At 41.6% G+C, this 288,358-nt stretch overlaps 3 protein-coding genes across 7 annotated transcripts; 2 read left to right on the forward strand and 1 right to left on the reverse strand.

Moving 5' to 3' along the window:
- Positions 1-22,006: 22,006 nt before the first annotated feature.
- LOC145344544 (CD82 antigen-like) lies at positions 22,007-48,767 on the reverse strand. Of its 2 annotated transcripts, XM_080191737.1 has the most exons (10): positions 48,560-48,767; positions 43,030-43,094; positions 38,994-39,098; positions 37,025-37,097; positions 36,199-36,329; positions 34,154-34,228; positions 30,194-30,301; positions 28,032-28,184; positions 26,389-26,472; positions 22,007-22,777 (listed from the first exon to the last, which is right to left on the reverse strand). In XM_080191737.1, the coding sequence occupies exons 3-10, from the start codon at positions 39,057-39,059 to the stop codon at positions 22,712-22,714; spliced, it is 756 nt and encodes a 251-aa protein (XP_080047863.1). In that variant the 5' UTR covers positions 39,060-39,098; positions 43,030-43,094; positions 48,560-48,767; the 3' UTR covers positions 22,007-22,711. The 2 variants fall into 2 exon arrangements, with proteins under 2 accessions (XP_080047863.1, XP_080047862.1); XM_080191736.1 differs by lacking the exons at positions 43,030-43,094; positions 48,560-48,767 and adding an exon at positions 43,123-43,287.
- A 201-nt stretch (positions 48,768-48,968) lies between these two features.
- lrriq1 (leucine-rich repeats and IQ motif containing 1) lies at positions 48,969-203,435 on the forward strand. 4 transcript variants are annotated; one of them, XM_080191179.1, is made up of 27 exons: positions 48,969-49,069; positions 52,363-52,494; positions 54,075-54,180; positions 56,583-56,677; positions 62,474-62,597; positions 63,588-63,814; positions 67,709-67,783; positions 68,673-69,920; positions 79,238-79,390; positions 87,964-88,114; positions 89,061-89,254; positions 95,257-95,384; positions 113,712-113,785; positions 118,098-118,191; positions 140,513-140,692; positions 144,301-144,792; positions 147,922-148,144; positions 152,535-152,651; positions 155,105-155,182; positions 157,113-157,255; positions 159,374-159,460; positions 159,932-160,020; positions 168,124-168,222; positions 177,958-178,087; positions 194,849-194,909; positions 195,390-195,510; positions 202,365-203,435. In XM_080191179.1, the coding sequence occupies exons 2-27, from the start codon at positions 52,369-52,371 to the stop codon at positions 202,487-202,489; spliced, it is 4,740 nt and encodes a 1,579-aa protein (XP_080047305.1). In that variant the 5' UTR covers positions 48,969-49,069; positions 52,363-52,368; the 3' UTR covers positions 202,490-203,435. The 4 variants fall into 4 exon arrangements, with proteins under 4 accessions (XP_080047305.1, XP_080047306.1, XP_080047307.1 ...); XM_080191180.1 differs by having other exon boundaries at positions 159,377-159,460; XM_080191181.1 differs by lacking the exon at positions 168,124-168,222.
- A 4,435-nt stretch (positions 203,436-207,870) lies between these two features.
- On the forward strand, positions 207,871-232,982 carry alx1 (ALX homeobox 1). The gene is made up of 4 exons (XM_080191739.1): positions 207,871-208,102; positions 215,885-216,189; positions 226,588-226,716; positions 232,387-232,982. The coding sequence occupies exons 1-4, from the start codon at positions 207,871-207,873 to the stop codon at positions 232,705-232,707; spliced, it is 987 nt and encodes a 328-aa protein (XP_080047865.1). The 3' UTR covers positions 232,708-232,982.
- Positions 232,983-288,358: the final 55,376 nt, after the last annotated feature.

Here is a 288,358-nt window from a genome sequence, read left to right on the forward strand (position 1 = left end):
TCATGGTTGATCTGGACATTAACCCCATCTACACATTTTGGTTCCATCAACTTTGCCCCTGCCAAACAAAAATCTATCAAACTCCATTTAGGGATTTTGAATTTGCCCAGGGAAAATGGCCAAATGGCATTATTGCTGGACAATTTATCCAGAAACTCAGCTAATGTTCTGGAAACCCGAGTACGAATGCCCCCACTTCAGATGGTGGAATTTGAATTCAATTAAAAAAAAATCTGGAATTAAGAATCTACTGATAACTATGAAACTATTGTCGATTGTCAAAAAAAACCCACCTCGTTCATTAATGTCCTTTAGGGAAGGAAATCTGCTGTCCTTACCTGGTTTGGTTTACAAGTGAATCCAGAGCCACAGCATTGCTCATAAGAGTTCATAACATATAAGAGCAGAATTTGGCCCATCGGGTCCACCTCACCTTTCCATCATGGCTGATACATTCCTCGTCCCCATTTTCCTGCCTTCTCTTCATAACCCTTCAGCACATTACCAATTAAAAATCTGTCTATCTCCTCCTTAAGTTTACTCACTATCCTAGCATCCACCGCACTTTGGGGTAGTGAATTCCACAGATTCACAATCCTTTGGGAGAAGTAGTTTCTCCTCTGTTTTAAAAATTGCTACCCCTTAACCTAAGACCTAGAATGCCCCACGAGAGGAACATAAGAACATAAGAAATAGGAGCAGGAGTAGGCCATCTAGCCCTTCGAGCCTGCCCCGCCATTCAATAAGATCATGGCTGATCTGTCGTGGCTCAGTTCCACTTTCCCGCCCTCTCCCCATAACCCTTAATCCCCTCTCTTATCAAGAACCCATCAACCTGCTTCTTAAAAATATTTAGCGAGGCAGCCTCCACCACTTCAACGGGCAGAGAATTCCAGAGATTCACCACCCTTTGAGTGAAGAAGTTCCTCCTCAACTCCGTTCTAAACCGCCTCCCCTTTATCTTGAGGCTGTGCCCCCTAGTCCTACTGTCTTTTTTGAGCGGGAAGAGTCTCTCCACCTCTATCCTATCCATCCCATTCATCATCTTATACGTCTCAATGAGATCTCCCCTCATTCTTCTAAACTCTAACGAGTACAAGCCTAGTTTATTCAGCCTCTCCTCATAGCTCAATCCCCTCAACTCCGGTATCAGCCTAGTAAACCTCCTCTGCACTCCCTCCAGGGCCAAAATATCCTTGCGCAGGTGCGGTGCCCAAAACTGCACACAGTACTCCAGCTGCGGCCTCACCAATGCCCTATACAGCTGCAGCAAGACCTCCCTACTTTTATATTCAATCCCCCTCGCTATGAAAGCACCCACTCCACGCCTACTTTATCCATCTTGTATTGGGTTGACTCTCAATTGCCCTCCAAGGGCAACAAGGAAGGAATAATAAATGCTGGCCAGCTAGCGACGCCCATGTCCCAAAAATGAATTTAAAAAAATTAACTTAGTCTCAACAACCTTTTGTCCAAGAGAGTTCCAGACTTCCACTACCTTTCGATGCCTCCTAACATCACCCCTGATTTTCCCTAACTGAATTTATGAGCCCTCGCTTGGGAATCCATGGCAAGAGGAAATAGTTTCTCTCTGTCTACCCTATTGAATCCTTTAATCATCTTAAACATCTGTTTAACCGACTGGCAGTTTATTACAGATTACAACATGCCTTGGGAGAATTTTACTCCTGTCAGTTTGTTCACATGTTTTCTGTTTTCAGTTTGGGAGTTTAAATATGGACAATTGGGGAGTTTGATTGATTGATCGTTGCTGAGATTCAATCCTCTTTCATTTATTCTTTCATGGGATGACTGGCAAGGCCAGTGTTTGTTTCCCACCCCTGATAGCCCATGAACTGAACATTCAGAGGACAGTTAAGAGTTAACCACATTGCTGTGGATGTGCTCTCCCATGTAAATCAGACCTGGTAATGACAGCAAATCTCCTTCCCAAAAGGGCATTAGTGACCAGGTGGGCTTTTATAACAATCGACAACAGTTTCATGATCACCATTAATGAGTTTAGAGTAAATGAGACTAGCTTTTAGATTGTGATAATTGAATTTAAATTCCACCAGCTGCCATAATAGGACTTGAACCCACATTTGCAGATTGTTAATCTGGGACTCAGAATTACTAGTCCAATGACATTCCACTACACTATCACCTCTCTCTCGCAAGAGAGCTGTAAATAGAACATCATATCCAAGTGTAATAATGTTGATTTTCCCATTTGACTCCAGACTTTGATTCCTACTTAAATTGAACCTTGTCCTCTGAAGGTATTTTTTGGTTGTAAACTTACAAGATCTTTGGATCTTGGGCTTTATGTCTTGAAGAATACAGCTGTATCATATGTGCTCAAATGTCTTCCTCCTTTGCTGGCACTAAGCTTTGTTGGGGACATTTCTGTGTTGGGAGATACCGAGTAATCTCAAAGGGGTCAGATGGGGTACTCCAGGAGCACTGCTGCAGTCCAGTGCTGGGGTTGGGAGAGGGGCTAAAAGACCATTGTGAAATCTTTAATCAGACATGCAAAGTTAAAGTAAAAAAAAAGTAACTGAGTAACCCTTAATTGTCCGTTGCCAACATCAGCTACAATGATATAGATTCCCACAGAATATAAGTGAGCAAGTGGCTAAAACAGCATTGAAATATTCTAACTGTGCATTGGACCCCAAACAAGACATGAAAAACACCCTATCTGTGAACTTTGAGCTCTAGTATATGTTTTATTTGTGGGCTTGATGGGGTAGTGTGGGGGGGGTCTTTCCCCAAAGAGGAGAATCCTCCCCTCCACCCCCTCCCCTAATCTGGATGTTCACAAGCTCTGACGAAGGGTCATCCAGACTTGAAACATTGGCTCTATTATATTAGATCTCCGTAGATGCTGTCAGACCTGTTGAGATTTTCCAGCATTTTCTGTTTTCATTTTCAGATTCCAGCATCTGCAATGTTTTACCTTAATGTTCACAGGATAGGTTTGCACAGTATTCCTTTTCTGGAAGTACAAACCATTCCTGGAAAACTGCAACACACCGGGAACCATCCGAAAATGTGCTCTAAATCCCAAACTTCAGATGATTCTGACTGTGTTACGTTAATTGTTACCCAGAAAAAAAAAGAAGAAATACTGTCCTAACTTCTACATAACTATTGTGCAAACCTGCACAGTTCCCCACCACTGCCATGGGACTCCCCACACCCCGAACCCCCAGGGGACTCCTATCATCCCCACTCTTCATAGGTCATCCCTATACTCCCCAACCCCCTTGTGGCCTCCCCCCAACACACTGACCATTCCCACCATGGGACTCCCCACACTCCCAAGTTAATAGACTGCCCGATGGGAACTCCCCAACTGCTGACCTCCATGGTGACTCTCCCGTCCCCCCCATCATCCCCCACTGCCTGGCCTGACTCTCACCACCACCCTCCCCCGACAATCCGGCAAGACCTAATCTTCTCTCCTCTCCTTGCCCAGGCCCAACCTAATCCATCATCCTCCTGAGACTTGACCCTTCCCTTCCTCCAAGAACTGACCCAAAATCCTGCTAAGGCCAGACCCAAACTGACACAACCCTCCCATCCCTGTGACCCAACCCAACTTCCCTACAAGGCTCGACCTGCATCCCACCCCTCGATGTCTCACCTGGCTTAACACCATCACCCACTTCCCACCCCAACTGCCTCCCTGCCCCCAACCCAAGGTCCAACTGGACGTGATCCCTCAATGAGGTCCAAACATCACCACTGCCTCATGAGATGTGACCCCTCCCCACTTGCCACATTCTCCCTAGTCTGTCATGGACCATTGAATTTGGCTGGACCTTTAAGCTACTGGTTTACAGCAGCTTATTTCCAACACTGCAGCATGTTTATGCTAGGCCCTGGGGATGCACTGTACTGGCCCTGGGGGCACGCTGTACTGGCCCTGAGGACTCACTGTACTCGCTCTGGGAATGCATTGTACTGGCCCTGACACTCTGTACGGCCCTGGAAATACAATGTCCTGTCCCTGGGGGATACACTGTACTGGCCCTGGGGATGCACTGTAATGGCCCTGGGGGCACACTGTTGTGGCCCAGGGGATGCACTGTACTGGCCCTGAGGACACAGTGTACTGGACCTGGGAACACACTGTACTGGCCCTGGGAACACACTGTACTGGCCACACTTCATCCGGCCTGAGTCAGAAAGTCATTGAGACAGGATGGAAAATTTCCATACATATGGTAATAGATAAAGCAGTAAGATGGATGGAAGAGCTCTCTTGTAGTATTTGCAATTATGCAATGTACAGTGCATATCGTTCATTCATCTACAAAAGTAACTAAAAATTACCATGCGCATGTAGGGTTACAATACTTGCGTGTCCTCTCTCTACACGTTGGAATCAGTTTCTTCCATCGAGCTCGGTCGCAAGCGACTACATCCAAATTAATCTACTCAATTAGTCTCATTCCATGTCAACAATTCCCCAACTCGAATAAGGTCCTTTCTTTTCCTTCCAGTTGGTTACCAGCTTACGGGATGTGCACAATATGTGTTGTTCATTCCCCCTCAGCAGTTGAACAATCAGACTCAGATCTTCCACTTGTTGCATGCTGCTTACATGGCCTATCTTTTGACATTCCATCTGATTGAAAAGGGCTGCAATTGATCCCCAGAAATCCAGAGCATTCCCTAACGCCCAAGAAAAACACTTACTAAGCAGTTGGAGATTGACTTCTAAATATGTGTGGTTCCGGATCAGAGCAAAAACTTGTCACCCAGGTAATTGCCTGAGGCTAGGAAATCGTGTTTCGGATTTACTGAAATCGAGATGTGGGTCTTTCTCCGAGACAGAATTATAATAGTGTGATGACTTCAACTAGGCTAATGAGGTTGGCTTGTTAGAGGATGAACTGCCTGATGAGTCCTAATGGATGGTTAAATCAGGGAGCCTCATGCTCCCTATTTAAAGCAGGTGTGTCAGATTCCCAGCCTGCATTCAGCAGGGAACAACTGGAGAGCTGGCTGTGTACTGATGTATGGTGTAAATAAAGTAACTTGGTGATGGGACTTTCACCTCCATGGAGTTATTACAAATAATCTTCGACAAATAACTCAAATATTGATGTAGAAAGGGAAAATTGACCTTCTAATATATGAGGAAAGGGAATAAAAAAGATTGCATTGAAAACTAAGGCTCCAGATTTCGCTAAGCGTTATAGAATATAATTAGTTGTGAAAAAGTCTCTCATTATTGTAATTTTTAGCCTTTTTTGTGTCCACAAGTGGGCTGACACTAACACTGCAATGAAGTTACTGTGAAAATCCCCTAGTCGCTACACTCCGGTGCCTTTTTGGGTACATTGACAAAGAATTTAGTATGGCCGATGCACTTAATCAGTACATCTTTTAGATTGTGGAAGGAAACTGGAGCCCCCGAAGGAAACCCACACAAACATGGGGAGAACATGCAGTCTTGCACAGACAGTGAACCAAGCTGGGAACCAAACCCAGGATCCCTGGCACTGCGAGACAACAGTGCTAACCCCTGTGCCATTTTTCTGCCCCCATTTTTTACACTCACCCAAAACTATCACCTCTTCATTGTGAAACCGCACCCTCTGTAACATTTTCAAATGGTTCCCTCCCCTCTTATCCAAAAAAAAAGCTGAAAATTGATGCTTTTCTTCAAGCAATACTTGTCTACTAGTAAGTGTGTACATTTAAAACAAAACCCTCCTCTTATTCTAAGTAAGATGCTGACAGGCTGATCGAGTTAATGTTTTATCTCTGTGGCCATTATGTGAAGTTGATTAAGGTTTATACTGGTACTGGAGAGTGACTATCACTAGACCATTAATCCAGAAACTCAGCTAATGTCCCAGGAATCCAGGTTCAAATCCTACCACATCAAATGTTCCAATTTGAATTCAAAATGTCAGGAATTAAGCATCTATTGACAACCACGAAGCCATTGTTGGTTGTCGGAAAAACCCATCTGGTTCACTAATATCCTTTAGGGAAGGAAATCTGCCATCCTCACCTGGTCTGGCTTACATGTGATTCCAGAGCCACAACAATATGGTTGATTCTTAATTGCCTTCCAAGGGCAACTACGGATCTACAATAAGTGCCGGCCAACCAACAATGCCCATGTCCTACGAATGAATAAAAAAAACTTCAAGGATTTAGAATAAATTAAACTTGGTGAACTTTCCTGTTCTAAATGGATTAAATATTTGTTACTTGTTTGGGCCAAGTGCAATTCTTATTTTTCCTTTGGCAGCTCAACTTCAATTACAATCAAAAAAAGACCAAAAATATTGCTAATCTTTTATTCTTAATGGTTACTGCGTTTAATTATTCAATATCCCTTAAGATGAGGTAAGTAATGAGGATAAATCTGTATCTAAAATGTTAAAGTGAGATTAATCGGCCACGATTTTCCCAAAAAACACTTAAGTGTCATAATGGTGAGAAAATATGAGAGATGACTGGTGTGATCCGGATGTCAATCATCCCACACTTGATCATTGTTTGGGAGCGTGGTGAGTTGCACACTGATTCTGGGATGGCGGGGCCTCGACATGCTAGTGAGCCTACAAATCAATCAAGCATTGTTTTGAAAGGGCACCACAATTTCACAGTGCAGTGGGAGACTCCTTCCGCCCCCCTGAACATCAGAACTCCTCTCCTCATTGCCCCATATTTCCCCACACCAACCCCGACATGAATCATTTTCATCAGGGCACTTGGGCCCTCCCAATGAGTCCCCCTTCATGGTCCCTGCCCTGCCCCCATTTCATGATCGTCTACATCTCCTCCACTGCGTGACTCTTCCCCCCGGTATAGCCAACCCCCATCATAACCTCCACCCAGGCCCACCCCCACTGTCAGTGTGCCAGGTAAGCATTGCTAGGTGGGCACTGCCGGGGTGCCAGGTGGGCACTGTTAGGTGGGCACTGTCCAGCTATGTGCCCAACCACCCGAGGGCTTTGATTGCTTCAGAGCTCCATCCCTGGCATAGCCATCACGCCAGAGTGGAGACCATTAGTGATTCTCTCCGGTCTCGCCTGAGGGTTGGAGGATCCCGGGACCTGGGTGAATCCAGCATCAAACGGGCTATGTATATTTAAGTTGTACTTTAAATATGCTAATTGGCTTTACGCCCTTTCTGGGTGCAATCAGGTTTGAAAGGGACAAGGATGATTGCAAACTTTTTGGCGTCGGGCACAGAACTGATGTTTAAGCGCGCATTCTATTTCTCATGATTGGCGTGATCTGTACTGAGAGGCAGCCAGGCTGGAAAATCGCCCCCATCGATTTGTAAATCTATTTGTTGAGTGGGTTAAAGGGGAATTGGCTTGTCAAGTACTCACCATGGTTCACTGACTTGTTCTTGACAACTTTCTTTTGTTTTGCCGAGTATTCATCTTCTCTCATATTTGTCCCCAAGTGCAAAGATCATTGCTACAGTACCCAGAACCAATTTGTTCATTAGAATCAAGCAACAAGACAACTGTCAAATATTTAAGGGCACTTCATAAATTTCCAATGACATGATTTCTCTCAGAAAGAAATAGCTCATATTCTCATGTACCAATTATTTCAATTGTTCGCAGGATAGTAGCAGCTAATTAAATGTTACGGTGACAATGAAGTATTATCTTTATCAGAATTAGAGGACACATAATTACTGGGTAATAAGTACAATTACATTTGCTTCAAAGATAGACTCTGTGCAAACACTATCAATTTATTCAAAACTAAACATTCAGGCTGCCTCGGCAAGCTATTCTCAATCAGGGTATTTAATCATTCTTGATTTGAATGGAGTCTGTCCTAAACCCGCTGGAGGTACAGTTGGAATCACATTGCTGAAAATGCTGGCCTCGAAATTGGATCTTTCATTCATCCAGTGCCAGTCTTCTGTCGCGCCTCAGTTCCGATGAGGCCAGCAGGTCAGAGACTGCAGCAATCAGGCTACTGGGTGACAGGGAATATCCCCTCCAGACACGGCTTATGACTCCTGTCATGATCGCAGACAGGAAAGGGGCAGGCTGATTCACGCACGAAACAGACAGCTGGCACTCCAATATGGCAAGCATTGTGCACATCCATCAGAGACCCAGTGGTTCATATTGGATCTGGAGCCCATTGTCACATGCCAGAAGCATTCAAAAAGGTTATCTGAATAAAATTAGGACCCTCCACTGATTTCAAGCTTCTTTTGAAAAATGGGTCTGTTTCAATGTTGCCAGTGTTACTTGCCAAGGAAATGATGGCATTAGCAGTCAGCAGGCACCCTGCTATTTAAAGCACACACGCCCTCCATTCAAGTTAGTCGGTGGTTTGTCTGGTTAGGCTGCTGACATAGTTCTCAGGCTTTTTTGGCTCCCTTCTCCATTTCATTGCTGGCCTTGAGAATTCTGGAAATGACTTGCCTTTTCCAGCACGGACTGCTTTTCTGCTTTGCCAATATACTGTTGTACTCATGGGTGGTCTTTTCGTTCTGTGTTGGGGAAATCCAAGATCCTAAAAATGCGGGCAATCAAAATCTGAAACCGACAGACTTACATGAGCAAGGATACCAAGTTGGAGCAGTGGATACCAGCGCGGGAATTCCTCACAAGGAAAAGAGGAAAGAGACCAGAAATAAAAAGGAAAAGAAAATTTCAAGAAAATGCCAGCAAAATTTTGGTTTGGGGTCTGCCCTGCACCCACCCCCTCCAATGATGAAGTCAGGTTGATACTCGAGAAGGGCATAAGCCTGATTCACATACATTGCGATATAATTAGTGGGCTTGACACCACTACTTCCACCCTCAACATGTCTTCCGCCTAGCGGGCATGATGTCATACTGGCATGAATCACTACTGGTTTTCAAGCTTAAGTTTATTTATAAGATACACTAGTAGGATTACATTAACACAGCAATTAAGTTACTGTGAAAATCCTCTGGTCGTCACACTCCGGCAACCGTTCGAGTACAGATGGAGAATTTAGCATGGCAAATGCACCTAAACAGCATGTCTTTGAGTCACAGTCTGTGTAGAGTCTGCACATCCTCCCCATGTGTGCGTGAGTTTCCTCCAGGCGCTCCCGTTTCCCCTCACAGTCTGAAAGACGCGCTGGTTAGGTGCATTGGCCGTGTTAAAATTCTCCCTCAGTGTGTCCAAACAGGTGCCGGAGTTTGGTGACTGGGCGATTTTCACTGTAACTTTACTGCAATGTTAATGTAAGCCTACTTGTGACCAAAAATAAATAAACTTAATTATGCAGCTGGAGAGCTACGTGCCAGTTTTCAGACTGAAACCGACACTGACAAATTTTAGGGTAATTCCACCCTGTATGTCAGATGGCTTTAAAATTTCAACAGTTCAACCACCAGATATTCATGAAAACCCAGCCCTGCTAGAGGATACCCAACAGGGATTTAGAAGGAAAACGAAAGCCAAGTTTCCAAAACATCACTTTCTTTCATGGGATTTATTTATAATTAAGTCTCATCCAAAGAGAAATCCAAACTGTAGCAGTGTAAGATTGATAAGTGAGTGTTTGAGATTAAATGTGTTTACTCCTTTTGCTTGTAATCTTGTAATATATGCTAACATGGTATTATTTCATTCTGTGTGATGGGGAGGTGTGGTGAAGCAATGATTTACAAAAATTGACTAAAACACTAATTATTATTTTTTAAAGACATAAGTGTCAGAATTTAGGTCAGAAGTTCCAAGGTGTTTTATGAAACCTGCCTAAATTATATGTTTTGCACTTTGAATTTGGTTAGGATAATTTCACAGCAACATTGCAGTGCTAATGTAAGGCTGCTTGTGACACTAATAAATAATGCGTAAGCTTTAAAAAACGGATACATTTCACTTCGGGTATGATTCAAATGACCCACTAGGGAGCTTTTATCAAACAATGTTTATTTAGGAATATTGTTAACATGTATAGTAAGAAAATTGGCAATTACTCTTATCAATTACAAGCAAAAACAAAACATGAACGATAATACATAACCCTTTACAAATATATAAAAAAAAACAAAGAACAAAGAACAACCCAGCACGGGAAACAGGCCCTTCGGCCCAACGAGCCCGCGCCGCCGCATCACCCTACATCTATTCTACCCTGCATATCTACGAATGGAACCCCTAACTTAGCCAGATTCAAGGGAGATGTCTAAGATGTTCCAATCAAACAAAAACTTCCCATGGACCAAAAAGTGTTTTCTACAGGTTTGGTACAGAAAAGCCTAATGCACACATGATACTGACTGAAAATCCTGACTTCTCAAGCCTTGTAACTTCTAGCAGCATTCTGGACACACTCAGAACAGTTTACAGTCAGAACAGCTTCTCAGAAAATCAGGGAAAGACTCTAGTCAAGTCACCAACAACAGATATTTGACTCCAGGAAGGCAAGAAGCCTTGCTTCCAGTGAACCAGCAGAATTTCCAAAACCAGGGAGAGAGAGAAACACTTCTTTTCAGCTTGATGTCCCGGCTAAAACTAAAAACTACAGCCAGCCAAAACAAAAAATGAAACCTGAACTTCACTAGGATGGAAAAAAAACTGTCTAAAACACATGACTCTTAACCATGTAGGGTCATAAACAATCCCAGAGGGAAAATAAACAACGCCACTTGAACCACTGAAGGAGCAATAAAAAGACTTCTAGCAGATGGCCCAGCAGCAATGAAACCAAAATAGCTTATAGCTGCAGGAAATATGATTTAAAAAAAATTCTTAATGGTATACTAACGTCACAGAAAACCACATTCCATTGACTTGAAATCACAGCCATAGATAGCGCAACATTTGCATCACTGCAACTTGTACATTCCAAAGCCAGATTGCCAGTTTGTTCCATAATGGGCCCTATTTTTTCCCTGGTTACCCTCTTGTCATTGACGTTCTTATAAAACACCTCAGGATTTTCCTTTATTTTGCCCACCAGTGCTTTTTCATTCCCACTCCGTGCTCTCCTAATTTTTTTTTATGTACCCCCCCATGCCCTCTCTGCCCCCCTGCACCCTCTCTGCCCCCCCGCACCACAGTTCTGAGCCCCCTGAATCTACCATAAACCTCCCTTCATTTCCTTATCCAGTCCTGGACATACAGTGTCTTTTGGACTTGTAGTTCCCACCCTTTACCTTCACAGGAACATATTGGATTTTGTACTCTATCTATTTCTTCTTTGTATGATTCCCACTGCTCTGATGTGTATTTTCCTACAAGAAAATGAGAGATGAATTCCCTACTATTTGCCACTCTCTCTTTGGATGTATTGTCCGGGTGGTTTCTGTCTGCTGATGGGATTATGTCTCTCCCACTTCTTACAAATGAGATGCACCAGGGACTCCCAAGCCATATCTGAGACTCTCGGTGCTAATCTGCGCCCTTTGCGGCCTGTCAGCCTACAAGTCTTCCCTGATGTCTGCAGACACTGTGTGTCTCCCCTTTAAGAGTTTCAGGCAATTGGCAGGCCCTGTAGCAATGCCCAGTTGCCAAACACCCAAACAGATGAACAATCAGTAGGAAGTGCAGGCAGCACTGATTTCAAGTCTTCTTCAATAGAATGAATTCCCAGCACTAATTTCACATGGTCTCTGCAATTAAATGAACAAGCATATGCAGTGTGCTTTTGCACTTTGGGCAGGATGGACTTTCCATGCCTTGGTGCCTTATTTATAGAAAGCAGTCACAATCTTTCAAGGATTTAATACACCCTGTGCACCACTTTTTAGCGCAATGGTTAGCACATTCGTGTTAAATTATGTACTACATTAAAGAGACTTTAATTGACTATTAAAGTAGGAGAAAAGGGAAGCTATTGCAAATGTGCTTCCCAATGCAATAAAAATAGAGAGAAATTCAGCTTGAAAAATATATCCTGACTTGGAGTGTGGCAAAGTTTTACTTAATACGAACTGCACATTGGGGAATACTATCTAACTCGTAAAGCCCATTAATGCAATATGATGACATAATTAAATCTGGCATATTTACTTCAAGCACATTCTTCTGAATCTAAATAATATTGGCCCATAATTAGTTGTCAAAATAACAGAGAGGCTAATTGTACCCCCCTTTACGAATGTATATTATAGAAGATTCAGGTGAGGAGCAAATGCGCAGTTAAACATAGAAATCCCAAAATTGCTGTCAGAGTTGTGTGCTCCAACGTTAGTTTTGCAAAAACAGCATCTCAACATCTGCGTCACTATCAAACTGTGTTAAATGGCTTGAAATTATTGTAAATGCCCTGCAGATGTGAACCAAATTCAACAAGGAAAGTTAACGCCTGTGCATATCAGCTCAAGTATCCTTTCAATGGCATAATAAGTGGTAACTGTGACCAATCAACCTCTCTTGCATTGAAAACTACTGCAACTTGTGGTAACTCATTCCTTCAGATTTTAATTATTGTTGAAGATTTTTTTAAAGTTTCAAATTTAAAAGTTTCAAATACAACTTTGTACTTTTCCTTATTTATTTCTTCTCTCCTTCATCCGTTTTTTTGTTTCCCTCACTTTATTTCTCCTTCCCTACTAGATTTAACATTAAATTCACCCACTTTAATTTACAATCCTACTCAGTCCTTGTTTTATTAATTTACAATCCTTCAATCTGATTAACTAAGGAGATACACAGTTGCTTGCCTTGTTTTCTCAGATCTCAGTTGCCTGATTTCTTGTGCTACTCTATTCACAGTTCAGCATCTGGTCACACAAAATAAAACCTGGAAGTGGAAGGGCAGGTCTGATTAATGGCCAATTGCATTAGATATATATCTGTACATATATCTCAGTCTTAACATCTTCACAGACAAAGGGAAATGCAGTGGGGCTGAGGTTTTGCAGGATATGTTTTTGGCATTTGTAGCTGCCAGTGGCACTGAACCCGCCGAAGTTCATAGATCAAGTTCTGCAGGCAGGTCAGATCCTGACTGAGCCACTGGAGCAGGAACACCTTGCGCAGTGAGTTCCCTGTAATAGAACCACAGAATCCCAACAGTGCGGAAAGAGGCCATTCATCCCATCAAGTCTGCACTGACTCTCCGAAAGGACGTTTTACCCTAGCCCACCTCCCCACTCAAGGCCAGAATTGAGCCCAGGTCCCTGGCATTGTGAGGCAGCAATGCTAACCACTGTGCATTTCAGTTCAAGTATCCTTTCAATGGCACAATAAGTGGTAACTGTGACCAATCAACCTCTCTTGCATTGAAAACTACTGCAACCTGTGGTAACTCATTCCTTCAGATTTCAATTATTGTTAGGGATTTGTGCCACCGTGCCTCCTAAAATGAAATTCAAGTACCACATGTGATCTGGAGTAAGATCCTTCCAGATGCCACCATAAGCAAGGCCAGTAACATATCCTGCAAAACCTCAGCCCCACTGCATTTCCCTTTGTCAGTGACAATGTTAAGACAATGTATAGGTATATATCTAATGCAATTGGCCGTTAATCAGACCTGCCCTTCCACTTCCAGGTTTTATTTTGTGTGACCAGTTGCTGGACCTTTCGCATCGGATACCAAAGCAATGATTCAGACTGGTTTTAAAGGCTTTCATTGTGGTTAAAAATAATTTCATGCAATTAATTTATATAATAAACTTCACAACATCAAGTTAACAGGAATTACATGCGGTATATACTTTTTCACATTTTCAAGGGCAGCTACCAATGCAGCAATGGCCAGCGGTGCTCACATCCAGTAAAAATGACATTTAAAACATTAATTCAGTTGCAAGTAAGCAACATTCCTCTTACAGACTTAAAAACCACTTTTAATACCATTAGCAACCATAGCTATACTTGCTATAATGAGTGTAGACATGTTGAAGAATTCAGTGCAAAAAACAAATTTCAAAGCAGCATGTAGAACTCTTCAAACAAACCTCAGAGAGAACTGTAAAACTGTGGCCAAAATTCTCCAGCCATTCATGCCGGGGGTATTCTCTGGTCCTGTCGGCAGCGAACCCCCTTCCATGGATTTCTTGCTGGCATGGGGTGATATTAATGGGAATTCTCATTGATAGTGGCGGGACCAGAGAATCCCACTACTAACAAACAACATGCCCCTCCTGCCGGTGAGAAACACATGGCTGGGTGGCCAGAGAATCTTGCCCTGTTCCTCTCTGCTACAGAGCTAGCTCCTCTCACTAATCACATTATCACATGACCCTGCTGACCTAAACTCACATTCCATTCTTTTAATCAAAATGCAGGGGAAATCGCCATCTATAAACAAAATGCCATCAGTTCTATCTCAGTAAACACAACATGGCTAAAATGAGCAATTAACCTTCTCTCCCAGCATCTGAACTAAATGTTTACCAGACACACAGACTGCCTGCAGAATAGAGCTGAATCTGTAAACAAACCCCTTAAACATAAAGCAGTATATACATCTATAGTTATAGCACACTATCATCAGAGTGACATTTCGATGATTTCGTTCTTTAATAAATAATTATACAACATAGAGTCAATTAGAAAGAATGCTGGAAAATCTCAGTAAGTCTGTCAGCATCTATGGAGAGAGAATAGAACCAACATAGCTCTATTCTCACTCCACAGATGTTGTCAGACCTGCTGAGATTTTCCAGCATTTTCTATTTTTGATCCCGATTCCAGCATACACTGTATATTGCCTTTATGGGACCAATTAGGTTGTTTATTGATGGTCAACTCACAGAAAGAAAGACTTGCATTTATCTTGTGCTTGTCAGGACCACTGGACCTCTCAAAGTTCTTAATAGTCCATCAAGCAATTTTTGAAGTGCTGTCACTGTTGTAATGTCAGAAATGCATTAATTAATTTGTGCTCAGCAACTTCCCACAAACAGCAATGATATAACGACCAATGTGGGTGGCACGATGGCACAATGGTTAGCACTGCTGCCTCACAGAACCAGGGACCCGGGTTCAATTCCAGCCTCGGATCACTGTTTGTGTGGAGTTTGCATGTTCTCCCCATGTCTGTGTGGGTTTCTTCTAGGTGCTCTGGTTTCGTCCCATGGGCCAAAAAAGGTTAGGCTAATTGGCCATGCTAAATTGGCCTTAGTATTAGGGGATTGATAGGGTAAATAGGTGGGGTAATGGGAATAGGGTCTGGGTGGGATTGTGACTGGTGCAGACTCGATGGGCTAAATGGCCTCCTTCTGCACTGTAGAGATTCTGTGAATAATTAATCTTTTTTTTGGATGTTAATTGAGAGATAAATATTGTTCACACCATTTGGGATACCTTCCCCTGCTCTTCTTAGCAATAGGAATAAAAAAATTACCTTTTACAACCACCCAAACAGGCAGATAGGATTTGGCTTTGTATCTGATTCAAAAAAAAGGGACCTCTAATATTCCCTTAGAGCTACACTGGACTGTCAAGCCTGGCAGTAGGGCTTGAACCCCTATAATCCTGAAGCGAGTGTGTAACTAACCGAGCCATGGCTGACATGTAGGGTAGAATTTTCTGGCCGCACTTGCCCCAAAACAGGAAAATCCTGCCTAATGTCAATGGATCTTTCCATGATCCGCCCCTCGCTCACTATGATTCCCGTGGCAGGCAAATTGGCTCCGTAATAAGTTTATGATCACTGATGTATGACGGTGCTTTTATCTTTTCAATCTTAGCGATGTGTTTATGATTGGCAGAGTCAAAATTTATCTCGTCATAAATGGTGTAACTAATTTAAGAATTCCACACAATTAATTGATTATGCTAATTTGTTATACGCGCCCTGAGTAAATATAAAACTCATCTGCGGATTTATAATGCTGTGATAAAGGGTTAAATGACAGATGTCACTAAATATTCCTGTTGCTTAAATGAGAACATACAGAGTAATTTAGTTACAATAAAATTTGGAGTTCGCGAGGTGGAGTGAAGTGATAGTTCACAACAATAATATTATCATGCTCATGGTTGGATTTGCAAAATGATGGGAAATTCAGCTTCCTCTAGCAAACTATATTTTATAATAATGAGATTATACCAGAAACAGAGGAACAGTATCTGCTTTGACCTTCAGGTGCTATTCAAAAAGTAAACTGTTCCTGTGATGATAAAATTTTAGCCTTTGAGCTTACTGTTTATTCATGACATTAGGAGACTTTAATCTTGAATAACTCCTGGAAGTCCACAATAGATTTATTAAATTAAGCTCTAAAATGCAGTCAATGGCTGAATATAAAATTACAAGGATTTCAGGGTGGCACAGTGGTTAGCACTGCTGCCTCTCGGCGCCAGGGAACCCAGTACGATTCCCAGCTTAGGTCACTGTCTAGAGGAATCTGTATGTTCTCGTGTCTTCCTGCATTTCCTCCAGGTGCTCCAGTTTCTTCCCATAGTCCAAAGACATGCTGGTTAGGTGCATTGGCCGTGCTAAGCTCTCCCTCAGTGTACCCGAACAGGCACCAGAGTTTGGTGACTCAGGGATTTTCACAGTAATTTCATTGCAATGTATTTGTGACACTAACAAATAAACTAAAATTTAATTTGCTGAAGTTGCAACCAATCATTGTTCATGAGTCATAATGTCCAGCGATAAATGTTAATTTAAAATCTTATTCAATGACCTACTTGTTTTTCTCAGTATTCATGGCTCGGTGATGATTCGAAGGGGCAGCACTCCAAAAGCTAGTGGCTTGTGCTACCGAATAAACCTGTTGGACTTTAAGCTGGTGTTGTGAGATTTCTCACTGTGTTTACCCCAGTCCAATGCCGGCATCTCCACGTCATGATTCCAATTGCCAGCCTAGATGGTGACTTTTTGTATGCTGTCGAACAATGATGCCTCCGCCATCACCCCATAGCCATACACACACTTTCCAGCAGAGATGGGTAGAGATCACATTGTAAACAGAAATGAGATGGCAGCATTGCATGGTCCCTTCTTCATGGGTGGAGGGCACCAAAAACAGCGAGATCTAGGCTACAGGAGAAGTGAAAGATGTATAAGAGATGAAGAAAAACAGCTGAGAAATGGGAAAAAAACAGAAAAAAGATGGTAATTAAAAATAAAGATATGAGTAAATAAGATAGAATATAAAAAGTCATAACCAGTGATTATGCTTCCAATTTCCTTATTTGTAGAAAAGAGAGTTTTATTCTTTTCACAGAAATGTCTGTCTTTGTAACCATTTTATTACCTCTACCACTAAAAGCACCTTCTGTTTCCCCTCAGGATGACAGCACCACCCTGCCACTATGTCAGTGCCCTTATTGTTAAAATCAGAGTCAGTCGTTATCTTTGAGATTCCAGTCTCAGGCTTACGTTTACAAATACTTTAAAGTTTTATTGCCCTTGTGAGGGCTGTTTATAGGTAAAATGCTTAGGGTGTTGGATCTGTTGATAGCAAACTATATTCTGGGTGATTTAAAAATATAAAATCAAATTACTGTGGATGCTGGAATCTGAAACTGACAGAGAAAATGCTGGAAAATCTCAGCAGCTTTGACAAAGGGTCGTCTGGAGTCAAAACATCAGTTCTTTTCTCTCTTACACATGCTGCCTGACCTGCTGAGATTTTCCAGCATTTTCTCTTTTGGAATGAGATGGCAGCATTGCATTGTTCCTTCTTGATGGGTAGTGCCTTTTAATGGTTCCCAAAGTGGTGGGCATAAAATGTGTGTGAAACAGTGAGATCTAGGCTACAGGAGAAATGAAAGATGTACCAGAGACGAAGAAAAACAGCTGAGAAATGGAAAGAAAATAGAAACGAGGTGATTTGATAATTAAAGATAGAGAAAATGGTAAATAAGATAGAATATATAAAGTTCTTCGTGGAAAGCCCGGCCAGAAAGAGGGTTTTTACGTTGCCTCCTCTGTTCCTCTTCCTCTTCCTCCTCCTCATGTTCCTTCTTACATAAGAACATAAGAAATAGGAGCAGGAGTAGGCCATCTAGCCCTTCAAGCCTGCCCCGCCATTCAATAAGATCATGGCTGATCTGAAGTGGATCAGTTCCACTTTCCCGCTTTCTCCCCATAACCCTTAATCCCCTCATCTATCAGAAATCTATCTACCCGTGACTCAAATATATTCAACAAGGTAGCCTCCACTACTTCAATGGGCAGAGAATTCCAGAGATTCACCACCCTTTGAGTGAAGAAGTTCTTCCTCAGCACCATTCTAAACTGCCCCTCCCCCCTTCAGCTATTCAGTGTATACCTGGTGGCAAGGATCCTGCCCTTGTAATGGTGAGGTTGCGTAACACACAACAGACCACCACTAATCCTGACACCATCTCTGCTGAGTACTACAAGGGTCCTCCAAAATGATTCAGGCAGTAGGAGTGTTGTTTCGTTGTCTGCCTGCATGGTTTTAAATGCATTCAGACTCTGTATTGTTTGTGAGCTGCACACTGAAGTCATTGGCCATATTTTCAGCTCTTTTCACCCTTTTGGTTTTCAGGTTGGGGTTCAAATGCAGCAGGCATATCATCAGACTGCCTCAGAACAGAAGCGTCATGACTGCTGCTGAGGTATAAGGCATTGGTCCAGATGATTTTCCGCCTATCAGCTGGAGGGCAGAGGAATGAGTTGACTTATAGAGCTTGCAAAATGACATGCAAGCTGTCAATTGCACCCTGTACGGTGTAGGAAAATCGCAGTTCTATGGAAGACATATGCTCGCTCTGCCTGCTGCTCTCTGGCAAGTCAGAATGAAATGGAATTAACTCACCCTGAATCTAGAGCCTCAGTTAACCCCCGCTCCCCACCCTCATTATACAAGAATGATTGGCAAACTCCATCAATCTGGAAGGATCCAATCATCCAATCGTTCATCGCCGTGGACTCCTTTACAATCACTGGCATTATGGTTATTACTCTGCTCTAAGGTTGCAGTTGTGGCTGGTGTTGTTCAGTGAAGATTTCTTTAGTGAAGAATCTGTGGAATTTGTTACCACAGAAGGCTGTGAAGGCCAGTTCACTGCGTGTTTATGACATGGATAGATAGGTTCTTGATTGGTTAAGGAATCAAATGTTGTGGGGAAAAGACAGGAGAATGGGGTTGAGGAACATATTCAGCCCTGATCAAATGGCAGAGCAGACACAATGGACCAAATGGTTTAATTCTGCTCCTATATTTTATGGTCCACAGGCATTTCACCCATTGCTCCTTGCTGAGGTTTGGTGGGAGAATTTCTCCCTGGACACGCTGGGCCAATATGACCTCCTGTTAAGAGTCTTTATCTCAATCTTCCTCCTCCTCCCTCCCCAGTTGGTGTAATGCTCAATCTGTCCTTTCCTCATTCTCCAAGTCATGCAGCAGTCAAAGGGGAATGTCCATGAGCACGCCCACTTCTGGAAGCCACTGGTTTGTGCAGAACTCAGCAAAAACACCTGCCGTAACACATCTTTTGTGGACTGTTGCAACTTGAAACTACGTTGAAAACACTAAACATTTTCAGCTTTAATCGGAAACAACAGTCAACCAGCACACTATCTGTAAGTACCTGATCCCTTTAAATAAAGCTGTGGGTCCCCCCTGTTCCGAACACATATTTGGTTGTGCGAGCTAAAGAGAGAGCATTAACTGGAATATTAAGCTCCAAATAGTGTTGTACTTTAAGTGGCATCATAGCGTCATAGAAATCCTACAGTGCAGAAGGAGGCCATTCGGCCCATTGAGTCTACACCAACCACAATCCCACACAAGCCCTATCCCTACAGCCCCATACATTTACCCAGCTAGTCCCCCTGACACTAAGGGGCAATTTACCGTGGCCAATCCACCTAACCCGCACATCTTTGGACTGTGGAAGGAAACCGGAGACCCTTACAGGCACGGGGAGAGTGTGCAGACTCCACACAGACAGTGACTCAAGCCGGGAATTGAACCCGAGTCCCAGGCACTGTTGGGCAGCAGTGATAACCGCTGTGCCACTGTGCCATCTGCTCTGTGTACTTCCTGTGGACATTCACTGCATCTATAGTAGTGCCTTCACCAATATGCACCTAGTGCAATTTGCCTCATAAATGCGTGCATTTGCCTCAGATGGCATTTTGGAGCTCTAATGACAATCATCATGCCCAACGTACAGGTTCTTTGCTTACAAAGTGCAGGTTCCCAGTTTCTAGCATGCCCATCTAATCTTTTGAAGTCATTCAGTTTAACTGTTGGCTCCCTCTTGTGTTGAACATATGTACATGCCTCACTGACTCTTTCAGACAATTGGCTCAAGACTGCCACACACAGGTAAACTTGTCATCAAAGGACAAATACTGAAGCAATAATTTTTAATTCTGTACCCATTAAAATAGATCTATAGATTGAAAAGGTGCAGGTCAGCACATGCCTGTTCATTGTATACAGTAGAAACAGGAGGCTAAACAACTTTCTGATGAACATATTTATTTCTCTTTTATAGAATCCCTACAGTGCAGAAGGAAGCCATTTAGCCCATCGAGTCCACACCAACAACAATCTCAGCCAGGCCCTATCCCCCCGACTCTACATATTTACCCTGCAACTCCCTCTGCCACCAATGGGCAATTTAACATGGCTAATCTACCTAACCTTCACATCTTTGGACTATGAGAAGAAACCGGAACATCCAGAGGAAACCCATGCTAACACAATGAGAACATGCAGACTCCATGCAGACAGTGACCCAAGACTGGAATTGAATCTGAGTCCCTGGTGCTGTGAGGCAGCAATGCTAACCACTGTGCCCCACTACCACACATACTTTCTTATATACTTTTCTCAATTTCCATTCTAATCTTGCTGTCAAAAGAACCACACGCCTTGATAGGCCTCACTATCCCTGCAAGTATTCCCTTGCAAGGAATATTACAGTTTTGATCTAAAGCCAGTTAACTCATTTTGAGTGTAATCACATAAATCGTACAGTAGATATACACAGAGAGAGAAGGGAGTGGAAATATTGAGAAGCTAAGTGTGAGAAATACAGAAAAGGACATGTTTATTGCTTATTGATATTACTAAAATCAATCTATTGTATATTTTTCATACCAGAAATACTTCTCTATAACTGATGTATTTAGATGAAACTATAAGATTTGTCCAATATTTATATTTATAAATGAATGCCAATTTACCTTTCGTTACTTAAATGACAACTTATTGTGTTATGTAGCAGGAGGAAACATTTCTGCGATATTAAAAATAATTTTATATTTTATCATCAGATAGTATATAGAGGGTGTTAATTAGAAATTAGCCTGCATGTGGGTTAATTCGCCAGAAGCCAACATTTTATGAAAATGGCAGCACATAAAGTAACAAGTGGACAGCCATGATGTACGTTATACATTTTTGGTTTTGAACCCTTTTTTCCATTGGAAATACATTTTCTTATTTTCAATGTTGCATTCTGTAATATTCCTGGAAAGTACAGAGACCAGTTTACATAGAATCATAGGCCCTGATTTTACTGGCATGCCTACCCCAACTTCAGGAATTCTCCATTGGCCTTGAGCATGGTTTTACAAGCCTTGGGCGGGCATGCTGGTAAAATTCCGGCCATCGAATCCCTACAGTGCAGAAGTAGGCTGTTCAGCCCATTGCACCTGTACAGACAACAATCCCATCCAGGCCCTATCCCCATAACCCCATGTATTTACACTGCTAGGCTCCCCTTACACTAAGAGCAATTTAGTGTGGCCTAACTAAGTGATTTCACCTAACTTGCACATCTTTGGACTGTGGGAGGAAACCAGAGTACTCAGAGGAAACCCACACAAACATGGGGAGAATGTGACAAACTCCACACAGACAGTGACCCAAGCTGGGAATTGAACTTGGGTTCCTGGCGCTGTGAGACAGCAGTGTTAGCCATTGTGCCACCATGCCATAAACTTGCTTAATTATCCCATTTTCTGAGGTTGGAGCTATTTCAGTTGTTCTAAAGGTTTGGATATATCCTTCTAATTGATGCAAATTCTTCTAAGGTAGCACAGCAATCCCAGTGTATCTTACTCACTTTGAAAAGATTAAGCAGATTATTCAACTTTCAGCAACAAGAATTTTGGAAACTGATTATTTATTTCAGAAAATGATGCATATTACCTTACACTTCTATCATTTCACAATGCAAAAATCACTTGAATATTGAAAAACTGAAATGTGACAAATTAACCAATATTGGAACGGGGCAATATTTCTGTTTAATTTGAAACATGATTTGATAAAATCCATTTTCAAACTCCATACAAATCCTTTTCATTGTGTTTTACAACACGAATTCTGGAAGAATATAATTAATGCGTTGCCAGTGTTGTTACATATTCACCTCACTTTTCAATTATACGGTAGGATTAATTGGAACTCACCATCCTTAAACTTATGCATGATTAAAGTGAGGTGCACTAACTTAAATCCAAAGCACACAATAAAACCATGGTAAAGTACAACCTTGTGAAATAAATTGCCATATTTCATTGCACATTAGCAACATTTAAGAGGCAACTGGATGGGTACATGAATAGGGAGGAAATAGAGGGACATGGACCAAGTAAGGGCAGAAAGTTATTTTTTAGTTCAATCAGGGCATCATGATCAGCACGAACTTCAAGAGCCAAAGGGTCTCTTCCTGTACTATATGTTTCTTTGTTGTTTGTGATGTGGCAAACCAGGCAAGAGAAGATTAGAATTGGTTCTGACCAAAAGAAGGTTATGATTCATGTTAACAAAGGGGGAAAGAAATGGTTCATGTCTGGTATGTTTCTCTTTTAAATCAGTGGTTTCCTTTTCTTGATGTATTTCAACAGATACACAGCCATGATGAACTGCAATACCTAGGGAGAGATCAACAGATTAAACAACAGTGAAGCAAACATCACAAGCGACAAATGATTATTAGTGACTTTATCGGATAATATTCCTTTGTCAACCACTGTAACACAAATATTCATGCATCTGAAACAATGGTAGCACATGGAATGCTAACAGAGGAGTATTGTAGAAACACATTAATTTTGTCAGCTAATATCAGCAAGTCACTTCTAGGCTCCTAACAACTTGAGGTTCTCTGTTGCCCATCAGTAGTGCATTGAGCGGGTTGATGCTTGCCTGGAGTCCTTTGTGGTAAACACAGTAAGAAGTCTCACAACACCAGGTTAAAGTCCAACAGGTTTATTTGGTAATAAACGCCACTAGCTTTCAGGGTTTGCCCCTTTGTCAGGTGAGTGGGAGTGACGAAGGGGCAAACTCTGAAAGTTTGCGGCGTTTACTACCAAATAAACCTGTTGGACTTTAACCTGGTGTTGTGAGACTTCTTACCGTGTTTACCCCAGTCCAACGCCAGCATCTCCATGTCCTTTGTGGTACACAGCAACACTCCAGTAAGATGGTGACTTTCCTCACTATTGACAGGGGTGGAATATTTCATATTCTGCAATTCTCATGAAGAGAACTGGTGGACAGAAAATCAGAGGGGGAGAAGCATTGAAGATCAGAATTTACCCCATGCATACTGGCTAACCTTCTTGCTTAACAGGCGTAAGAGGCTAAGAGACAAATTCATGACAAAACAAGTGCAGTGGAAGAATATTTAATTCTGCAGCACATGCCTATGCCTGAATGTAACTAAACCTGTTTTCATAGAGCACTCAAAATATATTAACAAGTAATCAGACACAGACAGGTGTTAGATTTTTGCTCCCATCATGCGTTCTAGCCTATTTTAAAATCAAATTCAATATTAAGGCCAGAATGTTCCAGCCTCGCCCACACCTGGGATTTTCCGACGCCGTCGAAAGTCAATGGACTTTCTCCAAATTTTCCACTCCCGAAACTTGACCCAACTCTCATTTAATGTAATTTTCCAAGACAAAAATGCATTTCTGTTCAAGATGTGGATGGGGAGGAATTGTTGCGGTCGTTGTATGTTGGGTCACACATTAAACACATTCAAGAAAATTCTTTGCAGTTAGTATTTCTGACAAAATTCTTCCTTTTTAATAAGAAGAACTTATTATAGCCACAGAAACAAATGGGTGGATGTTACGGATCCCAACCAGTGGTAAGTTTGCAGACGGGGTCTGTAAAATGCCAGGGGCACCATGCCCAATGCCTATTCATGCATCTAACCCCACTGCTATTTTATCAATACGGGGAGAGGTGTCAGGTGCCCCCCACCCCACTCCCCCCTCCCCCCAGCACCCCTCCCCCCCCACCGCCTATGGGTCAATTGAGGCCCCTAAGTCACCAATAATTGACCACATCAGGGTCTTATCCCACTGCTGCTTGGATTTAACTAGCAGCAGGAGAGGCTCACACCAAACATCCGGCCTGGCATTTCTACTGTACTGGCTGGTGATAGGCAACACGGTTTCCCTCTTTAATGGTCCTCAGAGCTCATGGAGTAGCCCCGGACACCCATCCCCCACCCCCAGGTCTCCTCACGCCTCGTCTGTCTACCCCAGCCCCCACCTTTCCTTGCTCCCGTCAGCAATATCTTTTAGCCTGGCCATGGCCATACTACTGCCCACCCCCACCACTTAACTTTTGCTCCATCTCCTGCATCTCAGCACTGGGGATTGGATGTAGTCCAGCAGTGACAACACCTCCTGCTGGCTCTGCTGGGACCAGAGAACTATTGGCCATTTAATTAGGGGCTCAGGCGGGGATGGAAACCCTTCCTGAAACTAATTAGCGCCCCTCCAAGTATTCAGTGCGTGTACAGGTGAGCCACAGGTGAATATCCTTGACATTTTCTGCTGGAGAGTTGAGGACCCTGATGCCCCCTTAGATCCAACACAAAGAAAAAATATTTTCTTAAGGCTTATGTGATGAATGATATTTCTGTGCACCACCATCAGTCATAAAAAATTCAAACTATGGTCAGGCTTGTAGGAATGTGGGTTTATATTGCCCATTTACTTTATTGTTTCTAGGGTCAGCAAGCAATGAGTTCAATCAGCTTTCTGTTTTGCTGGACAGGGATATTTTGTGAAACAGACCTGGTTGGAGAAAGGTCATTCATCCATGTGTTAAGGTTCTGGGACATGTTGGTTTGGTCAGTATTTGTTGTAATAAAGTGACTGAAGAGCTCAAGCAGAGCATATAACCATGGTAACTGAATCACAGGAAAAGCTGAAATGAAAATAAATATGTCTTCTTGGCGACATATCAAGGCCTTGTGTGCATCTTAATGTATTGGAATTTAGTGTTAGAATGTGGGGAATGTAGAGACGTAGAGTGGAATTTTCTCATCCTGCCCGCCACGGGAATTGTTGCGGGCAGGACAGGAAAGGTCCCATTGACTTCAGGTGGGGCTTTCCAGTCTTGGGACGAGCGTGGCCGTAAATTCCCACCCGTAGAGTTGGAATTGGTATAAATACTCTGAGTAAACCACTGTGCAGTCAGCTGGAATTATAAATTGTGATAGATGTGATGTTATATTGAATGGTGAACTCACTAATAAGGAATCATATAATCACACAGAAATGTGTCGTCTGAATTGACCATGTACTCATGCTGAATTCCGCAACAGGCTAGTTGAATACAATGATCTGATTCTGCATCGCTACCAAACGTGTCTTAAGCAGCAAAAGAAAATGGACTAGGAAAGCAGTCTAATCAGGCTCACATCAGCAGTGAATGCTGACTACAACAATTATTCCTCTTACGTTTATCCTTCTGGTCAGCTCCTCATGAATAAGTGAGCAAAGAGACGCCTCTCAATAAATAACGAAAGAAATAGATCTTTTGCAACCGCTACACTATATTCTCAGAAATTACAAGTAAGCCAATTCTCTCCCTCTCCTTTCTCTACACACTAGAAGTGAACAGACCCTTTTTGTCTTTAACAATGAATCCACTGAAACCAAATTAAATAGAGCACAATTCTCTATAACTTCCAATTAACTGCCTAGCACGCATTCACTCCTTCATTGCAACTTCTTCCACAACTACCTCAAGACTCACTTAGCAATAGAGTCCTTCACAGCTGAGCCTGGCTTCATGCCACCTTCATAAAGAAGGGGAAGTGATGGCCTAGTGGTATTATCATTAGACTATTAATCCAGAAACTTGGCTAATGTTTCTGGGGACCCGGCGCTGGAGTTTTGGCGGCTAGGGGATTTTCACAGTAACTTCATTGCAGTGTTAATGTAAGCCTATTCACAAGACTAATAAATAAACTTTAAAACTTAAACACGGGTGCGCTGCCGGCAGGATTGGAGAATCTGGCCAGTGTGAATGGCTGGAAAATTCTGGCCAATACCTGTATTGATATCAGAAATAAGGAAAGTGATTTTGGAAACTGAGTGCCAAGAGAGGGTTTGGTAGCATTTAGCTCATGTCAGAAGTGTTTCTTTCATTGAGCAACAAGTTCACGTTTGATTGAACTTTTAGTAATTTAAGCCAAGATCCTGATATTTGAAGGCAAAATGACTTAATTTACCTGCACTAGAAGAAGCACAGCAGCAGCTCCAAGAAGTGCAAAAATGTTACCACTAAGCCATTGTTTTATTTCTTCACTGCAACCCTGTAAGATAAGATATGCAATTGGTTATGCAATACACTGGATGGACCATATGTATTTAAAAGAATCAATCCAAGCGTAAAAGGATATATTTTTTAAAAAGCCTTGACAATCACCACATAATATTACCACCTAAAATGAAATATTTCACACTTGTTATCTGGATTAACTTGCTTCCTGTTTCACACATGGTTGCTTTCCCAGTTTTGGCTGTGATTGCAGGGATAAAGGCAGGAACTTTCCTGTAACTTCCTCCTTAATAATGGACCAATTGGAGGGCCATCCACAAGATGTTAAGATTCCCCGCTCCTCGTGGTCTCTCAATCCTGTTTACTCAATCCATAGATAGACCCTAGAATCATCTGCCATTTCCAATCCAAGACCACTCACCCCTCTTGTTTTAGGTGCAGCCCCAGCAATATAATCACTCCCAGTGATGCTACTGATACTGGAGAAATGTCAGCCTCTTACTGGCCGCCAGCTCCCTGAAGTACAGCCTCCAGCAGGGCAGTTGTTCCCCATGTGGGCGGGCTACCCTCCATCTCCTCACTCTGGATGTTTTAGTTAGGAGGGCGGGACAATGGCGCCCTGTAAAATCAGGCCCTCGGTGTTACTATGCAACAATTATTTATGCATTCTCAGATTTGACTTTTCTCATTTGCCATGTCTTCATTATCTAGTTGTTTACCTGTCCAATCCATATGCCTATTTGAAATTATCCCTAGACACTAGAATTAGTGGATCTAAAACTAAGGGTCATAGTCTGAGGGCATTTAGGACTGATATGAGGAGAAATCTTGTTGCTCAGAGGGTTGTGACCTTTGGAACGCTCTACTCCAAAGCCTGCGGTCCTTTAAATATATTCAAAGGTCAGATAGATTTTTAAACTCTCAGGGAATGATCTTACCAAAAATATTCCAAGTGCTGAACATGTGTGGAGAGAATGGCAACTATTTTTTTTCAGTGAGCTTCCAGACATGATTTTATGGCGCTTAGTGCAAAGAAAAAGAGACAAAGTGTGATTCATGCCAGTAAGGGGAGTGGATGGAGTCTATTCTTGCCCGAAAGCCGGCTGCTCACGCTAAAGGGTGGTATCACGCATGAGCATGATGCAACAGAACACAGAGCGTTCTGTGCAACAGAACACAGAGCGATTGGTCAGTTCCCCCCAGTCCAAAGGATATCACCTGATACCCCACCCCTCCCCCCACCTCCACTCCTGACTGATTCCCCCCTAACCAATGATCCCATCATGACTTTGATCACATTTATTTCCTGGGTTGGAGTTATGTTTGCAGGGTGGGCTCCCAGCAGAATTCCCACAAACAAGAGGGAACACAGCACTGCCCAGGAGAAAGAAGTAGCTGTCATCCCAACGAGACATAATAAAGGGATTCACTTAAATGAGGAAGAAGAGCCCAGGGAGTTAAAGTGTGGGCCTAGTACTGATCTATATATAATATGAGAAGTTATACTCAACTCATATTCAAAATATGCAAATTTACAATTGTTTCGCCTCAGTTGATATTTATAGAGAAATTGAAAGTATTTTAATACCTTACCTTTGGGTATATGTCGGCACCCTCCACGACAGTACAGGGGAAAGTAGAATCAACAACTATGTAACTGCTACATGAGCAAGGCAGTGTCTTATTCAACAACATTAGGTCATTCTGTTCCCAGTCAGTAGAATTGTAATATCCACAACATTGAAACTAGGATACAAAACAAATAACATTTGAAAAGAGTTAGTAATCAATAGGTATTTATTTTGTTTGTAGATTTGTAGTGCTGTTCACTCTGTTCTCTAAGAACAAAATAGAGTTATTTTACCAGGAATGTCAACATGTCCATTTTGGGGTGACCTCACTATCTAGCAGCACTGGGGTGGATTTGCAGGGTCTAGTAATACTTTGGGTTGCCAGGGTTCAGGGGTATTAGAGGGGTTTACAAGAAGCACTGGCATGGAAAGTTCTGGAAGATAGGGTAGGCTTATGTAGGTCCTAGGATTCAAAGGTCTTCTCAAGTTTAGGGAGCAGTGTGGATAGAGTTGTAGAGGTTTACAACATGGAAACAGGCCCTTTGGTCCAACTTGTCCACACCACTCTTTCTTTTAAACCATTAAGCTAGTCCAAATTGCCCATATCCCTCTATACCCATCTTACCCATGTAACTGTCGAAATGCTTTTTAAAAGACAAAATTGTACCCATCTCTACTACTACCTCTGGCAGCTCATTTCAGACACTCACCAAACACCCTGTGTGTGAAAAAATTGGCCCTTGGGGCCGTTTTGTATTCCTCCCCTCTCATCTTAAACCTATGCCCTCTAGTTTTAGATTTCCTACCTTTGGGAAAAGCTGTTGACTATCTAACTGATCTATGCCCCTCATTATTTTATAGACCTCTACAAGATCACCCCTAAGCCTCCTAGGCTCCAGGGAAAAATGTCCCAGATATATCCAGCCTCTCCTTATAACTCAAACCATCGAACCCCAGTAGCATCCTAGTAAATCTTTCTAGTTCAACCTCTTTCTAGTTCAATTATATCCTTTCTAAAGTAGGGTGGGTTCACTGAGGATGCAATAGGATGGGGTCACTGAGGATGTAATAGGGTGGGGTCACTGAGGATGTAATAGAGTGGGGTATCTCAGAATGTAATGGGGGGGTCACTGAGGATGTATTAGGTGTTTGGGAGTAATGAGGTCTTGGAGTGGAGAATGGGGGAAGTCTGAGATCAGCGATACTGTGATCCAACAGGACTTGGTTGGGCTTTGAAACAAAAGAGGGTTGCTGAGATATGGCAGGGTTGGAGATAAATGGAGTCTAAATCCTTGTGGCAGAAAGGGCCCAAATTTATTGTCAGTCCCCTTCAAACTTTTTCCTTTGTCCCCGTGAATGGGCAAGTAATCTGCTCTCCTGAAACAGGATTGTTTAAATATATAAGGTAGGGTTCTACACTGATTAGATTAGAAACATTTCTCTCCAAGTGAAACCACGAGATTTAAGTTTAAGGGCCACCAGAATATAAGCCCAATGTAAGCAAATCTTCAGGTAGGAAGGCAAGAATCATGAAGATCCCTGACTATCTATCTGTAGGAAAAGAGAGCATCAGACAATCCTGAGTAATAATCCTGAGTTCAGCCATATACAGTCTGAGCATCAGTGGAGAGAGAGAAGAGCCATCGTTTCAAGTCTGGATGACCCTTCGCCACAGATGCTGTCTGTCAGACCTGCTGAGATTTTCCAGCATTTTCTGTTTTTGTTTCAGATTTCAGCAACTGCAGTGTTTTACTTTTATCTGAGCCTGGAGGAACCTGGGGCAGAGCGGGTAGTAGCCAAGTTTGACAAGGATTAGCAAGTGAGGCTGGACACTGCATCAGAATAAAAAGGGCAATTTCTCTGCTTGAAAACTGCATATCAAAACACTGGCTTGGAAGTTAGGTGCTCAGTACAGAGTTACTATACATGATGTGAGTAACATTGGAAGGATATGCTATAAGTGTAGACGTATCCTGTATTGTATGCAGTAGTGTGAGCATGAGCTGCTACTTCAGTGCACATCTAGGTGGTCAAGACTTGCTTGCAGACTGCTGCTTAATGAAGGTTTTGTTCCACATCATATGGTTTTTACAAGTAATCGAGAATGGTACAACAGCAATGGCAGAGGAAGTGATCCTGGTTAAAACATTTCAATGATTGTGTGCTTGACTTTTGTAAACTTACTTCTTTCTGTATGACATCCAAAAGATTCCATTTTAATTCTTTTGAAAAGCTGTCATTGCCATAATGTTTAATGGCCTCGATGGTTTTCTCATTCATGGTAGTTACGATCTGTGAAAATTAAATATACATATATAGGGGTTGAACTTTCTTTCAAAGGCCAGCAGCACAACGGAGCTAATAGGTGATCCTTTTCTAGCTGCACAAAGAAGACTTTGAAACCGAGACATTTGTGACTAACAATTAAATCAATAATGTATGGTGAGTCAAGTAGTGGTGTTGGTATTCTGACCATTCATATTAATTTGCTGAGCATCAGTCGCTTCTTGATACAAAACACTGACTCAGAAGCAAGTCTTTCAGAAGCATTACAAACTGGCAATTAACCTCCTACGTGCATGAAATAGTGACACTGGTAAAATAAAGAAAGAGCTAAAGAACTAATGATTAATTCAATGAAGTTAACTAACTAGGCTCTCGTGACATCACTAAGTGTTTTTGCCAAATGGGGGAGAAAGCCGTGCGCCCACACGGAACAGCACTTGTGCCACAATGACTCATGAACACCTCTGATATGTCACATATACATGAGCAGCTTTTCCAATCATGCAATTAAGTGTGGAGAAAATGAATGAGGAAATGCTATGTAGCCAAACCAACTCTTTCTGATAATGTCACCATCAGCGTAAAGTTTGGCTGATCTTTACATTCACTGTATTTCTGAGGTATATTGCAACCTCAGGTTTGATTTGATATTACATTAATCTTCTAACTTTGTTCTTATTTTTGCTTTCCCAGTTGAGGCTCCTTGCTGTCATCCAGGCCTTAGGTGCGTCACCAGAATCACAGACAGAATTTTGCCCCCCTCCCCCACCCCCCCACCACGCCCCCACCCCCCCCCACCCCACCTCCCCACCCCACCCACACCCCATCCTCCCCACCCCACACCCCACCCCCCCACCTCACCCCCCACCCCCCCAACCCCCACCGCCCGCCATGGAAATTGGAGCAGGCGAGGGAGGCAGGGCACAGGAAGGTCCGTTGACCTCAGGTAGGATTTTACAGGGTTTTGGGACAAGCGAGGCCATAAAATCCAACCCACAATGTTAAAACAGTTAAACAATGTTGAATGATTCTTGGGATACTTATTCATAGACTCCCAAACATGGTAGTGCATGTTAAGAAGGCATATGGGACATTTGTTTTTATCAGTCATGACATACAGATTAGGAGCAAGGGCTGATGTTGAAATGGTACAGAATGTTAGTTGGGTCACAGCTGGAGTACTGTGTGTGGTTCTGGTCACCTCACTGTAGGAAGGATGTGATTGCACTGGAAGGGGCAGAGAGAAGATTCACCAGGATGTTGCTTGGGATGGAGTATTTGAACTAGAAGGAGAGACTAGATAGGCTTGGATTGTTTTCTCTAGATCAGAGAAGGCTGAGGGGTTGGAGGGACATAATTGAGGTGTATAACATTATGAAAGGACAGGGTGAATAGGAAGCAGGTATTCCCTTTGGTTGAGGAGTCAATCACAAGTGAGCATAGTTTATGGTGAGGGCAGAAGATTCCAAGGGGATTTGAGAAAATAGTATTTCACTCAGAGAGTGGTGGGAATCTGGAATGCACTGCATAGGAAGGTAGTAGAGGCGAGAAACCTTACAACCTTTGAAAAATATTTAGATGAGCACTTGAAACATCATTACATTCAAGTTTATAGGACAATTGTTGGAAAATGGGATTAGTGCAACTTTACTGATGGATATCGTCGGTGCAGTCTCGATGGGCCGAAGGGTCTTTTTGCGCTTTATGATTGTGACTCTGTGTTTGTGAGTGCTGTATGTCAGGAATTGGGCAACATCAGAGCAAAAAACATTTTTAAAAACCATTTGACAGAAGATGGAATTGAATGAGAAATAGTACATGCCTTATGTCAGACAGTAGGAAAATACAAAGAACAAAGAAAATTAACAGGCAGGAACAGGCCCTTTGGCCCTCCAAGTCTACACCGACAATGCTGCCCAACTGAACTAAATCCCACATACTCTTCCAGGGATTGTATTCCTCTATTTCCATCCTATTCATGAATTTGTCCAGACACCCCTTAAAACCCACCATTATATCTGCTTTCACTACCTCCCCCAGCAGCGAGTTCCAGGCACCACCACCCTCTGTGTAAAAAACTTGCCTCGTACATTTCCTTTAAACCTTGCCCCTCACACCTTAAACCTATGCCCTCTAGTAATCGACTTTCCCACCCTGGGAAAAATCTTCTGGCTATCCACTCTGTCCATGCTCCTCATAGTTTTGGACAGAGAATACATTTTCTTAAAGCAAAACAGAACTGTATTTAAAAGAATCAATATATAGGGCTTGCATATATTGGGGGGAATTTTCCATCCTGCCTGTCACAGGAATCGTAGCGGAGGCAGGGGAGGAGGAGGTGGTGGACCATGCAAAGGTTTGTTGACTTAGGGCAGGATTTTCCTGGTTGGGGCAAGTGTGGCCAGAAAATCCCACCCATTGTGTATGATAATGTAAATATTAAATGCAAATAGTTGGCATTACAATGCTGGAGAAATGTAGCAAAGACTGAATATTATTTTCCCACATTTAATATTCTGCCACATGAGGTCAATTTGTACATTGCTGGAATACATTTTTAACAATGCGGATAGACAACTTCAAGGATTTTACAAGAGATTTATTAATGAAATCAGGCAAAGATCATGACAGCACAGAATATCATCATTCATTATGATCACCTTCTTATTCATAAAATAGAATATAATTTGAAAGATCCAGGGAGTGATTCTCCCAAAAAAATTCTAAGTGTCGAATTTGCGTGAAAATTGGAGTAAATCCTGATGTTTTTTTCAGCGGGATTTTCAAAGTGAGTCTCCCACAAGCTGTACACTGCAGAGTGCACTAGTGTGGATCAGTCCAAATATTAGCGGGCCTTCTGGAGAGGCTGGCAGTATGGTGCTGAATGGTCCACTGTTTATGCATCGATCTGACAGCACCGAGGTCAGCGTATATGCAGTGACCCTACACTGCCAGCCTTCCGATTGCTGGCAGCTCGATCGCCAGCCATGCAACCCTCCCCAAGGTCCGATTGCTGACCGCCCACCCCCCCCGCCCGATGTATCCGGGCCAGCCTCGACCTTCCCCACCCTGCTCCCTGCCCGCCTCAATGTCGGCCCCTCCCCCACAGCCCTTACCCTCCCCCCCTTCGCAGCCCCAAGACCCCAGCAGGCTGACACACTCTCCCCTCGATGGCCAGCCCTAATCACTGGTCTCCCTCCCCCTGCTTGCAATCTCTCTGCTGAATGTCAGTGGGACCCCATCCCACCACTACCAATCTCTGCCTCAGAGGCCACGCCCCCTCAGGCTCTGCTGCCATGGCACTGTCTGGTGTCTGATGGGCAGTACCAAGGTGCCTCCTGGCTATTGGCACTTTTGCTCCTTGGGTAGTACCCAGGGTGAGATTGCCAAGCTGTCAATTTCTGGGGGTACCCTTTCCAGCACCCAACTCTCTTTTGGCTCTACCTTCACTCCAGTGATGTCAGGCTGCTAGATCCCTGTAAATGGGGTGCTATATTAAACCCCACTGGAATGAACCACTCCTGGGGAGGGGGGTGGGGGGGTGGTGAAGAACACCAGCTGGCCTGGAGACTTCAGTCCTGGTCTGCTAATGATATTGAAATTACCAATTTCTGCCAATCCAGTGCCCGGAGAACCGTGGAGGTCAAGGCACCCAGTGGGGAGTCTGCAAAACGGCCTCTGCTCAAGGCACCCGGCCCGCTGCACTACAAAAGCACCCCCTCCACCCAACCCCAATTTATAATACAACAAACTGGAACTCAAGGTCAAAAATCTTCACTTTGGCTTAATCCATTAATTAACTTACAATAATTCTATAAACTAATTGTCACGTCTTTACATAGTAACGGCAAAATGTACCTTGTTATATTGTGAAAGTACAGCCAATCCAACAGCAAGTTGAACAATGAAAATGAGGACCAGGGATATGAAGTACTGAAAACAAAAAAATAAAAATATATCAGTGCAAATACTGCGAACAGTATTTCCAAAAGGTTTCTGGTTGAACGATTTAATTCCATTGTTGGAGACAGGAGGTACATTTTATTTTGTGTGATAGTGTGGAAAACCAGCAGCTCTCTTTAAACCACTTCCAATTTTTATTCCATTGAAATCATTAAGAGGGTAAATAAAAATCAGAAGAGACGTGTAACTGGTGGCCAATTTGCTATTACATATTATACTTTTGCACAATGTCAAAATTACCCTGAGAGAAAGTGCCGCCTCCTCTCCAACCTCCAAAATGTGTGGCATGGTGGCATAGTGGCACTGCTGCCTCACAGCTCCAGGGACTTGGGTTCAATTCCCGGCTTGGGTCACTGTCAGTGTGGAGTTTGCACATGGGTTTCCTCTACGTGCTCCGGTTTCCTCCCACAGTCCGAAAGACATGCTGGTTAGGTGCATTGGTCATGCTAAATTCTCCCTCAGTGTACTCGAACAGGCGCCGAAGTGTGGTGGCTAGAAGATTTTCACAGTAACTTCATTGCAGTGTTAATGTTAATTGCAGAGGAAATCCATGTGCAAACTCCACACTGACAGTGACCCAAGCTGGGAATTGAACCCAAGTCCCTGGAGCTGTGAGGCAGCAGTGCCACTGTGTCACCATGCCACCCATTTTTGAGGTTGGAGAGGAGGCGGCACTTTCTCTCAGGGTAATTTTGACTTTGTGCAAAAGTATAAAATGTAATAGCAAATTGGCCACCAGTGCCACTTGTGACACTAATAAATAAGCCTAAACTTAAAACTCCCACAAACCTATTAACCCTCCCCATGACTTGTCTGACTCCAGGTCAAGTGGTCTCTGAACTGTCCAGTCTTCATTGGCTCAAGTTAATGAGCTGCTCTCATTTTGGGCCAGCCACAGGCTGTTAATGGAGCCTGGGCCTGGACCTCAGCAGCTGCTGGCTGGTTGGGTTTCAGACTTTCCTTTTGGGCAACACAGTGGCAAGCTTTGCTGCCTCACAGTGCCAGGGATCCGGGTTCAACTCTGGCGTTGGGTCACTGTCTGTGCAGAGTTTGCATGTTCTTCCCATATCTGCATGGCTTCCTTCGAGTGCTCCAGTTTCCTCCCACAGTCCAAAGATGTGGGGGTTAGATTGCCCCTAAATTGCTAAATTGCCCCTAAGTGACAGGGGGACTAGCAGGGTAAATGCATGGGTTTACGGAGATACTGAGAAATACCTGGGAGCCCAGATAGATCCTTGGGCAGGCATTGAAGAAGGGGCATGGGAGGAGAGACTGAAGACCTGGATTTCCAGCTTACAGGCAGCAGCTCTCCGGCCAAGGCAACGCGTGGAGCTGCTAACAGTCTATGTCATCCCGAGACTCTATTTCCACTTGATCCTATCTGAAGCGTCTCAGAATACGCTTATCAAACTGGACCAGCTCGTCCGCAATGCCGTCAAGCAATTCCTGCATCTTCCACCCCACACAACCGATGGCATCGTCGATTCAAATGTTCGTAATGGAGGACTGGGAATTCCCAAGCTCGAAATCCAAATCCCAACTGCTGTAATTCGAAAATGGGAATCATTGTCTGCCTCCAATGATTGAGTCATTCACGCTTCCTTCCAGTTCTGTGAGCAGAATATTGACGAAAACATCGAAGAACTGAGATCTCTCAATGCATTGAGGATCAGAGTGAGATTGTTCTCAGTGCATTGTAATTTAATTCAGGTAGACACAATGAAAATAAGACTTGGAGATGTCATTCTTGTGGGATAAAAGTGATTTAATACTTTTGCAGTAATCATTTAAAAGACCAAAACAGAAGACTTTACATCTGCTATTGCCAAATATAATATGAACACAATATTTATAATCAAGGTGCTATGTTAAAAAAGAGGCTGTACAGGACATAATATTTTTCATTGATGCTAAGAAGTTTCAAAGTGTACTAAACTTACCAGAATTAACAAGCATTTTACTTCTTTTATACTTGCTATACATCCCACCAAACACACAATGGTAACAGTGATGCCAATCGCAATCAAACCGTAGGCGCTGACACTTAAGACATTTTGATGGTCTGGAGGTACTGAGCAGATGAGAAAGCAATAAGTAACTAAACTCAGAAAATGTACTTTCACATTTGTAAAATATGTCAATTTTGCTATGAAAACAATGGTCTTAATTCAATTGTTAAAATAAAGTACCAACAGTCATCTTAAATTTTCATTCATGAGATCCAGAGATCAAGAAAATAATCTTTTTCGGGACGGCACAGTAGCACAGTGATTAGCACTGCTGCCTCACAGTGCCAGGGACCCAGGTTTGATTCCCGGCTTGGGTCACTGTCTGAGCGGGGTCTTCACATTCTCCCCGTCTCTGGGTGCTCTGATTTCCTCCCACAATCCGGAAGACGTGCTGGTCAGGTGAATTGGCCAAGCTAAATTCTTCCTCAATGCACCCGAACAGGCACTGGAACATGCGACGAGGGGATTTTTAACTTAAGTGCATTGTTAAAGTAAGCCTACTTGTGACACTAATAAATAAACTCTAAAAGATATTCCACACTTTCCACTGGTCTTCTTATTCAAACATAACAATAAACTAACTTATAATTGATGTATGGGTAAATATATTACACTTAATCATAGTGAATGTATTTTGAAGAATACAAAATAATTAAATGTCAAAAATGAAGCTATTTAAAGTTTGAGCTCTTTCTTTTAAAGTTCTATTATAATTTTCTCCAGCAGCCTATTGTGTATATTAACAAAATGTACTCACAAAGCGTGCCAATAAAGCTGTTCCCATCCCATAAGATCCAACTGCCACATGCTAAAATGATTGCTCCAATAATCTGAAAGAAGAACGCGTTAAAATAAAAACTGCCAAAAAAGCGTAATGATTTATTATTTGACCCTAAACAGCAGTGTAGCTGCACTTCGAGTAAAATAGTCTTTATCTATACAATATACTTTTCACTTGAGTGAATACAGAGGACAAAATTTTCCAGCAATTCACACTGGTGGGATTTTCTGGTCTCCCTGCGGTGAATACAGATTTGGTTGAGTGCCAAATTCTCAGTCCTCACTGCAGTGGCAGTGGGGCATAAACAGCCTGGGAGCGCCCAGATACTTGAAGCTGCCCAATATCTTTCTTCTTGTTTACTCTTTCTTTTCCATTAGTTTCCTCTCTTCTCTTACCAGATTAGGTGGATTGGCCATGCTAAATTGCCCCTTTGCGTCCCAAGATGTGTAGGTTAGATGGATTAGCCATTGGAAATGTGTGGGGTTATGGGGATAGGGTGGGGGAGAGGACCTGGCTAAGATAGCCTATCAGAGAAGCGGAATTGTCTCAATGGGCCGAATAGCCTCTTCCACATTGCAGGGATTCTATGAAGAGAAAAAAATAGCTGTGGTCACAGATAATCGCTTTTCGACTAATTGGGAAACAGCCAGTTTCATCCAAAGGAGGAACCATATTAACAAAGGTAGCCTGGCATTAATTTTTTATACAATTTGGCAACCAGTGCACAAAGAAACATCATTAAATTTAGAACTTATTAATGAATTAGAAATGATCATTAAATATGAAATGAAGAATCACTTCAGGAAAGAAAACCTAGTATTTTAATTGGAATGACAATTACCAACATGAATATTGTAAATCTAGTGCTGAACTTCAGAGAGCACCTTTTTATCATGAGGAACTATAAAACATTTGGTACAAGATTAGAGGCTGAAATTTCAGAGAAATGGGATAGGATTCTTCAGCCATATTTGCCTCAAAGCCGAAAAATCCTGTCCAAGGTCAATGGACCTTTGCATGCACCCCCCTCTCCCCCGCTACAATTCCCATGGCAGACAGGACAGGAGAATTCCGGCCTTGATTTCTTTTCAGAGACATTTAAGGGTCCAGAACTCCAGGTGGAACCCTTCACATTTTGAAACCCTGAGATAATATCCATGAATGTCAAAATTACTTTCTGCATAAATAAAAGCATAAAACAAATGCAGAAGGAGTTTTACACAGTGGAGAAATTTAATTAATTAAGGGAGCTAACAAGGGCTACTGAAAATCGCAGAAGTTAAACAGATTGTGATGGACTACAAAAGAAGCATTTTTACTATGCTGAACGGCTGAGTCCGTTAGTTAAGTGCCTTTACAGCACTGCTTGTGGGCCAGAAGAAGCAAGAGCTACCTCTGCTTTCTTCATGTAATCAGATCCTCCCCATGATCACACACCTTTGTTTGGCTCAGGGAATTTCCAAACTCCCTCAAACTCTGATAGCTCTGCCAACCTTTTGCCATTAACTTTTTCATATTCGTAAATACCCAATCTCTCTAACGACAACATGAACTCTTTCTGATCTCTATTATGTCCCCCACCACACCCCACCCCCACCACCACTTTGATCCCTGGTTACAGCTATCCAGCATAGGCCTGGCCTTCCAATTAGCCAACTTCTCAATCCCCCTGATAAATCTGAAACAAAAACAGAAAATGCTGGAAAAGCTCTGCAGGTCTGACAGTATCTGTGGAGAGAGAATAGAGCCAACATTTCCAGTCTGGAAGACTCTTCATCCAGGATTCCTGTTTGTTACAACTACCCTTCCTCCCTGCTTCCCTACAGATATCAAAATTAAGGTATCTTTGAACAATTTTCACATTCACTGGCAATCTATAATACCTTAAGGAACATGTCCATACACTTCCTTTGATGCTGCGAATGTACTTAAACAATATACTTACAAGGAAGATTCCATTAAATATGTTCAGGAAGTATTTGAGGATTTGTATCTTCGCATCACCTTTCATTTTCCTCTCTCTCAGCACTCATAGGTTTTCAAAATGTCCCTGTAGGTAAGTAAACATAGGAACATAGTGATATAGGAATATAGGTACAGGATAAGTTTGTTCAACCCTTGAAGCCTGATCTGTCATTCAATTAGATCATGCCAAACTTCTACAACAATTGTGTTTTTGTTCCTTATTCCCCCAACACCTTAAGTAATACAAGTCATTTGATTTTGGGTAGAGCTTGATTAAAGGAAAGCAAATGATTTAACTAGGTAAGTCACAGGCCCTGATATTTTTGATGGTGTTACTGTGCCACCAAATGTGAGAGAGCCGTCTTTCTGCCCACTGTAAAGTCCCAGTCCTTACCATGTTCCAAATTGCAGGGTTAGGTAACTAGCATGCAGAGAGAAATGTAGGCTGCCCTCAATCCAACCTGCAGTACTTCACATGCTGGTGGTGGGAAATTTCAAAGGCAAGGCTAAGATTCAAAGGAGCCATGGTTGGGTTTCATTAAAAAATGGAGCTGGGAGTGGCAGAGATCTGGTGCAGCCTCAATGGCTAAAAGACCAGATGTCAGTACTAAGCGGAACCTATGCAAGTAGGATAGCAGTCAAATTGAATAATTGAATGGTAATCTTGAATGAGTGAAATTTAAATATCCTTCCTTTGGAGATATTTGTTTTTTGGGAAAATGCTACCTATAATTGCTTTAGAAGCAGCTCAGAGGAGATTCACTTCTGATATTAAGGGCTTATCGTATGAAGAAGGGTTGAACCGGTTGGGCCGATAGCCATTGGAGTTTAGGAGAGTGAGGTGTGATCTCATGAAACAGGGCAGAATTTTCTCATTTTTTGACAGAATGGCATAGTGGTGTGGGAGCTGTCAGATCCAAGGGTAATCTCCTCTGTCATATTCTTAGGGACTTGTATGAATAAAAGTTCAGGGTTGGGTTCCGTGACGTCACACTGGTGAGGCAGCATTAGTTTTGAAAAGATCAATTTTTTAAAGGACGTCCTGCTACTAAAATATAAAAATAGAACCCCACCCTGCTGCCAGATCACCCCCTCCATGGAAACACACACACAGCCACCTCCCCCCAACTTGCCCCCTCACTCTACCCCAATAAAAACACTCCCTGCCCTGGCACTGCTACTTGGCACAACTCCCCACCTCCGGGGATGTATTCACCTGCTCATCTGGTTATCATCACTGTGAGGTGAATGGGCAATCTTGGGGAGGGGAGAGCTATCAGGCATAAAGGCCTGATAATTAGATTTAAATTAATTCAAATGGGGATCTCAGTGTTTACTGTCTGGATTCTAGTTATGTTACTGACAGGGTGGAGGGTAGGGGGTGGTGCACAGGCAATCGGAATGGAAAATCCTGCTGGTGTAATCTGTGTTTTGGAACTCCAGCAGGGTTTCCTGTCCCACCTCCGATCCTGCCCTCTGAAAACTGGATCAAGAAATTCCGCCCCCCACCACAAACCCCACCACCCCCCCCCCCCCACCCCGGCCCCCCACCACCCAGAGGATCCTAAGGAGACTTGATGGGGTTGATACTAGGAGGATGTTTCCACTTGTTAGAGAGATTAGAACAATAGGACATAGTTTAAGAATAAGATGAGATTTTTATCTTTCTCAGAAGGAGTGCGTAATACTCTTCCCCAGACTGCAGTCGAGGCTGGGTCATTGAATCTATTCAAGGCAGAGTTAAACATATTTTTGATAGGAAGTGAAAGCGATTATTTTACATTTATTTTTTCTAGACAGAATACAGACACTGGCAGGGCTAACAGTAGGTAGAGAATGATAACTTTCTCCCATGCGAATGCGGTAAGAGAATTAAAACAAGTAACTATTTTAAGACATGTAAGTTGATATTTTGAACGCATTTCCAAGTATTTTACTGTGATTAAACATTCTAGTCAATGCAAGGTACGGAAAGGTATAATAGGAAAGTTCAGTAGGTAAGAGCCAAAGGTATGGGAATGCTTAATTAGCAGGTTCATATCTTCAAGATAATTATGAGGGTACATATTTTGCAATTTTATGAATTGTTGGTTTGCGGCCCGGGCACAGACTTATCATGGCCCTGGGCACAGGAACACATATCTACTATCTACTCAACTTGGCGGTGAGCCAAGTGGGAACGTGAGCTTTGACCTTTACCGTAGTGTTTACCATATCCAGGCAACAGGGAAGGAGCTTTAGCCAGGATGGGTGTAATGCCCAGTTGATAATGGACAAGTGAGAAACCACTATGCTGGAAAGTATGAAGCAATTGGCTGATGCATCCGACAAAGATTTATATTGATGTATGGACATTAAATGAAATTACTTTTAAACTAATGTAAGGTAGAGAATCAGATGAAGAAAATGTATAACCGTCCTTTTTATTACTGATAACATGGGAGCTTATTCAAATGGTCCAGGTATTCTGTACCTGAGACCATCGATATAATTTCTTCCATTGATCACTGTTTTTTTAATAAAGTTTTACCTTTACACAGTGACATTGGCTTCCTGAGTATGTTTGTCACCTCGTTAGAAAACCCAGCCAACAACAAGTAAGTCAAAGGTTATGGGTAGCAGAGAACAGAGTGGAGTTGAGATCACAATCAGATCAGTCATGGTCTTGTAGAAAGAGCCGAATTACCTACTCTTTCTCCCAAGTCCTACATTCTTCCAGTCCTATAAATGTTCCACAAAACATGGCAACAAGAAGTAGAGACTACCAAGCAAAAAGAGTGTGCAGATAACAAATTCTAAGTCAATGTATTAAACCTAGTGGGCTTAGAATTTCCTCAGAGCTGCCTCTGCACAGCTAATGTAACTTTGCTGGAAGTTGGCAAAACATTTGATTAGGGAGGCACAGTGGGAGCAACTCAGAGGTTAAGAGAAGAGGATCAATAAAACATTTTACTGAACTGATAGGTTGAGTCATGGTTAAAGAAGGAGGAAATAAAAAAAAATTTGATGTACTGTCATGGGGTTTTCACCTTTTAAAAACATCATATTACAGTTCTGGCAATCTTTTCAGTTTTTGTTATGTTAATCTATTTGATTCTTGATGTTTTCCTATTTATTACTTTTGGCCTAAAGGATCACTTGAATCAGCATCAATGTCCACATAAATTTAGATATTAGCATAGTGGGAGGATTTGAATTGAAGTTCCAAATGGCCCCAGTAAGAGAGTGGATAATTGCTTCTGGTACTATCCATGTCCAAATTATTTCCAGAATCCTCAAATCTACACTCTGTATTACAACTTGGAAATCAAACCACTTTTTCACATGTTTTCTGTTTCGGATTTCAGCAAGCTTATGGGATAAGTTGCCTACTCCTGCTTCTGGCAAGACTTTTAAGCTCCCCTAGTGGGTTCTGTAGCTGGGGTTGGGGGAGGGAGGAGAGGGGACTGAAATTGCATGGATGGGATTCCTTCTGTGTTCCTGCCCTCCCTGATTGCAATTTTATATTCACGCAGGCAGGACCTTGGATTAAAAGGCTGCCCTTGCTCCAAATAAGGCTCTTAAGTAGCTACTTGATGGTGTTTCGTTGCCCAGCCTCAATTTTTAGGATGGTGGGTGGATGACAGTTGACGTGGGGGAAGGGGGGGTTTCTTCCTGAGTGGGGGTGGAAGTCCCGTTTATGGCAATAAATATTTGTTGGGGTGTAAGGTGGCATTAGGGCTGCTGAAATTGGCAGGGGCGTGTTGCCCACCAATTCTTTGGGTGGCAGGGCCTTGCTCCCAGTTTAGATAGATGCAAAAAACAGCTGTGGCACATGGAGATCCACTGCTCTTTTATGTCAGAAAAAGAAAGTATTGGTTTTCAAAACTCCATACAATTGAAGCATATTGTTTCCAAAACCTTGAACAAGTTATAAATAAATTTTTTTTGAAACATGGCATAATTCAAGCTACCAAAACTGAAGCTTGATATAGGCACCTATAATTACAGCAAAATAACTAACTGTTGATACTCACTCAGAATATCAATAGCTTTAGTTAAGCTTTTCTCAGGTTCAGTCAGTTTTTCTCCCAAAGTAATACTGTTAAAATAAAACAAAACTCACTTACCTAGAATTTTTCAGTTAACAATAATCTGTTGTTAACATAATTCGATATGCTTCTAGTTTGAAGATTGTACTAACAGTCCATTATTAAAGCTCTATTTTATCATTTTTGTTTCTTGATCAAAAATATCAGTTCCTTTCAGTCAGCTTACGGAAACACAATATTCCCTACTTTAAAGATTAAGACTCCAAAGTACAGTCTTGTCCTTTAAATATAAATCCAAATAAATTAGTTGGTTAGTGATTAACTTTTATTACATCTTTAACCAAATGGGCGGCACAGTGGCACATTGGTTAGCACTGCTGCCTCACAGCACCAGAGACTCAGGTTTAATTCCAGCTTTCACTGTCTGTGTGGAGTTTGCACACTCTCCCCGTGTCTGCGTGGGTTTCCTCCAGATGCTCTGGTTTCCTTCCACAGTCCAAAGATGTGTGGGTTAGGTTGATTGGTCATGCTAAATTGATCCTAGTGTCAGAGGGATTAGCAGGAGTTGTGGGAACAGGACCTGGGGTGGGATTGTGGTTGGTACAGACTCGATGGGCTGAATGGCCTGCTTCTGTACTGTAGGAATTCTATGATTCTATATTCATGATAAAACAAAGTCCAGGGCAAGCTGGCATAACAATTTGTTTGCAAAGTAGCAGTGACAAAGCTAAATTATGTAGACAGACCCATAAGGTATGGGTTGGGGTGTTTTCTGACTTAAATTAACCTCCTCAAATTGATAAGTTTCTACTGGTGACTCAATTAGCATATTATATCAAGGTGCAGTTTCAACTGCTCGCCTGCATTCTTAGGAAATACCAAATGGGCAGAATTTTCCCACGAATCATAGCAGGCAGGAGTGGACCACGCAAAAGTCCATTGACCTCGGGACAGGATTTTCCAGTCTTCGGGCGAGTGCAGCCACAATATCCTGCCCAATGAGTGTGGAATTTTTGAGGTTTTTTCCTAACCTTTCAGTTGCATTAACAAAAAGATTATAAGGCAGCATGGTGGCACAATGGTTAGCACTGCTGCCTCACTGTGCCAGGGACTTTGAGTTTGATTTCTGGCTTGGATCACTGCCTGTGTGGAGTCTGCTTGTTCTCCCTGTGTCTGCATGGGTTTCCTCTCACAGTCTGAATGACGTACTGGTTAGGTGCATTGGCCATGCTAAATTCTCCGTCAATGTACTTGTACAGGTGCCGGAGTGTGGCACGTAGGGGATTTTCACAGTGACTCCATTGCAATGTTAATATAAGCTTACTTCTAACACTAATAAATAAACTTTAAACTTTTAAACAATTGTGAAACTAAGCAATGATTATAAATAACATCCTTACAGATTATTTACTAGTGTTATTAAATCACAACTTTGTATTTTCTTTGGTTTAGGGATCAACTTGCAAAGTGATTTATAAAATTGTACATGAATTTTAGCATGAACTTAACAATGTAACATGTACAAACAGCATCATAATTGAAAGATTTTATAAGCAAATAAACCAATAAACTCCATATGGTCTGCAACATCCACTCGTATTTTCTGAAGGGACGAGAGAATTTGCAAAAAATATTTCTGTGTTGGTTATTACTTTTGTAAATAATTCATTCTCAATAGTCCTTTATTTGTTTTAACAATTCTATCTGCCGCAGCTTGAACTTTTCTCAGGAGATATCAAGGTTCTATTGATACTTTTGTAGAATTTGGAAACTGCTTAAGATCTTCAGATCAGGCAGGGCAGCTAGGGTCATTTAACATACACAATAACGTGTAGGTTAGAATGTAACACATTGAAAGCGTTCAGATTACAACTAAATCAGGTGATTTGAACCAGAGTCCTCTTGTGCATTATTTGAACTGCAATGTTTTATATTGTCAGAGTAACATACATGGGACATGGGCGTTGCTGGCTGGTCAGCATTTACTGCCCATCCCTAGTTGTCCTTGAGAAGGTGGTGGTGAGCTGCCTTCTTGAATCGCTGCAGTCTATGACTGTAGATTGACCCACAGCGCTGTTAGGGAGGGAATTCCAGGATTTTGGCTCAGTGACTGCGAAGGAACAGTGATACATTTCCAAGTCAGGATGTATCTGCTGACCATGTCTTTCTGGATGGAAGTGGTCGTGGGTTTGGAAGGTGCTGTCTAAAGATCTTTGGTGAATTGCTGCAGTACATCTTGTAGACAGCACACACAGCTGCTATTGAGTGTCAATGGTGGAGGGAGTAGATGTGGTGCCAATCAAGCGGACTGCTTTCTTCTGGATGGTGTCAAGCTTCTTGAGTGTTTTGTAGCTGCACCCATCTAGGCAGGTGGGGAGTATTCCATCACACTTGTGCCTTGTAGATAGTGAATAGGCGTTGGGGAATCAGGAGGTGAGAAAATTGCTGCAGTATTGCTAGCCTCTGGCCTGTTCTTGTAGCCACTGGGTTTATTGGTGAGTCCAGTTGAGTTTCTGGTCAATGGTAACCCCAAGGATGTTGACAATGGGGGATTCAGTGATGGTAACACCATTAAAATATTAATATTTAAATATGTCAAACATTGGTCATTATTTGCATCAGGTATGATTAACTACAGGTAAATCCTGTTTTTAGGTAGTACTGTTTTATGAGAAATCCCAGCTTCTGGGAATGAATGAAAGTGATTGGGTTGTAAACTGACAGTTACATATGCTGCAGCACTGGCTGCTCCCCTCAAACACGTGAAATCACTTGAAAGCACACTCACCTGTTCAATAATCAACATTTTTGTTACCATGGCCTCCAATGTTATTATTATCTTTGTGTATTTTACAATAATTCTAAGGATGAACTACGTAATGCCGATTTTAAGGAAAATTCTTTTGACGGAATGAACTCAGCCCTGATCTGTTTCATAAAAATGGGATTTACCTATACTGACTTGAGTGTATGACTTTTTGGAATGTTGATTCCAAGTTTCCCTGAGAAAGGGGATGGTGGGACTCCTTGAATTGAAATCTTGTATCTTTTTGATACAACAAAATGGTTTGTTAGGACAGTCCACAGATGTGCAGGTTAGGTTGATTGGGCATGCTAAAATTGTCCCTTAGTGTCCTAAGATGCTTAGGTTAGAGGGATTAGTGGGTAAAATATATAGGGATATGGGGGTAGGGCCTGGATATGATTGTCACTGGTGCAGACTCAATGGGCTGAAGGACCTCTTCCTGCACTGTAGGGTTCTATGATTCTATATTAGAGGGCAATTAAAAGTAAACTTTTAAGAGTTACGGTGTGAAATTGGAGCCATGTATAAGCAATATTTCCTGCTCTAATGGACAATAGTACAACTCTTGGACCTTTAAAAATGTATTTATTCAGTCATGAGATGTGTTTGGCTGGCCAATATTTGTTGCCCACCCCTATTTGCCCCTGAGAAGGTGATGGTGAGCCATCATCTTGAACACACACAGTGAAGAAATGGCGATATAAATCAGAATGGTTTGTGGCTTGGAGGGGAACTTGCAAATTGTGTTGTCCCATAATCTCAGTTTCATCATTACTTTTACTTAAGAAAGTCTTCTGTTTTATAGCCAGATTCTAAAAATAAATTTAAATTCTCAGATTGTTAGGACGGGATCACCATATATATTCCACAGTTTAAAATAACTAATACAATAATAGAACCAGGATCATTGGATTTTTTTAGTACTTAAGGATGGCTAAATTAATCAGATGAAGCAGTTTTGTTTTCAACTTCTGACCTTAGCAGCGTACCGGTGTATTTCTGAACAACAGAACTACGATCACATTCTGTTCTTGGTCTTGAATGGAATCCTTGCTCCCCATAAGAACATAAGAGCTTGGAGCAGGAGAGGGTCATTTGTACCCACGAGCCTGTTCTGCCATTCAATAAGATCATGGATGATCTTTTCGTAGACTCAGTTCCACTTACTCGCCCACTCACCTTAAGCCTTAATTCCTATATTGTTCCAAAATTTATCTATCCTTGCCTTAAGAACATTCAATGAGGTAGCTTCCACTGCTTCACTGGGCAGGAATTCCACAGATTCATAAACACTTGGGTGAACAAATTTCTCTTCAATTTAGTCCTAAATCTGCTCACCCTTATTTTGAGGCTATGCCCCTTAGTTCTAGTTTCACCTGCCAATGGAGATAACCTCCTTGCTTCTATTTTATCTATGCCCATCATAATCTCATATGTTTCTATAAGATCTCCCTTCATTTTTCTAAATTCCAATGAGTATAGTCCCAGCGTCTGCTCATAAGCCAACCCTCTTAACTCCAGAATCAATCTCGTGAATCTCCTCTGCACCCCTGTGTTAGTAAATCCTTTTCCAAGTAAGGAGACCAAAACTATACACAGTGCTCCAACACCTTATACAGCTGCAACATAATCTCTTTGTTTTTAAACTCCATCCCTCTAGTAATGAAAGACACAATTCAATTTGCCTTCTTAATTACCTGCTGTAGCTGCAAACCAACTTTTCCTGATTCATGCACAAGGATACCCAGGTCCCTCTGCACAGCAGCATGCTGCAATTTTTTTTACCATGACTTGCATATCTGAGAACTGGATGAGGGCAATGTCCCCGTTGCACTGTTCCTATAATCATTGCTGAGGCTCACGTTGTGAAGAATGGCTATTTGAGAGATGTATTAGAGTGCGGTGAGGACTTAATGAATAACTCTTCAACATGAACCAATGCTGACAGGGCAAGAGGGAAGAAAAAAATTAACATCATTGGAAGCAACAAATCATAATTTTTTTTGTATTTGCCCATGGTCTGTATCTCCAATTTGCTCAAGGATCTTCTGCCTCCTCCTGCAAGTCCTCTTGTTTCTCAATGATTTTTTATTTTGCTGAGGTCCTTCAAAATGCTTATATGTGTGAAAGAGTGAGCTGGATAAAAAAGATATTGGAACTTTGTATCGAACAGACATTTTTATTTAAACAGTTTAACATGAGTTAATTATATAGCTCCTTATCTTTGACACATTAATTTGATTTATGATTGTCATGTTTACTAGTTAATAGTGAAAAGTATTGTTTTTCTGCACGCTATACAGACAAGGTATATTGGTCATAGAGTACATAGGAGAGAAGGAGAGGATGCAAAATGTAGTATTACAGAGAGACGTGCTGGTTGGGTGCATTGGCCACACTAAATTTTCTGTCAGTGTACCTGAACAAATGCCCGATTGTGGCGACCAGGGGATTTTCAGAGTAACTTCATTGCTGTGTAATTCAACTAAATTAAAAAAAACCCAGCATGTCTTTCAGACTGCAGGAAGAAACCAGAATACCCAGAGGAAACCCATGCTGACATAGGGAGAACATGCAGACTCCATACAGACAGTGACCCAAACTGGGAATTGAAACCCAGGTCCCTGACGCTGTGAGACAGCAATGCTAACCACTGTGCCATCATGCCACCCCTAGAGAAACAGAACGAACTGGCCTGGATTCTCTGACCTCGCCCGCTGCATTCTCTGGTCCCTGCTGCTGGGCGCCGAACTCTCCGTCCTCACCAGTGGTGGGGCGTGAATGAGAAAATTCCAGTTTTTAAAATCTTTCTGATCCAAAAAAGGGACCTGATAAGGAGGAAATTTGGATGAATGCTTTTCCAAAGTGAAGTGGGAACAAAGGGCAGAGATTCTCCCAGTACACTGGGGCTGAAGGGCCATTGGTGCAAAGTGGAGAAGCGGGACAATGAACGTGATGCGGCAGCTGCTGCCGCGCGCACTGGGAAAGCGGGAGGCGCGCGCGTTGCAGGCAGGAGTCGCGCACGGCGGGGGCGGGTGAAGGAAGCGCGCACGTTGCAGGCAGGAGGCGCGCACGGGGCGGAGGGAGCATGCACGTTGTCGCGGCCGCGCGCGCACGGGACAAGGGGGCGAGCAGGGCTGCCATGGTGACGGCTTTGTGGTGAGAGCGGCCCAGGGTGAAGCCGGGGGCGGTGGCAGCGGCAACAGGCGGGTGTGAGAGGCAAGTTGGGGGTATGCTGCGGACAGTGGGAGTGGGGGTGGTGCTCAATTCCCTACCTTCAATTTTGGAGGGTGGGTTTAATTTCAGCCGCTTTGCATTGATGTGTGAACATGTTGGTGCCCAGTCTGCACTGATTATTTACTATTCACTCCCCTTCCCCGGCTGCATCTGCAGTTTGTCCCAGGTATTTTTTTGGGGAGGACATAGTGTCAGGTCTGCCTGCACCCCCCCCCCCCCCAACCAACACCAATATCCATAAATAATCTCAGGGACCATGACCCGAATAAACTGGGAGTTAAATCTGCCGCACACGGTCTCTTACTGCCACTGCTCAATTCTTCACAACCGTTTTAATTCCTGCTCAATAACCCGGCCGCACTCCCACCCAAACAACCCGGCCACATTCTCACCCAAACAGCCCGGCTCAGGGCCATCAAATTCTTAAATGAAAGCAAGGTCCTGTGGCTACTGGAAATGTGAAATGAAAGCAGAAAATGCCCGAAGAGGCTCTGAAGGAAAATCGTACAGATTTCAAACCCTGTTCTTCTGTCTCTTAGTAAGAAGTCTCACAACACCAGTTTAAAGTCCAGCAGGTTTGTTTGGTAGTCAATGCCACTAGCTTTCGTAACAGCGTGTTTACCCCAGTCCACACCGGCATCTCCGTGTCATTTCTGTCTCTTCACAGAATATTCTAGAACTGCTGAGTATTTCTAGCATTTTCTTTTGAATTATTGTTCAGTTCTGCATACTTCAGAAACCTTAAGTCTCCTGATTAGATCCAAACATGTCAGCCATCCAGCTAGTTTTGCCATTCTGTCAGATCATTCTTTCCTTAGGTTTAAATGTTACCACCATTTGTACCAGTGGGATTTTCCCATCCCACCGCAGTGAACGGAGATTTGGCTGGTTGCCAAATTCTCTTTCTTCACTGCAGCAGGAGTGTGGTGAGAACAGCCGGTAAGATTGCGTCCTTTGTCTTTTGCAAAAAGCAATCTGTTGATGAGTTTTTAATCACCCACTTCCAGCACCAATCTTCCTGCAGCTCATGTGCTTATCTGCTTTCCTGTGCTAAGCTAGAATTCACCAACCTTGCCTGTAGCTGGGATTCTCTGGTTTGCTGATGTGAATGGAAATTTGGTTGAGCACCAAATTCTCAGTTTCTGCTGGCAAAGGTAGCGGGGTATGTGAGAGCAGAGAATTTCAGATATAATGTGCCCATCACCTTAACTGAAATTTAGAACCCATCCCATGTCCGTTTTCACACTTCCAGCTATCATGGGAACTCTTCTTTGATGTAATTGCGTACACACTATTTTATGTTGAGTTTTATTGAATGAGTTAAATACATTTATCTCAAAAGTTTCTTCTCAGCCTCCAGGCTAGTTGATTTTCAAAATTTGCTGAAGAAAATCCAGAGCCAATTTTCAAAACTTTTGTACAGGTTAAAAAGAGCTCTTCATGTTTTCAAAACTGAAAGAGAATACGCTCCACCAACAAGGGAAAAAAGAGAGAAAGCCATACTTGAATTTTGAAAGTTTCTCTGGCCAAAAGGGACTGATCAGATTCAAGAAATCTGGAATAAGGCAGAAGGCCAGAGAGCATCTGTGGAGAGAGGAAGAAGGGACAGTAACATTTCCCTGCCACAAACTCCCCTTACCACCAGTTTCATCCGTTCCTCAGGTAACTGTCTGAGCATAAACCAGACTGTTTGCCTCAGTGTCACATCTGCCATCACTTAGATCTGCCTAGTTTCATCTCTGTAACTTGACCAATTGCCATCTCTACCATTGAAATCGTCATCCACGCCATTGTTACCTCCAGACATGACAATTCTAACACACTCCTGGCCAGCATCTCACATTCTACCCTCCGCAAACTTGAGGTCATCCAAAACTCTATCTGTCCTAAGTTGCACCATCACTCTGGAATTCCCACCCCAAACATCCCTGCCTCTCTACCTTGCTTTACTCCTTGAAGACCTTCCACAAAACTTGTGTGTTTGGCCAAACTTTCGATCAATTGCTTGAATGTCCCCTTATAGAAGAAGAATCCTTACAGTACAGAAGGAGACCATTCAGCCCATCGAGTCTGCACTGACCACAATCCCACCCAGGCCCTATTGCCGTAATCCCAAATATTTATTCTGGTAATTCCCCAACACTCGAGTCAATTTAGCATGGCCAGTCAACCTCACCTGCATGTCTTTGGACTGTGGGAGGAAACCGGAGCACCTGGAGGAAACACATGCAGACATGGGCAGAATGTGCAAACTCCACACAGACTGTGAAGCTGTGTGGCGTTTATGTGGCTATTGTGTGGCTCTGTGTCTTTTATGGCATTCCTGTGAAGTGTCTTGAGCTGTTTTATTACATTAAGGAGCTATCTAAATGCAAATAGTTATTGTTCAGTGACCTTTCATCAGATGTTACCTCATCTGTTGAGGGTTTCCAACATTGCCTATTTTCTTTTCAAATTTGCAGCATTTTCAGTATTTTGCTTTATGTTTAATCAGAATAAGCTGTGTCTTTGATAGAAAATGTAAACTAACCAGTGGTGACTGAGAGGAAAAAAGCGCCAGCTTTTTGACACCAAAATTTAAGCCAGAGAAAAGTGGAATTAGAGACCAAGGGTTAGGGAAATAAGTTCTTTGTTGCTCATTTTTGATTCAACATTCTCCACCTAAAATCATTACCATTGCAGTTCATGACTGCAGTAGGAGTTCGTGAAGATGACCTACAGTCACCTTTTCATAGAAATAGGGGGTAAATGTGATTTTGCCACATTCGGTGCAATGTAAACTAAAAAGATAGAATGGAATGCCTGTGCACACAAACAAAAAGGAAACACTGTTCAAACAACACAGAACTGAGTATTTGGGAGATCTCATAAAATGTTACAAAACAATCTTGCAATATCCAGTGTCCCACACAACCGCATCCTACCACCACTGTCAAACTATTGTCAAACTTCCTTATTACACCTTTTTCTTCTTCCCCCTTACCACTTGGTTCTGAATGCCCACCTTATCCCTGTCCTGCCATAAAGTGCTCTTATGGTTCCTTGTGATTTTCTGGGTGGTGATGTTACACCATAGAAACTAGAATCAGGAGTAGACCATTCGGCCCTTCAAGTCTGCTCCGTCATTCATTTTGATCATGGCTGATAATCGAATTCAATATCCTTATCACCACCATTCCCCCCAAGATGATCTTTTAGTTTGCTAGGACTGCATGTTTAAATTTATTACTAATGAACAGTTAAAGCGTAACTACTGCAATATATTACTTTGAAAGGAAATAATGGACGAAGACAAACTGATTGAAGAAGCAATTGAGGCTGAATTAAGAGAAATCAGCATTTCCCCGTCAGAATTGGACGAACTTGAGGAACAATCTGATGAAGAAATTCCTCTTGATCTAGATTATGTGAGCTTAAATTTGTTACAAAAGATGTATTTAGATGTATTTGAAATAATTGAATATTGAAAACCTTTAACCTATTTTGTAATCTATACTCTCCTTCCTTTGTCTTTGCAAATAACTTTAATGATACAATGAATATAACATTCAGTGTTTGTATCTATTTATACAATGTATGTATTATTAAGCCCTGCAAAATGCCTAAGTACAATGCTTTCAAACAGGTGATGATGGTTTTGTATTTTTTTGCGTGCCATATGTAAATGAAGCAAATAAAGTTGTGCTAAAGGTGTTACTAAAATATTTGTGTATAGGATAAATGTTGGTTTTGTAGTTTTTACACAAACCAATAAAAAGTGCTAACAACTGAATATTTTCAATCGGAAACACAATATTGTTCACACAATACATTTGTTTGCAGTTATTTTAGTTCAAAGCAATGTTAATTTCACCTTCTGTGGATCTGTGACAGATTTACAAATGGAATTTTAATGAGGCAGTTCTCTGCAAGAATAACTGAAATTGCATTTTAAAATGTCATAAACAGTTGGGAGTAATTTTGAGTTCATTAATCTCAATTGTAATGAAAATTGTGGGAGTTATTTAACAGGTTGTTGAGCCGACAGCTTGCATTTTGAAACCATTGTCCAAGGTCAAATTCGCTCCTATTAAATAAAATTTGGAAGTGAGTGATTAAGCAAAGATTGAATTACTTCTGTCCTCAAAAAGAAGTTCAGCTGATTGAGTATAATTGAGTGGTTAGAGAAAACACCTTTAGGAAGGATACCACTCAGTGCTGTGCAGCCCCTCAGAGTAAGAAAACAGATTCCTTCTTGTAATTTAATATGTTCAGAGAATCATAGAATCCCTACAGTATAGATGTGGGCCATTCGGCCCATCAAGACTGTACTGACCACAATCATGACCAGGCTCTATCACCATTTACCCATGACAGGGTCAATTTAACACTGCCAATCAATCTAATATGCACATCTTTGGACTGTGGGAGGAAACTGGAGCACCCAGAGGAAACCCACACAGACATGGGAAGAAAGTGCAAACTCCACAGACAGTGATCAAGGCCAGGATTGAACATGGATCCCTGGCTCTGTGTGGCAGCAGTGCTGACTACTGTGCCACTGTGCCGTCCCCTAAATTTCACTTGCACGGTGACTGAAAGGAGACCGTGTACATGCTGCATTTCCTAGCAATTGGTTCAAATTGCAATAAATTAGCCTGGCAACAGGTTAGTTGACTACATTTTTAATCTGGCAGTGTGTGTGGGAACTCAAGGTGAAAAAAAAAACTCGATTTATAAAGGTTGAAGAGTTAAAGCCTGTTTAATCTTAAATCAAAAAATTGGTGAAGTTAATTGCTGTTGATTTGTAGAGAACAGAAATGCCCTGTTACTTTCCATCTGCTATTTTTTATGGCTGTGTTTGATAACACACATCAACATTGTTTTCAAACTGTTTTCAGAAATATACTGTTGTATATTGGAGGGTACTGCTGCCATTGGTTATTCTGCTGGCCTTCTAAATCTTCCAGGGGTGTAAATAATTTAAGTAAATTCATTCCCGTTTTAGGACTCGGATGAATTACCCAACTCTGTCCTTCACTTCTTGGAACAAATGAAGGAAAGAGGTGAAATTGTGGAAAAACTGATTCTCCAGGATTTAGAGCAACCTGAGTGTAAGTGAATTTTGCAAAGCTGCTGAATTCCCTCTTAGGTCTTAGTGGTTTGAAAAGGACATAAATGTGTTTATTGCCAAAGTTCTTAACAAAAATAATTTTTTTTCAAGAAAAGTGAAATTACTGCTGCGGTGATTTGACAAATGGCCATTTGCTGAATAAAAAGAGAGGTTAAAGACATTCCACCATCAATCTGATTTATGATGTATCAAATTGTACTCGTTAATTAGAGGAAGGAACAGTACATTTTAATTTTAAAATATGACATTCCACTGCTTTTATATTCTAATGTTTTATGAATACGGAAGAAATGTTCTACAACATAATGTAATTCTACTGTTCAATTTATAAAGGTGTGGTAAGTTTCTGTTTTATTGCACACCATTGATTACAGTTGGATTTTAATATAATCCAAAAGCTCTTGTGGACAGGATAAGAAGAACATTGTAAGACTGTTTTCTCTCCGTAAGATCCAGGTTTAATTACCAAGTTTTTGTCAAGGCTGTGTGAGAATTACTTAGAAGTTAATTTAGTAGTTTTCAGATCTTATAGTTTAATCTTTTTATTTTGTTTGTATAGTGTCATCCTCCAGCAACTACAAAGTTGGGATCACAAGGCTAGATTCCTATCTGTTCATCGGCAGTGGTTCAAAATTCTAGTGTATAAGGATTATAAGCTTCTGAATATCCAAAATTCAACTGGTTCTAGCCTTCAGCTGCCAGAAATAGGCCAGAAACTTGTCTTTAATTTATTGATGTTTCCTGTATTAAAGTCCAACTACAATAGAATCATAAATAACTATTTTCTCTATCTGCTATCATTGGCCAAATCGATTGTAAGCATCCTTCCATCTGGATAAAATGACAGACATGCAGAAATCATATGGAGATGGGATAACTTGATAAGATGTACTCTGCTGATGGCTAAAGAGACCAGTCTGTGAGAAGGAAGGTTCTACATTTGAAATGCTATACATGAAGTGGTGACCAGGTGTCATTGTGGGTGATGTTTTGGTATTGGCGCTTGTCGCCAAGTTGCTGTATCCACTGATGGTCATGGTGGAACACATCAGCCTACAGGTGCTGTCACCATTTTCTATTGTCGTCAGCTATGAAAATCAAAGTTTTTGGGCTTTCATGTCACACATGCAAGCATTCTTCAAGTAGAGCTCTGGACACCTGACTGGTTGTCTGCCTACGGCTATCTCTAAGTAAAGTATACAATCATCTTCCATCCTGCAAGTGTGCTTGAGCCAACAAAAGCACCTCTGCTTAACTAGTATCAGTATACATGGGAACTTTCAGTCACTTTTAAGATATTTAAAACAAGGTAATTTTATGGGGCGGCACAGTGGTTAGCACTGTTGCCTCATAGCACCAGCGACCTGGATTCGATTCCTGGCTTGGATTGCTGTCAGTTGGAGTTTGCACGTTCTTCCCCTGTCTGAGTAGGTTTCTTCTGGGTGCTCCAGTTTCCTCTCTCAGTCCAAAGATGTGCAAATTAGGTGGATTGCCTATGCTAAATTGCTCCGTAATGTCAGGGGAACTAGTTAGGAGAAATGCATGGGTTCATGGGGATAAGGGCCTGGGTGGGATTGTGGTCAGTGCAGGCTCAATGGGCCAAATGGCCTCTTTCTGCACTGTAAGATTCTATGGTTATTTTGTGATTCTATGGGATTTGAGTGTTGCTGGCTGGACCAGCATTTTTTGCCCATCCCTAAATGCCCTCCATTTCAGAGGCACTTGAAAGTCAATCACGTTGTTGTGAATCTGGAGTCACATATAAGCCGGACCAAGTAAGGGCAGCAGATTTGGTGAACCAAATGGGTTTTTATGACAACCAACAATGGCTTCATGGTCATCATTAGACTTTTAATCCAGATTGTTATTGAATTCAGGTTTCACCATCTGCCTTGGTGGGATTTGAATCTGGGTCCTCAGATCCTATTCTGGTTCTCTGGATTATTAGTCCAGTGAAACTGCACCACTGCCTCCCCAAGTGTACAAGATATAAAAACGTGTTTAAATGAGATTAAAGCTAATATCTACTTTGACCTGTTAAGCTTTGACTGAAATACCAGTCTATAAATGTTACAAGACTGCAACCAAGACATTTTCATTTGACTGCCAGGACATAATTGAGGCAGTGGTGGGAAAGCAACAAAGTCCGCCTCTGTCACCCTCCAGCCTGATTTAATGCTGTCCTGCCACGAAACCCCCCCACAGGGTAGGGCATTAAATTCCTCCCAATATTCCATACACTGTCCCTGCATATTCTTCTTGAACTTACAATTTTAAACCTCAAAACATGAATTTTACATAGGTCATTCCCATATTGTTTAAAATAATGAATTTCAATGCAGTAATTTATTTATTATTAAAGGTATATTTCTATTTTCGCAGATGATGTTTATCCTGCTCATGATTATCCTGGATCAGAAATGTTGATAGAATTGGCCGCTGAGTTTGGTGAGGATCATTTAAAACTGAAGGAGAAGGTAATTGCAATTTTGCTTGCACGTTGAGGAAAACCTCCAAATATGAAGTTACTTTTGTGTTAGCAGGAGTATGATCACTGTGTTACTGAGTCATTGATTTGATTTAAACTTGAGTATCAATCAATATTCTTCAGCACCAAGAGTGAGGATTAAATAGACTAGGAAGTAAAGATATTCAGTGAAAGTTGAAAAGGAAGCTGCATTTGTATTTATAAAATTTACTGTTGATGATGTAAAATACAAGACAAATTATCATTAATTTAAGCAATTTAGCTCTGAGATACTGGGTGGAACTTTCATCTTTGGAGATTTAAACTGAATGGCAGCAGAACAGCTGCTTGTTAGACATCCCACCTGATATTCCGACCGATTGTGTATGAGCGGGTTGGAAGGAGCGGGTTGTATTACGAGGAAAGATTGGACAGATTGGGCTTGTTTCCACTGGAGTTTAGAAGTGTAAGGGGCGATTTGATCAAAGTATATAAGATCAGTCATGAGAAATTGGACGTGTGTTTCCTCTTTTGAGTGAAGGGTTGCCCTTTTAGGACAGAAGTGTGGAGAAATTTTCTTTCTGATGATTAGATGACTTTGGAACACTCTGTCTTAGGAGGTGGTGGAGATGGGATCATTGACTATTTTTAAGACAGAGGTGGATTGGTAAGGGAATCAAAGGTTAATGGAGGTAGATGGGAATGTGGAATTCAGACTTGAGGGGTTGAATGGCGTACTTTTGCCCTAACTTTGGGCAGTTAATGCTGTCCTGGGGAATTCTTGTCTCTGCTGGGGTTAATAGGTTCTGCATTTTATATTGCAAAGTCAGGAATTACACGTCACCTGATACAGCTTCATATTTGAATTACTGAATTTGAAATTGCTTTTTGCCTAGTGTTTATTATTCAATATTTGCTTCATGAGTGTTTTGTATCATCAGTATTTTAAGAAAACTAAAAACTAATGCTGTTTAAAGCCAATTGCAAGGGGAAGAAATACAATTAGATTAGTAAAGATTTTTAAACCATTAGACATTAAGACACTGACAGAGCTATCAGCATTGAGTTAACTGAATGTAAAGCACACTTATAAGCTAGCAAGAAAGCAGTTTACACACGAGATTTAAACAAGTGATTATGATTTAAAAACACGTTAATATTTTGAATGCATTCATGCATTTTTAAGAATCATTGTTCACTTTAGCCAAAGGCAGATTGCTGCAAAATATCTTGGTAGAGGGCATCAAGGCAAAGCCATATTCTAAGGAAATACTGAAACCTGGGAAATATGCAAGCTTTTATCAGCAGAGTTTCTAATAGCAAAAACATTTAGAACACTTAATCAAACTTAATGAATAGGGTTTACTTCCTGTCCAGATAATGTGGTGCATGCTCAGACATGGAATCATATATTAATCTGGCTTGGCAGTGCCCTATAGGGGAACTTATGGGGACATTCACTTTGAACTTTATGGCTAGCATCTGAGATTACTAGGCAACAGTTGTATTAGCCAAAATGGGAAGATACATCCAGATTTTATGGACAAATGAAATATTATTATGCCAAAAGGTAAGATACAATTGTCTGGAGTATATAGAATCATAGAGTCATAGAGGTTTACACCATGGAAACAGGCCCTTTGGCCCAGCTTGTCCATGCTGCCTTTTTTTTTAAACCTGTAAACTAATTCCAATTGCCCGCATTTGGCCCATATCCTTCTATATCCATTTTACTCTATGTAATTCTAAACACTTTTTAAAAGACAAAATTGTACACACCTCTACTACTACTACTGGCAGCTTGTTCCAGACATTCACCACCCTCTGGGTGAAAAAATTGCATCTCTGGACACTTTTGTATCTCTCCCCTCTCACCTTAAACCTATGCTCTCTAGTTTTAGACTCCCCTACCTTTGGGAGAAGATATTGACAATCAAGCTGATCTGTGCCCCTCATTATTTTATAGACTTCTATAAGATCACCCCTCAGCCTCCTACACTCCAGAGAAAGAAATCCCAGTCTATCCAGCCTCTGCCTATAACTCAAACCATCAAGTCTGGGTAGCATCCTAGTAAATCTTTTCTGCACTCTTTCTAGTTTTATAATATCCTTTCTATAATGGGGTGACCAGAACTGTACACAGTACTCCAAGTGTAGTCTTACCAATGTCTTATACAACTTCAACAAGACGTCACAACTTGTGTATTCGGTGTTCTGACTGATGAAACCAAGCATGCTGAATGCCTTCTCCACCACTCTGTCCACCTGTGACTCCACTTTCAAGGAGCTATGAACATGTACCCCTAGATCTCTTTGTTCTGTAACTCTCCCCAATACTTGACCGTTAACTGAGTAAGCCCTACCCTGGTTCAATCTACCAAAATGCATCACCTGGCATTTATCTAAATTAACCCCCATCTGCCATTCGTCAGCCCATTGGTCCAGTTATAGAGTCGTAGAGGTTTACAGCATGGAAACAGGCCCTTTGGCTCAACCTGTCCATGCCATCCTTACTTTTTCATAAAAACCCCTAAGCTAATTTCAGTTGCCCACATTTGGCCCATAGCCTTCTATACCCATCATACCCATGTAACTATCTAAATGCTTTTTAAAAGATAAAGTTGTACCTGCCTCTACTACTACCTCTGGCAGCTTGTTCCAGATAGTCATCACCCTCTGTGTGAAAAAATTGCTCCTCTGGACACATCTCTCCCCTCTCACCTTAAACCTATGTCCCCTAGTTTTAGACTCCTCTACCTTTGGGAAAAGATATTGACCATCTACCTTGTCTATGCCCCTCATTATTCTGTAGTCCTCTATAAGGTCACCCCTCAGCCCCCTATGCTCCAGAAAAAAAAGTCCCAGTCTATTCAGCCTCTCCTTATAACTCAAGTCCTGGTAGCATCCTAGTAAATCTTTTCTGTACTTCTAGTTTAATAACATCCTTTCTATAATGGGATGACCAGAATTGCACACGTATTCCAAATGTGGCCTTACCAATGTCTTGTACAACTTCAACAAGACATCCCAATTCCTGTATTCAGTGTTCCGACCAATGAAACCAAGCATGCTGAATGTCTTCTTCACCACTGTATCCACCTGTGACTTCACTTTCAAAGAGCTATGAACAAATACTCCTCGATCTCTTTGTTCTATAACTCTCCCCAACGCCCTACCATTAACTGAATAAGTCCTGCCCTGGTTCAGTCTACCAAAATGCATTACCTCCCATTTGTCTAAATTAAACTCCATCTGCCTTTCATCAGCCCACTGGCCCATTTGATGAAGCTCTTGGTGCAATCGGAGATAACTTTCTTCACTGTCCACTATGCCACCAATCATCTGCAAACTTACTAACCATATCTCCTATATTTTCATCCAAATCATTAATATAAATAACAAATAACAGTGGGTCCTGCACTGATCCCTGAGGCACACCGCTGGTCACAGGCCTCCAGTTTGAGAAACAACCCTCTACAACCACCCTCTGGCTCCTGTCAAGAAGCCAATTTTGTATCCATTTAGATACTTGTGACAGTTTTTATTGTTGATTTATGTATATTGAAGATGGTTGATTCAAAACGAATGAAAGGTAGATGTATCTGATAAAAAAGTGTGTAACTGATCTATCTTGAACTGTATACGTCAGAACTTATTGGAGATGGCTGGCTGCTCAATGCCTGAAGGGGTCTACCTGTCTTTGATGGTTTCTCCTAGTGGCCGCTGGTCAAAATAAGGGTTATGTCTTTAAACTGCTTTGTGAGTCTTGTATTGTCTGAAATTTCTGACAGTACCTGGGCACCTTGAAATCTGCACCAATACCAATACCAATGAACGAACTAAGTACACTCACAACTATCACTGCCTCTCGTTTCAACAAGCAACATACAATCGGTCAGTAGTAAAAGAAATTGACTTGGAAATTACATTGTACGACACTCGTGATGCATGAGAAAAAGCTGAGCCATAATGAGGTCTATTTTGCCCACTGAATTCCCTCCTGAGTTCTCGGGCTTTTCTCACACACCTTCAGATGGAATATAGTGACCCACTACTTAGACTAATATCCATTTAAATATTTACCCCTATTAATTAATAGAATTTGTTTCAGTTGTGAAGTTTCTTTTTATGTTTTGTAGTTTAGAATCATAGAATGCTACAGTGCAGAAAGAGGCCCTTCAGCCCATTAAGCCTGGACCAAACACAATCCCACCCAGACTCTACCCCCATACCCCTACATATTATACCCACTAATCCCTCTAACCTACCCATCCCTGAACACTAAGGGGCAATTTCTTAGCATGGCCAATCAACCTAACCTGCACATCTTTGGACTGTGGGAGGAAGCTGGAGTACCCAGAGGAAACCCACGCAGACACAAGGAGAACATGCAAACTCCACACAGACAGTGACCCGGGTCGGGAATCGAACCCAGGACCCTGGAGCTGTGAAAAGCAGTGCTAACCACTGTGCTACCGTGCCGCCTACGCACACTTCTACATGAAAACAAATGTCACAAATATTTTTCATTCAAGTGTGGCTCCAAGCCAGAGATTCTTCAGTCTGAATTCTAATCTTAACTGACGTTTAAGCTCCCCTGCTTTAACTGGATCAGTTTTGCTGGTTTGTGGCTAGGCTGCTGAATGAAAAACTATGCAGGAAAGTGGTACTCTATTCTGGCTCTTTATTTTGTTGACCGCAGAGTGCTGTTAACAATGAAGAAATCTGTAGGTTGGCATTAAAACATAAGAACTAGGAGCAGGAGTAGGCAATTTAGCCCCTTAAGCCAGCTCTGCCGTTCAGTATGATTATGGCTGATCTCATCTCCCAGCATATCCTTCTTTCAAAGGCAAAGGTGGGGAAACTTGGTGACTGAGTACAATGTTTTAAATAACAAACTCCAGTGGAGAATTACAGAACAACAAACTACTTAAGCTGTGCAAGTACTGCTTTGACTTCTAAAATTTGATATTTACATAACTGCGTTCAACTGGAGTCAACTTGGACCAGATCTGGCTCTTGTTTTTGCAAATGATTCACATTTTGGCCCCATTAAATATTGTGCTTATATAGGTTGGCATATTTTTAATTGATTTGGTTTGAGCTGCTCATTTGATGAATATTATAACCCATTCAATCCCAGCATTTTATCTAATAACATGATAGATTTTTTAAGATGTAATTTTAAGTTTATTTAATCAATATGGTTATGTTAATGTCGTTGGATGGAGACGATAAAACTTATACTGTGTTCTGTTGACATTGTGACCCATTCGTCATATGCAGTGGTCTGTTGTCATAATGTAGGAAGGCATGTTGTATGTGAGATGCTGCAGTAGTATGTAGTGTATGTGTAGTGGACAAGCAGGAGCCGTAGAAGCATTTGAATAGTTGGACTTAATCCTGGTGTTAAAAAGATCCATGAGCCTTGGCACTGATGAAAGTGGAGAGAGGGCAGGGAAGATGGGTATAACAAGATGGCTGGTTCTGAAGAAAAGATGCCAGGGATTGTCTTGGCTCATCAAGATATTCCAGCCATATTGTACACTTTTGACAAGGAGTTTGTGGGCTAAAAGTGCAATGGGGAATACAGAACTAAAAATAATAAATGAAACGTGTTACTAGTGAGGTGACATCAAAGTCAGTTGAGGTAGGATTATGTTGCAAGAAAAAACATTTTTAATAATATTAATATACTAGAAATCTGTTCAAATGGTTTGGACGTCAGAACATTAGTATTGTGCTTTTACTTAGCACATCAGAACCACTGGATTTAAAAAGTACCACTTTGGTTTGGTTTCTTTAGATTCTAGCCCAAATAGAGGAGGAAGAACAAAGAATACAGACTGACATAGAACCCCAACAGAACATAGACCCCAGTTTTCAAGTGGAAATAGCCAATCTGTCTCTTGGGGATGAGACAATTTCAGGTAAACTATAATGTTGTAAATGTGTTACCTAAGTGGCACTTAAATTGTGATGAATTATTACTCCTGAAAATATCTAAAACCTTTTTGAAGCATTGTAAATGGATCAAAATATTCCTAATTAATTCCAATATCTCCTAGTATTTTTACAGTTTGTGGGATTACTATAATCCCTACAATCAGAATTTTAGAGTATTGTGGTCTGACAGGACAAAAATTTAGAATGCTGTCAGAGATGATGCCCGGTTGTCAGCTCTTTGAGAGAGTGCATAGGGTCTGCAGTAGACCCCTGGAAGGAGCTGTCTTCTTTGAAATTGAGGGCCACAATAAACTTGAGTGCAAAGTCAGGGCACGGGGATTGATGGATCATGCTAAGAGATCTTCCTGTATTGTTGTATAAATGTCTCTTAAATTTTCTCTTGAAATTCGGAGCTTTTGCCCTACGTTGCCTCTCGATAGTCTTGAGAAAACATCTTTGGGACAGTAACCCTTTGCTCAAGGTAATTTTCTTTCTTCCTGCTGCTCTTTGGTGTCTCTGTCACTTCTTGGCTCTGGCCGCACACATTGCTGGTCTTCCTATATCGCTGGTGGGTGGGGAAGGTGAAGTGCCTATTTTTTCAACCTCCTTCAATTTTAGTTTGTTCAGTTCAAGTTAATCACAAATTTCTCGGTCTGACGAGAATCTACACTTAAAATGACGACCCATCTTTTCTCAAGGATTGGGAAAGCCTGCTGTGACTTTCCAGCATTTTTATTTTCTATTACTGATTTCTAGTGATGTATTTATTTTAATTTTAGATGGAGAAATAAGTATTGCATTGAAAGGTAAATGAGATCAAATTTACTAAATGCCTTCAACTGAATTTGTTCATTTATGTTGTGAAAATATGATTTTTCAGAAGTGAATTGGCTGCAAATTAGGTTTCTGTGTTTGCATAATGGAGCAGGATTAAAAACCCACGTTCTGATATGTATTCATTTATTTTGATTTAGACCATGAAGAAGCTATAACCCGTGCTTGCAGAGAGTTGGAGGAGCGATGTCAGCTATCATTGAAGCAGTGGGAAATAGAGCAAAAAGAGCTGCACAAAGCAAAGTTGGCGGAGCTGATGGAACAGCAAAAACGAGAGAAAGAGCTAACGATGGAGGAAGAGGAAAGGGCTAAGAGTAGACAGCAACAATTTGAAGAAAAATTAGAGAAACTGGCAGAGGAAAGACAGGTAAGAATTAGACTGAGTTTGATGGGGTGACAATAGTACGTTGGGAGGAAAAACAATTTTTGCAACCACCTTCCAGTCTCTGAGAACAATTTTTTCTAATGTGAATCATGGCTGCAATGGTGGATTACAATAGTCACTGGATAAAGAGTCAGGAACTATTTTAAACATGTACTTTTTTTTAAGAGGAAAAAAAGGATGATATAAGATTAATAGAAATAAAGTTAAAACAATAAATGTAATGGTGATACAATGGGGACAGAAAGGAAATTGAGAAAGGGGAGACAACAAGCAGAATTGGTGAAAGCTTGTTAGCTTTTAGTTGTAATTTAGAAACTGGATTCATGATTACCTCTTATAAAGCGAAGACTAACAGTTATACTTCCAAAGTCTGGAACAGTTGCTTACACAAGCTATTACTACCGTGACTGAATTGTAACATTAACCTGTTTTTGGCTACTGAAGTGCACGTGCAAAGAATATACAAGGCAGAATAGGACAGCCACTTTGGAAGGAATAATAGTAAAATGGACTATTATTTAAATGGTGAAAAATTACAACATGCTACTGTGACCTGAGGTCCTTGTGCATGAATAGCAAAAACTCAGTTTGTAGGTGTAGCAGGTGATCAAGAAGGCAAATGGAATGTTGGCCTTTATTGCGAGGGGGATGGGGTATAAAAGCAGGGAGGTCTTGCTGCAATTGTACAAGGTACTGGTGAGGCCGCAACTAGAGTACTGTGTGCAATTTTGGTCCCCTGATCTGCGAAAGGATATATTGCCTTGGAGGGAGTGCAGAGAAGGTTCACCAGATTGATACTGGAGATGAGGGGGTTAGCCTATGAGGAGAGATTGAGTAGATTGGGCCTGTACTCGTTGGAGTTTAGAAGGCTGAGGGGAGATGTTATAGAGACATATAAGATAATGAAGGGGCTAGACAGGGTAGAGGCAGAGAGATTATTTCCACTTAGAAAGGAAACCAGAACTAGAGGGCACAGCCTCAAAATAAGGGGGAGTCAATTTAGAACAGAGTTGAGGAGGAACTTCTTCTCTAAGAGGGTAGTGACTCTTTGAAATTCCCTGCCCATTGAAGCAGTGGAGGCTACCTTATTAAATGTGTTTAAGTCACAGGTAGATAGATTTCTGATCAATAAGGGAATTGAGGGTTATGGGGAGCAGGCAGGTAAGTGGAACTGAACCACAATCAGATCAGCCATGATCTTATTCAATGGCAGGGCAGGCTCGAGGGGCTAGATGGCTTACTCCTGCTTCTATTTCTTATGTTCTTATAGCAGCTGGACTTGTAGAGAGCCAGGCTGTGTGAAGTAATATTCTTTTAAGCAAGGGTAGAAATGTTACCAGCAGCTAACAGTGGAGTTGAGGATCACAAGTAAATTTTGCCGGTTTAATGCGTAGTGGAAAGTAGCTTTTTTATTACATTAAGGCCAGTCAGCTCAGGGAGATGTAAGTTTTTCTAGACATGCTCATACTCTCAGGGTTATTAATTTCACTGACCTGTTAACTCACCACATTTAACCAGTGAAAAGCTGAGCTGTACGCTCCAGGCATGTTGAAGATTTGGTCCGTGTGGGTTTAGATGATGTTGGTAGAGCAGAATTGAACATCACCAGCATTTTGCAGCGGCAATGACAATAAATTTAGCAGTCATCACTGTCATTACTCCACTGAAACTGACAGTGACCTCCCATGTGCAGAACAATGCAGAAATCCAGAAGTTGCTGTCAGTGATTTTAGGCTTCTTCTAAATATGCTTCTCCTAAATGCAGCAATCAGAGGGAGGTCAATTGAATGGCTGAAAATTTCCACTCTTATCCTATTGGTCTCGCCAAAAAACACTCAAAAAAGTTATACCTTGAGGATTAAGGATTTTTAACAGTTTTGAGCTAACTTCATCATTGCTACAAAACAGCTTATTGGCCCTGAGACTAATTTTATATTTGTGGGTTGTCAAATTCCTTCATAATAATGAATTCCACATATTAAAGTCTTTATTTTAGTTCAGTCATAATCATTTTGTTTTCAATCTGAAAATGTCAATTAAAAGTGAAGGTTTCCAATGCTTTTAACTTCACGTTCAGCTGTGTGTGAATACATCGACGTGATTGACTGCTTACCTGCTGCTGCACACCAAGATCTCCTTGACTTGACTTCAGAATTAAATTGCCATCAGAAAAGGGAAAACCAGGCCACAGGTACATCTAGGTCGTTCTGGGCAGTGTTTTTTTTTGAGGATAGCAGCAAGCACCATTGCTTTGTCGCTGAGCACGAAATCTGGTCTGATGTAACAAATGGAGCCAGATTTTTGAAGACCTGTCAAAATCATGGATGGGACCTGGATATAGAACCCCATCCCCAGTTCCAGCTGATGCCACTTTCGCAGGTTGGGGAAAGGAGGTAGGACACAAATCACACAGGCATGAAAGATGAAACTGTCTGGCCATTTGAAAATAGTTATGAGTTTAAACGGATGCAATTTCCAAGTGTCTTAACCTGCAGTGTGGAAGTTGCAAATTTATCGTGTTACTTTCATAGCAGAGCCTATTCAGTACCATGTGCAACCCCTCAAACAATGAAGTAGTCCATGTCTTGACAACATTCAGACTTGGGCTGGTAAGTGGCAAATAATGAGCATTCCTCACAAGTGGCAGCCAATGATTGCCTACAACAGAAAAGTGCAATCTCCTCCCATTGGCATTAACAGCATCAGACCCTCACTGTCAATATCTTGAACATACCACTGACACAAAGCTTAATTGGAACAGCTTGTAAATACAAGGCACAAGTCAGGGGTGTAATAGTGTACTCTTTGCTTGCCTTAATGTGTGCAGCTCCAACAACATTCATGAAACATGACATAATTTAGAATAAAGCAGCCTGTCTGATTGGCATCTCATCCTCTTTAAACATTAACACTCTTCACTACTGGTACCCAACAGCAGCAAGATGCACTGAAGGAACTTGCCAAGGCTCTTTAGACAGCACCTTCCAAACTTGCGATCTCTACCAGCAGGAGAACAAGGGCAGCAGACGCATTGGAACACCACAACCTGCAAGTTCTCTCTCAAGTCGCTTGACCTGGAAATGTATCACCTTCCCTTCACTGTCGCTGGGTTAAAATCCCAGAACCCCCTCCCAGGAGCACTGTGGTTGCACTCGCACCAAATGGACTGTAATTGGCCTTGCCAGCTATGCACCCATCCCGTAAATTTAATTTTAAAAATAATCTTGTCTATTTATTTAGCCCACCTATATTTTGAAGTTAATTAGTATTAAGTTATGATTAATAAGCTAATTCTGGTTTATTGATTTGTTTTTACCTGACTGCAGTTCAATTGAACTTTGCAATTGCCTTTTAGTTCTGACAGTGAAATTGGCATATGCAGTATCACCTATTATAGAACCCTACTATGTGTTTCTGAAAATGCTTGTACCTAATTTTTTTTCTTGTTTTTAGGATTGTTAAACTCGTAACAAACTATGTTCAAATGAGAAAATAACTAAATGATGAAATGGGGTTGTATGTATTCCTTTCATCTTGAGGATTCAAACTTAAATCCATCCCAGACATTTCTTCTGTGATAGTTAAGGCTCATATCTGAAATGTGTCTGACCTTTTCCAACTTCCTTCTTGCTGAGTACAAATCAAAAGTGTAAAACTGCCCCAGAATTTGACTGCACTTTACTGAGGTCATGGCACTGTTTTTCTGAGATTGAGATTGAGCTATTCTTCTGGTCATGGCATAAATGTGTTTATGAAGATTTTCTCTGTTTAACATTTCTAGATGAATAATGAACATACTTCATGTTAATTGTTAACATTAATTGTTAATTGTTAAACTTTGTTTAAATAGATTATAATCTTGTATGCTTTGTTCAGAAAAAACAGGCTAAACTAGAAAAGGAAATTAGACAAGAACAGGATGCTTTGGAACGAGAGTTAAAGGAACACGAGGTGAGGACCTCATCTTTGTGACCTATGTTAGTGACAGAGAAAAAATAATATATTTTGTGTTTGTTATGTAATCCCAATTCAAACATAATCAGAAATCTTAACTTACTATCATTAACCATATTTTTAAAAATTCAAAAATCATCCTAGGTGATTTTAATATGTCTCAAAACTCAGGATCGTTAACCCACAGTTATTGTCAGAATCTTGACCCTTGACATCTTCCTTATCTACTTCCTTGTATCAGTTACTACCCATACCCTTCTACCCTTCTGCATCCGCCACAAGATAAAATCCTCCATGGCTAGCAAATTATAATTGAACTTTCAATGTCCAAGGCGTTTATGTATCATTCACCATAATATCTCTGTGACTCTTGACCTGAAACTAAAATGTCCTTTCAAATGAGGAAACATATCTGGCGTCTATGTCAAGGGAAAATATCATTAAAGTTAAATGAGGGAATTGATTAATCGCATTGTAAACATATTAAAATACATAATAGAACATAGAACACTACAGCACAAACAGGCCCTTCGGCCCACGAGTTGCGCCGATCACATCAACACCTATCTGTAACCCCCAATCCCATAAAACCCCATATACTCATCCAGAAGTCTTTTAAAAGACCCCAGCGAGTTTGCCTCCACCACCACTGATGGCAGCCGATTCCACTCACTCACCACCCTCTGAGTGAAAAACTTACCCCTAAATATTGTTTTCTCCAAATCATTATGTTGATTATATTACATTTGAGTTTGTATGTTACTGAATAGTTACCATGCAAAAAAAAACTTGATATTGCATTGAAGATGGTTCAAAACAGTAATTTTTGTTTTAATTATTGAGCAAAACATGTATACAGCTATATTTTCTTGATTTAAATTTTTAGGCCTTAATACAATCAATGCAGATCAAAATGGACGAGGAGCGAAGAATGTTTGAAGAACAGCAGAATAAAGAGAGGGCACGAGTGAAAGTGCTGCGAAACAGAGCAGCAGTAACAATCCAGGCAAGATTTCGGGCACATTTGGTGCATAAAAAGTATGCGCCAATACTGGAAGAGAGAAGGGATGAAAGGAAGAGGAAAAAAGAACTGCAGTTAAGATTGGCGCAAGAAAAGAGAGAATTTGAAGAGAAAATTAAAAGAAAATTGGAACAAAAGCATAGAGAAGAGGAGGAGGAGGGAAGAAAGCAGGATGAAATTAAAAGATTACAAAGAGAAGAACAGAAACAAAGACAGATTGAATATGAGAAGAAAAAGGAGCAGGAACGGCAAAGAGTAGAAAAGGAGAGGCAACTAAAGTTGGAGGAAGAAGAGATAAAAAGAAAAGAGCTACAGAGAAAGAAAAAGGAAGAAATGCAACAAGAAGCAGAGCGAAAAAAGGCAGAGGAAAGAAAGTTATTAGAAGAAAAGAAAAAGGAGACCTTAAAACAAAGGCAAAAGTCAAAAATTGAGAAGGAATGTGAACCACAGCTAAGTGAAGAAAGGAATGTTAATTCAAACTCAAACAAAAATAAAGATGCTAAACAAGATGATAACGGTTCAGAAAATATATGTGTTCTTCAGAACAAAATTGTAGGATTGCCTTGTAATGTACAGGAAAACAACACTTTAATCAATGACAGTAAAGTCATCAGGCAACGTACAGCTCTGATAACTATTGGTACGAAACTGGAAATGGAACTTCCAGCTGAAGTAGGAGTGGAAAGTGCAGCAAAGAATACATTTGCCGAGGGATCAGGTATTGCAATAGCAAACAGCAGTAGCTTACTGCAAATAGACAAGGTGTGTGCAGCTACTGACAGGAACCCTGGCCACCCATTAGATGACGGAATATCTACATTAAATAGTAGTGATGGTAACTTACATAAGGAGGATCTGAGTGATGTTCACAAAATAACTGAACCTGTGGATCTTAATTTTGAAAAGAGTTACTTAACCACTCTACCTGATCATATTGAGCACAAGAGACTGAATTGGATGAAGATGTGTACTCCTTGGTCCAAAATTAGCAGAGTAAACAAGACGAAGAAAGTGAACCAACGAATCAGATTTAGGAGTAATATTGTCAACCAACTACCTCTTCTGAGTCCTGAAGTAATATTGCAATCAGGAGTTTGGACTTCCCTTCAGCAGGTACTTTTTATTTTTGATTGTTGGTGAATCTTAGGAGTATTATAAATGAGTTGTTTTAATGGGGCATTCTTTTCCATCATGTATTTCTTGAAAACATTATTATCCCTTTACCAGGATGACATCTGGTTACAAGTTTGCTGTAGTATAATCAGTTATATGGATAAGATGGGATATGGGCCAAATGTGGGCACTTGGGACTACCTTACTGGTTTAAAAAAAAATGGGCAGCATGGACAAGTTGGGCCAAAGGGCCTGTTTCCATGCTGTAAACTTCTATGACTCTATCTGCGAGTAGATTTGTGAGACTGATCCTTTGATTTGCTCTTTGTTACCTTCCGTCTTCACGGAGGCATGTTTCGCCTCTGCATGGGAGCAACTTTGAGGCTGGAGTGAGAAATCAAAGGTGTGGGCTGTACCAACCTCAACGTGCAGTCTTTTACAATCCAATATGTTATGTCACCATTTTCCTGCAGCTGCTCTTGATCAAAGCAGACTGTCGGAATATCTTAAGGGAATTAAGAAAAATGCTTATTGTAATAGAGGATCGTGATCAAATTTCACTAGATTGAGGACAAATTATGCATCTTCTGGCTGTTTCTTCTCGTATCATCTCTTGAAGGCATTCGCCGCTTGTTGGTTATGCGGTGAGAGTTGAAACCTGGTATTTCATCTGAGTGACCACTATTGCTGGGCGAGGCTACTTAATGATGGAAAGTCTCATAAGTGATCCTGATTCCCTTTCAATCATATATCCACGTGTGAACTTTCAGCAGGTATTCCCCAATTGCGATCAGAAGTCAAAACCCTGGCTGACTTTCTCCTCTTGAAACCACAGGTCCGGAGGCCAATATAGTGCCTCTATCATCATCTGGCTGAAATCAGCTAACTCAGTGCAGACTGGGAATCAAGCTGGAGCCATTTTTGTCTTAATGGCTGAGCTGTTCAATGTACAAAGCCACTGGGAAAGCTTTGATTTTGTACGGCGAAACATCTGGTTCAGTAAATGGAACTCTGAACTAAGTAATCCAAATCAGTGCTACAGTACTATCATGAGATTTAAATGCAAACCTTCAGGCATTTGTCATCTCCCCATTATGGGTAATTTTGCACCAATTTAAAACTTAACACTAGAATTGTTCATTTCAAAAGTTTATATGAACCATATGGATAGAATTGCCTTATTCTGCATTTCGTTTATTGCCAACAAAAAGTCTACAACTAACTTTGCGCAGTAAAAACATGGATGCCTGTGTGCGAGTTATCCCAGTTGTAGTTGTCCTTAAGTGGTAAACATTTAAAGAATGTTATTCTGGAGCTTATCCTTCTTAATCAGTGAAAAAGCCTAGGGCGATTGAGAATGTTCGCACTTGGCTCTGGAAATTTCGACCCCCATTCCCTTAGGTTACCATCCTATCACTGCTGAAATAAACCCATCATTGAATGTGACAATAGAAATGTTAAAATGTGGGAAAAGGCAACACAACTGTGCAGAAAATTTTGATCAGTTTTGTGGATAGTGTTTGATGAAATCTAGAGGATTTCCTATATCTGAGGAGAGAATTTCCCTCTCCCGTCAATGGGGAGGGGAGGGTGAATCATGGCATGTGGGGGCACTAAATTTGGCACAACAGATAAAGCCAGTCTCCTGCTGGTGAGGAATTAGTTCAGAATTTTGTTCTCATAACTTGGTGGGTTTAAGTGGAAGTCTAGTTTCCTGCTGAACTCTGCCGGGAGCCATGTTTGTATCTACAGTAGCACTGGAAAGGGTGCAGAGGAGATTCACTATGTTGATTCCAGTGTTGAGAGAGTTGACTTATAAGGACACATTAAGTAGACTGGGACTATACTCATTTGAATTTAGAAGATTGAGGAGGGATCTATAGAAACATAAAAAATTATGAAGGGAAGAAATAAGATAGAAGCAGGCAGGTGAAACCAGAGCTAGAGGACATAACCTCAAAATAAGAGGGAGTGGATTTAGGACTGAGTTGAAGGGAAACTTCTTCACCCAAAGGATTATGAATCTGTGGAATTCCCTGCCCAATGAAGCAGTTGAGGTGACCTTGTTGAATGTTTTCAAGGCAAGGATAGACAGATATTTGAACAGTAAAGGAATTAAGGACACAGTGAGCGGATGGGCAAATGGAACTGAGTTCACAAAAAGGTCAGCCATGATCTAATTGAATGCGGAGCAGGCCTGAGTGTCCAAATGGCCTACTACCGCTCCTAGTCTTATGTTCTTTTGTAAGAAATGTATTTGAGCCATGCTCCTGTGCAGGATCTGTTGTAGCAATTATATGCACTCAGAGCTATGCTGTTTGGTATCCTGTCTTGTTGCTGCAATAGCATCATGGCTTCTAATGGCTAGAATGTTGGTTTTAATCTGAACTAATGCCATTTTTGTGGTTTCCCCAGGGATTTTGCATAGTGGGGCTTGATTGGGTTGATTGACAGGTATGGTTGTGTGACAGGGAAACTGGGCTTTCAGAAAATATTCAAGTTTAGATGCTTATTTTTGAGTCACGAGAGAGAGGGCAGTGTCTCTCTTTTCCCATCCCTGAAATTGGAGACTGGAATCTGTCAGGAGATCAGTCTCTTTTTGGTGAATGTGAGAGTGGACCTTTCTCTAATTGTTGCTGCCATGGAAGCTGCAGAGAGAGAGAGGGATATCCTTCTCTGTCTCTGGGATCTGAAGACTGGGAACTGCTGGAGGATGGGTTTGCTTCTGAGGTTTTGCTGTTTTGGGGATATAAGCTTCTTTGAAAATTGTTGCATGGCTATTTGTCCAGCAGTGCTAAAAAGCTGAAAATCCAGCATCAAGTGAGCATCCTTGTTTTTGTGCTAACTAATTCTGAAACAGGGTGTATGTCGATGAGGCATTGCCTTAAATTGGAACAACAGAGATAGCTAATTGTTAAGGATCACACTTTGCCATCTCTAAGCTTTTTAATTGGTAAAAGTTATGCTAATTCTTTTTGTTATATTCTAACTTTGTTTTTAATTAAAGTTTGTTTTGATAAAAGCTTCCTAATGGATCACTTGAATCATACCTGGGGTGAAATCCCTTATGCTCAACCTAATGCCAAAATCAAATGCAAAAGTTGAGGTTTAGGCACAACATACCTTGGAGTTTCTCGTCTGGGCCTTAACAGACTGAAGTCAAAAGAGACAACAGACCGGAATCTAAACAAATGACTTTTCATTGAATTTAAAGATAGGAGCAGAGAGATGTTCCAGTTAAAGGCAGAGCTGAAATGTGCAGAATTGGTAAAGTTGACTAGCGAGAAGCCAGACATTTGAAGTAATCCTAAGGTTGGTGATGCTGTAGTAAGCTATGAAGCAGTGGTGTTCGATTGGCATGGCTGGGCACTTGAGAGATTCTGTGGAAGCTTGAATGTGCCTGGCAACTCAGGGTAAAGGAATATTGAAATGGGAGATTGAAATCCTGGAAGTGGAACCTTGGTGAATACATTTGAGAGAAAGCATCGTGGGAAAAAATTTCAGTGTGTTCTTTCAGTTTGGAAACACCCGTGTGGAGGTCAGAATTCCAGTGAGACCGGTTGATTCACAGCATGACAAGTATCTGGGGGATTTTATGAGAAGTCCACAGAAGTTAAATTGAGTGATGTCTGCCACTTGGTTACTTGGTTTCAGAGTGTCTCTGACCACAATTGGTGTGTTTTATATGAACTGTTTACTTACTGAGAACATATAGCATAAGATATATTTTGTAACTTGTCATTAAAAGTTGTGTGTATCTGCGAGGACATAGGTAGGGTGAAGGAGCATTGTATTATATTCAATCTTTTCATGTTTATCAAATGCTTTTTTTTTATTATAAATTAATTGGCAGTCCTGTGACTCTGTCATCCATGCCTCTAGATGAAAAATTAAAGTTATGGTACATTGAGGCATGGTTCCCTCCTGGGACCGGATTTCCACTAGTAACATCAGCTGGCATTGTAACATGGGCACAAAGAATTAAATGTGCCCATGACACCTTCATAACTACTAGGTGTCAAAAGGAATAAGGTGAAAGCAAATGTTCTCTTCATGCTTCAATTCAGGATAACAACTCTTGCATGGAATCATACAATACAGAAGAGGCCCTTCATCAAGTCCACATTAGAAATACCTGAACTCCCACCTAATTCCATCTGCCAGCACTCAGCCCAAAGCCGTAAGACCATAAGACATAGAAGCAGAATTAATCCAATTGGCCCATCAAGTCTGCTCCATCATTCAATCATGGCTGATATTTTTCTCATCCCCATTCTCCTGACTTTTCCCCATAACCCCTGATCCCCTTATTAATCAAGAACCTATCTATCTCTGTCTTGAAGACACTCAATGACCTGGCCTCCACAGCTTTCTGTGGCAATGAGTTCCAGAGATTCACTGCTCTCTGGTTGAAGAAATTCCTTCTCATCTCTGTTTTAAAAGATTGTCCCTTAGGCCTGAGGTTTTCCCCTCTGGTTCTGGTTTTTCCCACCAGTGGAAACATCCTTCCCACATCCATTCAATCCAGGCTTTGCAGCATCCTGTAAGTTTCAATAAGATCCCCCTCATCCTTCTAAACTCCAAAAAGTACAGACCCAGAGTCCTCAACTGTTCCTCATGCGACAAGCTCTTCATTCCCAGGATCACTCTTGTGAACCTCCTCTGGACCCTTTCCAAGGCCAACACATCTTTCCTTAGATATGGGGCCCAAAACTGCTCACAATACTCCAAATGGAGTCTGACCAGAGCCTTATACAGCCTCAGAAGTACATCCCTGCTATTGTATTCTAGCCCTCTTGACATGAATGCTAACATTGCATTTGCCTTTCTAATGCCCCGAATGTTATGATGTGCCAAGTGCTCATCCGGGTACTTTTTAAAGGCTTTGAGGTAACCTGCCTCTACCATTTTCCCAGGTAGCGCATTCCAGATTTTTAGCCAGAGGGTGGTAACAAAGTTTTTCCTCTCATTCCTCCCAAACCTTCTGCCCGTCACCTTGAACTTATGCCCCCTCATGATTGACCCTCCTTATGCACTCTGTTCGTGATCTTGTACGCCTCGATCAGGTTGCCCCTCAATCTTCCTTGCTCCGACAAAAACAAACCGCGCCTACTCAACTTCACTTTGTAACTTAAATGTCCCATCCCAGGCTGCATCCTGGTGAACCTCCTCTGCACTCCCGCTCCTTCATTGTCATCTTCAACATTATCATGAAAGGTCCTCAATCTCACAATCACTGTGGAAGCAGAAGTTACCTCCAACCCTAAAGGGAAGGCATGGTAGTGTAGGAACCATGTGGCTGCTGTGGAATGTGATAAACACTTCACCTGCACACTTTCTTAAGCAATTACACATTGGGCAGTCCTCTCAATTGTGGTGGTAACACATCAATAGCCATTAAATGCTATTGCACACGTGGATTCACTCATACCAGTGTGACAGCAGCTTAGCAAAATGGCTGTAAGATGCAAAATATTTGTTAATGGTTAGTACTTCGCCATCTCAAGAGGGAGCTATATCCAGATAGCCTCACCTCTCCAATTGCCAGCTCTCTGCATGATTAATGCCGAGGCTGTGTTTTGATACTGAGCTCCAAGATGCCATCGGACATCAGGATGCAGTGATCTGTTACTCAACAGCATGATCTGAAGATGTCTTCTCAGAATGATTTAGCAGGACCATTGTTTGATTATCGCCACATATTCATTACTCTACATTTGTTGGAAGCCTGTCTGGTCTACATCCCGCATGATCTTAGATTTTGGGAGAAACATGGCCCAGTTGGTTTTGACACAGCAGTCAGTAATAACTTATTCCCTTCATATATCTGAGTGCTCAGGATATGTGCCGGTGCATCATTTTCATACCATTATCGTGCTTGACATTGCCCATCTCACCAAGACCAATCCCTGTCTATAAATATGTGTTCTGTGACTTCACAGAAGGGTTATGAGTAATACCACCAGACAGCAATTCAGGAGCAAAGAAAGATCCCCACAAGTAAGTCGACAGGATCATCACACACCTCTGACATCACACACACATTCCACTCAAGCAGATATTTCAAATTCACTGAGTGGAACTGACTTCCGTCGTACAGTGTCAATGTATATGATGTGTGGAAACTAATAAGAGAATAATATTCAGCCTTAAATGTGGAGATGGAAAAAGGCTGCAGGGAGGCATAAAAGTGTTTGAAGCTCAACAATGAACGTTACTTGTCCGAAAATTCTCAGTCATAAAATAAATGCTATTACAAAGTGCACTTGGATGAAAAATCTCTAATGTGGGCACAACAGGTACTTATAACGTCCACAAACTACTGACTTTAGTGCAACAGCATCAGGCTAATTATTAATCTTGATGAACCATTCTCATGGGGTCACAGAAACAGTGCAGAGGAAGGCCCTTTGGCCTATCGAGCCAATGACAACAGTTCCATCTAGGCCCTATTCCCGTAATCCCACATATTTACGCTACTGGTCCCCTGCCACTAAGGGCCAATTTAACATGGCCAAACCATCTAAACCCCACATCTTTGGAGTGTGGGAAGGAACCGGAGCACCCGGAGGGGGAACATGCAGACAATGGGGAGAATGTGCAGACTCCACACGGATAGTGACTACCATGCCACCAAGTCTGGTAATGTTAGCCTGTGATGCAAGGGATCCATGTGTATTATTCTATTTTCAAATAAAGAGTGCCTTTTTCACTGTAATGAAATTGATTGAGGGACAAATGTATGTGTGTGGAGATTGCGAGGCTCACTTTGTATTCTGGAATGAATGTGGGACCTTGCATCATATCAACTAGCCATTCAGTGCCTCAGACTTGGAGTGAGAAAAATGTAAAATATATTTGCAATACTGCAGATTACATATAACGAATGAACAACCATATCACTATTGGGCATTCAAAACTTATTTTTGGGTACCCATGGGCCCCTCCCTGACTCATTGAAGTGGAGGAGTACCTGGAAGGAGGTCGAGATGTCCTGTCTCCTTCTCGCCTAGCCACAGCTGGAATGTATGTCTGGAGCGATGGTGTGAAGATCTGAGTGTAAATCCAGCAGACACTGCTGGACCTGGGTTTCCGAGAGGGTCCTCCACCCTTTGTATGGAAAATTCTGCTGGAGCCACAACATTAGACAGAAGATGGATAGATTGCAGCATCCTTTGTCCCTGTATATTGCCTCTGATAACTGCCTGATGTTCCTCTGACTGTCTTTGATCTCCAGTAAGTCTCTTAGTCTAAAGACTCAACCTTGTCCCCAGTCCTCCGAATGACTTCTGTGGAGGTGATCACTGGATTGTGTCCCTGATAGGATTCCTGAAGGTGCGTTTATCTGCGCTAGTGGATGGTGCAGGTGACTGTTCTTCCACAGATGCTTCCTCTGTCTCCTCATGAGTGGTCTGGGGACAGTCTTGAGGTGCTTGCTTGATTTTTTAAAAAAACTTTATCCGTTTAATCAAATAGAAAATGCTAACAATTGCATATGAGCAGAAATAAACTTTTTTATAAAAAAAGCACAAATTAAGTTCCTTGTCTTAAGTTATTGTAGAGTTGAACAAAAGCACCAGCCATGTCAGGAGAGGTGCTGCAAAATGCCACTGGATTGGCTTTAAAGAACTGGTCAAGTCCATGGCTGATAGAAGTCATGGTTGATGTTTAGAGAAACTGAACTTAAATGGCCACTACGATCTTCTGTCTGAGATGTTCATAAACTTCAGTTTTAAATAAAATTAAACCTGCACAGAAGCTGAGAAAGATTGGAGATGATAGGTCTGTATGAATTATAGAATCCCACAGTGCAGAAAGAAGTATTTAGCCTATTGAATCTGCATCAATCACAATCCTACCTAGCCCCTATGCCCGTAACCCCCACTTATTTACCCTGCTTTCCCCCTGACACTACAGGGCAATTTAGTATGACAGGAGAGATTTGCTTTTGTGTGGGAAAGTGGAAGGTTAAGTTTGTGCTCAGTGACTGAAGGTGGGAAAACCTCATTTGTTTCTAATTGGATAAGTTTGTTCTCAGTGTGGGCGAAAAACTGAATTTACCTTCCCTGTGTGGGGAGTGGAAGGCAGGCAGAGGTATGAAATGTATAGGTGAAAACAGTTGTGACTTCTGGGAAATGTTGATTTTGGCTTCCAAACAAATGTGGTGGAAATGGAAGTAGATGGACCACTTTTTCAGTAGATGGTGGAGATTGCTGAATCTGTCTCCAATAAGATTGAATTTCTTCTGAAATGTGGATTGGTGGAAACAGTCCGAGAGATGGAGGAATTCATGCATCCATCTTGCACAGTGCAGTTCAATCAAGTGTTGATATCTGATTTAAGTTAATGAGGGGAGGGGGCTTGGCCACACTTTCGGCTGATTGGGGTAGTGGGGAAATTGCATGTTTGGAATGGGATGAGTGGAAGATTACCCTGTTAATGCCACGTGCATGCATTTGGGCAAATCCATGGGCACCTCTGTCAACACAAATGGACAGTTTATACAATAATGTCTTGCCTATTGAATCCACCATTATTTTAATCAACAAACACTGGTCCAAGTGTGATGCACCAGATATTATATACTGTGCAGCTTCTCATAGTTTAAATCAGTATGTAAACTGTATTTTCATAATAGTGAAGAAGAATTGATGGGGAATCTGCATTTAAATCGTCCTTTAAATATTGGATATCAATGCATCAGCACAAATGACAAGGCACTTAACCTTCATGGTAAAAGCTGGCTGTGCTATGATTTGGATCTTAGAGGCGTTCAGAAAGTTTGTTGGTTCAATCCTGTTTTGAGAGCCATGCATGGCCATTCACTATAAAATTGACAATTTTATTATTTGACTGATTCTGTCCCTGAAACCATTGGCTTTGAATTTAATTTGATGATTAATTGCACTAATTTATTGAGAAGTTGGAACTCGGGTTGGAATTTTCCCTCCCAAAAAACTAAGAGCGGAATCTTCCTTGATCAGCATTTCACAAGAGCACCCTGTTCTCAGGGTCCATTGAGTAACCCCCTCCTCCTCCCTGCAGGCCCTCCCCACTCCCCGCGTGGAGATTGGACACTCTCCATCATCGCAGCATGTTCCCCCAAACTGTCCTCAACATGGGTCACCAACATTGGGGCCCTCCCGATGACTCCCCCTACCTAACCCAGACAGGCCCCATCCCATCATGACCCCTGACATGCCCTCAAATCAAGCGGCAAGCTGACTGAGAAATCCATTCTCTCATCTGTGGGATAGAGAAATGCTATTTTGTCAAAGATGTTGCTCTGTATACTAAAAATCCTTTATTGAATATAGGTTACAACGGTCACTCTTCAAGATTTGCCTGGTTTCAGCCTATGCACATTTTCACAATGTCCGAGACTTAAGTCACTTACGCTTCGAAACTGTGGACTAGAGACATTGGAGGGTGTCAATAATTGCAAAAGTTTAAAGTACATTGATATGCAGGTAAAAAAAACTTTTGAAATACTGTTAATCAATATTATCTGTATGTGCATTGTCCTTGCAAAAATTGCCCACACTTTTCTTAAAATCTACTATCGAGTACATATGTTACACATGTACATCCATGGATCACGTTTTCATAAGAACATAAGTTTCAACTGACTGGCTTAAATATCATATCGATAAAAGAAAAATAAATCACAAATGAGCAATATTTTTCTTAAAAAATGACAGAGGTCTTTTATTTCTTGTTGATCTCAGCTGACATTGATAACATGATTTCTTCCATGATTTCTGGGAATTTACAAGCAACCGCTGAGCACATGCATCAGGAGGCCTGTAGATCTTTCTTTGAAGGAGCCTTGGGAGGAAATGAACTCTTACTTCAGCTTTCCTTAATTTGGACAAGCATCCCTCTGAAATTAGCCTGTAATTCATCCCAAGATGTGCCTATTTAGAAAACATTCCCATTGTGGTATAAAATCAGGAAGGTGTTGTCCTGGGAGTCCTCAACACTGAATCTTGAAGAGCCATAGCATCAGGTCAAACTTGGGCAAGAATCCGCCTGCTGATTACCACCTACCAGCACCCCTCCTCATTTCCCCCCACCCCCACATCCTCAGCTGATTATTCCATACTCCTTCATGTTGAAAGAAGCATTGAGGGCTGTATGGGTACAGATAGTATTCTGGTTAGGAAATTCAATAAGAAGTCTCACATCACCAGCTTAAAGTCCAACAGGTTTATTTGGTAGCAAACACCATTAGCTTTTGGGGCTTTGCCCCTTCGTCAGGTGAGTGGGGAGTTCTGATCACAAACAGGGCATATGAAGGCACACACTCAGTTTACAGAATACTGATTAGAATGTGAGTCTTTACAGCTAATCAAGTCTTAAAGGTGCAATGTGAGTGGAGATAGCATTAAGCATAGGTTAAAGAGATGTGTATTATCTCCAGACCGGACAGTAAGTGAGATGTTGCAAGTCCAGGCAAGTCATAGGGGTTACAAATAGTGTGACATGAACCCAAGATCCCGGTTGAGACTGTCCTTATGTGTGCGGAACTTGGCTATCAGTCTCTGCTCAGTGTCTCTGCGCTGTCATGTGTCGTGAAGGTTGCCTTGGAGAACGTTTGCCCAAAGATCAGAGGCCGAATGCCCATGACCGCTGAAGTGTTCGCCAACAGGAAGAGAACAGTCTTGCCTAGTGATTGTTGAGCAGTGTTCATTCATCTGTTGTCGTAGTGTCTGCATGGTTTCCCCAGTGTACCATGCCTTGGGACATCCTTTTCTGCAGCGTATCAGGTAATGTTGGCCGAGTTGCAAGAGTGTACTGGTGTATGATGTTCTCATGTGAGATGATGGCATCTGTGTCAAGGCCATCCCCACACTCCCACTTCTTGCCTTCAAACAACCACAAACAGACCATTATCCACAGCAATGATGGCATGTCTTGCAGAGGTTGCTATGGCAGGGCTGTGTGGTTTTGTGGTCACTGTTTTCCTGAAGGCTGGGTAGTTTGCTGCGGATAATGGTTTGTTTGAGGTTGTGCGGTTGTTTGAAAGCAAGAAGTGGGAGTGTGGGAATGGCCTTGGCGAGATGTTTCATCTTCATCAATGACATGTTGAAGACCCCAGGGAAGATGTCTTAGCTTCTCTGCAATGGGGTAGTACTGGATGACAAAGGGTACTCTGTCCACCGTGTCCCGTGTTTGTCTCCTGAGGAGGTCGGTGCAGTTTTTCGCTGTGTCGCGTCGGAACTGTCGATCGATGAGTCGAGCGCCATATCCTGTTCTTAGGATGGCATCTTTCAGCGTCTGGAGGTGTCTGTTGTGATCCTGCTCATCTGAGCAGATCTTGTGTATACGGAGGGCTTGTCTGTAGGGGATGGCTTCTTTAACGTGTTTAGAGTGGAAGCTGGAGAAGTGGAGCATCGTGAGGTTATCCATGGGCTTGCGGTACAGTGAGGCACTGAGGTGACCGTCTTTAATGGAGATGCGTGTGTCCAAAAATGCAATCAATTCCTTACTGTCCTGTCTGGAGACAATACATATCTCTTTAATCTATGCTTAATGCTATCTCCACTCACATTGTCTGCACCTTTAAGACTTGATTAGCTGTAAAGACTCACATTCTAATCAGTAATCTGTAAACTGAGTATGTGCCTTCATATGCCCTGTTTGTGATCAGAACTCCCCACTCACCTGACAAAGGGACAGAGCCCCGAAAGCTAGTGGCGTTTGCTACCAAATAAACCTGTTGGACTTTAACGTGGTGTTGTGAGACTTCTTACTGTGTTTACCCCAGTCCAACGCCTGCGTCTCCACATTAGGAAATTCAATGTCAATGACCAAAAGTGGTTCACTAACACCACTACTGACCGAGCTGGCTGAATGCTAAAGGTCATAACTGCTAGATTGCATCTGCGGCATGTGGTGAGGAAGCTAATGGGGGAAACACTTACTTGCCTTTGTCCTCATCAATCTACCTGTTGCAAGTGCATCTGTCCATGACAGTATCAGTAGAAGTGACCATCACTTAGTCCTTGTGGAGACAAAGTCCCACCTTCACATTGACCTTCACAGTGTGTGACTGTGCCATCATGCTGAATGGGATAAATTTCGGACAGATCTAGCAACTCAAAACTGGGAGTCCAAGAAACATCACATGCCATCAGCAGGAACAGAATTGTATTCAACCACAATTTGTAATCTCATGGCCCAGCATATCCCAAACTCTACCATTGCCATCAAGCTAGGGGATCAACCATGATTCAATGTAGAATGCAGAAGGGCAAACCAGGGAAACACAAAAAGTAAGACCCATCCAAAGTTGCAATTAGCCCCCTTCTTGAGGGGGGGGGGTCACAGTATTATCAAACAGCATTTACTCAACAATAACCTGTTCACTGGCATTCAGTCTGCATTCTGCCAGTGTCACTTACCTCCTAACCTGATTACAGCCTTAGACTGAACATGGACAAAAGAGCTGAACTCCAGAGGTGGGGTGAAAGTGACTGCTCTTGACATCAGGCCACCTTTGACTGAGTGTGGTATGAAGGAGCCCTAGAAAAACTGATGTCAGTGGGAATCAGTTGGAAAACTGTCCATTATTGGAGTTCTATGAGGATGTGTCTAGGGCGGTGGATAGAGGAGAGCCGGTGGATGTGGTCTTTCTTGATTTTCAGAAGGCGTTTGACAAGGTACCTCACAAGAGGTTATTGCAGAAGGTAAGGGGGCATGGAGTTGGGGGTAGGGTGTTAGCGTGGATAGAGGATTGGTTGTCAAATAGGAGACAGAGAGTGGGGGTTAATGGGTGCTATTCGGATTGGCGGTTGGTGACTAGTGGAGTGCCCCAGGGGTCGGTGCTGGGGCCTCAGCTATTTACCATTTATATAGATGATCTGGAGGAGGGAACCGAGTGTATGGTGTCGAAATTTGCTGATGACACCAAGATTGGTGGAACGGCAAATTGCGCGGAGGGTGTGGAGAGTCTGCAGAAGGATCTAGGTTGTTAAGAAGGCATACGGTGTCTTGGCGTTTATTGGTAGGGGGATTGAATTTAGGAGTCGCAGCGTCATGTTGCAACTGTACACAACTCTGGTGCGGCCGCACTTGGAGTACTGTGTGCAGTTCTGGTCCCCACATTACAGGAAGGACGTGGAGGCTTTGGAGAGGGTGCAGAGGAGGTTTACCAGGATGTTGCCTGGTATGGAGGGGAGGTCCTATGAGGAGAGACTGAGGGATTTGGGGTTTTTTTTCGCTGGAAAGAAGGAGGCTAAGAGGGGATCTTATTGAAACATATAAGATGATTAGAGGTTTAGATAGGGTGGATAGTGATAGCCTTTTTCCTCGGATGGAGAAAGCTAGCACGAGGGGGCATGGCTTTAAATTAAGGGGGGGTAGTTATAGGACGGATGTCAGGGGTAAGTTCTTTACCCAGAGGGTGGTGAGGGATTGGAATGCCCTGCCTGCTGCGGTTGTAAATGCGCCTAGTTTGGGGGCGTTTAAGAGATCTGTGGATAGGTTTATGGACGAAAAGGGATTGGTTTAGATTAGTGGGTCAGTGTTTTTTTTTAAAAAAACTGGTCGGCGCAACATCGTGGGCCGAAGGGCCTGTTCTGCGCTGTAATGTTCTATGTTCTATGTTCTATCTAGATAGGCTGGGCAAATGGGCCAGGAAATGGCAAATGGAATTTAATGTTGGCAAGTGAGAGGTGGTCCACTTTGGTAGGAATAATGGTAGAAAGGACTATTACTTACGGGGCGAAAAACTGCAGCAGGCAACGGTGCAGAGGGACCTCGGGGTCCTTGAGTCGCAAAAACCCAGCCTGCAGGTGCAGCAGGTGGTCAGGAAGGCGAATGGGATGCTGGCCTTCATAGCGAGGGGGATTGAATATAAAAGTAGGGAGGTCTTGTTGCGGCTGTATAGGGCATTGGTGAGGCCGCAGCTGGAGTACTGTGTGCAGTTTTGGTCGCCGCACTTACGCAAGGATATTTTGGCCTTGGAGGGAGTACAGAGGAGGTTTACTAGGCTGATTCCGGAGTTGAGGGGGTTGAGCTATGAGGAGGGGCTGAACAGACTAGGCTTGTACTCGTTAGAGTTTAGAAGAATAAGGGGAGATCTCATTGAGACGTGTAAGATGATGAATGGGATGGATAGGATAGAGGTGGAGAGGCTCTTCCCGCTCAGAAAGGACAGTAGGACTAGGGGGCACAGCCTCAAGATAAAGGGTGGGCGGTTTAGAATGGAGTTGAGGAGGAACTTCTTCACTCAAAGGGTGGTGAATCTCTGGAATTCTCTGCCCGTTGAGGTGGTGGAGGCTGCCTCGCTAAATATTTTTAAGACGCGGGTTGATGGGTTTTTGATAAGAGAGGGGATTAAGGGTTATGGGAAGAGGACGGGAATGTGGAACTGAGCACGACAGATCAGCCATGATCTTATTGAATGGCGGGGCAGGCTCGAAGGGCTGGATGACCTACTCCTGCTCCTATTTCTTATGTTCTTATAAAGGAACATGAGAAGTCCACATGACACAAGGTTATAATCTAACAGATTTATTTGAAATCACAAGCTATCGGAGTGCTGCTTCTTCGTCGGGGGAAGTGACGAAGGAGGAACGCTCCAAAAACTTGTGATTTCAAATAATCTGTTGGGCTATAACCTGGTGTTGTGTGACCTCTCATCTTGTCCACTCTAGTCCAACATGGCATCCCCACATCATAAAGGAACATGGCTTGTGGTTGTTGGAGGTCAACAATTTAAATCCCGGGACATGACTGCAGGAGTTCCTCAGGGTAGTGTCCTTGACCCAACCATCTTCAATAGTTTCATCAGTGATTTTCCATCCATCATAACATAGCAAGTGGGGATGTTCACAGATGATTATACAATTTTCAGCTCTATTCACCACTCAAATACTGAGGCAGATCATGTTCATATGCAGCAAAACTTGTACAATAAAGTGGCAAATAACATCTGTGTCGCACAAGTGCCAGACAATGACCATATTGATGTCTTATGAAAATATCAACTCTGAATCCCCCACTATCAACATCCCAGTGGTTACCATTGACCAGAAAATGAATTGGGCCAGCTGGAGCTGCAAGAACAGGTCAAAGGCTGGGAATGCTGCAGCAACTAAATCACCTCCTGACTCCCAGTGCCTGTTCACCATCTACAAGGCAGTGTGAAGGACAGTGATAGAATATTCTCCACTTGCCTAGATAAGTGCAACTCCAGTGACATGCAATAACCTAAACAACATCCAGCACAAAGAAACCAGCTTGATTGGTAACCCTCTATCACTTCAAACATTGATTTCCTCCACCACCGATACACAATAGCAGCAGTATGTAATATCAATGAGCTGTAGCAACTAACCAAGGGCCCTTAGACAGTACCTTCCGAATCTATGACCAATAGCATGTAGAAGGACAGGAGCAGCAGATATAGAGGGAAAGCACTACCTGGATGTTCCCCTCCAAGCCACTTACCATCCTGACTTGGAAATATATTGCCATTCCTTCACTGCCACTGAGTTACAATTCTAGAACTCCCTCACTAATAGCACTATGGATCTCTCTGCCACATGGACTGCAGAAGTTCAAGATAGCAACTCACAATCACCTACTCAAGGGCGAATAAAGATGGTTAGCCAGCGAAGCCCCATCCCTTGAATGGATAAAAAATAACCACACCAAGGCTGCTTTGACAACATCTTCTAAGACTTCTAAGACTTTTACCATCAAATGGAGAAGGGCAGCCAATGCATGGGAGCATCACCACTTGAAAATTTCGCTCCAAGCCATGCACCCGTCCTAACTTGGAAATATATTGCTGTTCGTTCCCTGTTGCTGGACCAAAATCCTGGACCCCTTGTCCGAATAGCATTGTGGGTGTACCTACACCACATGCACTGCACAGGTCAATTAGGGAGCTAACCAGCACCTTCTGAAGAGAAATTAAGGTTGGGCAATAAATGCTGGCCTAGACGGAAACATCTACATCCTGTGAACAAATAAAAATATGTACACTTCAGCTTAAAGGGATAGCTTATGTTAAACATGGTTTCCGGCTTGGTAACCTTTCCCAAGGTAGTCCCTTAAATATTGGGAAAGAACTAATAAGTTGTAAACTATCTCCTTGTTAGATGACACATTGTGCCTTGCAAGATATCTTCTTAAAATACCTTATCCTCTGTAAGCAATTGAGCCGCTATTTCTCCGTTATATCTTCTACCTCAATTAATATTTATATTCTAATTCTGATCACAAATTCTAATCACAGATACAGCATATTTGATATAGTAAACTGTGCCAAGGTACTTCACAGAAGCTTTATCAACAGGTCTTTTCCTTAGCCCTACTGTAATTGGAAGACATTGAGTGAAACCCAGGAGCCTCACACAAAAAGGGTGGAGCTAGGGAAATCAGAGGGAAGGTGTTCATCAGTGCGATTATTATGACTTCAGCTTCTGGGTCAGACTGATCTGCAGAGGTCTGAGTATTGACATGACACCTGCATGGCTTATATAGTTAGGAGAGATTAATGCACACAAGACAGTTTTAGCTTTATTTTCTAGACACCCTGTACCAAAATCTCATGATGTAATTTAGATGTAAAATATTTGCCACTCACAACCTTTCCATATGTCTGCCATTTTATTTGCTAGTCGGCTTTGTGAAGTGGCCTATTTTCCTTTGCTGAAGTTGCCAAATAAATACAAATTGTTGTTTCCTGTGACCTTTTTTGATCACTCAAGGGATGTGGGTATCGCAGGCTAGACCAGCATTTATAGTGCATCCCTAGAAACCCTTGGGGAGGTAGGTGGTGGTGAGCTTCCACCTTGAATCGCTGCAGTCTATGTGGTGTAAATACACCCACAGTGTGGTTGGGGAGGGTGTTCCATAATTTTGATCAAGCAACAGTGAAGGAACGGTGATATATTTCCGAGTTGGGTTGGTGGAGAATTGGTATGGTATGGTAGTGTTCCCACCTGTCTGCTGCCCTTCTCCTTTGAGATGGCAGGGGTCAAGGGTGTGGAAGGTTCTGTCTCAGGAGGCTGGTGAGTTCCTGCAGTGAATCTTGTAAATGGTTATACGCTGTGTCAGTGGTCAAGGGAGTGAATATTTGTGGATGGGGTGCCAGTCAAGCAGGGTCGCTTTGTCTTGGATGCTGTCAAGCTTCTTGAGCGTTGTTGGAGCTGCACTCACCGAATGGAGAAACCTTCAGGCCTGTTAATGAGCTTGCACTTTTTTCCAATGAGAGCGATGAAGTGAAACATGCATTTAGACTGTAAAACTGTTAAGTGAATGCAGCTAGATGCTGGTGATTTTAAGCATTGGTTGATTAGTTGCTAGCCTTAATTTCTGATAATTCTTCAAGATTATAGGGAAGAATTTTATAGTACATATCATAAAATGATAGAATCCCTACAGTGCAGAAGAAGGCCATTCAGCCCATCAAGTCTGCACCAGACACAATCCCATCCAGGCCCTATTCCCATAATCCCATATATTTACCCTGCTAATCCCCCTGACACTAAGGGGCAATTTAGCTTGGCCAATCTACCTAACCTGCACATTTTTGGGCTGTGGAAAGGACCTGGAGCACCCGGAGGAAACTCACACAGAAATGGGGAGAATGTACAAACCCCACACAGACAGTGACCCAGGGCCAGATTGAACCCGGGTCCCTGGCACTGTGAGACAGCAGTGCTAATCATTCTGCCACCGTGCCACTCCAAATGATTTCCATTTTGAAAATAATGACACCAGCCAAAATGTGACAGCCCGTGCTGAACTCTGAGGTGTCCAGAACATACAGGTTTCACTATATTCCACAAACACCGCCAGAGAGCAGAAACATCGATTATTGGTTCATCCAAGAAGCATATAAACAAGGATCACTCATTCTAGAACAGCCACTGAAGTGCCAGTTCTGATGTTCAGATAGAAAAGGACTGTATATTTGACCAATTAAAATCTTCTGTTGCTTCAAGTTACAATGACAATTGTCATCTATTCTGCTAAAAATACAGTATCTAATAATATCTAATTATCTTTTTTCATCACTTAGGGAAATAACATCAAGAATATCCACTACCTAGAGTTAGAAAATCTATGCATTCTTCTGCTTAATCATAATCAGATCACTTCCATGCACGGTCTGGAGGACTGCAGCAACCTACATGTCCTTGAATTATCACATAATAACATCACTCGGATAGGTGGGCAACTTATGGCTGTTATTCCTCTCTTTTACTTGCAGTGTGTTCGCATTTGAATTTGAAAGCCTCACTGTTAATGAAGGAAGCTGTGTAGTGCAAATGAAACCTCAACACATTGTTATATTACTTTGAAACCTAATTTGGAGCTCTGATCCATTGTCAATATGAGGTTCAAAAGCCAGTTGCACATGTTTTCCTTCCTTCTCAAAAATGTACAAAACTCTAATTTTATTCTCTGCGCCAACATTGTATATGAGAAGGCCATCAATGTATGTGAGTACTGAGTGCAAAACTCAAGCCTACATACACAAAATATACTATGTGAGAATGGTGAGATTTTCAGTGCCTGTAGAATCGTTGAATCCTACAGTGCAGAAGAAAGTCATTCAACCCATTGAGTCGCCACTGACCACAATCCCACTCAGGCCCTATCCCCGTAACCCCATGCATTTACCCTAGCTAATCCCCCCGACACTAAGGGGCAATTTTAGCATGACCAATCCACTTAACCCGCACATCTTTGGATTGTGCATTTGAGAAGGTGGTGTGAACTTTACTGTGCACTTTATAGATTTGTTGATCAAAATTCTCTTCATCGCTGTCTCCCTACCCAGTACTTTATTCAGTCTTTGCTTTGAATATATTGTTTTTGCAACAATTACTCAGATAGAAATTAGGTAGGTCAAGATATAAATGTTATTCTACTCCCTAGGAATGCTGAGTTTGGTTGTGAGGGGCATAGTTATATTGCTGAAATTGAATTCCATTACTACTTTCCTGGGGCAAAAGCTATTCCTATTATGTACCAATGGCAAAAGCAAGCACTGGTCAAAATCAACCATTAAATGTGAATTGAAATGTTTGACAGCCCTCAGATTTTTGCTGTTTCAGTTACGTCTATTTGCTGCGTTGATTTATTTCTTTTCCTTTATTCACTGTTTTCTAGGTGGTCTGGAATCTCTTAAGAAACTTCAGAGGCTTGCTGTGGATCATAATCAGTTGATAAGCACCAAAGGTTTAAGTGCAACTCCTACTCTTCTGTACCTTGATTGCTCCTTTAACTATCTTGACAGTGTTGAAGGCATTGACAATTGTGGACTTCTTCAAAGTCTGAAGTTACAAAACAACAACCTTTCTGAGGTAAAGTACTGTAATGGTTAAATAAAGAAAGAGAAATCTGTTCTGAAGTAAGGTGAAGTCACAACTGGCAGCTCTGTGCTGTTTATGTTTCAGAATTGGGTGATGTATGGAGAATAAATGATGGATAGCCAGCAATGACCACAAGTAATGCGATCAAAAGATTTGGATGTTGCAAAGGGAAAGCTTAAATAATATATTACTAACATCTGAGCCCTAAAATGAGATTACTGTCTTGAAATCTCTCCAGGGCATTTATTTCATAACAGACATTTTAACATTTAATTGAATGGTTTCATTCAGTCCTAACTTGAGATTTGTAATAGAAACATAAATATAGAACATAGAACATTACAGCACAGTACAGGCCCTTCGGCCCTCGATGTTGCGCCGACTTGTAAAAACAATCTAAAGCCCATCTAACCTATACTATTCCGATATCATCCATATGTTTATCCAGTGACCATTTAAGTGCCTCTAATGTTGGCAAGTCCACTACTGTTGCAGGCAGGGCATTCCACGCCCTTACTACTCTGAGTAAAGAACCTACCTCTGACATCTATACCAGGGATAGAGTGTAACGTAGCAAAATTTGAGGTTGATACTAAAATAGGTGAGAAAGCAAGCAGTGAAGAGGATATTAAGTTTTACAGATGGTTATAGGTAGGCTAGGAGAATGGACCAAAATTTGACAGGTGGAGTTTAATGTGGATAAGTGTGAGGTTATCCATTTTGGCAGAAAAAATGGAAAGGCAAATTATTACCAAAATGGAATGTAGATTCAAAAATCATGAATTGCAGGAAGTTGGTTTGCAGGGGCAGCATGTAATAAAAAAGGCAAATGGGATGTTGGCATTTATTGCAAAGGGACTCGGGTATAAAAGTGGAGAACTGTTGTAACTGTTGTAGTGTTGGTGAGACCACATCTGTAGTATTGTGTCCAGTTTTGGTCTCCTTATTTGAGGAAGGATGTGGTGGCATTGGAGGCAGTTCAGAGAAGGTTCACCAGATTGATTCTGGAGATGAAAGGGTTTGATGTATGAGGAGAGATTAGCCATGTTTGACTTATAATCACTGGAGTTTAGAAGGATGAGAGGGGATCTGATTGAGATATAACATTTTTTAAAAGGGATTGATAAAAGGGTTTTGTAGACCAAATGTTTCCCCTAATGGGGCAGTCTTGAACAAGAGGTCACAGGTGTAAGGCTGCGAGGCAGTAGATTTAAAATTGAGATGAGGAGGAACTACTTCTCGCAGAGGGTGGTGAATTTGTGGAACTCGCTGCCCCATAGCATGGTGGATTCTGAATCATTGAATGGTTTCAAGAAGGAGATAGATATGGCTCCAATAAAAAAGAGATAAGGGGATTTAGGGAACAGGTGGGGAGTTGGATTTGAGACCATGGAGAGATTAGCACTTAATCTGTTGAATGGCAGAGCAGGCTCGAACGGCTGAATTTGCCTATTCCTGTTCCTAATTCCTACGGTTCTTTGTTCTAACTATCAGGATTCTTCATATTTTCATGTAATGTTCATCTACAGTGCAGGATTAAATATCATGGTATGGATTTTTCAAAGTTGTTGGGAAATAATTAAACTGATTGTCATAAAATCTTTGAAATAAGTTGTATTTCTGTCCAGATCCTATATTGACCAATAATTTGCTGTCAATATTACTATGAGTGGGATTTTATAGCTCGCTTGGTGAGACCGGAAATTCCTGCTCGATGTCAATGGCGATTTCTGATGTCAGACCCTCACCTGGGTGGATGAGGCGGTAGAGTTCCGGCCTATTGACATCCATCATTATTTTTGTACAAATGCCAAACCAGCTTCAGTCAAGGCTAAATCTGTTCTTAATCATAGAAATCCAAACATTTCGAACCTAGATAAGTTGTTTCACATTCCCCAAAATGGCATTTTGCTGTATTTGAACAGTAAATAGGAACTGAACTAATTTAAAAGCTAAGTCATGCCCATTCCTATTAAAATACCCCTTTGATTACATGATTGGTGTTACAACCTCTCTGGCATTGAAAATTAACAATTATAGATGTGAACTCCCATTTTTTCACATTTTAATCGTTGATTTAAAAAATTACATTTAAAATTATTTTAATTGTTTTGCTTTTTCTTTTTGTCCCCTCTCTCTAATCCAATCTTTATTTTTGTTTCTTTATATTTCTTTTTGTACCTAATTCAACATTGCATTCACCTATTCTAATTTGCTTTTCCTTTTCAGTCCGTGCACTGTTAATTTTACAATCTTTCAGTCTGGTTAAGAGGATGCACAGTTCACTCAGGTCTCACTGCAATCAGCTCCCACTTTAGCAACTTGACGTGTAATCATTATAAAAACTTACGTGTGTAAGGGCAGACATACCATTAGCTGCCCTCATGCAGTAAATTATGGCTTATTTGTGTTGTAACCAAACATTGATAATGTGGAAGGTCAGAAGAACTACTTTTCAATGAAAAATATGCTTTACTGTTTTTATATAATTATAAAATGCCAACCTTAACTCAGTGGCAGCACTAAGTCAGAAAGTTGTTGCTCCCCTCCAGAGAATCAAGTTGACACTTTGTGTACCCTCGGAGCACCATATTTATGATGAGATATGAACTAAGGCATTGAATGGAATTCTCCCATTTGGGATTAAGTCTCGCGGCAGTGACAGAGAGTGTCTCCCACTGCAAAGCTCAACAAGAAACCATGACATATGCTCATTAATTATGCATCCAGAAATTTAAAGCATATTCTGTGGCAGGGTGAGCTTGACTGTGTGTGGTCCGCTGTCATATATGGGTGCCAAGTGAAAAGGCACTCAACTTCACTGACCCACCATTGAAGAAAGAAGATGAAGGAAATAGAGATGAAAAAAATAAGTTGAACCTCCAGGAGCATACTGAGGCTCCTCAATGACCCTGAAGCTGTAATATCCAGCTGATAGATGTTACGCTATCCATTGCTGTATTGTGCCAGAGTCAGTGGCAGCCTTCATCCCGAACTACAGGCATTCTTCCTGTAAATCTTGACTTCTGCCTGCCACGTTCCAGACATGTCCTGGACTGGCATGTTTTCCTGCTGACACCATGGAGAATCAGGTGTGGGGAGAAGATTCTGGCTAAGCCTTCATCTGCATCTCATTAACAGGATGGAAATCAGTTTCACTCTAGCCACCAGCACTTTCACTGATCCGCCATAGTGGGCACTGATGGGAGATCCTCTGGGAAATTCACACTGGCTGTAAAACCGAGTCTCCCACCCAACTTCACATTATGTGGTTATTTATTTCATTGCTGATTTTTTTGGGGATCTTGTGTGCAAGCTGTCTGCCATATTTACCTACGGTAGAACAGTAACTGTAATTAACAATGATTTAATTGGTTGCGAAGCATTTTGAGACATCCTCAGGTAACTTAAAATGTCAAATAAAACAACCCTCAAACCCAGTGTAGAACGAGCTCCTATTGTCTTGTGTACTAATAAATACAAATTTGTTCATTCTTTTCCTTTTTTTTATATCCTTATGTCATTCCTTGCTTCCCTTCCATCCATTATATTGTAGTGTGTAAGCAACATCAAAATGATAAAAAAAAGCTGATGAGTCATTCCTCATATTTAATATTAATTTTTAAAAATGTTTCTGGACCTAAACCAACCTTTTTTAATTTAACATTTTTCAAAACTGTACTCTGAAAATATGGGCATCGTCTGGCAAGACTGCATTTATTGGCTATCTGAATAGCCAGTTACCTTGAAATGAGGATGATGGACCTCTCATTGAACAAGTGCAGTCCTCATGGTGATGTGCTGTCACTGTGATGTTATGTAGAGAGCTTCCACCTGTGTTTAGTTAAATAAGCCGTTTTATATCATGAATTGTATTATGTATATTTTCAGTTATAAACAATGGCTATTTAGCCCAACATTTTTTAAACTTCTGTAAAAATGTATTCTAATCTGCACATCTCACAACATTGTTAGTTGGCATGTATTATTCCTATAGATGTAAATCTGATTCACTTAAGGGAAGTTTGTAATGTTTGTCAGGTGAATGCATATATTTACATTACAGACCCACATAGACATACATTCTCCTTGTCTCTCTTTTTCTCATCATTTTTAAAAATTCTTTCATGGGATGTGGGCTTTGCTGGAAACCCAACATGTGTTGCCCATCCCTAATTGCCCCTGAACTTAATGGCTTTTCAGGCCATTTAAGAGTCAACCACATTGCTGAGTCTCGAGGCACATGTACGCCAGACCAGATAATGATGACAGATTTCCTTCCCTATAGGACATTACTGATTTGGATAGGTTTTTAACAACAATAAAGGATAACCTCATGGTCACCATTACTAAGACTAGCTTTATCTTCCAGATTTATGGATTGAAGTGAAATTTCACCAGCTGCCGCATTGGGATTTGAACCCATGTTCCCAGGATATTAGCCCAGTCCACTGGATTACTAGGACATTACCAGTATGCCACTGTCCCCCCCATAATTTTCTCTCTCTATTTCTTCATATGGACCTGTCTGTGTCTGACGTGCTTTTTTGAACTTAACTTCAGATCCTTGCGGCCTTGTCCTGATTCAGTTCTGTAGAAGGTTCGAACTCTGTTTCTCTCCACAGATGGCCTGAACTGCTGAGTTTATCCAGAATTTTATGTTTTCATTCCTGTACACTTCATTCCTTTGCAATACAGAATTTAGCATTACGAGGATTTTGAAAAACTGATGAGAAAGTTAGTTAAAAATATGAAACCAAAAGAGAAAATGCTGGAAAATCTCAACAGGTCTGGCAGCATCTGTACGGAGAGAAAAGAACTAACGTTTTGAATTCAGGTGACCCTTTGTCAAAGCTAAAAGGCATAGAAATGGGAGATATTTATACTGCAAGGTGAGGGAATGAAAGATAAGTCATAGGCAGAGAAACAAGGGGAAAGGAGTTAAAAATATGAATATATATAGTGGTGCTGTCAGGTACTGTAGTGGCAGAATAGTAGACTGTGAATGGAAATAAATTCAATCAGTTCTAATGTTACAGGAGAATAAAATGATCACAGCTCGGAATAAACGGACTTGGAATGCAGCAACTGTGTGGGAGACAAGTGACAGGGTCAGGAAGATAGAAAAGCAGACGGGACATTAAATGGTTCCACGTGTCAGGGAGAAGGTGGTGATGGAGTAGAGATGTTTGATGTTATTCTCCAGTGATAAAAGGTCAACCAGTAATCACAGCATGATGGACAACTATTAAGAGATTTTTCTTCATAAACATTTCCTTAAAAATAATGACAGAAAAATTGTGATACATGAAGTATGGTTATGCAGCCAGGAAGTGTGTGCTATACATAAGAGTACATTTGCCTTAGTGTGGCTCACAGACACATTTAGAAAGCAAGTGCTGACTCATTACGTCTGTTTGATCAGATCAAGTTGCAGATTTTTGAAAACTAGGTCTTTACACAGGTTTTTTGATTAACTAAAGCCTAGCCCTGTTCAGAAATTGCCATTCTCCATTCCAACAAACATGTCCATAAGTCGTAAGATATAGGAGCAGAATTAGGCCATTCAGCCTATCGGATCTTCTCTACCATTCAATCATGGCTGGTAAGTTTCTCAACATGTGGGTATGCCGGCGTTGGACTGGCGTAAACACAGTAAAAAGTCTGACAACACCAGGTTTTAGTCCAACCTATTTGTTTGATAATAGACTCACAAACTTTCGGGGTTAGCCCCTTCGCTTCGTCACCTGACGAAGGGGCTAACCCTGAAAGCTTGTGAGTCTATTATCAAATAAATAAGTTTCTCAACCCCATGTCATAAACTATTGCCCAAAATTGTACACTATTTAATATTACAGTAAAAGACCTTATTATATAAGGAGACTTGAAAAAATAAATTTACAGATAATATGATCACTACAGATCAATTTTTATTGTTTAAGGCAATTACTTTGTATATGAAATTTCCCAGATTTCTTTCATCTTTTCTACAGCTGCCCAGGTTGAGAAATCATGTATTACTGCGGGAGTTACATCTAGATGACAATAGCATCTCCTCTCTAAATGTGATGTCTGAATACTGGCTACCAATGCTTCAACACCTCTCTGTTTCTCAGAACAGGTAAGATCTGAGATAACAGTAACTGTAAATGTAACTTAAATATTCTAAAATTGACATTTATTTGCCTGGCGAGTAGAATGGCCTTCACCTTTTTGGATTCAGTTCCTTCATATGTTGGATAAAGATTGTCTTCAATATGTGTTTTGTTGATATGGTAATTAATATTAGAAAGAAGAAATGCCAAAGCAAAATGCACTGTGCTTGTTTTTATGTTGTGAAGAACTGCCACAAAATAGAATGTTGCACTTCTCTGTAGCAGAGTTTACAAATAAAATGCTAAGCTAGAAATTTCACACAGGCAGGATGGTTCCCCATCTGTGCAAAAATGACAAGATGCCCCCTTGGCTCTGTCTGGTGACTGGTGGGCACTGCCAATATGCCAGGCTGACAGTTCCAGGGTGCCCAGTGGGCAGTGCCAGGGTACAAGGCTGACACTGCCAGGGTGCCAGGCTGGCAGTGCCAAACTGGCACTACCCAAAAGCATCCTCCTCCTTTGCCCCAATCACCCCGAGGGGTCTCAATGGCCTCTGTTAATGGGGGAACCACATGTAAGAAACTTCCCCGGTAAGGTCACACAGGCAAGAGAGGCCGGATGATTCCGTTCTGCGCTCGCTAATTCTATTCAAATTAGCTTTTAAATAAATTGAATTAATATATCCAGTGCCATTAAAATCATGAGAGTGAGAACTCAGGCATGAATTTCTCAGCTCTCTTATGATGTTATCAATTCGTCCTGCCCATTGACCAGTGGGGCGCAATGTTATGATCACTTCCTTGATGTGCAGATAAGACCTGGTCATCGTAGTAGGACTGAACATTGTAGATTAATTTGGATAGCCAGGGTAGACCTCTGGAGAGGTAAGACCCCCATAACATAGTTGTGGAATTCTGTTCACTCTGGAACTGTTTGAACCCGCGGCATCCAACTCACCAGCACCCTGTTAGTAATCCCCATCCCAAGTGCTGTTTGAGAGTCTACATAGGGCATGCATCCATCTTCCAGTGATGTTTCCATTAAACAGCAGACATTGTGGTTCCTTATTATGTTGCTGAAAAACTCATTAAAGTCACAAGTTTGCACAGTTTCCTCAGTTCTTAGATGAATCAAATAACATTGTCAACTTCCCTTAAACTTGAACAATTCTGCAAATATGAGGTATTTTGGGATCAACTTTTTTTTGGCAAATTCCTCATGCATTTATGTTTAGGCTGGTCAGCAACAATCAGATTCTTAATCAATGTATATGTTGGAAGTTCACAGTGTGCAAATGGCATGTGTTGTTAGTTCATTTGACTCAAAATAATGTTACGTACTCACTACAACTTGAATCCATTTAATATCTGCTGATGATTCTTTTCAGAAATGTCAACATCAATTTTCAGTGACAGGGAAGATCACTACCTAAACATCAAAGATGTTCAATATTTAATCTCTTTAATGATACATTACTCTTCATTATTGTCACCACTGTCATGTCCAAATAAACATCCAAGCAAGAGGCCTTAGAGTATAATTGCTACAATATGCTTCCTTACATCAGTGTCATATATTGTTCATTTAACAATATGAAAGCGTATGTAGCCTGTGCTTTTTTCCCCTTCTTTCTTGTGTACATTGTTTGCTGAAACAAATGCATAAGAAAATGTGATGAGAAAAACCAATTAAATTCTTGGCTCTTCTATTTTTAGGGAGTGTTCCAGCAGATCTGGGATTGAAACTTGAAGGGAAAAAGCCCAGAACCAATTTTAAAATTGCTCAAGATTTATATAGTGGAACTCTGCATGTAGATCATCCCAAATTTGACAGCTGGAAAGTTGAGTTTAAACAGAAACCGATCTTTATCAGTGATGAATATACATTAATAAAAATGTTTTGGACAAATTATAAAGTAGATGCTAAACAGAAGTTGGAACTTTTTGAAATTCTCCTTAAACGATCTGAATTTCAGGATAAATGGTAATTGTGTAAATCTCGGCAATCCCATGAAAAGTAACATTAAGCAATATTAAATTGTTGTGTTTTCTACATCTATATGGTGCAATATGATAAACCTTTAGTGGTTCCTTCACAAAAAAGATCTTATGTTTGATATATGATTTTTTTTTCCAAATGGGTTCATTATATGTAACTTAGTTTTTTCTAGATCAAAAACTACTTAACTGGATATTACACTTGACCTGAGGTTAATAGTTTCTGTGATAGTAAATGAATGTTGTTCTTAGTAGCCTTGTAACATCGACATGTTATTTGGAAGGTTAATGGTAGCAATTTGCATCTTCCTCCTAATGGATTTTAAATGTTGGTTTGCATTTGACTATTGAGATAGGATCACAGAATACTTACAGTTGATTGTCCTGCGCTCCAATGGAAAGCTTTAGTTAGTCCCATTTCCCTGCCCTATACCCATAGCCTTCCAAAAATTCTTTCTCTTCAGCTGCTTATTCAATTCTGCTTTAAAAGCCCCAGTTGAATCTGCCTGCAGTCAGTGTCTTCCAGATCATAACCATTCACAGTGTAAAAAGGTTTACCTTCATGTCGCGGTTGGTTCTTTTGCTAATCATAATAAATCTGTGTTCTCTGGTTCTTGACCTTCCATCATTGAGAGCAGTTTCTCTCCATCTACTCTATGTCTAGCCGTCTTCGTATTGAACACAGTTCATCTTGCTCCTAAGGAGAACAGCGCTGGCTTCTCCCTTCTATCCATGTAGCTGAAATTCTTCATACCTGGAAAGATACTTGTAAATCTTTTCTACACACTGTCAAAAGCAAAGAACAACAAAGAACAAAAACAGCCCGGGAAACAGGCCCTTCGGCCCAATGAGCCCGCGCAGCCATCTTAACACCACCAGTCCCCCCCTCCACCCATGACCCTTATCTAATGTTTTATGGCCATCCACATTGAGGGAAAGCCTTCACATATTTCCTAATGTGCAGTTCCCAGAATTGGACACATTACTACATTTGGGGAAGCCAGAGTTTTATGAAGATTCATCATAAGTTCTATGCTTCTATAAAGTGTAGGATCCTATGTGTCATTTTAACCACTTCTAAACCAATCCTGCGGCCTTCAGTGATTTGTGCATATAAGCACAAATTACTCTGTTCCTTTTGGTTTGTACTCGTTATGTATATTTTTAATTCATTCACAGGATATGGGCTTCCCTGTCTAGGCCAGCATTTATTGTCTATCTCTAATTGCCTTTCAGAAGGTGCTACTGAGCTTCCTTCTTAATCCACTGCAGTCCTTATATTGCCTCTCATCACTGGTCGGCACAACATCGAGGGCCGAAGGGCCTGTACTGCGCTGTAATGTTCTATGTTCTCATCGTACTTCCTACCAAAATGTATCACTTCACAGCTCATCTACCATGGGTCCACCCATTCTGCCAATTCAAATCCTCTTGAAGCCTATCAATATCCTTCTCACAGTTCAACATCCAAGTTTTGTGTCATCTGCAAATTCTGGAGATGTACCCTGTGTATCCAAGTCTAAGTCATTAATACATATCAAGAAAAACAATGATCCTAGAACTGATCACAGGGGAACCAGTCACCAGTCTGATTAACAATCATTCAACACTTCTGTCTCTTTCCTAATACATAGCCACTTTGAAATCTATGCAGTCACTGTACCTTTTATTCAATGGGCTTCAGCATTACTACTAGTAAGCTTTTTCAAATGCCTTTTGGAAATCCATGTACACCACTTCAGCTGTATTACCCTCATCAGTTCTCACTATTACCTCATTCAAAATTTCAGTTAGGTTAATTAAGCATGATTTACCTTTGGCAAATTCATGCCGGCTTTCTTAAATTAATCCACATTTGTCTAAGCGGCTGTTAATTTTGTCCTAGAGAATCATTTCTGAAAGTTTTCTCACTAGTAAGTTTCGGCTGAATGGCCTATAATTGCTGAGTTTATCTTTATACCTTTTTTGAACATGTGTGCAACATTTGAAATTCACTAGTTCTCTTGCACCACCAATCTAAGGAACATTGGAAAATTAGGCCTTTGTAATTACTTCGTCATTTCCACTCTTGCTTCCCTCAGTATCCTTGGATGCATCACATTCAATTCTGGTGACTTATCATTCTGGTACAAAAGGCATTTCTAATAGCTCTTTCTCAATACTTAACCTTTACAGTATCTCAATTTTTTCCTCTTACACAATGGTTTTGGCAGCTGCTTCTTCCTTGACAGATACAAGTATTCATTTAGTACCCCAGTCATGCCCTCTGCCTCTAAGTAGCGAAACCCTTTTTTTGTCCTTGATTCGTTCCATCCCTCCTATTACCCTTTCACCACTGTAGATGTTGGCTTATAAATTGACAGTAGAAGTCTGGAAAAATTCCTCTGAAAAAGGGATAGACTCATATCTCAGAAATAAAAGTGTAATGCCGTTGTGGGTATAGGTGATTGCCATTTTGAAATGTCAGCTGCTTCCAATGCAAAGAGTAGGCCTGCCTTAAACTTGCACGCATCTTTGTAGAACAGCCATGATCACCTGATTGATCCCCTACGCCCAGTTGTAAGGTTCTGGGATATAAAACAGGTATTTGTAAGGTAACCAAGCCTGACTATTAACATGAATGTAGCATGTCACAGCTGAAGAGGAAGGTGATACTTATGCTGAGTACATTAAAAAAAATGATTTTTGGAGAAATGGGTTGTCTTATATGTCATGATTTTATGATATTTCTGCACCCATTGAAGATTTTGTATTTCCTTTTGTGTTGAATGCCAGTCTCTTTTCATACAGAGAAAGTCGTCTGCTAAATTTAGTATCGTGTAAGCTTGTCCTTTTTCTGATTTGCTAGATAATGCAACACTTCAATAAATACACTATTCTTTCTAAAACTTCTCCCAACTGTTTGACCCGCTTGTCTTTGACAACAATATTGCAATGTGGAAAAGTCCTTGTGCAATACTGTCAACTCTTGACACCGGGCGAATTTTCCCATTCCGCCATGGGAATCATAGTTGGCGAGGGGGGTGACTATGGAAAGATCCGTTGACCTCAGGTGGGGTTTTCCAGTGTTGGGGTAAGCATGGCCAAAAACTCCCACCCATCATGTCTTCATAGCGAGGGGGATTGAATATAAAAGTAGGGAGGTCTTGCTGCAGCTGTATAGGGCATTGGTGAGGCCGCAGCTGGAGTACTGTGTGCAGTTTTGGTCGCCGCACTTACGCAAGGATATTTTGGCCTTGGAGGGAGTGCAGAGGAGGTTTACTAGGCTGATGCTGGAGTTGAGGGGGTTGAGCTATGAGGAGAGGCTGAATAAACTAGGTTTAGAAGAATGAGGGGAGATCTCATTGAGACGTATAAGATGATGAATGGGATGGATAGGATAGAGGTGGAGAGACTCTTCCCGCTCAGAAAGGACAGTAGGACTAGGGGGCACAGCCTCAAGATAAAGGGGGGGCGGTTTAGAACGGAGTTGAGGAGGAACTTCTTCACTCAAAGGGTGGTGAATCTCTGGAATTCTCTGCCCGTTGAAGTGGTGGAGGCTGCCTTGCTATAAAAAACTACAGTGAATAATGGAGGGGCATGTGATGTGTGGTTTCTGTATGATGTGGGAACTGGTGGACCCCAGGGTCCTCCCCAGTGACCATGTCTGCAGTAAGTGCAGGTTGCTGGAGGAGCTCCAGCTCAAGGTGGATGAGCTGGCCTCTGAGCTACAGACACTGAGGCTCATCAGGGGGAGAGAGGGTGCCCCTAGACTGGCTAAATCTAAGGGTCAGGGACAAAAGGGGGCTGCTGGGAGGAGGAAGGGGGGTGAGGAGCGGAGGCCTCAGCCTATTAATCTGCATAACAGGTTTGAGGTTCTTGCTTCCAGTCTGGAAGAGGACGAGGCAGGTGAGGTTGGTGAGCAAACTGCACACGGTACAGTGATGCAGCAGGACATAGGCAAAGAGAAATGGAAAAGGAACTTAGTAGTGATTGGGGATAGTGGGGTGAAGGGTATTGACACTGTCCTTTGTCACAATGACAAAGTGCACAGAAGGGTGTGTTGTCTGCCTGGTGCTCGGGTACAGGATGTCGCAGCTGGGCTGCAGAGGAATCTGGAGTGGGAGGGTGAGAACCCGGTCGTTGTAGTACATGTGGGTGCCGGCGACGTAGGCAAAGTGCGGACTGAGGATCTGGGGAGGGAGTATGAGAAGCTGGGAATGGAATTAAAAAGTAGAACCGACAAGGTGGTCGTCTCTGGGCTACTGCCTGAACTGAGTGCAGACGGGCGTAGGGTTGACAGGATAAAGGAAGTGAATGGGTGGCTCAGGGATTGGTGTGGGAGGAATGGGTTCGAATTTATGGGGCATTGGCACCAGTATTGGGGTAGGTGGGACTTGTTCGGGCGGGATGGGGTTGGTCTGAATCGTGCTGGGACCAGAGTGTTGGCGAATCGAGTAAAGAGGACTGTAGACAGGGCTTTAAACTAATTAGGGGGGGGGAGGGTGCGAGGGTAGGTGACGCTACGAGGTCTAAAGTTAAGGATAGGGTACAGGTAAGGCAAGAGGCCAAGGATGTCCCAATTGGTGGCGTTACGGCAAATAGGGTCCAGGTGAAGGCTGGGATGAAAGCGCTTTATCTGAATGCACGAAGCATTCGGAATAAAGTGGATGAGCTGGTGGCGCAGATCGACACAAATGGATACGATCTGGTGGCCATTACAGAGATGTGGCTGCAAGGTGACAGGGACTGGGAGATGAATGTACAGGGCTATCAAGTGTTTAGGAAGGATAGGCAGGAGGAAAGAGGGGGTGGCGTAGCTCTGCTGATTAAGGATAGTATCAAGGTGGTAGCAAGGGATGATATCGGAGCCAAAGAGCAGAACGTGGAATCGTTGTGGGTGGAGATTAGGAACAGCAAAGGGAGGAAGACGCTGGTGGGTGTCGTCTATAGGCCCCCGAATAATGATCTGGAGGTGGGGCGGGCTGTTAACACGCAAATAAGTGCGGCGTGCAGGAATGGGACGGCAGTAGTTATGGGAGATTTCAATCTGCATATTGATTGGTCGACCCATGTTGGACGAGGTGGGCTCGAGGAGGAGTTCTTGGAATGCTGCCGGGATAATTTCCTTGAACAGTGTGTGTTGGAGCCGACGAGGGAGCGAGCTATCTTGGATCTGGTGCTATGTAATGAGGCGGGTAGAATTAGGGACCTTGCGGTGAAGGATCCTCTTGGAGAGAGTGATCATTGTATGGTGGAGTTTCTGGTGCAGATGGAGGAGGAGAAAGTGGGTTCCCGGACACGCGTCCTTTGTTTGAATAGAGGGGAGTATGGTAGGATGAGAGAAGAATTGGCAAATGTGGACTGGGGGAGTGCGTTGGAAGGTAGGTCTGCTGAGGAGCAGTGGAGGATCTTTAAGGAGATCTTTCTTGGTGCTCAGCAGAAATTTATTCCGATGGTTAAAAAGGACAGTAGGAGGAGAGGTAATAAGCCGTGGATAACGAAGGAGGTGAAGGAAAGTGTTAAATTAAAAGCGGAGGAATTTAGAGTAGCTAAGAGCAGTGGGCGAGAAGAGGATTGGGAAAGGTTTAAATGTCAACAAAGATTGACAAAGAAGTTGATAAAGGAGGGTAGGAGAAGCTATGAGGCTGGGCTAGCACTTAATATAAAAAAGGATAGCAAGAGTTTTTATAAATATATAAAAAGGAAGAGGCTGGCTCGGGTGAACGTTGGTCCTTTAGAGGATGAGAAAGGGGAGCTAGTGGTAGGGGATGGGGATATGGCTAAGGTCTTGAATAACTTTTTTGTTTCTGTCTTCACGGAGGAGGACGTGAATAATTTGCCGGGTGTTAGCGATGGAAAGGTGGTAGGAATGGAGGGTCTTAATGACATTACTGTTACTAGAGAGGTGGTGCTCGACAGACTGGAGGGGCTGATTGTGGACAAGTCCCCAGGACCGGATGGAATGCATCCGAGGGTTCTGAAAGAAATGGCGGAGGTGATAGTGGATGCCTTGGTGGTTATTTTCCAGACGTCGCTGGATTCCGGGGAAGTGCCGGAAGATTGGAAAACGGCTAATGTTACGCCGTTGTTTAAGAAGGGTGCCAGGCAAAAGGCGGGGAATTATAGGCCGGTTAGTTTAACGTCTGTGGTAGGTAAAATGTTAGAATCCGTCATTAAGGAGGAAATTGCGAGGCATCTTGAAGGGAATTGCTTGATAGGGCGGACGCAACACGGTTTCATTAAAGGGAAGTCGTGTCTGACAAATTTACTGGAGTTCTATGAGGATGTGTCTAGGGCAGTGGATAGAGGAGAGCCGGTGGATGTGGTCTTTCTGGATTTTCAGAAGGCGTTTGACAAGGTACCTCACAAGAGGTTATTGCAGAAGGTCAGGGGACATGGAGTTGGGGGTAGGGTGTTAGCGTGGATAGAGGATTGGTTGTCAAATAGGAGGCAGAGAGTGGGGGTCAATGGGTGCTATTCGGATTGGCGGTTGGTGACTAGTGGGGTGCCCCAGGGGTCGGTGCTGGGGCCTCAGCTATTTACCATTTATATAGATGATCTGGAGGAGGGAACCGAGTGCAGGGTGTCGAAATTTGCTGATGACACCAAGATTGGGGGAAAGGCAAATTGTGCGGAGGGTGTGGAGAGTCTGCAGAAGGATCTAGATAGGCTGGGCGAATGGGCCAGGAAATGGCAAATGGAATTTAATGTTGGCAAGTGTGAGGTGGTCCACTTTGGTAGGAAGAATGGTAGGAAGGACTATTACTTACGTGGCGAAAAACTGCAGCAGGCGACGGTGCAGAGGGACCTCGGGGTCCTTGTGCATGAGTCGCAAAAACCCAGCTTGCAGGTGCAGCAGGTGGTCAGGAAGGCGAATGGGATGCTGGCCTTCATAGCGAGGGGGATTGAATATAAAAGTAGGGAGGTCTTGCTGCAGCTGTATAGGGCATTGGTGAGGCCGCAGCTGGAGTACTGTGTGCAGTTTTGGGCGCCGCACCTGCGCAAGGATATTTTGGCCCTGGAGGGAGTGCAGAGGAGGTTTACTAGGCTGATACCGGAGTTGAGGGGATTGAGCTATGAGGAGAGGCTGAATAAACTAGGCTTGTACTCGTTAGAGTTTAGAAGAATGAGGGGAGATCTCATTGAGACGTATAAGATGATGAATGGGATGGATAGGATAGAGGTGGAGAGACTCTTCCCGCTCAAAAAAGACAGTAGGACTAGGGGGCACAGCCTCAAGATAAAGGGGAGGCGGTTTAGAACGGAGTTGAGGAGGAACTTCTTCACTCAAAGGGTGGTGAATCTCTGGAATTCTCTGCCCGTTGAAGTGGTGGAGGCTGCCTCGCTAAATATTTTTAAGAAGCGGGTTGATGGGTTCTTGATAAGAGAGGGGATTAAGGGTTATGGGGAGAGGGCGGGAAAGTGGAACTGAGCCACAACAGATCAGCCATGATCTTATTGAATGGCGGGGCAGGCTCGAAGGGCTAGATGGCCTACTCCTGCTCCTATTTCTTATGTTCTTATGTTCTAAATATTTTTAAGACGCGGGTTGATGGGTTTTTGATAAGCGAGGGGATTAAAGGTTATGGGGAGAGGGCGGGAAAGTGGAACTGAGCCACGACAGATCAGCCATGATCTTATTGAATGGCGGGGCAGGCTCGAAGGGCTAGATGGCCTACTCCTGCTCCTATTTCTTATGTTCTTATGTCTAAGGGCTGGATTCCCAAACACTGACAAAAAGGATTTGTAACAAATGAGACTTTATTCTCTAGCTAAGCATCTACTCCATGCTTTTGCTCTGCCCATGCTCCCGGAATAGCTCCTGCATTCCTGTCAAGTGACTCTTCCTATAGCCGTGCCATCACGCAACCACTCTGTCTATACTTCTTAAGCAATTTTTCCTTGAAAGGGAAAAGACCCCTTGGTACAACTGACAACAAAATGTTTTTGTGATAATGATGAGATTGAAAGTAGTTTGTCCCTTTAAGTGAAAACTAAAGAAGGGAAGGAGGAGACATTTCATAGAATCGATGCAGTTCAGAAGGAGGCCAGTCGGCCCATCGAGTCTGCACTTACTCTCCGAAAGAGTACTCTACCTTGGCCCACTCCCCTGCCCTCTCCCCCTGACCCTGCACATTTACCATGGTTAATCCAACCTACACATCTTGGGACACTAAGGGGCAATTTAGCATGGCTAATTCACCTAATCTGCATATTTTTTGCACTGTGGAAAACAGAATACCCAGAGGAAGCCCCTATAGGAGAACTTGCAAACTCCAAACAGACAGTAGCTCAAGGCTGGAATTGAACTAGGGTCCCTGGCGCTGTAAGCAGCAGTGAGAACGCCACCATGTCGCTTTAGTTGTGCAGATGTATTGTAGAAATGAGCTTCCTTGACATCTAGATGCTGCAAGATATAAGCTCAGATATTAAAACATTTGCAATTATTAATAGAGGAGCTCGTCTCAAACTCCCATTTAGGGAGATGTTCTTTTTCACTTCATTTCTTAAAGATATTGCTCCTTTCTACATCCCATTCACAAAGCTGCCCATATCCTCACTCACTGATGTGCTCCTAATTTTGCTCTCTCCACTATCTGATATTGTTGCTTTGACTCTAGGAGTGCACACTCTACTCCAGGCAGGGATTTCCTTATCTAACAAAGACTGTCAAAAGATAAGAGGTTTCTATTTGCAGAAGGGAGTTGTGTGTCCCCCACTAAAGACAAGCTGCAGATAAAAACTGAAATGCATCAATAAGCTGATGGGGTCAAGAGCCACTAATTTAGAACAGATTGCAATTGTATTGACAAAAATATACTCATAAAGATTTACTCTGCTTCTGTCTGGGGCAATTGTCTCACACCATACCAATGTGACATTCATTCATTATTTCTAAATCATTATACTTTAATAACATTTGGAAAAATATATGTGGAACACTCTGCCAAATGATAGTTTGAGTAGAGCAGCCTTGGGTTGTGCTAGAAAATTAGTGATTCAGTTCTGCAATGCATCATTTTGTACTGTATTCATACACTAGTGTATTCATACGCTAGTCATGACCTTCATCTGAAAAATGCCCTGCAACATTTTGGCACTGAAGTGAGCAATTTCCTGTTTGCAACAGTGATCAAATGGCACAGTATGTAGCTGCTTACATTAGACATTAGAATCCTACAGTGCAGAAGGAGGCCATTCATAAGAAATAGGAGCAGGAGTAGGCCAACTAGCCCTTCGAGCCTGCCCCGCCATTCAATAAGATCATGGCTGATCTGTTGTGGCTCAGTTCCACATTCCCGCCCTCTCCCCATAACCCTTAATCCCCTTGCCTATCAAAAACCTATCAACCTGCGTCTTAAAAATATTGAGCGAGGCAGCCTCCACCACTTCAACGGGCAGAGAATTCCAGAGATTCACCACCCTTTGAGTGAAGAAGTTCCTCCTCAACTCCGTTCTAAACCGCCCCCCCTTTATCTTGAGGCTGTGCCCCCTAGTCCTACTATCCTTTCTGAGCGGGAAGAAGTGCACTGACCACAAACTCACCCAGGCCTTAACCTCATAACCCCATGCATTTACCCTAGCTAGCTCCCCCTACACTAAGGAGCAATTTGGCATGGCCAATCCACCTAACCCGCACATCTTTACATCGTGTTGCTGAGGAGATTTGCAGTTAGAAATTGCTGATCACTTGCTGAAGACTGATTTTTCCATGAAATCAAAAGTAACTTTTCACCTGCCAAGAACCTTTCCAGTATTGTTGCTAAAAGAAATTACATATATGATATATATGATGGATAGTTGTGGCATTTAAAGGGAAGGCCTGGTCAAGTCTTAAGGGATCAAATACAGCATGCACATTGGTAAGAGTTCAGCAATAAAGGATCAGAGAGACCAAGAAAAAATATACAGCATTTATTTTGGAGTTGCTAAGTCACTTTCAGCTTGATCCAAAGCTGAAGAAAATAACTTTACCAAGCTACTAATGGAATATTTAGGTCTAATATTTATTACATAGTCTGAAGTTCTGAGAGAAGAAAATCTTTTCTATGCTTGGGACAAAATAAACTGCTTTGAAAATATGTATATTATTTACTCTGGTACCCTTACTTTAGACTTTAAAAAACATTCCTTGCTCCAACATTTTTGAATGTTTCAGTCCTTGAATGAAAGCAGTGATTCCCAAGAACATGTTTATGCCTATTAGTATTTATGCATATAATCATTGTTTCTCTTCCTGTAATTTCAGGTTGTTCAATATCAAAAGTGCAATCATTCTTTCCAATGTATGGCAGTGATGATTCTTCACACCACACCACAGCATTAGACAACTTACAATAATTTCTACCTTTTAACTTATAAATAGCTGCATTGTTATTTCACTAATAGAAGTGTTTAATTCTGCTATATTATTGCAATTGTATAGGGTGTTGGTGAGACCACATCTGTGCCAGTTTTGGTCTCCTTATTTGAGGAAGGACATGGTGGCATTGGAGGCAGCCCAGAGGAGATTCACCAGATTAATTCTGGGGATGACAGGGTTGACATGTGAGAAGAGATTATAATCGCTGGAGTTTAGAAGGATGAGAGGGGATCTCTTTGCTGTATATAAAATTTTAAAAGGGATTGATAAACTAAATGTAGACCAAATGTTTCCTCTTATGTGGAAATGTTGAACAAGAGGTCACAGGTACAGGTTGAGAGGCGGCAGATTTGAAACTGAGATGAGGAGGAACCACTCCTTGCAGAGGGTGGTGAATTTGTGGAGCTCGCTTTGTGTAGTCTGAATTGTTGAATGGTTTCAAGAGGGAGATAAATATATTTCCAGCCTGAGTTCTGTAGAAGAGTCATATGGATTTGAAACATTAACTCTGCATCTCCTTCCACACATGCTGCCAGATCTGCTGAGTTAATCCAGCATTTTCTGTTTTTTTATTTCAGATTTCCAGCATCCACAGTATTTTGCTTCTATTATACTACTGCATCCAGTTAATAGGGAGCAAATATTTAACAAAATATGTATTGCATCCATAAACATTAGTTCTATTTTAATAAGTGTCAGGTCGCAATCCTGGATAGTCCATTTTATTGTAGTTACATCAGGCAGTTTCTAAATTATTTTACAGTTAATACAGTTACTTAATGATTGAAACTTCATGAAAACCTGTGGCAAAGTTAGCTGACTACAAACAATGTAATAAAAGCAAATTACTGTGGATGCTGGAATCAGAAACCAAAAGAAAAAATGCTGGAAAATCTCAGTAGGTCTGGCAGCATCTGTAAGGAGAGAAGTGTCTGTCCATGTCTTTCCTTGGCCTGCTGCAATGTTCCAGTGAAGCTCAACGCAAACTGGAGGAACAGCACCTCATCTTCCGGCTAGGCACATTACAGCCCTCATTGTATTCAACAACTTCAGATGATTAGCTCTACCCCACCTTGACCCCGTTATTTTCATTTTATTTAGTTTTTCGCTGTCCTCTACTTGTTATTTCTTTGTTGTCTTTCTTTATTTTTCTTCCCTCATTCTTTCCCCTGATTCTATCCCCCTTTCCTTACCTTTTCTGCCCTTTTCTTCCCCTTTTCCTCTTTTTTCTCCATTTTACCTCTTTTTCATTCATTCCCCACCCTCCCCCACACCTTTATCTGTCTCAGTTTACTCTCTGATTTCAACTTCTCTACTGTTTGGCCATTCACACCTTTTATTCTCTACGGCTGCCATGAGCAGCCTTTCCCCTTATTTCTGTGGCTATGACTCATCTTTCATTCCCTCACCCTGCAGTATAAATATCTCCCACTTTCTATGCCTATTAGCTTTGACAAAGGGTCGTCTGAATTCGAAACGTCAGCTCTTTTCTCTTTTTGACAGATGCTGTCAGACCTGCTGAGATTTTCCAGCATTTTTTCTTACAAACAGTGTAAGTTGTGTTCTTGAGGGGATCCTTACACAATCTCATCCCAGGAAATATTTAATAAATAAGTGTGGAAATTAACTTTTTTTTAACAATTTTACATGAGAATAAACCCTAAAGTGAAAGTTTTGTGCCTGGCTGTGAATTTTTTTTAGATTATTTAAATATAATTGAAACTTACTCTGATCCCAGATAAATGCAAGATCTTATTTGAAGGAAAATCAGATTTTGCCAATCTATGGTCGTAAATTCATTTGGTTCTATGTATTGTATTGGCTAACAGGAAATGTATTAAGTATCAAAAATAATGAAATCCAAACCAATTCCAACCTTTATAGGCTTACAAACTGACTTCACAACAGAAAACAGGTTTGTGTCACGATGAATAGTTTTAAACGTTGTGATTATTCTGAGCACCATTTCTGCTTTAAATGTTTTCTTCATATTTTGTTAATTTAAAATTTGTGATTTTTCTTTGTATTTCTGACCTCTGAGTATGACCATGGATGTTCAATGTCATTCTCCCCTTGTCAGTTATAGTACCTTATTCATCAAAGGAATCCACCCACCCTCCAACCCATTCCCTGACCAAGTGGAGCTTTATAATTGGGAAAGTTTTCCAGTCTTAAATATGCATGATGAAACTAAAGTGAGACCATGTTTTATCTATTTGGCGCCAAACTCATGTATTTATCCCATTTTTTAAAGGATACATGTGCATTTGCCACTTTTTGTGGGGAAATAGTTTTTTGGTATGTGCTTGGAAACATTTAGCAGCTTTGATTTCTGGAATTTCATAAAATATTAGCACCTCTGCTCATTGAATCAGATCCTTGTAGAATGAAAAGTATAAAAATATTAATTACTCTGAATACATCCAAGTAGCAATGATTTGAAGTTTTAATTGTTTAGCTTAATTCCAATTATTGCGGTGTTTATCTTTAAAAAAATTAGAAAATATACAGTTCAGTTTGAGTCATCGCATTTGTGGTAGAATCATAGAATCCCTACAGTGCAGAAGGAGGCCATATGGCCCATTGAGTCTGCACCAACCACAATCCCACCCAGGCCCCATCCCCCTAACCCCACATATTTACCGTGCTAATCCCTCTGACACTAGGATCAATTTAGCACGGTCAATCAGCTTAACCTATACATCTTTGGACTATGGGAGGAAACCGGAGCACCCAGAGGAAACCCATGCAGACATGGGGAGAATGTACAAACATCATACAGACAGGGACCCGAGCCCTGGATTAAATCTGGATCCGTGGCGCTGTGAGGCAGCAGTGCTAACCACTGTGCCATCAAGCCGCTCCACCTAACCTGCATATCTTTGAACTGTGGGAGGAAACTGGAGCACCCTGAGGAAACCCAGTGGTTCTCAAATCAATTGTATGGGTGAGAATTTTGCAGTAATGGAGTCAACTACAGAACAATTTGCTTCTCGATGAAAATAAAATTTTACAGTAGCTTGTTAATACGAAGGGAGACATTTTAGCTTTTAGCAGTAGAGTGATTAGCATATTATCCCTACTAGAGAGTGAAATGACCTGTCTCCCTCCCCCTCTCACCAGAGAGCAATCTGACTGCCCCCCACCCCCCCACCATCCCCCCAATCCCCCCTCACCACCGATCGGAGTCATAGAGCAGCCAGAAGCTCTGAACACAAGCTGGAGTGCCCAATTCTGACCTTTGCACACCATGTCTGTTTCACACGGTGGTAAACGGGGAAATGCTGGTAAGTTTGGGCATCCAACCCATTAAGTCAATTTAAATGCGTGCAAATGCATTTAAATTGATGTTGTGCCCGTTTTGGGCATGGTTCAGACAGGCGGCCATTTTTGGCAATTGGTTAAGGGGGAACGGGCGCGGATTGCACTACACACCTCACACCCAACTTTACCAAGTTTTTGCGTCCAGAAACGGGCATAACTTGATGGTAAAATCAGACCATTCTTTTTGAATGGCACAACAAAATAATTCCTTTATATGGCCTGATTTTAAAGGAGAGCAGAAGTCTGGCTCCCATGATCCAAAAAATCAGCAGGGAACATATCTCTGCTGACTAGAACAAGCAATGGTTGGCATAAGATGGCACTTCTGTTTCTCGCTCAGGAGGAAGTCCTACCTAGAGTGCTGCCATTCAATCAGATTGACTGACAGCTCTTCAGTTCCTTCAGCAGCAGTACTGCAGTGCTGGAACAGGAACTGCACCAACCAGCCTGAGTGTACGGGCGAGAATCTCTGGCACACCCCTCAGTGTTTATTTCAGCGGCAGGAGGCAACGCACTGTTCGTTGCCAGTGCGATCCTCTGGTCCCACTCCTGTCAATGGGAATTCCCATTGAAGCCACCCCACACTGCCAGCAAATCCATGACAAGGGGTATGCTGCTGGTGGGACCAGAAAATCCTGTTGGCGTGAATGGCGGGAGAATTCCAGTCTACGTTCCAGGAGTTGGAGTTGCAGGAAAGGATTCCAGGATGGGGAGGGAAGAGAAGGCCTGAAATTTTGCAAGAGGGTTAATCAAGGTTTTGGCGATGGGCCACGGTGGTGATCCCCAGAGCTTTTTTTTAGATTAATTAAACGTAATTGAAACATACTCCAATCCCAGATAAGTGCAAGATCTTATTTAAAGGAAAATCAGATTTTGCCAATCTATGATCAGTAAATTGGCACATTCATCATCTTGCTAGTAGATGTGCATTACCCTGTAACATGCTCAGTACACCTAGTGTAGTCTTTGGAGTCATTATGGACTCAAACTTGGCACTACACCTTAAAATTCTCTCTCATTGAGCTGCTGTTGGTTTAGATCTGGCTTGCAAAACTAATTTTGCACCCGACAATTGTAAGATTAGAACAGGCTTATACACAGCTACTCTGAATATTGGTGTTGTACTTGTTTCAATTTCCTTAAATTTCAACGTCTTCATTAAATTTAGCATAATGGCCTCTTAGTGTCTGTCAAATGTTTGACCACCTCATTGTACACTAGATACTAGCCTGTATGTTACCTGTGAACATCTCAACATCCACACACCCTTCCTAAGGCACTCTGTTTTGTCATAAAAATCATTGACCGAATTGAGGGAAATGGTACTAAGTATAGCAAAATCATAAATACGCTTTATAAATATATTTTAGATTTTTCTATGCCTAACAACTGCGAACATCTCCTAATCAGTTCAGTTACTGTTAACAGCCTTACAATCAATCATTGCCAACTGGTAAACATTGGCGACCTTAGGAAGTTATGAACAGAGTTTTAAGTTTTTCAAATATTTTTAAATTACATGATGCAACAGTTTTGATGTTTCATAAGATGGTTATGTTTTAAATGTCTCTTTAATTCAAAATACAGTAATGAAGAGTTGCATGTGACCTACTACTACTTCTGTCTGATGATAAACCTGTGTGGCTTGAATATCATGGCCTCACAAACCCCATGAACACTTGAAAACAAAGGACAGAGCAGTTGGCTTTGCCACAGGTAGATCTACAGATTCTCAGGCAGTCTGATTAAAAATCCTTAGACACAAGAGAGAGTGAACCCCAGAAAGAGGGAGAGAGATAGGGATTACAGCTGCTGTGATCAGCAGAAAGTAATAGGCTATTTCTCTGTTAGCTGCCAGGTAGAATGCTGGTGGAATTTCTGAAAGGTTGAAGAGAAGGCAACTGCAGAGATTGAACGACAATAGAATATTTGCCCAGGCGAAGCTGGGAGAATAAATTGCTGGAGTGAGCCTTGCCGCTAGAAGTCAGTTTGGAGACTCTCAGACTGAGGGAAACAACTTTTGACTTACGACACAGTGAAACAGGGAGTAACTTTGCTGGGGAGTTAGGGTCTTATTCCCAGAAAGCTGGGAGTAACTTTGGATTGGTTCCTGTAAAATGTATAATTCTGTGAAGAGTGCAGCGTAATATGTAAATGTGATGTGGAAGTGTTGATAATGTTAAGAAACTAAGGAGGAGAATCTTCGATGTAGTCTAGAGTATTAGTTGCTGACTAAGTATTGTTTATTTGATATTGACTTTGGTTTGTTTGTTACAATAAAAGCCTTAAAACTTGAACTTCTATAAGATTCCTTTAAGCTGGTCATGAGGAATTCAACAACTTCCATTTTCCTATGATATGATTTTGTCAGCATATCATTAAACAGCGCAAGAAACTTTAACTGCTTTTATTTTTGTTAACTGTACCAAAAGTCAAAGTCAGTTTATCGCAAAATAGATTGGACGATTGTATTGTAAGAAGGTGCATACTGCACAAACATTTGCCTTTTGTCCAATTACTGTACAATTACACACATATACATGATTAAAAATGCAAAAGCTAACTAGCGGAAATTGTAATAAATTTTGTAGAATTCATTATCATGAATGGGAACATCTGATAATTCATTGTCAATAGGTAACTGAACTCATTCTGTATATGTAAAATAATGTTCCTGTATTTTTTAGTCTGACACATCTTACACCCATGTCTAACTTTCTGCTATTGGAGAGGCTTAACGTCAGCAATAATCGCTTATCAGGTGAGTTAACATTTTGCTTTTTTTCTCTATTGTTTTTCTTTTTATTGTTTTTACCTAATTATTCACTGGCTTGAAAGCTCTGTTAGAGCTTGAACCTCCTTTGGCCTGGAGGACAGGGACCCTGTAGAGCTGCATTTAAACATCACTCATTGAGCCAGTATGAGATCTTTCAGATGATTCAAGATCAAAATTCAGTTTAAACTCAGAATTGAGTTTGGAGTTATTTTTAAAATTAGAAACAACAGTCTATAACTAAGAATATTTTTGTACGTGTTTTACTTTGTGTAGAATGTTGAACAGCTGGCAGTGTTTGCAAGCTGTGAGATGTGGATGTGAGGCTTGTAATAATACTATGTGTGTCAGTGAGATGAAGCTATGAATGTTAGCTATGAGTTGTGTGTGATAGAAATTGGTGGTAGGGAGTGATGGGGGTGTAATGCATTCAGCCATGTCTGAAGCTAGTGATGCAGTTGGTGAAATATGGTATTCGAGAATACATTCACCTACCTTGGCCATTTGTGTGAAGTAATTAGAGTTTTTGAGAATGAAGTACAATAGGTAGGAATTTAATCTTTATGTGCCCAGACATTGGTCAGACCCTATTTGAAGTTCTCCATATTACTCTAGGTGAAGGTACCCTGCAGATTTCATAAAATTATAGCATAACATAAAATAACATAACTAATGATGAATGAGGTTTCATAAACTTGGTTTGTCTCCCTTTGAGACTGAGGAATGGTCAGTCAAGATGCTTAAGATAATTAAGGAATTCAAGGAATTTGCACCATCTGTGTGGAGTTTGTACTTTCTCCCCATGTCTGCATGGGTTTGTTCCAGGTGCTCTGATTTCCTCCCACAGTCTAAAGATGTGCGGGTTAGGTTGATTGGCCATGCTAAATTGACCCCAGTGTCAGGAGGTTTAGCAGGGTAAATGAGGATTATGGGATTAGGGCCTGGGTGAGATTGTGGTTGTACATACTGGATGGGTCGAATGGCCTCCTTCTGTACTGCAGGGATTCTATGACAATAAGGTAGATAAAGTGAAACTATTTTCCCTGGTGCTGGAATTTGGACTAAGAGACACAATCTTGACATGACAGCAAACAAAGTCAGCATGAAATTAAGCACTTTTTTCACAAAAAAGGATGATTAAAACTTGAACCTTGCTCCCACAAAAGATTGTGAATGTTGAATCAGTTGGAATTTGCAAGATTGAACAGATTTTTAGATTTTTGTCAGGTAGGGATATCATGGCAGATTGAGGAAAGTTTGGTAAATGGATTTCAGTTATAGAGCAGCAATGATCTGACTGAATCACGGAACATGCCCAAGAGGCTGAATGGTCTAATCCTGCTGCTATTTCTCAGATATCTTTACCAAGAACTCATTTTGATTACTTGGCAAGAATGGAGAGTTTCAAATGTTTGAGGAAAGTGTGATTTACAATATATGAACTTTAAGATCGAAAAATACCTAAAAAATTGGAACAGATGGCCCAAACCATTTAAGTATATACTGAATTGTGTGTAGAACACTTACTAGTACTCCAATACCATGCGACTGGGGCAAACTATATATCCATATTGTAGCATGACCTGTGAAAATTAAGTTCTGCACAACTTAAAACATTGACTCTAAGTTAAGGTACTCCTTGCTGCCTCAAACCAGGGTTAAACAATAGATTAGTTCCTCTTAACTTAGTATCATCTGATATATATGATGAAAAACTGAGGTCCAAGTGCAGCTGTGTGGGTACCATTACTTATCATATGCTGCAAATCAGAAAATGCTGTTTGTCTCCCATTTCCAACCAGATATCAAATTAAACATCAGGTGGTGATCAGTAGCTTTTAGCTCTCGGTCTTACCTAGTGCCTCCATTAGATCCCAACACCATTCTTTGAAAGCAGTTTTACATCATGTCAGAGGCCATTTTAAGTTTACAATATCAGGTGAATTTCGTCACAGAAGGTGAACAATCGCAGCAGTTGCATGACATAGTTATGTATTTACAGTGGGTGACCTTTCATCTAATCTCTTGAGTTAACAAGTCAATAAATGGACCGTAATTTCAAAAACAAAGAATCTTCTGGAAATAGTTTGTAAGTACTTTTTTCCTGGTATTATAGGAGACTAGGTGGATTGGCCATGCTAAATTGTCCCTTAGTTTTAGGGGGCTATCTAGGTTAATGCATGGGTTTATGCGGATAGGGCCTGGGTGGGATTGTGGTTGGTGCAGACCCGATGGACCAAATAGCCTCCTGCTGCAGTGTAGGGTTCTATGATTGATTGATTGTTTAAACTGTTCCATGGAAATATAAATTGTTTCTTTTTAATTTTAAAATTCAAATGATTTTTCACCTCTGAGATTTTAAACAGATTCTTGGATTTACACATAAAACTTTTAAAGATCCAAGTTAGCAGGGTTTCTGAACTTGAATGTCCGACCACTCAAATGTAGCAAAGAGCTGTCTGTCATATTCAAAATGAACCAATCTTTCTGTACATTTTACATTTTAATTATTTCTCTCTGCAACTGCTGAAATGGGAAAGATTCCATTGAGTTAAGGTTGATATTGGAATGTGTCTAGCAAGCATTTTGCATCATGGCTGGATTTAAAGCTAGTCAAAATTATCCATTTTCTGTTATCTATACAGTGCAGAAAACCTTTATCAATCTATACAAGATTATGCAACTGTGCTGACAAATTTTGTCTTTATCTCTGATTTTATGTGACATAAAAGTGATCCTTCGTGTATTTTCATGTTTAGCACTGCTGATAAAGAACTTTCCATTCAGGGGGTACTCACTGGGAATTTATATTCATAGCCTCACAACATTAGGTTGTTAAGAAGGCATACGGTGTCTTGGCGTTTATTGGTAGGGGGATTGAATTTAGGAGTCGCAGCGTCATGTTGCAACTGTACACAACTCTGGTGCGGCCGCACTTGGAGTACTGTGTGCAGTTCTGGTCCCCACATTACAGGAAGGATGTGGAGGCTTTGGAGAGGGTGCAGAGGAGGTTTACCAGGATGTTGCCTGGTATGCAGGGGAGGTCCTATGAGGAGAGACTGAGGGATTTGGGGTTGTTTTCACTGGAAAGAAGGCGGCTAAGAGGGGATCTTATAGAAACATATAAGATGATTAGAGGTTTAGATAGGGTGGATGGTGATAGCCTGTTTCCTCGGATGGAGAAATCTAGCACGAGGGGGCATGGCTTCAAATTAAGGGGGGGTAGTTATAGGACGGATGTCAGGGGCAGGTTCTTTACCCAGAGGGTGGTGAGGGACTGGAATGCCCTGCCTGCTGCAGTTGTAAATGCGCCTAGTTTGGGGGCGTTTAAGAGATTGGTGGATAGGTTTATGGACGAAAAAGGAGTGGTTTAGATTAGTGGGTCAATGTTTTTTTTTAAAAATAAGACTGGTCGGCGCAACATTGTGGGCCGAAGGGCCTGTTCCGCGCTGTAATGTTCTATGTTCTATGTTCTATTACATCCATTAATGTTTGGATTCCTTGCATGCACTTTAGGCTTAACAAAGCTTGAACTGAGGTCCCTGAAGATGAAAATAAATCCCTACATACCTTAGAAGAGTCACCAACTGTTCATTCCATGGGTTAAGATGATTGTGCCATCCTGTCATAATACTGGCGTCTAAGGCTTCCTTGAGACCAGTCAGATTGTTGTGATGGTGCCATTGGGATATCTCATAGTTAAGCAAAGAGTGAAACAATTTAATGGCACTCACTAGATTTGAAAAGATGAGAAGTGCAAGTACTGCAAAAATATAAATAGTTAATTCTGAAGAAATGCAAAATGTCTGACAGTACATTTAAAATATGTAAAATTACAGAAAGAGCGTATATATTAACCCATCTTACCTCTTATTCAGGAGTTGGCAGATCTGCCATTTATTAGCTTGCAGCTAACACAAATCCAATTGCTACTTCAGCACAGCATTATTGAATTACAACTGTTATGTGTAGCTTTAAATCTTTAGCCCCATATAATGTGATGTAAGTCAGATCTGTCGGTTTTTCTGAACGTGGGAGTGAAATTTCAACTTATTGTTTTTTTTAAACTTTGTCGTGCGTTAGAATAAAGCACTACATTGTAACTTATACATTGAAGTGTCATAAACTGACAAAGTCCTTGATATTGTAAAATATAGAATATTAATATATTTATCTTTGTAAAAGTCATGCCCTTCAAATTGTTTTTCCAACATGCTTGATTTTTTAGAACATTATAAATTACCCATTTTATTTGTTTTATCTGCTTTAATCAGTTCTGAATCTATTTTCTTTAACATAGATCTCATGAGCTTCCTTTTAAGTCTTGATGGATGTCACAGTCTGAAGGAGTTGTTACTAGATGGGAATCCACTTCAGCAAGAGTCAGGCTGGAGGTGAGCCAAATGCATTTTTCAAGTTTTGCTATCTGACAAGTGGGATAGTATATTACTGAATTTAATAGAACGTTTAAGACTGTCTCAGCAAAAATTTAAATGACAGTATTTCACATGTCATATTACAAATATTCCATTGTGTTAATTATATAAAAAGTAGGAATTTATTTATTAATTTCATTCATCTTTTAAATTAATCATATGGTTCTGATTTTCTAGAAAATAAATGCAAATATTTGATTTGATTTATTATTGTCACTTTTATTAGTATACAGTGAGAAGTGTTGTTTCTTGCATGCTATTCAAACAAACACAATGTATTGTGTGAATTTAGTCAGAAGTTTGTTTTAAAGTAATCCTCATGTCCGTCTGTTGTTTGACTAAAATAAGTCATTTGTGACATTGTTACTTCTTAAGTTTCTCTATTTATGATAGAACTTAGAACAGTACAACACAGTATAGGTCCTTCGACCCTTGATGTTGTGCCAAGCTATGTCCGAACCCAAGATCAAGCTATCCCACTCCCTACCATTCTGGTGTGCTTCATTTGCCTATCCAATAACCACTTGAAAATTCCTAAAGTGTCTGACTCCACTATCACAGCAGGCAGTGTGTTCCATACCCCAACCACTCTCTGAGTAAAGAATCTACCTCAGACATCACTCCTATATCTCCCACCATGAACCTTAAGGTTATACTCCCCAGTAAGACTACATCCACTTGAGAAAATAGTCTCTGTGTGTCCACTCTATCTATCCCCCTCATCATTCTATAAACCTTGATTAAGTCACTTCCGCTCTAAGGAGAAAAGCCCCAACTCCCTCAACCTTTCCTCATAAGACCTACCCGCCAAACCAGGCAGCATCCTGGTAAATCTCCTCTGCACACTCTCCAAAGCTTCCACATCCTTTTTATAGTGAGGTGACCAGAACTGCACACAATATTCCAAATGTGGTCTCACCAAGGTCCTGTATAGTTGCAACATAGCCCCATGGCTCTTAATCTCAAACCCCCTGTTAATAAATGCTAACACACTGCATGCCTTCTTCACTTGAGTGGCAACCTTCAGAGACCTGTGGATATGAACCCCAAGATCTCTGTGTTCCTCCACATTCTTCAGAACCCTGCCGTTGACCCTATAATCTGCATTCAAGTTTGTCCTACCAAAATGAATCACCTCGCACTTATCAGGGTTAAACTCCATTGCCACTTTTCTGCCCAGCTCTGCATACTATCAATGTCTCTTTGCAGCCTACAAGAGCCCTCCACCTCATCCACTACACCAATCTTGGTGTCATCAGCAAATTTACCAACCCACCCTTCGGCCCCCTCTTCCAAGTCATTGATAAAAATCACAAATAGTAGAGGACTCAGCACTGATCCCTGTGGTACACTGCTGGTAATAGGCCTCCAGTCTGAAAATTTTCCCTCCACCTATCACCCTCTGTCTTCTATGAAACAGTCAGTTACTTTTCCAATCAGTCAAATTTCCTTCTATCCCACACCTCTTTACTTTCTGTTGCATATCTGAGGAATATACAAGAAGTATAATTATTTTTAAGTGATAAAGAGGTTTAGCTAATGACTTTTGGGACTTGGGTGGTGGACGTTTGTGCAACAGCAGCACAATTGGAATTGGTTTGGAATTTGAATCAGCAAACAATTCTGCCAGATCTTCTTTGCATTTCTTCAAGTTTCCAAACCTCCCTAATGAAAGCCTTCTCTCTGATTCAGTATCAAGAATTTTAGTTCACAACCTGCTGGCTTTGATTTCCCAGTCTTTCCAAAATGAAGATATCAGGGCAAAGAGTGAAGTGTATTCTTCTGTCTGTTAGGACTGGATTTTTGATATGGAGGCTGGTAGCTTGAGTCAGGAAGTTTCTGACAGGGTAGTCAACCTCGGCTTAAATGGCCTTATTACATCCAGTTGTTCCTCTGGGGAGGCACTTGGACAGGAGAGAGCCTGGCCAGTTGGTCCCAGAAGTAGATTGTCGGTGGCCATGGTCATTCACCCAGATTGCACTTTGTGTAGGACTTATGAGCTATATGGTAACAATGGCAAATTTAAAACACCAATTCAGAAACCTGCTTTGAAAAATACTACTATTCCTACTACCCTATAAAAGTGTCATTAGGAGCTACCCTAACAGCAAACAACAAGAGTGGAATTCCTTGATCCCAGTCATGAGGATATTCCTAGCTGTAATCATGGTTTTTAAAATTTGAACCTGAACTACTTTATCTCCAGACTTCTCATTACTTCCACATGAACATGAAATTTGAACCCTAATCAGAATGTATTTCCTTTGGCAATCTGTACCTTCTAAATCATTTGATTAATTCTTCTGCAATCACCGTTTCTGTGATTTTCCTTAGAGGTATTGTTTTTAGAAATCTCATGGATACATTCATAATTGTCAGCAAATATTGATTTCCACTTTTAATTCAAAGAATTAAAATGTTCACCAAAAGAAAAGATAAAACACATGGGAAATAAAGATGTACAGTTAGAAAAAATGTTAGAAGATAAATTCCAAAAATGTTTTACCAAAGGTGCACAATGAAAGTATGGATGCCATCTTGTCGGATCAGGCGAGAAAAGCCATGTGAAACTCAGGCTGGCTTCACAGCTGCCTTTTCTCACCTGATGTAATGACATTCTGTGCAATTTTAGAGTGCTAGCAAGGATCACACAGCCAACTGGAACAGCAAAGCCTAAATGCACTGACAACTCTGAGATAAAGGCACCCCAATCTCAAAGTTCAATTTAAGTCCCCACCCCCGTCAAAGACATGGCTGCCCCAAAGACATTAGGACCCCCAGCAGATAAGGGAAACATTCACATGCAGAAGGGAAATGTTTGTAGTCCTGTGTTGTAGCTTCATCAGTATTTTAATTTCATTTTCAGGTATGTCTTCTGCCACTCCTGACATTCTCTTCTACACTCCTCAATGAACAGGGTATAATGGTCATTGCTACCAGTACATTAATGGTGCATCTTGGTGCAGCCATATTTGTAATGAATTTGTTATGTGCAGAAATGTCTCAAAATTTGCCCAACAATTGGGAGCATAGAAATTGTTTGGCAAATTTGAGGTGGGAGGAAGGAAAAGATTGCATTTCAGGCATATGGACTTAGAAGGAGGGGGCATAGAGCAAAAAGGAAAGGGGTGAGGTTGGTGGATTAAACTAGGGGAAATGCTGTGAAGTATACCAAAGGGCTTTTCAAATGTATTATATTTTCAAAGTTATGAAACAAATTAGGATTAATTTTCATATCTCTATACCAGCTTGGGAGAGATAAGGGAATGTGTTTGTCTTCCTCTTTCTCCTTCAACCTGATATTCCTTAAATACTGACATCATTGAACAAACTTTCAGTTGTTTGTCCTGCCACTTGCTTTTGTGGTTTTGTCAATTTTGTTTGAATGCTCATATGAAATGATTTAGCTACATTAAAGACACCAGAAAATGCAACTTGTGTAGCATAAGTGAGTATGAATACATGTTAGAGCCAGAATGCAGAAGATTATTGCATTCCAGGTTGAATAGATTTAGCAGTTATTTTCTTGTAATCTTATATTTCACGTTGTAAATTATTATACGGATGCATGTTGTGCAGCTTACCAGACCTGTATGCTCTTTGCTGGTGCAATTTAATGCCAATTACATTGACCATTTCTCTTCCAGGATTCTGTATCTTGTTTTGCTTCGAATATTTATCCAATTTTCCCTTAAATTATGCAAATTTCACTGCCTCAACTACATTATGTGGCAATTTTATGCTCCAATAGCTTGGGTTGATAAATTAAGTGCGGTGCCTTACATTAGTCAATCATTTGCTAAATATTTTCAAATATTTCTACAAATCCTAAAATGCATCTTCGATTTCTGTCAGTCAATTCAGTATGAGCTAATTGAGTATTCTGGAGTGTGATGATGAGTCTGTTTTTTTTATTCTTACTTACTGAGACCTGCATTACCCCTGACTAAAGTGCTGTCAGTCGCAGTGTGTGGGTAAATCTTCAGAATGACTATGCAGCTTTGACATTTCCTTTCTGAGACATACCCCTGTTCTGCATATTAATGATAATGGAAATGGCAGGCTGTTCTGAGCGATGTACCAGGGCCAAAACCCCAAGGTTTCTCAGAGCTGCTTCCACCTTTTGACCGTTACAGCTCAAGCAGTGCACGGGGAAATCAGTCTTTGCACGTAAACATGGTTTCCAACGTAATTGCAATAAAATTCTGTTGACAAGAATCTTGCATAGTGGTTAACACTGCTGCCTCTCAGCCCTAGGGATTTGGGTTCGATTCCCAGTTTGGGTCACTGTGTGTGTGTGGAGTTTGCACGTTCTCCCTGTGTCTGTGTGGGTTCCCTCTGGGTGCTCCAGTTTCTTCCCACAGTCTGAAAGACGTGCTGATTAGGTTTAATGGCCATGCTAAAGTTTTCCTCAGTGTACCTGAACAAGCACCAGATTGTGGCAACTAGAGGCTTTTCATAGTAACTTCATTGCTGTGTTAATGTAAGCCTTGCTTGTGGCACTAATAAACTTTAAAAAAAAACTGAGCAAGGTGCAGTGACAGAAGATGATATCCATTTGCTATTACCAGGATGTTGAACAAGAGCAATATTAGCCACAGCACCCAGATGACTGCTGGAGAACAGGCCCCAGCTGAAACTAAATCTGATGACGAACCTCTGGAATCATCCCTGAGAGAACTGTTGGAGATGACAGGCAGGGAACATGAAGCAGAGTTGTCAGAGGCCGTCACCAGACCAGAACGAAGGATGGAGGACTCCATCCACATTTTGCCTAAATGACATGCGAGCCCATCAAGCTCTTCATGGGAAGGGCTGCAGCAAACTTGGAGATCCAAGTCCAGCAATTCTTGCCAGATTTGCGTTCAGCCCTCCATAACATCGCCCTGGAGTTCCAGTTCTGGGCAAAGACGGGGGCCTTTTCGGTTGACTCTTCTCCTCAAGAGGACAGGAAGGTGCTATTGAATACGCAAAGGGAACAGGAGCACCAGTCAGGCACCCTGAGGACATCCACCCAAGACGCTCAAAGTGCCCTGCTGCACCAACACTCCTCAGCCTGTAACTCCATCAATTCCAACAGATTAAGCAGTCAAGGGTGCGTCTGCCTTAGATCAGGAGACCATTAGCAAGCTAGGGCCTTCCAGGCCTTGGACCACAAGAAAACGCCCACCATAGTATTCTCAGAGAACAGACAATAGCAGTCAGCAGGCTAGCTTTATCTGTGCTTCAGATATTGGGGTAGTGTCTAGATGTAGCAGTAGGGTTAGAAAAATTGAGAAGTTTTGAACGCACAGTTATGCCATGGGTGTTCATTCGCTGTATAATGTAAATATATTTTGCATTTATTCCTCTCAGAATCTCAGGTAATGAATGCCTAACCAATATGATGGGAGGCCCTACATTCACTCAATTGTACAAAATGAACCGCCCACAATTATCTCCCATCTGGTTCCTCAGTTCCATTAAGTCTCACTCAATCTTATCACAGTAAATTGCCTTTATTTCCACATCTGCAATATGAACAAAGGCATTTCATTTCATGTATGAAAATGAAGGCAGAACAATACACATATGATCCTTGCATCTCAGGCAAATATTAACTTGCCTTAGGAGAATTGATCTTCAAGGTTAGTGACTGTTCCTATGCTTTCACACTGTAGTCTGTAATTAGTGGATAAGTATGTGATGTCACTGTGTACACCCTATTATAGAAAGGATATTATTAAACTAGAAAGAGTGCAGGAAAGATGTACTAGGATGCTACCGGAACTTGATGGTTTGAGTTATAAGGAGAGGCTGGATAGCCTGGGACCTTTTTCCCCTGGACCGTAGAAGGCTTAGGAATGATCTTATAGAGGTTTATAAAATAATGAGGGGCATAGATAAGGTAGATAATCAATATTTTTTCCCAAAGGTAGGGGAGTCTAAAATTAGAGGGCATAGGTTTAAGATGAGAGGGGAGAGATACAAAAGGGTCCAGAGGGGCAATTATTTAACGCAGAGACAGGTGAGTATTTGGAACAAACTGCCAGAGGAGGAGTACAATTTTGTCTTTTAAAAAACATTTAGACAGTTACATGGGTAAGAAAGGTGTAGAGCAATATAGGCCAAACGCAGGCAATTGGGACTATCCTAGTGGTAAAAATAGGACAGCATGGATAAGTTGGATCGAAGGGCCAGTTTCCATCCTGTAAACCCCTATGACTCTGTCTCTATGTCTGATGTATGTGGTCATCCTGATGAAGACATCTATTTACCTGTGAGGATCAAACGTTGGTCCTAAATTGCTGTCCAGCAGTGCTTTACGGAACCCTGCTAAGACACAGTATGCAAATCGATATGGAACTCATTGCATGACATTGCACTTATTGACTTAGGTAGATAACAAGGATTGACATTTGTGAGCTCATTAATGTCACAGATTGTAACTATGAAAGTAGTGTTTTGGAACATCTCCTGAGTGCTTGTTTGGATTTGTGAAGAGAGAAGTTGTTACTGATTACTGCACCACATCCCGCTCAACTGCCTAGTAATGCAGGATGTACACTTTGCAGGGTCATGAGTATTTCTCAATAATCAAATGAAGGTCCTGCAGAGCCGCTTTGTGAGGACAATATGAACATAACTTGCAACTTTGAATGAATGCTGTTGAGATACAGATCATTGTGTCTTTATATCCAGTGGCATCGTAGGACTCAGTAGCAAAATGAGGCCTCTGAAATTTTCACATATGAAAGCGGGCATTTGAAGAGATGGTACTGTCCAAATGTAGCTCCCTCTTGAGATTAATAAGTGCTAACGATTGATGAATGGTCTTCCAGCAGCTAAGCTGCTGCCATACTGGTATGAGTTTATTCATGTGTGCAATGGCATTCCAGAGGCTTGAAGAATTTCATGCCCACTGACTTATTGACACCATGGTTGAATGGACAACATTATGTGTAGTTGTTCATGGAGGTGCACTAGTCCAATGCTTCTTACATTCCACAACGACCACATGTTCTAGGGTTACTGCGCCTTCCAAGGATGACCCCCATAGTTAGTGATGAAGATGACTAATGCTGCTTCCTCCATGATACCCTTCCTCCTGTCTCTATCCAGTATCTCCTGTTAACCTTGATCTCATCATTATTCATGTGGATATTCCTTGTTTCTCTTGAATTTTTAAACTTGATATTCCCAGGTCCTCTATCGATCTGACTCCAGGCACCATGGCTTTTTAGTATCTCCCATGAGGTCATCCAGAGCCGCCCCATATTTTTCAACTGCCTACTTACAGGATCCAGATGTCTCCCTTGAATGCTCTTGTGCCTTCTGCCTCACAATGCCATGGCTCAAACCCCCAAGACCAAATGCCTTAGGTGACTACCACATCTGCACACCATAACACTCACATCATAGAAAGACCTTCCTCTCCTTGCTCTTGACTTGGACCAAGTCTTGGGTGTCATGCAGAGCCCTTTAACATCGCATGTGCAGTCATAGGACAATTCCTCAATATGCCTCCTACATGGCCTCAGCCCCAGGACTCAAGTCATAAGAACATAAGAACATAAGAAATAGGAGCAGGAGTAGGCCATCCAGCCCTTCGAGCCTACCCCGCCATTCAATAAGATCATGGCTGATCTGTCGCAGCTCAGTTCCACTTTCCTGCCCTCTCCCCATAACCCTTAATCCCCTCTCCTATCAAAAACCCATCAACCCGCATCTTAAAAATATTTAGCGAGGCAGCCTCCACCACTTCAACGGGCAGAGAATTCCAGAGATTCACCACCCTTTGAGTGAAGAAGTTCCTCCTCAACTCCGTTCTAAACCGCCCCCCTTTTATCTTGAGGCTGTGCCCCCTAGTCCTACTATCTTTTTTGAGCGGGAAGAGTCTTTCCACCTCTATCCTATCCATCCCATTCATCATCTTATACGTCTCAATGAGATCTCCCCTCATTCTTCTAAACTCTAACGAGTACAAGCCCAGTTTATTCAGCCTCTCCTCATAGCTCAACCCCCTCAACTCCGGTATCAGCCTAGTAAACCTCCTGTGCACTCCCTCCAAGGCCAAAATATCTTTGCGCAGGTGCGGCGCCCAAAAATGCACACAGTACTCCAGTTGCGGCCTCACCAATGCCCTATACAGCTGCAGCAAGACCTCCCTACTTTTATATTCAATCCCCCTCGCTATGAAGGCCAGCATCCCATTCGCCTTCCTGACCACCTGTTGCACCTGCAAGCTGGGTTTTTGCAACTCATGCACAAGGACCCCGAGGTCCCTCTGCACCGTCGCCTGCTGCAGTTTTTCGCCCCGTAAGTAATAGTCCTTCCTACCATTCTTCCTACCAAAGTGGACCACCTCACACTTGCCAACATTAAATTCCATTTGCCATTTCCTGGCCCATTCGCCCAGCCTATCTAGATCCTTCTGCAGACTCTCCACACCCTCCGCACAATTTGCCTTTCCCCCAATCTTGGTGTCATCAGCAAATTTCGACACTCTACACTTGGTTCCCTCCTCCAGATCATCTATATAAATGGTAAAAAGCTGAGGCCCCAGCACCGACCCCTGGGGCACTCCACTAGTCACCATCCGCCAATCCGAATAGCACCCGTTGACCCCCACTCTCTGCCTCCTATTTGACAACCAATCCTCTATCCACGCTGACACCCTACCCCCAACTCCCAACTTCCAAGTCCCCACCCTTCTCTCATGTTCTACACCCCCAACCATTCTGCCTGTCTCCCCTACACCCTTTGTGTTCCACACACCCCATCCATACTCTGCCTTCATCTATCCTGGCCTCTGTGGTGTTCTCCACAGGCACCCCCATCCTCAGCCCAACCTCTATCTACCCACTTCCTCGCTGGCCTCATTTGCCACACCTTGAAGTGGCTTGAAATGCAGACATCTGATATCTTGTAGCAACATTCTTAAAAATAGGCAAAAAACATTGTCTACTGCAAGTCACTGATGAACTGAAGCTTGCCAGATGAGTACCACTTATATAAATTCAGCAAACAGACCATTCTAATTATCATCTAGTGGGCCATTTAATTTGTAGGGGAGGGTACTTCTGCTGAGTTGACCTTTTAATGAGTATTCATGAGATACAAATTAATGTAAATATGGTTCCTGACCTAAACCAGCAGGAAATCCAACCTGCTGTTAATCCATTATCTAATTTGAGAGAACAAAATTCCAAACTAATTTCCAGCCAGTGGGGAACTGACTTTTTCCGTCATGTCAGTTTAATTACATTTCTTTGCCCAAAGAGTGACGAGCCTGTGAAATTCAGTACCACAGGAAGTAATTGATGCCAAAACATTGAATGTATTCAAGGGGCAGCTAGGTGTAGCAGCTGGGGCGAATGGGATGAAAAGTTATGGGAAGAAAGCAGGATTAGATCAACAATGATCATAATGAATGGCGGACCAGGCTCGAAGGGCCAAATGGCCTCCTCCCGCTCCTTCCTTCTGTGTTTCCCATGGCCCTACTTGCCACAGTGACCCCTGCCAGTGGGGAACTGACTTTCTCCATCAAGCCAATTTAATGGCCTCGCCTGCCACAATAACTACTGCTGGTGGGAAAATTCCATCCAAGGATGAGGATTTTAAAATTGAGGTACTGTGGATTTGGGAGACAGTGAATGTCAACAAGCATAGGGATGATAGGTGAATGAGATTTGAAGCTAGTTAAGACTTGGGCCACAGAGTTTTGGCTGAGCATAAGTTTATGTATTGCAGAAAATGGTAGATAGCCTGGTGAACATTTGACTCATCAAATCAAGAGGTGACAAATGCAGGAATGAGAGTTTCAGGAGCTGGTGAGATGAGGGAAGGTCCCTTGTCATTAAACAGAAAGTATGGATATGCAATTGGAAACTCAACTTAGGACAAAAACAACACAAAGGTTGAAAACTATTTTGTTCAGTTTAAGTTGTCAGGGATGTGATCAGCAAGATTCAAAGACATTGAAGCCTTCTCAATAATTAGTTGGATAAATTTCTTCTCATCGATTCTTTATGTAGGACAAGCAAAGTGATAAATAAGAGAAAGTTGATGGGTCCACTGAGTAGTGAGATAGAGCCAGTTGTCAACATTATATCGCTGAGGGGGTCACATATAGATGGGAAATAGAAGGCCAAGACAGGATATTTGGGGAACTCCAAAGGTAACAGAGTGAGAAGAGACGCAATTGCAGGTGACTCTGTGGCTATGTTTTGATGGATAATGGAACCAAACCAGGGTATTTCTAACCAGCTGGATGATGGAGAAGAAGCATGGGAGGAGGATGGCGTGTTGGAAGCTGCAGATAGGTCGGGGATGTGAAGGGATCGCTTATCCTGGTCGCAGTTACAAAGATATCATTTGTGACTTTAACAATGGGTCTTTTCAGGACTGTGGTTGAGTTTGAAACCTGATTGAGTGGATTCAAATGTGAAATTGTGGGAATGAAGGATTTGGGAAGTGACAACTCAAGGATTTTGTCTAGGAAAGGGACGTTGAAATGGGGCTGCAGTTTACAAGTACAGAGGATTTTTGAGGAAGGAGATGATAACAACAGCTTTGAAAGGAGGGGGCATAACTTGCAGAAAATTTACATTGAAAATGAACTCTGCAGGAAATGTAATTTTAATATGCAAAGTCAGTACAGAAATCAGCTTAAATTTTGACTTAATTTCTTTGTAAATATGATTCAGTAAATTACTTACTGAAGTCTTGAATCACAGTTTTGCAAGTTTATAAATAATCATACATCTATTGTTATAGTGTTGTGGAATACTGCCTCACTATCTATTTAAAAATTACCCATTTAATAGTCAGTTCTGACTATTGATTTGTAATTACTTAGTCATGTTCTCTCCACAACAGTATAAGCAAATAAACTGATCCTAGAAGTTTATGGAACAGTGAGAATTTTTCGAATTGGAGCATTGTTTTGTATTGTTTTTTACCACAGCAGTTTAATTAGGCTGCCTTCCAATTAGCACATGATGTTGAAGGTCTATTCTATCAAACATCTACAAAGAGAAAGCCATTGAGGCATTAAATAGAGATAGCCACTCATTCCCATTCAACATAAGGGAAGTGTAACTGATGATTAGGTGACATGATGTTCTAACTGGATACCACTGAGTGAATAGTTGCTGCATGTGGGTTGATGTTCAATTGATTACAATGTACAAGAGTACCTGAAATGTGACATTGTTTTGCCAACCATGGAAGGGTGCTTGCTAACTGTTAGCTAGTTGTGATGAACAGTTAGTGTGTTCTTTAAATGTTTTGAATGTGAAGCATGTGAAATGGACATGTTATAAGCAAACTTTCACTTGTGCAGGACTTAACATTTCTTAGTACTTTTTAGTTTGGGGAGTAAAACTGGCATGGAGATGAAAGCATCGTACATATGGGAACTGCTATCATTCAGGGTCTCAGGAATAAGGTTACTCAAAGTTCATAATCAGAGCTCATTATAAGCATTTGGCTTAAACATGCAATCAACAGTAGAACCCACAGATCATTGCTGTCATAGGGCAACCAGACTGAACATAGTTCTTGGATAAATTAATCATGACTATTTTATTGCTTCTTGTTACATACAACAGGAACCCTCCACTTACTTACCACATGCAGGGAAGTTTGGAATACCTATGTGATAAGAACCAGGTAGCCCTGGCATGTAGATTTATAAACTGATTGCACCTCTGTTGAGAATAGAGATACAATGAACAAGTAAATAAATATTTTAATGTGTGCCAGATTTATTTTAGTTTCCCATTTAGAAAGGAGAGAGCCCAAAATCATTAAAATTATTGTTAGTTTAATGGCTGTTTAAATACTTCAACATTTGTTTTATACTTCTATGGATAACATTTTATAGTTGTTTTGAAATGTGCATGCACAATTTGTCACGAAGAAATTGCAGTACTTAATACATTTTCTTCATTGCAGAAAATGTGTTATATTACCTAATACCCACAATTGGTTTGGTTACTTAGGTGTTTTGGTCTGAAATTTGTAGTAATAATAGTGAAACAGAGTTTTCCCCTGAAACTGATATTAATTTCTGAAGTCTGCACAAGCACTGTTGAACAAAGAAATCCAAAATTTACCGTCAGTGATTCCACATTATCCGTGGGTTGCACTATTGAAGTCCCTCGGAATGCAATCAATTAGAAATCATTGATCTGATCCTGCATTTACATTCTTTTACTGTCAGAATCCTTGCGAAAGTTATGCCTTGCTGAATGAAGTGTAACTGAGTTTTGAACAGTCTATTAATTTCATAGTTACTACAATACAATTTCATGGCCACTGAAAGAATATTTTTATGTTTCCTGAGAAATTTCTCCAATATGGCAAATAAAATTTCAAAGATTTTAAAGTTAATATTTTATCTTTAGAAAAGATTTACAGAATCTTCAGGAAAGATTTACCAGGATGTTGCCTGGTATGGAGGGCACTAACTACGAGGAGAGGTTGGAGAAACTCGGTTTGTTCTCACTGGAGCGACGGAAGTTCAGGGGAAACCTGATAGAAGTCTACAAGATTATAAGAAGCATGGACAGAGTGGATAGTCAGAAGGTTCTTCCCATGGTGGAAGAGTCAATTTATAGGGGGCGTAGGTTTAAGGTACAAGGGGCAAAGTTTAAAGGAAATGTGTACGAGGCAGATTTTTTTCACAGAGAGTGGTGGGTGCCTGGAACTTGTTGCCAGGGGACGTAGTGGAAGCGGATACAGTAATGACTTTTAAGGGGTGGTCTTGACAAGTATGTGAATAAGGTGGGAATAGAGGGATATGGTCCCCGGAAGGGTAGGGGATTTTAATTAAGTCAGGCAGCGTGGTCGGTGCAGGCTTGGAGGGCCGAAGGGTCTGTTCCTGTGCTGTAATTTTCTTTGTTCTTTGTTCTATCCTAGTCCCATGTGTGTATGTTCCAATAATGTATCTTATTATATGTAAATTAAAAGTGAAGGGATTCAGTGTTTTTTATTTCCTGGTTTGCTGTCTATGAGAATGCATCAATATCTTTTGCTATTTACTCTGCTTAATGATATCACTGCTTTTGGACACATTGAGACCCCTTTGACACGGTGTCAGAAACAAACTGACATCGGGAAAGGAGGAGTCACTCCATGGAGATGCTAGGGCGGAATTTTCCGGTCTTGGAATGAGTGCGCAGGAAAATCCCACTCTAGCAGTCTTCATGAAGTGTACTCTCCCTTTCCTGATGTGAGCAGTTTGTTTCTGGTCACCCCAAGACCGGAAAATCCCACCTGAGATCAACGGACCCCCCCGCCCTCCCGCTATGATTCCCGTGGCAGGCAGGTTGGGAAAATTCCACTCCTAGACTTTTGTGGACAGCTTTTTGCTGCTGCTTCATCACTGACTGCAAAATACAGCCCTTCTATTTCTTTTTGCCATATTATTGTCAGTATATTTCAAAAATTCAGAAATAAATTTCACCCTCATGCACCAATTACACCCTCTTAAGATAAAGATGTGTCTTCCTCCGATGATTTAATATAATTGTGAACACCAATGAATCTCCCATGGCCTTGCTCATAGTTAGTTGCAGGAAGTGGAATGCCTTTTAACTGTGTTGGCTTTAATCAGTGGAGTGGCAGTGTTTACACCTCTGGAGCAAATACAAGCTGTTGCTGTTACTGATTTAGCATTTCTCGTTGATTTCAATGCATTGATGGTATGACAGCATTACCAACTCAAATATTTTAATATTTACCAGGGCTGGAGAAAGCAAGTCCAATTACAAACATTGAGCTAATTGCAACAATTTAAAAAAATGAGACCCTGACTGAGCGTGGAGGCAGTGTTGATTTTAAAGGAGGCCATCAAATGAAGCCATTAAAAAAATATATTATACGTGTGCATGGAGTTTTAGGAGCCAAGCCCAATTAAAAATTGTCCACCAACTGAGACTATTGAAGAAATTGTTTTGAAGTAGGTTAGGGTGGGAGGCAAGTGAACTGGAAAATGCCATTTGAAAATTTACTCTGAGCAGGAGGAATGAAAACTGACAAAGCTGTTTGAAAAAAGTTACCCAAAGATAGGCAAGTGTTAGAGAAACAAGATTTATGCTGGGGCTGGACAAAGTGAAACCAACGGGCTGTGGAAAAATCCAGCACTGGAGTTAGACTGGAAGAGCAGGGGCTGGTATAGAGGCCGAGCGATTAATGGAGAACGTGAATGGGGTTCACAGTGCTGTGGAAATTTAAACCAGACAAGGCTGTAGCAAACAGAATTGAAGATTGCAGCTGAGAAGGAAGTGGAGAACTGGATTGATGATGCTGTAGAGCGTGAGACCAGAAACAGGGCTGGAGCAAGTGGAACTGACAACAAGCTGCTGCTGCCATTAAAAAATTAACACAGAGCCGATCTGGGGCTAAAGGAAGTGAGGCCGACATAACCAGTGAAAAATTTATTGGTACCTTGACCGGAGCTGGAGGAAGCAGAAGCAATTGAAAAAAATAATTTACGGTGATCTAGAGTAAAACTGACAGCATCATTAAACTTCAAAGAGGCACTGGGCTTGGAGCAAGAAGGACCATTGACAGCAGAATTAAAAAAAAACTATTCCAACAAAAACACCATCATAAATAAAGTTGCAGTCACTTTTTTTAAACTTGGCATAATCTTTTAAAACTTACGCAGAATTTGAAAAATATAAAGGAAAGGATTTAACACCGTTATAGCAACAGGTTTAGAGGTTGATTTTTGGATTGCTCAATTAACAATGGTAACTGAAGTGCGAGATTTCCACCTAGTGGCAGAATGGCCCTATCTGCATTGTTACACTGAGCTGTTTACAATGAAAACTTCCAATAAAAGGTTTAAGAACAATCTGAAACTTAGATGTTGATCTAACAAAACTAAGAACAATCATGACAGCAAGAACTGGAAAGACTGTGGGTGAAAATTTCCACTTTGAAGAGTAAGTATGGTGGCGGGTGGGAAAGTCAGTGTGATTCTGCTGGACGGTGCGTTGGAGTTTTCTGTCTGGTTTTGCATTTTCCATCTCATTAGTTAAGCATCAACAAGGAACATGTTGAATCTCGCGGCAGGGTGGGCAGGGAGGTATTTGTCCACTCTACCATTGATGTCAAAGGTCCTAGCGTCATACTTCAACACGTAGTACAGTTCTGCTTCAGCACATGCCAAAAAGGACAATCCTCTGCCCTATGGTTCAGAAACCCTTCCCGGGGATCCTCCTCCAGGTCATCCTGGAAAGCAGAATGTCCTCTTTCTTCGAAATGGGAGCCAAAGGTCATCTCACCAGATCACGCCGGCCTGAGAGGAGGTCTCCAGAGAGGTCAGTGCCTATGGCCAACAGTAAAGAACCACAGGAGTGCAGAAAAAGAATGAATGATCTGATGTGCTGCACCAAGATAAGTGAAATTTCTGTTCTGTCCAACCTTACACCCTCTGAAAGGCATCAGACAGTCTAAGGGTTAGAGTCCACTGGGATGTCACGCATGACCAGCAAATGGAACATCAGCATCGAATGTCTGCTGGCAACTTTAAGCTCACCATCTCATGTAAGGTCCTGCAGAAATTATGTCTTAATCCTTTACTGGAAAGGGCTTAGCACACATAACCTAGGACACACAACTGGCATGCGTGCTTCTAAAATACTCTGTCATCCATTGTGCTCATAGTCAATCCATCCTCTTTATATAGGACAAGATCTCGACAACCAAAAGGAGAAAACAAAGATCTAAGTTCAGGAGGTTTCCACCTGATTCCTTAGCAAAAGATGAGGTTGAAATGTTCTGCCTCTCTCTGGCCTTGCCACTGCTGGAGTACATCCATGTGATGGTGTGCAGGTCCGAGCACACAGATAGGACCTGGGTGGGATTGTGGTCGGTGCAGACTCGATGGGCCAAATGACCTCATTCCGAACTGCAGGATCCTAAATATATTCACTGTGAAAGATCCGTGAGCTGATGAAACTCTTCTACAAGGAGCAGGCTGCAGAGCTAGCTGAAGTGGACAGAGATCATTTCTGTATGGAATGCCAGATCGGCCATCCCAAACCAGCTAGTGTCTATCCAGTGTTACATCGACAGCATTGGGACCGTGCCTATGAATGTTGGAATCTGCCGAGTCATCACTATCTATACTCTATTTCAGCTACAAGCAAGAAAAGGTGGTAGAAGAGTTCCAGCAAGCACCTCAGCCCCAATCCCCTTACCACTTCTGATGAGGACGCAAGGAAATTATCCATGTTCTGTCTGATGTCATGTCTCCAGGATGTGAGCACAGAGATAGTGGCAGCCACCTTGGAGACCCAGGTCCAGAAGCGGATTTGTGTTAGTACCTACCATCGCATGGGTGCAATCCAGCAGCAGCAAGGCCAGAGAGAGACAGAGCATTTTGACTTTGCTCCAGGATCTTCATTCGCTAATGAATCAAGTAGGGATCCTCAGGCAGCCAAAAGAAGGAGAAGTGCCAGCCAGGTATCCAGCCAGGATATTCTGCCACTCCGATTCCCCTCTGCTTGTGAACTAATCAATTCCAGTAGGTCAGGCTGAGGAAAGTGTATTTACTCAAGAGTAGGAAACCCTCAGCAATCCTGGCCCTCCAAGTGTGGGCCATCAGAGAATGCCTACCAATTTCACCTCAGACAACAAACAATAGCAATCAGCAGGCTGGATCCACTTCTGCTATAGATGTCAGGGCAACACCTGGACATCATGGTAGGGTTAGAAAATTTTAAAATGTTTGGAATACCCAGTAGCGACATGGTTGCTCATTCATTGTAAATAATCTGCACAATTGTCAACATATTTTGCATTTTACCTCTCCTGGTCTCAGATATTGAATGACTAATCAATGTGATGCAAGATCCCATGTTAGTTCATGTACAAACCCCAACAGAAATATCCCCATTTGATCCCTCAATTCCATTAAATCAAATTCAGTCTCATCAGTGATCCTCCCTTAGTTCCACATCTACAACATGAATAAAGGCACTTCACATGTGAAAATGATGGCAGGATAATGCACATGTGACCCTTGCACCTCAGGCATACATAATATGGTTTCATGAGAATTGGTTATCAAGGTTAGTGATGATCCTGAAGTCTGCAGTTTGTGGATGATCCAAGCATTTGTCATAACCAATGTTATCGTCTTTCCTCCCAATTGTAAATTACAATGGCATTTATTTTATGACTGAATTTATGAGAAAAGTAGCATTCATCATCAAGCACCATGGCCTTTCATGCCTCCCTGCAGCATGTTTTTGTCTTTGTGTTTCAGGCTGAACTTTATTTCTTTTTTAATTCCTATTCATCCCATGCATAACTCTAAATGATGAAAATCGATCCCAGCAATGACATTTGAAATGTCTACTCGAGGGGAATGTACCAACCGAATCAACAACAGCTTCTTCCCTGCTGTTGTCAGACTTTTAAATGGACTTACCTTGCATTAAGTTAATCTTTCTCTACACCCCAATTATAATTGTAACACTACACTCTGCACTCTCTCGTTTCCTTCTCTATGAATGGTATGTTTTGTCTGTATAGCGTGCAAGAAACAATACTTTTCACTGCATGTTAATACATGTGACAGTAATAAATCAAATCAAATCAAATGAGTGTGTGATATCAGAGGTGTGTGCTTGCCGTGATGAAGCCACGGACATAACTGTGAAATCGCACTTTGGTCCTGAACAGCTGTCGAGCATTACATTGCGGAATCCTTTGGTAAAGGCATAGTTTGCCAATCTATATGGAATTCAATGCATGACCGTGCACTCATTGACCTCTGGTTCATCGAAAGAATTGGCCTTTGTGAGATGGTCAGTGTCAAGGACTGTAATGCTATGAAATTGATACTTCCGCACATCCGAGTGCTCAGTAGGATCTGTGAAGGAAGAAGTTGTCATTCACTGATGTGCCAGTGCTGACTAGGCCACATCTCTCCCAACTGCCAAGGTAGTGTAGGTCACAAACTTAGTAGGCTACCGGTGAATGCAGAGTGAGTGTCAACAATCAAACAAGGATCCCACTGAGCCATTCTTTGTGAAAACAATGTGAACTTGCAACTCTGGATGCATGTTATTGAGTAACAGGTCACTGCATCCTGATGTCCAATAACATCTTGGGGCTCGGTAGCAAGGTGAGGCATCTGCATTATTCATGCATGGCAGCTAGCACTTGGAGAGATGGTGGCATCTGGATGTAGCTTCCTCTTGAGAGTGTCAAGCACTAACCATTGACAAATATAGTTTTCCTGTTGGAACTGCCTTGCTAAGCGACTGTCATACTAGCATGAGTGTATCCATGTGTGCAAAGGCATTTAAGCTGCATGAAGGATGCTATGCCCAGTGACTTGTCGACACCATGGTTGAAAGGGTTGCACTGTTTTTTTGCTTAAGGCGATTTAGTGGTGGAAAGCTGATCACATTCCCCAGCGTTCACATATTCTCTTGGCTACTGATTCTTCCAAAGATTACAACACTGGTAGCGTTGAATGTGATTTATGCTTCCACCATGATCATTGTGAGATTAATGGCCTTTCATGATATGTTGACTTTGACAATGAATGTTTTGTTCTGTCTACTGCATCGAGGCTTGGTGCACTTTGATTGTTAAAGCTTCTCCACCTTAATCTTGTAGAAATCTAGTAGCTATTAGTTTATCACAGACACATCTGCCAAATCATTCCGGTGGAATGGCATCCTCATGTGATTCATCTGAATTGTGGCCTGTTTCACATACATTCCCTTCCGAACCCTCTTTGTCCCAGGAGACATTAAGCTTTCAGGTCTCTCTCTAACAACACCCAACACCACTCCCTCACCCCCCCAGCCCCCACCATTTGCAACACTAGATTGTGCAGGGCACAGCAAACACTGATGATGCAAAACACTTTCTGTGGTGAGAATTAGAAAGTCGCCCCAACCACTCCAGTCATGGGGAACATACCTTTAAGAGGTCAGTAGTGTACACTACTCAAGACTGATGGTTGAATGTGCCGCACTGCATCTCTCCTTGGATGCACTCTATGGCTGACGACAGGGCATCATTGTCCATATCGTTTGGGCATATCCCTTACCACTGAGGAGTTAACCCTCCAATAACTGATCTCCCTCAAATATCTCTGGCACCTGGGAGAGACTCAAAATGTATGAATCATGTGAGCTTCCTGGGTGCCTAGCTGGATCTGTTTGCAGTGATCACAAATTAGCTGGCCAGTTAGAATGAAATCCTTTTCTATTAATGAATCTCACAGGCTATTGGCAGATAACTCGAGGCCACGTGTGTAGTCACTGGTGCCCTGCATTTATGGAAATCCTGAAATCGCAATGAATCCCAAATTCTGTAAGTCTGGTTTGCTTCATCCTTGCAGAACAGTATGCTTTACTGAAAAGGATATCTCCTACCTACCTTAGACAACTGTCATTGATTATGAGATTCCACCAAGGTCCCCAGTGGAGCCCTGGAAGGATTTGCTGGCAAAAATTTTCACTGCGGTAACAAACGTCGGAGCACTAGCAGGTGTTTCTCATAGAGAATGTAGAAAATATGCGCTACTACATCCCTAGACAGATAAAGATGCCTGTGATACTGTCATCAGATCATCAAGAATGCAGTGTTGACCATAGCCTGCATTTGCCACTCCTGCTTGTATCTGTGAACATACACAATTCAACAATCAATGGTAGTTTTCGTTGAATGGTGTCCCTCCGTATACAAAGCAGCAAACTGCACATGGCATACCAAGCCCATCCCATCCAGGTGGCTGAGCTTTACGCTCAGATGTGACTGCATATTCACAGCAAGGATCTGAATTAGGGTTCAAAGACCCAAGTCCATGGATCTATTGTTGGGCTTCTGGTGATCATTTTCCAGTGGCCTTGACAATAACAATTGATATCCAGTCCTTTCACTTATGTCATGACTGTAAGCATGTACCTTGATTGCTATGACAGTGCATTCCGAAAGTGGTGGTTTGTAGGATTTATGTTATCCTTTGGAAAGTAGACATGGCCCTTGATTGTTTGACCCTACATCCATTCTGACATGTTTCTGAAAAGATCACATGTTAGTTAAGACCATATGCACCAATCCCCTGAATGAGCACCATTATTCAAGAAGCCAAGCTCGTTCATTGTGAATTAGACCCTCGAATCTAGCAACCATCTGGCCCATGTTTTAAGCAGTATAATAATAGAGTACCCTTTCAAGTGGCCAGACGTTGTTGTCCTGAACTCCTCTCACATAATCAGAGACACCTTTCCGATCAAATCTTTCTAGCTTATTTTTTGAACTGCATCATTTCTGAGGAAGATCAAAAATGGTGCTGCTGCCTTTCATCCGGGAGACCTGCTTCCAACTCTTCCTTCAGCCTCAAACCCACCAGGTTTGTTCCATCTACCTTCAAATTCCCCAACTCCTGATTTGTCTTCCTTCTGTCACTATCCAACCTCCCCCTATTAGCCTTGATCCCATCATTGCTAGTGTGGATATTCCTGTTCTTCCCCTGAACGCTTTAACGTTGGTATCCTCATGTTCTTTATCGACTTGACCCCTCCCCTTCTTGAGGCCATTGCATCCTTACTGGAATGCCTTCCCTCCATGAGAGCATCCAGTACCCCCATGACTTTTCAGCTATTGATTTACAGGATCCAGATGCCTCCCCTGAACATTACAATCCTTCTGCCTCGGAATATTATGACTTAAACTTCCAGGTCTGCTTTCTTAGGTGACAGACCATGCGCCTCTACACCATACTGTGCAGGACATCATTGCTCAGAAAGACCTTTCCTTGCCCGACACCAGGACCAAGACGTGTGCCATGCAGAACCCTCTTTCATGGCCTATACTGCCCCAGTATAGCCTCTTCAATATTCCCCTGCCAATGAGGCCTCAGCCTCAGGACAGCCTCTTCCTCTTCCTTGGATAGTCTTATAACTTCTGCCCTTCGACAATCTTTTACTACTGCACTCTGTTCTTTGACAATCCGCTAGTACTGCCTTTCTCTCCCCATTTTGCTCTCATTTTCTCCTCCATCAGTCCTGCCTCCATGAGCAGCATGCTGGTACAGTGGTTAGTACTGCTGCTTCACAACGCAAGGACCCAGATTCAATTCTGGCCTTGGGTGACTGTCTGTATGGAATTTGGACATTCTTCCCCTGCTTAGGTTTCCTCCGGGTGTTCCGGTTTCCTCCCACAGTCCAACAATTAGGTAGATTAACCATGCTAAATTGTCCTTGGTATCTAAAGATGGATAGGCTAGAGGGGCTTAGCAGGGTAAGAATATGTGCAGTTACAGGGATAGGGCCTGGGTAAGAAATGAAGGTGGACCAGTGCAGACCCAATGGGCTGAATGGCCTCCTTCAGCACTATAGGGAATTCTATGATCTCTCCTCACCTCTTGTGTTCCACATCTCCTCAGGAGTCCTCCTCCATATCCTCCCCATCACTCTTATATTCCCCATACATATCCAGTCCATTTCTCTCTTCCCCTCTTATGTTCCACACATTCCTCCCTCCCAGTCCTGCCTCCATCACCACCCCCCGACCACTCATATTCCCTCCTGCATTGCTTGTGAAGAGACACCTGAAATCTCATATCAACGTTCTTAACAGCATTGTTGGATCTTTTTGGGTAGCTTTTGTCGCTTTGCAGCTGATAATGGAATCTGGACCAATAAAGCTGCATATACATGTAGAAATAATCTTTCAAAATTTCAGTCTTAACAAGATTATAACATCAGCATGCATGTGTTTAAATAGTCACAGAGTTGACAGAGGAAAGTGGATATTACCAAAGGAAGTATTGGGAGAGAACAGATGTAAAATGTACATTTATTGATGACCATTTTCTATTAAATGTTATGGTTCAACAGAACAGAATTTACCATCAGTATTCATTTGAGATCCCTTCTTAGGCTTTTTTAGAACTTTGAACCTTTTCTTATAAAGAGTAAAGGTAAAGTCACCATAGTCCTGGATGATCATGAGCTGATGGTGATTTAACCTGAAGATCACCAGACCTTAGGCGAGGGGTAAGTTTGAGAAGGCATTACCTTCATGGATAAGCTCAACTGATACGGGAATTGAACCCGTGCTGTTGGCATAAGATAAAAAGTTTTAAATTAATTGTTATAACATTCCTTATAATGACATTTTCATTCAGATCATTCTTTCTGAAATTCTTCAATAAAAGGGAAGTGTAAACAGACAAATTGCAATTAGTATTGTACATTGAAGTAAGGTGGTAATCTTTTATGTTAACTTTGTGTGTTCTTTCTTTCAGATGTTCAATCCTGAAAATGTTGCCAAGCTTGAAGATAGTGGATGGTGAGAGGATTAGTTTCAATGATGATCTTGATGCAGAACGACATAGCAGACATTCACCAGGGAGTTTCTTGGCACTGTGTCAGACCCAGCTTCAAAACTTTGAGTTATTACTCAGGAGACATGAAACTGAACTAGAGTAAGTCTCTCTTTTCACATTTCATCCCTTTTTGACTGTAACATGAAGCCATGCTTCATTCAAGCACATAGTTTTTTGACACATACATTGGTTTGATTAAAGAATTGCAGAGAACAGGAAATAGGACAATTTAGTGTAAGTATTTTCCATTTTAATATATCAACACTTGATTTGAGGTATCCACGGAGATGAGTGTGTGGGTGGAATAAAATTCAATATTTGGTCAAAATGTCATGTTGACTTATTCAGTTTTCTACTATCGTTCAACTACATGATATCATAGTATGTAAGCAAATTAATAAAATAGATATTTATCAAGGCTTGCATTCTTCTATAATCTTTAATATACAAAATGTCCCATTCACTAAATCAATGAATAAGCAAAAATGGATACTGAGCCAAAGAAGGGATGTCAGGAAGCAGTGACTCAAAGCTTGATCCAAGAGGAGGGTTTTAACATAGCAGAAAGGGTGGAGAGACAAAGGTTTATACAGGGAATCTATAAACACAGAATTGTGGCAAAGCTGGTCATGCATTTGGCAGGAAAAGACATGTTGAAGAAGTTTAGCGAGGAAAGGGAGGTTGGAGGTTATTGTATTGTGAAGGCTGAAGGAAAGCCTTTTGAAGAGGTCTAGCTCGATAGTCAAAAAGAAGAGATAGCCAAATGGAATGATACCAATGTCGGTGATAATTAAGTCAATGAGGTCATCACATGTTGAAGGTGAGGGTGATTGGGACAAAGAGAAAAGGTGTTTAAGAAAATAGGTCAAAGTGGAGAAAAGAAGGCAGAGATTCTTCTTACTCGGCAGGGTAATCCGACCTGGGTAGAGATGCGTGGGGTTTGATAGAGGTTGATTCGGTCCAGCTAGATCTGATGATTGAAAACAGAAACATTTATGCATCAAATACAAGGAGTAATTTTTGCTTCATAAACATTTCTGTTTCACAGTGCACCCAGTGACTGTTTCACCTTTCTCAATGTAAGTTTATTACTAACCAATTCAGAGCTCTTTCCATTCCATAAATACTTAAATAGTACTTTCAGCCTCAAAGTGTTTATCCTGTATAATTTCCTAAATTATCTGGCTTCACGGTTTAATTGCTGGCATGACACTTTTGCCAACATTTGTACTAATTTGCCTGAGATTGCAGGTAGCTCAAACATTGCAAGTGCAATTCTTCTTTCAGGCAACAGTTTGAGATTAAATGTAATCACGAGTAGTAACAGGAATTTGCAGCTAGATGGTAGCAGTGAACTAGCAATATTGTCCAAATATTCCAACCTCTAATCACCCACTAGACCACAAGAACATGGAAAGAGCAAGAATGATAATCTGCCATTCAATCTCCCCGCTCAGTGGTGATGTTACAAGACAAGGTCAGTGAAAGCGGAATTTGTTTCTGCCACAGTGCATAAAGTACAATTGCCTGAGCACTTGGAGTTATTTAAATGAATTAATATTCTTCTATGGCAACATGGGGATTCCAGGGATAAATTTACTGATAGAATCAAAACCATAAACAAACTACATTCTGCTTAGAAAAGGACTGATGTGGATGACAGCTGTGAAAAGATGCACTCCACAATGTATAAAGTCTACTTGATGGATATATGACAATATATATTTTCCTCCTTCAATTCTTATTGCCTGTTTTCCGAGCCAACAATATATTGTGAAAATGTCTGACTCTTTAAGCAAATCAATGTGATATTTCTCTGATTGCATTATATAAGAATCTTCTGATCATATTAAATTAGTTTTCTTTCACCATCATTAGCTGTCATATGTGTATGTCACAACAAAAATAACAGCTTTATTCCTGGATCACATCTATTTGCTGGTGACCTGAATTTCAAATCTAGGTTATCTCCATCATAAAACCTTGCTTTTCCATCTTTATATACAGCATTTACTTTTACCTCTGTCTCAAACCATCTGTTGCTGAAACTCCTATCCATGCCGTTGACACCTTCAGACTCAACCATTTTCCAATTTCTTACTCAATAGATCAAACAACATTAGTGGGGAGAAAAAAAAGTTAACATTTCGTGTCAATGCTCTTTCATTATAAATGAAATGAGAAAGCAAATGTACAAAAGGGAAGATCTGTAATTGGTTGGAAGACAAGAGAGATTAAATTCTGTTATGATCTCAAGGGAGACTGTTAACTTTTGAAAAGAAATTCAAACTCCATAATTAACTGAAAGGACTGTGGCACAAGGTTTCACATTTATACTAAAACTTGCACTGTAAAAGAATTAAACTAAGTGTGTAGTATTAACTTAACATGATGGGCGGGATTCTCTGGCCTCCCAGTGGTATCTTTCTCTTGGCAGGATGTGGCGCACCATTGGCCAGTGGCGGGATCTTCTGGTCATACCATTGTCAATGAGATTTCCCATCGACCACTCTCAATGCTTCTGGGAAACAAGTGGCAGGGGTGCGCTGGCGGGACCAGAAGATCCCATAGCATGAACAGCTGGAACACTCTGGCCTATATTTTGTAAACCTTTATCCTAGAAACCTGCAAATTTTCAAATCTCAACAGCCACTTTCTGTTCTGTTTTTAATTCCATCCCAGAATTCCCCTGTACTTACCAGCATCTTGAGAGTTCTGTCTCTTCTTCTGAGCCAAAAGCAAGGTGTGCCACAACTCCCAGGAATCCACTTTGTTCCCCCTCAGTTTTCCTGCTATTATTCAATGTGTGAGATTTCTTGGGATCCTTCCACCTCCATTCGGTCAGGTGATCCTTCAGTTCTCTTTATAACTGTAGATAACCAGCACAAGCACAGCTGCACCGCTTTTTGCTCAGTGACTCCAAAATCAGAAAACATCCTTTGCTTCTGATAGTCTTTTGCTACTGGTCTCAGCTTTTCTAAGCCCCACTGCTGACAGATTTCTCTCTTTCTCTGCCTTTGTCAATGAGAAAACACACAGCTGAATCTAAGCAAAAGACTTTTTTTCCTGCAGTCCACCCCACAGCAATGTGGCACATCTGGGATGTCTGACATGGAGATTTCAATTTGAAGTTTAATTCCCAAGGAAGGTATATGAATACTTCATAAACTTCCCTCGTTTATCAGTTGCTTTTCAAACCACCCACCTCCCACCCACAACTGGCGAGAATCGCATGATGCCTCCTTATGCACAAGTGCTGTAAACTCACTGAAAGAAACGCTGAGAAAACCTACCATTTCCTCACTCATTCGACACTTAGGTTTTTTTGTGAAAATTCCATCCAAGACATTTCTGATAGATGTTAAAGTTGAAAAACACTAGGTGTACTAAAGTCACAGTTGTGCACAGTAAGGAAAATGGTGCCTTCAGAAACACAAAATGGTGGAAACTCTGGGATAGATGTTACAGTTTTGAACTCCAGACACACGGCAATTGCCATATTTAAAATCTGGAACATAGGTCAGTAGAACCAATTTATAGATCTCAATTTCCAAGCCCCTCTTTTACAGGTAATCTCTGTGCCTGAATTCCTGATAATGTGCAGCCCTTGTGTGGACTGTGCTATTTTTAGGCCATGGTTGTCATTAGCATCATTCTGTAAAATGCAGCACTAATTTTCTTTGCATATTTGTCCTTTTTAATAACAGATTGGACTCTTTGGACATTACAGAAACACGCTGTCAGCACTGTGAGGAACTGATGCAGCTGGCTGAAGAATGTAGATATGCCCATGAGTATGGAGAGTTATGCCTTACTGAAGAGAAAAAACATCCTAATAGTCTTCCCGAGGAAGAACTCAATGTTGGAGAGCAATGTAACAAGCTGACCATTAATCATACAAAGGAAAATAGCCAGAACACTGACAGAAATGTCGTTTCTGACCCTGTTCAGACTGCTGTTACCTATACTTCTGAAAACAGAAAGCAAAATGATTATTTACCCATTGCTTGTCAGGATTCGGTGCGCAATGACCCCAGACTAATTGCAAACCAGGAGAGGACTGCAATTTCTCTGCAGGATTCCAGAACAAGGAAAGGCCCAATACAGTCAGAGTACAACAGAATAATGTCAGAACCACAGAATAAAGAGAGTTTGAGGGGGAAGCAACAACAACATATTTCAGAAGACAACTTAAAAAAGTAATGACACTATATTCATGTCCTTATCATTAGTGTATTATATTTTAGATGATATTTCAGAATATTTGAATAAGCCAAATAAGCACCAGTGCCTGAGACTATTTAATCTATAGCAGAAGCCACAATTTATAGTAATTACAATTCATTACATCTTATCAAACGTCTGTTTCTATAATTATGGCCTCGTGTTTTGCATTACGTTTATGCTGTATCGTGTAACTGGTATATACTGGAGGTGGGAGATTAATATCTGAAGCATGGGTTCAATGTGATTTCCCCTTTCTTAGACACAGGGAAATAATGGATCGTAATACTTTAGTGCTGTGTCATCCAGCTGTGCAATAGAAAAGGATATTTTTGATTTTGTTTCACTCTCTTAAACTTTGACTTTAATATTTACTGTGATCATTGTGATATTTGTGCTGTGTTACACTATCTTCCTTCCTTACTGTGCCTGGCTTATTATTTTTGATTCTTTCTATATGGTTTTCTAGTTTAACCTTGTGAAAATGACCAAAGCCAGCCAAAACTTCAATTTATTAAGCTTCAATATTCAACAAGAAAAACTAGCTGCCCAAGAGGTGTGTTAAAGAAAATGTGCAGTATGCTTTGGCCAGCAGCTTTGTAGAGAGAGGCAGTTCTCAATTTTAGTAAACACAGAATTTTGGTTTAGTTTTCTTCACACATAGCTTCTATTTTAATTTTAGGTAGAATCATAGAATGATCACAGCATGGAAGGAGGCCATTCAGTTCATCTGTACCAGCTCTGCGCAAAAGCAGTTCACCTAGTGCAGCTCCCCTGCCTATTCCCTGTAGCTGTTTCACCGCTTCATATAATGATCCAGTTCTCTTTTGAAAGCTAGGATTGAATCTGCTTCCTACAGACTCTCGTACAGTGGATAAGCTCAGTTAATTCAAAATCCAGCAATTTGCACCTAGTTTCTTTTCATGAGTTGAACATCAGTCAGGCATCCAGTTCACCTGATTCCATGAATTTGCTTTTTCCCTTTTTGCCTTGCATCTTTTTCTGTTCAGTGACTTTATAGTGAAGTTGAATTTATTTTATTCAGTCTCTGAAAGAAAAGAAAGACAGACTTGAATTTATAAAGTGTCTCCCACGATCTCAGGCTGTTCTAAAGTGCATTAAAACCAGTGAAGTACTTTTGAAGTGTGGCCGCTTGTTCTAGTATAGGAAATATTTGTCTAATATTGTTTTAAAATTTATCCAATGTTGTTATGAGGGATGAGCGACAAAGTGTTTTTTAAGCTTATTTGTCCTATATGATATTGAAGAATTCATCATTTATGCACAATTGTTCTTCAAAATGAAAATGAAGTTGTACTAACAGAAATATTCCTAGGCAAGAATATTTTCTTACTGGTTTACTGCACTGGTGTTTGCCTTTAAACATGATAGCTGATGCAAACTGGAGTAGAGATATAATTAACCTGGTTTTATGTCAGAGTTGTGGCATTTAGAATCATAGAATCCCTACAGTACAGAGAGAGTCCATTCAGCCCATTGAGTCTGCACCGACCACAATCCCACCCAGGAACTACCCCCAAATCTCTATACACTTACTTGCTAATCTACACATCTCAGGACACTAAGGGCAATTTTAGCATGGCCAATCAACCTAACCCACACATCTTTGGACTGTGGGAGGAAACTGGAGCACCTGGAGAAAACCCACGCAGACATGAGGAGAATGTGCAAACTCCACACAGTGACCCGAGCCAGGAATCAAAGCCGGGTCCCTGGAGCTGTGAAGCAGCAGTGCTAACCACTGTGCCACCGTGCCACCATTTGAGATAGCAGACAATTGTTCTACTTCTTAAGTCAGGGAATAACATATACCAACCAGGTGGAAAGCAGCAAAAATTTCAGCACAAGCACAATATCAATAATTTGCATTTAGTTAGCACCTTTAATGTGGCATAACATCACAAGGCTCTTCACAAAGGTGACTTTGGGCAAAAGTTGACACCAAGCCAAAGAAGCAGATATTAGAAAGGGTGGCTAAAAGCTTGGTTAAAGATACATAGATCTTAATGTGAGAGAGAGGGACAGATTTAGTGGCAAATTTCAAAGCTTATGGCCAGGTGGTTGAAGGCATGATGCTAAAAGTGATACGAAAGATATGAGGCCAGACCTTGTGAAGCACAGTTATTAAGGGTTTGTGAGCTAGATGAGGCAACAGAGATAAAAATGGCATGAAGCGAATTGAATTTAAGAATAAAAAAAATAAACTCTTAAGGTATTTGTAGATCAGGAAGTAAGATAGATCAGCAAGTATGGGAACGAGGAATGAGCAAAATTTGATTCAGGGTAGGATATGGGCAGGGGAGTTATAGATGAGCTAGAGTTTGTGGAGTGTGGATGCTGGATGGCCAAACAGAAGAGCATTAGAACAATTGTTTCTTGAGGTGACAAAGGCATGAATGGGAGTTTCATCAGCAGAATAACGTTGTTATGGAGATGGAATAGGCGGTCTTTCTGTTGGAGAGAATTTCGGATCATAAGATTGGTTTTGGCGTCAAATAGGAACGTGATGTTGTTAACAATCAACTTCATCCTTTGGCAATGGTAGGGATGGAAGCTGAGGCAAAGGTTTGGAGTTTGTTGTAGAGCTGAAGATGATGATTTTAATCTCCTCAATGTTTTACTGAAGGAATTTGTGTCTAATCCACAGCTGGATATTAGAGAAGCAAGCTGACAACTCAGAGGCTAAAGGAGGGATCGAGAGGAATCATGGAAACATATAGCTGGGAGTTGTAAATGTACAATTTGGAACTGTCACATCTGGATGATACAACCTGGAGGCACATATATGAAAAAGAAGTTGGTAGAAATAGATCATTGAGGACTGTTAAAGATAAGACTGGGGACAGGAAAGATAACCATTTATAACATAAGTAACAGGAAGAAAAACTAATTTTTCTCTAATAAATTCTCATTATCGGCCAATGAAAGTTTAAGTTATAACTGAGTCAAAACGCCCAAAACAAAATTAGAATCACTTGATCAATTAATGGGTGGATGGGTGCAACATTGTTCTGTGTTTTAAATAATTACTTGCTGTTTCTCCTGATTAAGAATAATGCATTTCCAAATCTTTATGTTGACAGCTATGCAGCTACAGTCTTACAGTCTCACTGGCGAGGATATAATATCCGTAGACAAATTCACATGTGCATGGTACTTCATAATGCTGCTTCAGTGATTCAGTCTGCATGGAGAGATTACAGCAATAAAGTTGCTTCACGGAAGACTGCCCAAGCTTCAGCTAAGAAATGGAAGATACTTGGTGGGAAGGAGGAGAGAAGACATAGAGCAGTCACCATCATCCAGGTTAGAGAAGTATAATTTTATGCATATTTGATGAAGTGAAATTGGAAAGAATTTAACATAACTTTTTCCCAGGGTGGAAGAGTCAATTACTAGGGGGCATAGGTTGAAAGGAGATGTGCGAGGCAAGTTATTTACACAGAGGGTGGTGGATGCCTGGAACTTGCTGCTGGGGACGTAGTGGAAGCAGGTATGACAGTGACTTTTAAGGGATGTCTTGACAAATACATGATTAGGAAGGGAATAGTGAAATATGGTCCCCAGAAGGGTAAAGGGTTTCAGCTCAGACAGGCAGCATGTTTGGTGCAGGTGTGGAGGGCTGTAATTTTCTTTGTTTTTCGTTCTATAGTTGTTGCACTTCAACAGTCAAAGAACCTGGTCAGTATGAACTCAATTTAATAAGTGTACCATGCTTGCTTGAAATGTGATTTTGGGCCCTCAAAGCTCTTCACCACTGTGGTTTTCCTTGTGTCTTGTGTATGTCTGTTGTAGACTAATTGATAAAATTTGATTATTATTAGTCAACAGCCCCATTATCAACAGCAATAGCAACTACGTATAGGCTTTATATAGGACCTTTAATAATTATCATTAGTAATTATCATTAGGTAATGCAGCTACCAAGATGATAGATGCATGGAAAGATCAAAAGACTATATCACAGAAGGGGAGCATTCAACTCATTGGGCAGGAGTTTACAGCCTCACTTGTCCCAAAACTATAAATTCAACGGACTTTTTCATGGTCTGCCCCTTGCACCCTCCAATTCCTGTGGAGGGTGGGACAGTAAAATTCCAGCCATTGTGCCTTTGGCTGCCAAAAAAGAGCTTGACAGCTTGATTCCATTTTCCAGCTCATGGTCTGTTACTCTATAGATTATGGCATTTCAAGTGCCTATCAATATCTTTTAAATACGATGAGGTTTCTGCCTCAACCACCCTTTCAGGCACTAAGTTTCAGATCCCCACAATCTTCAGAATGAAAAAATAATTCTCCATAGCTTGCCTCTAATCCTCAGCCAATTGCTTTAAATGTGTCTCCTGGTTATTGACCTCTCAGCCAAATGAATCATTTCTATCAGCTCTGTATAGGCCTTTCATTATTGTATGTGCCTCTATTAAGACTCCCTTCAGCCTCTTCTGTTACAAAGAAAACAATCCAAGACTCTCCACTCTTCTCATAGCTAGAATTCCCCATTCTTGGCACGATTCTTGTAAATCTCCTTTACTGCCATTAGTGTGATCACTTTCTGTAATGTGTGGCCAGAACTGTACACAGTGCTCTAGCTGTGGCCTAAATATTGTTTTACACAATTCCAGCATTACTTCCCTGCTGTTATATTCTATATCTCACTAAATAGAGGAAAATATCTCATATGCCTTCTTTCCCAATTACTACTTGCCTGCTACCTTCAAGAATCAATAAATGTGCACCCCAAGGTCTCTCTGTTCTTCTACATTGCTCAGTATTCAACCATTTATTGTGTATTTATTTGCCCTTCTTTGCCTCCACAAATGCATTTTACCTCATACTTCTTTGGTTAACTTTCATTTGCTGCTTTTCTGTCCACCTGGTCAGTCTATTAACATTTCTCTGCAGACTACAGCATTCTTCTTCACTATCAACCCCCAGCCAATTTTTGAATCACCTAAACTTCTTAATCATACCTACTATATTTAACTATAAATCATTAATATGCACTACAAACAACAAAGGACTTAGAACTGAGCCCTGCAAGAAACTACTGGAAACAGCCTTCTAGTTACAAAAAAAGTACTCATCAATACTTTGCTTTCTGCCACAGAACCAATTTTTGGCTCCAACTTATCACATGTCCTTGGATCTCATGGCTGTTACATTTTTGACTGACTACCATGTGGGATCTTAATAAAAATCTTACTAAATCCATGTAAATTACAAGAAATACAAACCCTCACTGACCTTTGTTACCTCATCAGAAAATTCAATTAAGTTAGTCAGTCAAGACTCTCCCTTAACAAAACCTTGGTGATTCTACTTGGTTAATCTGTCCCTCAGAACTTTTCCAATAATTTTTGTTCCACTGAAGTTAGGTTGACCATCCTATGACCATGTCCTCCATTTTTAAACAATGGTATGACGTAACCATAATCTAGTCCTCTGGCACCACATCTGTGGGACAGAGGGGGAGGGCCTGAGTAAGATACTCTGTCAGAGTGTTGGTGCAGAATCAATGGGCTGAATGGCCTCCTTCTGCAATGTAGGGATGCTATGATTCTGTGCGCCACTGTTTTTATAATCTCTCTTTACTTCCCAGGTTCCTTTCTAACTTAATTCCTACATTTGCGATACTCCTGTAGATTTTCTGCAGTATTAAGTTCTCACTGTCCCTGACACCGACTTCCTTTTTTTTTCTTACCCTGCTCCTTATGGGCCTTGACATCCATTTCTTTGGAGCATTAGACCCTTTTGAGCTTTGAACTGTCTTTCTGTTTAAGTTGCGATAGCCATTATTTTATCCACCTTTCCAGTGGTAAACTTCCAAAGAAATATACATGAAACTAACTCCAGAAACTTTGAGATTAGTAGCAGGACATTCAGTCAAGCGAATGGAACACCTGTCCTGCCACACTTCTGGAAAATGCCAATGTATAACCTCAGTGAACCATTTATTTATCAAAGTGCTACGGTGGAATTGAAACATCTGTGTTTTCTTAACAATTCTGACCACTGAAAATTTCATGTTATTAGTTAATGATGTTATTGCAATACTTAATACAGACTTTTCCAGCCCTGCAAACCACCAGGATCACCCAGTCCCACCAAAAGTCAATATAAATTTACTGGGCTGCTGAATCTCCTGTGGTGGGTCCTACCATGATGGGGCTGGAAAATCCCAGCCTTAGCTTTAATGAAATGCAGTAGGAAGTCCAAAAGATAAAATAGATTGTTGATTATTTTCATTTCTATGTCTTTGAATCCTGTTTATACTGCATTTTATTTTTTGTGAAAGCTACATGCAATTCTGGAGACTTCAGCATTTGCCAATTTCTGGACTGATGGCTGGGCTTTCCCTTACTGGGAAACAAAGGTCAGCCAGAGATACAGGGAGAGCTTCTAGGCCTGTCTGAGACACTGGTCCACCAGCTTGCCACCTGGCAGCCGCCTCCAGGTACCCTTGCCATTTTCAGGAATCAGGATAATTGTTGGGAAGTCCCAGGCCAACTCACTTAATTGACCTCAATGGGCTCTGACTATGTTGCCTACCCATCACCTTCCGGCACATGGCGCCTCCATCTATCCTACGTCGCACATCCACAAAAGTGGCCCAGATGTGGGATGGAGCTGGATAATCAGCAGGTCATCCAGCAGGGCTATTTTCAAGTCCCACTGGCCTCCATTCTGGCCCCTAGTGTCAGGAACAAATATTCACCCTGTCAATAATAGCATAGGTCAGCTGGAGCTCCACCCACATTCCTCGACTAATCTACAAAACCAAAGAGCAAACCAGTTCTTCTACTGTTCAAGTGTGACATTTCTCTTTTTTACACCAGTCATTTTCATACATCCCCCAAGTAACATTGCCCAGTTAGAACTAAATTTTAATGCCTGTCATCATTTCATTTGGAATGCCCTAACATCTACCGTGGAACTGATGTTTGTTTCCCAACATTTGTGACCAGAATCACAAGTATTGTAGCCCTCCAACTCCATGCCTGACTCATCACATCTATCACTTCCAAACTAAGCTCCTTCTGCTCATATTTGTTCTTGCATTCTGAGAAGTATATCTTGAAAGAATGCTTTTCCCTACTATGTCCCATATCTTTGCCATCAGTAGTTAAACTCTTTCACAGTGGATCAAAGGAGAGAACATGCATTTGAGATCCTGATCAACTATGACCTAATCGAATGGTGGAGCAGGCCCAAGCATTTCCTCCTAATGTTCTTATGTTCCAAATTTAGAATGTCCGTTTCCGCTTATTGCGCATGGAACAAGGAAGGGTTTCCCAAGAGCATGTTAATTTCTTCATTTTGGTTTTCATTTTTTAGGTGCAGGAGATCCATGAAACTGGTTGTATCAATTTACCCTCAGTAATTTCAAGCTATTTTGCTCTTTATTCATGTTTTTGCTGAATCTTGTAATGAATCTTGAATGAGTGGTACTGTAAATAATAAATATTTTTAAGTCTGTGATGGTGAAATTAACACATTTCTTGCAGTTTACAGAAAAGATGATTATAGCTGTTTAGAAACTGTTCTTTGCTCATTTATGTCTAGAAATTAATGTATAAGTATTCTGCAATCAACATCCAACTCAAGTGTAAATACTGTCATTCTTTTGTTTGCGGATCATTTAACTTTCGATGCTTTGATTTTATTTAAAAATTCAATACATTGTGGATTTATTTAGGCACATTGGCGAGGCTATCTCCTGCGGAAGAAGTTGTCTTATGCTTTAGCAGCTGTTCAAACTGAGGAAGATGATGTCTTCGAAGCAGTTGATTTGAGTGAATTTACATTTGATGAGGTAAATAAACATCAGAGTATGTGTTCCTCAGAGATATGCTACTTTTAAAATACTAAACAGAAGGTGACATAGCAGAAGTACCCCTTATGTCTCCATGCCAAGCTCTGACTCTACAATGCCAATTGACCTACTGTACTTTCGAGAACTAGTAAAGATTATGATGTAAAGTGAGATGTGCAACAAAAAGCACTGAAAAAAATGTACTCCATTGATAATTTTTCCGATGGGGAAACAAGATCTGAAATGAAAGCGAATAAAAGTGTCAATCATCAGGCCCTTTGAAGTTGCAAAAACCACAAGCACTTAAAACCAATTGAGCCATATAAACAAACATAGTGAAGTTGATATAAACGGAAAAACTCAGCAGGCTTGGTAGCATCTGGGGTGAGAGGAACAGAGTTAATGATTTTAATCCTTATTGACTCTTTCAGAGCTGAAGAGAGGTAGAAATTTGAATAGAATAGTGACTGCAGAAATCACAGAACCTGAGCTGTTACTCAAGCAATGTTTACACTGGGGAGCAGGTGTTCTGTTTTTCAAATACATGTCTGGGCTCTCAGCTAAGCAGATATAATGAAACCCAGATGAATGACACTTTTTTTTTGCTTTCAGCCCAGGAATTTATAGTCCTAGGGGAAATTTATCAGTGGAATAGATTGTTTTCAAAGCTTTTTAAAATACGTTCCATTTTAGATTGTGATATTCATTGGTTCTAGAAAGTGCACAATGGGTCAATGAATATGGAAATGCCAGTTTTGGTTATGTGAACGCATGATCAGTACTCCCTCCCATTGTCCAGATAAATTATTCCAAGTTGCAAGCCATTGCTACACTATGGAGAATGCACAGTGGCTGTTAACACCGTTCTTACGATAAGCTGATTTATCTGCAGCCCTCTTTGTTAAGTATCAATTTCAGAAACAGTGGCTGCTATTTTATGACCTCGCTCGGACAAGGCTCGTAAAATCCCGTCCACAGCCAACAGAGAATTCTGTTCTGTGGGGTGGGCGTGGTGTTAAAATTCCAGCTAATGACTCAGGGTGGGATTTCTGGCCATGTTCACCTCAAAACCGGAAAATCCCGCCCAAGGTCAGCAGACCTTTGCAAGGTCCATCTCCTGCCCACCATGATTCCTGTGGCAGGCAGGACGAGAGAAATCCCCACTGAGAGTACAAGGAATTTGAAGTTAGCAAGGACACTGCCAATAAGAGGTGTGAATTCCACAAATGGCTTTACTCATCTGATAGTATGGGGCTTGAATATTTCTGTAAAAAGGGACAGTTGCCAAGTTGTGTCCATTTAAGAGAAGGCTACCCACACAGGGTCATTTAATCAAGGATTTTCTGGATCCCCAAGGTACTTCTGAGTCTGTATAGAAATTACAAAAGTCACCTGACTTTTGGTGGTCATCTTAATAGGTTGCTGTTTCATTTCTTTTAAAACTAAGTGATTTTTCCATAAGTGAATACAAATCACTTTTTTATAAGGCATGGCCTTGCAACAGTTTGTTTTAAATTGAATAGCAGCTGTTGATTGTGCAGAAGTAACCAAAGGCATTTAATAAGTAGTGACATCATTCTTTTGAAACCATATTCGCTCTTTAGCAATATTTAGAAACAGCTTTTCAAAGTGATTAGAGTTTATCTGCACAAAGTTTTAGATTACACAGTGCCCAAGAGGATAGAAAAATCTTCTTTCAGAAGAAAAGCCATAAGAAGTGATTTATGTCCATTGTTGGGTGGTACCAAGGATTGAGCAAAAATTCCAGAAGTTGCAACTTTGTCCTTCTGTTGTTTTACACAGAGTGTAAATAGTGTTCACATTCTTTGGCCTCTAGGCACATTGGAGGCACTAGAAGTTTTTAGAAAAACAACAATTTCTTCATTCAGTTTCTTCTGTTTTAGACACTTTGACTAGTGAAATTACTGCTACAATGTTGACTTGATTACTGGCAAGATATGTAAAATAAAATCACGTGGAACGACATGACTGGCCAACTTTGATTTTATGGACTGTCTGTGGATGCAAAAATTACCATCATAATTTTTTTTTGCCAACTGTAGCTAATCAGCTTTGCTAAGGAAAACAAGCTATAAATTTCACTTGAAAATTGAATTCTATTGGGAAAAGGACATTGATTTTTTTTTAAAAAAAAGAACCTGAAGGCAGCGTTGTTGTTTTTGGCAAAATAAGCGGAGCCAAAATAATTTTGAAGAATGCACAGCCCTATTGTTGCCAAAGGCACTTTGTAATAAAGACATTCAATTTATTAATAAAAGCATCTCTGTCAGGTTAACACTGGCATCCTGAAGAAAAGATTTTGGCATGCTGTGAAGTCCATTTGGACAAACCTACTTTCTTAACAGTATCTCTGATATCTTAAGCGTGGTCATTTGATTTGTTCTTTCACTCCAATTACCGAATCCTGTCTGAAAACCTACTTCTCCATTCAGGCCACCTTGGACAAAGTCTGGATAACCTCGGATCCTGGAATTTCTTCTCAAACTGAAAACCATTACCAGCAAATAAAGGTAATGTGCTGCATTATAGAAACCTGTTCATTACATTTCTATTTTAAAAGAACTTTACTATCATGTGACATTGGGATAATTAGTGAAAAAAATACTGGGGTGTAAAATATGTTACTTCAGAGTTCTCTGACATATGCCACCAGCAACAGATGAAATTTGTCATGTTGCTTTTCTCCAAATGCAAAAATAAATTTGTTCCTTTATCTTGTTTTTCAGCCATTTACGCCGCAGTAGCAAATAAGTGATGTACCACAGCTGTAAATTTGGCACAGAATTAGAAAACAAAGAATAAAAATGTGGTTTGATTAAAAAGAAAATGACAGAAGCAAAGTTTCAGACAGATCTAGAAACCGATTCAAAGAATCGTAATAAACCAAAACTTTGCACACATTTAAACATATTAATTAGCAGCAATTTGATTTGTCTATTTACTTATCCTTTGCATCTTTTATTTTTCTATATACTATATTCGAGAGGAGAAGGGTTAGTTGCAGTTATCCATATGAAGGGAAGCATGAATAGTTATACATATTGCACGCCATCACAAACTTGATATGTTAAACCAGAAATTGTTTTACTTTGGAAGAAAGGTTAATAGTGAGAAACATATCCAATTGTTGATGAAATAATGTTCCCACAAACAAATTGCAAACTGGGAGAGTAAATCCTAGAAACAAACGATTTCCAGTCCTCCCAATAGTCTTGTAATGGGCTTGGAATTCCACCCAAAGTGGTGTCGTAAGAATGGAATGTAGCATACAAAATAGTGGCTTGGCAGCATACTCAGAAAACTGGGAAGTCAGTAAAGATTTACCAGCTCACATTTTCTTCATGGCTAAGGGGGTTTTGCACATCTCAGGACTGCTGATTGTTTTGCTTTTTGAATATTTTCACATTGTATTTGGGTTTTATTGCAATCCTTTTGTAGCTGGATATCATCAGCACTTGTGACCGACGCTCATCTTATAAGTCAGTTTAAATTCTCTTGCACGCAAACAGGTTTGTAAGTACTTTTTTTGTGTTTAAATTGCCATTAACTCTAATCTTCTTTCCCAGCTTTGTTGCCGCCAAATGTCTCCATTGCATTATTCTCGCTGCAGGAAATTTATACATTTAAATAAGTTTTAAAATGCAAATTAGTTAAGTATTGAGAATGATGTCAGAATCCTATTCATTAAACAAAAAAATGGCAATTCTCCATTCCATAAGGATGAATCCTTTCTTTTGTAACAAATAAAAGTTGTGTTCTTTTTTAAAGAAGAAACCTTTTGGGCAAATTTCAAATTTGTGAAGAGAATGAGTAAGAAGCTGCTTCTTTAGAACTGTGTTTGCCTGTGAATGCTGTGGGGGATTTTTTTTGCTTCTTAAAATGGTTCTTAACAGATATACAAAATAATTAAGAGAATGCAAAAGGCAGATCTGGGATGTTACTTGAAATTAAATTGAGAGAGCTGGGGATAGGAGGATGCAATTAGTAAATGAATTAACAAAAGGTAAATTTGGCGTTGAAATCATGAAATTAATCTTCAAGCAAAGAACTACTGGGGTAGATTTGTGGGGTGAAAAGCCTGGAATATTCAAAACACAGTTGAATACTGCAAAGAAGAATTTGGCATCTCTTTGAATAGCTAAATTAAGTTGGACTGAATGGTCTTCCTTATCCATTAACTATTGAGTCATATTATGAACAGTTAGAAATAGTAATAGAAACATCGGAATCAGAAAATTTCCTGCTGGTGAGCCAAGTGTGCATAAGTAAATTCTGCAGCAATGTGAAAATTTGGAAGCAGCATTTGTCCTCTATTTACCAACCTGTTAAATTACATTTTTCCCGATAGAATGTCTGCAGTGACTTAAGGCCTATGCCTTAACTTGCAGTATATTTTTAATTATTTCCTGAATGTCAATATACATGATAAATATTTTCCAGAGCCCCGCTCATAATACTGCTGATTCATTTGGCTTATCAAGGCACCTGCAGCAAGCTTGGCAAGATGATGATATCAATTCTGTTGAAAAATTTGGATCTCCATCCTTTTCATCATCAACCACCAGTGTTCTGCAATCTCCCAGGTATAAACTGGCTAAATATCGAACTATAATGGAATTTTTATTGTAAGAATACACCAGGGGTTATGATTTTAACTCTATCTAAGTGAACGTATTTTGAATGTATTGAGGTAAGACCCTTTGGGTTTTATTTTCAATTCAGGTTCAGGAACACAACACCTGTAAAATTTCTGGGTCCCGACTTCAGTCTTCAAATCTAAACGCCACAATTGGTCTGGAGGTGATGTTGGCGCTCAATTACTGGCACCAAGCACCACCAGGAGGCAAGAGCTGCCTGCAAAGCATGACTGACAAAGGTAGATGGCAATCATAATGGAGTCTGCCACTACCTTGCAGTGGAGAGGAGGCATCACTTTAAAGGGCCAGTCACTTCAAGGTGTAGAAAAGGTCAAACGGCTAAATGAAACAAAGTGCATCCAATATAGCACAGGAGCCTCTAATTCCTAAAATTTCGCAGCTTAAAAATAAAAGACATTACATTTCTGCCTGCTTTGAGCCCAACAGCTGTGAACCAACATGTACATAACTATTCAGGTCTGTCAATTTACAAATTGAAAATCACGTTCTCACCCTTTGAGACCCATTAATAAGCTACACAGCGGCTTAATATGCCCTTAATTAGAGGCAAGCGGATTCCTCATTCCGTTCCCCTTGTGCTTGTTTAAAAATTGAGTGGTGACCAAAGCATTGGAATCCTGGGCTTCAAAGCTGGTGGCATTTACTACAAAAGCAGGAAAGTTATATTGACGTTGCTCAGAGCAATGCCTTAACCAATCAAGGCTGAGCTGCCTAGTTTAAATGTCAAACAGTGCTATGCAGTTAAGCATCAGTCACCATTAATTGGTACATTCTTTATGACAACACCTCTACCAATCAGAGCCCACTTCCCAACCAGTCAGCACCCTCTTCTCATACAGTATAAATTGTTGTTTTCCCCTTATGTTGGTATTCTAACTAACGAGCAAAAAGCTTTGATGTGTCTCTTTTTTCAGCAATACCCAGTTATATATATATATTTGAAAAGGAAGAATATGAAAACATGCACATAAAGAACAGAGAAATGGAAACCAAATAGATTGCTCTTATCTAAACTGGTGCTAATGAGAAGTCTTGAAATGGGGCTGGAAGCCTCACTGCCCCATTAATTCCAAGAAAGAGGACAAATCCATTTTGAAAGAGGCTAATGCCTGAGGTACCTGCCTGCTTCAGCAATCAGAACATTTCCAAACACAAATTGGAATCATAGAAGCTTGCATTATTGTTTTTGATGGGATATGGTGAGCATGTGTCATATATCATTCCCATGAGATCAAAGCCAATGCTGTATTTATGTACATACCATAGGAGCTGGAATGCAGCTCTGGATCACACAGAAATAGTCTCTGCCATTGGGTCCCCCTCATCGCAAAGCAAACCTACCGTCCCGCCACTCCACTCCATTGACCTTGATTGGGGTTGAAATGGCCTAATACTAGTTAGTCTTGATTCACTGAGCTGCATTGGGATAGCCAAACTGCAAACCATCTTGATTTAAATGAAGCTGGTACCTTGAAACCATGGCTGCCACATCACTGCGTCAGATGAGAGCTAGCTGACATGTTCCACTGGTTGTTCACCCAAAATTGGCCCAATGGCTCCATAGGTAAAGTTAGCAGTCTCACAGATGCAATGGACTTAACAGCCTGCTTCTGTGATTACCATGATTCTGTGAACAGATTAAAGCTATCTTATTGAGCATACCAATCAAGAGTGTTTCGGCGTCACTGGCAGTAAGCAGGCACCTCGCAATTTCAGTCAGCTTCATACAAGAGACATAAAAGGTTGGCTTTAAGATCCAGCTTGAGATTGGTAAAGTGAACCTTTGATCTTGATGCTGAATTGGCTGTAAATGTAAGGTAACACCTATGATTCAGGACAGTATCGCTCCTCAGCATTCAAATATTAATGAATAATTCAAGTTTTGCTCCTCTGACCTGCACTCCTCACCTCCCCCCACCCACCCCCCCACACACACAGGCACATTTCTACCTATTATTTTAATATACAAGATAGTTTGAACAGAAATGCTCCTTTAACAGTATCAAAAATTGAATTTTTTTTCCCTGTCATTTGATCACGCAGCAGAACTGTGTCAAGATTCTCTGAGGGTACATCTTGCAATAAGCAGTGCTTCGGGTCAGAAAAAGAAGAACAAATCTCACTAGAATGGTAAGCAAAGCTATTACTTTACAAAGCTAGTTTTTCACTAATTGAATAACTGTAAAATAAATAAAGCTTCTTGCTTAGTACTTACTGCTACATTTATAAAAAAAAATCAATCTTCTCAAAACTCCCAAATTAAAAATGAGGCATTTGTCAAGTTACTTTAAACATTTTGGCACTCTGCATTTGAATTTCAATGCAACTTAATGTTTTCCATAATACCTAAAAAAAAGATTTATAGCACACATTCATCAGCAGGCATTATTACACCAGAATTAGAATAGATGAATAGAAAAAAGTAGTATTCCATAAAACTTGAAAAAGCTATAAACTTTTCCTTCCGTGTTGATGGTCTATAAGGTAAGTTTAGTTGATGTTCTTACTTGACTTTCTTGCTGAAATATAATTTATTGTGAAGTCTTTCTAGGAAATTGCATTAACTCCAGCTATTTATCTTTTTGTTCTTGTTACTGATAGGGGCTTTAAGGATGCTCACACTGCACAGCTAATGCTGAAACGAGCCCAGAAAATGAAATCCAAGAAAGCAGAGGCTAAAAGATTGCAGGGTATGTTTATATTCCCCCCTGCAACTTGGCAGTCATCCAGTGGCACTGAGTGAAGGGCAAAGAATTGGGTTCCATTCACATATTCTTTATAGATAAGTGTTAACTCTTTCATCCAACCAAAGTGTGTGAGTCTTGAATCAAATGTGTACAAGTTTACTGCTCTGACATCCACGAACATGTCTTCTGAGTGTGATTATAACTACAGGATTGTAAGCTTCCTTGCATGTTAATTCCGAATTATTATTCAAATGCATAATAGTTGGTGAGCCCTCGATGATTCAAAATTAATTTAATGACACAGTTAATGTATTACCTGCCCCTTTAACAAAAGATTTAGTTTTCCGTTCAGGCAGAAAGAATTGAATGCTGAAGCAATCCCACTCCCTCTTTCCTTGCACTTTATTCTGAGCCTACATTTCTTTCTAGCCAGGTATTTGCCAATTTCTCTGATCTTCCCCTTTCTGAACCTGAGTTCTCAACAAGGCTCTTGGTTTCATCCATTTATGTCCAACCTCAGTGAATTCTAAGCTCAACACAATGCCCTTTTTTCTGATGCCTTTGGTTCCATTCTACCTTTTTGGATCACAAATCACTCTTCTTCACTCTGTGTCACATGTTCTTAATGATAGGAACCCTTCAGAATGGCATCATCGGTTGATCTTTTTATTGACAATAAAATTTCCTTGCACTTGGATTTCACGTTCTCGCAGTTCCAACCATGGTATTATTATCATAAAATCTGCTGTTAAATCTGCTGTATGACAAAATAAAGTTGATGATCTTACTCCTCATCCAATTTCCCATCGTCAAACACTAAACCATCAATTCCCGAGCTGCTATTCATCCAATTTGTTTTTCAGCTTCTTGCTTCCAGCCTTATATTTTTGCAAACTCTGTAAGCTCAATTTCTTACTCCTATGTAAAATGTGCAGAGACTAGATGAATTGTTTCAGTCTGCCTCTATCCCATTGAACTTATTTTCTTTTGACACCGTTCTCCCCCCCATAACTGCCCCACAAAAAAACTCCTAGCTAGCCAAGCCCTTGTACTGCATTGACAATTTCATTTTCTCCAGCCCCAAATATTTCTGTTTCATGCTGGATATACACTTCCTGAACACATTTTTCTCAAGCGGAATGCTCTCTGGACTCTTCATTCTTGAAAGGAGGCCTGTTGGTCACCATCCTTCCACCTGCCCGAACTTGTTCTCATCCTGAAAACTCACTCAATTCTACTCTCTTCCATCATTTGGAATTTGCGTGGATGCCAACTATGGGTTTTTTTTATAGGACTTGTAGAACATAGAACACTACAGCGCAGAGCAGGCCCTTCAGCCCACGATGTTGCGCCGACCAGTTAAAAAACAATGACCCTGTAACCTAAACCAAACCCTTTCCATCCATAAACCTATCCACGGATCTCTTAAACGCCCCCAAACTAGGTGCATTTACAACTGCAGCAGGCAGGGCATTCCAATCCCTCACCACCCTCTGGGTAAAGAACCTACCCCTGACATCCGTCCTATAACTGCCACCCCTTAATTTAAAGCTATGCCCCCTCGTGCTAGCTTTCTCCATCCGAGGAAAAAGGCTATCACTGTCCACCCTATCTAAACCTCTAATCATCTTATATGTTTCAATAAGGTCCCCTCGTAGCCGCCTTCTTTCTAACGAAAACAACCTCAAATCCCTCAGTCTCTCCTCATAGGACCTCCCCTCCATACCAGGCAACATCCTGGTAAACCTCCTCTGCACCCTCTCCAAAGCCTCCACATCTTTCCTATAATGTGGGGACCAGAACTGCACACAATACTCCAAGTGCAGCCGCACCAGAGTTTTGTACAGTTGCAACATGACGCTGCGGCTCCTAAATTCAATCCCCCTACCAATAAACGCCAAGACACCGTATGCCTTCCTAATAACCCTATCTACTTGATTCCCAACTTTCAGGGATCTATGTACACATATACCTAGATCCCTCTGTTCATCCACACTATTCAGAGTCCTACCGTTAGCCTTATACTCTACACATCCGTTATTCCTGCCAGAGTTAATTACTTCACACTTTTCCACATTAAACTCCATCCTCCACCTCTCGGCCCAGCTCTGCAACTTGTCTAAGTCTCCCTGTAGACTAAGACACCCTTCCTCACTATCTACCACACCTCCGACTTTGGTGTCATCAGCAAATTTACTAATCCACCCAACTATACCCTCATCCAGATCATTTATAAAAATTACAAACAGCAGTGGCCCCAAAACAGATCCCTGAGGCACACCACTCGTAACTGAACTCCATGTCGAATACTTACCATCAACCACCACCCTCTGTCTCCTATCCGCCAGCCAATTCCTAATCCAATTTCCTAAATCACCCTCAATCCCATACATCTGCAATTTCTGCAGAAGGCTTCCATGGTGAACCTTATCAAACGCCTTACTAAAGTCCATATATACCACGTCAACTGCCTTACCCCCCATCTACCTCTTTGGTCACTTTCTCAAAAAACTCAATAAGGTTAGTAAGGCACGACCTACCCTCCACAAAACCATGCTGACTATCTCTAACCATTTCATTACTCTCCAAATAACTATAAATCCTATCCCTAATAATTTTTTCTAAAACCTTGCCCACAACAGAAGTAAGACTCACCGGTCTATAATTCCCGGGGAAGTCTCTGTTCCCCTTCTTAAACAATGGGACAACATTCGCTAACCTCCAATCTTCTGGCACTATACCGGTGACCAACGATGACCTGAAGATCAGAGCCAGAGGCTCTGCAATCGCCTCCCTTGCCTCCCAGAGAATCCTAGGGTAAATCCTGTCCGGCCCAGGGGACTTATCTATTTTCAAACCCTCAAGAATACCTAGCACATCCTCCTTATCAACTGCAATACTGTCCAGTTTACAACCCTGTAACCTAGTGTTCTCCACAGCTACATTTATGTCCCCCTGCGTGAACACCGAAGAGAAATATTGGTTCAATGCCTCTCCAATCTCTTCCGGTTCCACACATAAATTCCCACTGCTGTCTCTAACTGGTCCTAATCTTGCCCTAACCAACTTTTTGTTCTTAACATATCTATAGAACGCCTTAGGATTCTCCTTAATCCTATCAGCCAAAGTCTTCGCATGTCCTCTTTTAGCCCTTCTTAACTCTCTCTTTAACTCCCTCCTAGCCAATCTAAAGCTTTCTAGTGCACTACCCGAGCCCTCAAGTCTCATCCAGACATAAGCCTCCTTTTTCTTTTTAACCAGCGAATCAACTTTCCTAGTGCACCACGGTTCCCTAGCTCGACCAATTCCTCCCTGCCTGACAGGGACATACACATCAAGGACTCGCAGTAGCTGCTCCTTGAAAAAACTTCACATTTCGGACGTTCCGAGACCCTGTAGTCTCCTAGTCCAACCTACGCTTCCTAATTCTCCCCTAATAGCCTCATAATTACCCTTCCCCCAGCTAAAACTACTGACCCGAGGTTCATGCCTATCCCTTTCCATCACTAAGGTGAACGTAACCGAATTGTGGTCACTATCACCAAAATGCACCCCAACTTCCAAGTCTAGCACCTGGTCTGGCTCATTTCCCAGCACCAAATCCAATATAGCCTCACCTCTAGTTGGCCTATCAACATACTGAGTCAAGAAACCTTCCTGCACACTTTGTACAAAAACTGACCCTTCTAATGAGCTAGAGCTATAGCTATTCCAATCAATATTAGTAAAGTTAAAGTCCCCCATTGTGGAACACTCCATTCAATCTGACATAGGCCTTCACCCTAAAACGTTCCTTGTAGAATATAAAATATTCCATGTCACTATTTCAAAGAAGAATAGGAGAGCTATTCTCAGTATTCTGGTCTCTATTTATCCCTCACTGTAACAGAAAACATTTTCATCACTTTCAGTGTTTGTGGGTGCTTGCCGTAAGCAAATTGGCGGCTGTGTTTCCTACATTATGTTAAGGACTCCAGTACAAAAGTGCTTAATTGCTATAAAGCGATTAATACACATATTCACATGAAGGAGAAGTCGTGACATTCATTTTACTCGCCTGACATTACAAATGGATGTGGTGCATGTCTGAATGTCAGCAAACGATGTGTTGGTTGTTGGAAACCCCAAATTAATATTTAAATTAAACTCTGGCCGGTTTCAAGGCATTGCCTTCGTTCACGGGAAATGACATGGAGTAACAATTATACTTATTTTTCTAACAGGTCATTCTAATTTTCCAAGCATAAATCAATCAGAAATAAACAAAACAATCAAGATTTTAATTTTTGGCAATGTTTTTTCCACAGTCATCAGTTATAAGTCCACTAATTCCCAAAGCCACCGGGATCATCTGTTTCTTAGAAAACTCTTCCTCCTCTTTTCTGTCTAGCTATTGCAATTGCACAGAAAATTCCACATGCTAAACCAGAGCTTCTGAAATCTGCTTTCCCTCTCCTGAGTTTCCCTCTTGACAGTGGTTGACTAGATCCTTGATTTTTGCCCTTCTCATTTCCCATGTTTCTGTTTGTCCTACTTCCTCTCACAACATCTAAGTCCTCCTACTCCTCACTTAACCCAGCAAATACTGTGTTTATCGGGGGCTCCACACCAATGAGTTTGAAGGTGGGAGGATCATGAAATTCAGCACATGGCCTGCATGGCCATCCCTCTCCCAAATTTCATGGAGGATGGTGGAGGCACCAGGTGCCCTGCCTGCCCTTGAGGCCCTTAAGTGACCAAAGAATGATCACTTGAGTGGTACATACCACTCCCACCACCATTGTACGTATGGCAGGTGGGCCCCATAGAATGTGATAAGCTCCACAGCTTTAGCTGTTGGGTCGGTGTTGGGCAAGTGGGTAAGGACCTCCTTTGCGGTTCCATTGTGGCCCCCACCCCTCCCCTGGCCTGAGAGTCATCCTTCCAGCCTTTATCTTAGGCTCTCAAACATAGCTGTCTTTAAATCCGGGCTCCTTTTCATCCAGATTGCCTCTTATCCCAGTAGTGACCACCAGTCCCATCAAACAGAGCTGGGACAACAGAACTGCCAGCTGTCCAATTGGTCAGCATCTCTCTAAGGCAAGACCTCTTCAAGTGATGGGGCGAGTCTCACCTCAAAGCAATTAATGTTGCTCAAGGAATTAAATTATTGAGGATCAGCAACTACTATCGTGGGTGGGCAGGCCACTGACTATGTAGGTGGGTGGTAGGGACCACATTGTCCAGTAAAATCCAGCCGTTTTTCTGTACCTATCCTGTGACCCTTGCTGGAATGAAATGTGCAGAGATATCAAGTGAGGGTAAGACCAAGCTCAATTGAGATAGACAACCAGTCAACACTCTTTGGACTCGCACGTGAATAATGACAGCTTGATTAACATTTCAAATGAAGTATAATCATTCCCTGTAGAACTGCAACCCGCAGATTCAACGACATCAAGGGGAAAAGACAGAAAATTGATGAAAATGGGAAAAAACGAAAAATAACTTATTTAAGACCAGATATCAAACTGATGGAAACATTCCAAGATGGTCCAATAGAGTTTCAACATTGTATCTCAAACTGACTTGATGTGCCCCATGGGGCTGACTTTCATCAGTCTCAGAATATTCAGGAAAGGGAGGGAAAAAATATTATCTGGCAAGGAATTTCTTTCCAAGTCACACAAATATGCCTTTTGGCTGTCTGCCCATTGACAGCATCCATCGATATGTCATTGTATTGGCACCGCTCTGGTTTCTGAGTAAGAAGGGTGGGAATGTGAGAAATTATGAACAAAAATAAAGATTCAAAGATGAATCACAAACTTAAAAATAGCACACCAATGGCTTCTTTGTGCAAATTACATAAATCAGGACAAAGTAAAGAAAATTATGCCTGAATGTTCATTGCTTGGGGCTTTTTCCTTTTAAAGTCATACCTATAAACCCTAATGGTCTGTACTTCCTCCATGCACCGCAATCAGAACGTTTTTGGTCTCTCAGCAGGAAATAAATTGTGCTATGATGATCTGTATTCCAAATGGCCACATATGTTATTGTGGTACTAGTTGTACCTTGTAGACCTTGCTACATTTAACTCATGGCCAAAGAGAATTATCTTCATAGGCGGTATCTTCAGAGAGAATCTGATGCAAAGTTGTGCTGTCTAAAGGAACATCTGCAGCTCACATGCAGTCTCAACAGAGGCCTTTCCAAAGACTTTTGAAACTTATGTCACCTTAATATTTCAGTCACATTTAATTGCTCGACCCCTTCAATTCCACCCACGCCATTTTTCACATATATCACTGGTGTCAGCCTTAAGTCAGTGGTAACATACTCACCTCTGAGTCCAAGCCTTATGCAGATGCAGTACAGCATGGCTAAATTGAAGTTATACACTTCGGTGTGAAACACAGAAAGGAAGAATATTATTTAAATGATATATTGGGAAGGGAAGATGTATAAAGGGACTTGGATGTCCTTGTACACCACTCAGTGAAAGTGGAGAGGCAGGAGGAGCAGCAATTCAGAAGACAAATGCTATGTTAGTCTTCACTGCAAGATTTGAATTTAGAAGTAGAGATGTCTTACTGCAGTTATACAGTTGGTGAGACCACACCTGGAGTATTCTGTGCAATTTTGGTCTCCCTACCTAAGAACAGATATGCTTACCATTGAGGGAGTGCAGCAGAGGTACACTGGACTGATACCAGCATTGGCAGGACTGTCCAATGAGGAGACTGGTTCAACTGGTCCTATATTCACTAAAGTTTAAAAGGATGAGAATCTAGAACCAGGAGACAGAGCATCAGGATACATGATAAACCATTTAGGACTGATACGAGGAAACATTTCTTCACTCAAGGGTAGTGAACCTATGGAATTCTCCACCACAGGAGGCTGTGGAGACCAAGTCACTAAATGTATGCAACAAAAAGATTTTTTTTAGATTTTAATGACATCAAGGCATGAGAAGAAAATGGGAAATGGTGTTGAGATAGAAAATCAGCCATGATCATATTGAATAGCAGAGCAGGCTTGAAGGGCCGAATGACCTACTCATGCTCCTAGTTTCGATTTTTTCTATGCTTCACGACGTGTAAATATTTTACCTCACTAACTAACCCATGTAGGATGCCAATGTCTGTGCTGGTGTTTGAGAGGGATGGATTATATGGCGATATGTTATCAGGAGGATTCTTTCTTCAGATATCTTTTGCAGGAGCTTCATCCTGCAGGAAAGAGAAAGAGGTGCTGGAGATGAAGGTCAGTTGGGAGGTAGGAGTAGTGGTGGGAGATAGTGGGGGAATGTGGGAGAATGGAGATCAAAGACTTTATCGTAGTGAAAGATCAAATGCCTTGGCAGTGAGAGAATGGGACAATGAAGCTCAGGGAGGAGAATGGAAAGTCAAAGGTCTGAGGAGTGGAAGTTGGATTCCAAGTAGGGTGGGGTAGGGCAAGATCAGATGGAATGGGAGGTGGCATTGTGGGCATGCTTGATTGAGAGTGGTTATCCAGGTAGGCAAGCTGGATCCAACAAGTAAGTGAAGAGGCAGTACTTGCCTTGATTTAGCTCCCTAGTTTTCCATATTCTTCAATCTAATTGTCACAGTTCAATCTTAAATGAGGAAAGTCACCACGTTATATAAAGAGTCAACCTCCCTGCACCCCGCAATCCCCCCTCCCCCCACCCCCCCGCCCCACCCCCACCCTCCCCCAGTCTCTGCTGCTTGGAGCAATATGAAATGAAGTTGAAGTGATGAATGTCAAATAAAATGTGGCCTATGAATTGAAGAAAGGAGTGAGGAGAGTACTTGACAGTTTTGCAAGAGATAAGATGTGAAAAGAGAACAGTGTTTGTCACCCTGTTTGAAGTAAGAAAATGTATTGCAGTGTGCCCTTGAGATTGTATGCTGGTTGTTATGTTGAAATTCAGGACCCTTGTCTTTTAATTGCTCTTATAGCTGTAATTTGTAGCATTGTCAACTTCAGTGGACCCGTTGCCAACTTCAGTGGACCATCTTGTACTTGTGAGCTTTCAGCAGCTCATTAATCTCTTGCCATAAGAGTCAGTCGTGTTGAAGTTGGAAATCTAATGATTTTCTCCTGTCCTTGCTCTAGATCCAGTTGTGCGACTGGCCTTGTTCAAGAATAAGAAAAATAAATATTCTCCTGTGAAGCCAAAGAAAAAGATAAGTAATCGTGTGGAATATTTCAGAGGTAAAAGAAGATACCAGTTGTAATACCAATATTTTGAGATGGGTTTTAGGTCAAATGGTTATTTGTTTTGGTCATTGTTGGAGAAATATCGAGCAGGATTTTATGGCCTCGCTCATCCCAAGACCGTAAAATCCAGCCTGAGGTCAACGCATCTTTTCATTGTTCGCCCCTCGCCTGCTCTGATTCCCATGGCAGGCTGGGCAGTAAAATTCCGGCCTGTATGTTACAAATTAGCCTTGACCATTAATGCAAAATGTGTTCTATTGCATGGACTTCCTATTGTACTGCTCACCAAATAGTCAATCCTATTGAAGTCAGTTGGCATTTAATGAGCAATTAATGTGATACTTCCTTTTATGCCATTGAGACACATTTATGCAGCATTGTCTTTTGCATAATATTTTATAAAGATCAATGATAATAGTAGGAATGATGTAAGAGGCACACTTGCATTTGTGCTAAAATGTCAGTATTGTCCAGAGATGCATCTATAATCAGGTACAGTGTCTGAAATCTGGATATCTAGAACCTGGCAGTGTCCAAAAACTGGAAAAACTTTAATGTTTCTATGCATGATAAGGGAAATTGTTGAGAAGAAACAGCAGCTTTTTTAAAATACCACAAATAGTATTAATGGTATGTTGAAGAAATTCTGGTGCAAGGGTGATCCCTTGGAAGCCCGTTGTTGGTTTTGCATGGGTGCCTGATTTGATCTTCAGGGTGCACATGGAACTGTTGATTTCTGATCATGGAGTTGATTGGTTGTAGGGTTTTCACACAGCAAATGATTTTGGAGAAGTTCAGCAGCTTGTCTATATGTCACACTATGTGATAGACACAGGATTAGGCTTTCTGCCTTATCTAAAAACAGTGAAGGAGAGCTTCAGTCTCCAAAATCTTACTACCTGGACCTGCTTTCTTTGAAAACTATCCCAGCCTTGCGAGCTTTCCTATCAGATCCACACAAACTGGATACAGGGCTTAATAACCACATCTATGCACTCCTCAAAATGGATCACCCCTCTGACAATGCAATAAGAAAATGAGGCCCAGTTTGATCCCACTTGTCTTGCATATGTTGCTGCCCTGTGCTTGCATTTGATATAGATGCAAAACACTCAAAAATGCCACACATATTTGGATGCTGATCTGCCCTAAACAATGTTTTGTAAATTCAGTATATTAAACATTTAAGTACATTATCAATAATAATTTTTTTCTGTTACTACGGTGGCAACTTATGACTTGTGCGGCATGGTAACACAGTGGTTAGCACTGCTGCCTCACAGCACCAGGGACCCAGGTTCGATTCCCGGCTTGTGGTACTGTCTGTGTGGAGTTTGCTCATTCTCCCTGTGCCTGTATGGGTTTCCTCCCACAGTCCAAAGATGTGCAGGTTAGGTGGCTTGACCGTGCTAAATTGCCTTTTAGTGTCAGGGGTCTAGCTAGGGTAAATGCATGGCATTATGATGATAGGGCCTGGGTGGGATTGTGATCATTGCAGACTCGATGGGCTGAATGGCCTCCTTCTGCACTACAGGGATTTTACTGCGGGGATTCTAAGTCTTTGTTTTAAGTTTGTCCTTTGTCCAACATTCCCAATATTTACCATGCAGATTCAAAATAGCATGAGAATATTAAAATTGTGCTAGCTTATTGTGCACAAAGAATCATAATAAAACATATTTTGGGATTAAAGATCTTTAGTACTTCCAACAAACTCAACAACTCATTTCAAGCAGGAGCGTGAAAGGAGGATCATGAAATAATGCATTAGTTATGCCAGGTCCTACACTTTTCTTAGTGTTTACGTGGACTCTTATAATGATCAGAGATTTTACTCACTCCAAACATGTCAAATTATGTAAAGTGGAACATTGCTAGGATGGGGACTCCCAATACTGAGGTTTGTACATTCATAGCACTGACAGGCGAATATGTTATGGAAACCAGTCAATCTACTGAATATTGAATCTGGGGCCAATATGGTGGTTTGCACCAATGTTGGACCTTCTAAAAATCAGAAGGTTTTTTTTAGTCTCTCACCTTACTTTATGACGGGGTCACAGAACTGACTCCCTTAGTACCCTTGCCTCCCAAAAACAATGTATTCCATCTCTGTTTGCAATCTAACAGAAGAGGTATCTTCCCAAAATATTTTTTTTAATTTTATTCCAATCCAATCAAGTCAAATTAAAGCCAGTTCAGAGTCCCAACAAGTTGGGACATTCCCGATCCAAGCTGACAAGACAGGGCTGTCACCTCCTGTCTTGGGCTTGATCTACATGATCCAAGCTGATTGGAGTAGGTGTAGCTCCTCCTCCAAGGATTGATCTAATTTGCATCTTAGCCAAAAGGCCAAGATGCCGCTTTAAAAAATTGCTTCAAATGAAGCTGAAATGTAATCCAATGACTTCAACCAAGCGCAGCATGTCGACACTACACTTGATCTTGGCCAAAAAGGCCTATAGAAATGATCCCAATCAACCTGCCTGATCATTGACTCTCCCTGCGACATGAGCAACTGTCTGCTTTATCAAATTTAAGTTACTTCGTTGTCCCAGATTGTGGCCTTGTGGGTTCTGACCCATTTTTCAGTGCTTACCCTTATTAAAATGTTGTCCCTTTAACAATATTGAATAACTGTATATCATACATTTTTGCTGCTTATTAAGTGTTTTTCATAACCCTCATAACTTGTGTGTTAAGCTTGGGAGACAATATGGAGAGCTTTTATTTTATTCAAATTCGTAGTCTCTACAGGAGCTATACAAAATTTTTCATTCAATTTATAAAGGCTAGTATGAGATAAAAACTGTCAAAACCTACTCATCCAGTATTGTGTTCTCTCTCAGCTGATCATTTTGCTTCATTGAATGCAAATTTTACAGAAGTCCATGGTCTAAGTCATTCCACCCTCCAGGTTGCAGCAGGAAGCTTGGGTGGCATTCAATCTTGGGGCCCAAAAAGGGTAAAAGGACAGTGTCTTGGGGAACAGGGTGGCGAGGGTGTGGAGGGGAGACAATACAATGTGTGCAACACTCAATTCTAACTTCTGAATTAAATTTGTCATTGTTTCATTTTGAACTTTTCTAAAGCAATGGCTGTGCCAGTTTCTTTTTAACAAAATGACAGTTTGATTATGCAACACATAATTTTGGAAAAAAAATGACTGGGGGCCATCAACTGTCAAAACTATTATTAAAGCAGTTACAATAGAGAGTTGAAAGTGTTGAAATGAGAAAAAATTGTTTATGAAAGCTGTTTTTCAATTCCTTTCACATCTGTACAAGACAGTTGTAACATAGTTGTGCGTAATCAATGAGTGAAATATATAAGTTTGTGAAACTATGGATTTAATGGCTCTCTTAGGGAGTAAAATGATAGGGACTTCAAGCAGGTAGATACAGCCAGCAAAATCTAGAAAAGAACTAGAATAACATAAACACATGGAGTTGGATAACTTGGAAAAAATCTGTGTTGTGTTTGCGTTAATCATCTCCAGAAGAAATCTAAACTGATACTTGAAACATAAGACTTCTTGGAGAAAGCAGCAAGGCCTGAGGCATTGGTGATCTCAAGGAGCTCTCTATGGGTCAGAGCCACTTTTCTGGCAGAGTGCAAGCCTAGTTCACAGCATTGCCTCTCAGAGAACTGTAAAACACTGCAGGAGTTGTGCTATGTATGCACACAGTATTTGGTTCATTTTCTTTTTGGTTAAATGCCTTGTCACTTGTTAAAGGATGAAATCTGAAATGAAATGTGTGCCTAACTTTCTAAGCATCCATTCAGCAAATTATGACACTGATTTCCTGAAGATTTATTATATCATCATTTGCATTTTGTATTATGTTAGCCATAAATAGTGTTTAAAAGTTTTGCCTTATTTAAGAAAAAAAATGAAAATTTTGAAAAGTACGCTCACAAATGAAGTATGTCAGGAAAGGTTCTGTGCTGCAGATAAATATGATTTCATAGCATTGCATTTTATGATCCTATTAATACTTGTCCACAGTACATCCTAGGTAAGCTGACAAAATAATAGCCAACTTGGAGCCTACAGAGGTGGTACTTAAATTTTGTTAAGATGTTGACTCCTACATATTATCAATGTTATTTTCTATGAAACAAAATGCCGGGTAACATAGGAATACTCATAATCCTTCCTGAAGTGCCTTGCAAGAAAGCCAACTGTACTGTTCGTCCCTCGTTAGTTAATGATAAAAACAGCTAGTTTTCACACAAGAAAATGTTTCCATATTTTGTCAATAATTAACCCAAAGCATTTCACAAAAGAAGTGCTCATTGGTTTTCCTTTATTGTATCAGGTTATAATGTTCAGTAAATTAGCATCATGATTTATGATTAATGTTAATGATTTATTTTATATACAAGATGGCGACAGAATTGGGAGTGACATGGAGCCAGTTAGTGGTAGAGACTGCTAGAGCACTGTCAGGCTGACAAAGCATTAGAAGATATTTATGAGACAATTTAGCATGGTAATTGTTGATGGAAAACATGGCCAAGAATCATAATAGGCTCTTGGATTACAAACCTACATTATATACAATATTTGAGTAATGTATGGAAAACTTGTTGCTGCTGGAAATGTGCCCAGCATATTGGTGTTTACTACATAAAATGTGCTTGATTTTCTTTTATTTTTGATCTAATGTTTCACATTTGATTACATAATTTTGAAAATATAGCATTTGGACCGTTAGAACACTGTAAGCATGCTTTTTCCAATACTTCAACCCTGTTTTAACCTGGGGCACATGTGCAGAGAGTGTAACATGTAACATGTTCACATCACGCTACTGTGTGAAGACCAGAGAGACTTTAATTGCTGATTATGTTCAAGTTCCAACTCTGGCTGAAATCCAGCGGAAATCATGATTTGGTCAGCGGGTGAGAGCAGGATTTTGGATGGCTGATGGCCATCATAAGGGATCCAAAAGAACTGTACCTTGGAGCAGGAGAAAGCCAGAGTTTTCTTGTGGAGTGCAAAGAAACACTCATATCCCTCCTGACTAAAACAAATTCCATCCTGAGCCTCGTCTGGCACTGACTTTTTTTGTTGCCAGGTTTCTTTGGTGGCACTGACACCAGCTGAGACTCATCTGACTGAATTAAAAGCGCATCAATGTCCTGTTTGCAACACAGGACTCCAACTTTTGCAAATATATAAGGCAATGAACGCCTTCGATGGAAGTTAAATTGATGGCAGTTAAGAATACAGTGTGACCGGGCAGGTAATTACTCTGTCTTTATTTTAACTCCCATGCGTATCCTTGGGCACAAATGGTTAAAATGGGGGCTTTTTTGCAGCTGCTCCCAGTCAAGTAGGACTTCAGGACAAGAAGCTCTCATTCAAAACAGGCAAAAATTTTACTTAAATATGCTAATTAAGCAAAAATACAATTCACCAAAACTCATTCAGGAATTTTGGCTGTTTTAAAAATGCATTGTCAACCAGAAAGTGTTATGCTAAGGCAAGTCAACATTTAATGTGAACCCCTAGATATTTTCATTGTAAAATTCAAGCCTGTACTTAGAGAATGCATTTCAACTGAGGGTTAGCTCTGGGTATTTAATTTTGAACCCACTTTATTTTCATTGTTTTTGTGGCAAACATCTTGGTACTTAAAATGTATTCATCCCACCACAGCCATCCATCCCAATCCTTATCATTATCACCAGGCCCCCAGAACTGCTGTTGCTGATCAGAAAACCAGCAATGGCACCAGAATATCCACCATCTGAACAATGAGATCCCAATGCAGTAACTCAGTGCCATTGTGATTTTGAAAGTGACCTGGAAGTCATGGTCAGTAATTCTGGTCTGAGAGGGCATTATCCAATATGAGATTATTTTGATTTGATTTATTATTATCACACATATTGGGATACAGTGAAAAGTATTATTTCTTGCACACTGTACAGACAAAACATACCATTCATAGAGTACATAGAGGGGAAGGAAAGGATAGGGTGCAGAATATAGAAATGTGTGAACACATCACTTCAACTTATCAGCAAAGTTGACTACTACTTTGTGAGTCTGAACATATTTTTGTAAGCTGTATACACTAAAAGAGACTCACAACAGCAACATAAACTATTACTGACTAGCTTTATTGGGAACTGAAAGTATCATGCTGATTGAAGAGTTTTGGTGGAAGTCACACTCTTTAGATCATGTTGGGTATTTCAGTATCACATTGTGAAGAGAGCCCACTGTCATTAATTACCTGAGGAGACAAAGAAATCCTAATTCCATCTTTTGCATGTATTTTTTGTTCATGAGTTGTTAGAATTTTAAAATACAGTAATACTCACATTATGAAAAAGTGAAAAGCAAATGAATTTTGTGCATGCCTCCATCTAAATTTAAGAACAGTCAGCGTTACTTTGCAACTGAAAACATAAATACCTGCTTGTGTCCACTTTTACCCTGCAGCTATCTGCCGTTGCATGAAGAGGTTTTGATCTGCATTAAAGACTGTTAATTTTAGCAAGTTTTCTGCTGCACTTGCCAGTGAGGTGCCAGAATGTTTAGACTCTTTTCTAAGCTTTGTTAAAAATAAACATGGAAATCTGCCTGCAGGTGTTTTGATGGCCTCAGATCAGAGCGAGATTTCCTGTTTTAGTTACGCAAATATGCCAAGCATCAGAGTTGATGAAACTGGCAAAATAAGAGGCCAGCAAAATCCATGGATTACCAAAGCATAGGCATACTGATTTTAATTTGTCGTAAATAAAAGGAATTTATTTAACTCAATACCTTTATTATTTCTTGTACAAATTACAAAAGACTTAACTGCAAATCAACAATCAAAGTCCATCTTCTTGCATCCCCTCCATATGTTAAACGTTGTACTGTGAAAATTGGAATGAAATGTTTTCATAACTTTTTAATTATAGTTTATGCAGTAGCTGGCAGAATTCATTTGATATTTTCATCTTGACAGTGGAACTTAACATATTACATGTTGAATATTTTTTAAGCAACTGAGTTTAACAAGCTATTTTTAACAAACTTAAATCAAAGACTTTTTTGCAAGATGCATTGCTGATGATCTAATTACTCGAGTCATTATTATTCCTGGTAATGGTAGGTTGAACATAAGCAGTGGGATTTTTGGAATAATCAAAAGGCAAGGACCCATGACATTACTTTGCAAAATCACTAATGTAAAGTGTTCCAAGTGAATCTTGCAATTCTCCGGCACCCCTTTAACAGGTGATAACCCAGTATTATTAATTTTTTTTTTGCACATCAATTTCTTAGGATTGAATCAGCAAATGTTAAAGGTCTTTGTTGAAGCTCATTTCCAGCTAATTACCGGACTTCTCATGTTTGTTCAACTCTTTCTTTATATTTATAGTTGCATAAAGGACTTAGATTTAAAAAAAACCATAGAAGCATGTCTTTAGAATAAGAAGTGGTGCTCTTCACAAAACCTCGGACAAAATTTAACCTGCAGATGACCTTGTCTTGTTTATTCAGTAGGGAATTTCTAAGCAATGCATAGAGTGTCTATTATTCTCCTTTTTGAGAAAATTAATGACAGATGGTCCTGATCTCAATGACTGTCACTGACATAGCTCTGAATGACTTCATTCTTTAATATCACGACATTGTTTCTGATGCAGAGATAGTGACCTCCGATTGTACAAGATCCCTTAAAGATCTGCGTGATAAGCCTTCAAGCACAAATATTCTTGGTGTAGGAATCTGTTACTATTTCAACTTACCCTAGAAGTTACTAATCCAGGAGACTGAAAAAGGATAGCAAATTATTTGCAAATCAGACAAGAGTGATATATTTTGTGATCCAAAATACACAGCATAGAAAGAAAATAAAAACAAGGCTTTCTGACAAGACTTCATTCTGGACAATCCAGTTAACTTTCTTATGGTTGTCTGTCACTGAATTTGTATTTAACAAGGAAGCTTTCAGTTTCAAAGCACAAACCTTAATGTATTAATGGCAAGAACTTAACCCTCAACTGAGAATGAGAATTATTAACAGTTTTTTCAGATTCATTGCTGCATGTATACGTGTCAACGATCCAGATAACTGATGGTTTTGAACATATATTGTTTTCCGTTTGCATAATAAAAGTCATTAAGGTGCTTCGAAAAAAATAAAGAGGGGCAGTCACTGAAGGCATGCTATGCCAGATGCTATGAGTCAGTCGTCATTGAGAATGAAAGGATGCAGAGGATGTTTATTTTTACCCATATCAGTTTAAATAAAAGCAGCTTTGCTAAAGAAAAAAATCTGATAAGAATAAGATCATCTTTGATCACATATGGATTGCTGCCTTTTACTCCTTCATTGCTATGATTGTGAAATCCTTGAAAACCTTCATAGATTTGTGTCTTTATGGTCCTTTTACATCCAGAACATCCCTTGTTTCCACATAACATGCTTAATAAAGATTTGTTTTTGGTGTAATGTATTGTTCCTCGGTTTATCATTTTGTATCTATACACAGAATAAGAATCAGTTGCTGTGACATAAATGCCTTTGGGACTATGTTCATTATCTGTCATTTTGGGCATGTAAAATTTTTACTTTTAAGAATAAATCACAGTCACTCTATTATAAAATATAATATATAGTGTAATATATCCTTTTAATGATAATAATGAAAGGATCTTGACTGATAACTATGCGGTAATCAGTTGCTTCTTCTAGTAGTTTACTGTGATGTTAACCCATGCACTTTTATTGCAGCCACTCTTCAGAACTGATTATGTAATTTTTTTAATGAAAAGTTTGATTTGATTTATTTAATTTGATTTATTATTGTCACAAGTATTAACATACAGTGAAAAGTAAAGTTTCTTGCACACTATACAGATAAACATACCATTCATAGAGAAGGAAATGAGAGAGTGCAGAATGTAGTGTTACAGTCATAGCTAGGGTGCAGAGAAAGATGCAAGGTAGGTCCATTCAAAAGTCGGACAGAGGTAGGGAAGAAGTTGTTCCTGAATCAGTTGGTACGTGACCTCAGACTTTTGTATCTTTTTCCCGAAGGAAGAAGGTGGAAGAGAGAATGTCTGGGGTGAGCAGGGTCCTTAATTATGCTGGGTGCTTTGCCGAGCGGGAAGTGTAGACAGTCAATGGATGGGAGACTGGTTTGCATGATGGATTGGGCTACACTCATGACCTTTTGTAGTTTCTTGCCATCTTGGGCAAAGCAGGAGCCATACCAAGCTGCGATACAACCAGAAAGAATGCTTTCTATGGTGCATCTGTAAAAGTTGGTGAGTCGTAGCTGATATGCCAAATTTTCTTAGTCTTCTGAAAAAAGTTTTCTCCTATGTCTAAATCTGGATTACCAGGACAAGGAGTGCCTCCCAGTATTTTAACATTTTTCATTTGCAAGCTTAAATAGAGGCCATCAAGAGGCAAGCTAACTCGATCATGTTGGTAAAGGCAGGGGTGATAAGAACAGAGTACAAATGCCTGAATTGGGGTTTATATGGAGTGGAGTTGGAGCATGCAGGAAGGAGGGTGTTGGAGAATCAAATTTTCAAGTGCCAAAGGCATGGATGAGGGTTTTGGTGATAGTGAGAATGCTTTGGATCACATCACAAATAACTTTTAAAAAAATGAGAAATAAGATTTAGATTTTAAAATCACTTTATTAAGACCTGAGGTTACTTATTTGCCCAGTATCAGATATAATTTATTCTGCTTTTTCATTCAGCTCCTGAAGAACATATTCATCAAAACACTACCTCAGCAGAGACACTTCAAAAGAGCAGAGAACTAACCTACCAATGGCTTCACACACAGGTGGTCAATGATGAACAAAAGAATTCCAGAATGGTGAAGAGGTAAGAACTTTTTGTTTATTTGACAAATGATGTGAATTTTGCAGTGTAAATGCAATTGATGACAAACCAAAGCAATTGATGTATTTTTGTATTCTGTAAACATACAGGCATACAAGATAGATTTTCAACTCTCTGTCTAACATAAAACTGGCTCTTTTTTAAGGAAATTGCCTAATCTCACATTCCTATAATAGTTGGCTAATCTACAATGTCAGTTCTATTTCAGGCTAGCCAGTTAAAGATATACCCCTATGTGCATTGTCCACGTGCCCAGACTAACTGCTGAAAGTTTAAAAAAAATGTATATGGTAACTATTATTGATCTAGTTATGCCAGAACATAGAACATAGAACACTACAGCGCAGAACAGGCCCTTCAGCCCACGATGTTGCGCCGACCAGTTTAAAAAAAACAATGACCCACTAACCTAAATCAATCCCTTTTCATCCATAAACCTATCCACGGATCTCTTAAACGTATGTAAAAATATGATTCGATAACGAAACTTCAATGTCGCCAGCCATACTATCACCCTTCCCCCTCCCTCCCACCTCAGACAAATGAAGAGTTTAAAGTTTATTTATTTCTTAGTCACAAATAGGCTTACATTGACATTGCAATGAAGTTATTGTGCAAATCCCTTAGTGACCACACTCCGGCGCCTGTTCGAGTATACTGAGGGAGAATTTAGCATGGCCAATCCACCTAATCAGCACATCTTTTGGAATGTGGGAGGAAACCAGAGCATCCAAAGGAAATCCACGCAGAACTGGGGAGAATGTGCAGACTCTGCTCAGACAGTGTCCCAAGCCCAGAATCTAAACTGAGTCCCTGGCGCTATGAGCCAGAAGTGCTAACCACCGTGCCGCTGCCCACTGTGCCACCCGCACATGATTCTGGTGCAAGATCCCCGTGGTTCTGACATTTTCCACCTTGTAAAAAAATCACTTCTCCTCATGTTGAACACAACAGCTGTGCAACAGACAGTTTGAATTTGCTGTTTTCATGTCACTTTTACCCCCCTGAAGCAGCTTAATGGGTCAGTAATCGGACGTGAGTGAGTTCACAATTCCTCTCTCCTCCATGCCCTCACTTTGAAAATTAGAGTGAGTCCTGGATGAGGATCCAGGGATGCCTTTTAGAAACTCAGTTTTTAAACTGTTCCCCCACACATTACTTGACCCTCCCAGCAATTCAAAATCCAGCCCAATATGTTAAGTCTGTGACCTTTCATCAAAACTGGGAAAAGTTAAAAATGTAATAGGCTTTGAGCAAGTGAAAGACAGAGGGTGGGAAAAAGAACAAATTAAAAGTTTTGTGACTGGGTGCAGAGCAGGAGAGGTGAAACTGCAAAAGATTTCATGATGCAGGAAGAAAGGGAATGGTTGTGGGACAAGTGAAGAAACAAAAGATGTGTCTACAGGAGGTGTGAATTATAGAATCATGAATATTTACCATCCATAAGCAAAGAACAGGAAATAAGAGAGGAACAAGGGAAAAGTACAGCAAAGGAAAAGGAAACAAAATATTCTAGTGCTTTCCTGCTCTTCCATCTTGCATTCATAAAAGTTCAGCTCATCTATTACCTCTGTGCACACTAACCTACATCGGTTCCTGGTCTGACAGCATCTCAGAATTAAAATTCTCAACCTTGTTCATATTCCGCCATAGCCTTGCTACTCTATCTCTCTGTAACCTCCTCCAGCCTTACAGCTCCTTGAGAGATCTCTGTCATCATGGCTGTTGATGTCTGTGGATTCAGCTGCCTAGGCCTTTAACTATGGAATTTTCCCCTTCCATCTATTTCTCCCCTTCTTTAAGAAGCTCCTTAAAATCTCTTTGACCACATTTTTGGTATCGAATATCTCCTTTATGTGGTTCAGTGTCAAATTTTGCCTTGATAACGCTCACGTGAAGCACCCTGCAATGTTTTACTACATTAAAAGTGTTAAATAATTGAAAGTTGTTTGTCTACCTTTACAACAGTTCTGTAGCATTTCATTCATTTCCTTCCCAACAAAAGCAAGATAAGAAAAAGATCTTCAAATATTATCTGTCATGAACATTTAGGAAAAAAAATCAATAAAGTATAACTCATTTGGGTAGTTGCAAGTTATTGTATATGTTGCACTTGTGAGATTAAAAGAAAGTGGAATTGCAGTACATGGGTTGGTTGCAAGCAACAAGGCAGATTTGTTGAGGAAAAGATAAAATACTATGGATGTGGGAATCTGAAACAAAAACAGAAAATGCTGGAAAAGCTCAGAAGGTCCGACAGCATCTGTGGAGAGAGAATACAGCCGAAGTTTCAAGTCTGAATGACCTTTTATTGATAAGTTGTTCACTGTACAAGGCTTGGGCTAGATTGACTTAAAGCCCACAGAGCAACCAATGACGTCATAAACTAAACATGTGATTAGACTCTTAAAGTGGCAGCACAACAACACAACATGTACCCAAATATGTAACACAAGTAATGACTTATTAAGCATGAGTTTGCACACTATCAGATGATGTGTCTGGCACCATGGTACCTATTTGAACCCACCACTGAACGATCATCTTTTACAAATCCTAATGCTGTGAAGAAGTAGGAGATGGATTTTAGTCTCATCATTGAAGATGGAAGTAAATCTGTTATTTACACAGAATGGAATAGAATCCTTGACTTTGGTTCTGTGGCTGTTTCATAGGAAATTCTTTATTCACATTTTGTGTACCAGCCAAATTGGTTGACTTTTGAATAGTATCTTTGGACAACTGAACTGTACTACTGCATAGATTGAACCTGTTTTAGATATTGGCAAATAAGTAAATGTAATCATTCAGGTAGACACTTTCAGAAAAGGAAAAAAAGGGACTGAGCAAGTAGTGACTAAGTAAGACATAGGGTGTAATTCTCCCATCTGGGGACTAGCTACCCTGGCAGGGGTGGGAGCATGGGATGTTTCCTGCTGAAGAGACCGGCAGGAGAATATGCCATATCTTCTGGCTCTGACCTCATTAATAATGCCCTATAGATGCTCATCTTATCTCCTGCTGTGGTGTTCCCCAGTCCAGAGTTGCTGTCAGCCTCCACCCTGTACTCCATAGGTAGTCCCAGGCACTGTTCAGAAGAGTCCCAACATCTGCACGTCACATTGTTCCAAACATATTTTGTAACAGCATGCTTTCCCATTGGTGCCGCAGACAATGTTGAGTTCATGATGGCAATGAACTCCATTCCCACTGCTTCAGGTAACTCTGCCAGATGTCCACACATTTGCTGCTGATTATTTAAGTAAGTGTGCCCCAAAAGGTGACTCATGAGGCTCCATGTTCCCACTCGCTGGAGCATCATTGCCCCAGGGTTTCAACTACATGAGCCAATCTTGTGGAGAGACACATGCGGCAACACAGAATGAATGCAGGGAGGAGCAGAGTCTCACCTCAAGAGGATACAAGCCTTCCTCAGTAACCTAGACCAGTCCACTAAGTTATCACTGATATCTATGGAATACATGAGGAACTGCGTACCTTTAACTGGACAGTTGCACTGCTGGCTCAGGAGCTGCTGGAATGGATAATTGTTATAGCAGCCTACCCCATTAACTCTACCTGAGGACCAACCCAGGATTGTGTAGGTAAATGAGGAGGATGGAAGTACCCAGAACTCCTCAGCGCCCTCATGTTCCTCCAACTTCCAGCCCCTCTGGCAGAACCCTGATCTAGTGAATACGTGCCAGTAATCATGGCTGCCCATGCAGAGACCACAGTCTGAAGGAGATTCCGACAAGGTGGTAGACCAGGCAGTCTACCATCTTGCTCACTGCTGTATAGACTAAGATGTGAGTAGCCTGCCTCCACTGCCCCCAAGGCAACAGTAGGGCCACATTGTGAGTGTGTGAGAGTGCAAGTTGCCATTTCACCTGCATCACTAATAGGTTCACCATGGTTATAATTTTCACATTGTATATAGCACATTTGAACACTTCTTTAAGATGTTTACTTATACTTGCACATGACTGTGTGTGTTTGTATACTAGAGAGTTCAAAAGGAATGGTAATACTATGAAGGTCGTTCTTACCACTAATAATGAGGGTGACATGCTGACATCCATTTTGACATGCCAACAACAGGATCAAAGTTGCTGGCTGATTTGTGATGCTTCCTTCTCTGCTATATTACATAAGATTCAAGAGCAAAGAGGCCCACCCTGAACTGCTCCTTGTATCATTCATTGTCCATCCAAGCTGACTTTAAGGGAGGCTCCATGGGGAGATGCTGGGCAGCTGGTGCATCTGAAGTATGAGTGCTGGTTGTAAGGCACACATCTACAGTGCAATATCGCACACTGACCTAAGTATAGGCATCGCAGCTTGAGAGACCATATGTCATCCAGGTAATATTGGTTGTCTGCTGTGCCCACTGCTTTGTATTCCAAGAGACTCAGGATGTGCTTCAGCAGAAGACAGAGGCATGTGGAAGCCAGGAAGGGTGCATGTGTTGTTTAAGAGTAATTTGCGTGAAAATAATTTGTGCCCAGACTGTCAATTGCACCCAGAGTAGAAATGCTGCTCAAATATCTTACCTAATTTCAAATAGTTAAGTCTGTGGAGTTGAGGTTCTGATTATTCTACAGGAAGCGATTGAAAGTGTTTGGAGAACAGGCCAAATCAAGATCTAAATGTTGTGCAACCGCACAAATTAAATGATGGACAACAGGCGGTTTTAAGGATATTCAGTTACCCTCCCTTCAAGGAAACAGGAAGTCATTGCTAAATGTGCATCACATCAGTCCCAAGGTTCTTACTCATATTATATAGCGAAGATTATTTTGGTTTCCACAAATCTGTTTTTAATCTAATGGTGAGCATTTTGGAAACTAGCAGGAGGGTAAAGTGTCACCTGAGCATTGGCAATAGCAGCATTGTTCCAATGCCAATTTAGCTTGAAAAATACAACAGTCGGAATTTTCTGGCCGTTCACACCCCATTGCCACCGCAAGTTAGGACGGGGAATTTGGCGCTCAGCCAAATCTCCATTCACTGCAGTAGGACCAGAGAATCCCATTGGTGTAAAAGGCTAGAGAATTTCGGCCAATATCTACAATTCATGTAACTCTGGGACCCGCTTTTTTACATTAATATATGACTTTCGCAAAGGAGGGAATTGAGATTGACCATTGTCAATGTGGTCTCCTATAAAATCTCTAGAATATGTTATAGTTACAAGTTAAAGATGCGAACAGTTCATATTGCATACCTTAGGGATAATGATGACAATGATTATCAACTAATTTAGAGGGTATATTCATGGCCCAAAGAGCCCTTGTCTAGTCAAGAAATGTTTCAACGTGTGATACATATGTATGTCCATTTTTTCAACATTGAGAGTCTGCAATAACTGAGTCTATAATAACTGATTCTTGGAATTCTCGCATGCTATGCAAAATATGAAAACACTTTTTATTAATTTAGTTTGAACACAGTCCTTCCATGGATTGAAGCAAAAAGGGAAGGAATACAATCACACAACAGAACTGGTGTAGGTCAGAATCCTTTATTTGAAACCGTCAATGCTGATTGCATTTCAGATAATTCCTATTTCTGCATACCACATATAGGTCCAGACCTACTTACATTACAATGGCCTAAATCTAATCTAAAGTAAATAAAATGCCTCAAAAAGTAAGATGTTGCACTGAATAAAAAAGGTCGGGTGAGGTTAGTAAGGTTTATGTCGGCTTGGGTCACGTCCCTGCTAAAGGTCAATGAAGTTAAAAAAAGCGTAGCTTCTGGGTGTGTTTGGTTTTCAGATTTATGACTAAGAGATATTCAACCTGTATGGCATCAAGTGGGAACTGCTATGCACCGATGCTAAACTAGCATTGGAAATCTGGATCAACACCATAACAATGGGGCAAAATGCTTTTTAACATAAGAACAAGTTCTTCCATTTCCTCAAATTTGATGTGTTGTCCATCATTTAATTTGTGCGGTTGCACAACATTTAGATCTTAATTTGGTCTGTTCTCTGAACACTTTCAATCGATTCCTGTAGAATAATCAGAACCTCACCTCCACAGACTTAACTGTTTGAAATTAGGTAAGATATTTGAGTAGCATTTCTACTCTGGGTGCAATTGACAATCTGTGCACAAATTATTCTCATGCAAATTACCCTTATACAATACATGCACCCTTCCTGGCTTCCACATGCCTCCATCTTCTGCTGAAACATGTCCTGAGACACCTGGATTACAAAGTAACGGGCACAGCAGAAAACCAATATTACCTGGATGATATATGGTCCCTCAAGCTGAGATGCCTATACTTAGGCCAGTGTGCAATATTGCACTGTGGATATGTGCCTTACAACCAGCATTCATACTTCAGATGCACCAGCTGCCCAGCATCTCCTCATGAAGCCTCCTTAAAGTCAAGCTTGGATGGACAGTGAAAGATACAAGGAGCAGCTCAGGGCTTGAGCCTCATTGCTGTTGAATCTTATGCAATATAGTAGAGAAGGAAGCATCACAAATCAGCCAGTAACTTTGATCCTGTTGTTGGCTTGTCAAAATGGACGTCAGCATGTCACCCTCATTATTAGTGGTAAGAGCGGCCTTCATAGTATTACCATTCCTTTTGAGCTCTCTTGTATGCAAAAACACAGTCATGTACAAGTCTAAGTAAACATCTTAAAGAAGTGCTCAAATGTGCTATATACAATGTGAAAATTATAACCATGGTGAACCTATTAGTGATGTAGGTGAAATGGCAATCTGCACTCTCACACACTCATACAATATGACCCTGGTGTTGCCTTGGGGGAAGTGGAGGCAGGCTACTCACATCTTAGTCTATACAGCAGTGAGAAGGTGGTAGACTTCCTGGTTGTACAAGCATCTGTTGAAATCTACTTCAGACTGTGGTCTCTGCATGGGCAGCCATGATTACTGACACACATTCACCAGATCAGGGTTCTGCCAGAGGGGCTGGAAGTTGGAGGAACATGAGGGTGCTGAGGAGTTCTGGGTACTTCCACCCTCCTCATTTACCTACACAATCCTGGATTGGTCCTCAGGTAGAATTAATGGGGTAGGCTGCTACAACAATTATCCATTCCAGCAGCTCCTGAGCCAGCAGTGCAACTGTCCAGTTAAAGGTACACAGCTCCTCATGTATTCCATAAATATTAGTGATAACTGAGTGGACTGATCTAGGTTACTGAAGAAGGTTTGTATCCTCTCGTGGTGAGACTCTGCTCCCCCCTACATCCATTGTGTGTTGCTGCATGTATCTCTCCACAAGATTGGCTCATATGGTTGAAACCTTGGGACAATGTTGAGTTCATGATGGCGAAGAACCCTATTTGCAACCTTGGAGTTCCCACTGCTTCAGGTAACTCTGCCAGATGTCCACACATTTGCTGCTGAATATTTAAGTAGTGTGCCCCAAAAATGACTCATGAGGCTCCATGTTCCTGCTATTAGAACGTCATCATGACTTTTCTCCCTCCCTCCTCTCAAGCGGGCAGTGCACAGATGTCTCTGACTCTTAACGCCTTCTCCTACACTCTGGTGTGGTGGCTTCCACCTGTGCCACCAACTCCATGCAGACTATATCCCTCTGATGTGCTGGTATCTGAATTAACAGTGGGTGGGTTGTAAGATGTGACAATACCATCTCAGTCATTTCATGCATTCGTGCAGGGAGGGATAGTGCTCTTTGCTGCACCTGTCTATCACGGTGCTCCTTCATGTGTGTGCTGTGTTCTCCTACATGAACCACTTACTCATATAAGCCTCAGTGCTGAAGCAGAGGCATGTGCCAGGTGTCGCACCTTAGCTGCAGCATGCCACTATAACCCTTGCCCTTTGTCTCTGCGTGGATGGGCCAAGCTACTCATCTTGTCAGAATGTGGCAGCTCATTGAACTTTTTCCTGCATCAAGTCCACGAGCGCTAATTGTGTCTTGCTGTGCTCACCACAACACAATTTGAATCCAGGCTTTCTTGGTTGCTGTGGGTGCATTACACTGGCCAGCAAGGTGGATGTCTGGTCTCCTCTTCTCGACGTCTTGCACCAAAACCTGAAGATCCAGGTGAGAAAACTATGGGGCAGCTGGACCCATTCCTTTCCCTGGATCTCCTCTGTGTGACATTCTATTAATAAAAATGTAAGACTTAAAGGGTAATGAGCCATTTGGATTACAATGCTGTCATGCACTTTGATGTGCTTAAATGCACTAATCATTTTCACTTAACATCAATTGGAGTCCAAGCCTCCAAGCTAAAATGCCATGTTCCATGGCCCGTGACAGCCTATTGGTTTCCCCTCTCTTTGTCATATTGTTGTGCTATGACAACATACAGCAATGAGGGACCTAGTCAAAGGTCAACAGTGTGGATGCAATCTGAAAGATGGGTAGCAAGAAGACAATTGGATAGGATAATGAGATATGCAGATGACAGTATAATTATGGTAATTATTCAATGTTGAATATTCAAAATATTCAATGTTGAATATTCAAAATATTCAATGTTGAATATTCAAAATATTCAACATTCCTCCCATTGAATCCAAAGGATGTGGTGGAGCTTTACTGATAGAATTTCTCTTGTGCACTCATGTGCTGCTAGTGTACAGTTCAGGTTTCATTCAACACAAGAGTAAAAGATATGGATCATCATTAAACTGTGGCAAAACGGAATGCAAAGGAAAGAATTACACCTGGATGCAAAGTAACAGTGGAATCAAAAGAAATGAAACAGAATCATAGTCTTATCTGGGTATCCCAATGACATCTGTTGGGAAAAGGGACCAAGACATCAGGAAGCGCATAAACTTGGAAAAGCCACCTTCACGAAAATGTCAGGCCTCCTTGAGTAATAAGAACACCTCTGTGGAAAGTAGAATGAGATTATTGAAATACTACATCTGGTCAATGTTACCGGATGCAAAAGTTTGAAGATGAGCAAGGCAATGGAGATAAATTAAAGGCAACCGAGATGTGTGATTTCTGAGACATAAGCTGAAAACACAATTAATGAGGAAATTTTGAGGAAAGCAGACACACAAGAAGAACATTTGCAAATGGTCATCAGGCAACAAATGTAATTCCTTGGTCACATACGTAGGAGAGAGAAAGTAGAATATCTGTCATGACTGGTAAAATTGAGGTCAGCAGAGTAATTGGAAGACAAAGGAAAACATACACTGGCACTTTCAAAAGCAGCAAGATCAAGGCAAAATACCACAGATGCTGGAATCTGAAACAAAAACAGAAATTGTTGGAAAATATTTGCAGATCTCACAGCATCCTGAGTCCAAACATTGGCTGTCTTCTCTCTCCACAGATGCTGTCAGGCCTGCTGAGATTTTCCAGCATTTTCTGTTTTCTTGCAACTGTCCCAAAAGTGGAACAGTTACAAGATTTGAGAACAACACCAAGATAGCTGCTGTTAAGAATTGTGAAATTTGGAGAGCCATGAAGAGGCGGTGGTGTAGTAGTATTGTCACTGGACGAGTAATCCCGAGACTCAAAGCAATGTGCTGGGAACCTGATTTGAATTCTGCCACTTCAGATCATGAAATGTGAATTCAATAAAAATCTAGAATTCAAAGTCTAATGATGACCATGAAACTATTGCATTTTTTAAAAACCCATCTGGTTCACTGATGTCCCTTGGGGAAGGAACTTTGCCATCATTAATTGGTCTGGCTTACATGTGACTTCAGGTCCACAGCAATGTAGTTAACGCTTAAACTCAAGGGCAATTGGGGATGGGCAATAAATAATGGCAGAGCCAGCAACACACTCATTCCATGAAAAAAATCAATATTGTCAAATATGGTACTTAAAGAAAAAAATAAAGAATAGCAGAAGTTTGTTAGGTTGATTCCTAGGATGGGGGGATTTTCCTATGAGAAGGTATTGAGTAGACTAGACTATATTCCTTCTGTTTGAAGAATGAGAGATGATCAAATTGGAACATATAAATTTCTTTTGGGACTTGACAAGGTTGTTGCTGGGCAGGGGTGGGGGCTAGGTGAAGTGATGGGGTCTTTCTATAGCTGGGGATTTTAGAACTAAGGGATAAATTAAGTTATAGATTAAGGGATTGGCCATTTACAACTGAGATGAGAAACATTTGTTTAACTCAAGGCATTGTGAATCTTTGGAATTTTCTAACCCAGAGAACTGGATTTTTTCACTTGCTTAGGGGCATTGCTGACTGGGCTTTATTGTCCATCCCTAATTGCCCTCAAAATGAATGGCCATTTCAGGGGGCAAGTAAGACTCAACCATACTGCTATGCGTCTGGAGTCATATGTAGGCCAGACCAGGTGAGGATGGCAGATTTCCTTCCCGAAAGGACATTGGTATAACCAGATGGGTTTTTATAACAATCAACATTGTTTCATTCTCATTACTAGACTTTTAATTCCAGATTTTTGTTGAATTCAAATTTCACCATGTGCCATGGTGGGATTTGGGTCCCCACACCATTATTCTGGGATTCCAGATTACTAATCCAATGACAATACCAATACATCACCACCTCAGTCACTGAGTATTTATAAATTAGAAATTGATCCACTTTTAGATACTAAGTGAAGTAAGGATATAAAGTTTGTGTGGATAGATGGATACTGTCATTTTCCACCCCGCCCGCCCATCCCTCCGCCCGCAGCCAGTTTTCTGGTAGTGGAGGTGGCTCATCATTGGCCACTGGAAGGATCTTCCATCCTGCCAAAGTCAACAGCCATTTACGTTACTCATTAGCTGCACTGTCAAGGGACCCACCAAGGGACGTCACCTTCGGCAGGACTGGACGATCCCACTGGCAGGAAGAGCCATAAAGTCCCAGCCAGAGTTGAAGTAGAAGATCGGATCAGAAGTGAGCATTCTGAATGACCAGGCAGGCTCTAAAGACCAAATGCCCTCTCCTGTTTTTATGTTCTTTAAAATAGCATCGGATGGATCAAATATCCCACCTTCCCATTAAGCAAGCTGTCAGCACTGTGTGCAATTAGCATTGGTAGCTCATCCTAAATATTAAAATGAAACCCAAAATATAATCAGATTTCCCATTGATCACCTGATGGATATAACACATGCCACCTTTTGCCAATTAAATTCCTGTGAAACTTGAGCAGTGCACCTGATAGCAGGATGTCTAATGAAATCCTAACCAATGATTCTTATTGGAGTAATGTCGCTTCTTCACTTTGGTACTCCAAGCATCCATTTACAAAAACTAACCTGCTACACATTTTTTCCACATCTTTATCAACTTGACCTCCTTTTCAAGATTTGTGTATCTAAACCTCTTACTGTCTTTACAGTTTTTTTAAAGATTTACAAGTTAAGTATATTTCTTTTCATTCTGCCTCTAGAGATGTATGGCTTCATAATTATCTGCATTAAATTTCATTTGACATCCCTCTGTACAATTCACTAACCTGCTTATATTCTCCCAAAATCATTTATAGGTTTCCTTACAGTCGACCACACTTCCTATTTTTGTATTATCTTCTTTGATCTCATTAGTTATGCTTTGCTGCAGATCATTGGTACTAAAGTTATGAATGCTGACTTCATTTTTCATAGAAAAATGAGGTACAAACTTGGCTCTGTAGCTTGATCGGGAAGCAGAAAATCCATGCTATTTTCTCCAAGCAGTGAAATGTTATGTTTCTCCCCTAATTATTTCATGGGGTATATGCACCCTTCCCGCAATTTCACAACATAGCATTTATATGGAAAAAGCATAAAACATGGGTCTACAAATTAGAATTTCAAGTAGGCCCAAAGCACACCCAATATTGGACTTTGAACCTAATTTACATTATAATAGTGAGTTTCAGACACCTGCCACGCATCTCCAGGCAACTCGCCAAAGAAGAACATTTGAACCTGCGATTGCTGTGTTGAATGTAGATCAGGTAGGTCTTTAGAAAAATGACTGGGTGAGGAAGGGAAACGGCCATGAGGAGGGGGAACAATAAGGACAAGTTGAGATTGAGCAATGGCCAGCAGAACCCTGTGGTTGTAATGTGGAGCTGTCAATAGTCGAATCTTTACCTGCTGACTATTCTGAGTTTTGAAAGGTACAACAATCTACAAGCATTTCTTCTAATTAACATGTAATCAATTAAGTAGCTTTAGGAATTATCCTATAATTCAAATAAGGATGTGCAGAAGAGAAATGAGCTTCTCACTGATAATACAGTGTGCCTATTTACAGTGATTAAAATTTGTGGCTTGAAAAAAAACAATTGAGTTGCACATAACTTTGCCTTATAAGCAGAATAAGACATTGTGTTGCGTCCTTCTAGAAATACCTAGGCTTCAGCTTAAAACAGCCTGGCAAGCAAGCTCTGCTATTATCGTGTAACTCTCCAATATGCCAATCCAACTTTGCTTCCATAGGAAAGAATTTTTGTGAATCTCAATTTTTCAAATGCTTGCCACACAACAAAGGGAGGGATGTTTAACCAGATGTTCTCCTATTGGAAAAAATTGGTAGATGTTTTTAAAGAACAGCACCCTTTTCTGGAGATCATGTACAAATTGGCTGTGTTTACTGGGCTTGCAAAATCTCACTAACTGTCCTGGCTGGAGACAATACACACCTCTTTAACTTGTGCTTGACCCTCTCTCCACCCACATTGTATCGTTAAAACTTGATTACTTATAAAGACTTGTATTCCAACCATTATCTTGTAAATTGAGTTTGTGACTCTATATGCCCTGTTTGTGAACACAACTCCTCACTCACCTGAAGAAGGAGCCTGATACTCCAAAAGCTTGTGCTGTCAAATAAACCTGTTGGACTTTAACGTGGTGTTGTGAGACTTCATACTATACTTACCCCCATCCAATGCTGGCATCTCCACATCGTGTTTACTACCAACGGTAACTTCAGTTACAAAGTGATTTGGGATCTCCCTGTGGCCATGCAAGTCACTATATAATTGTAAATCTATCTTTCTTTTCATTTGTTCCACAGGAATGTCATGTGACAGTACTTCAAATAAAGTAATTATTTAATTGAGGTGCGCAGAAAAGTAAGGAAGGCATGGCATGTGTAATTTTATCTAAAAATCCATTGTGAATCGCAAGAACTAGCACATTCTCTTAAACGTGGCAAAACAAACATATTTTAGCATTTGCAGTTAATAAATACCTCATAAAGGATCATGGAAGAACTCCCCAGCCTCCCAAAATAAATCTGAAATAACCAAAATAAAATGTCCAGGGGCGGCATGGTGGCACAGCGAATGGCACTGCTGCCTCACAGCCCCAGGGACAAGGGTTTGATTCCCAGCTTGGGTCACTGTCTGTTCAGAGTCTGCACATTCTGTCCATGTCTGTGTGGGTTTCCTCTGAGTACTCTGGTTTCCTCCACAGTCTGAAAGACATGCTGGTTAGGTGCATTGGTCATGCTAAATTCTCCGTCAATGTACTCGAACAGGCGCCGGACTGTGGCGACTCGGGAATTTTCACAGTAACTTCACTGCAATGTTAATGTAAGTCTACCTGTGACACTAATAAATAAATTTTAATAAAAATAAATTTACTAATTTAGATAACTTGTTGGTTAAAGTTTAAGACTGGCCAAAAGTTCTTTCTAAATCTGAACTGTTTAATTCAAATGAGCTTCATTTCGGTATGGGATTTGGTAGTGGAATGGTTTTGTTACTGAACTACTTATCCAGAGAGCTGGACTAATAACACAGATAACAGGGGTTCAGATTAATCGATAACAGTTTGAGAATTTGAATTCAGTATTTTAATATTTGAGAAATTAAAAAACACAAGGCTGTCAGATTGTTATAAAAATCAACAGGTTCACTAATGTCTTTTAAAAAAGGAAACTTGCTGTTCTAACCTGGTCCAGCCAATGTGTGACCTCATTGCCAAACCAACATTGTTTAGTTTGAACTGCCATCTGAAGTGGGCACTTGGCTGTAACAAACCACCAGTGGTTCAAGAAGATCCACCACTGTATTTACAAGGTAGCTAAGGGAGGTTAATGAATTGCTATCTTTGCCAGTAATGCCTAGATCCCAAGAATGAATTGAAGACATGAACCCAGAGATACCTGCTAATTGTATTAGTTGACAGATATTTAGCATGTTTGCTTAATATTCTTTTGTTATTCCAGGGGAGATGTTAATGTGTTAACAGCTGTGTTAAAATAGTTGATAATGTCAAACTGCTAAAAGTTTAATTGTTGAGATTGACAAATGTAGTTTGTAAATTATAATAACCTTAATGTCTTTGCATCTGTTTGCTTTTCAATTCTAAACTAAAACTAATTCAGATGAAGGCATTATGCAGATGTACTTTATCTCTAAAAAGTGAACAAACAAATGTTGCAGGCGATTTAGCAGTGATTGGAACACTGCCCCATACACTTGGGGATCACTTAAAAGTACCATGTCTCTATTCTATCACATTAATTCAACTCCAATTTATTTTTAAACACAAATTTTCCAGTTCTTAAAGTATTATTTCTCTGTATGTGCCCTGAATCTCCATGCAAGTAACTTCAACTTCTCTTGCACGCTGTAATTCTGAATTTAAAAAGGTTTCTGGCTGGCTGGTGGAGGGTTGTGTGGGGTGGTGCACAGTGGGAGGAGGAGAGTTTTCTAGTTTGGAGGGAGGAGAAGGGGCAGGGTAGATGGGAGGGTTTGCTAGTAGGATGTGGTGAAGCTATGACAGATCATCATTCTTGGTAGGGGAGGTAAATAAGTAGCCAAACTGCACCCTACCCGCACTGATTTTTAACCTAAAGCGAGATCTCAGAATATAACTTTTCTTTCACAATTTCCTGCAGCTGAATGCTTGCCATAACTGGTCCTGAAATACCATTAGACACGCTGTATAAAATGTCTTTGGCACCCCTTAGGCTTCTTAGGAGCGATCATGTGCATTTTGTTACTGTGTATGTTTTTGTTGTCTTGTATTCATTTATCCCAACAAAGCGCATCGAACGGCAGTCATGCATTATGTGAAAATAGATTAAACTGCCAGTTTAATAAAAATTTTGTTGAATTTTCACCAAATGAAATAATGAATCAATTATTTAAAAGGTAACTCTTTTTCTTTAAACTCATGTATTCATTATTAATCTGGAACTAAAATTCAGCTACGAGGTTCCTATTTTGTACTTGTCTATGCAGTCCCTAAGTAATATCAGATTTATGCCATAGGACCATACTCTTAATCAGTAACAGCAAGTTTCTTTTGAGCTTATTAAACTGTTAAAGGACATGAAGGGCTGAGATAATCTGGTACTTTTAAATTAAACTATTGTAACACCCAAATATATACTTGATTCAAGTCAAACAATACTTTATAGTTTATGACCATACATACCACTACTTTTATAGAAAAGTAGAACTCATCCTTATGCCATAGAATTTTGAATACTCTTTCTTAAAACATAAAAAGGTTATTGTATTAGGAATAATAAATTTAAAGCCTTGGTTTGAAATGTTGGTCACTAAGAGTTGAAAGTAAATATGATTAAATGATGAATTGTGAGGAAGTTAATCACTGCAAAATAATGTCATTGTGCTACCAAATCAGTTGATATTTGTTTCCATTTCAGTTGCATTGTACTAACACAATGTGAGACTTATCCTACTGTAACTCTTTAATATCTATATATTTATATGTTTATATATATTGGTAATGCACTGAATAAAATAGCTGGTACCTTGACAGAGGTCAGCTGGTTGCAAAGACTTAGGCCGGAATTTAATGATTCTTCGGAGGCGGGAGTGAGGACTGTATATTAGGGCGGAATGGAGACCCCCTCATCACCTTCCTGATTGCTCATCATAAAATCCAAAACAGAAAGGGGCCAGGATGGTCTTCCCATCCAGGGGCCAATTGAGGCATTTTAAATGGTTTCTTTAGACCTCATTGTCCAGCATCGTTACTTGCACAAGGGATCCTTCGGTAGAAATAGAGGGACCCTCCAGAAGCCACCCACTTACCTTAACAATAAGCTCCCCCAGCAACACCCATTTTCATCCAGAGGCTCCAATGATTATCTGATTGGCCTCATTGCAGTGCCGGCTGTGAGCGCCATTCCCGGGGGTGCTCCCAACCTCTAATTGATCGGCAGTGCTCAGGGGCAATATATCCACCTGGTACTCAACTCCGGGGGAAAATTGCCCCCCAATAGAGCCAAGAACTGTTGGCAGCCAGAGGCTGCCTAACTGGACTTAATCCCAATTGGGCTCCTGATTTTGCCACCAGCCCTTCAGTTGCTTGACGGTCCACGACCATAGTCCACCTTTGATCTACATGACTGGTTGCGGTACAGTAAAAAGAACAGAAATTAATTATAGAAGAAATGGTAAAACTTTCAGCTAAATAGCACTGCTGCAGAATTATGATAGTTTGCAAACTTCCACTGATCTTTCTGAAGATTAAAAATAACATTCTGTCATTATGCTAGGAAATGGGCCAGTTTGGTATTTTAGGCTAAATTGTGGCATTACTAAGTTAAGGTTATTTATTTATTAGTTACAAGTAGGCTTACATTAACACTGCAATGAAGTTACTGTGAACATCCCCTAATTTGTCCATGTATTGGCAAATGGATTGTAATTATTAGCACAATGTTATATGGTTGAGTTTATTTCAATATTGTACTTTTTCCAGATAATTTACTCAAAATTGTGCATTTCAGTCAGTCAAAATTTAGATGAGCACATTAGACTTACTATTGTTTCTCTCTTGGGTTTCCAGTTCTCACTTCCTGCCAGAGCTGGATGCAGAAGTACTGAATGGTGGCCGGGTTCAACTTATGGTAAGAAATTGCCTCCAGCTCCAAGCAAGTTTAATGCATACGGAGTTCTATATAGAGGGACTTTAATGCTAAGGTGACATATTTTCACTGTTAATTTGTAGTGCAGATATCTTCTAAAAATGCAATGTCCTAATATACTCATTACACATATTGTAGTACATGTCTAGTGATTATCTACTTTGTTCTATATATTCTAATACTTCTGGTGCTTATGTAGATGTTGATATCGAAATAGTGATCCAGGAGTTTTCTAGTTGGCATGTACTTAAAGATTAACTTTCAGATGTTAGCGTAATTCTTTTTAACTATTTATCAAACAAAGTTGCAAGATAGTTTTGAGCAAGCTGCAATGAACCAATAATAAGTGTCTCCCCAGCGAGTCACACTAATTAGATGCTATTTGTAAACAGTTTTCACTTCAAAAAATGTTTAATGATTTGCATGCAGAACAAGTAATTTACTTTTGCTTTGTTACCCCAGGCAAGTCATGTAGGTAGAGAGTGCTCAGATTTAGACGTTGTCTCCGTGACCAGTGGTAGTACTATAAGCCAACCGAATGATGGATTTAATTATTGTCACTGGCGCTCATCAGGATCTGCAAGTAAGTCAGAATTCTGCATTCTTTGAATTTGCTGTAGTATTTTGATTATTGAGATGGTACAAATGTTGGAATTTTAACGTATTATTTCTACTATTTTCAAATGGTAGTTTAGTTTAAATTGCATGTGCTCAAATACGTTTTGCATGTGCTATAATGCATGTGCTCAAATACATTTTGTTCCACGAAATATTAGAAATCCATAACTGTATATTACCGATGAAGTGAAAGGTGGAAGTGCATTGCAGGATTCTACTATTGCAGCTCGTAGGACAAAATGGAGATGGCTGTTCAAAAATGATGTTCTACTAAGATAGCCCATTCTACCTCACGTGAAGTCCCGCATTTTCTGGAGTTTGGCAGCATTTGTTTCATGTTTTGTCCTGTTCAAGTATAGAAAGTGCAGGGGGAGGGGTACTTCAAAAAGAAATTAAGAGAACAAAGAGGGGACATGAAGGAGCACTGCTAGGCAAAATAAAAGAAAATCTAAAGATGTGTTATACGTATACTAAGGGCAAGTGGGCAAACAGGTGAAACAGTTGGACCAAAGTGGCAACCTGTGTGTGGAGCCAAAAGACACAGTTGAGGTATTAAAAGAGTATTTTGCATCTATGTTAGTTATGGAGAAGAACGATGCAGGTATAGAAAGCAGGGAGAGGGACTGTGATTACCATTTAGAAGGAGGAGGTGTTAACGCTTTTAGTGATCTTAAAAGTGGATAAATCTCCAGGCCTAGATGAGGTATCCTAGGCTGATGTGTGAGGCAAGGGAGGAGATTGCAGGGGCTCTGATGCTAATTTTAAAATCATCTCTGGCCATAGCAGTGGTGCCAAAGGACCGGAAGACAGCTAATGTGGTACCATTACTCAAGAAGGGAAATAGGAAATAAACAAGTAATTTACTTTTGCAAGTCAGTGAGTCTAACATCAGTGGTAAGTAAATTATTGGAAAAGCTTCTGAGGGACAGAATTAATTTCCACTTGGAGAAGCAAGAATTAATCAAGGATAATCAGTGGGGAGATCGTATGTAACAAATTTGATTAAATTTTTCGAGGAGGTGACTAGATATGTAGACGAGGACAATGCAGTTGAGGTAGTCTATACGGATTTTTGTAAGGCTTTTGACAAGGCCCCGCTTGGGAGACTGATCATGAAAGTAAGAGCCCACGTGATCCAGGGCAGTTTTGCAAATTGGATTTAAAATTGGCTTAGTGGAAGGTAATGGTCGAAGGTTGTTTTTGTGGCTGGAAGGTTCACTGGTGTTCCGCAGGGATCAGTGCTGAGTCCCTTGCTATCTGTAGTGTACATTAATGATCTAGTGAATGTGGAGGGTAGGATCAGTAAGTTCACAGACAGCAGGACAGTTGGTGGCGTGATAAATAGTGAGGTGGAAAGCCTTAGATGACAGGATGATATAGATGGGTTGGTCAGATGGGCAGAACAGTAGCAAATGGAATTTAGCCCTGAAAAGTGTGATGTGATGCATTTTGGGAGGACTAACAAGGCAAGGGAATACACAATAAACAGTAGAATGCTAGGAAGTACAGAAGACCACAGGGACCTTGGGTTGCATGTCCAAAGATCCCTGAAGACAGCAGGACAGGTAGGTAAGATGGCTTAAAAGAGAATATGGGATGCTTGCCTTTATTAGTTCGGGTAGAGAATATAAGACCAGGGAGGTTATGATGGAACTGTATAAAACACTCATTAGACCACAACTGGAGTAGAGTGTGCAATTCTGGTGAGCACAGTATAGGAAGGATGTGATAGCATTGGAAAAGCTATAGAGGAGATTCATTTAGATATTTCCTGGGCTGGAGCATTTCAGCTATGAATAGAGATTGAATAGGCTTGGGTTGTTTTCTTTGGAGCAGAGAAGGCTGAGGGGAGTCCACATCAAGGTGTACAAAATTATGAGGGATGCAGATAGATTAGATAGGAAGTAACTTTTCCCCTTAGTAGCGGTGTCAATAACCAAAGACGTAAATTTAAGGTAAGGAGCAAGAGTTTTAGAGGAGATTTGAGTAAAAGCCTTTTCAGCCAGAGATGGTAGGAATCTGGAACTCACTGCCTGTAAAGGTACTAGATGTGGAAACCTTCACAACATTTGTGACACATTTAGATGAACACTTGAAATACTATTGCACACAAAGCTATGGACCAAATGCTGGAAAATGGGATTAGAATAAATAGGTGTTTGATGACCAGCACAGACACAATGGACTGAAAGGGTCTCTTTCTGTGCTGTAAAATTTTTTATTATGTCTATTTTAGCTGTTCATGATGAGAACAGCCATTTTGATTTGGCATTCTGACTGGATACATTTCCCTTAATGTCCTGAAATGAATCTCATTTGCCAGTTTTGGACACCAATCCTCAGACAGTATGGAAGATTACAGCACAGACAGTTATCACTGTGCTATAACTTGAACAAAGGTTCAACACGAAATCTCAAGGGATCTATTCAAAATAAGTTACACTTAGGCAATTTTTTGGCACATTTTGATGAAGTGTATAATGGTGGTACTAACCAAGAAAGATCTGAATCCAAACAGACCAAGCTGGAATATCTTCTTTGATTCCACTAGCAGCTGTTGCCCGCTGCCTCATCCCTAACCAACAGGTCATATCCCAATAGACATTATTTCCATTGGATGTTGTTGGCATTATCTTTATTATCATATTTTTGCTTTGTGCTATCTTAAATGCTATCACTTCCTCCTTTCCAATGGCCAATACATTTTGAATGGCCAATACATTTTGAATGGCCAAAATGAGCTGTTAGCTTAAACAAATTGATCAAAAAATCTGGCGTTGTCAAGTCAGTTTTGTAAGTGTAAAAGACATCTAAATATCCAGTCTGCTAGAATGACCACACATACATTGCTCTATGTGTTGGTAGAGGCTCCAGTGCTGTACAGGCATTAAAGGCAAGTACCTAAACAAGTATTTGCTGCTGTCCATATGCAAATATGGATCTAATACCTGTATGAAATTCTTGAAATTGAACTTCCCTGAACATAGCTGGCAGAGGGTCTGCTGCTTTCAGAAACAACAGCTTTCATTTATTTGGCACCTTTAACTTTTACTTGCAAATTTTAAAAGACTGCTGGAGGCTGTTACCATAAAGGTAAGCTTTGTAAAATAATGGAGAGTGTTAGAGGGTGCTGTAGTTGATGTTGTGTCCTTGGACTTTCAAAGGATTGACATGGCACCGCATAATAAACTTCGCCTTTTGGCTAAGCATCAGATCAAGCCCATGATAGGATGCTGTGCTTGATCGTATCAGCTTGGATCTTGTTTGTCTCTCTTATGAGGACCATGAGTTGGATTCAGTTGGAATTTGAATTTGTTTTTTGTAGCAAGCAAGTGATGGATTTGGGTTTGCTCAGTCCACTCTGAGCATTGGCTTTTTAACTTTAAAAATGGAGTAAGAAATTTTTTAAAACTTGTAAGCAAAATTACATCTCATGGGAATAAAGGGACAGTGATGGCTTGCATACAGAATTAGCCAAGAGGCAGAAAGTTGGGAATCATGAGGAATGGCTGTTTTTCAGATTAGAGACAATTATACAGTGATGTTCCTCAGGGGTCCATTTTAGGTCATCTTCTCATTTTGATATATGCTGGGCATAATTTGAAAGTTTGCATTTGATACAATAGTTGGAAATGTAGTGAACAGTGAGGAGAATAAGATCAGATTTCAAGAGGACATGGACAAACTGGAAAAATAGGCTGATGAGACAAATGTAATTTGACACAGTGAAGTGTGAAGTTATATATTTTGATAGGAAGAATGAACGGAGATGATATTAATTAAGTGATACAGTTTTAAAGAGGGTTCAGGAACAGAGAGACCAGACGTGTGTCTCCACAAATCCTTGGAAGTGCTGAGAAGGCTGGTTAAAACCAAGATTTTTTTATAGAATAAATAAACTATTTCTAATGGCATAAGAATCAATAAGCAGGGGATAAAAATTTAAGCTAATTGTCAAAAGAACCAGAGGCAACATGAGGAAATTTTTTTTGCACTACAAATCCCTGTGAACTCCTTATGCACTATCTGACAGGGTGGTGGGAGCAGATTCAATAATAGCATTAAAAGAAAATTGGATAACTATTTAAATGGGAAAAAATGTACAAAATATGGTGAAAGAGCAGCAGGGTTGGATTAATTGGATACCAAAGTACAGACCTCCTTCAGTGCTGTATCTTTCTATATAATAGTTTTTAACAAGCTCAGAGTCAGGGAAAATGATGGGAGTGGCTGAAAAAAGTAGAGAGGAAAGAAATAAAGGGAAGGTCTGTAATAGATTGAAAGATAGGGATTAATAAATGAAATAAGGGATGATGGTGATAAAAGGAGTGGTTATAGGACATTCAAAGCAACAAAAGCTGAGTCTAGAGGAACTGTAAATGTCAAAAGCTGAATCCCTGCTCTCCAAAAAATAGGAAATAGGAAAAAGTGCTTATAATTGAATTTGTTAAATTAGATATTGTGGAGTGTCTAATTGAAAGATTTAAAGTTCTATCTGTCTTTATTTTGGTATTTTCAACGGACCTAGTCTCATCAGCTTTTGGACGAGAGATTTCTAAATTTCCAGTACTCTTTGTGTGAAGTGCTTCTTCCTGACAAAAGTCCTGATCAAACAACCGCTAATTTTTACCTGCTTGTTCTGGACTTAACCACTAGAGGAAATAGTTTCTTTCTCTACGCCACAAATTGTTTAATCATGTTAAGCACGTCAATTGTATTGCAATTGTATCTTCTATAGTCTAAAGAAATACATGCCTAGTCCATATAACCCATCCTCAGAATTGAACCCTTGTGGCCCTGGTATCATTCTGGTAAATGTGAGCTGCATCCCCTCTAAGGCCAATAATAATAAGTTCTCTGAGGTATAATGCCCAGAGTGAATGCAGTACTCCTGGTACGATCGAGCTTTATATCACTGTAGCATAACTTCCACTCATTTACATTCCATCTTCCTCAAGATGAAAGCGCATTCCTTTAGCCTCTTCAGTTAGAGGTTGTACCTGTCCACTGGTTTTTAGTGATTTCTATACATGGACCAATAAATCTTAGCTTTTGTACAATTAAAGCATTTTCTTATTTGAAGTTGTGATATAAATGAAAATTGTTGTTAAGGTTGAACTATAGATGATAGGATGGAGAAAAAAAGTCTTTGATTGGCTCTTTCACAATCATGCAACCTTGTACTTGCAGAAAAAATTGAGATTCTGATAGTATTAGGCTCTGTTTTATGGCAACGGTGTAAAACTGAATGAAAAGGATTGCTATACATGTTTGAAGCCTGGTGCAAACATTTGCCTTGTGTGTTAGTTTTAACAATTCTGTAAATTATTGTAAACAGGTCATGGATTTGTTAAAACCAATACACAATACACCTTGAAGTTAAAAATGAAGGTTTTGTTAAGCTTAAAATAGAAAATTATGTAGTTGCATTATAAATATGTTCATATACTGATCAGTATTTCTAGAAAAATTGTAAATAACTTTGCTGAATATATTCATAGGAAATCCTGATGTCAAAACACACAGTGACCACAACACTGCCTATGACTAGCTAGAACCAACATCTCTGGGGGTTCAGGGGTGGGTGGGAAGATGGGTAAATATATATTTTCACCAACAAAACTTCAAAGACAACAGCTGAAGAATTGGTTGGAAGGGGAATAAAAATGTGAGTTGCCCTTACTTAGTGCAGATGACAGTACAAATGCTACAACCTTGTTAACACACAAGGTGTTTTTGGATCTATTTTAAATACTAATACTTAGGCTAAGTTTTGAGATTGCTTGTGTGTTTTTTTTTCCTGAAGTATCCTAGAAAATTGCAGCTGTAAATGTTTGAAGAGGTCATTCCACGGACACAGCAAAAAAAACTTAGGCATGACAGGAAATAGCAAGCGACCTATTTTAAAAGAAAGCTGCCCTTCTGAGAAGGATTTTCCTGAAGGTCTTTCATGACAAAGATACTACACAGGGAGAAGAGTACAGGCCATCTCCAAGCCCATATTAAATAGGCAGCACCAATATAGTAGTCTGATTTTTAAAGTGTCTGTTTGACTCTTTCTTTGGTTCTGACAAATTGTTTTTGATTTTGACTTTGCTTAAATCAGTACCAAAGTTGTGGTTTGCTTTATTTGTTAGCTTGTGGATTTCAAATGATGCTACTCATTGCTCTGACATTTTTAAGCAATGTGTTTTATGATGAATTGAATTGCTAGATATGTTGTATATGTCAGTGTAGGTACTGGCTAACATAACTCAAGATAAATGTTTTGTAACCTTCTAAGCCATTATACCTAAATTACAGGGGTCCTTTTTAATCCTGAGGATTTCTGGTTTAATGATGTGTTGCCAGAACATTATATAATTGAAGAAACTGGGACATAGAAGATTTATTTGTTAACAGGTCTTTTTAATTAGTATTATTTACAATATGCACGCCAAAGGTATCCATAAAATCTGATATAATGCCACTAAAACCACTGACCATACCATTGGGTTGAGCAGTTTGCAGTGTTGATCATCTTGCTTTCATGAAAATGAAATAACTGAAGCTTAGGCCTGCAAACAAAGTCAGTTTATTTGAGCGTCGTATCAGGGTTTAAATGCTAAGGTGCCTAAATTGATGAACTATATCTATGGTGCTATATGAGCAGTAATAATGTGTGCTAAACATGCAAGGTATTTTTTGATTTATAGTAGACTCTGGGGAATTGTATCAGTATTTGGTACATTTTATTTTGCATATTATAATTGTTTTTTTTTCAATATTATTTTATTTATTGACTTGACAATGTGTTTGTATTTTTATCTTAAAAAATAGAAGCCACTGCACCATTGACAACTAGCTCCAAACCTTTGAAGCAAGAGCGCATATCTTTCCGAAACAACCGTGTGCGACTCAGCACAGGCTGGGGAAGTGGGAAGAGGCGAGGAAAAACTTTGTAATTGTTTACTGCCTTTAGGCAGTGACAGTAAAAGGTCAATGGATGTGTCCGTGATCATAAAGTCTATGTCATTAAAATTTAAAGGTCTTAGTATGTTTTCTGCTCTTGTTATATAGAAATTTAAAAGCCATTTATAAATGTGGCCATTTTGCTTCAGTGAGAATTGTTGTTTAGCTGAGATCTTGAAAATGATGGTTAATGATGTCAATTATATTGTAGAATGACCGTTAACTGTTCTATCTCCTTTGCTTTATTGCACATTGATTACTGTGTATTTGCAATCTCTATCTTTGATTTTCACAAGTAAAATAAAAGCAAATGTATATAACTAACATTCAACTGAGTAATTATTTCTGCACTAATAATAAACCCCATTGACAGCACAGAACTAAAACCTTATCAACCTGCAATTTCTGAACGGTTAAAATGTGGTCATCCTTTAAAAATAATTTATGAAAGGCAATTATATAATAAATACATTGCTCCCCATAGCTTCATTTTACAAGTAGCAAAGATCTACAATGACTGCCACGCCACAGAGTGAATTAGAAGATCTATCACACATAAATTAAATCTATTAACGTGCCACTATCAGCACATTGTCCTTAACCTTTCATATGGTATGATTAATATTGTTTAACAATTCAATGCATTTTACCTGAATCTTGTAACTTTTTTAACGCAGTTTTTCTCTAATCCGCATGGAAAGAGCATCTTGTATATGCTTTCATTGTATGTATGTAGTTCATTTGAACTATTCACTTCTGAGGAGCTGGTGATGGCTGAACTTATACTATCTGCTGTTGATTGAAACCAATGGGGTGCATACTCTTAATGCTTAGCTCCTTTCTCATTTTGATTCCAGGGTTTATTTTCTGATGAATTGAGTTTGTTATTATGGTCATTTCTTTCTGGGTTTTTGGTACTAATTTATTAACGTGTACTGATGGTGCAGCTGTACCATATTTTGAACTTATGTTCTTTAATTGAGTGTTTTTATTGAATAAAAATCTTGAAATTCTCAAACAGCTTGTGCACATTTTTATTTTAAATGTAGTATTTAACAGAATAGAAAGAGACATAAATCTAACAATTGCAGAAAGCAGGTAGCCTTTGGGTTTAATAGTGGTTGGCATAATCTTCTTCTTAGGCGCATGTTTTTAAATTTCCCATCAGCAAATGTGAGTGAATTCGTCGTGATTTAAAGTGCAATTTATTTATTGGCTTTTTTTTACATCTGGACATTAAAAATAAACAATATTGATGGAGAAATCAAAATATTTATGGAAGAATAAAGAATGATATTCTGATACTGAGAGTTGAGTGACCTTTGTAAAATCTTTGATTATAAAGAGAAAGAGTTGGTAAATTAGGACATGGCCAATGCTGTCAAACACTGTGGGATGGAGATGATGTCAGTGTTCATTCAACATGAAACTGGAACAAGGAATGAAAAATAAGCATGAAAGTTTACTGAATACTGGTCTCGGCCCAAAGTAAAGAACTCTTCTACACCTCAACGTGGCTCACACTTCATGGTTTGGCGAGAACTGTACAGGTTTGTTTGTGTGGACTGGAACATCGGGCTCTCCTAAAGTAAATCTAAAGTCATTTTACAAAGTGTCCAGTGTGTCTAGGTGGACCATTTGAACATCTTTTTGTTTTCCCCCATATGGCTTCTCACTGTCCTTGACGGAGCAGTGAAATTACATGCCCAGAATAGCAATAACTGGTATGTTCTTTGTACAGTAAAAAGTCTGACAACACCAGGTTTTAGTCCAACCGATTTATTTGATAATACTCACAAGCTTTCGAGGGGACTGCCTCTTCGTCAGGTGAATGGAGAGTCAGTCCCCTCGAAAGCTTGTGAGTATTATCAAATAAATCGGTTGGACTAAAACCTGGTGTTGTCAGACTTTTTACTGTGTTTACGCCAGTCCAACGCCGGCATTCCCACATCATGTTCTTTGTACAGATACTGCCTGACCAGCTGTACATTTTCTATTTTCTCTGTTTTGGGTTAGACTCTGTAGCAGGGCAGACCTCGCACCTTCTGCTTCAGCGGCACGACCTGGGTTACATTTTCATTAACCCCCTGGTTGTGTTGCTCTGGTCTCAAATGGATGGAACCGCACTGCACGGACATCGGAAGATCTGGTAACAGACTGCTCGGTCATACGATTGTTCTGCAACATGGTGCAGTGCGGTACGAAGCCAGTTTGCAATATTCTACCACAATTATTTGCCACTCCTGCTTCCAGTTACACTCATTAATGACAAACTCTGGAGACCATTCCGTATGTGTCCCGTAAAACAGCGCACTATCCATAGCAGATCCCATCTAAATTCTTCTAAAGCCAGTTTGTGTTTGTGCAAGGTAAATTAACCATAGGTGAATTAGATTTAAAAGCAGGACGCTGGAATCTGAAACCAAAAGAGAAAATGCTGGAAAATCTCAGCAGGTCTTTGTCAAAGCTTTGGCAAAGGGTTATCTGGACTCGAAACGTCAGCTCATTTGTCTCCTTACAGATGCTGCCAGACCTGCTGAGATTTTCCAGCATTTTCTCTTTTGGTGAATTAGAATTAGTTGTGTCTGTGCGTGTAGAGTTTTTTTTCCCCCATCCCAAACAAACCCCTCTCAACACACTATTGCGTCCACATATTGCCGATTTGCTGTCTGTCCTTCCCTAACGAAGAAAACACTGTTTTGCCCGCACCCGTGTCCCCTCGTCTTGAGATGTGCTTGTCTGCCCCTAAACTGTTGCACTCTCAATGAATTCAATGTCAAAATTTAATCGTTTCGAAATTAAATTTCCATTCTTACACTGCAGCGAATGAATTGCTGTTTCACCTGGTTCTGACTTCTCTTTCCCGCCCGGCTAGTGCAGAGAACCAAAAGTGCAGGAAAAGTACATTCGGCTGCAAAAGGTTAAAGCGGTCCTGAAAAACGAAATCGTTCGGCCTCGCACACCAAGCGTCAAAATAAAATCAAAAAGAGAAAACCTTCACTCTTGTATCTGATCTTGGATTTCTGCAGATGGTCTGTCACGAAAGCCGAATAAAGATCGGTAAACATCCACCATGAATGTCACAACTGTTCTATAAATCTTCCAGGGTGATTTATGACCTATTTGCGCCTCCGTTAAATCAGCGTCGTCTCAGTGTAAAGATGACTAAAGGTTGTCAGAAATACGCAGAGAAATATCTAGGTGAGCGATTGTCTGGAACCCTTGGGATAGAATAAATGTCTTATTCAATCTGAATCAGTTAAACTGACCCCCAACTGTCTCTGATGGTAATATTCCAATTCGGGCCACTACAACGATTTCCAATATTATCGCCTTTTTGCGTTGTTTTAAACTGTTTACAGCTCTATTTCCAGAGTCCACCAGCCTGTGTTTTCAAACCCTTTATTTGAAAAGTTGACCAAAAGTGTGTGCGTTTGTCACAATAAAAATAATCATTGTTTGTGGATTTCTGCTTTTAAAATGTGCGCTCAATTCCTGACAGAAAATGTATTTTAAATCAAATGAATAAACCGTTTTCGGCCAAGTGGAAGCTACTTGTAATTTATTTGTCCCTATCGAATTTTCAGAGCTCCAAAGGGCTATCTGGCAAATGTAACCATGCTCCTTCTTCTAAAGCGCTATTTTAGGTGACATAAGATACAAGGCGAGTGGTCAGTACAATGTCTGAGAAACCACCATTCCAAACCCAACAAGGCGCTAAACCAATACCTCTTTCATAAAGTTCAGATCATGTCAAAAAAAAACGAAAGCGAAGCGATTTACCTGCCGAGAAAGCTTAACAAAAGGTCGCGTTTAGTTTCCCATTTGAAGATTGTCACAATTACCTGGGTAAGACACACTCCCTCTTTATCAAAGCCCTCTTTAGCTTCACATTCGAGTCACAGAGGTTTGTGAGGACTTTGAAGACTTATTGATTTCAGAATAAACTTAATTGACAAAAGGGATCTCAACGTCCAGAGGAACTTTCAGGGGAAGGAGCGAGGGAAGCGAAATTTTCATTTTTAAAAAAATAAGTTTACCTTTTGATAATTCCCCCCCCCCCCCCAACCCCTTTAAGAATACTTTCTACTTAATATAAAGCAGTCCCCGCTTGTTAGCAGAGTAACGTGTTCCGGCGAACTGTTCAAAAACACATTTCCTTTAATGTTTTGAGGGATAAATTCACCGGGGAGGCAATAAAAATATACATTCGTAACGAATAGGCATTTGCGTGTTGACGTCCGAGACACCAGTGTATCCCATTTCGGACTGCGTTTAATTTGGAGGGGATCGCTGAGCAAATATATCAGGTGTGGGCTGCAAACGTTTACATTTCCTCCAAGTGACTTGTGCGAGCTCCAAGCCGCGGTGTCACAAATCCGAAAAAAACTGTTTCCAGTTACTGCACAACCGCGGAGAGAAATCAGCAAAAGCGTGCCTTGTGGAGTTGTCCCTTTACCAAGCGTCTTTGCACGTTCTCACCCCGTGTGTGGATTATCGAGAATTGCATTGCTTTTGGGTGGAGCGGGGTTGGGGTGGGAGGGAAGAGAGGTCAGGAAGACTTAAGTTCAGTCAGGTACTCATAGCCAGCTGTGGCTTCTGATAATCACTTGGACCGGCCAAACTAAAATGTGGACCTGTTCAAATAAACTCACAGCGAAAGCAGTAAATATCCATTTTCTGTGCCAATGATTGATATGTTTATTGATGTAGCTGAATTAGTTGAGAACTGTATTCTAGTATTCAAAACAAACTGCCCTGGCACCCTCAGTTAGAAGGATTGACATGTATCTGTTGAGTTGCCTGCTCGGTTAGTTTGCATGCTCTTTCTCTCTGGAGAATCTTAACTAAGTTGTTGTATTCCTTTGTGTGGGAGTCATGGAATTAGCTAATGGACATTGACAAAAAAAAATCTTTAACTACACAGTCCACAAGATTCACACTGGAACTAATCACATTGGAAGTCAGTGGACACTTTCCACTGATTGTAACCGCGAATTATTGAAGCGGGGCCACTTGGATGGGACAGTGTCAATGCTGGACACGTTAAATGTCAATTTGAAAAATGAACCAAGTCTGTGTCTCTCCGCACAGCACAAGCACTTTTACGATGTGTTTTCGTTCGGAGCAGGGGATGGGCAAAGAGGGTGGAGAGAGCGATCCTGGGATTTGCATATTCATTAAGTTGGGAGGAGGTTGCACTCTATCGCTCAGCGCTTTTACTGTATATAGAGCCGTTTCTCCAAACCTGACCGACGGCCAAAAGCTGCCGTTTCCACTCCAAAAAAAAATCCCTCACTCCAGCCCATTCCGAGCAGCGGGCACCCAGCGCTCCCGACCAGCTTTGTTTTGCCGCCCCTATCACTCGGTTTAGATGATTATGGAATTTGCAAGTGAGAACTTTTCCATCGTTGGCCATCATTCGAAGGGAAACGAGTATTACATGGGCGCGGGAGCGACCCTGGAGCAAGTTATGGAGAGCATGGAGGGGGGATCCTTCTACAACAAGAACGCATCGAAACGCATCCAAACCTTTATCCACATGGAAAACAATGAGCACCAGGAACGGATTGGGAAAACATCCGTTCACGAAGACGGTGGGAACGGTAGGTAGCAGCCCATGTCGCCACCAACCAAGCTTATATGATAAAAGAGGGGAGGGTGGATTATGTTTGAAATTGCTGGAGTGTGACGACCAGGGGACTTTCACAGAAACTGCATTGCAGTGTTAATACAAGCCTTACTTGTGACTAATAGTAACTTAAAGATCACCAGAGCATTTAAATACAGATTCAACAAACTCCTTTTCTCGTTTCAGTCTGTTTTAGTCAGCAGGCTATCCACACAGCTGTCGTAACTTGTCTTAAATAATAATGCATTCCGAAAAGAAAATAATGTTCCTGTTTTCGTGAAGTGCTTACTGCCACCCGTTGCTAACTTGTGTACACTATCAGCCGAATCATAAATAACAAACAGGAAGAGATGTCTGTTGGGAAACAAGTTGCTGAGGGTGGAGGCGATATGTTACAATAACAAACCGTTTATCATTCATGTTTCAATAATCAATTGTACAGTCAATGGATTTTAGCAAAGCCCCAACGCCGCTGCACATTAAAGAATACAAAGAGCATTTGTATTTGCTTATGTTAGATTCCAGGTGGATTTTTCAATTTATTACATGTTGATTTCTTTCCGGGACTGGGGGAAGAAATTAATATTTATTTGTTAAATACAAATATTTAAAATCGCCAATCCCTCCATCAAAATGCGTTCTGCCCAATGCAGTATCTTCTGTTTCTTTCGGGGTTACCACTTCTCAATTCTTTTTTTTCGGAGGGGAGGGGATGTTATTAAGGGATGAAAGATCAGTGCAACCTTCAACCAGTCCTGAACAATTTCAGATCTGAACTTTGATGATGGTTTCACATCATGCTGAACTCTAGATAGTGTTTCAAGTTACATTTTGGGCAGATTCGGCGGCGGAGGTGGAGGTAAGGGGAACCTGTTTTGAGGCCCAGTCTAAAGTTTATTCATTAGTGTCACAAGTAGGCTTACTACAGTGAAGTTACTGTGCAAATCCCCCCGTCAAAAGAATATTCACACTCCTTTCACAGAAGGAGTATTTGCAAAGGTAAATCGCACTGATGTTGAAAGGAAGGAGATGGCCCAACTCTCTGCTTTCGGTTTTATTCAGCTACAAGACAGCGGGGTTGAGTTGCTTAACGGCATTCCAGTAATAAACCAGAAAACCCCACTTCAAATTCGACCGTGGCAATTTGTCAACCTGAGCTCGGGGTTTTAAACAGAAAAGTCTGACAGCAAAAATCCAGTAACAGTGGCAATGAACTTGTCTGATTGTAATGAAACCCCCTTCAATTGGTTCACTAATGCCCGATAGATTATCTGACCGGTATGTGACTCCAGCCTGAAGTCAATGTGACTGACTCTTAAGCGGCCTAGTAAGCCTCAGCAATGCATCAAACAACTGGCATGTTTGATGAAGAAACTTTCACCCACCAGCACCTTCCCTGAGTAACCGGGGACGGGTCAGAAATGTCCACTGATGCCCACATCCTGAGAGTTATTTGAAATAGTAAGTTCAGGAGGTACGGTGTTATTCCGAAAAGAAGTGTCTGCTAAGTCAGAAAGCAATCTGTTCTGTATTAGTTTCCATCCTTACAAATGTTCAAAATTTTCAAAGATAAACGCTTTAAAATACGATCACTCCATACTGATTGAATCCGATGTGGATTTTGGAAGAAATCCGGTCACTGTTTTATTTCAAACAAAAAAAAGGACAAGGTTAACATTTGATAGGAAATCTTTGACTTATGATGGCTCCCTTTAATTTTATTAATGCTGATATCACTGACCAATATCTCAACCCTACAACCTCTGCCTTTGAATCTTTTGGGATGGATTTGATCGGGAAGAATTCTATTTACTTGCATGAAGTTCACAATTCTGACCGACTTAATCACCATTCCCCCCTCCTCCTCTTTAAAAACAAACCCGCAAACCTCATAATAATGTACATTCTGCATTGTTGTGTTTCTTTTTTATGTACATGCAAAGTGAACTCAAATCATTGTGTTTAACCCGAGATTCTTTGTAATGAAATGCTTAGAACATCAGCCACCGGCGGTCCTGGATACAAGCACACGATAGGAAATTCAAGTTGCTTTGAAATGAGATTGGAAAAATTGCTTGTTTGACTTTAAAAATGCTATTTTGAAACGGGCTAAATAACACAAAGAGACGTGTTTGTCCTCCACGCGCCCCGCAGACCAAAATAACATGTTATAGCAAACATTTTGTGTGCCCACGCGGTCAGATGGTATAAATGCTTTGAAAAGGTTAATGGTAATTGATAAAAATGTGTCAAATAATAATCTGGTGGAGTTTAAGAGTCCAACCACAAGTGTGTGTGTGTTTTTTTGGCTAAATATAGTTAATTGATGTGTGTGTGTGGGGGGGGAGGGGGGTTTGCAAAATTGTGTTCTTAAATGGACAAATTCCGTTCTGTAAGACAAATGATTATTTAGCTGTTGCGCCTTTTGAGAAGGATTGGGGGTATCTAATTGTTTAAAATGTTAACTGTTTTAATCGTTCCATTCGGAAGGCAAATATGTGAAAATTGCAGTGGATTTTATTCCATTGTTTCCCCAGCCATCCGAGCCGGTCTGATATATAATAACCAAATGCTGTGTAAATCCTAGTTAACAGTAAGTCATTGGAATCTCAGCCTCCGGTCCTTACAGTAGGGAAACATTGAGCGGCTGTATGGTCATAAATTATTTATGATAAATACGTTGACAAAGAACAAAAAAAATAAATTTAATCGGCAAAATCTGTCACCAGTTTAGCCCCACATTTCATTTTAATTTTCTGATCGCACGCTCCCTTCTGGTGATGTATCCATTGGTGAAAGAGGAATTTGAAATAAGTATTTTGGGGCGGTTCAAAGATCAACAGGAACATCCAGAACTCTTCCCCTTTATAGATCAGTTGGGAAATATGAATAGACTTGGCCATATTCTTTTTGGATTTTGTGATGGATAATGAATGCTGATCTTATCAACAGCCCACGAACGAATTAGCAAAAATACGATTGGGAATGCCCTCTGAATTCACTTCCCCGATGATTAAGCTGCCAGGGAATTTCTGAGAGACAATGGGAGAACGAATTCTCTAAAATGACACGGAAAATTGCAAAAAGTTTGATGACCGTGCGATTTTAACCCTGAATTCGGATGTTAGACTAGCCCAATTAATCCCATCTGAACCCGTGTGGCAAATAACTCATTTGAAATATTCCGGTTTGTAATATTTTGAGTTTACAATAAATACACCCACTGCAAATTGCAAAGAATAAAACATCCGAACACAATTGAATGATGCTCTGTTTTAAATTCAACTTTATTTTAAAATTTACTTTTTTAAAAAATAATGGATACCAGCAGTTCCACATACAGATTTGGGACAATTTCTTGAAGTGGGAGAATGGGGAGACTTTCAAATAAAGTAGTGAATGTTGCGAGATTCGCAGCAACATGTAACTTTTTCCTAACGGCCTCTACAATGAGGCGAAACACTAGAATAGGCCAAAGTCTGATAAATTTACCTTCGGAGAATGTATGGTCACAACTTATCCACTGACTATAGCGCTATTGCACAGTCTACCTCTGCCATTCTGTGTTAACCGGCAGAAAATACTACACACCGACTGTCCCCAGAAATGGTTGCGATGTGCCCCTGATTAATATAGTAGTTAATTTTAATAACAGAGTAAAATAAAACAAGACACCGACAGAGAAGGTAACTAGCGAGTGTCTCTTAAAAAAGTCAATTTTCCTGTAACGGTATCCAGAGATAGCGGATTATGTTGTCACTATTGATCCGCCAACTCTAAAAGTTACAGTAAGCACGCAGTGATAATAAGGCTCTGATCCAATGAGATGTGACTTCTCCGTTTGAGAATCGTTCGATATCATTTTTTTTCCTATAACTCCCTGAATGAAGCTAGAAGCTGTCCCCGAACTCGTTGTGAGAGCTGTTCGTGGCTGGAATGTTATTCGATTGTTTACGAGGGAACACATGGATACTGGGGGCCGGTGTTTAAAAACAATAACGCGGGAGTTAATTAAACAATTTAGTGTTTCAAACGTGGCATTGACATGGCAAGAAGTTAGAGGATCTGTAATCAGAGAAGTGACTGCCAGAAATATGTCTGTTTACATACCGGCCAGTTCTGGTTATGTGCAAGTGAAGATTCATCAGTAACAATGCCAGTTTTAAACTGCCTCAGATAATTAAATTCAATGATATGCTGTATGTACTGATGTGCTTGTGAAAAATATTTCTATCAGTCAGATGATCGCATGATAACAAAATACAGAAACGAAAATAATTCACTCGGCAAAATGAGTTTGGTCTGCATTTGGAGAGTCATGATGTAGAACCTAGTGTTATGAGACTTCTTTCTGCGTTTGGAGAAACAGATTTCATAGATACATAGATTGATGATGGTTCAGATAATGCGAGTTGGGAAACAAAATGACAATTAAGGTATCATTCTCCTCTGCATCCTGGAAATTGAGTGGTATATATGAATGGGCCAATTGAAAGATTTAATCGAATCCTAAAATTAGCTCAGTAATGTAGCTGAATAGGAGATAAATTGAGTGACACAAGGTTGTAAAATGGACCTGATGAATGTAACAAGAATAATGATTACAGATCTTGGTCAATGCAGAAGGACAACATTTCTGAAAGTACAGTCATAGCCAATTTCATTCATCAGGTCCATTTCGCAACCTTGTGTCAGTAAATTTATTTCCTATTCAACTATATTACTGAGCTGATTTTAGGATTTGATTAAATCTTTCAATTGGCCTATTCATATATACCACTCAATTTCCAGGATGTAGAGGAGAATGTTACCATAATTATCATTTTGTTTCCCAACTCGTATTATCTGAATCTTCATTAATCCATTTATCTTTGAAGTCTGCTTCTCCAAATGGGCAATTTGCAAATTGTTATGAATTATCTTACTTACACATAAAGCTTACAATGACAAGAGCTATCCTTCAGTTTTTGTTGCCATTTAATAAATATCATTTACAATCTTACTATAATTGCCATGTCTACATATGAGGTAAAAAATTGCATCTTACCTTTCTCCTGAATATTTTGGGTTTTTTTGGCCACAGAACTGGCTTTTGAATCATTCAGACTTTGGCTATCTCTCCCAAGAATGTGTGAAGTCTAGAGATTTTAGGAATGGAGAGTTGGGGCCCAATTTTATGTCTGTGCCAAGTTTTGCAAGGGTTAACCTTGTGCTTAGTATCTAGCAAGTGAGGAAAGATGGAACTGACCATTCATCGAAACATGTGTCCAGTCAGAGTCCTGCATCCAAGGTTACATCGCTGGGAGCCTGCTGTAGCTTTCCCGTGATTTCTATCTCTCATTTTGTTCCTGATTCAGATAGCCTGTTTTGCAATCAGTTTTGAGTTCTTTTCACCTTTTTTCAATGCCTCACTGAGGCAATCTCCACACTTCTTTCATCAGTCTTCACTTCAAATATTTCCTTCACATCCCATAGAGGTGATTAACCACAAAATTTGTTCATAAAACCCATTCAGCTGATCAGAAAAGTTGTCCAATCAAAGAACAGTATAGCAGAGAGGAAGACCCATGTAATCTATGGAATTTGCATTGGCTTTTGCATCAATCCCCTTAGTCCCACATCCCCATTTTTTCCCCTAATCCTTGCACATTTTCTCTTTCTCCAGTTCCTCTTTCTAGGCGATTATTGAAACGGTGTCCTTTACTTTATCAAACAATGCTTTTCAAACCCACTGATTAAATACATTTTTCCATATGTTGCCTCTGGTTCCTTTGTCGAGCACTCTAAATCTGTGCCCTCTGGTTAGTGACCCATCGACTGTTGGCTAGAGTTTCCCTTGAATTACTCTGTTTAAACCACTGTACTTTTAAATACCTCTTTAATCTCTCCTTAGCCTGTTTCAGCTAGGATAAGTCCCATTTTGATTCCCAACTATCTATGTAGCTGTGATTTCTCATCCCTGGAACCATTCTTGTAAATCTTTCTGTACCTCTCCACATTTCTTGAAGTATGGTGCCCAAGCTTAGACTATGGTCTAGCTGTGGGCCAATCTTTTACATGAGGTTTGCATAATTTCTTGGCTTTTATTCCCTGTGCTGCAATTTATTAAATCTCCAATCCTGTAGAATTAATTCACAGTTTTATTAACCTGTCTAGCCACCTTCACAGATAATGCTCCCACTTCTCCCTATTCTCGCACCCCCTTTACAATCGTACTATTTGACTTGAATTATCTCTCATCACTCTTCCTATCAAAATGTCACATTTTCTGCATTGAATTTCTTCTGCCATATGCCCACCCATTCTGCCAACGTGTCTATGCCATCACAAAATCTATTGTTAAGTTGCTCACTGTTTACTATACTTCTAAGTTTTGTATCATTTGCAATGTTCTACATTTCTAAATGTCAGAGACATTACTAAATATCCAAAACAGCAAAGGCCCTAGAATTGAGGAATGTGTGCTCCTCCTGAGGGCCTTCAACCACCAGATTTATATACCAGGAGTTTAGTGCAGGCCAGTAGACCTTGCAAGATTTTCCGTCCCTTGCAGTCCTCCACACACACATTTGTATTTTTTTCGATACCATGGTGAATCTGTAATATCTATAAAAATCAACTCAATTAACTCTTTCTTTGGGGTGGCACAGTGGCACAGTGATTAGCACTGCTGTCTAACAGCTCCAGGGACCCGGGTTTGATTACCAGCTTGGGTCACTGTCTGTGCAAAGTCTGCATATTCTCCCTGTGTCTGTGTGGATTTCCTCAGGGTGCTCCGGTTTTGTCCCATAGTCCAAAGACGTGCAGGTTTGGTGCATTGGACATGCTAAATAGGGTGGCATGGTGACACAGTGGTGAGCACTGCTGTCTCACATGCCAGGGACTCAGGTTCAATCCCAGCCTCGAGTCATTGCCTGTATGGAGCTTGCACATTCTTCCCGTGTCTACATGTGTTTCCTCTGGGTGCTCCCGTTTCCTCCCACACTCCAAAGATGTGTGAGTATAAAATAGGACGGATGGCGTGGTTGCCATCCTTGATATTTGCCATGTGCAGTCTGCTCTGTGCATCTTTGCAACCCCAACACCTAGAATCCTACAGTGCGGAAGGAGGCCATTCAGCCCAACACGTTTGTACTGATCACAATCCCACCCATGCCCTACCCCCATAATCCCATGCATTTTACCCTAGTTAGTTCCCCTGACACCAAGGGGCAATTCAGCATGGCCAGTCCACCTAACCTGCACATCTTTGGACTGTGGGAGGAAACTGGAGCAAACCCACACAGACACTCGAATGTGCAGATTCTGCACAAGCAGTGACCCAAGCTGGGAATTGAACCTGGCGCCTGATGCTGTGAGACAGCAATGCTAACCATTGTGCCACCCTAGCACTCAAGATATCAGGTACTGATAAGTCAAATTTCTATATGTGAGGTAAAAAAATTGAGACTGACTACTAATGCAAGTATACTATGTTGGGGCTGAAAACATGAGTTTTGGGGTCAAAAAAATGGGGTCACTTTATATATCTCATATACCATGATTGCTGGTATTTGTTTATTCTTTAGCCAAATGCTTTTCTTTATCTTTCTTCTTATGCATATAATATGCTTTGCCCATTGAACATCTGAGTTCTGAACATCATTCTTCTGAAAATTATATTATTTGTTAATAACTTTCTTGAACCCGTGCTGGCAAATTTCACACACGGACTGCTTCCCGATTCAAATGTCTGATTATTTCCTTTGTCATCCAGTCGGTTATGCTGTTTCAAAGTCCATGGGCCAGGCTGTGTGTAGTGACCTCTCAAGGCCCATCGAAAACTACTGCAACATGAAGGTGTCCCCACCCAAAGGGCTGGAAGAGAAATCCATCATCGAACAAACTGTGGATAAGAGCGACTCTAATGTCTCCAGCACGAAGAAGCGGAGAAACAGGACAACGTTCACCAGTTTACAACTGGAGGAGCTGGAGAAGGTTTTCCAAAAAACTCACTATCCAGATGTGTATGCCAGGGAACAGCTGGCTCTACGGACAGAGCTCACTGAGGCCAGAGTACAGGTACGCAACTAGATTATTCAGTTTACTTCTCACTAAAAAATTCTATAAAATCATATTTTTTATGTATATTTGGTAATATTGTTGACCGCTGTAAGTTCATTTAAGTTATCGTTACAAAGAGCGTGCACTTAAAGTGAAAGGGGGAGAGTTCAAAGGAGATGTGAGGGGCAAATCTTTAACATAATGAGTGCTAAGTGTCTGGCACGTGCTGTCAGGGGTGATGGCAGAGGCAGATACGATGGGGTGTTTAAGGGGCTTTTAGATAAGCACATTAATATGCAAGGAATAGAGGGATATGGACCAAGGGCAGGCAGAAGAGGTTAATTTAATTTGGCATCATGTTCAGCACAACACTGTGGGCCAAAAGGCCTGTTCCTGTGCTGTACTGCTCTATGTTCAATGTTACACATACCAGAAAAGACTAGGGCTGGTGCATTCAACAGTAAGTTAATTTTTTAAGAAGTGTTACAAGTATTAATTACCAAATACCATTGCTGGGCTGAAAACTTAATTTTACAAGTGTAGCAGCTCATTCCTTCTGAGGTTAATTAGTATTGGAGATTTGAAAACAATCAATTCTACTTTGTCTGTTTGTCTTTTTCAATCTCTGTGAATCCATCAATCTTCCTTAAACTTAGTGCATGATTGGAATTTAACTTCTACCTCCAGTTTTATGTTTTCTGCTTTCAACTCAGTGTGGGTTAGTAAGTATTCTTCAATCTGACTGATTGGAGAGTTTCACTGTTCTGCACATTGCTCACAGATATTACAGATCCTTAGGTGTTGGATTAGAGGGTGTCTCACCGTAAAAAAAACAACAAAAGCTTCCTTTGCTGCTGACCACAAAAATATGCAGCCTCTGGAGTAAAGGCATCTAACATTAGTCAGACGGTCTCTGCACCTTCCGCTCTGAGGTAGTTTGCCCACAAATTTGATACAAGTGCAAGCTGATAAAGGTGCACCAAGGGTAATAAGGCATCTTGAGGCCTGAGTAAACAGAATAACCAAAGGATATTGTGCTGAACATGACACCATATTAAACTAATGTCTTCTGCCGGCTGTTGGACCATATCCCTCTATTTCTTGCATATTCATGTGCTCATCTAAAAGCCCCTTACTTAATAAGATTGAGAAATAACTGGCTAAAAAACTGAGAGGGAGGTGAATTAAAGGGGGTAAATAGAATCAGACTCAGAAAGAGAAATGGAGATTGATAGAGCGGTTGGATAAAGACTGGGAAAAGGGAGCAGTAAAGAAACAGAAATAAAGATTCTCATTTACATCACAGTCTTCATGACCACTGTTCATCTCAAAACACTTTACAGCCAATGTAATTTTTAAAGTTTATTGATTAGTGTCACAAGTAGGCTGACATTAACACTGCAATGAAGTGACAGTCCCCTCGTTACCGCACTCAGGCACATGTTTAGGTAAACTGAGGGAGAATTTTGCATGGCCAATGCACCTAACTAGCACATCTTTTGGACAGTGGGAGGAAACCGAAGCACCCAGAGGAACCCCACGCAGACGCAGGGGGAATACACAGACTCCGCACGGATGGTGACCCAAGCTGGGAATTGAATCCAGGTCCTCAGGGTTGTGAAGCAGCAGTGCTAACTATTGTGCCACCATGTCGCGTATGTTATTTAGGCCCATTAATGAATTTAGGACATGTAGAAGCCAATTTGTGAAGCAAACCACCACAAGCAGCAATGTGATAATGACTAGGTAGTCCATTTCTGTGATGCTGATTGAGGGCCAGGACACTGTGGATAACTTGTCTGCTCATCTTTAAAGTCGTGCCATGGTTTCTTTCACGTCCACAGGTTTAGCAGGCAGGGTGGAGCTTAAAATGTAAACTGAAAGTAACACCTCTGACAGCGCAAGGCTCCCTTAATACTGCACTGGAGTGCCAGCCTTGATTATTTGTGCTTAAGCCCCAGGGTGTGACCTGGCAGCTTATGACTCAGACATAAGACTGAGTCAAAATAAAAGCGAATTACTGCGGATGTTGGCATCTGAAACAAGAACAGAAAGTGCTGAAAAATCTCAACAGGTCTGACAGCATCTGTAGAGCCGATGTTTTGAAACATTGACCGCAATTCTCTCAAAAGCGCTGAATTGGTGGGAAAACTATTCTAGATCCCTTCAGTTCAACTTCTCACTTGAATCTCGAGGGGTGGCACAGTGGCACAGTGGTTAGCACTGCTGCTTGACCAGAGTCAGGGACCCAGGTTTGATTCCTGGCTTGGGTCACTGTCTATGTGGAATCTGCACATTCTCCCCGCTTCTGCGTGGCTTTCTTCTGGGTGCTCCTGCTTCCTCCCACATTCTGAAAGATGTGCTGGTTAGGTGCATTGACCCGAACAGGTGCTGTACTGTGACAACTAGGGGAATTTCACAGTAACCTCATTGCAGTGTTAATGTAAGCCTACTTGCGACTAATAAATGAACTTTACTTTTACTCCCCACTCTATGCACTGCAGAGGTTCCAATCATGAATTTCATTAAAAATGCAGGGGGGTGATGCCTATTCATGCCGGAGTCTGACAGTTCTGGAACTCTGTGCATGTGCAGTGGTCCCAATCCATCAGTCTCCCCGGCACCCCTACAGTGCAGCCTGTCCACAACAGCCTGATCGTGGACCCCACAACAATCCCCGGGCCAGCCCCTTCCCCCCCACCCCGGAGCACCCAGGTGTCCAGCCCACGCCACCTCCCCCCTTCACCCCAAGCAGTGGTGATCCCCCCCACCGTCCTCACCCCGGCAGACCTCCCCCACCCCGTTGATCCCTCCCGGGGTCAGACCCCCTCCCCCACCCTGGGAGGCAGGCCACTGCCAGCAGACCACCTCCCCCACCACCCCAATCACTGCCCTCCCTCCATCCCAGACCGATTACTGTGCAGAGTGTGGCAGCAGGACCTTCCACCCCCCCCCCACCGATCACTCCTAAGCCCTGCCCAAATTGGGCTCTTCCTTGGCACTGCCCGAAGGCCAGTGGGCTGTGCCAATGTGCCCCCTGGGCATGGGCACTTTGCCCTTTGGGCAGTGCCAGAGGGCATAGGCTGGCACTGCCAATGTGCCAATGTCCCTGCTGCCTGACCCCAATTGCCCCCACTCCATTCTGGCGAGGTTTCCTGCTAGTTCCCCGAATGTGGGGAGCTACTTTAAACCCCGCCAGAATGAAGCACTACTGGTGGGGTGGGAGATTCAATCGGAATTGGTAAGTTCTCGAAAATAAAATTTGAAATACATTTAAAACATATTAAAAAAAGATTCAAATGACTTTCCTGACTTCCCACTGGTTTCGAGCATGTTCTGACCGGTGACTGTTCTCCAGCTCTGAAAGACATGCGTGCATTCCTGACGCATGCGCAAATCCCAGAACAAGGCCAGTGATGCACATCTCCCACCCCGACCTGCTTGAAGAGTTATGGGTCAGGATGGGAGAATTGCGACCATTGGCTCTTTTGTGTCTCCACAGATGCCGTCAGACCTGCTGCGATTTTCCAGCATTTTCAGTATAAGTTTATGCCAATTGAACCATGGTTAAAATTTAAAATCTGATGTTTTTAAAATTCCCTTGAAATATTCAAAATGTGGAAGAATGAGATTCTGCAAATTTCTCACTGATTTTCGGCGCCAGAGAAGTTGAATTTAAAATCATTGAGGTTAAAAGAGCACTGACATGACGAATGATTAGCCCTAAATATCTGTGACGTGCTTAATTTTTAGCGACTGCACAAACAAAACAACTCGAATGTATGTCAATGGTGAGATTGGCAGTGAAATGCCACCTTTGAAAAATGAATGACAGATCAATGCAACTTGGATAGCAGCTTCTGGATGTTAGTATTGACCTCAGATCTGCCCCTCAACTGAAGGCACCACTTATGCTATAATAGTGGCAAGGGCCATTAGTCTCAACATTATTTTGACAATTCCATTGGGATTAAAAAAAGCAAAAGTCAAACAAAAAAAAGTGCTTTGAACTATCGCTACAACTGGTTACTGTGCATTTTTTCAGAATGCTATCTCATTAGCATCACCCTGGCAATGAGAAGAATTTTTTTACCAATATCTCGTAGTTAACAAGTAAAACCTACCTCCATGTGTGAGTAGCAATACAAATAAATCTTGTTCCCATTGGTATGTCAACATGTGCCTTCAAATGATTTCTGGCTTTAAAACACGATGCCTTTATTTGTTTTAATTCAAAATCTCCTCCGAGATCTCGCAAATAAACTATATCGTGGTTAACCAAGAAATTTTTATCTCTACTTCTGAAATTGGTTGAGTGTTTGTTATCACTTGGGTATGTTCGGAAATCCTCCCGAGATTTTTAAATGTAAAATTATGGTATTTGGTTATCAAAATCACACACAGCAAGTACTGGTAATTGATAGGTCTTTTCATAGGGAGTCATCTGATGCAGCATTACTTTCCCCAGCCATAACTCATTCAAGATTTGGTCACTGTGACTTATTATACTGTACTCCTGGGCATACGTTTTACTGTAGTAGTTGTTTACTGCTGTCAACATAGTACACATGGTGTAATAACCTTAGGGTAAGTAATTACTACAAGGGCTGAAATGTAATAACTGATATCGCACAGGCTTGCCAATTTCAGATTTGGAAGCAGCAATTTTCATTTTTCGGGATAATCTTCACCAGTTTCCTGACATTCTACCTTTCTTTAGGTACTAGCTAAATCATCAACAGAACACCACACGCAATGACACACAGGCAGTGCAACTTCAATTCTCATAGTCAAGCTGGTTGAAACCCTCGCTAACTTCTTTTGTACCTAGTTCAGGCAAAATCTATAATATTTCCCTATTACGTATCCTAAGCGAGATGATGGATAACATGATGGGGGCAGAGGGTGGGGGGTGGAATCATAATAGAATTCACGCATCTTAGTCTAAATGGGATCAACTGGTGAAGGGTGGCACAGGGGTTAACATTGCTGCCTCATAGTGTCAGGGACCCAGGTTTGATTCCCAAATTGGGTCACTATCTGTGCAGAGTCTGCATGTCCTCTCTATGTCTACACAGTTTTCCTCCGGGTGCTTTGGTTCCCTTCCACAGTCCGAGAGGTGTGCTGGTTAGGTGGATTGGCCATGCTAAATTCTCCCTTAGTGTACCCAAACAGGCACCGGACTGTGGTGACTGGGGGATTTTCACAGTAATTTCATTGTAGTACAAGCTTACTTTTGACGCCTATCAATAAATTTAAGTGGTGAACTTTGGTTCCTGTAATAATTCTAATTAAAACCACAGTTTAAATCTCTGAATTGCTCAATGAATGGACCGCGGTTGTAATTTGTTGTGTGCTGTTAAAATGACCACAAGAAAAGAATGCAGTTTTGCACATCTTCCCATCATATAGAAGAATGTGAATACATAACTCTCCTTTTGTTCTGCAATGAATGGAAACCCGTGTCAACATTGTGAGGAGCATGTTTCAATAAACAGCTCAATGAAAGATGGGATTATTAAAATAACGGCTGAATTTCTGTTTGTTGCAAACTGTCACACAGCCTCAGTGTTCCATGGACTTGAAGGTATCACCCGAACGGTGTTCTTTTTGCCAAATGAGCTCCTTAAGAAATTGCAGCTTTTCAAGACATGTCAAATTCCATTTATTATCAGCCTAAAGTGGCTTCTAAAAAGAGAAAAGACTTTCTTATACACAGCACCTTTCAAGGAGTGTCGGGCGGGCACTTTACAGCCAACCAACCCCTTTTGAAGTGTAATGCAGGAAATGGGATAGCCCATTTGCACTCAGCAAGATCCCACAAACAGCAAGGTGATAATAACTGATAATATTAATATTGATTAAGGGGTAATTATTGGCCAGGACTCCAGGAATACACCCCTTGCTTTTCTTCCAAAAACTGCTATGAGAGCTTTTATATCTACTTGAGAAGACAGAAAGACAGATAAAAAGGGCAATTCTCCTATCTCGCTGCACTAGCTTTTTAGCGAAGCAGGCTGGGAGATTCCAGCGATGGCCCATGCATGGATCCACATTGGACAGGTCTGGCAGATGAAGTACAATGTTGGTAAATGCGAGGCCATTCATTTTGGTAGGAATAACAGCAAAATGGACTATTATTTAAATGATAAAAAAAGGCAGCATTCTGCTGTGCAGAGGGATCTGGGTATCCTTGTGTAAAAATCACAAGGAGTTGGTTTGCAGGTGTAGCAGGTCATTAAGAAGGCAAATAGAATTTTGTCCTTCATTGCTAGAGGGATGGAGTTTAAAAAACAGCGAGATTATGTTGCAGCTGTATAAGGTGCTGGTGAGACCACACCTGAAGCATTGTGTTTTGGTCTCCTTACTTGCGAAAGCATACACTGGCACTGGAGGGGGTGCAGAGGAGATTCACTAGGTTGATTCCAGAGTTGAGAGGATTGGCTTATGAGGAGAAACAGAGCAGACTTGGGGCTATACTCATTGGAATTCAGAAAAATGAGGGGGGATCTTATGGAAATATATAAGATTATGAAGGGAATAGATAAGATAGAAGTTGTTTCCACTGGCAGGTGAGACGAGAGCTCGGGAACATGGCCTCAAAATAAGGGGAAGCAGATTTAGGACTGAGTTGAGGAAGAATTTCTTCACACAAAGGGTTGTGAATCTGTGGAATTCCCTGCCCAGTGAAGCAGTTGAGGCTATTTCTTTGAATGCTTCTAAGGCAAGGATAGATAAATTTTTGAACAAGAAAGGAATTAAAGGTTTGATGAGCGGGCGGGTAAGTGGAGCTGAGTTCACAAAAAGATCAGCCATGATCTTATTGAATGGTGGAGAAGGCTCGAGGAGCTAGATGGCCTAAACCTGGTCCTAGTTCTTATGTTCTTATGTCTCAGCCCACTAGCGTCTCCCAGGGCTATATTTCCAGTGGCGGCATATGTGCAGCGGAAATTGGCAGGGAAGTGTATAAATTATGGTAATGTTTTGTATATTTGTACATTTTAAATGTGATTTGCAGGCCCAGAGGCCCCACTAGAGTGGTGGGGGGGGGTAGTCCTGGGTGGTAGGGGTTGCTCCCTCTGCATTGGCATCTTGGCTGTGCCAGCCTGTGCCCCCAGTATTGCCTGAGGAAAAGTGCCAATGCCCAGGGGAACCTTGGCAATGCCAATGGGGTGGGGCTTGGGGGCAGGGCCTGATGAGGGCGGAGCCTGGTGGGGCAATCAGTGTGGGTGGGAGGTCCCACTGCCAACTCTGCAAAGGGATTGATGGCAAAGGGAGGGAGTCCAACAATCGGGACTGGCCATTGGGGTGGGGGGGGGTGTGTCAGCCTGCTGGGGCTTTTGGGACTGCGGGGTGTGTTAGGGGTGCGGGGGTGCGGGTTGGGACTGCTAGTAGGGTGGGGGTGGTGGAAATTGGAGGGGGGTGGGCGGGAGATCGGGGCTGCGGGATGGGGTGGGGGCTGGGCCGGACATGGTCGGGAGGACTGTGGGAGTGTAGAAGACTGGCTTTGTGGGGGCTGTGGGGCTGGCCAGCGATCGAGCTGGCTAGCGATCAGGAGGCTGGCAGTATGGAGCCACCGGGCATGTGCCGATCTCAGTGCTGACGGAGTGCACAGAGTGCGGGAGATTCATTTTGACCCTCCCATTGAGATTAGGTGCATTGAGGCAAAAAGATGCCAGAGTGTGGCGCCTAAGGGAATTTCACAGTAACTTCATTGCAGTGTTAATGTAAGCCTTACTTGCGACTAATAAATAAATTTTAAACTTAAAAAAAAGCATGATTTAGTCCAGTTTTCACACAAATTGGGCACACAATCTATTTGGGGAGATTTCCAGCCAAAATTTCCTCGCCTTTTGAGGTAAAAGTAAAATGCCAACTTGCATATCGGCATGGTAACAGAAACCCACTGCTGCCTCCCCACTCCCTTATTTATTGGACAGAGATTTCCAAGGTATGTGTTTCCATCAAGTTGCTGCAATGTATGTATATAATATATGTTGGGGTTTGGGGTGTGTACTGCCCCTTTAAGAGTGCGAGTCTGGGTATTAGTTCCTGTCAGTGTGAGACCTGGCTGAGCTGTCTCACTGTGGAACAGTGGCACACCCACAATTAAAAGCTCCCTGTATTCAAGTTACCGAGTCTACCTCTCTACGTGGTTCTTTATGGACCAAACATCGAAGGTGCATACATAATAGCTGTCTTCTTTAAAAATCAAGGGTCAACTGGAAAAGCCCAGTAAAATAATCAATGACTCTATTTTCCTCGATTTGAGCAGCAAGGTCGTGAATATTTGTGAAACTTTGTTACATTATGTCAGCGGGACAGGATGTGGTAAAGTGTGTGATCTCCCCAACAACAGAAAAGATGTGAAGGAGATAATTGGTGCTTTTAACATGACATGCTGAGGACAGAATGCCAGGAGTTTCACAACAGCCGCAGCACTGATTTTGCTTCCCATTTCTCCCAAAACCTGTTTCTAATTATCTTCCAAACTCTATGTCTTGACAGCGCCATGCACTATTATCAGATCCTTCCCAGGAGTGGTTGGACAATCTCATCAATAATTGACTTCCAATTACTTTCCAAGTTTCAGGGTTTGGTGATTTATTAGAACCAAAGGCCTTGCCTGTTTCATTATTGGGTCACACAAACTGATAGTCATCTAGCCTATTACGTTAAATATTTGAAACAAAAATCTATAGGCCTTTTTTTAGTTTGAGTTTTAAAAGTCTTTTTCATTGTTTCTCATTTTATTTTGCTATTTTCTAACTTACCTCTGACACTTACTGTCAGAATAAGCAAGATAAGCAGAATCAAAAGTCTTTATGTTTCAAGAATTGGGGCATGAGGATGCAGTTGTAAATTCTTGCTTAACGTGAGAACTGGTGTTGATCTCTGGTGACCATAAACATCGCTTTCATGCTGGTGCTAGCTCAGCGTGGATTATGGGGAAATGGTGCACTTGACATCTTGCAGTGCAACAGGGGGGTTGCTCTATGTTCAAGTCCGACTTCAGGACTTGAGGGCAATAGAAGTTCTGCATACAATGCAATCAAGCAGGTTGGTCATCAGTCACTCAATATACCTGATGATAAGTTGGTTAGCTCAGTTGGCTGGACAGCTGGTTAGTTGATGCACGAGCAATGCCAACAGCCCAAGTTCAATTCCCATTCAGGCTGAGGTTGTTCATGAAGGTCCTCTTTGTCCCTTCCCAGTGGTCTGGTGATCCTCAGGTTAAATCATCAACAGTTGGCATCTGGGACTCTGGTAATTTTACCTTTATGCCTAATGAATACATATCACTACAATACACCACCACTGCAGTGTTTTGCCAAGTATAATCATGAATGAATCCATTGGAAGTACATGGTCCCTAATGTCCTCATAATGTTTGGCACCCAGATGAAAAAGGATGCCTGTGAATAATCATCATTTACCTTTATGGCAGACCAGGATTGTAGTCCTTTATTCATGGGTCCTCAAACTCATTAATAGCCTGACAGAGATGATTTAACGGGGTAAACATGTTGCTTTGACTTGTCTTCCAAATCCAATCTAAACAAGTATTGATGCATTAATGTGCATGTATTTAATATAGCATTCATATAGCATATTTCACATTGCATTTATACAGCACTTGGTAGGGGTGGCACGTTGGTTAGCGCTGCTGCTTCACTGTGCCAGGGATTGGGTTCATTACTGGCTTGGGCCATAGAAATGTTCAAAATAGAAGCAGGGGCAGGCCAATCAGCCCTTCAAGCCTGCTACACCATTCATTTTGATCATAGCTGACCACCAATATCCTGATCCTCCCCGCCCCCCCCCGCCACTTTCCCCCAGATCCCTTGATCCCTTTAGCCCAGAGAGCTGTATGTAATTCCTTCTTGAAATCACACAATGTTTTGGCCTCAACTACTTTTTCTGCTTGTGAATTCCATCCAAATCACTTGATCTCCTTGTCGATCAAGAATGTACTTGATTTTCGAAAGTCTGCCAATTTGTTGTTGTCCATTTGACACAACTGGCCAGGGTGAATTTTTATCCCATTGCATCCATAAAGCAAAAATTTTCAAACCGATGTCCGTGCAGTCGTGTGAGTTTGTATTTACTCATTAGCAAATGTTTGCTCTTAAAATATACCAGCAAAAGTATGTTGGCAAGTCTTTCTAAAGTTAAAGCAGCAAACACTGGGATCTTGTTAATATTTGAAGGGATTCCTTGGGGCTGCTCCAATATCTTCAAGGAATCCCCCACATAAGAAAGTTTAAAAATATCCACGGCTAAAGGTTTCAGAGGATTTTCCTCTGAATTCGTACCAAATGAAGGAGCTCCATTGCTGCCGACCTGTATAGCCCAATGTCGATTAGCAGCCTAATTTGTGGCAAATTAGAACAAAGGCCTTTTATTTCTTTGCAGGTTTGGTTTCAAAATAGGAGAGCAAAATGGAGAAAGAGGGAACGCTATGGACAGCTACAACAGGCTCGAAACCACTTTGCAACCTCCTATGATGTCTCCCTGTTACCCCGAACAGAGACGTATTCACAGGTAGGTCAAAAATGGCACAGAGGGCAGTGCTATGTTGCAAATTGACAGGTAGTCTACCCACATTTTAAAAAAATCACAAACAGGTCCTTTCAATGGGCTTAATGATGTTTAAAATTTTAAAAAAAGTTTGCTTTTGGTGCATATATTTACCTGATATGGTAACTCAAGTTCCCTTTGGAACCATGAAATACAAATATAGGAACACCACTCCGTTTTGCTGAACTTCAATGCTTTTTGGATCTGTTTCATGGAAACAGATAATATCTGACAAGTGTTCCTTATGGTGGTGGTATAATTCCAATCTGCACTGAAATTATGTCTATATATATGTGTATGAATCAAACTGAACACAGTCACAACATTAATGCAACTGAGACTTTGATCTTTGAATAGCAAATTTATTTTGACTTTGGATCTACAAATTGCAAATTGGAGGAGACTTAAGTCCTCAGCTGATAACTTCAAAATGTTCAAGATAAAGAAGGCTCTTGTTCTCTCTGTTCTGTGATGTATTTCATCCTGAAGAACATCATTTTGCATTGCCTACAGGGCAAGAATACATCTGTATCTGCATGATGTGTGCACAATCATCGTTTCTTGAACTCCCACAAACTTTTATGGGAATTTATGTCTATTTAATTCCGTCAAAAATGCCCCACAATTGAACCCCAAGCTTCTAAAAGTAAGGACATTTTCTGATTAAGAGCTTATTCTGCTTTTGTCTCAGTTTCCCTCTTTCTTCCTCAGATTTTTTTCTGCATTTTCCCATTCTCTTTCTCCTTGTTCGAGCTCAGACAATGACAAACTGAGTGGTCTCCTTCTATTCTTCGATCGTCCTCCTCACCACCCATTTCTCTCTTTTCCTTTTGCCTTGTCACATTTCCTGGAATGCTGTATTCTCAGATTTTTAGGATGTCTGAAGAGCTGGGCTCAAGTTCCTAGTCAGAGTGGATGGGCAGGAAATCTAATGTGGTCATTAAATCCATCACAAAAGTATTCTTAAAAAAATCAGTTAATTAATCAAAAAGTAATATATGATATGTTGTTTGTACGGCATGGTGGCACAATGGTTAGCACTGCTGCCTCACAGTGTGGAGATGCCGGTGTTGGACTGGGGGAAGCACAGTAAGAAGTCTCACAACACCAAATTAAAGTCCAACGGGTTTATTTGGTAGCACAAGCCACTAGCTCTTGGAGCACTGCCCCTTCATCAGGTGAGTGGGATTTCAGTTCACAAACAGGGCACATAAAGACACAAACTCAGTTTACAAAATAATGGCTGGAATGTGAGTCTTTACAGGTAATCAAGTCTTAAGGGTACAGACAATGTGAGTGGAGAGAGGGTTAAGCACAGATTTAAGAGACAAGCGTTTAATCCAGCCAGGATAATTAGTGAGATTTTGCAAGCCCAGGCAAGTCATGGAGGTTACAGATAGTGTGACATGAACCCAAGATCCCTGTTGAGGCTGTCCTCATGTGTGCGGAACTTGCTATCAGTCTCTGCCCAGCGACTCTGCGTTGTCATGTGTCGTGAAGGCTGTCTTGGAGAACGCTTACCCGAAGATCAGAGACTGAATGCCCGTAACAGCTGAAGTGTTCCCCAACAGGAAGTGAACACTCTTGTCTGGTGATTGTCAAACGGTGTTCATTCATCCATGGTCGTAGCGTCTGCATGGTCTCCCCAATGTACCTGCCTCAAGACATCCTTTCCTGCAGTGTATCAGGTAGACAATGTTGGCCGAGTTGCAAGAATATGCACCTGGTAGATGGTATTCTCACGTGAAATGATGGCACCCGTGTCAATGATCCGGCACGTCTTGCAGAGGTTGCTGTGGCAGGGTTGTGTGGTGTTGTGGTCACTGTTCTCCTGAAGGCTGAGTAGTTTGCTGTGGACAATGGTCTGTTTGAGATTGTGCGGTTGTTTGAAGGCAAGAAGCGGGGGTGTGTGGGAATAGCATTGGCGAGATGTTCGTCTTCATCAATGACATGTTGAGGGCTCCAGAAAAGATGTCATAGCTCCTCCACTGCGGGGAAGTACTGGACGATGAAGGGTACTCTGTCCGCGATGTTCCATGTTTGTCTTCTGAGGAAGCTGGCGCGGTTCTTTACTATGGCGCGTTGGAACTGTCGATTGATGAATCGAGCGCCATATCCTGTTCTTATGAGGGCACCTTTCAATGTCTGGAGGTGTCTGCTATGATCTTCCTCATCTGAGCAGATCCTATGTATACGGAGGCCTCACGGTGCCAGGGACCCGGGTTTGACCGGCCTTGGGTGTCTGTCTGTGGAGTTTGTGCATGCTCCCCGTGTGTGTGTGTGTGGGTTTCCTTCCATAGTCCAGATTAGGTGCAGGTTAGGAGGATTGGCCAGGCTAAATTGCCCCTTAGTGTCCAAAGATGTGCAGCTTAGGAGGATTGGCCTTGTTAAGATACCAGTTAGTGTGTGTGCGTGCTTTGCGATGAAGAATGTTCTGACAGTTCCTGCAGCAAAGTTGGTGCCAAACGATGTGCTTTGCAGTCCTTATTACTCCAGCAGCAAGGCTGACAGGGGGTTTTCTCTTGCTTGGAAAACCCTCTAGGCATGGCCATTGGCATGTACCCATTGTTTCTTGAGAGACAGGGAGACCAATAACAATGTTCAGACAAATGACAAAAAATGAGTTTTGTATTCTCCTTAGCTTTTGTGATATTTTCTCTCTAGTGTAACTGCACTTGATATATTTTCTTTCTTTCCTATTAATAGGAAGTGTGAATCTTTGTCTTCGTGTTTGTCTCTGTGTTCTATTTCTCCTTCTTTTCTCTGTAAATTTTTGAAACAATGTATTTTTACCTTTGCCTCTGTCACCTTGTTTTGCAGTATCTATAATATTTGTCCGCATCCTTCCGGTGTCTTTCTCTCTCTCACAGTTTCTGTTCTCTCTGACGCTACTGCCCTCTGTGAACAATAACTGTTTCTCTTTAACTACTCAGCTTCTAACGTGTTCTTGAAAAGTTTTCAAAATCTGGAATTAAAAAGATGCAATAAACAAAAGCTCCATGTTGTGAACAACCCGAGTGGTTCACTTCACTCATACCCTTTAGTGAATCAAACCTGTTGTCCTTGCCCACTTGGATCCAATATTAATGTGTTTAACTTTTAACAGCCCTCCACACTAGCTGAGCAGTCAGGGCAATGAGCTGTTGAGGAGGCGATAGCCTATTGGCATTATTGCTAGGCTATCAATCCAGAAACTCAGCTAATGTTCTGGGATCCCAAGTTTGAATCTCGCCATTGCAGGTAGTGGAATTTGAATTCAATAAAAAAAAATCTGGAATCAAGAATCTACTGATGATTGTAAAACCGTTGTTGATTGTTGGGAAAACCCATCTGGTTCACTAACGTCCTTTAGGGAAGGTAATCTGCCTTACTCTGACAAAAGGCCATCTAGACTTGAAGCGTCAGCTCTTTTCTCTCCTTACAGATGCTGCCAGATCTGCTGAGATTTTCCAGCATTTTCTCTTTTGGTTTCAGATTCCAGCATCCTCAGTAACTCGTTTTTATCTGCCTTCCTTACCCGTGATTCCAGAGCCACAGCAACGTGGTTGACTCTTAACTGCTCTCGGGCAACTAGCGATGGACAATAAAACTGGCCAGCCAGTGACATTCATGTCCCACGAATTAATAAAAATTAAACACCAGCAATTGCCAGTGACACCCGCATTCCAAGAATGATTGATTTAAAGATTCAATATTGAAGTGGAAACCTGTAGTATCTAAAACAAAAATCTTTGTTTCCTGTGGCGATCAGTTTTTCCTTTTTGAATTACAGGCCTTTCAGCCTCATTGTTAATTCCATTCAAACTGCCTGGCTGTGGTAGACTGGGGGAGGTAGCTGCACCCACCCCTCCACCCCCTTTGAGTTCAGGTACCCCTTCTGCGCTGAAATGAAATCGGCACCTACTTAAATAATGTAAATTCCCTGACCCCGGGATTCTGGATGGGCCCAGCAAGAAACCAGCTACGTAGAAAAATAGAAGCAGGAGAAGGCCATTCAGCCCTTCGAGCCTGCCCCACTATTCATTTGAGCATGGCTGATCATCAAAATCAGTCTCCTGATCCCTTCCCCTTCACATCACTTGATCCCTGTAGCCCCAAGAACTATATATAATTTCTCCTCAAAATCACACAATGCTTGATTTGATTTGATTTGATTTATTATTGTCACATGCATTAACATACAGTGAAAAATATTGTTTCTTGCGCACTATATGGACAAAACATACCGCTCATAGAGAAGGAAACGAGAAAGTGCAGAATGTGGTGTTGCAGTCAAAGCTGGGATGTAGAGAAAGATTGACTTAATGCAAGGTAAGTCCATTCAAAAGTCTGATGGCAGCAGGGAAGAAGCTGTTCTTGAGTTTGTTGGTATGTGACCTCAGACTTTTGTATCTTTTTTCCAATGGAAGATGGTGGAAGAAGGAATGTCTAGGGTGCGTGGAGTCCTTAATTTTGCTGGCTGCTTTGCTGAGGTAACGGGAAGTGTGGACAGAGACAATGGACGGGAGGCTGGTTTGCGTGATGGATTGGGCTTCATTCGCTACCTTTTGTAGTTCTTACTGTCTTAGGCAGAGCGGACCAAGCTGGGAAACAACCAGAAAGAATGCTTTCTGTGGTGCAACTGTAAAAGTTTGTGAGAATCGTAGCTGATATGCCAAATTTCCTTCATCTTCTGAAAAAGTAGAGGCGTTGGTGGGCTTTCTTAACTGTAGTGTCACCATGAGGGGACCAGGACAGGTTGTTTGTGATCTGGACAGCTAAAAACTTGAAGCGCTCGACCCTTTCTACTTCGACCCAGTTGGTATAGACAGGGGCACGTACTTCCTGAAGTCAATGATATTCTCCTTCATTTTGCTGACATTGAGGGAGAGATTATTGTTGCCGCACCAGTTCACTAGATTCTCCAACTCACTCCTGTACTCTGTCTCGTCATTGATTGAGATCTGAACCACTACGGTGTTGTTTTAAGCAAACTTGAAAATCGAATTGGAGGGGAATTTGGCCACACAGTCATAAGTGTATAAGGAGTATAGTCAGTTTGTTGGGGCAAGCACAGATTCTGCTGGCACAGTCATTTCCCAGGGATTCAGGCCCTTTAATTCAAAGAAAACTTTGTAAAACATCCGTAGCCCTTGTAGCCCTTTGGTTAACTTCCCCTTCTGAAAAATGGTCCATTATCCCAAGCCAGTTCCAATCGGATGAAAATATTCGTTTACACATTTCAAGTGTTAAAGACATTTCCTTTTGGATCCCTTTAGTTACCTGGGAATGTAAATACAAACTCCACATATGAACAATTAGGACATTTAAAGGCAAGAATCAAGTTTTAAATTCTGATCCGTTGCAACAAGGAGTTGACTATGTTCTATAAGTTATTTATAGAAGTTAATAAGAGCGTGAGATTTCAAACATTTTTTTTCTTACAAAGTTTTATCTGGGAAAAGAGAACAGGAATTTTCTGTGCTTAACTTTGCCCTCAAGGGATAAGATGAAAGGACTTGTATTGTAAAATGTGAAATAATAATGCTGAAGGAACAAAATGGTTGTGAAGTTTCACTGGGCATCTGAGCAGCTGCTCGGTCTGAATAGAAAATGGATACATTCATGTTCGCGTCTGTTTTTGTCTTTCTCCAGCTGCAAAACAATTTGTGGGCAGGGAATAGCTCCACCGGCTCCGCAGTCTCGTCGTGCGTGCTACCCCGTGAATCGTCCCCCTGTATGTCACCTTACCCTCACACTCACAGAAATGGCAGCGCCTACATGGGCATATCGAACCACCAAAGCCAGTTCAATCAAGTTGCTCTGAACAACCTCTTCAATGACTCTGTACTTTCTGGCTCCTCTGATGGACATGCCTTCGAGCCGAGGCCAGAGTGCGAACGCAGATCGTCAAGTATTGCTGTGCTTCGGATGAAAGCCAAGGAACACACTGCCAACATCTCGTGGGCGATGTAACGGGAGTTTAGTCAAAGCAGAAGACAAATCATTAATGAACATATCCAGGGCAACCCTGCTCCTGGAAAACACTAACAAGCTGCTACGTCTTAAACAAGGAAGTAGGATCAGCCGAGAGCAATGCACAGGTTATTTTCTTCGAAGCACCCTTGATGCTGATAGAGAAGGTTGTATCAGAGGCTGAACTGACTGAACAAAAGATTGTGTGTGGGTGTTTAAAGACTGGTGTACACGTTCAATCGCAGAATTTTACAATGCAACAGGATACCATTTGGCCCAATGTAACTGTGCTCGGCCCCTCAATCAGCCCCATTTCATTGACCTTAACTAACAGCATAGAATCATTAAATCCCCAGAGTGCAGAAGGAGGTCATTTTGCCCATTATGTCTGCACTGACTCTCCAACAGAGCATCTTATCCAGGCCTATCCCTATAACCCCACACATTTATCCCACTAATCTCCCTGACCTGATCATCTTTGCACATTAAGGGACAATTTAACACTGCCAATCTACTGATTTACCTATCACTTACATTCTCTTTTTTCAAGTATTTATCTGTTCCTCTGTTAAAGACTATTCTACAAGTTGATTGCCCCATTGATTCTGTGTAAAGAAAATACAAACCTGTCCCTTTTTATATTCTTCCTGATATTTTTAACTGATTCCCTGTTAGTGGAAGTAGCTTTTCCCAATGTATATTATCAAACCTCTCATAATTTTAAACATCTCCATTAGATCGCCTGTTAAAATTTCCTCAACTGAAAACCGACAACATTTTTGTAACTAAAGCTTCTCATTGGGTTGGCACAGTGGCACAATGATTAGCACTGCTGCCTCACAGTACCAGGGATCTGGGTTCAATTCCGGCTTCGGGTAACTGTCTATGCGGAGTTTTCTTATTGTCCCCATGTCTGCGTGGATTTCCTCCGGGTGCTCCGGTTTCCTCCCACATTCAAAAGATGTGTGGGTTCGGTTAATTGGCCATGATAAATTGACCCTGGTGATGGGGGATTAGCAGGGTAAATATGTGGGGTTATGGGAATAGGACCTGGGTGGGATTGTGGTTGGTGCAGACTTGATAGGCTTCCTTCTCCATTGTAGGGATTCTCTGATACTATGGTATTCTCTTTCATGGCCTTAACATTCTGCTGAAAGTAAGGGGCCCAAGTCGAACGTAGTATTTAAGAGGCAGCATGGTGGCACAGTGATTAGCACTGCTGCCTTACAGTGCCAAAGACTTGGGTTCAATTCCTGCCTCGGGTAACTGTCTGTGTGGAGTTTGCATGTTCCCCCCATGTCTATGTATGATTCCTCCGGCTGCTCCTGTTTCCTCTCACACTCCAAAGATGTCTGGGTTAGCTTGATTGGCCATGATAAATTGCCACTTAGTATCAAGGGGATTAACAAGATAAATAGGTGGGGATCAAGGGGGTAGGGCCTCGGTGGATTGTTATTGGTGTAGGCTCCATGGGTCAAGACCTCTTTCTGCACTCTGGGGATTCTGTGATTCTAACTGGCACTGGAAGTTGTGATTTGTCTATATTTTATCTTTTTGTTTGCTTTTATAAAAAAAAACGAGAGTCACGTTTTATTTCCACAGCCACTTGGAGTCCTCTTCACAGTTCACTGTACTTGTGCGTTATCTGCAAACTTCGATATTGCATCCCCTAAACCCAAACTCAGGCAGGATTCTCCAATCTCATTCCCCCACCTCCCCCCCCAACCATTGGTGCTGAGCCAAAACTCCATTCACCGCAGCGGGACTGGAGAATCCCAGCCGTGGATGAGGCCAGAGGTTGCCAGTGCATTTTTATTTCGAGAGAAGGCGGGAGTGAATGCCTGACAGAGTTAATGATCTTTTAACTCCTCCAATCCAAAGTCAATCCGATAACTCTTGCACTGGCTCAGCACGGGTGATGGAGTGGGGGCGGGTGGGAGGAGGGGGCTGGGGGAGCGAGTAGGCACCAAGCTCAGAAATATGGGGAATGTGGAGGTTCTGCCAAAATGAAGGTCACTGGCCTGGAATGTTAACTCTATTGCTTTCTCCACAGATGCTGCATATTCTGTTCTTTGGTTACTATCGGTCTGATTTCTCTCTTATTTTTAAGAGTGCTGGGGCAGTATGTTTATATCGATGGACATTTGAAAGATCGGGGTCAGAGCCTCTGTTATTTTCCTCTCTAACTACCTTCCACAATCTATGATATCTTTTCAACTTGGATTTCCGTTGGCTCCCATCATTTTTTCTTTATCATTTGCTTTTTTTTCTAACTATTGTACCTAATTGTGTCATCTTCTCCTCATGTGCTTTTTTACTTCCAGCACTGTAGCACTCAGTTGATATTTCTGTCATTCTCTGGTCTTGCTCTAAGCAAATTTCCTGCTTCATCTTTAATAAGTCCTGCCATTACTTTAGTTACCTGTTTAAAATATACTCTCCCACTTCCCTTCATGCTACATCCTAGCCTTCAGTCATCACCAGTGGCACAGTTGTTAGCACTGCTGCCTCACAGCACCAGGGTCCCAGGTTCAATTCCAGCCTCAGGTCACTGTCTGTGTGGAGTTTGTACATTCTACCCATTGTCTGCATGGGTTTCTTCCAGGTGCTTTGGTTTCCTCCCACAGTCCAAAGATGTGCAAATTAGGTTGATTGGGCATGATAACTTGACCCTTAGTGTCAGGGGGATTAGCAGGGTAAATGCGTGGGGTTATAGGGATTGGGTGGGATTATGGGTTGAATGGCTTCTTTTTGTAATATAGAAACTCTATGACTGGTCATTGTTGGGATGGAAAATTTGGGAGACCAGTAAAAAGCCCGTCGACCTTTGGCAGGAATTTTCATGGGACCAGGATACCGTGACCTCAGTTTCATCTTGTTTCTCCTCCGAGATTTTGACATGATTAAGAATGGAATCTTCTAGAAATGACACAAATCCTGCCACTTTTACAAAGTAAGAGATTAATCTGTGGACAGAGTTGATGATTCATCAACCCAATTTAGTTGAATTTAAATTTTGACATTGGCTTTTATTAATACTGTGACCTTTCTGATTATATCATCCCAATCTAGGCAAAGCTCTGGGTAGAATGGTAAGCAGGTAAGGGGGCATTATGTAATTTGCTACTAAATGGGTTCCAGAAGATGGTTGCTTGCCACTGTAAGCATTTGGAACTGACTATTCCCAATGCTAATCACTATTTGGAATGTATACCACTGCTGCCGTGGAAAGCATCCATATTCTAACCTAATCTACAAAATGATTTGGCCCTACCACCAACACAGTAAGTATGTTGCAATCAAGTTGGTTTGGCAGGACATAAACATGTTCAAATTCCCTTCGGTTTGAAGGTTAAGGTTAAATTGAAGTGTTGAAAATGATAAAGGGATTTTATAGGATAAATACAGGGAAACAGTTTCCCCTGCTGGAGAATCTAAAACAAGAAGCCTTTATCTTAAAAGTAGAGCTAGACTAGCTAGGCTTGAAACCATATGGTCCTTTTTCACACAAAAGGGAATAGCCATCTGGAACTCTCTCGATTAAAGGCTCAGTTCATTGAGATTTCCAAGATTGAGGTTCCTTGAGCCTTTATCCAACTAAAATCAGAACCTATGTAGATAAATGAAGCTAAAATATGGATGAACCGTATTCTAATAGCATGCTGGAATACAACTTAAGGGCTTGAATAGCCTATCCCTGCTCATGTAAGTACAATCTGGACAGTGATTAGAACTGCCTCCTCACAGCACCAGGGACCCGGGTTCGATTCCATCCTTGGATGACTGTTCTGTGTGGAGTATGCACATTCTCCCCGTGTCTGCATGGGTTTCCTTCGGGTGCTCCAGTTCCCTCCCACATTCCAAAGATGTGCGGATTAGATTGATTGGCCACGCTAAATTGACCCTTAGGATGAACTTTTACCAGCATGTCCGCCTGAGGTCTGTACGATCCCACCTGAGGCCAACGGAAAATGTCATGTCATTCTCCGAGTCTTATCCACCAGGACGAGCATGCTAGTAAAATTCTGGCCTTAGTGTCGGGGGATTAGCAGGGTTACGGGAGGGGATGGGGGGGATTAGCAGGGTTACGGGGAGCATAGGGTGGGATTGGTGTTGGTGCAGGCATGAAGGTCTGAATGGCCTTCTGTACTGGAGGCATTCTATGATTCTATTCTATCTAGTGAGTTCAATTCAACAAACAAAATAAGCTGTCAACTAAGATTCTTTGTGTTTTAATAAAGATACAGTTAGGCCAAAATAAATGCCTGTTTTTCAATTCGGTACACTTAAAATACAACAAATTCTGTAGATTGAGTTAAAAACGCTAAGACATTTGGTTGATTTGCGCAGTTATCCCTGTTGTTCTGTGATAGTACTAATACATCTTACAGAACTTGCCTGCATGTTTGATTCGAAAGGTCACACACGATCAATGCTGTTTTTGAAATTCAGTTGAAAGGAATAAAGATTATTTGCCAATTTCCTTCAAGCATTTTGTTCAAGTAACAGTGGAGACATCTCTGCTATTTCTTGAAATTTCAAAGCTGTAAAGGGGAAATGGTATAAGTTTCAATCTCAGGTAAAAGCCTGGGGCAGCATGGTAACAGCATGGTTAGCACTGCTGTCTCACAGTGCCAGGGACCTGGGTTTGATTCCTAGCTTGGGCCACTGCCTATGCGGAGTCTGCACATTCTCCCTGTGTCTGCGTGGGTTTCCTCTGGGTGCTCGGTTTCCTCCCACAGTCTGAAAGACTTGTTGGTTAGGTGCATTGGCCATGCTAAATTCTCCCTCAGTGTACCCAAACAGGCGCCAGAGTGTGGCAACTATGGGATTTTCACAGTAACTTCATTACAGTGTTAATGTAAGCCACCTTGTGATACTAATTAGTAAACTTTAAATTTTGATTAATTTTTTTACTGTGGAATAATTCAGGGGAATTAAGAATCACTGATGAGTTGGTGGAAAAGTGCTGAATCTATTATTTATGGTTACTTCGGGGAAAGCAACAGTACAAGTAACTTCCATGGAGGTTAAATATTTATACCTTGATCTATTTGAGTTGGTGTTATCTTGGTCACATTTTTTAAAAAAGAGATCCTATTTATTTTTTCTCTTTCAAACTGTTGGGATGTAACTAGTGTTAGGTATATATTTTTTGCCTCATTAATCTGATGTACATATTATGGAATGGGTTTTAGGCAGAGCTGGTGACCCCCAGAAGTCAGAGCGAGCCTGCCTCTGCTGGGCTAATTAACCGTGACCACATTTTATGGTTGTTGGGCAGTCAGTTGGCTTGAGGGCCGTGGCTTCCCCTCAGCCACCACCCTTCCATCCTCCCCCCTCCCTCCACCCCCAACTACAGGGCAGATGTCCCTTCTCCAGTTGACAGCTAATCAGAAAGTTCTCCACTCTCAGCAGCGCCATTGGGAGCAGTGGCCACTGCTGAAACTGCAGGCAGTCCCCATGGATGAGGCCAGACTGGAAGGTAAATGAGGCAAGTGGTCACAGTGGTCAAGTCAGACTTTGGCAAAGATTGTGAGGGGTTGGGGTGAGGGGGGTGCGCGGTTGATCATATTCCAGCAGCTGGTGGGGTGAGGGGTGCGTGGGTAGGTAGCATTTTCACTCAGTCATAGAATCACTACAGTGCAGAAGGAGGCCATTCAGCCCATTGAGCCCTCACTGACAATAATCCCATCCAGTCCCTATCCCCGTCAGGCCTGGGCAGCCTCACCACATAGCATTGTTACACCCTGTCATTGGAAGAAATACCAGCGATGGCAGGAGAATGTCCTTAAGAGCCCATGAATTGGCTCACTGTGAAAGGACCAATGGAGGTGTGTGGATGAAAGCATCCCCCTCACCACCACCATCTAACTTCTGAGATGGGGCACAGAGGTGTTAAGTTCCAATCTTCTGATTCAAAATATGCACGCCAGAATGTTGGAGACCAAAATGTGCTTGGCAACCAAATGCAAGGGAAAGGATTGACTTGACAGTATATAATAGAACATCTGTGATTTTCAACACCAACATCATTCCCTAGATTGTTTGATTTAACATTCAGCACATTGCAATCTACCCAAGCCCATGTTCAGTTTTGATTTGTAGTATGGAAGTTAGAAGTGCCTCACCTGGCCCTCAATATATTGCAAAAGATATTTCAGAGGGGGCGGCAATGGCTTAGTGGTATTATCGCTACAGTATTAATTCAGAAACACAGCTAATGCTCTGGGGAATGGGGTTCAAATCCCGCCATGGCCAATGGTGGAATTTGAATGCAATAAAAATATCTGGAATTGAGAATTGGAATAAAAGCAAAATGCTGCAGATGCTGGAGAGCTGAAATAAAAACAGAAAATGCTGGACTAAAAGGTCTGTGGAAGGGTCTTATGGACTCAAAATGTTAACTGTGTTTCTCTCACCACAGATGCTGCCAGACCCACTGGGTCTACCCAGTATTTTCTCTTTTTGTTTCCTCTACAGGTATATTCAATGTACACTGGTAGCCTGTGCAAATTCTGTACCTCATTTGCTCTCTTTTTTTGCCTGCATTCAGTCTGAGGCATGTGGAAAGTGGCCGATATTGAATGGAGATACTGAAGGGGAATATTAAAGGTCAGTTTAGAAAGGGAGCGAATTCACAGCTAAACATCGGGACTAATCCCATTTGGAGTGTATACAGCTCCGTTTGTCATTTTTGGTTTTCATGTCTGTGAAGTGAACTTTACGAATAAAGTCCAAAATAAATGCAATCAAATAATAAACCATTATCGCTGCACTCTCATTTATTTCATTCTGGAAAAAAACAAGTGCAATATTAATGATGGCTTATCCACAAAACAATTTGTTGCGTTCTTATGCTGAGCAAATCCTTGTGACAGTATGTGAAGTAACAATTTCCACATTGCCCAATCGCTTTGAGTTTGACAATTCACTGATGTGTGGCCATTATAAATAAGGCTGGAAACCATTCTAAACACTTCATTTGAGTGAGAGTATTAAACAGGTCATGTTTAATAAAATCAAATTCATAATATAGCACAGAAATAATTTTGTTCAAACATAAATTAATGCAACTGATTCTAATTCAAGAATGAACTCAAGGGTTAAAGCATCGGGGAGTGATTATACAATCACTACAGTGCAGAAAAAGCCATTTGGCCCATCGAGTCTGCACTGACTCTCTGACAGAATATCTTACCTGGGCCCTATCCCCATAAACTCATGCATTTCCCATGGCCAATTCATCTAATCTATGCATTTTTGTACTCTGAGGATCAATTTAGCATGGCCAATCTACCTAACCTGAACAATTGCGGACTGTGGCAGGAAACTGGAGCACCCAGAGGAAACACATGCAGGCACGGGGGATAATGTGCAATTTCCACACAGTCACCCTGAATCACCCTGGCTCCTGGAACCTGAGGTTCTGGAGATTTGAATCCCAGTGCACCATTTGCGTGCCGTAAATCCAACACCAGGGATGAGATGGTCCCTGGAAGTTCCCTTCAGTTGGCTGAACTGTTAAAACCATGATTGGGTTGGCGATGGGGGAGTTAGAAGGTGGCAAGCCCAGGGCAGGGGAGACCCGAGATATTCCCCCGGAGGTATGCTGCTGCCAGCACTGCTGATGTGCCGAAGACTGCATATACTACAATGGTTACAGTTACACTGCTATTCCAATTAGGGTCCTGCTTATCTAGCTGAACTCATGCGTTAAAAAGGCAGTAGAATGGGAGAAAATGCATTGGGGGAAAAAGGTAACCATCTTTGCCATCTTGATACCCCTCTCCACTATCTGCCTCATCCATCCAGACCTCAACTCAGCCTGTAGCTTTCCCATGGGCGTGGGTGCAATGGATGAGGGGCGAGTCAGTTTTCGAGGTTGCAATGAAAAATAAGTCACCGGCACAGCTGCAAAAGCCCTTCAAAATAGTTGGAGCATTTCCCAAATTTAATTTCAAAAAAACCTACTGCTATGGCTCAGCTATTAATCTAAGACTAAGTTTGTAACTGAAAAGTATGCTTCAAAGACTGAAGAAAATAAAAACCCAAAATGGTGTGAATGCTTAAAATAGTGTCATGTCAGAACACATAGTGATTTGCTATGTCTGCGCAGAAACACTGGAAGAGATGTTAGTATGTTATAGTCCATTAGCCATAGATAGCCTGCAGTCCCAAAATCTCAGGTAATTTTGTTTAATTTTAAGTTTGGTAATTTTATCCTTTCAAATCATGGAGCGTAGAATCCCAACAGTGCATAAGGAGGCCATTCAGCCCATCGAGTCTGCACCAACTCTCTGACAGAGCTTCCTGCAAAGGCCCTCTCCCCACGCCCTATTATGGGAAGGTGATGGTCTAGTGATATTATCGCTAGACTATTAATCCAGAAACTCAGCTAATGTTCTGGGGACCCGGGTTCGAATCCCGCCATGGCAGATGGTGGAATCTGAATTCAATAAAAAATATCTGGAATTAAGAATCTTCTGATGACCATGGAACCATTGTCAATTGTCGGAAAAACCCATCTGGTTCAGCAATGTCCTTTAGGGAAAGAAATCTGCCGTCCTTACCCGGTCTGGCCTACATGTGACTCCAGAGCCACTGTAATGTGATTGATTCTCAATTACCCTCGGGCGAGCAGGGAAGGGCAATAAATCTGTCCCAACTGGCGACCCCATGTCTCACAAATGAATAAATAAAAACTATCTCCTTAACCCCACAAATTTACCTTAGCTAATTATTCTAACTTACACATCTCAGGACACTAAAGGGTGGTCAATGCCAGGGCCATGGCCAATCCACCTAACCAGGAAATGAGGGTGGCACGGTGGCACAGTAATTAGCACTGCCACCTCACAGCACCAGGAACCTGGCTCAATTCATGGCTTGGGTCGCTGTGTGTGTGGAGTTTGCATGTTCTCCCCATGTCTGCATGAGTTTCCTCTAGGTGCTGTGGTTTCCTCCCACACACCAAAGATTCCTCCCACACTCCAAATCAATTTAAAAACGAACGAGACAAAAATGAAAACAAAATCCGGGAAAACCTTCCGGTTGATTGGCCATGTTAAGTTGGCCCATAGTGTCCCAGGATGAGTAGGTTAGAGGAATTAGCTGGGTAAGTATATGGGATTATGGGAGAGGGCCTGGGTGGGAACGTTGCTGGTGCAGACTCGATGGGCCGAACGATCTCATTCTGCACTCCTATGGACACACATCTTGGGACACTGAGGGGTAATTTACCATGGCCAATCCACCTAACCTGCACAAGTTTGGACTATTTGAATTACAGAGCTCTGGAAATTAAAAAAAAAGACTTCTTTGTGCTGTCACAAGCTGGTGAATAAATCCAAAAATTTGTTAGTTACAGCAACTCGATGCAAATTAGCAGGAACATTGATTTAAAACTTTGCTCGGTGGCCCCTGGGGCTGTGTGGCATGCATTCCCTCAGCAGCCCACAAAAGACAGAAAAGTTCCCCCACTCCGAGATTACAGAATCAGCAGAATAATGCGCAGTAAAGCAAATCATTTTCAACTGAGTGCAAAGATGAGCAGAATGCGGGTCCCAAGGCGTATATCAAACTGGCCATCAGTTGCCCTCCAAAGCAGTTTTTCCCAAACAGATGTAGCTCGATCCCTTCCCAGAATGTACAGAGATGGATGGCCTCTTACAGCACTTAGAAGCGAAAGAAAACATTTCTTCTTTCCTGCAGCCGACGAGATACATCATTGTAGAAATGGATTTGACCTTGTCAGGCAGACTAAAGCAATTAATAAATGATCCCCTCTTGGGGCTGCTGCTGCTGCCGCAGCTGAATAATGAGTTGTGAGTGCTCTCACCGCGTCTGTCGCTACCTTACAATAACTTCACTGAGTGGAAGGCTCAGTAGCTTCCAATCGATCATGCTCCAGCTGACACACAGCGGGTACCTCTTGTCTACCAGCTGGGTCATATCAAGAGACAACCCCACCACAGTTGCCATCCTTAAAGATTGGGCACTTGATCCCTGGATCAGAGGTCAAACATTTCTCACCTGGCAATGAATGGAGGAGTAAATACTTTAGTCTGAAAGAATAATACAGCTTAGTAGGAAATGTAACAGTTGAGATTTATCAGGAAGGCTTCAAGCATTTAAGAGCAATTGGCATTGAAGTGATAGATAAATGCCACATATTTATTCTAACTTGTGGCATCACAAAGAATAATTCCTGAGAAATTTGAATAATGTGAAATATTTTGAATAAAAATTACGAATACCAAATTTCAATTCCAAAGATTTTCTGGAACTATTTGACAATGATGCGCTTATTGTGATTGGTCAATATGGGGGGGCATGATGGTACAGTGATTAGCACTGCCACTTCACAGTGCCAGGTACCCAGGTTCGATTCCTGGTTTGGGTTATTATCTGTGCGGAGTCTGCATATTCCCCCCATGTCTTCAGTTTCCTCCCACAATTTGAAAGGTGTGCTGGTTATAGGCATTGGCCATGCTAAATTCTCCCCCAATGTGCCCAAACACTTTGGTGCCTGTTCGGGTACGCTGAGGGCAAAATTAAAATGGCCAATGCACCTAACCAGCACGTCTTTCGGGCTGTGGGAGGAAACCAGAGCACCCAGGGGAAATCAAAATACAAGATAGCTAAGGATAGGTCCTTGGGAAATAACTGAGGGAATAGTATTCAGGGTGCGAAGAGCAGGAATTGATTCTCAGAGTTCATCATAGAACCATAGAATCCCTACAGTGCAGAAGGGGGCCATTTGGCCCATCAAGCCTGCATTGACTTTCTGACAGAGCATCTTACCAAATCCTGCCTTATCCCCATAACCCCACATATGTATCCTGCTAATCCCCCTAACCTACACATCTTGGGACACTAAGGGACAATTTATCATGGCAATTTATCATGAGGCTGGAATCGAACATGGGTCCCTGGCGCTGTGAGGCACCAGCACTAACCACTGTGCCGCCCAATCTGATTATCGACTAATATTGTTCTCTGTGGGCTCTTACACAAATTAGCTGACCTTGGCCAACAACATGAAGCCAGTTCATTGAACCATCATGTGGGTACTGCAGGGATGCTACTCACGATGGACTGCAAGGGAATTTTTCAAAAATCTTTCAGTGAGGGCCTTCCTATTAGTTCCTGTTCCAAACATCCCCATTCCATAACAGGGAGGATTCTAAATGGGGAATTAATGGACTGTGAGGATGTGTAGCTTTCCAGAACTCTAGTGGCTGGCCTGTTGTATTGTGACATGCTTGGTATGTTGGGCTAATTCTCATGGGAGTAGCTGAATGTATAGTGCAATGTGCGATGATTTGATGCTTGTGTTGATCTTAGTGGTTTAAATTTAAACTCAAGAGCATAAGAAATAGGAGCAGCAGCAAACTATTTGGCCCCTGATGTCTCCTCTTCAATAAGATTATAGCTGATCTGTTTGTAGCTTTAACTCCACTTTCCTGCCTGCCATCAATACCTTTGACTTACGCGTAGTAAAAAAAAACCTGCCAAAACTCAACGACCCGGCATCCACTGCTCTCTGGGGCAGCGAAACTGTGAGATTAACGATCCTCTGAGAGAAGAAATTCCTCCTCGGCTCCTTCTTAAATGGGAAGGCCTCTTGCTTTGAAATTGTGCCCCCAATTTCTAGATTGTCTGCAAAGAAGATAAATGAGAAAAAAACAAATGTGTTCCCTTGTTGACTTTGGCAATGACCCTGTATAATGCAGTATAAATGTGAGCAAGAACTTTAACACAGTTTGGTAAAATTTTACAGGAACTGCAATTGCCTCCTTCAGCAAGAACAACAAATACACAACACAATAAATCAAGTTCATAAATTGCAATCTGCTCTGAATACAGAGCTTGCTTATTTCATATAGAATCACAGAAAACCTGCAATGCAGAAGGAGGCCATTCAGCCCATCAAGTCTGCACCAATAACAATCCCATTCCAGGCCTTATCCCCGCAACCCCACACATTTACCCTGCTGATCCCTCCAACATGCACAGGGGCGGCATGGTGGCACAATGGTTAGCAGTTCTTCCTCACAGCGCCAAGGACCCGGGTTCAATTCAGGCCTTGGGTGACTGTGTGGAGTTTGTATGTTCTCCCATGTGGTTTCCTCCGGGTGCTCCGGTTTCCTCCCACAGGCCGAAGGTGTGTGGGTTAGGTTGATCGGTCATGCTAAATTGCTCCGCAACATCAGGGGAATTACATGGGGATAGGGCCTGGGTGGGATTGTTGTCTGTGCAGGCTCGATGGGCCAAATGGCCTCCTTCTGCACTGGACAGATTTTATGATTCGATGATGACATCCTGGGACACTAGAATCAATTTAGCATGGCCAATCAACCTAACCCACACACCTTTGGACTGTGGGGGGGAACCCACAGAGACATGGAGAGACTGTGTAAACCCCACACAGGCATTCTCCCAAGGCTGGGATCGAACCTGGGTCCCTGGCGCTGTGAGGCAGCAGTGCTAACCACTGCCACCTATTTATTTTTGAACTTCAAAATGTTTGAATACGTACATATTTATGATTCGCCGGAGTTTCAGACTTTCTATTTAAGCGCACATTGCAGTTATTTGACACAGCCTAAAACGCGGGGATATATAATGAATTATTCTGAAAAATATATATTCATCATGAGATTGAGCATTATGGTATGGGACTTGCCAAAAAATTGTGCAGGTCAAGTTCTTTCTATCAGTAATAGTCAGCAGGCACCACTTCTGATAGATAGTATACACATGACAAGCATAAACCAATTATATCCATTGGGGGATTCTCAGGCCATCCAGGATGGCACAACGTGGGTCACAGTCCTGTGATCTAAGGGTCACTGCCCTTTGCCCCATCACCTCCCAATTCTGTGGGTGGAATTGAGAGAGAAGTATACCCATTGTTCACCTCACCTCTGACAGGAGAGGTCAGTTGGGATGTGTAATGGGTAGCTGATTCGATCTTGCCAGTTTTGTAACCTTGTCAAAGCTGAGGAAACATTCGGTGGAATTTTTAATGCGGCGCAGGGAGAGGGGCCCTAAAATGTGGCGAGCCATTCGAGAATCCATTGGCTACGGTGGAATTGGAAGGTCAAGCCAGCAGGATGGCCCATAACACTCCGTCCACCAACTCTGGTTAACACAGCGAGGAAAATCTCCTGTGGAACCTCTCAGTTCTGGTCTCTGAAGTTCAGTGTCTTATGGGGAATGGGACAACACTCTAATTTCTTTGGTAAAAGAAGCATTAAGATGCAGAGAGCAAAGATCAATACAGCACAGGAACAGGCTCTTCAGCCCATCATGCCTGCGCCGATACAACGTTTCTATCCTGTTGTTCGCCTCACATCAAGATACACATTGAACATTGCAAGCATGCCTACTTCCATCACTGGCATTGCATTGCAGATGCACCCACCACCCTCTATGTGAAAAACTTTCCCCACACTTTCACTATCTTGGGATTCTCTATAATCCATTAAAACCAGTGTTTGTCTGGCTAACAGAGACTGATTCTAATTACTTTCACATCTCTTGTGATTAAGTGCTGCACTGTATATTGTATTGTTGACTTCAACAGTCTGAATAACGACTAATGGAACAATGCCAGTGCCTGCAAGCTGTTCAACATCAGGCAAAGCTCAGACAGAACTCATGCTTGAATTTGTGCCGAGGAAACCCAAACCACTGTCACCATCGTTACTGCGTCGCGTTTGCAAATCTTTCAGATGTTTTACATGGCAGATTGCTCCAGATTTCAAACTTTGTTTTAGTTTTGTCAATGGGTGTAACAGGGAATGCACAAACTCTTTAAAGACCATCCCAACTGGTGGATGGTTGATCATACCTGCGCCAAGCTTGTTGGTCACACCTGTGGCACCCACATTGTTTCTATATTAAGGCTGGAAGTCTTCAACTTTTCACGCCGGCGGGATTCTCCAGTCCCGCCGGCAGCACACCACTGCCTGAGGATTTCCCGCCAGTGTGGGATTACGGCAATGGGAATTGACTGTGGCGGGACTGGAAAATCCTGCTACTAGCAAACAACGCGCCATCTCCTGCCAGTGGGAAACACACAGCTGGGAGGCTGGACAATCTCACCCTAAGTCACATTAAACCAGAGGAAATTAAGGTTATGTTAATGATTTCCACAAATTGGCTGCAAGAAAACATCACAGCATGAAAAAATGTTTCTCTTAGAAAGAGTGGTAAATTGGTCTTTAGTGTCAGGGGGTAAATATGTGGGGTTATGGGGATAGGGCCTGGGCGGGAATGTTGTGGGTGCAGGTACGATGAGCCGAATAGCCTTCTCCTGCACTGTCGGGATTCCAGAGTAAAGTTTATTTATTTAGTCACAAGTAAGGCTTACATTAACACTGCAATGAAGCTACTGTTCTAGTTTAATTCTATTCTAGCTTTCGAAATATGATGTCGATCAAGAGACCAATTCTTTTTAAGGTTTGAAATAATTCTTCTTCATAATGATGGAATTTGCTTCCTGATAAATATCCAACTCCATACTCAGAGGAATGTGAGCAAGTTCATCAAGCAGCCACAGGGTTGCAGAGAAGAATATGGTGAGTCTAAGGCTGTACGCTGTTGTTTTGGATTCCAGAAAGTCAGTGGACATATTACAATCCTTTGCTGTTCTGAGAAAGCATTTAATCTTAAAATGCAGAGGCACCCAAACTACAGACTGTGGCAGTTTAATTTGTGTCCCTTTTATAAACGTGGCTGAATAACTATGACTTGATGTCTGCACCTGAGTGGGTTGGAAAGCGTGCTCTTAATGCTCCTTTCTCACCGGTGAACAATTACTAAAATCCACAATAAGCCAACAACACTCAAACTGCAGGCTTGCGCAGCTGAAAATACTGAACCCAAATAGAGCAAGAAATATAACCAAATAGGGAAAGCAGATTTGGGAAAAATGAACCAGAGCATCAAAATACAATCCAAACAATGTCTCTCTCCAAAATAAAATCCCATAGATTATTTGCAATGGTGTCTCCGTGGGGCAGGGAAGCAAGGCCCTCACATGGGCTTTAGCACAGCAGTGATGAACAGGCTTTGTTGTCCAAGGGAGAGGAAGAGTCTATCTGGACCAGCACATTCGGATGGGTGGAAAGACCAATCATTTGTGTAAATCGACCTGTCAATTCTAAAGTATGAGAAGCTTAGAAAGCCAGCAAGATTTTACAGTCACGCCTGCCCCGAGACCTGAAATTCCTGTCTGAGGTCAACAAGCCTTTAAATAGCCTGTCAAATTTTCTTTCCCACCCACTGTGATTTCCATGGTGGGTGGGACTGGAAATTTTATCTTATAATGTTGAATTGGGTAAATGGCAATAAGGCAACTGCAGATTTAATGTCAGGGTTTAGGGTGCAAGAGTAACTATGATGGTAAAGAAGCAGTTTTAAACATATAACCTGAACACTACTTGCAGCAAAAGTGATGAGAGGATTCAAAGTGAAGCGAATGACATAAAGGGTTCATGTAATTATATTATCAATTGGTTTTCAGACAGTGTGGAAATTTTATATCTGAAAGCTTTTTGCACAAATATTGTTCATGCATGGTGGCCCAGATGACTCCACAACTCCAGCGAATCACCAAAATAAAAATCCTTGGCTTTGTCATATTCCTACCTGTAATATTCATGATATGTGCTCCTTCTGTGAGTGCTTGAGTTCAATGGAAATTAAAATTGGTAAGTTATATCGTTGTCAATCCACAAGACAGTTTCACAACTGGGAAGCAAATTTAAAATGTGCTCCCTGTCCCAAAGAGTGGAGTAAATATTGATTTTGATCACTTATCGTGTCAAAATAATGCCTTCCTCCAGAAAAAAATCCCCATAGATTATTTCCAATGGTGTCTTTATATTGTAGCTTCCTGCCTGGGTATTTTTAAATACTAAAAATCTCAAACCCCAATTAAATTCATGTCAAACCTATCTAATTCAGGGTATACTGGCAGAGGGACAAATTGAGGACTGAACGCAGAGGGCGGACTATTTACTGTTATACTGTATACATACATTTTCTTTGTTTTATCTTTAACCTTGGCTGGCCAGAATTCCTTGTCCTCCAGCAGCCTGGCAGCTAAAGGGAGGAGAGGAATCTTAGAGCAGCACAAAGTGTTGTTAAAGATATTCTATAGGATATTGGCTACCCCAATCAGATCATTTCACCGTCCATGATGTGCAAACCAATGTACGGGCCCAAGGCTGACACTTGCAGCCCTGAAGAGTGCCCAGTATTCCACAGATTACCCTGGAAAGACAAGGTAAATCCAAATTATCACAACAGGTGAAGCTAGCTACTTCAAACTGGTAATATACAGCAGCAACACGAGTGTGATACTCATCACAAACAGAATGCTGCCATCAAACCAAAAAGATGCCCTGCAAGTGAGTAATGCGGTAAGTTAGGCAAAGTAAAGCAAAGCCACCATAGTCGAAGATGTTCTCCCCTTTGAGAGGGAAGAGCTACTGTTGGTGATTTAACTAAGAATCACCACACCTCAGATGAGGACAATGTTGCTAAGATGGGGCCTTCATAAATAACCTCAGCCAGTAAAGGAATTGAACCCATTGTGTTAGAATGACTTACCAGTCATCCAGCCACCTGAGCTGATCTGACCCCCATTAATGTGGTATATGTATTTCAGTGGCAATGTGTTGCTGGATATGTAGGTTGTACCTCCCAAAGACTGGTGGATCATTGCAAACAACATGTCCCTTCCATTATCAAACAAGGTGTTTTCCTTAAAGTAGTGAAGACTACGAGGCAGCTAATCGAGATGCTACAAAATTATGAGGAACAGTGATAGCATTGATTAGAAGAAACATTTCCCCCTTAGTTGAGGGGTCAATAACCAAGAAACATAGATTTTCAGATATGGGACTGGAGATTTAGATGGGATTTGAGGAAAAATCTTTTCACCCAAAGGGTGGTGGGAATCTGAAACTCACTGCCTGAAAGGGTGATAGGTGCCGGAACCCTCACAACATTTTTGAGAAGTATTTAGATGAGCACTCGAAACACCATGGCATAAAAGGCTACGGACCAAATGCTGGAAGGTGAGGTCAGAATAGATTGGTGCTTGATGGCTGGTATAGACACGATAGGTTGAAGGGCCCCTTTCTGTGCTGTAGAACTCTATGGCCAGAAATCTACTGCCATGCCCATCCCAATTCCAAGGGCGGGCAAGGCTCTGTGAATAGCATTTTCTGTTGGTCTTAGGTGGGATAGCACAAACCTTGGACAGATGTTCCAGTAGAATTCCACCCTATGACTGTATGACTCATACCCAACTAGCCCATGCTTGTAAAACTGAAAGCACAGTGTCCGTCATTAAATGTGATTTACTGTGATTGAACAACATTTGCTCAGTAATCCCCAGTGTGCTCAGAATTATACTCACAACCAATTGAAATTACCAGTTGGGCTCGTGATGTGGCACATTTGTGTGTACTGAAAGCGACATATATTAATAGACAGGGCCCTGTTGTTTGCAGACAGAAAGAAAGTAAGTGTCAGTGACTGGTTCATTCCCCACGGCATGATCCATCAGAGTCAAGCTGGTTGGTTTAAATTTAAATTTGAAACAATCCTTGGCAATTAACTGTCAGTCATTATCAACTGCTGTATTCTCCATGGCAATGCCAGTGCCAATTAGAATATATTTGCCAACAAATCAGCACTCTCCTCTCATACACTTTAAATATCTTGTTTCTGCTGACATTAGTATTTTCTTGCAAACTGTCCTGATGAGTACAAGATCAAAAGCTTTGACAAAAAAACTCTTTTTCAGCAGTAATAACATCAGACGGATAAGATATATCAAGCTTCAATGTACAGAGTCATGTGTTCCCGATTCAGCAGAAGTTTGAAGAAACGCTACAATACTGTACGTTGCCTCTGAGTCAGGAAATTATGGCTTTAAGCCTGATATCAGAGACTTGAACTCCTAACCTAAATATAGCAACTTAGTGAAGTGGTGAGAGAGTGCTGCTTTATCAGGGGTGTTGGAGCTTGGATGACATGTAAAACAAGGTGCTCAGCCCCGTTGCTCCGCCCATTTAAATGAATGTTAAGCATCTCGGATAGGGTTTTCCATGCAACTCGACACGTGTTTCGTGGTGGTTGAGGGGGCCTGATGGTGAGATCTTCTGGTCCTGCCGATTGAATTCATCCTTTGCGTTGGGAAACGTGGGGTGGGGGTGTGCCATTGGCAGATCCCACCGACATGAATGGCCAGAAAATACTGGTCATCATGGCATGATTTGAAGAAGACCAGTGCATTCTCTCAATCAACAGACATTTCTCAAATGTTTCCACGACCCTACCTCTCCTTATATCTTTAACATCCCGCAGCCTTGCAACCTTCCCAGATATCTGTGCTCCTCCAGCTTTGGCATCTTGAACATTTTAAGCCCTTCACCATTGCTGACCTTCAGCTGCCAATGTCTCTCAGCTCTGGACCTCTCTTGCTAACCTTCTCCTCCTCTCCACCTTTCTTTCTTCCTTTAAGACACTCCATAAAACCTAACTCAGTAAAGGGGCACAGTGGCTAGCACTGCTGCCTCGCAGTACCAGGGACCCAGGTTTGACTCCCGGCCTGAGTCATTGCAAGTGCAGAGTCTGCACGTTCTCCTTGTGTCTGCATGGGTTTCCTCTGGGTGCTCCAGGTTCTTCCCACAATCCAAAAGACGCACTGGGTAAATACATTGGTTGTCCTAAATTCTCCCTCAGTGTAACTGAACAGGCATTGGAGTGTGGTGACTAGGGGATTGTCGCAGAAATTCATTGCAGTGGTTATGTAAGCCTACTTGTAACATCAATAAAATTAAATCAACTTGTCACCTGTTTTAATATCTCCACATATAGCTTGGTATGACAGAATACTTTATAACATTCCAGTGAAGAACACTGGGGCATTTGTTATGTTAAAGGTGCTATATAAGTAGAAGTTGTTGTTGTCACTCATTTAAATTTTCTTAGAGCTATGTGCAAAATGTTGATGCCACATATATCGCTGCCATTTCTGCCTGAACAAAAATCACTGGGCTTAAAAATAATGTATTGGCTGGAGTGTTTGAGATATTTCAAAGTAATTCTTACCATTCATCATTCCATTTCTGGAATTGTATCGATAATACACTGCATTAATAATAAATGTAGCACGATAGTACTACTGTTTAAATACACACAATAGTTTGATGCACAGACAAATTACTTCAAATCATAACGAAGTTTAATTTCATTTATTAGTGTCACAAGTAGGCTTACATTATCGTTGCAATGAAGTTACTATGAAAATCCTCAAGTTGCCACACTCAGGTGCCTATTCAGGTACTTTGAAGGAGGGGTTAGCAAGGCCAATGCTCCTAACCAGCACATCTTTTGGACTGTGGGAGGAAACCAGAGCACCTGGAGGAAACCCACACAGACACAGGGAGAATGTGCTGACTCCAAACAGACAGTGATTCCAGTCGGGGATTGAATCCAGGTGCTTGGCGCTGTGTGAGGCATGATGTGGATGTGCCGGCGTTGGACTGGGGTAAACACAGTAAAAAGTCTGACAACACCAGGTTTTAGTCCAATCGATTTATTTGATAGTAAATGCACAAGCTTTCGGGTTAGTCCCTTCGTCAGGTGAATGGAGAGTTCTGGCCTCAGACAGAGCATATAAAGCACAGACAGTTTACAGATTGCTGATTAGAATGCGAATCTTTACACCTAACCTGCTGTTCAAGTCTTGAAGTGGCCGACAATGTGAGTGGAAGGAGCACTGATCACAGGTTAAAGAGATGTGTATTGTCTCCAGACAGTACAGTAAGTGAGGTTTTGCAAACCCAGGCAAGTCATGGGGGTTACAGATAGTGCAACATGAACCCAAGATCCTTGTTGAGACCGTCCTCATGTGTGCAGAACTTGGCTATCAGTCTCTGCTCAGCGACTCTGCGCTGTCGTGTGTCGTGAAGGCCGCCTTGGAGAATGCTTACCCGAAGGTCAGAGGCTGAATGCCCATGACCACTGAAGTGTTCGCCAACAGGAAGGGAACAGTCTTGCCTGGTGATTGTCGAGCGATGTTCATTCATCCGTTGTCGTAGCGTCTGCATGGTCTCGCCAATGTACCATGCTTCGGGACATCCTTTCTTGCAACGTATCAGGTAGACAATGTTGGCCGAGTTGCAAGAGTATTTACCATGTACCTGGTGGATGGTATTCTCACGTGTGATGATGGTATCCGTGTCGATGATCCGGCATGTCTTGCAGAGGTTGCTGTGGCAGGGTTGTGTGGTGTTGTGGTCACTGTTCTCCTGAAGACTGGGTAGCTTGCTGCGAACAATGGTCTGTCTGAGGTTGTGTGGTTGTCTGAAGGCAAGAAGTGGGGGTGTGGGGATGGCCCTGGCGAGATGTTCGTCTTCCTCAATGATATGTTGAAGACTCCGGAGAAGATGTCATAGCTTCTCCGCTCCAGGGAAGTACTGGACGACGAAGGGTACTCTGTTCACTGTGTCCCGTGTTTGTCTTCTGAGGAGATCGGTGCGGTTTTTCGCTGTGGCGCATCGGAACTGCCGATCTATGAGTCGAGCGCCATATCCTGTTCTTAAGAGGGCACCTTTCAGCGTCTGGAGGTGTCTGTCACGATCCTCCTCATCTGAGCAAATCCTGTGTATACGGAGGGCATGTCCATAGGGGATGGCTTCTTTAACATGTTTAGGGTGGAAGCTGGAGAAGTGGAGCCTTCGTCGTCCAGTACTTCCCTGGAGCGGAGAAGCTACGACATCTTCTCCGGAGTCTTCAACATATCATTGATGAAGACGAACATCTCACCAGGGCCATCCCCACACCCCCACTTCTTGCCTTCAGACAACCACACAACCTCAAACAGACCATTGATCGCAGCAAACTACCCAGCCTTCAGGAGAACAGTGACCACAACACCACACAACCTTGCCACAGCAACCCCTGCAAGACATGCCGGATCATCGACACGGATACCATCATCACACGTGAGAATACCATCCACCAGGTACACGGTAAATACTCTTGCAACTCGGCCAACATTGTCTACCTGATACGTTGCAAGAAAGGATGTCCCGAAGCATGGTACATTGGGGAGACCATGCAGACACTACGACAACGGATGAATGAACATCGCTCGACAATCACCAGGCAAGACTGTTCCCTTCCTGTTGGTGAACACTTCAGTGGTCACGGGCATTCAGCCTCTGACCTTCGGGTAAGCATTCTCCAAGGCGGCCTTCACGACACACGACAGTGCAGAGTCGCTGAGCAGAGACTGATAGCCAAGTTCCACACACATGAGGACGGTCTCAACAAGGATCTTGGGTTCATGTCGCACTATCTGTAACCCCCAACACTTGCCTGGGTTTGCAAAACCTCACTTACTGTACTGTCTGGAGACAATACACATCTCTTTAACCTGTGATCAGTGCTCGTTCCACTCACATTGTCAGCCACTTTAGGACTTGAACAGCAGGTTAGGTATTAAGATTCGCATTCTAATCAGTAATCTGTAAACTGTCTGTGCTTTATATGCTCTGTCTGAGGCCAGAACTCTCCATTCACCTGACGAAGGGACTAACCCGAAAGCTTGTGCGTTTACTATCAAATAAATCGGTTGGACTAAAACCTGGTGTTGTCAGACTTTTTGCTGTGTGAGGCAGCAGCATTAATCACTGTGCCACAATACAAATACAACTTTCAGAAATTGTTCCCTAAAGAGCAGGATCCAAATACCAGCAGCAAGTGCTGTGCTTAATGCAGTTGACAATTTCATCGATGTGGAAACCTCTACTTTTCGCTTAACATTTAATTTTTGCGTTCAGCGGGTTTTATCCGTGTTTCACTGCTCAGAAACCCTCTGATTGTAAAGCACTGTTTCGAAGTATCATTAAAATCAAAGATTCTTTGTCACTTCAAATAAATATCTACAGTTCACTCGAGGTCACATCATTGGGACTCTTTGAGGGCATGTAACTATGGAATCTTATACGATTATGATAATACATTCATCAAATAGCCTAGAGTGCATCAGAATTGTATGTAAGCCCTTTATGTATATGAGTACAGTAAAGAACAGAAGAACTCCTTGAAACGATTATTCCCTGCACAACTCTCCAAACTGTGCCATAATGCTGCATGAAATCTCTCATCGGCCTTATTATTTATTCTTCATTTTACAGTTTTAAACAGATTGTCCGTCACAGAGCTGAAAGGGACACTGCTTCCACCCCAGGATTCTTTCCTTTTCTGCTCATTCCTGTGGATCGGAGAGGAGTGGATAGTCACATCACACTCTTTTGCTCACGCCTGTTCATTCCTCTGTTTTTTTTTCATTATTTGTTGCTCCGCTGAAGCAATATTTAACATTTATTTGACATCAATTTGATATTTATTGCCCTGTTTGTTATCTTATCCAGGTCAGTTTGACTAATACACTCTGTTAATATTCCACCCTGCACATGACACTGTTCCGATGATTTGTGATCTTCTTATTTGACTAGGAACTTGGTCATCAAGGTGCCAATAAAACCTTCAAACAGACCGTCTTGATCTTTCCATATATGAATGCGTTGTGATGCCTATGTTTTTAAAGGGGATTGTAAAAACAATGAACATTACAGAAATGCTCTGGTTCATGTCTGATAAAGCAGACACATTTAGTTTAAATCATGGAGAAATTGGTTTTGCAGTCTGCAGATATATAGTTTGCTTATTTACCATCGACATAGTTACAATTGTGCTTTCAATTCTTTTGTTCACATTAGAAATAAAGAAAATGGCAATCCCTCTGTTTGCTGCACTAAATCATTTCATTGAATCATAAAATCCTACAGCACAGAAGGGGGCCATTTGGCCCATCCAGTCTGCACAATCCCCCCCAGGCCTTATCCCATAACCCCATGCATTTACCCTAGTTAGTCCCCCTGACACTAAGGGGCAACTCAGTATAGCCAATCCACCTAGCTTTCACATCTTTGGATTGTGGGAGGAAACCGGAGCACCTGGAGGAAGCCCACGCACACACAGGGAGAACATGCAAAGTCCACACAGACAGTGACCCAAGTCAGGGATCGAACCCGGTCCCTTGTGCTCTGAGGCAGTAGTGCTAACCACTGTGCTACCATGCCACCCCGAATTTCAGAATTCCTTTAAGTGTTTTTCCTTTTGTTGTTGCTGTTCCTGTTGTTGGCAATTCCGGGGTATAGATGCTTCAGTAAGAGTAGGGAAGGTGGTAAAAGAGGTGGAGGAGTAGCACTGATAATCAAGGATAAGTTAACGGCTGCTGCAAGGCATTTCGAGGGGGATCTGCCTACTGAGGTAATATGGGCTGAAATTAGAAATAGGAAAGGAGTGATCAAGTTGTTAGTTTTCTATAGGCTCCCAAATAGTAATAGAGATGTGGAGGAGGAAATGGCAAAGCAGATTATGAATAGGTGTGGAGGTCACAGAGCAGTTATCATGGGTGACTTTAACTTTCCAAATATTGATTGGAACCTTTATAGGTCGAATAGTTTGGATGGGACACATTTTGTACAGTGTGTGCAGGAGGGTTTCCTGACACAATATGTGGATAAGCTGCCAAAAAGTGGGGGCCACATTGGACTTGGTACTGGGTAATGAATCGGGCCAAGTGTTAGATTTATTCGTAGGAGAGCACTTTGGAGATAGTGACCACAATTTGGTGTCTTTCATTATTGCAATGGAGAGGGATAGGGTCACACGGCAGGGCAAGGTTTATAATTGGGGCAGGGGTAATTACGATGCAATTAGGCAAGAATTAGGCAGCATAAGATGGGAACAGAAACTGTCAGGTGAGTGCACAAATGAAAAGTGGAACTTGTTCAAGGAACAAATACTGCATGTCCTTGATAGGTATGTCCTTGTCAGGCAGGGAGGAAATGGCTGAATGAGGGAACCATGGTTTATAAAGGAGGTTGAATGTCTTGTCAAAAGGAAAAGGGAAGCATATGTAAGGATGAGAAAACAAGGTTCAGTTGGGTCGCTTGAGGGTTACAAGGTAGCTAGGAATGAATTAAAAAAAGGGCTTAGGAGAGCTAGCCTTGGCGGGTCGGATAAAGGCTTTTTCTTTTATGTGAGAAATAAAGGAATGCCTAGGGTGAGATTGGGGCCAGTCGAGGATAGTCGTGGGAAATTGTGCATGGAGTCAGAAGAGATGGGTGAGGCGTTGAATGAATACTTTTCTTTGGTGTTCACTAAGGAGAGGTGCTATGTTTTTGAGATGAGAGTGTGATACAGGCTGATAGGATGGAGGAGGTAGATGTTCTGAGAGAAGATGTATTAGCAATTTTGAAAAACCTGAGGGTCGATAAGTCCCCTGGGCCAGATGGGATACATCCTAGGATACTTTGGGAGGCAAGGGATAAGATTGCGGTGCCTTTAGCTTTGATCTTTAGGCCCTCAATGTCCACGGGGATTGTGTCGGAGGACTGGAGAGTGGCGAATATTGTTCCTCTCTTCAAGAAAGGAAATAGGAATAACCAGTTAGTCTTACTTGGGTGGTCAGGAAGTTAATGGAAAGGGTCCTGAGGGATAGGATTTATGACCATTTGGAAAGATGCTTCTTAATCTGGGATAGTCAGCATGGATTCGTGAGGGGTAATTCTTGCCTCACAAATTTGATTGAACTCTTTGAGGAGGTAACTAAGTATGTAGACGAAGGTAGAGCAGTGATGTCATATACATGGATTTTAGTAAGGCGATTGATAAGGTTCCCCATGATAGGTTCATGAAGAAATAAGGAGGTATGGGATAGAAGGAAACTTGGCCGATTGGATAAGTAACTGCCTGTCTCAAAGAAGACAGAGGGTGGTGATGGAGGGAAAATTTTCAGACTGGTGGCCAGTTACCAGCGGTGTACCACAGGGATCAGAGCTGGGTCCTCTGCTATTTGTGATTTTTATCAATGACTTGGAAGAGAGGGCTGAAGGGTGGGTTAGTAAATTTGCTGATGACACCAAGATTAGTGGATGAGGTGGAGGACTCTTGTAGGCTGCAAAGAGACGTTGACAGGATGCAGAGCTGGGCTGAAAAGTGGCAGATGGAGTTTAACTCTGATAAGTGCAAGGTGATTCCTTTTGGTAGGACAAACTTGAATGTAGATTACAGGGTCAACGGCAAGGTTCTGAGGAATGTGGAGGAACAGAGAGATCTTGGGGTTCATATCCACAGATCTCTGAAGATTGCCACTCAAGTGGATAGAGCCGTGACGAAGGCTTATAGTGTGTTAGCGTTTATTAACAGGGGGTTTGAGTATAAGAGCTGTGGGGTTATGCTGCAAGTATACAGGATCTTGGTGAGACCACATTTGGAATATTGAGTGCAGTTCTGGTCACTTAACTATAAGAAGGATGTGGAAGCATTGGAGAAAGTGCAGAGGAGATTCATCAGGATGCTGCCTGGTTAGGAGGGTAGGTCTTATGAGAAAGGATTGAGGGAGCTGGGGCTTTTCTCTTTAGAGCGGAGGAGGATGAGAAGCGATTAATAGAAATTTATAAGATGATGAGGGGGATAGATAGAATGGATGTTCAGAGACTATTTTCTCGGGTGGATATAGCTGTTACTAGGGGGCATAACTATAAGGTACATGGTGGGAGATATGGGAGGGATGTCCGAGGTAGATTCTTTACTCAGAGAGTGGTTGGGGTGTTGAATACGCTGCCTGCTGTGATAGTGGAGTCGGACACTTTAGGAACTTTCAAGCAGCTATTGGAAAGGTACATGGAACACACCAGAGTGATAAGGAGTGGGATAGCCTGATCTTGGGTTCAGACATAGCTCGACACAACATCGAGGGCCAAAGGGCCTGTACTGTGCTGTACTGTTCTATGTTCTATATTCCTTTAACTGACTAGTACAACAGGAAAAGACTTTGAGACTGCTGGAACCTTGTACATTCAAGATCACAGTCATAGCTGTATTCCGCACTGTCTCATTTCCTTCTCTATGAAAGGTATGCTTTGTTTGTATAGCACGCAAGAAATAATACTTTTCACTGTATGCTATATTGTCACTATATTGTCATACATGTGACAATAATAAATCAAATCAAAATCAAATCAAGTCAAATCAAATCAAAAGGTGAGAGTGATTGCCCTTGACATCAAAGTCACATTTGACCGAGTGTGGCATCAAAGACCTCCAGCAAAACTGGTGTCAATGTGAATCAGCGGAATGCCCTTCAGTGGCTGCAGCCATGACCAAAGTTTAAAGTTTATTTATTTATGTCGCAAGTAAGCTTACATTAACACTGCAATGAAGTTACTGTGAATATCCCCTTGTCGCCACACCCCTGCACCTGTTTGGATACACTGATGGTGAATGTACCTTACCAGCATGACTTTTGGACTGTGGGTGGAAACCAGAGCACCTGGAAGAAACCCATGCAGACATGGGAAGAAAGTGCAGAATCCGCACAGGCAGTGGCCCAAGCCAGGAACCCCAGACAAGTGCTAGGCAATAATCATTTCCAAAAAGATAGAATTCAACCATCACCCGTTGACATTCAATGGCGTTACCATTGCTGAATCCATCCAGTCACCATCCTGGGAGTTACCACTGACCACAAACTGAACTGCACCAGCCATATAAATACCGTAGCTGCAAGAGTAGAACAGATGTTGGTAATTCCACAGAAAGTAACTTGCCTCCTGACTTCCCAAAGCTTATCCACCGTCTGCAAGGTACGAATGGTGTGATTGAATATTCTCCACTTGTCTCAATGAGTGTGGCTCCTACAACACTCAAGAAGCTTGTCATTATAGCAGCCAATGCATTGGCACCTCTTCCACCATCTTGTACATTCAATCCCTCCACCACTGACACACAGTGGCCGCAATGTGTATCACTGACAACATACACTGCAGCAACTCACCAAGCTCCTTTGACAACACTTTCCAAACCTGTGACCCCCTATCACCCAGAAGGTCAAGGGCAGCAAATGAATGGAAGCAGCAGCACCGGCACATATTTTTCCAAGCCAGGTACCATCCGGATTTGGGACTATATTGCCATTTCTTCACTGTCGCTGGGTCAAAATCCAGGAACTCCCTCCCTAACAGCATTGTTGGTGTACCCACACCGCATGGACTGCAGTGATTCAAGAAGGTGATTCACCTTTGTTAGGGCAATAAATGTTGGTTTAGTGAGTGACACCCATTTCATGTTGGAAAAATAAGAAAGAGACATCACTAATTTTCAATACCTATGCGGGTAAGTGCCACCTTGCATGGGCAGGAGACACAACAGGTGAAATTGAGTGCCAGCGTGTTGACATTGAGAACACCAGCCTCCATGTGATTTCACCTCTACACCAATATGGTTTATTCATAACTGCCACATGATGGGATATCATGGGCTGATGAATGGCAGATGGAGTTTAATTTAGAGAAATGCAAGATGATGCATTTTGGTAGATCGAACCGTGGCAGGACTTACTCAGTTAATGGTAGGGTGTTGGGGGAACTTATAGAACAAAGAGATCTCAGGATACAGGTTCATAGCTCCTTGAAAGTGGGGTCACAGGTGGACAGAGTGGTGAAGAAGGCATTCAGCATGGGGAGTCTTTTGAGAGCAGCTGATCGGAGTGTAGGACAGACATGTGCCTGTGAAAAGAAAGGACAGGAATGGCAGGATTTAGGGACCATGGATGACCAGGGAAACTGTGAATCTGATCAAAAAGGAAAAGGATGCATACATAAGGTTGAGGCAACTAAAAACAGGTGAAGCACTTGAAGAATGCAGGGAAAGTAGAAAAGAACTCAAACAGGAAGTTAGAAGGGCTAAAACGGGTAACGAAATATCCTTGGCAGGCAGGATTAAGGAGAGTCCCAAGGCATTTTATACACATATTAGGAACAAGATGGTAACTAGAGAAAGACTTGGTCCACTCAGGGCAAACAAGGGAAATTAAGTGTGGGTACAGGGGTAACTTTAAGGAGGAGTAAGACAGATTTTTAATTGGTAATGGGTTGAAGGGTTTGGGGAGAAGGCAGGAAAATGGGGATGAGGAGTATATCAGCCATGATCGAATGATGGAGTAGACTCGATGGGCTGAATGGCCTAATTCTGCTTCTACATCTTATGAACTTATGAACTTATCACTCAGTGGCTTCAAAAAGCTACAAAGAAATATAACAAGATTAAAGCCAGACAGACGAATTTGATTTCAATTTATTTATTATATTTGGATGCAGCAAAGTTGGATTCTGTAAAATCCGCCTCTGTTAAGTCTGGCACGGATGCCAAAGCTGAGAGATTTCCCACAGAATCATCAAGCAATAGCCTGAGTACAAAATAAAGAAAAGCTTGAATTTTGCCAGAACAGTTCACAACTTCAGGATATTCCAATACATCTATCGTGGGATTTTCCAACTGCGCCAGCCCAAAGGCTGGAAATTTCTGCCCAAGGTCAACGGTCCTTTAAACAGTCTTTAAATTACCCTTTCCACCTGCGATGGATCCCACACTGGGCAGGATTGGAAAACCTACCCCGTTATACCCTGTTCTTCTTAAAATGAACATTGTGAAATAATGTGGCAGCCAATTTTCAAACAATAAATCCCTACGCATGGTAATGTGATAATACAATAAGAAGTCTCACAACACCAGGTTAAAGTCCAACAGGTTTATTTGGCAGTAAACGCCACTTTTACTACCAAATAAACCTGCTTACTATATGGCGTTTACTACCAAATAAACCTGTTGGACTTTAACCTGGTATTGTGAGACTTCTTACAGTATTTACCCCAGTCCAACACCAGCATCTCCACATAATGTGATAATAGCCAGACCATCTGTTTTTAGTAATGATAATTGAAGGATAAATAATTGACCAAGATACCTTGATTTGGAAATATGTCACAGGATCTTACATATCAATCTAAGGTAGAATCATTGAATCTCTACAGCGCAGACATTTGGCTCATTGAGCCTGCACTGACAATAATCCCACTCAGACTCTATCCCAGTAACCCCATATATTGACCCTTCTAATCCCCCTGACACTAATGGATAATTTAGCACGGCCAATCCACCTAACTTGCACATCTCTGGAGTGGGAGGAAATCGGAGCACCCGGAGGAAACCCATGCAGACATGGGGAGAATGTGCAAACTCCACACAGACAGTGACCCAAGCCACGAATTGAACCATTGCATCACTGTAGCAGATGAGATTGCAAGTTTAATATGTCATCCAAAAGACAGCACCTCTGACAGAGTTGCATTCCCTTGGTTCATTTTTTTGTGAGTTAATGAAGTGGGACTTGAAACCAACCTCTGTGCCACCATGGAATGGCATGGTGGCACAGTTGTTAGCACTGCTGCCTCACAGCACCAGGGACATAGTGATTTTATGCTGAAGGCCTGAAACAGGATGCCCACCCTTGCCCTAATTGAGGCCAATTGCTTGCCACTTCGTGCTGTTTCCTGTCCAGCCTCAATTTTTAGGCTGCTGGGACGACTGAATTTGCATGAATTTACGACACTTACAGCTTGGGCAGGAGGAGGGAGGGGAGGTGGGGTGGCGAGGGCAGTGCTTCCATCAGAGTCCGCCTGTCTGAAGTTGGGCCAGTGGCCTCTGGATCACCCACTGCTAACTGCTTCTTCCAAGTGTTTGATGGCCTCCTTCCCCCTTCACGCCCTTAAGTTGGCCTCCCCCAGATTGGGATAAAATTTATAGTCACATGGGAAAAATGTGGATTGATTTAGAAGAGCTGGCATGGGTTTCTGAAGGGGAAATCATATTTAACTAACTTGCTGGAGCTTTTGAGGAGATAACAGAAAGAATTGATGTGGTGTACATGGACTTTCAGAAGGCATTTGATGCAGTGCCATACCACAAACTTTGTAGCCCATGAAATAAAAGGGATGGCAGTAATATGGAATCAAATTTGGCTCAAAGATAGAAAGCAGAGAGTGATGGCCAATGAATATATTTTGGACTGGGAGAAGTTTCGGACTGGTGGTCCCCAGGGGCCGCTATTGGACCTTTGCTATTGATTTCTATTCATAATCAAGATCTTGGAGTGAGGGGTGAATTTCATAGTTTGCTGATGACACAAAACCTGGAAATATTGTGAACTGTGAAGAGGACACTATAGAACTTCGGAAGGCAAGTTAGCAGAGTGGGCAGGTTGGTGACAGATGAAGTTCAATATGGAGAAGTGTGAGGTGATGCATTTTGATAGAAGAATCATAGAACACCTACTGTGCAGAAAAAGGTCATTCGGCCCAACAACAATCCTACTCCAGGCTTATCCCTGTAACCCCACATTTTTACCCCACCAATCCCTCTAACCTACGCATCCCGAGACACTAAATGGCAATTTAGCATGGCCAATACACTTAACTCACACATCTTTGGTCTGTGGGAGGAAAGCAGAGCACTCAGAGGAAACCCACCCAGACACGGGGAGAACATGCAAACACCACACAGCTAGTGGTCCAAGCCGGGATTCGAACTTGGATCCTTGACGCTGTGAGACAACGATGCTAACCACTACGTCACCGTAGAGAGACAATATAAAATGAGTAGAATTCTCAAAGTGATGAAGTAGCAGAGGGACCTCGGTGTATACGCGCAGAGATCATAGAAGGTGGCAGTACAGGTGGAGGGTAGTTAATAAAGCGTATAGAATGCTGGGCATTATTAACAGAGGCATAGAATACAAGAGCAGAGAGTTAGGCCGAGCTTATACAAGACACTTGAAATTAGCTGGAATATTATGTCCAGTTCTGGATGCCACACTATAGGACGGATGATGTGAACACATTGGTGCAGAAGATGTTTCAAGAATGGTTCCAGGGATGAGAAAATTCAATTATGAGGACATATTGGAGAGGTTGGGACTGTTCTCCTTGGAGAGAAGGTGGCTGAGAGGAGATTTGATAAAGGTGTTCAAGATCATAAAGAGACTGGACAGAATAAACAGGGAGAAACTGTTTCTGCTCGTAAAAGGATCAAGAATGAGGGGGCACAGATTTAAAGTGATTTGCAAAAGAAGCCAATGTGATGGGAGAAGAAAATCTTTCACAACTGAGTGGTTCAGGTCTGGACTGCACTACCTGGAAGTGTGTTGGAAGCAGGTGTAATTAAAACATTCAAAAGGGCATTCGATGATTATTTGAATAGAAACAAAGTGTAGGGAAAAAGGCAGGGAAATGGTACTAAATTATGATGCTTTTTTGGAGAATCAGTGCAGACATGATGGGCCAAAAGGCCTCCTTCTGCATTGTAACAATTCTGCGATTATGTGACAGTTGAGAGTTCCTGCCATTTCTTGCTCTCGGGAACCCAATCTTTTTCATCCTCTCATATTCTTGATCCATATGCGCCACGAACTTGCCATTGATGGGATGGGAATATACCAGCTTGTTTGTACATGCTGGGTGAATCATAGAACCCTACAGTGCAGAAACAGGCCCTTCGGCCCATCGAGTCTGCATCGACCACAATCCCACCCAGGCCCTGCCCTCATATCCCTACATATTTTACCCGCTAGTCCCTCTAACCTAAGCATCCTAGTACACTAAAGGGCAATTTTAGCATGGCCAATCAACCTAACCCGCACACCTTTGGGCTGTGGGAGGAAACCGGAGCACCCGGAGGAAACCCACACAGACACGAGGAGAATGTGCAAACTCCACACAGACAGTGACCGGAGCCGGGAATCGAACCCAGGTCCCTGGAGCTGTGAAGCAGCAGTGCTAACCACTGTGCTGCCCTCTGGGATTCTCTGGTCTCACCTGTGGAGGGACTTGTTGCAAGTGAGAATGGAAAATTTGGTGTTCCACCCAAAACTCTCAGCGGCATCAGCAAATCCCAGCCGTCAGCGAAGACGGAAGATTTCAGCCACTGCATGTGAGACTGTAACTTGCAGGGTTATAATGTTTTACTGTAACCTGGGAATATGTAACTTTGGGAGAAAGCAAAAGATGGAGAAATGTGGAGAAACAGAGTGGCATGGTGTCACGGTGGTTAGCACTGCTGCCTCACAGCACCAGGAACCCGGATTCAATTTCGGCCTTGGATGACTGTCTGTGTAGAGTTTGTATATTTTCCCTGTGTGAGTTTCCTCCAAGTGCTCCGATTTCCTCCCACAATCCAAAAATTGTTGATTGACCATGCTAAATTTCACCTTCGTGTCAGGGGGACTAGTAGGGAATACGTGGAGTGATAGGGCCAGGGTGGGATTCTTGTCAGTGCAGGCTCAATGGGCCGAATGGCCTCCTTCTGCATAGACGGGATTCTATAATTCTAAGCTCTGATCTAAAAAGTGCATCTTTATTACAGACAAGAGTTGACAATACAATCACTATCCACGCCACTACTGTGAGCTTTACTTTCCAAGACAGCATTCTTGCCAACACTTTATCAACAGGCATGGCCCAGTCTTTTTTGAGTTTTGTCATTGTATTTTCTTGCATAATTTCATTCTCTTACTTACCATGTTTCATTCTACAATGGAGACAGCGAGGCCAAATAACTCTAAATAAAACCATATCTTCAATACAATCAGGCTAAATGAATTATGTCAAAAATATAGAGCCACCTGGTTCGAGTTAAAGAAATATAATATTTAACTGCAATCAACTCATTCCATTGGCATCAGAACCAGCTGATACAATGCCGACTGGATTCAACAGAGCAGTAAGCCATGACCATATTCACAGTATGACTCCAGAGCATAATCCACTAATTTGGAACAGTTGCAATTCCCTGAATGTCAAAAGAACTGAGCTGTTTTAGTTCAAAGATGCGAAATGTAATCGACAAAAAAAAAGGGAAGATTTGTCCTTTATGATGTTTAATACTAAGCAGAGTCGTGCTCAGTGTCCCCACACTCTCCTGACTTTGGGTCGTAGTCTCCAAGGCGTCTCATTGTAGTTTTGCATTCCATTCCATTACACCGCTGAAGGAATGTATCGAGTGGTTCTCTTCATCCTGAAGGTGGACATGGTGGATAAGATTAGACGAGATGATACGAGTGGCTCATGTACAGAATAGATTTGCTGGATAAGAAAGTCAGGAATGTCCTTTTGGGAAGCCTGCCTGTTTTAATCCAGACCCATTAAATATCAGGTAACAATTTAGCCGAAGGTTGGTTAACCTTGAGTTGCTTTTTGAAGCAGTTATCGGGTTAAAACAAAAAGACATTTCGGCAACCCCTGTTGGAGGTTAGTCCAGCATACATTCATCCCACTGTAATTTAGCTGTTTATGGACAATCTTTTCTCCTTGTTTACTTAATGCATGCCATGGCACAGTGGTTTGCACTGCTGCCTCACAGATCCAGGGATCTGGGTTCAATTCCCGGCTTGGGTCACTGTCTGCATGGAGTCTATGCATCCTCCTTGTGTCTGTGTGGGTTTCCTCCAGGTGCTCTGATTTTCTCCCACAGTCTGAAAGGCTTGCTGGTTAGGTGTATTGGCTATGCTAAATTGTCTTGCGACACTAATAAACAAACTAAAAAAAAACTCATGATATCACCTTCCACTTTAAAAATGCAAGAGTGTGGTGAAGCTTAAGCATTAGTGTTGTCAGTAAACTTACACTGACACTGAAATGTATTTACTGTGAAAATCCCCTCGCTGCACTCCAGTGACTACTTGGGTATACTGAGGGAGAATTTAGCCTGGCCAATGCATCTAACCAGCACGTCTTTCGGACTGTGGGAGGAAACCGGAGCACCCGGAGGAAACCCAGACAGACACGGGGAGAATGTGCAAACGCCACACAGACAGTGACCCAAGCTGGGAATTGAACCGAGGTCCCTGGTGCTGTGAGGCAGCATTGTTAACCACTGTGCCACCATGCAAGTGGCACTAGCTTCAATAAATAAGGTCTAGAGAGAAAAGTGACATCTTTTAGAAAGCGAGTGAGACTCTTGGCTGCTGGGGTCTTCCAGTTTTGAGCGCTCTTATCAAATATTAGCGAAAGCTAACGATGTTGCCACTGAGTCAAACATTCTCTCACTCTCAACAAATTCATTTGCATGGCCTATCCCTTCCCCCATAGCGCTGTTTATTTTTTGATCTAACTTAGCAAATTTTCTGCCCTGTTTAGAAGTTGACGTTAAATTAGAAGAATGTTTGTTATTCCAGTGTTATTACTGTTGAAACAAGTGAGATTGCTGTGTGCGTTTGTAACTGTTAACCATCTTAGATGGATGCATATTGCAACGAAGGAATAAATATTGTGCTAGAACTGTTTTACAGCATTATTTTATTTCCTCCGAGTCAACAAACAGCAATCAGAAGAGCATTGAACAGTATTGAAAGATATAACCCAGAGTACAACTATAGAAAATCTTGGCAGAGCAACACGGTTAAATAAGTTTCTGGGTCACTTGTGTATTTCAGAGAATACACAGTCAAAGAGCTAGCAGCGCTGAATAAAACATGTGCAGACATTCTGGCAACTCCTTCCAGATTCCAGCAGAATATCAAGGATGTGATCAAAAATAAGTGACTAATTTTACAGAACCTACAAAGATACAAATCATTTCGAGCAGCCGACGTTTTTTTTTCCTCAACAGATCTGCCCATGCGACGTCAGGAGAAATATGGTTTAAAGGCTGACAGGGTCCTCAGACACTCAAGCAAAGAAAGCATCGGAGAGGCGTGCCTGAAATAAAGGGACAATTAGGTTGCATTTCATTCGGAGACTTGCGACGGCTGACAGCTAATAAAGAATCTGCTGAGGCCCTCGCAATATTCCGAGGATGCTTTCTGAGTAACGCAATTCAAAGGCCTCGGTCACGACTGGCAAGGGGAATATGAAATAAAATTAACTTCCAGTATCGAATTCTCCGTTTCAAAAAAAAACCCTGTAACATTAAAAGGCCCACTGATAGCCACGGGGCAGAATGAGATGTGTGTGCGTCCCTTTCGCTATAGTATATCATTTGATAATAACCGTCCACTTCCAGGCCTCCACTTTGTAAAGCGCTTTAAATTAGAATGCAAAGTTAGTCGATACCAAAAACCACAGGTTATTATGCTTTCTGTTGGCGTCAGCAGAAAATACACATGTAACAATATATCTGCTCCATGAAAAATCATCTGAAATTTCCAAAGGGTATGACAAAAGATCTAAATAGACAGATGACACAGATTAATTTTATGAAATGAAGCCTATGCAAGCCGACAGAGGTTAAAGCAAAGCTTTAAATGAATTCATTCTGATCAGATATTGTGTTGTATCACAGGGGAAACAGTGTAAACTGACACTTAAACAGTAGTTAACCACAGTACTTTTCGTACGCCATGCAATGTAATGAATACCCAGGTGCAGCATACACCAAAAGTAGGGTTGCTGCAGTTTGGAAGGCCCATTTGGCTTTAATAATCTCTCTTCAAAGTGGGGCACGCACAATGGACACTCCAGCAGCATCCCACAGTGCAATGAGTTCCCAAACCCTGGGGTGAATCCTCCAGATCCTTCTTCCAAAGCTAATGAAAGCTCCCCAAGTGGATACACTTGGCTTAGTGAGCTTGATGGGAGCTATCACATTCTCCCCCTGATTGAAATCTCAATACGAACTCATGCTGATCCATCCTTCCAGCCAAGCAAATATTTTCACACCTACTTCCCAGCAGGAAGCGCTGCTGAGCGTGACTAGAGTCTTGGGGGGTGTGGAGGGGAAGCTCAGTTTGGAATAGTTCTCTTAATTGCTTCAATTCCCCTTTTTCTCTCATTAGTATGCGTTCACTAGGAAGGGAAGCCTGGCATGAAAACGCAGCACGAGATGCTAATCTGAAATTTAATCGCTACAAGAGCCAGCAGTACATCCTTATTGCCTAAAGCTCAAAGCCCGCAATGGTTTAATTCAGTTCTATTTTTGAATCTGTGACATCAGGTTCAGCAGAGATGCCCCCCTCAACAATGCACCTCTGTCGGAAAATATGGAACAAAAAATACGATGCAGTAAAATCCTTGGTTCTGAGGGTTGAACATTGTGTATTAAAGCTGCTGTGGTGAATGTAATAATGGCAAGGGTGACAACCTGGGGATGTCTCTCCAGTGTTAAATCTAAACTTTAGTTCCAAAGGCTGGAAAACTGAAAGAGATGTGTGTCGAGTATATACAATTTATCAATTTTACCATTTCAGTTTCTACAAAACACAGGCACAGTGGTTAGCACTGCTGCCTCACAGCACCAAAGACCCAGGTCTGATTCCCCTCCTGCTCAGAGTCTGCACGTTCTTCCCGTGATTGCATGGGTTTCCTCCCACAGTCCAAAAGACATGGTTTGGTGCATTGGCCATACTAAATTCAGTGTACCTGGACAGGCCCCTAGGGCATTTTTACACTAACCTCATTGCAGTGTTAATGTAAGCCTACTTGTGATACCAATAAATAAACTTTAAACTTTAAAAACAAGGAGACTACATAGGAACATAAAAAATAGAAGCAGGAGTAGGCCATTTGGCCCTCTGCGCCTGCTCCACCATTCATTTTGATCATGACTGACCATCAAATTCAATAGCCTGATTGCGTCTCATCACCAATATCCCATGATCCCTTTCCTAGTAGGAAAAACTAGATCAGAGAACGCAACCTCAGGCTAAAGGGACAATCCTTTAAAACAGAGATGAGGAGGAATTTCTTCAGCCAGAGAGTAGGGAATCTGTGGAATTCTTTGCCGCAGAAGGCTGTGGAGGCCAGGTCATTGAATGTCTTTAAGGCAGAACTAGAGAGGTTCTTGATTAATAAGGGGATCAGGAGTTATGGGGAAAAGGCAGGAGAATGGGGATGAGAAAAATATCAGCCATGGTTGAATGGCAGAGCAGACTCGGTGGGCCAAGTGACCTAATTCTGCTCCTACTTCTTATGGTCCTTTGGTCCCAAGAACTATATTAATTTTTCTATTTTCAGTTATATAGAAAGGAAATGTATTGCTTAAAAATACAGGGATAGAGTTTCTGCTTTTCATACAAACAGTGATTAGGGCACAAAATGTGCTCAGAGTTGTGCTAATTGTGAGAAGTGTTCACTATTCTTGAATTTCCACTCAAGTCCATTTGCATATAGCTGAATGTAAAATCTGCCATGACCCAGTGAGATCACACGGTGATATAAAATATAATTTAAAAAATAAATTCTGCTTTAAAAATAATCCTGGATATATTTGTGGGGAGATGTTGTTGGAATGATAACACCACGGGATTAGTAATTCAGCGAGCCCAGGCTAATCCTCTGGGTAAGAAGTCTCACAACACCAGGTTAAAGTCTAACAGGTTTATTTGGTGGCAAAAGCCACTAGCTTTCGGGCCTCTGACCTTTCTCTCACTTGACGAAAGTCAGAGGCCCGAAAACTAGTGGCTTTAGCTACCAAATAATCCTGTTGGACTTTAACCTGCCGTTGTGAGACTTCTTATCGTGTTTTTACCCCAGTCCAACGCCGGCATCTCCACATTAATCCTCTGGGGACAGAGGTTCAAATCCTGCAGCTGGTAGAATTTAAATTCCATTAATTAAATCTGGAATTGGAAGCTAGTTTTGGTGACACTGTGGCTGGAATTCTCTGGCTGTTGGTGTCCCTATCACCACTGCCAGCGGGTATGGAGAATTTGACACTCAATCAAATCTCCGGTCACTGCAGTGGAACTAGAGAATCCCGTTGGTGTGAACGGCCAGAGAATCCCGCCCTGTGTCTCCTGCCAACACAACAACGCCACCGATCCCTGTCTGCTCTTACGCATTCAGTAGAATGCTGCGTCTTCATTTGCAGTTGGAAGTTGTACACCTAGTTTTTGAGCTTAATAGGGGCATATAAGATGATCAGAGGATTAGATAGGGTGGACGGTGAGAGCCTTTTTTCCTCAGATGGAGATGGCTAGCATGAGGGGACATAGTTTTAAATTGAGGGGTGATAGGTATAGGACAGATGTCAGAGGTAGGTTCTTTACTCAGAGATTAGGAAGGGCGTGGAATGCCCTGCCTGCAACAGTAGTGGACTCGCCCATATTAAGGGCGTTTAAATGGTCATTGGCCATCCAACATATGGATGATATTGGAATAGTGTAGGGTGGATGGGCTTTAGATTGGTTTTCACAGGTTGGCGCAACATCGAGGGCCAAAGGGCCTGTACTGCGCTGTAATGTTCTATGTTCTATATTCTATAGAAACATGGTTGATTCATAATTGCCCCCTGCAATGGCCTAGCAAGCCATTCATCTCAGGTGCCATTCAGGATGGGCAACAAATACTGTCCTTGCCACTGATGCCCCCATCCCATGGTAGAATAAAAATAAAGGTAGTAACTTGATGGTGTTTGATGCTGAAAATGGATTTATCACAAAGAACACGTATTCTTATTCACCGTGTCAACCCAACATCTGGGTGTTTTGATTCTGAATAGCTGAAAATGACTTTTTAAAAATATGCAGAACCATTCATTATTGGGATATTGTGGTCATTTCTTAGTAAATGTATTCAAAAGCTTTTTATGGTTGGAACAGTGGCACAGTGGTTAGCACCGCTGCCTCACAGTGCCAAGGGCCTGGGTTCAAGTCCAGCATTGGGTCACTGTCTGTGTTGACTTTGCACATTCTCCCCATGTCTGCGTGGGTTTCCTCTGGGTGTTCTGGTTTCCTCCCACAGTCCAAAGATGCATGCCTTCGGTTGCTTGGCCATGCTCCATTGTCAAGGGAATGAGCAAGGTGAATACATGGGGTTACGGGGATAGGGCCTGGGTGAGATTGTTGTTGGTGTAGGCTCAATGGGCCAGATAGACTATTTTTGCACTGTCAGGTTTCTATGATTTTAAATGTATGATATCTATTATTGTCCTTGTTTTTGGAGTCTCTTTGAAGGCCTCTAAATTGAAAAAAAAGTGGAAGTTCTCAATGGAAAACGGGGGCCATTTTGGCAAACTAGCTCTTAGTGCAATGCTTTTTAAACTAACACGAATGATCACCGATACATTATTAGGCCTGGATTAATTTGTGCCTGAAATTCTGTATTTTTTTTACATCAGCTTGTGACCCTTGGAAAGGGTCCAGAGGAGGTTCAGAAGCTTGTCATGTGAGGAATGGTTGAGGATTCTAGTCTATACTCATTGGAGTTTAGAAGGATGAGGGGGGATCTTATTGAAACTTATAGGATAATGCAAGGCCAGGATAGAGTGGAGGTGGAGAGGATGGTTCCACTAGTAGGAAAAATGAGAACCACAGTGCGCAACTTCAGGCTAAAGGGAGGATTGTTTAAAATAGAGATAAGGAGGAATATTTTCAGCCAGAGAGTGATGAATCTGTGGAACCCTTTGCTGCAGTAGGCTGTGGATGCCAGGTAGTGAGTATATTGAAGGCAGATAAGTTCTTGGTTAATAAGAGGATCAGGGGTTATGGGGAAAAGGCAGGAGAATGGGGATGAGAAAAATATCAGCCATGATTGAATGGCAGAGCAGACTCAATGGGCTGAGAGGCCTAATTCTGCTCCTATGTCTTATGGTCTTAAGGCCATTTGGCCCATCAGGTCTGCACTGATTCTCTTCCAGAGCATCTTACCCAGGCCCTCTCCCCATAAACCCACAAATATGTCCCCCCAGTGCCAATTATCTATGCATCTTGGGATACTAAAGGACAATTTTGCACGGCCAATCAGGCTAACCTACACATGTTTGGACTGTGGGAGGAAACTGGAGCATCTGGAGAGAATTCCACACACACGGTCATCCAGGACTAGAACTCAACCTGGGTCCCTGGTGTGGTGAGCCAGCAGTGCTGACCACTCTACCACCGTGCCACCCTGCAGTGTTTCACTATCATTTGTTGTAGTTATATTAGCATACACAGTGCTACTCCTCTGTCTGCTTTATAAATCGGCAAGTAAGACTAATTTCTATTGGGACTATTTGAAGAACAAAATTAACACTGGGCAGGATTTTCCACTCATCTCCTCTCCCAACCCATCTCGTGGGCATGTTTTGCGGTGGTGGAGGCAGCCTGCCATTGGCTGACAGTGGGATCTTCCAGTCCCGCCGTTGCCAATGGGGTTTCCTGTTGTTTGCAACCTCCAGTGCTGGGATTCCATGGCGGTCACCATCGACAAGACTGGAAGATCCAGCTGGTGGGAATGGCTGAAAAATCCCACCCACTGTTTTGTTGGGACATCCCTTTAGCAATATAACTGAGTCATAGGTAATGTCGCAGATCAGAATTTTATGCTTCCTCCCATGGTGGGTTCTGAGGTGGAGAGGGGAGAGGGGGGAAGAGAGAAATTGCATAGATGGATGTCCTCCAGGTTCCCATCTGCCCCGACCTTGCAGCGATTTCACACTGGGGTGCACAAGGCCTCAGACAGAAAGCCTGCCCTTGCTCCAGTTGAAGACCTTACGAGCCAATTAATGCATGGGAGGCCGCATCCATCAACAGTTGACTAAGGGTATCCTTCGTTAAGGCCCAGTGACCTCCAGACTCAACTCCCACCACCCTCCTCCCCTCCCTCACTCCATACCTCGAGAACCCGATTATCGTCCTCGTGAGCGGCATTCACTACCCTCCCCATCCTTACCCTGCCACTCTGGTTCCCAGGAGTTAGCGCCAGCCAACTCCCCTGAGCAGGACTTCCTCCTGGAAGTTGGATGGATGTCCAAGCAACGGTCACTGGAGTGGGACATTGGGGCTGATGGAGTCGACAGGGATGTTTTCTCCGCCATCGCTTTCGCTGAGGCCCACTATCCTAAAAACTTTGGCCATAAGCTTGACATGACAATGAATACAAGTAAAGCTTTTAGAGCAGAGGTGAGGAGAAAGTTCTTCACACAGAGAATGGTGAACGTATGGAATTCACGATCAGAATGTAGTTGAGGCCAAAGTGTTTTCTGATTTCAAGAAGAAACTTGATATAGCTCTTCGGGTTAAAGAGGTCAAGAGATATGGAGGGGAAGAGGGATTAAGATAGTGCATTTGATGATCAGCCTTGATCAAAATAAATAGTGGAGCAGGCTCGAAGGGCCAAATGGTCTATCCCTGCTGCTAGTTTTTAGTTTTCTAAATATTAGCATCTCTAGCCAGCACTTTAAGCTTGGATTCCCACAACAGGGATAGAGTATTATAAAACAAATCCTCTCAAATGCAAGTTATTTAGTCCCTTTTAATTCAACTTGTATTAATAGCATGGAATGACTGAGCACAAAAGGAGTCTCTTTGGCCCATCATACAACTATGTTGACTCTTTGGTAAGGCTACTCTTGGGCGAGGCAAAGTATTATTGCTAGGCTATTAATCCAGATACTCAGCTATTGTTCTGGGGACCCGAGTTTGAATCCATGGCAGATGGTGAAACTTGAATTCAATAAAAATTACCTGGAATTACGAATCTACTGATAACAATTGTCGATTGTTGGAAAAAACCCATCTGGTTCACTAATGTAGGGGTGGTACAGTGGCACAGAAGTGAGCACTTCTGCCTCACAGCGCCAGGGACCCGGATTCAATTCCCAACTTGGGTCACTCTCTGTGCGGAGTTTGCACATTCTCCCTGTGTTGGCATGGATTTCTTCTGGGTGCTCTGGTTTCCTCCCACAGTCTGAAAGATGTGTTGGTTTGGTGCATTGGCAATCTTAAATTCTCCCTCAGTGTACCCAAATGGGTGTCAGAGAATGGTGGCTCAGGAATTTTCAAAGTAACTTCATTGCAATGTTAATGTAAGCCTACCTATGACGTTAATAAATAAAGTTAAACTTAAATAAACTTAAACCTAATGCCCTTTAGGGAAGGAAATCTGCTGTCCTTACCTGGCCTGGTCTGTATGTGACTCCAAAGCCACAGCAATGTAGTTGTCTCTCAACTGCCCTCGGGCAACTAGGATGGGCAATAAATACTGGCCAACCAGTGACCCATGAGTGAATTAAAAACAACAGGGATCTTGGGTTCATGTCGCACTATCTGTAACCCCCGTGACTTGCCTGGGTTTGCAAAACCTCACTTAATGTACTGTCTGGAGACAATACACATCTCTTTAAACTGTGATCAGTGCTCCTTCCACTCACATTATCAGCCACTTCAGGTCTTGAACAGCAGGTTAGGTGTAAGGATTCTCATTCTAATCAGTAATCTGTAAACTGTCTGTGCTTTATATGCTCTGTCTGAGGCCAGAACTCTCCATTCACCTGACGAAGGGGCTAACCCCGAAAGCTTGCGAGTATATTATCAAATAAATAGGTTGGACTAAAACCTGGTGTTGTCAGACTTTTTACTGAATTAAAAAAAACAGCTAACTGACTCTACTGCTTCTTCCTATATCTCTGACATTTTATTCCCTTCTGATATATATTGATTTCCAGTTTGAATGTGACCACTGAATCTGCTTCCCCTAGCACATTCCACATCACAACAAATCACGTAGCCTTTGATTCTTCTGACAAACACCTTAAATGTGTATCTACTTCATTCTTTCTTAATGCCACTGGAAACAATTGCTCTTTATTTACTCCATCAGAACTATTGCTGATTTGAACAACACTATCACATTTCCTCTGAACTTTCTCATCTCCATGGAGACCAAATCTAATTCTGCAATGTTTCCACATAACTGAATTCCCTCACTCCTAGTTCAATTCCACTGGATTCCTTCTGCAATATCTCCAAGGCCTTGACATCTTTTGTAAAGTGCACTGCACAAAATTGAATATGAGCAGCCGGATTCTCTGACTTTGCTTGCAGCCAGGAATCTCTCGTCCTGCTGCAGTGAACAGAGATTTGGTTGAATGCCAAATTCTCCATTCTTGTTGGGCAGTGGTGCTGGGGACGTTAGTGGCTGGAGGATTTCGGCTGAAATTCTCATTGAAGTCCAAGTAAAGTTTCTAAATGCTCAGCACAATTTCCTTGCTTTTGTGCTCGATGGTTGTAGATTTCACAGCCTTGCTCACCCCAAAACAAATAAATCCCGCCCGGGATCAGTGGACATTTCCATTGTCTGCTCCTCGTCCATTCTGATTCCTGTGTGGTAAAATTCCAGCCTATGTATCTCTTAATCAAGTTGAGGGTCCCATACACATGTTCTACAGTCTTCTCAACTTGGTCTAATGCAGGAAAACATCCCAAATCATTTCATAGAAGCGTAACCATACCAAACATTGACGTGATGAAGAGAAAAAACTATTGAGTGGGACGATTAAATGCTTTGCATGGAGGGTAACTTACAGGCAACGTCTTCAAGGAGAAGAGAGAGGTGAAGGCTTGGTTATTGGTCTTCTCAGAGATTGTGATAGTTTCAGCAGCAGTTTAGTTGAGACAGAATGGAGATGGGGCAATGCAAGAGAGCTGGAAGTAGGTGGTCTTTCTGGTGGTGAGGACAAAGGGTTGGATTTCAAATCAGGATTGGGACCACAATAGCTGAATGAATTCTGGGTCCTGACTCCAGATCTCAGCTGTGTTGCTCTCGCAATGATATTTGTAGGCAGATGGCCGATTTGTTTTATACATTCGTGGGACACGGGTGTCACTGGCTGGCCAGCATTTGTTGTCCATCCCTAGCTGCCTGAGGGCAGTTAAGAGTCAACCACATTGCTGTGGCTCTGGAGTCACATGTAGGCCAGACCAGGTAAGAAGAGCAGATTTCCTTCTCTAAAAGACATTAGTGAACCAGATGGGGTTTTTTTTGACAGTTGACAATGGTTTCATGATTATCAGTAGATTCTTAATTGCAGATATTTTTTAGTTGAATTCAAATTCCACCAACTGCCATAGTGGGATTTGAACCTGTGTCCCCAGAACATTAGCTGAGTTTGCGGATTAATAGTCTAGCGATAACACCATTAGGCCATTGCCTTTCTCTAAATAGGTGAGCTTGTCACTCAATTAGAAGTGCCAAGCATCTCAAGGGCAGCAGGAGCTGCCTATCTGATGCCAGCCATCTTAGGGGCTGCTGCTGCATTGTCGAATTAAGCTTGCAATTTTTTTTAAGGCCGGGAGATTGAATGTGACGGGAAGTGTCCATGGACAGAGAAGTTAGGAACAATACTCCTGCTAATGCTTGTTGGCCCCTAATGTTCGAGTTAATGACAAATCCAAAAAACCTTGCTTGGGCTCCATGACCAACATGCACAAGCAATTCAGGGTCATCGGAACAAATTTTGAAAATTTGCAATCTCAAACGGACAGGAACTTTCAGAGGTTACTTGAGGACCTGAAGGGAGTTGTTAATTGGCACTGGTTGTACCACCCAGTCCCACTCCTTTGCCAGACTTGTCAAAAAAGGCCCCAGAGACAATCTACAGAACCACGGTTTTGAATTTTTGTCTGCACTGGGTCCCACAGTGGCAGCACTGCTGCCTCACAGCGCCAGGGACCTGAGTTCGATTCCCAGCTTGGGTCACTGTCTGTGCGGAGTCTGCACATTCTCCCCGTGTCTGGGTGGGCTTCCTCCAGGTGCTCTGGTTTCCTTCTATGGTGTGAAAGATGTGCTGATTAGATGCATTGGTGGTGCTAAATTCTCCCTCAGTGCTGGAGTGTGGCAACTGGGGGATTTTCACAGTAACATTTTGTAATGTTAATGTAAGCCTACATGGGACATTAATAAATACACTTTAAACTTGAATATCACATCCATAAGGTCACTAATTAATTCGGGGAAATAGTGAGCCATTCCGAAATTGATGTCAAACATGCAGGAATCAGGAATCAAAGAGACAGCGGAGTGGTTGGGATAAGTACTGGAGAGGATTGAATGTCATCAGTGCACGTGTAGAACCTGATGCCGCATAATCAGATAATTTTGCTAAGGAGCACCAGATGAGGAAAAGGGGGAGGCCAAGCACTGTTCCTTGAAGAACTCCGGAGGTACTGGTGAGCTGGGATGCTCTGCCTATAATTGGATTGGTTGGAATGTAAACAAACGGGAGTAATCCCACTCAGCTGGAGAGTGGAGTTGAAGTGATGGTGGAGGATGGTGTATTCGAATGTGCTGGAGGTTGGAGATGAAGTGGTTGTTTGAAAGGATACAGCATTGTTTATTATAAGGTGCAGGAGGGAGTGGGGGGTAGGTGGGTGATGAAAACAGTGCTGAAAGAGAGCGAGCCAGTACCCGATGAATCACTTTAAAAAGTAACATTTATTTATTAATCACAAGTAAGACTTGCATTAACACTGCAATGAAGTTACTGTGAAATTCCCTGAGTAGGCCCACACTAGCACCTGTTTGGGTCAATGCACCTAACCAGCACATTTTTCAGACCGTGAGAGGAAACTAGAGCGCTGGGGGAAACGCAAGCAGACGTGGGGGAAACGTACAAACTCCACACAGATAGTGACCCAAGCTGGGATTCAAAACTGGGTCCCTAGCATCGTGAGGCAGCAGTGCGAGCCACTGTGCCATCGTGCCGCCCTTCATGGAGGGGGATTTTTTCCCTCAGTGAGGGATGCTTTCACCAACGGGAAGAGGAAAGTAACAGGATTCGGACAGCCCAAGAATGTGAAAACTTGCTGTTCCCTCCTCTCTGTAATAATTTCACTATTATTTACACTCATGATGTCATTCCTACTTGCAGTAGAGTCAAGAAGAGTTCATATTAGCACATTGAAGCGTCTTGCAAATTTACAATAGATTTTCTGAGTGGACAATCACTGCGATTGACGAGGAGACTCAATGGCAAAATCATCACACGGAATGTATTTGGGCAGTCAAAGGACTTCAAACACTCAGACTGCCCAGTCACCAGTGTCCTAGCCTTCATTGCTTTCAGCTTTGACAGCAGTGCTTTCAAAAATTGGATTGCTTTGTTTTACTGGCAAATGGAACCAGAATAATGGTCTCTTGCTTGGCACTGTCAAGGGGCCCTGAGATCTATTTGCAGCTAAAATATATCTTCACTGGTCAATTTAAGATGCGTTTTAAACATGCCAATCAGTGACCCCTTTATTCTGGCATTGATTTAGCAATTGAACAAGCAGACTGCGAACATCATTCTCAGAAACACACTCCAGATGGAGTACAGTAATTACAGCAATTCAAATGGAACTCTTGTAGGAGGTTTGCACTGGGTGCCTATAAAAGATCCAGGAATCCAAAGTCTGAACACAAGCCACTGTTACACCAATTAAGACATAATTTATGAATAAAAATATCACGCGCACAAAAGTTTCATATAAATATGCTTCTGGTTTAAGTGTAATTATAAACCAGGCATAGGATTTTTTTACATTCAAAGCCTATTAATTCTCATCACACCAAATTCCTGTTCCAAGCATAACAGTTAGTGATAAACTTAAAGTCTCAGCAAAAAACACTCTCTACATTATACATAATTAACACTGAACATAGTAAATATATTTGAATTAGTTTCACATGGAGTTAGCAGAAGATTTTCAATCAATAAGCTCATGGCTGCAAAGTAATGGTTCTGTTGATTTATTTAAATGGGACTGGGGGATATGTCGACATTGGTTGCAGTAGAAATATTTGTACATTAGACTTTTATATTCCATTTATCCAGATCCAAGTACAACATTTTGCAGCAAGACATATACTCACTAGAATGTAACTGTAGATTATGTGCTGTTATGACTAGGTGAGGTCTAATGGCTCCCCTCTTCTCCCACTCCTCCACTACTTATAGCAGGGATTGTGAAAATAAAAGGATGTATTTGGCAATCCTGTTTGTGTTTAATGCACTTTGATCATTTAAGAACCAACCAGACAGCTTTCCTCGAGTTTAACAAAGAAAGAGTTTTATTGTGTCATTGCAGATCTGGGTGAAATAGAGTTGGGTTCCCCAACCTTGCCTACGGCTGGGATTCTCCAGTCCCACCGCAGTGAATGGGGATAGGACTGTGCGCCAATTTCATCGATTTGACTGGCAGTGGCAGTGGGGCATGAACAGCCAGAGAATTCCGGCCATAATAAAATATGCACTGACTTTCACATGCATACACACAATTGGAGGGCCCACCCACATAAACACAGATTACACTTAAAGCTTATTTATTAGTGTCACAAGTAGGCTTACATTAACGCTGCAATGAAGTTACTATGAAAATTCCCTAGTTGCCACACTCCAGTGCCTGTTTGGGTACACTGAGGGTGAATTTAACATGGTCGATGCACCTAACCAGCATGTCTTAGGTTATCCAGATGTAAGTCATCCACTTTGGTAGAAATAATAGTAGGAGGGATTATTATTTAAAACGCAAAAAGCTGCAGTGTGCTACGGTGCAGAGGGACCTGGGGGTCCTTGTGCACGAATCGCAAAAACCTAGTCTGCAGGTGGAGCAGGTGATCAAGAAGGCGAATGGAATGTTGGCCTTTATAGCAAGGGGGATAGACTATAAAAGTAGGGAGGTCTTGTTGCAACTGTACAGGGCACTGATGAGGCTGCAGCTGGAGTATTGTGTGCAGTTTTGGTCACCGCATTTGCGTAGGGATATATTGGCCTTGGAGTGAGTGCAGAGAAGGTTCACCAGGCTGATACCGGAGATGAGGGGGTTAGCCTATGAAGAGGGATTGAATAGACTGGGTCTGTACTCATTAGAGTTTAGAAGGCTGAGGGGGGATCTTATAGAGACTTACAAGATAATGAAGGGGCTAGATAGGGTAGAGGTAGAGAGATTCTTCCCACTTAGTAAGGATAGCAGAACTAGAGGGCACTGCCTCAAAATAAGGGGGGGGAGGCAGTTTAGATCAGAGTTGAGGAGGAACTTCTTCACTCAAAGGGTGGTGAATCTCTGGAATTCTCTGCCCATTGAAGTGGTGGAGGCTACCTTGCTGAATATATTTAAGTCACGGGTTGATAGATTTCTGACAGACAGGGGAATTAAGGGTTATGGGGAGAAAGCGGGAAAGTGGAACTGATCCACTTCAGATCAGCCATGATCTTATTGAATGGCAGGGCAGGCTTGAAGGCCTAGATGTCCTACTCCTGCTCCTGTTTCTTACGTTCTCAAGTTCTTATGTCTTTTGGACCTTGGGAGGAAACCGAAGCACCCAGAAGAAACCCATGCAGACACAGGGAGAATGTGCAGACTCTACTCAGACAGTCACACAAGATGGGAATCAAACCCAGATTCCTGGCTATGTGAGGCAGCAGTGCTAACCAGTGTGTCACTGTGCAGACTTAGGAAGGATAGGCTGAACAAATTATAGTCTATAATTAAAAGAAATATACAGTCAGTCAGTGGCTCAGTATCTCTGCCAGTCAGAAGCTTCATTAGCAGTGCTGATGTTTTGATTTGAAGTTGCGATCAATCACTTTGGTTGTTCCTCTGGAGAGATTTGTGTTAGGCAGAATTTCTACTTTCAAAGGTCTCTATTTGTAGTAGGTATGCCTCTGGTTGGAATTGATCAGCAAGCAGGGCTCAAAACAATTGGAAGTGTAGAGATAGAGCAAGAAAGGCTCCTGTCGCTTATCTTCAGTGCATCAGCATCTTAGCCTCGAACCTCTGCAAAATGAATCTTTTTGAACACACAAAATGGCTTTTCGGGCCATGTGACTTTCTCTCTACTGCCAGAAGTGGGAATCCACTTCAGTTTATGTATTCCAAAAAATAGATTGATTAGTGCACTTCCGCAAAGGGACCTTAACCATTGTCTCATAGCCCAGATGATTAATGTCAATTGGGCTCTGAGATAATTCCAACATTTGAATCTCAGGCACTTCATTGATGCCTTATGAGTGGCATGGGAGACAGTGCTTTTCACATTCCTCAGGAGTTTATTGTTACTGGTGGGGTTTCAATCCTAATGTCTCAATCACAATGAAGCGCAATGTGGAATGTTTAGTGATGCAAATCGGGAAAAGCATCTTTGACTGCGATTTCATGCATCCATCCTTTTAAAAAGCCTATTCTTGAAAGTTCAAGTCCAGGTTACCAGCCAGTAGATTAAAAATTGCAGCTTAAAATAAGCACTACTTCATGGCAATGCTGTATTAATTTAGTTCTATACTGTGCATTAACAGTATAGCAAATAAGCACATGTGAAAACACTTTTAATCATACGAATGAATGAGGGGAGGCAATGGCCTAGTGGTATTATCACTAGGCTATTTATCTAGAAACTCAACTAATGTTCTGGGGACTTGGGTTAGAATATTGCCTTGGCGGATGGTGGAATTTGAATTCAATTAAAAAAAAATCTGGAATTAAGAATCTACTGGTGACCATGAAATTCTTGTCAATTGTTGGAGAAACCCATCTGGTTCACTAATGTCCTTACCTCGTCTGGATTACATGTGACTCCAGAACCATTGTAAAGTTTACTTATTAGTATCACAAGTAGTCTTAGATTAACACAGCAATGAAGTTACTGTGAAAATCCCCCAGAGTCAATGTGGTTAACTCTCAACTGCCTTTGGGCAACTAAGGATTGTAACAAATTCTGGCCAGCCAGCGATGCCCATGTCCTATGAATGATTGAAAAAAACATTTAGAATTTAATTACTGCTCAAAAGCTAATTTCTACAAGATTTGAAGATTAGAGTTGGAAATGTTCAGGAGAGATCATTTCAGGAGTGGGTTTTCTGCATGTAAAATGCAAAAGAGGTTTGAAATTGTGTAAATATAGAAAGCTATGTTTATTTTCAGAGCTAAATGAATAGAAATGAGAGATTTGACATGCTGAAACTTTTTAATGGCTTCAATTATCACTCTCACTACTTATTGGTCGTGGTTAAACATTAAATACATCATGACTTACTTGAAGCATTGACATAAACGCTTTGATGTTTGAAGTATTGATATAATTTAAAATACACTGAAGCTGACCACGCCACTCCCAAAAGACAGCCAGTTTACAGATTTAGTTGAATTCATATATGAACACTTCAGGGCATATAGGGCGTTGGTGAATATTATGTGCAGTTTTGGTGTCCCCATTTGAGGAAGGATATCCTTGCTGTTTACCAGGCTGATTCCTGGGATGGCAGGTCTGTCATTTGAGGAGAGACTAAGTTGGTTAAAATTATATTCATTGGAGTTTAAAGAGTGGGAAGGGGCGCTTCATTGAAACTTATAAAATTCTAACAGGGTTAGACAGTTTAGATTCAGAAAGAATGTTCCCAGTGGTGAGGGGAGTCCAGAACCAGCGGTCATAGTTTGAGGATAAGGGGTAAACCTTTTAAAACTGAGGTGTGGGGAAACTTTTTCACCCAAATGGTGGCAAATGTGTAGAATTCACCACCACAGAATGTAGTTGAGGACAAAACCTTGTGTGATTTCAAGAAGAAATATTTATATAAAATAAATTAGATGTAGCTCTTGGGGCTAAAGAGATCAAGAGATATTGGGGGGAGGGGAAGGGGAGATCAAGATAATGAATTTGATGATCAGCCGTGATCAAAATGAATAGCAGAGCAGGCTCTAAGGGTCTTATCAAAAGCCTTGCGGAAATCCATGAGGATTTCCTACACCAACTGCACTGCCCTCAGCTATGCACCTCGTCACCTTCTCAAAAAATTCAATGAAATATGTTATACATGATCTCCCCCTTGCCCCTCTAAATGAAAATTAATTTTGCCCCTCAGAATCCTTTCAATAAGATCCCTACTAGTGAAGTCAAACTCATTGGCCTGTAATTACATGGTTTTTCCCTTCTTGATTCATGGTGCCACATCAGGTCTCCTCAGTTCTCTGGCACCTCTCCTGTGGCCAGAGAGGATTTGAAAATTAGCCTCTGCAATCTCTTCCCTTGCCTCAAACAACAATTGGGATGCAACTCATCTGGGCCTGGGAATTTAGCCACTTTTAAGCCACCAAAACTGCCAACCACTTTCTCTTTCTCAATGCTAATCTGTTCAATTATATCACAAACTCCTTCCCTACTTTCTGTACCTACATCATCTTTCCTCATACTAAACACAGTTGCAAAATATTCATTTGATACCTCACTTATGACTTTTGTCTCTGCACATTGATTGACACTTTTGTCTTTAATGGGCCTCACTCTTTCCCTGGTTACCCTCTTGCCCTTAATACACTTATAAAACTCTTAGAGATTTTCCTTCATTCTGTCCACCAATGTTTTTATCATGCCCCTCTTCACTCTCCTATTTCCTTTTTGAAGTATCCTCCTGCAGTTCCTATTCTTCTCCAGGGAATCCACTGTCTTGCAGCCCCTGAATTGCTATAAGCCTCCCTTTCTTTCCTTATTCAGTGCTGTATATCCCTTGACATCCAGGGTTCGCTGGACTTGGTGGTCCCACCTTTTACCTTTAAGGACATGTTGGCATTGCACTCTCTCTATTTCCGTTTTGAATGACTCCCACTTTTCAGATGTGAATCCTCCTGCAAGTAGCTGCTCCCAATTTGGCCAGATCATGTCTTAACCCTTTAAAATTGGCCTTCTTCCAATTCCTCGTTTATTTTTATTCCACCTTTGTTCTTTTCCATAACTACCTTAGACCTTACTGAGCTATGGTCATTATTACCCAAATGCTCTCCCACTGACACCTCTACTACTTGCCTGGCTTCATTCCCTAAAATTAGATCCAGTATCACTTCTTCTTTAATAAAACTCTTTACATATAGGCATAAAAAGCTCTCCTGGATGTATTTTAAGAATTCCCCTGCACCGCCCCCACTCCCACCACCCCCTCCTGCACCTCCCCACTCCCCCACCCCTCACCCCCAACCTCTAGTTACGCCTTCCATTCTGTGCCTACCCCGCTTTTCAAATTAGGCTTGCCTTCAATAACATAGAAACATAGAAATAGGTGCAGGAGTAGGTCATTTGGCTCTTTGAGACTACATCACCATTCGATAAGATCATGGTTGATCATGCATTTTCAGTATCCCCCTCCCATTTTCTCTCCATATCCCTTGATCCCTTCAGCCACAGGGGCCACACCCAGCTCCCTCTTAAACATCTCTAATGAACTGGCCCCCAACAGCTTTCTGTGGTGGAGAATTCCACAGGTTCACAACTCTCTGAGTGAAGAAGTTGTCCCTCATCTCAGTCCTGAACGGCTTACCCCTTACTCTTAGCATGTGGCCCATGGTTCTGCACTTCCATCAGGATTTTATATGTTTCTATGAGCTCCCCTCTCATTCTTCTGAATTCCATAGAGTACAAGGCCAGTCAATCCAGTCTCTCTTCATATGTCAGTCCTACTATTCCAGGAATCGGTCTGATGAACCTCCACTGGACTCCCTCAATAGCAAGAGGGATGGATAAGGAATGTTTTTACGGGGCAAAGTAGGTGTAATAATGCAATGTAATTGTCGTGTAATGGGAATTTTTCTTGCAAAAATCAATCAAGTGCTTCTTTAACATTTAAGCTTTCAGCAAATCTAATATTTACATGATCCCGGTGAATTGAATGCTGTTTTCTATTTAAATCCTGGCAGGTCGATTGCTGCTAATGCCACTTTCAGTTTCATAGCACATCAGAATGACAAATAGGATGTGACGTGAACAGGATTTCAATCCAGTGTGAAATTATTTTCCTCAATAGAATATTCAAGTTGAGTTACGAGCCGGTATTTTCTGGTATAGAGGCCAGCTAGTAGCAAATTTCAATGTCATGACTGTAATAATTCATAACTCCATGATCTTCTGAAGGAAAAGGCAGCTTTGGCAATAGGGTTGGTGCTGATGGGAGTTGGGTGGGGGTACTGTGGGAAGACAGATGCATCATAGAAAGCTTACTTTCTGGATGTATCACAGCTTTGTATGGCTCCTGCTCTGCCCAAGACCACAAGAAATTAGAAAAGATTGTGAACATAGCCCAATCCATCACACAAACCAGCCTCCCATCTATTGTCAGGGGAAAAGGGGTGCCCCCTAGGCATGGCCAGCTTGGCAGTGCCAGCTTGGCCCCCCGGCACTGCTCACAGGGTAAAGTGGCAATGCCCAGGGGGCACCTTGGCACTGCCTACTAGTTATCGGGCAGTGACAAGGGGGTGGAGCCAGTGGGTGGGGTCAAAAGGAGGCGGGGTCTCGAGGGGAGATCGGTGGTGGTGGAGGGTCCCACTGCCACTCTGCATTCGGCAGTGACAGAGGAAGAGAGGCCAGTGATCGAGGCTGGCCATCAGGGTGAGGGGGGAGCCTGCTGAATGATTCGGGGCTATCAACTGGGGGACAGTCGGGCTATTGGGACTGCCGGGGTGGGGGGTGGGAGACAGATGGAGTTTAAGGTGGGCCGGGGGTGGGGGTGGTCAGGGCTGGCCTGGATATGTCTGGGGAGCCAGCGATCGGGGCGTGGTGGAATTGGAGGGGCAGCAAGCGGAGTCGTGGGGCTGGCCAGTGATCAGGTGACCGGCAGTATGGGGCTACTGAGCATGCGGTGATCTCAGCACTAACAGATCAGCGCATGCGCAGTGGCCCACTCAATGCTACGCCGCTGGCCCCTTCAGTGGGTATAGGCTCCTGCCCACAGATTTTTAAGTTCACGCTAGTGCAGTGCACAGAGTTTGGAGATTCATTTTGAAAATCCTGCTGAAAGAAACAGTGGGATTTATTCCAGTTTTTATGCAAATTCAACGCTGAGAAGTTTTTTGGGAAAATCCTATCCCTGATTTAGTCTGAAATTCCAGTACGTCACTGAGGGGGAACTGCATTGCCGGGGTCTGTCCTTTCAGTCGAGCAAAACAACAATAGCACAAGCTGGTGGATTCCCCTGGTGTTCTGGCCAATATTGAGGCCTCAATCAATGCCACTTAAAAAAGGCAAATTAATAGGTTATTTCTCGGAACTTGTTGTGTGCAAAATGGCTGCTGTGTGAACTAACCCCATGGATATTGTAAAATTACAACAGTGTTACTCACAGGAAATAGATCACTGTACTTGAGAAAGGTTGCCATATATTCAGATTTTTCTTATGGCCGATACTAATCTAGCACTTACAGCAATTGCCACGACGTTCATATAATTGTAGAGTTCATAGAATTCCTATAGTGCAGAAAAAGGCCATTTGGCCCATCGAGTCTGGACTGATCATAATCCCATCCAGGTTCTATCCCCATAACCCTACTTATGTAGCCTACTAATCCCCTGACGCTCTTTACATGATGCATTTAATTGAATAAACCCAGTTCACTAAAGCATAGTTAAGTCAGTTGTCAAGAGATGAGTTTTACAGAATTACACAGTTCTGGTATTACACCCTTCTGTGATGAGCAAAGTGAAGATGAGAAATTAGCAGACCTGATTAACTTACACTGCCCACAATTATTTTCTACATAACTGTACATTTGCTGTGGGGCATTCAACTACAGCTCTTCACTGTCATGTAACTTAATCCAGATAGTCACTGGTTGATGTTCATGGACAGCTCATGGACATATGTCTATTGAACTGTAAAGGTGGGGAAATGTGCCACAGTCCTCTCAATGTGGATGTTAATATTGGGTGAGATTTTCCAGCCCCTCTCTTCACCTGGATTGTCCAGTCTTGCTGAAAGTCAATGGATTCTTGGCTGTCAAATCAAATTAGCTGATATTGTAATTATAACGAGCGACATAAACTCTCAAGTCATTGAATCATAGTTTACAGCACAGAAAGAGGTCCTTTAGCCCATCATGCTTGTGCCAGCCATCAAACACCTATCCATTTTATTCCCATTTCCCAGGGCTTGGTCCGTAGCCTTGTATGCTATGGCATTTCGAGTGCTCATCCAAGTGAGTGAAGGAAGATCGGAAGTGCATATTAGTCAATATGGTCTTAGATCAAGAAATGAAATAAGAGTGAGACTGGCACAATTTTGTTAAGGAAATGACCTGATGGTGGCAAACACCATTCTTAAGCACCCAAATGAAGGCTACACATTGGAAAAGCCCAGGTGACGGTTGTAGAAATCAAATAGATTGTATGATTGCAAAACCACATTTTAAAAATGGTATAAAGAATGTTCTAGCTCTGATGAAAAGTCATCCAGACTTGAAATGTTGGCTCTATTCTCTCTTCACAGATGCTGTCAGATCTGATAAGATTTTCCAGCATTTTCTGTTTTTGATAAAGGACATTTCATATGTATTTCGACTGGGTATTTATTCAGATCATTGTCTCCTTGTGGCAAAAATACAAGTGAAAATGTCAGAAAAGATAAAAAAGGATGTGTAACCATTTAGACATTGACATGCTGAAGGATGAGAATATCAGAGAGGCATTTACTCTTAAAGTTAAAACAAAATGAGAGACGAGATCATGCAGTTGAATGCATGGTTGAGGGACTGGTGTAGGGTAGAGGGGTTTACTTTTGTGGATCACTGGGAGGTGTTTAGGAGAGAAAGGCAATTGTACAGGAGGGGAGGATTTGAACGGGAGGGGGACTAGTGTCTTAGCGGGGAGGTTAGCTGGGGTGTTCAGGAATGATTTAAACTAATAGGGAGGGGGGGTGGGGAGGTGGCTGGGAGAGAGTCGGGTGAAAGGAAAATTATAAGGGAGAAGGTGGATCCGAGGGACACTTGTGGGTTGAACTGTGTCTGTTTCAATGCTAGGAGTGTGGCAGGGAAAACGGATGAGCTTAGGGCCTTGATGTTTGTGAGGCAGTTAGATGTGGTGGCTGTAACAGAGACGTGGTTACGGGAAGGGCAGGACTGGCAGCTGAATGTGCCTGGGTACAAGTGTTTTAGGTGTGACAGAGGAGGGTTGAAGAGAGGTGGAGGGGTGGCACTGTTAGTCAAGGAAAACATCAC

Source organism: Carcharhinus amblyrhynchos, chromosome 6, assembly GCF_965287045.1.
Source record: "Carcharhinus amblyrhynchos chromosome 6, sCarAmb.v2.hapA, whole genome shotgun sequence".
Taxonomy (NCBI): domain Eukaryota; kingdom Metazoa; phylum Chordata; class Chondrichthyes; order Carcharhiniformes; family Carcharhinidae; genus Carcharhinus; species Carcharhinus amblyrhynchos.

What these genes read in the sequence shown, in the direction of transcription:
- LOC145344544 (XM_080191737.1), bottom strand. Translation starts at nt 39,059, where the DNA reads ATGAAAGGTGATGCGAAGATACAAATCCTCAAATACTTCCTGAACATA. An exon ending in CAGCTTTATTGGCACGCTTT is followed by an intron (nt 36,330 to 37,024) that starts GTGAGTACATTT and finishes TCATCTGCTCAG; the next exon opens with TACCTCCAGACCATCAAAAT. An exon ending in CTGTGCTTCTTCTAGTGCAG is followed by an intron (nt 22,778 to 26,388) that starts GTAAATTAAGTC and finishes ATCTCTCCCTAG; the next exon opens with GTATTGCAGTTCATCATGGC.
- lrriq1 (XM_080191179.1), top strand. Translation starts at nt 52,369, where the DNA reads ATGGACGAAGACAAACTGATTGAAGAAGCAATTGAGGCTGAATTAAGA. An exon ending in CAGCAATAATCGCTTATCAG is followed by an intron (nt 113,786 to 118,097) that starts GTGAGTTAACAT and finishes TCTTTAACATAG; the next exon opens with ATCTCATGAGCTTCCTTTTA. An exon ending in TCGTGTGGAATATTTCAGAG is followed by an intron (nt 168,223 to 177,957) that starts GTAAAAGAAGAT and finishes TTTTTCATTCAG; the next exon opens with CTCCTGAAGAACATATTCAT.
- alx1 (XM_080191739.1), top strand. Translation starts at nt 207,871, where the DNA reads ATGATTATGGAATTTGCAAGTGAGAACTTTTCCATCGTTGGCCATCAT. An exon ending in TCACGAAGACGGTGGGAACG is followed by an intron (nt 208,103 to 215,884) that starts GTAGGTAGCAGC and finishes TTTGTCATCCAG; the next exon opens with TCGGTTATGCTGTTTCAAAG. An exon ending in GAACAGAGACGTATTCACAG is followed by an intron (nt 226,717 to 232,386) that starts GTAGGTCAAAAA and finishes GTCTTTCTCCAG; the next exon opens with CTGCAAAACAATTTGTGGGC.